Genomic DNA, 260367 nt, shown 5'->3' on the forward strand with positions numbered 1-260367 from the left:
TTTTAATCAAAACACGCCATTCAGCAACATTCCATCCTTAGCTTATCTTCCCCCTTAAAGTTACCAAGTTTTTTTTATCGAGTTTTAAAAATTATACAAGTGCTGCTTCATTGATTAATTGCACGTTAACTTGAATTCAAATCATCTCTTTGGCCTGGCAATTTGCACGCTAAGGTTAGGTTATGACACTAATTATCAATGCGCGGGCCTCACAATTACCATTGTTCAACATCATGTGGGATACATGAACTTGTTAACGTCAAAGACCCCATTGCTTCTGTTTAGTTTATGGCTTCAGGGAACCGTAACTCACAGCAGGGCACCCTCCTACAGCTTGTCCCATCTATGCTTGACTGTTCTCACTGTGCAGTTTCCTTGATGAGATGACAACTAATTCATCCATTACAACAATTAAACACATTCCAGGACTTACGCTTTGCCAGCAGCATGGCAGCAACACGCTAAGGAATGTAAGGAAAAGATACAAAAGGAGGCCCTTGGTCGTAAACTAAGATAAAACATGTCACTTCTCCAAAATAATGTTAGTCAAGAAATTGCCCATATACCCAGAAACATGCACACATGAAGCAAAATGCTGTGCCTTATCATTGGATTTCATTGAAACTAGATGGAAAGTGGCTAAATTCATGGGTGACTGATATGCAGTGTGCATACTAAGCCAGATTTGACCAGAAACACCCACATTTTAGGGTTGGTCCACCCAGAGAGTGCACATATAAATAGTAAATTCAGCCTAAACTGTTCCTGGGTGGTCTGTGCTTACTTTGAATGAACTGTGCTCGCAGTACTTTTCCCCCCCTCACCCGATAGTCACTTTACTTAACCTTTATGGTATATTCTCATCAGCAGCATTCCAACTTTATGGCTTACTGAACGTCAAATCAATAGTTTGAGTCTTAAAGGATTTCCATGTCATGTCTTATTCATGAGGAACATAGCTAGAATAATATAGTGCAGTGTCGAGTTGTGATCGGAGCAGTGTATCGTAGCGAATAATTTGACATGACCAAATCCTCTGTGTATTTTTCTAGTGTGGCCTAAAAATCCATTATGATCATCATAAAGCTTCCAGGCAACCCACTACCTCAGCTGCAAGATAGGCTATACACAATGGTGCTCAAAAGCAATATCAACACATACACACTCAATTGAGGTAATTCCACCTTTATTAGTCTCACGTTCACACTTTTTACAACCTGGTGCAAAGATTTGATCATATCACTCCTAATGGTCTCTAAAAGCATCAGCCTGTAATAAACAAGCCCCTTTAGTGTCATTACACAAAGTGGCTGCTGTTAGGGAGAGTTGGGGGTCGCATAAAGTTTCAGCCTCAGCACCATGATGTGAAAAGTGAATACATTCATTCATTTCTTCTCCGTAATGCTTACCCTCACAATGGCCGCAGGGGTGCTGGAGCTTACCCAGCCAACTACGGGTGGTAGGTGGTGGACACCCTGAATTGTTTGCCACCCAGTTGAAACTGTACATTTAGACATATATGTAATTAGAGTATTTATATATGTTCATGATAATTCTTAATCCTGGAGAAAACACTGTACATACACCCAGTTTCACTCTAAAGAAATTTTACTTTAGCTCTAAAATTACACAGCACACTCTATTGGATAGAACAGGAATTGACCACACATCATCATGGCTTTATTACCCCCTTCCCTAAATTGAATTTAATTAAGTTTAATATTAACTCCTAATATGAAATTATAGCTATCACTGTAATTAATTTAATCATGTCCCTTTGTATTCTTACATTCACACTTTATATCCCCTTAAAATAGTTTTATGTGCTTACAATCATTGGTACATTTTAGTTTTTCATAGAAAAAGATGCTCAGTGGAAGCCCAAATTAAAAACTAATTAATGGCAGATCTATAGGGGATATTGAAAGGAAGGGTTAGCAATATTAAGTGGTTTTGACTTATAATTAACTTAACTGTCACTTTACCACACCAAACAATCCATCTATATATAATCAATTGTAATTCTAAGGCTGAAATTAGACAAAGTAAGGTTAAATCTGTGTCATGGGGCTTTTCAATGTAGTCCTAACTCTATTGGTAAAAAGTACATGTTCTAAGAGTACCTTGTAGTATTTTTTTTTTTGGCACGAGTGAACAAAGAAAATACTTCAGCAATGAACACACATACACCTCATACAAACATTAACATTTATTGCTGATTCTGAATACCCATTTGAAAGCAAATGCATTCAGAGTATACACAGAAATTGTACAATTATATATGGTTTCACAAAGGCAGTGAACACATACTGTATTACAATCTACAAAAATCTACTTTACAGAATTCAAAATCCTAAATATCAAAAAGTATAGTTGCAGACATTGGAGACCCGCAACCAGAGACTGTTCTGAAATCAGTCGGTGAAACAACATGGCATCACGATACAAAGAAAGCAGACGTCATCTTTGTACTTGCAGCTGGTTTGAAAAACGACAACCTGCAGACAAAAACAAAAACTCCAAACATAACTGAACGGAAACTATCAACTGCACTGTAACAATCGTATGATTGTATAGTCTCGTGGGATTGGTAGTGTATCGAACAAAAATATGAGGCTTCTCTCATAGGACACACTGTGAAGGTATACAAAGATGACAAAGTAAATAACAAAGAAAAAAATGTTCCCTGCAAGAATGGTGGTCAAACAGGTTAGTTTGGGGGAGGTGGGAGAGGGCTCTGGTCCATGCTCATCTCCAGCACCTTTAATATGTGCTTCAGAGAGAAAAACAGATGCTAATTGTGGAATTCTGTAGCCAGGTGCTTGTACCTGGAAGGAGAACAGCATACCACCAATCCTTTCTAAAAAATGGAGTAGGTGGCATTTAAAAAAAAAAATGGAACATGACCATCACAGCCCACCAAAAACATGTTTTCTTGTGACTCCAAATGAGAGGGAAGGCCACATAACCCAACTCCTTCACAGAAAATAAGATCAATAACATATTCCAGTTTTTTTTGTTTTGTTTTGTTTTAAAGAAAGATTCCATGTGTGCACACACCGACGCAAAGTAGCCATTTTGGAGGAGAGTCCGACATCGAACGAGGTGTTTTTGTATGAGGTGAAGGAATCCTCACTCCCAGTGATAATCAAGCTGGATTCAAGGACAAGCTGGTTTGTGGTGTCACATGACTGCAGGCCAGGGGGCTTTCAGTCTAGTCCTGCTCCAAAGGCTTGTCAGCTGTTCCAATATCTGCACTGGCATTTTCCATCCCACCGTCCGAAGATGGCTCATTCGTACTACTGGACGGTGTGGGTGAGTCTTCTTCCGGGGCCACTTCGACACCCTCGTCTATGCTACAACTGCTACTATTGCTACTACTGCTGCTGCTGCTGCTACTACTACTAACTGGATCACTGGGAAACTCTTCACTTTCTGCATTGGTCTCTGGGCTTCTAGCGACACCAGCAGGTGGCACCTGCTTGGCCTGATCCACATCGCTGGTGTCATTCTCCGATCTGCACATCCCGTCCCGTTCGGTCAGCTCTTCGTCCGAACGTGTTTCTGCCTGAGTGCTGCTTGTTGGTTCTGTAATACAGAATGGCACAATGGACATTTGAATCAACAGTGGGGAACTAAAAGTGGGGAACTAAACCAGAATTTGTTTTTGATCTGCTTGAGAATTGAACCCTTTGAGTGACAGTGATCACAACAGTGGACCAGTATTCAAAAATGAATAGCCATTTTATACTTTAATATCAGTGACCCCTCCAAGATGAAACAACCACTGCTCATATTCAAGAGTTTGGGGATATTTTACTGTCAACATCAGTATCAATAAGGAACATATGAAAATTAATATAACACCAACCTTGGTCCTTGGCACTGCAAGAGGCATCTTCCTTTGAATGAACTTTTTCTTCTTCTTGGACCATGGCTTCTGCTTCTTTTGAGAGGCAAGTGCCATATACAGGCTGTTGCATCTCCCCTTCTGGCTCTTCTTCTTCTTCCTCATCTTCCTCTTCCTCCTCCTCATCCTCCTCTTCATCTTCTTCCTCACCAAATTTAAGTCTTTTCACTTCCCGCTCAGATTCCACGTCCTCCTCTGTGTCTGAGTGTTTGTTTTTGACTGAGCTCCCCAAGCTCTCTCCAGAGGCTGAAACCTCACTGGAAAAAAAAAAGCCCAAAACAAATGAACTAGTATTTAGATTTTTTCCCCCTATTTCTCACTAGTAACAAGACTTTTTCCCCACACTTTCCGACATACCTTCCTGATACATCTTTAACACTTTCTTGGTCTGTTTTGAGGTCTTTGTTTTCTGTGCTGTCAGGCAGGCCATTGGCCGCAAGGGAGTTTGCGAGAGATAACTTTGGTCGGTTGAGTGGCCGTGGAGTTCCTGGACCGTTCACTTTTCTTAAAAAAAAAGAAAAGAAAAATACAATGTTAATGAATGAGTAATTACATCAGCATGTCAAAAGTCCCGTGAGTACTATAATGCCCTTAAGAACAACCTCTCTGTGAATGAAGATGTGTTTCCAGTAAGCATTACTCCATTCATTCTGTTGACAGCGCTGCATCCATTTTTCCTGTGGGCAAAAGCAAAATGCTAAATTCAGTAGTTCAAGCAATAGACACAAAATATGAGATGTTTTGATAACTTACTCTGATGTTGGATGAACACAACTTACCACCATTACATTCTGTATGGATATAAATGCAATTATCGATCCAGCATACACATACGTAAAAAAAATATTGACAAACTGATCACAGACCTTCTCCACACCTCGCAGGAATTTATCTGTTCCTGTGTAATTCCTTTTAGGTTCTGTGAGTAATTCACAAAGGCGTTGTATAGTGAAAGGAATTCTGAAATAGGGAAAAGAGCAGTTAATACCAGCTGTACAATTGAGGGCAAAAGTGTCTTGTCATTTTCCATTTCCTCCTCCCTTTGTGAAAATATTTAGTACAATATGAGGACTGATACCAAATATGACCGCTAAAATCAAACAGACCCGTCGTCAGACCTTTTAAATTGTCTAACATGTCATTAAATTTGAACTTGCAACCACATGTGGCGCAACGGGTCATGCATTTGTAATGAGAAAAGAACAATGTACGTTTTTATCGTAGAAGATTTGCTGTTGACCCTGCCCTATTGGATTTAACATCAAATCATTGATAAAAAGGCTACCTACCCATTGTATCCGTCAACAATCTTCAAGATTCTCTCTTTCATATCTTCAAATGGAACTGACTCCACATTGGGATTGGCAGGGCCTCTTTGCTCAGGAGCTGAGGCTCTGAAATCATCCATAACCTTCTCCAACTTAAAAAGAAAGTAGTCCTTAAACTGAGACCATTGGACCCTATGGAAAATATGCGGATCGTTAACAAACTGGTAACAACGTATTATGAACATTGTAGCATTGTGAAGAGGATTTACATGGTTTCTCCAGTCTTGGCAACATGACACAAAAACTGCTCCAATATAGGACATGGCTCCCTTTTTGGTTTCTTCTCAAAGTCTGGAGGAAATAGTGACAATTGAGTAATTTAGGATACAGTATATATACTTAACAGATGAGCCTATGGGAAATGCTTTCCATTAGCCGAGTGAACTCATTACAAAACATCCATACATTATGCGTATAGTACGATCAGGTTTTGACAATGTACCAATAAATGACTCTATAACCGAATGATATTGCTTCCCTAAACGGTGGTTGTGTTCTGAAGATATTAGATGGACGATTGATATCAGTCAAGCTAGTTTTACTTTCAGTCTTAATAGCCACAAACGGCATAGCCGGCAAAACGCTAATCTTACAGTGGATACTGTTGAATACATTAATGTTGGCTTTTTCCCCCTCTGGCGAAGAAATTTGGACCAAGTGGAAGATAAACACTTCAGGTAACTGATAAACTAAAAGACGATTTTATGGTATGTTTCTCTGATCTCGTCGCTAGAAGAGCAAACCATTTTCGAGGAGCAGCTTTTAGTGTTAGCTAGTGACGAGCTAGCCAACGACATTAGCGCTTCGATCACTTTGGCACTCAACCATATGGAAATCGCGCAAACATATAGATACATATATCAGCTAATGATCACTAAAATATACTAAATAAACGGGGCAAACCTCTGAGTGCCTCTTGAAGTGACTCAATTTCCATCACGCCGTTGCCCTCTGTCAGCCCAGGGGATGTGAAAAGCGGACTACAGGCTAGCTGCTAATGCTAAGCTAATATCTAACACCCGAAGTAGGAGGGAGCATATTAATATGGCGCCGTGAGGTCACAGTCTGGAAACCATTCAGTGGAAGGCAACGAGGGAAAAATGGCACGTACACAAGATAATGAACAACGCATTAATTATACATTTTGAATTCTCGGAATCTTCACCCATTTTCATGGTGTCATTTTACATTTCAAAATATCCACAAAACATTAAAAAAAAATCCACATTCTGAATTAAACTGAATGCCTTTATTGTCATTATACAAGTATAATTAGGTTTTAAGTTTCACCATTACGTGCATAAATAAATAATCAATAAATAAGTACTAAGTAGTAAACAGAATTTCAAAATCTCATCTCATATTCTGAACCACTTTACCCTCATTAAGGTCACAGGGGGTGCTGGAGCCTATCCCAGCTGACACCAGGCCAGAGGCAGGGGACACCCTGAATCAGTGGTCAGACAACCATGCACACACTCATAGTTTAGAGTGTTCAATCAGCCTAGCATGCATGTTTTGGGAATGTGGTAGGTACCTGGAGGAAACCCACATAGGTGTGGGGAGAACATGCAAACTCCACACAGGTGGATGTGACCTGGATTTGAACCCAGGACCTCACAGCTGTGAGGCCGATGTGCTAACCACTCGCACCACCTAGCTGCCCAGAACTCAGAATATGTACTGCAAATCAATAATGCTATACTTGAGTATATAATCAAAAAAATGATCTGTTTTACGAAGTCTCACCTCTTTCCGTAACATTATTCTTTCAATTGCATTGCAATACGTAAATCACATCAGTGAAGTTCATTTCATTGCATTGTTTTATTCAAAAACACATTTTGACTGTCCAATGATGAACAATTATTAAATATATACATTACAGGCCATCGTCACACCAAAATAAAATAAAAAACTACAAAGTTACATTCCAAAATATAAAACAACAATACAAAGAACAAAGACAAACATCTGAATAATTCATTTTTGTTGACAGTAAACATGGAAGACAATATTCATATGGCACATCATCTCTTCCCAGCTTTTTTTGACCACTTGCACTTTTGGTTTTGATCAATGTGGACTGAAACATCTGTTCATCCATCAATTTCTGTACCGCTCAAAATGTACAGGTTTGCAGGGGACATGAAGCCTAATCCATCTGACTTCACTTTAATTCAAATATACCGGTGAAAGTATACACTTCAACTTAGACATGTAACAAAGTACACAACACTTCCATCTATTCTGTATTTATTGCTCAAATCAGAGCAGAGTCATCAAAAATCAGGGCACAGCCCATTCCAAGCATCCAATAAATTGAAATCAGAAAGAATGAATGAAAGCATACTATATATTTTTAAAAAGTGCAGTTGTACTCATATTTATTAATTTCTGTACGATACACAGAATAATGACTTCTTTTATCCTTGTTATTTTTTTGTGTGCTCTCATGTAGTTATTTCATAAGAGCGACAACTATCTGCAACTCAACAGATGAAGTATCCACAAGCTAAAAGCATATGATCAGAGATTTCAAGCACTAAACTGACTTTAAGTAGTACTTTTGCAATGTTAGGAGCCAAAAGATTTAGAAAAATAAAAGCGTTAAATCAGCATTAGGAAAAATGTGTTGGTGTGACTTTTCCAATTAGTGCCACATTGCAGAGGGTTGCAGATGGAAAAATAAATTACAAAACAAATTGTGCATAGTACCCATTTTCTACTGAACCTCCATCTCATAAACATTGTTGTTTTTCTTCAGATATTTTGAAAAGTGATGTGCATCAAGAATTGGGGACCACTGATGTTGTGAAGAAGTAACGAAGTAAGTACCCCGTGGGATATGTTTTGTTTTCAAGTAATTTGTTTTACTGTCACATTCACATTAAAGTCTAGGATTCACTGCATAAAAGAAAAACCCTCCAATTATAAAACTTGACTTCATTTAGACTAGAGTATTGCTCTCTTCATGCAAATGAATATGTTGATCACATTTGAGGAAAAAAAAATACTACGTACCCCAAATCACTTGCAATTACTGAGATGAATTATTAATATAGTTTGTAACAAGTAATTGGCTGTGCATAAATTGTCAAAAGCTCTTGGACCATATCACTGGAACAATGCAAGTATTGAGCATGAAAACATTACTGCTGACTTAAACAGTTTAGCAAATACCAGTCCTTTCATGTGTGCCAAAAATGTAATTGAAAGGAGGTTGGCATGACAAACATTCAGTTACAAAGTGGTCTTTGGTCCTTTCGTCACATTAATAGGAAGTCTATTGCACCGACAGTCAATTGATATGTCGGATTACATTTTCCTCAAACACCTTTCTCATGGTCTTTTCTATCTGCTTGAGGAAGACTTGAGGGATCCGCCCACACAAGGTGTTTACTGTGTCCAAGAATTTGGCCTGGATGGGATAGAATAGTGACTGGAACATGTTGTCCTCAAAAGGAAACTGCAAAAACATTGCACAGTGTTACTTTTAATTGGCAAGGTCCCTTCCTTCCATTAATATTGCAACCACACAAAGCTAAAATATACTTACCTCGCGTATTCCATCATAAACTACTTTGAAGGCTGGTTGCTTCTCATCGTGATACACTCCACGGTTTCCATGGAGGATGGACACACCTTCCTCTTCAGCTCCTTTGCAGTTACTCCCATACATACAATGATCAGGCCTGTAGTTCCACTGGCATGGAAAGATGAAAAGACACTCTGGGGAAAAAACAAAAAAATATGAGTTTCATGGAACAAGTAACAAATAATTTTCCAATATTATGTTTGTCACCATACCTGGGTTGTAGTGGAAGATAATGTTGAGGAGGTCCTGATCTCCCCATGTGATGTGATTCTTGTACTTCTGATAAAGTGGGTGCAAAAGGTCCTCCCAGGACAGGCCACTAGCAATCATGCTGTTCTGAAATATCAACATCAGTCAGTGACTCACAACTAGAGAGCTTCTTTTTTACCACAAAGCAAACCATCAAAGAGCACATTTGCATTCCAGCTTCCGGTTGCAAATTGAAAAGCTGCTAAATTGAGTTCCGAGGGAACACATTTGTTATGCTTGCATGGTAATCACAAAGCTTCAATCACACCCACTCGCACAGCGCTAAGCCTAGCACTTGAGCTCAAGAAAATGACATTAAAAATGCAAAAGTAAAACCGCAGCCTATTTAAAATGTTATAATAAAAGGCAAACGAAGGACAATCATTTGGGCTGACCTTGAATAGAGTGCTGCGGATCCTTGTAAGATTCATCAGCATGACACCAGAGTTGACCCCTGAGATACCGTAAAAGGGATGTCGTGCAAAGCGGCTGTACCAGCCTATCTTGGGGACCTCGTGTTCAGGAGCCATTGCTGCCAGCTGGGTACTGTTGAAGGACTTCAAGATTTTCCAAATATCATCCATGGGTCGAAGAAACAGCACATCAGTGTCCACGTACAGCAAGGAGTCTATGTCCTTGAGGATGACCTGCAGCATAATTAGACATCATGAAAATTCATGCTCACAAACCACCAAAAGTTATTAACATGCAGCCTGGAATTAGCCAAAAATAATAACAAAAAGCAAAAACAAAAACATATCTACATATAGGATGGTTGCATTGTAATCGGATTAAGAATGTTATATTTTCCTGACTAATTAAGTGGATAATGGGCATAAAGTATATTGATTTATTTCTAGTATAAGAAAAACAGCTCTGGAGTTGTCTGTCCTACAATATGCAATATGGAATTGTGTTATTTCAATGAACACCAGCTGAGAGGGAAAATCAATACACAGCAGTTTTCCTTCTGATGAAATGATTGAATATTTGCCATTTAAAAAACACACCTTAACCTGTAAACAAGTAACCAACTCATCAATAAGCACACACAACACTTTGGGAAAAGGACATTTAGTTGTTATGATGAATCAAATCATGCACAAAGCATAAATGCCTTACAGGAAGAAAGAGTCTCTGAGCAGCACAGGGCTTGAAGAGCTTCTTCCATTCCTCCGCGTTTCCAACTGAGAAGGTGATTCGGTATAGGGTGTACTGGAACTTGGCTGTGACAAATCGTGGCCACTGGCTAAGCTGGAAGACATTATTAAATTAATGTATGCACTACTTTTCTCTGGTGATATGTAGTGTCATATTCCTTCCTATAAGTAATTACCAATTCAACAGTAGTTCTAAAAAAGCTAGATATACAGTACAGTAAGAATTCATAGATAAATAATGCATAAGTAATTGGTTTAGAAATGTTACTGATGCTAAAAAATCTATTGTTTTAATGCTTACTCCAATTGAATAAGTCTAACAAATTGAAAATCATTAAATGATACTAGAAAAACTGGGTCGGACCAGCCAGTGATTAAATGAATAGTATGTATGTTCCAGAACCTTTTTTTTTAAATGTATTCTACACACAAAATACTCTCCGGCTACTCTTTAAAGGTGACTTTGAAGCGATGCACTGCGTTGGAGCACAATAGGGTGTCTTGGTGATAGATTGCACCATAGGCCAGGGACAAAAGGTTGTGTCATTATTAGAGGCTCAGGAAGCATAGCTTAAAATGTCCTAATCATGATGTCACCTAGAGTGGCATTGAACGTTAGTTCTCTTCAAAGTTTGTAGGCCCCTCCAAAAAAATTACCTTCTAGTATACTTATATATAAGTTTCCTACCTTTTCTTTAAACTGTGGGATCAAGATGTCTTCAGCGAAAATGTGAAACTTGATCTTTTTCAGGCTGAACAGAACAGCTGATTTGACAAGTGTTAGGGTTTCCTCCAGACGATGTCCACATGCCACCATTGCCAAGTGCATGACTTCCTCTACACGGGTGCGCCTGACCACAGTCCGCCCTCCTTTACTAAAAATACACAAATTAATAAGAAAGATGTCACATGGGCGTGGGCCTTTTATCCTTTCAACCCAATTCTCCCCCAACCGTTAGGCTTCTCTATTGCTAGGTTTAAACCCAAAACAGTTCTTATTTTGATAACTTTGCGCCAGGTCCTCTCATTCTTGCTCAGCCTTGAAGGGTAAATGTTTTTCCAAGAGAAGAGATCAGATTATTTACCTCAAAAGAGTCTAAAATGAAATATGAGAATACGTTTTCAGGGTAGTCTCCAAGCATGACCCTTCTGTGAGCCCGAGGGGTAAAAATGAACGTCAGGCTAGGATTAATATGAAGTTGGGAAATCTATCTTCTACACTTTAAAGACTGATGCCTTGTCAAGGTTGAAGGAAACACATTTCTATTCTCTACCAAGAAGATTAAAATTTCATCTTCTGAACAATCAGAAAAAGATGTCGCATGTGACATTCATTTGGCTTTGAGTCAAGCTATGCAGTCTCAATTGACTATCAGTGGGTTTGAGTGTTCGCAACAAGTTATTCGTCTTTGTAAGTGTTTTGAGACTAATTGGCAAACAGGTCAGGGTGTTGTACACCTTTTTTTACATAAGTAATGTTGAGACTAGATGGACCATTGAATTTCTTTTCTTGCCTTAAGATTTTCATTTTTGCAACACATGATAACGGTTTGTTTCATGGCATACTTCCCAACATCTGGAAACTCTCAGAAAGTTAGCAAAAGAACAAAAGGAATGAATTCAATGCCTGCTGCAGAGCAAGCACAAAAGTTGGGTCCACCACAAAACGGCATAACCAAATTTTTTATAAAGCTATGGGCTGAGAACACGTTAGTGTAATTCAGTAAACCGAGTAAAGCCAGACCATGATTATTTCAACTTTAAACACACATTATTAAAGTGTGTTTCTAATCTAGCACACCAGTCATTCTTTGCACATTGCGATTGAAAACACAGGGTAGCGTTTGTTTTGGCAAAATGAAGCAGACGGGAAAATATATATAGATTTTTTTGTGACAGTTTGTGGGTGATTGATGATTAGAGATGGGTTATATATTTTCCTGGCTGGACAACAGGAGCTTCATTCTGTAATTTTAGCAGGAGGAAGTAGAGTGATGGGTCAAGAGGAAATGATAGGAACAGGAATGTTTGTCGATTTAGCATATTGCCAGGAAACAGGCCCACTCACATTAAAAGATGAAACGTAAATCAGAGAGAGAGACGCACAGCTTGAAAATAGAACAGCCAATACCTAATGTATACATCAAAGTTGACCTAGATATTTCCACTTAAACATGTTGGTGCTTATTCTAAGAAGAAAAAAACATTTCCAAGTATAAGGCTTATTATTTAAAGGACCATACTTTGAGTAAATGCTTTGAGTCAGTCCTCAGCATGAGTCCTTCAACCATTATAGACCATGTGTGTTTTGAAAATCCACTATCCCCCCCAGCACTAAAATGACACCTCCTCCACCCAATTTTCCTTATCAGTGGTGAGCACACGTGGAGTGTGGCTTCTGGGCGGACACAAAGGTCCTTTCTCAGTGAAATGCCTTGATGGCTTTTATCTCACCAGCCGAGTCGCTAACCTGCAGTCTGGCTTTAGAGGAGAATACATATTGCCTGCTGGCAATTCTCCAAGCTTTTAAATACCCATGTTTATACAGTAACATGTTCGGGATGGTGAGCAATGGCTGCACAATTCACAACTACTCCAATAGGATGAAGTGCAGTTCCCCCCTGCAGACTGCTACTACAATGATAAACATATTCATCTATTCCCCGTATTCCTTACACACACCTGGGTCACGCTGAATTCATTGTCACATAATTACGTTTCACATGGCCTTTAGATGGTCTTTACCCATTGCATATTTACATTCACGCCTATAGACAATTTAGAATCTCACTGCCCAGGGAATCTAATATGCATGTTTTTTAATCATACATGAAACCCCATAGCAAAAGGGGAACATATAGACTTTACACAAGAAGCCCAGATTTGAACGCACCAGCTCTGAACTGTGAAGGAAATGTGCCAACCTGTCGACCATGCCAACACAACAGGAGTCTTGTTATTGTTTATGTATTGACTACTACGACTGTAGTAGGCAGTCATGGTAGTACTGCTGCAATCAGCACATACCTTTGAGACAGACAAACACTTTATTCATATACGTACAAGGGAAGTTCACAGTTCCTGTAGTCTCCACAATGAAAACAATGGCAGAAAAAAATAAGGCAATGCTGGTCTCCCAATTTGCTAATAATATTAAAGATGTGGAAAATGGGGTTGGCTCGGTGGATGAGTGGTTAGTGTGGCAGCCTCACAGGTGGGGGTCGTGGGTTCAAATCCAGGTTGGTCCATTAGTGTGGATTTTGCATGTTCTTCATGGGCCTGCGTGGGTTTTCTCCAGGTACTCTGGTTACTCCCACATTCCAAAGACATGCATGGTAGGTTGAGTGGACACTCTAAATTGCCCTTAAGTATGAGTGTGATCGTGGATGGCTTTCTCCTTGGGTGTCACCCGCCTCATACCCATAGACAGCTGGGATAGGCTCCAGCACCCCTTTCCCCCGACCGTAGTATGGTAAATGGTATCTCTCTCAAACATATGCAGAATATCAATCATCCATGCAAGTATCTTCTGTTTCTTCTCTTCAAAATACAGAAATAAGTCATATCCCATCTTCCAAATTGACAGACTTAGCATTTCATTCCCAGGATGGATTAAAACGTATTCTTGTGTCAAGAGTTTAGACTTTAAATAACATTCCAAGGGTGAATTGGGCAAGGTTTAGAGGTCAGCTCATACATCATCGTGTCCCCTAGAAAGGCAACAGCCCCTCCGCATAATAATCGAGTATTGTACTACCTTCAAGTTGGATATTTAGTAGTTGCAATTTCGTTCTCAGATACTATGAAGCGAGCATAAGATGGTGCCTGTGAACATTGTGGATAACTACGTGTTAATAACCCTAACCAATGAATTTGAAACTGATCGATATGTTCTGTAGCGCTTGCATGAATGCAAACGTGGAAGGAAGAACCGCGGAGAGATACCAAATCTGATCTCACCTCTTTGCATTGGTGTTCCCCCTTGGCTTATTCACTTTCCAGTTTTTTCGCCCTTTGGGGACATCTTTCACCTGCGTGGCTGATTTTCGGGCCAACTTTAAAGCAACATCGCGATCGATCGTGCGGGACGACGGAGAAAAAAGTCTGTTCTCCTCCACCGAAACTTCTTTAAGCAACGGAGCGTCTGCGACATTGCCTCCCCAAAAGTAGAAAAGTAGGAAAAGTCCCAAACACACGGCGATCACAACTACTTTGCAGTGGATCCGCATGGCGAGAGCGACTTGTGATGAGGAGAAGCCGCACACGGGATTCGGCTCATGTTGTCTGCGGTTCAGGGCGAGCGGACAGAGGAGGCATTTTGTTGCGTATGCCCGCTTGAAAAGTTGCTGCTGCTCATGATGATGATGGAGAGTGGAGACTGCTTTTTCCACAGCGCATTAAGGGTTACACGGAGGGGGCGTGGTTTCTCAAGCATTACCGTAAATAAGAAAGCAATGTGTGGAGGCAAATTTGCTAGAATTTATGTTATTAAAAATACTTATTTCAGATAGTGTATGCGTTCCAATGGTCTTATAAGTGATCACTATAAAATGCATTCAATTAATTGAAGATTTGCACTTCAATGAAGGTTTATTTGCCCATTCAGTAAAGTGGATCTCAAAAAAGAGAAATAATCTGAGATTGAAATTATGGCGAGGAAAAATCCATTATATTTAAAGAGGTGTAAAATACTCTTTTGCTTTTTTCTGCCTAATAATTGATCAAATATGCATTGCTTTCATCATTTTTAACCCAAAATGAGATGAATAGTAATACAGTTTTGCAGCTATGGTTAAAAAAAACACAAAATAAGAAGTTGGAAAGGAAAAGCAGTTTAATACAATTATTTCATTTTTTAACCGATTTATAATCACCTGTCAACCTCGTGCAGATGATGACAATAACATTTCAAATCAACTTGAATACGATTTCTCACTGAATGTTTACACTGTCCATTACGGTAAAACATGGCCGCTTCATCAGGGCTGTCTGCATGAGGTTTGTTTCTCGTGAGTTTTCAATATTTAACCTGATTTCATCTTAATTTCAGCTCACTAACGAGTTAGAATTGTTTGCCACTACTATATGATATGAAACGAGAACATTGTTACTGTTTGATGGTAAAGCTAGTTTGATCTACTGGTCATCGCACTTGCGTCAACGTGGTCTGGGTAAACAAACTCCTCGAATAACTATTTGACAAGCAAATAGGTAGTAAAATATTTGAATTAATGGAAAATAGGATACATGTTATAAATACTCTGGTCATTTAATTGAATCCGATCGCCTCCCGCAATGTCCTTGTTATAATGTAGTATGGCAAAATTATTTTGACGTAATAAATACATATAAAACAATAATAACCCTGTAATAAATATAATACATTGGGTCATTCAACCGTTAAAAGACAGCCGTAAATGAACATGTTGGCGACACTTTGGAAGACATGTGACACACCAAAATATTTAATCAAGTCAACCACACGGGGGCGCACTTTCAGCAGGTCTCAAGCCGGTTTTGAAGCATCCTTTTCTGTCCCTTTTCTGCAGGACCGTATCACAAAATTAATCACAATGATCACCCCTGCCTTTGACTTGAATCAGAGTCCCGAATACCTGATCCTCTCAGCCCGTGTTCCTTACACGAGAACATCAGAATTTGATCTCTTCATTGATGGAACAGATGTCAAATTCTATGCAAAACCATACTTTCTTCGGTGAGTTTATCGGATGGTTGCACGTTTCCTTAAAGTTGGTTTGGATCACAGAGCTGTAATTTAATCTTGATGTTATTTTAATGTCATTACTATAATTGCATATGTTCTGTATAGGAGAAAAAATGTAAAATAACCATCAGTGGCATTTTAATTCTAGGTTAACGCTTCCGGGAAGGGTAGTGGAAGATGGGAGAGAAAAGGCAACATTTGACATTGAAAAGGGTATGTTATAATGCACTGGTTGAAATCCTCCTGTTTTAGTGAGTCATGATAACTGTTTTTAACTGGAGAATTAATATAACCAATGTTTTGTGAACAGTTTTTTACCCCTTGCAATATGCAATCTTTCAAAGTCTATTCTGACCAAAATTGTATCTTTTAGTTTTCTAACTCAAACTATTTTTAGTTTTGTCAATTTGATGACAACCATGCATGTGCAAGCATTTAACCATCAACCTCAGAGTTGTTATATTCTAGAAGAAAAAGACAGACTTTTTACAAAGGTCTCAAAACCAAACAAGGCATGTGTTTAGGTTTGAAGTCATGACATATCAAAAAAAATGTAAGCATGTTACAAACAATATTGTGACAAAAATGTCTGTCTGGGCAAATTGATTTCAATGCTTGAGGGAAATCTCAGTCTTTACCGTTCATGTTTATTTGACGTGTTTTTGACATTATAAGAAATAAGAGTGACAGTTAAATGCATTTGCTGAAGGGTTTGTACCGATTCATCTCTTTTTTTCCATCTCTCGTAATGTGGTACCTTTTGGCAAAGGGTAGCTTGAACATGCAATGCATGCTATAAGACACTTGAGTCATGTTTCTGGTCACAGTCAGTAACTGTTCCCCCAGGTCTCTTTATTGTGCAATTCAGTCAATCAAACTAGCCAAATTAATAAGGTGATCATGCTTTTTCATCCCATTAAAAAGGCCACTGAAATCATTTGTAGTTGACCTTTATGAATTGCAGACTGTTAGCTTTAGTATTTTATCACAGTGACAGGTGATCTTGTGTATATTTAATAGGGTAACTTGCAAATTAAGCATGTTAATCATTGTTCACTCTTGATTTCCATTCCCATAAAATGTTGTGTGGAAATTTGATCTGCCTTTAACTTTTTACAATTAGTTGTAATGGAGTTAACTAAATGTGGACAGCCAGGTCATTGTCGCCCACACCACATTGAGCTTCTAGCAGCATAGCCCGAATTGACATGCTGAATCTTAATAATCCTGTGACATCTGCTATTAAATCAGCTATATATAACCACTGTCCATCTGCAGATTTACAATTAGTTTAAGTCCGTACAATTCTGAAAAAACTCTATCTAGCCGTCCCGATAGATTTTGTACTGTTGAGCTGATGAAATGATAAAGCACTGATAAATAAATACACATTCTGTGTAACCCACAGGTCTCTTCACTGTCCATATCCCCAAAGAAGTAGCTGGAGAACACTTTGAAGGGCTCCAGTTGCTGACAAACCTCCTCGCTCCCAGAGGATCCCGCTCGGCAAAGCCTCTGTTAGAGGACATTACCCCAGGTAAGTCAGAGCAATTCATCAATGGTCGCCGACACTCATTTACGCACAGTGATGACTAAAACTACATAGCCATGACCTATCAATCAATGTTTTAAAGATTGCAGTGAAAGTGCAGGCAATGATGAAGAAGAAGAGGATTTTAACTGGGAGGTTGAGCAGGAAGTCTACATTGAGAGGTCTGAAGAGGAGCTAAGTGGCCTGCAAAAATACGGCTTTGGCAATAAGAGGTCTGGAGTTTTTGTCAGATTACAGGTAAAACTGACTGAATAACAGCCATTGCTCAAATATTTTAGAGCTATCTGATTCTGTATTTTCTTTATGACAGGAAGAACTCAGTGATGTGATAGATGTCAAAAACCCAGATAATACAACAATAGCTGAGAGGAGACAAGCGCGGATGGATGTAGAGGCGTTGGCCTTCTCCCCTGATCATTACTTGTGAGTTTAACTGATGCCAAATTCCACACTTGTCCGTTGTAGAGAAAGTCTCGTCTTTTTGCTAAGTATTTGGTGTTCCATACAGAGCTGATTTGTTTGAAGACGATGAGATAAGGAGACTATTGAAATTCAGATCGTGGTGGACAAAACTTTTTCCTTCACCTGCAAATGAAGAAGAGCCTGGTATGTTTTACCTCAAATATTTTCTATACATTTTATCCAAATGATATTGCAACTACAGTGTTCATTGATTTTTTTTTTTACAGTTGATAACCCTAAAAATAGCCTGATTTATTTTGGCCTAATGTGTTTTTTTGTCATAAGCTTTCATGATAGAAATGTTTTAAGTTTTATTATTTGACTAATGTTTTTTGGGGTGGTGGGGTTGCCTGAAGTAATCAAGAAACGGTTTAATTCGAGCCCTGCTCTGACATTTAGCTTTTTATTGTTGGTACAACACTCAAATGAATATCACTGGTGGGGGTTGCCTTCAACAGAGTGCTAACATTGTTCTCAGACAATATGTCAATACCCAAAGGATAAATCAGTCTACTTGCAGTCCCCCTCCAGAGGAGGGTCAAAGCTCAGTCTTGTCGGCTATAAAGCTACACGGTCTAAAATGCCCCAGGGCACTTCAGTATCAACAACACTTGCCTTTTATGAGAGATTGAATTTGGACCTTACTCTATCATTGGTGCACTGTAATGCTTTCTGGCATAGTTAAAGAAATGCTTTTCTGACATTTGGATGTGACAAGTCCAAAAGGGATTATGGTTTTTCAGTATTCTGCTTCCTTCCAAGTAATTTTTTTTATAATCACTTCCCATCCATCTCACAATCAGTGACTCATTACGATATGAACTCTTGGATAGCTCTAGACTTCATATCTTTTCTCATCTTTTTTTTACACAGACATGATCATTTGGTAATACTTTTGCAAGAACCTTTTTAATCTTGCCATCCAGATTGTGATAATTCCTGAATGGTTTTAAAAGGCGCCACTGCATGCTTGAGAGAGGATTTAGATTAAGCAGATACATTTATCACAGGAGGCAACTCTTTTTGAACTGTGTCCAAAGGACCTTCTTCACTAGAACAAACACCGGTTGGCAGCAAAACAAAAAAATTATGAAGTTAACCTACCTGTCAGGCAAACCTTGCTTTGTTTATTTGGCTAGATTGAATGTTTCAACAGCAACACTCAAGAAGAACATCAGTCAATGATATTCACAATTTGAAAGCCTAACCTCATGATATTCTAGTGTTATTCATATGTTTTACAACAACACTGGCACATTTGTAGTTATTTTTAGAAACCTATCAGCCCTCTTTCAGTGATGCTATGACTGATAGATATGTCACTTGACAGATGGATGCGGACACGAGTGCTAATGAAGTAGAAAGTAGGTCCTTTGTGTGCTCCAGTGTCAGGGCCATCACACTGACAGACCCCAGCTGTCAGCTGGAGGAGGCCCATATTCATACATCGCTGCAAGTTAAAAGGGCCTGACAGTTTGGCCTGTTCCTCCTACTGAAGCTTGTTATGACTAGACATAGATGCTACTTTTAAGTCGTGACTTTTTAATCAAATTTATTGTGACCAATGTACAGTCTAATTTTAAAAGTCAAAAGTACATAGTTTTAGACTCGGCTTGATCACAATGTTCACATTTACATTAGCTGTATTAGACCTCCCAAGGTCATATTTTGACTCTTATTTATTAAATCAGAGCAATGTTTAAGAACTCTCAGCAGTACATTTGACAAAGCATATTTACTAGATGCTGTTAGCCCATCTGGACCTGTGGTGAGCATGGAAGAGACAGACTGCCTCTCCAACTGGAGGAATTAGTTGGAAATTAATTTCCAATCAGTTGAAGGCCTTGTGCGGTATGAGTCATTTGTCATTGAAATTCATGCGTTCTATATCGCAAAAAATAACCATGCAGGAAGGATTTTTAGACCGTATAGCTATCCACAATGCTGCTCTTCCTCAAATTTTCGCTTTAGAAATTACCCGGAAATTATATTATGCTATTACCTTATATTGTGGGAGCAAAGCTCATTTGAGTCATCTAAATAATTATTACCAGCTCTCTTATATATCATGCAGTGATATTGTTTGACGATGAGGAGAAAGAACAGCTGAGAAAATTCAACAACCAATCATATCTGCTCAACAAGACTTCACGTTACCAAGTGTGTCTCAGCCTGGTGGACATTTTACTGGCTTACTGCTATGAAGTGCGCTCTACAGAAGGAGAGCACAATGTAAGTGACTTTTAGTGTGAAGAAGCAACTCTTTTCTGAAAAGCACTTAGGCTGTTTTTTTCCTCTCAATCCATAAAGCTGCTTTTTCGTTTCATGTTCTTTAGAGCGCATATGATTATTCATTTAAGCTCTGTTTTTTTCGCTCTCTTAAGGTGACATACATTTAAAAAAATATATAATACATATAATGCAAATTCTGTCACAATTAATTAAGTCTAATGCGGTGGTCTTTGTCGATTCTTTGTGAATTCATTCACACTCCAAATACGTGTTGTATTTTGTATAATGTAACATGTCAATATATGGTAATTGAATAGATTATGCATATTTTTTAGGGTTTTGTGTGTGTGTTTTTTGTTAATTACCTTTGGTTTCTTTCATTCACACAGGTGGAATCACCGTGGACAATCCGGAAACTGAGTGGAACATTGTGTTGGCTGGAGGTGCGTTTTATTTTGAAATAATAATAAATCCAGTTGCAATAACATTTGTATGATTGCCTAGAAAGGTCAAAATATTATTTATACAAAATCTCAACTTATTCTCCTTAAACAGTTTGATTATCAATTCTTTCATGAAGGCAGATAGGCTTTTTTTCCATTCACTGACCCCTGTGGAGGTTAGTTTCCCCTTTGTAGTGACACCAGAGAAAACAGCCCTCAACTGGCACCTCATCAGTCACCAAATTTTTGAGTGCCAAGCTCCACTTCCTCACTCTATTCTCTTCCTGAGCTTGTGTTGTTTCCTCACCAACACCAGACCATGTTCTTCCCATTCTTCTCAATTTAGTCTTTTTTTCATTCCTTTCTTCCTCTGGGAGTTATTAAAGGATTATCTTATCTTTACACTTATCTCCACGCACACTGCCAAACCCCCATTTGCTCCATTTGTCCTCAGTAGACTCCTAGTGTAACTGAGTTCCATGCCTGGAGCAGCAGACTTTATTTACACTCCTGCTAAACAAGCCAGACGGAGAGAATGATCCCTGATGACACTCAAGTCCAAGCTCACAGTGCCCCCTTATTAGGCCTCGATGAAGGAGAATAATACAAGAGATAAACTCTCCAGGCGTTGCTACGATTACTAGAGGAATCTGAATGTGGATGCAATGTTTAAAGACAGGCAGCAATTAAGAGGCCAGTGTGGAAGTAGTGGGAGTATTTTGGCAGCTTAATAAATGGGCGAGGATTGTTAAAAGTAATTAGTACGCCACTGACTGTGATGAACACCAGTGGGGTAGTGTTAAGAGTAAGAAAAGCCCTGCAGCCAAAGTGTCTGGCGCAACCAGCGTTTACTTGCCATTTGCATCTTGATGTGATTTAGTGCTGGATGTTTTGTGAGTGTCTTGTCCTCTGTTCCCCAGACATACAGCTCTTTGCAGGAGGTCCTGGTGTCGTTTGGAAGAAGGGTTCTCTGCTATCCACTTTACCGACACTTTGACATGGTGTCTGCTGCTGTTTCTGATACAGTTGCAGTCTTACAGGCAGGTGAGTCCTTCAGATAAACACTGCATCTAGACTTGTGAATCCATTTTATGTTGTTGTGAAATTTGGTTACATTTTAATTGGTATGGATTGATTTACATATTTGTTGGTCGAATGGCAATATAGTTAAGGCTTAATTGTTGTAATCTGTAGGTCAATTAAGACAGCAAAGTATTCGAAACGTTTTAGTTATTCTGGTTTAATTGGACATAGTCCATTTTGTCTCTATGGAGAGAAGAGTTGAACAATTGTGTTAGTCAATAATGTCAAGTTGATTTTAATATCTACAGCCCACATGATCAAATGAAACATTACCATAGTAACTAGATATATGGGTTCTATGATGATTTAAATGTTGTAAATTACATCAAATTAATGTCGTTTTTACGCCTCAGATGAGCATTATTATGCTTCATTAGGTGGTAATGAAAGTTGATCAATAGAGCAAGCAAAGCAGCTGCTTTTCCCCTCACCTTGCTCTAATGCCCCCTACTGTATGGTATGAGTACCACATTTTTAAAAAAAAATCCAGAATTGCAGCATCTTTTGAACGGAAAAGGTTGTCGTGTGAATGATTCCCTGTAATGGGCCTTTTCTTGTTGTTTGGGTTTGTGTATCACCGTGTAAATTAACCATTGGTTTAATGGAACATTTGCAAAATGTAATACAAGGGCTATGTCTTTTTCCTTACTTCATTTTCTCTAACACACACACACACACACACACCTTAAAGAGAATCAAATCTTTGACCAAAAACCTTGTCAAGCAGTATGGATTAAATTACTCCCATGTCTTCATGGGATTTCACGCTGATGTTTTATTCTTGTCTTTGATGTATACAACACAGGCTACAGAGCCTGTAGTTGTGACTGGTTTCTGTCAGCAGCTAGTGCGTTGTAAAGAATAAGAATGTTTTCATTTGCATGCTGTCTAGGGAGAGCCTGCGTCCTCAAATGCCTGCTTGATATTCACAAAGTTTTCAGACTGAACGATCCAGCCTACATACTCAATGATCTTTACATTACGGATTACTGTATCTGGATTCAAAAGATCAAGTAAGTTTGGACACGCCATCAAAACATAAATATGCATAGAGAAATAATTTGCTGAATGTCTATGCCCTGAGATAATGTTTGGGGGTAGGGGGTAAAACTAACTACTACATACACTTGAACCAGGATAACCTCCCATTCTATCCTATATTTGAAATTTGGAAAATGATTTTCATACCTCTTAATAATTCTTGGTTGTTTTGTGTTGAAAGTACCACGTGAATTTTTCCCAAGCAAGAGAGCCAAGAGCAGATTAAATAGGCAATTTAGGAGAAAATAGAAAAATGCTTAATCTTCTGAAATTATATGGATGTATACCTGTCTCTATCACCTGCATATATCATATTGGTATATCATATAGGTCATATTGGTATACACATTTATTTTGCAAAACCTTTAGTATTTTAGTACTACATAATAAGTTCTGTTTTACTGTTGGCCCAGGGTTACTAACGTGGTGTTCTTCCCTGGAAAAAGACCAGTTGAAAAATGTGTTTCTGATGTTGTAGGCTTAGTGCCCAAACACCTCCCTCCCATTCCTTACATTTTCATTTCAGAGTATTCTTAGAAAAACTTTAAATTCTATTATCTAATGTTGGAGGATGTGTTGACGCCTTAGTTTATCAGTGGTGGCATATCATCCTTTGCAAGATGGAAGAGCAAAGAAAAAGCACCAGCCAAACTCATTTTTCTCTGGCTGCCCACTGGAAAAAAGTGATCTGTCTCTTCGCTCTTTGGGCACCAAGGAAACATTTCACTTTCCTGCTTGTCATCACTGTCCTCTGCTTTGCCTGATTATAAAAAAAATGCACTTTTTGCCTATTTAACCACATGCTAAATTTTAATACAAACCTCACGGATCATCAAATAGTTAAATGCACTGTATAAGCATCAGTTTAGTCAGTGCATTTTGGGAGGGTGACCCTACATCTCAGTGCTGTGAAGCGTGTTGGCGATTGACCTCTTAGCAATACGCCGCACGTCCGTTTGATCTAATCACTACCAATTTATTCCAAGTTCAAAATAATCGTAGAAAAAAAACAGGCAACAGAGGAGACTGACCTCCAGGTCAATTCCTAACATCATGCTCTAAGCATCCAAGTAGTGACAACAAAGAAGTGGTTCGTTCAGTCCTTTAAAGGGGGGTGAAAGGCGCTCTGATTGGCTGCTGGGGCCACGTCCTTGGTTACCATCAGTTTTGGATTGGGCAAAAGAGTTTATGCGTCAGCGCAATGGTTATTATCTTTTGTCACTGTAGGGCGGAAGTGGGCACGGCGTTAAAGTTATCAGGTATCTGGTGTCCGCAGTGACCAGGCGAGGACGAAAGTTGTTGTCCCTCATTTATCTGGTGTCCGCGTCAATCTGGCAAGGGCGGGACTTTGCTGTTCCTCAGTGCGGTCACTGTCAGTATACTGGTTGGTGGGCGCCGTAGTCGCCTTATCTTAGGGAACCACAGAATATTTTATGTTGTAGTAGCCTTACCATCAGCATACTAATCAAGGGTTTCTCATCCTCTAAACTGATTCACATACACTGCTCTTTTTGTCTGCCGCATACACACTCGTATCTCATGTCTGAATGTTTTTTATAGCAATCTACAAGTTTGCCTTTTTAGTTTTCACCTTCAGTAACTGCAACAAACACATATTTTTTTACTTAAGCCCCGTGCCATCACGATTTCTCTTTTCTACGCTTGGCAAAATTCAAAGCATCAAATTTAAGCATGGCATTTACAAGATGGGAAGTTTGTAACAGTTGTAGGCACTTAAGCCCACTCGTCACTATCATATGCGGTTTGTCACCGCAGGCTTTTTGTGTAACTTGATCAATTTGATGACATATCACTTGAGCATTGTTTTCTTCTCCGTGTGATATTCCCTTATGCAGCATTTGTCAGGTCTGCGCTAAGTAAGTCATCTTTTGGAGAGATGCGGAAAGATGTAATCTTATACTCCAGGTGCCATTCTTGTATCTTCTCAAACCTCACAGATGAGTCAAGACATGATCACTCTCAAATGATGAGACACGACGATAAATGGTTGTTTGTAGGCCGAGGGGGCTTGATTTATTTAATCTCCTTTTCGTCCCACGTGCATTTCTTCTCATAAAGTCCTGTGACTGCAAAGACATCAGTCTCAGATTTACAACCTCGTAAAGACTTCACTATGATTTAAGCCAAAGGGCAGGCACTCCCTTTTACTCTCACTCACTCACGCTTGCACAGTCAAAACAAAGCCTCAACCCTGTGCATTCATTCAAGAGTCCTCCCTTAAACAAATTACTGTTCATATCTAAATCTTGTCAAAAATCATGTTTCTTAATGTTAAAGAAATCGTTCAACAAAGCTAGGAATGCAGGAGGCTTCACTTTTTATTTAATGCATATATATTTGCTCACTGTATTTTTTGCCTTCCCTCTAATAATATTGGAATCATTCCGAGACAAAAAAAGGCAGAACGCAATTTGAATATGTTTTATGACTGACTGAGTTTAAATGAATGCTTCGTAATTCCTATTAGAAATGCTGAAATGTGTCCTATTTTTCTTTTTTTTTGCTGCGATGTAACATGTGTAAACATAAGAATTATGGTTTTTCACCTCTTAATTCTCTGGGCAATAGATAAAAGGTGTCATGCAGAATTTCCCACAAGTGGGGGGTTCTGTGAAGTCAAGCATAGAATTTATTGTTTGCCAAACACTGGTTAAGTACCAGGCAGACAGTGTACAGTTTTTGTTTTGTTTTTCTGTTTATCATGATTGAGCCACAGGGAAGGAGATGAGTTTTAGGAGTGACCAGAGGGTCTTTTGTCAGCGTTATGAATGAATAACTCAGCTTCTTTATCTCGTGTTTGCCTCAGCGCTGGAGGAGATCCAAAAAGCCCAGCGGGTTAAAACAAAGACATGAAATCTCTCAGCGAATAACGACAAGTTCCACAGATTTATGCCCTCCATGGTGCCACTTCAGCATCTTGTTTTGAGCAGTACATCTTTAGAAAGAGCTACACAGTTGACACTATTATCCGCTCCAATCCATGTTCTGACAGTGTTTGGATGATGATAGTTACAAGAATATCTTTCAGATTAACTTCCAAGTTTGATAAGAGTAAAATCACATTAACCCTTCTAAATCACAAGAACGCGTGTTCTTGGCTGTTAATGTTAATAATATTGATAATCTTTTAAAATGATTGGAATACTAAAGTACGCATCTAGTTTTCATTTCTCCTCAGAAAAAAAACAGGTGTACCGTAATCATCTCAATCCGTGAAAGAGCAAACGAATCAGATAATTTAAACCATATTCCTTAGGATAATAGCCGCAATTACCAATACATATTAACAGGTGACTCTAGCCGGCAGTCAATTATTGGCAGAGTTTTAAATTGCTCTGTATGTATGCATTTACCCCATTACAGTGCGCAAAAAGAAATTAATGTGAAAGTTTTTCCTTTTTCTGCTCAAATGTAAAATTTTAAACTCTGATATGGGATGACATCTGTACTATAAATGTTTATTATCCATAGTCTTATAAGCTGTAAAGCAGGTTTTAGAGCTCATGTTCATCGTGTCTTGGGCTTTAGTAGAGTAGCGATGGCTCATGTTTCTCAACGGTTCCTTTATTTCCCAGGAATTAAAATATATATTTAAATCTCCTCCTGTGAAATAGATTAAAAAACACGTAGGCAGACTTTATCTGATAGTTTTTGAAGAGCAGCGGCAGACATGCGGAATACAGTACCTACTCTTTCAATTGACACACAGACGATGAAAGCAACGTGAGAATGTATTTGAACTCCAATACACACACACTGAACTAACTTTCTCTCCCACCCCTTCTTTTCTCATTCAAACACTTTGGCAGATGGAGGGGTCTTTGTCTTAGCAATAGCTTTCCAACCTAGAAAAAGCCAGCCTTTATCAGTTTAATGAAGACTAACCACAACAGCAGTGTAGTAATGACTGGTTTGTGTATAACGCTATCCCTCCCCCTCCTGGTCAGAGCCTTTGTATTCAGCACAGGCCAATCTTCTCCCACCACAGAGCAAGAGAGGGGAGGGAAAACAAGCTTGCCTCTCCAATGCTAACTCAATAATGACTTCCCACGGGGGAAGAGAATACAAGGCAGTCTTTGAAGTGGCGGATCTGCAGGAGCCTCTAGTCACATTGTTGAATATGCCAAACAATCCCCATTCAGACTTTATACGCAAATATCAGTGAAGTCTACCACCATCAAGCGTGCCTATTCTTCAGACTTTTGTCCTTTAGTAAAAAGTTATGTTAGAGTTAGAACTCAGCTTGTCAAGTCTTTATAATGTAGTTATGTTCTAACCTAAGAGGATCATATTTCCTTTTTTTTCCCATGCAAAGTGACTTAAGTTATGGTCATGTTTATCGGCTTAACTATTAAGCTCACTTACTGCCCGCCGCGGTTCAACCAATATAGGTTGACATCTCCACATTGTCTTTGCATTGTTGCCTCTGAGAGATGTAAATGAATGCAAAGCCTAAGTTCCCAAAGCACTTTACACGTCAGAGGCAAAAAAGACCTATTGAGACTGTGCATTGAAGAGGAACAGTTGTAGGGCAGAGCAGTTGGTCAATTAGACAAGAGTGGGCAGCAAGAGCTGAGTGTGAAAATGTGAATGATAGTTGAAGAGTTACTCCAAACACACCAGCACAAACACAGCAGCTGAACTCAAATCAGTTTCTTTATTTTGAGTGGACACAGTCTGAATGAATCTTAGTGACCTGGTGAGGTCAGCTCCTAATCACTGTGGCAAAGGGAGCAAGCAGCACACATAGCCTAAGTGTTGTGTTGAGCTTTGTTTTGTGGCACTGAACCAGCATGCCAGGCATTCCCCACATGAATGGAGGACCAGCAATAGCATCATTATGCACAATAGGAGCTTGCTCGGGCATAGACAAGCGTCTCAGCAAATGAGCACCCTGAATTGAGTAATGAGCTATCTCTATCTAATTTCATAGGTCCAAGAAGTTGTCCGCGTTGTCCGCTGCACTACAAAATGTTTCCATTCAGAAAAAAGATTTGGATTTGGAGCTTGAGGAGCTAGAAAAGGCAGCCATGTTGGTTGCCGAGGAGGAAAGCAGAGCTTCCGAGAGTGCTTCGGAGAGCAGCGATCTTTCCAGTGACGGCAGCACTTCGGAAGATGATGATGATGATGAGGAAGAGGAGGAAGGGGAGGAGGAGAAGGACTGTGAAGCCGGAGAGCAAGCTCGCGTTGAATCCGGTAGAAGAGGTGGAGAGGAGACATTTGAGGACAGCCCTCCCAAGCCTCAACACACCTCCGCCGTCTATGCTCCCGTCCCACAGGAGCCAGCAGTCACGCTGCTGTCAGCAGAGAGCAACGTCGACACTCTCCCCCGAGCTGAAGAAGGCGCCAGACTACTCATCCAGGACCTTGGGGAGCTAAATATCTCAAAAGAATTGCCCGGGAGTTCTGATCCAGAAGAAACGCTTTCAGAGGAGAACACTACACGATCAGGAGGAAGCAGCAATACGACTTTATTAGAGTTGAGCCCTTGTAGACACCCTCTGCTCATCATTCAAAAACAGGACTTGAACTCATGATGTGCTAATTGAAGACTCATTTTAAATATATCTTCCATGTAAGTATCCTTATTAAATAGGAATGATTTCCATTTCTATTTATTACTCTACTGATTCAAAATTACCACCTCTTAATTAGCTAGAACTTGCTTTTGTGTTTACATTAAATTGCATGCTTTTTTTTACATCACCATTTGAAACAATGCTTTTTTTTATATCAGCATTTGAAACAATGCTTTTCCTCACATGTATTATGTTGCTACTGCTGTTTGTTCTTTTCTACATGCATGATTTTTAATAAAAGGTTCATTCAATTAATGGTTTTGTCTCAGAAATCTTTTGAACATTTTGATATTACAATGTGATGAAAATAAATTATCCACTTAAAAAAGGTAGTCCAGGAGAGAAATTTCAAGAAAAAAATGTACATACTCCACAGAGACATCAATAGAACACAGTAATCAAGTTTGGTTTAAGAAACATCAATCTCAATTCACTGTTTATGTGAAATAATGAATAACCTGGTAAGTTTAAAGGTCATTTTGATTTGTTGAGTGATTATATTTCTAAATTTAAAAATTGCATGAAAATCAAACGCAGAATTAGTGTATAATTCTACTGTAAGAAAAGCTGTTTCCACTTACAAAAGATTGACCGGAGCGGAGAAGTGTGTCGGCACTCAGCTTGCACGAGTGATTGATTCATCCGGCATGAATGGAGGAGCTCTGTCGACACAGCTCAATATCGTCGCCCTCGTACCAGCGAGAGAAAACAAACATGGAAGCACATGTCAGCTAGATAGATGGGGGCTGCTGAATGGGAGCTGTTTGCCTGAGAGATAAGAGCACCCCAGGGCCTGAGGTAGCTGTAAGATAGAGCTGCGTAGACGTACGGAAACTGGTCGTGATACAGCACCCACGGACATGTTACATTCATTTGTGCATTGCATTGCTGCCTAAAGATACAAGAAATAATTAAAAGCTCTGATTTTAATCTAAATAGGAGCTGTTTTGAGGCGTCTTTTCCTTCAGGGCTTCCTGAGCTGTTACGTCCCCAGGCAACTCGTCCCTCAGGACCAGGTGTTATTGAGTTATGCAGTGAAAATCAGCCCATTCTAAGATCCTTCATTCTGGGGGAATCGGTTGGGGAGAAGCTCTCTGTAGACAATAGTTCCTTCTCCCTGAGAGTGGTTCAAATTGATTAAATGACACTGGGCAGCGTTGCCATTTTTTTATCCTTCAAGCACCATCTTCAGAAGCCTAGGAACACAATCTGCAATCAGGTGACCCATTTTGTGAGTTTGTATTTAAGTTTATCCATTACTGTTGGATATTTATCTCAGCAGATTTTACAAAAAAATATACCTAAGTATCATACAAGAGGCTTATTTTATGGTCCTACATTTATTTATGTATATATACATATAAATATATATATAATATAGATATATGTATGTGTATATGGATATGTATATGGATATATATATATATATATATATATATATATATATATATATATATATATATATATATATATATATATATATATATATATATATATATATATATATATATATATATATATATATATATATATATATATATATATATATGAATATGCTTGTCTCTGTGTGTTTTCTTGAAATATATATATATATATATATATATATATATATATATATATATATATATATATATATATATATATATATATATATATATATATATATATATATATATATATATATATATATATATATATATATATATATATATATATATATATATATATATATATATATATATATATATATATATATATATATATATATATATATATATATATATATATATATATATATATATATATATATATATATATATATATATATATATATATATGAATATGCTTGTCTCTGTGTGTTTTCTTGAAAACATGGAATAAGCGTCACTGACCTCAGCTTTGTAAGAGTGAGTGTTAGTATTTAAGTCATTGTTTGCAGTTGACAACAATAGACCTTCAGTTCTGGGAGGACTGACTGTGAAGGCACATCTTTCAATGGCATTGACCTCTTGCTTGACCTCTAATCCATTCTGACAGTCAAAGCGAGTTGGACAATGAACGCCGTCCAGGGTAGCCAATAAGGTAACGGAAGGAGTACCAATTGTCATTTTGTATTAACATGGGTTGTCTTGTCTTTAAATAGGCAAAACCCCAAAAGCTGTTTGCACAAGTATGACGTCACACTTGGCAATTCGAAAACACACACACGAAGACGAATGAAAAACCCAACTGTGACGTCACTTTTACAGTAGCATCTTCTCTGTTTTTTTTTGTTTTGTTTTTTTAATCCACCTTAAATATTTCTCTTTTCAGCATGGTCACAACCCCTTCTCGCCTCAAGTTGATTGTAATAGAAACCTCAATCTCTTCTCTGCCTCTTAAGAGCCAAAGTCACTCCGGTGCTTCAAAAGATTAATAGCTCTCAAGAAGAAATGAATCTTGTGCTCTTCAGGGCCTGACTCCTTTTGTGTCCTTTGCGCTTTTGTGCATGCTTTTTCTCTCTCTCCGACAGCTACGTCGCCCGGTGCTGCTTGGGGCTCTCTTTTGTGACAGCGGGACTGTGTCACGTCGCTCTAGGCTTGGCCAGTCAAGGGGAGAGAGAGTGAAAGCGGAGTTTTTTTTTCCTTTCTCTGGCATTAAAGTCCATCCTCAGGGGCTGATGTATAGGACACGCATTAGGTGGCGTGACTGTCTCATACTCAGAGTGCAGACAAACTTGAATTCAGCACTCTATTTTCAAAAAAACGTTACTACCAAAGCAAGAGTCAAAGAAATCTTATCATGACTACGTGGGAACATGACTGGGCGGCTGCCTGTTGACACTTCAGTCACTCTGCCTCATTCACGCACTCTAATTGGTGTGAACAATATCTCTTTAATCACTGTGTAACTCGGTGGACAGAAACGTGTTATCAGATAGGTTGATGCTACAAATTGCCTCTGCCCTGCTTGTGTGTATGGTTGATTCACCTTGTTAAGTGTTGAGCTTGGAGGGATACTGTTAAATCGGAGGGGAGTTGGAAAACCTTGACTTGCTGTTGTATTGCAATTAAAATTCTATTAGCAGAATGGAATTAGGTGCTTGAGGATATTATGTTGCGAACATTTTGTAATGGTAAATGGGTGAGTTTGGAATGAGGCTGACTCCAAGATTATGCTTATAGTGCTGTGAGAAAGAATTGGATCTCTTTATTTCTTTTAACAGGCTCCCTAATGTAGTCTCATCAAACAAATCAGATAAAGATAAGTGAGCACAAAATGCAGTTTTTAAATTGTGATATTATTAATTGAATAAAAGTTATTGCAAGCTACGACTTTACGTGAAATTGTACTACACCTAATCACTAAAGCCACAACCTGAGAGAAAAGGTTTCTGCCTAAGCAGCCAAATTCAAAGCATTTCCGGATCACTGACCTCTTTGACACTTTCTTTGATCATTGTATCAATTAATGCTGCAAATCTGTTTAAAATAGGCTAAAGCGTTAGTTAACCAGTTAAGTGAAAATACCTCATCTAACATCTGACCTTTGAAATCATTAACTAAAATTTAAATACCCTCCTCCATTTCATTTGACAAAAATCCTACAGTCTTTCATTTTTCTGTTGCAATATTTTATTCTACACTTGGAAAATAGTTTTAACAGTCATCATATCATCATTAATGATATAAACATATGTAGATAGATAGTATGCTATTTCTCATAAGCATATATTTCGCTATTTCTCATAAGCATATATTTCACTATTTCTCATAAGCATATATTTCGCTATTTCTCATAAGCATATATTTCAGATGTTTATGCTCAGTCAGTGCACAAGAGGCTTTTTTATGAGTTGGGAAAAAGCAATCCTGCAAATGCCATCGTAGAAATAAGGGTGCATCCTGTTCACCAAACGTCTGAGTCAATGGCTGTGTTTGCTCAGGTCTACTGCACGGTGCTTTTTTAGCCTGTGTGTGTTTGCCTTAGTGTCTCAGTGCAGGTTCATCCTCCAACTAATGATGCCTTACGAATGTCGTTGTGTGTTGCTATCAGACATGGAACAAAGGTTTCTAGATCTTTTACTCCCTCAGCTCTCACTCGGCGAGCTCCCATGGCACTTTCAACACCAGAGCCTGACACAGATAAAAGCCTCAACATTCCAGTAAACACAGAAACTCACCACACTGTCAGTCCCAATGCATCTGTGGACATATTATAAGCCAACAAATGGATTTTCCACTCTTGTAGCCGCTTGTGCATCAATTCACACCTTCATCCTCCCATGTTTATCCCATGTGTCTGTCACTGTTGATCCACAAACTTGGATAAACGTAAGAATTGCATAGCCAAATCTAGTATTAAAATGTCCAGTGAAAATTCATGCCATGTTATAATGGACAACCATTCAAAATCACATTTATAATTTCAATGAGTATCAACTGCCTCACATGTTGCCTGCCTGTGTGAAGTCATTAGTGTCAACACCAAAAATGACCCAAGATGACATCATTAATTATGTCTAAGCGTAGAAGAAAAAAAGTGATGCCCATACTCCTCATTATCTAGCTACAGTATACTTTCATTTGATAAATTTTGGCTCTTAAAAAATGTTTTTGTTTTAAGTATAATTTTTATTGTATCTTTTTGTCCAGTCTCCCTTACAAGAAATAATAAGATAAAACCAACAGTTCACATAGCCTAATAGACATGTTTCCTTTATCATAATACTAGTTTTCATTAAGACAGAATCACTAATGCTCTATTTATCTTACAAATATGAACCTTTTTCCATTTTTTAGAGGCCCCCGACAATAGTGGCGTATTAGATGAAAGACCAGTCCGCACTATACTATGATGTTCTGACCTGAGCATTCCTTATTTCATGATCTATCCCTCTTAATCCTTTGCAGATCTCCCAGTTGGGCACATTTCCTTTTTCACCCCCCTTCTCACATGACCAGAAATGATCCCCTTAACTTTACTCCCCACCTCCTTGCTAGATGTGTTACATGAAAGCAGATATACATACACATGCCTTGCTTTTGCCAGTCGTGTCAGCAGGTCTCCAGCTGGCTTCCTGCTGAGATTCAATCGCTGTTCGACAGATTGAGAGGTGTAGATTACATCTGCGTGTTGCAGCATCGTGCCTCCCAGTAGACATGCGGCACCAGCGCACATGATAACGGAGGAGGGGGTGGGCATGTCGGGGGGCTAATGCGAGTAAAGTACCATAGAAAGAGGAGTAGAGATCATCTTTTCAACACTTCAACATAAAGAGATCTGGGTATCTAAAGATTAAGCTCCCACTGTGTCACTGCAGACACTTGTGTGGTTCATCTGCTAAATGCTTAGACATAAAGCCAATAAAACTTATATTCACACTGACTTAGTGGAAAACAAGGCTGGAAACATAGCCTGCAGCGGCATGAACTAACTGTAAGATTGGCCAATAGAATGTTGTTGACATGTGGCTCAATGTGAGTGGCAGCTCAGTGAGTTTTCTTGACATCGTCGTGATGGAATATGCCACGCGGGAATGTTGTTAGTTGGTGCTGCGTGTGGTCTATTATGTCAAGCTGTGTGAACAGCGGCAGGTCCTATATAAAGGTTATGTGTAATAAAATTATCTCCAATCTGGCTGGGGGACACATGACTTTGTGATCTACTACAAGATCGGAAGGAATTTGATGATAAATTGTATATAATTTGAACATAGAGAGTCTGAGTTTTAAAGCTTGCCTATTTTAACATTACTTTTGGTTTGTGTTTTTGTAGTCTTCAATAAATCGGAAATTTCTGTCACCAGCACACATCTGGTTGCCAGAAACGTCCAATCTGAGCAGTCCACCGTAGTCACATAAACTAAAAGTAGGAAGGACAAATGGAGACATCAAACAGGTACATATTTGAGTTCTGTTTATTGTTTGTAGTACCCAAATAGCTGTCTCGATAAAGAGCCTGCCCAATCATGTAGGGAAATTTACCAAGTTCTGATATTCTCCTATCTATTCCTTATTTCTAAATATGTTTCTCTGATCAAGCTTTTATGCACGTTCACTGTTATGTAAGATACCAGAGTGGATAATTTACAATGTTTATTGATTTTAATCTGATTTGAGATCATTCTAAGACTATTTCAATAAAGAGATTCATCTGTTTAACCATAACAGGGGAGTCTCAAATAGGCAACTTTGAATAAAGGATTCTTTTAATCAAGCAATGAGCGTGTCGGAAAAAAAACAAGCACACACAGAATTTCTCAGAGCCTTTGGGTAATATCAGGACGCTGCATGTTTTATCGTCATGAGACGCCAGGGATTTGAGAAAGTAGAACTATAAGACACTTAAGGTTCTTTTCTTTGATTAGAAGATATATTTCACAGAAATGGACTCTATCTCGTAACACTATATGACAAAATCAATGATTCAAGGAGCTGGCATAATGAGTACAGCTGATGATGATTCAACATTTATCATCATGAGTGCAATTTAATGGTACTCTCCAATAGTGTAGAATACAGCTGCTGTTTTTATTATATCTATGAAGAGAATCATACATTAATTTCTTCACCTCCTGAAAAAACAACAAAGAAACCTTTCAGTTCGTCTTTACCGCAAAAGAACAATTTTTAAAATCTTAACATAACCTGAGCGTTTTCAGAATACTGGAGTACCCAAGTGAATTTTTCCTCATCAGCAAATCTGGCATGTTGTTAATGTCAATTTCAATTTATCATCTAAAACTTCCTAGATATCATTTTTACACAACAAACCTGCTGCTAGAGAGAGAGAGAAATTACCCTAAAATGATCCCTTACGCATTTAAGCAGCCTGTACCAGAGTTTACTATATCGCCAAGCAGTTGTGCTGAACCACTATGACATAACAACCACATGAGCCACCCCTCACAATTGTCACTCAGAAATGGTGAGACACTACGTAGCTTTTGATTATGTTACAGTTTCATGGATGAATGCAGCACACATAACTTGCCCTGGGCCCTGTTTCCACTGTGCAAGTACTCGCTTCAGTGCACAAGGACAAGCTGCAACCTTCGCTGACATGACGAAGCAGCAGTCTGTGTAAAAGTCTGATCAGACACAGCTGTGTAGCTCTTAATGGTGTGTGTCTCCTCATATGACAACCCCCTCTTACAATATAATGACCATACATTAGGGAGATGCATATATATGATTTACTGGCTTTGACCTCAGTGGCAACAATTGTATATTCTAATACCATCTGTTATAGTATATGGGCAAATGTGTAAATGACATATTACTTCATCTTGAGTAATTGCTAAGTCATGTGATGCTGAATTGATTTTTTTTTTTAGCTAGATTGTATTGGTTATGAACTGTTACTAATTACTGTTTATTTGGTTTTATTGCTCGACGGACTGTTTAAATTTAAAAAGAAGAGCATTTACAGAGAGGTTATGGGGACTGAAAGAGTTAATTAACATTGAGGTTGCCACCCAGTGGTATTTTTAAATATGCTTAGTGAAGTGGGAGGAACCAAAGGGATCAAAAGCAACTTAAAACGAAACTAGAATTTACAGTTCTTGCAAAGGCCGATTGGAATTTTGCAGTGGAAAAAAAACGTCTTGAGTTTGAGTGGCAGGTACTGACATGGAATTCAGGAGAGCTGAGCCAGGTTGATTGACAACTGAAGTAAAATGGTTTAAGACAAAGCTGTGATGTGACTGGAAACAGGAGTGCCAGCTCAAGCGGGTTCTCAGTATGCCCCAGATTTGTTTTGGTCTCCACACCCTGAGGGGCATTTCAAACGTGTCACTTATTTTCCTGATATCCAGTGATACAACTGCACCCCACCATGATGAATACTTGGATTAGTATGCATTTCTATTCGAGACAAATGCAAACTATTGTTCAAATAAATTCTTCAATGAATGTGCCAATCAAAAAGCAGTACTTCGAACTTTGTAAAGAAATTTTATTCACACACTTCATTGATTCTCATTGTGCAAGTGAGTCAGAAATGTCGTAGTCAGTAAGTATTTGTGTTAATGTAGTATTGTGGTCTGAATGCCATGACTTCTGTGCAACAGTTGTTTCCATAAAGCATTTTAAAAGCTCTGTCAGCCAAGGATTAAAGCATTCCAATCAGCCACTATATTGATTTGCTCCACTGTTTAAATTTGTTGTTTTTATTTCCATTCATATTGCACTCTAAGGTATCCGCAGCATATTCATTGAGTCTTGCTCACGTAGTAAAATTTATCTCAACACCACTTCACTCACCTTGGTCATTTTGACCAGAAACAAATAAAGATATTTCATAACTCAACATCACTGTTAGCTTTTAATTTCAATGAATTTGTTTTTATTTGCTTTTTTTTTTGCTGTAAATCTATCTTTGGCTATGCAAACGTTTCCATTTGTGAGCTCATCTGTGCTTGAGGATGTTGGCGAGCAATGCCTTCTTATAAAGCTAGCTTTCTTCTCTCCAACAAGTCAGAGAGCTTCAGCCTTTCATATTCAGCGATGCTTAAACTCACTGATCCGCTGCCGCTATGATGGATGTCTCCTTTTTCTCTCTGGAAATTACCCTATATTGTCTCCGCCATCACAGGTGCAATGTTGGTTTTTGTGCTAGAGCTTTCTTACTGAGGTGTTAGAGAGTCCTTGAAAAGCAATTTGTCTGCTTCTACCCTATTCCTCACCCTCTATGCTCACTCTTCCAGCTATTTTCGACCTTCTTCCATTTTCCTCTCACACTAACTTTGTACTCTATCTTAATTTTCTACTAGGCTTTCATCACCTGCCAACTGACCCTTTCCATCTCAGCACATTTCCCAGCATTCCAGCAACACCCACTTTCTCCACTGTTCACAAAGCATTGAATAAACAAAAAAAATCTAACCCGCGGATGCATCCTTGCTACCTAAATCCCCTTATAATCGAACCCAAGAATGCCCAAAACTGAAGTAGGGGACTGTATGAAGGTCATTTACACAACCCTACAATATGAAGATGTATGTCTTGTCTAGGGAAGCCTCTTAGTGCTGAATCCCACTTGACTGTCTGGAAATTGAGAAATTGTTACCTTTGACCAGTGGATACGATATGGAAGCGTATCAGACTTTTTTTCCTCCTTAAAACTCATCTGATAGAATCAGCCTGAATATTAATTCAGGGGGTCCTCGGGTTACAAAGTCCTAGACCTGGTACATTTTGCTGCCCCCCTTGCTAAGTGCACTGGGAAAAAGCCTTTACAGACGAATGCACTCTTAACTGTGTCTTAACCTGACTCATAGAATCCTTCAATCAAAACCAGGTTCAGAAAAAGCGCTGAAAAGTTCACGCATATGTTAGGGAATGCAGAAAACAAACACCAAATGTCAGACATTATATTTCTTTGTGGCATCATTCATTACTCTGGCGATTTTTTAGTACATACGCACACAAGTAATGGAAACAAGGTTGTCAAAATTGGAAGCTCTTCAAGCTGCATTGAGTAAATGAGAGTGGCTGGTTTAAAGGCAGATGAACTAGGCCAATGTTCATGCTTTATTTTTACTAGCCCATTTTTGTAGAGTCTTTTGATTCTTCTGGAGTTTTTTTATTTTTTTTTTATTGGTGAGTAGATTACCCACCACTTGCCTATCCACGACTATGTTCAAGTGACTTGGTTTCTATCCAACAGCTGGATTCAGTCATAGAAAACCATAAACACCAGGCTTAGTCAGTTGAAATCTTTCCCAAGTGCCAATGATTTATTGTGTGGGTGTGTGTATGTACGCACATGCACTTGTGGAAATGCTGAAGGCATTAAAGCTGTTATTGACTGCAAAGTCAAAAAGGCTCACACTAAGAAAATGGAGATCAAAATAAAGAGTTTTAAGAGACTTCAAAGTAGTTTGCCATTTCAAGATGAGTGAGTCAATAAGACCCAATTTACTTTCTTTATGCATGATTAATGTCTTCAAGTTTAAACTGTGTGTTAGCTCCTAATGAAGACCAAAATAAAACCCAGTGGTATTTTATCTTTAGGGAACGCGGAATTGTGTCGATTCATCAAAACAATAATCAACAGGCAAGTAATTGACATTACAGGTTTGCCCTAGTCTTTATTCAGCTTGCTGTGTCAGAGTTAAAATATGAGATTGGTGCCTCGGCTCAGCTCAGCTCGCAGGCCTTTTGTTCCATAGCCTTTTGTGGAGACTCATTGAAACTCTCCACTGCTGAAGGAGCTGCTTTTTGTCACACATCCCCAGAACATGCGCTCACAAATGCATACAGACACACCAGCAACGTGCACAAAGGCTGAAGCTCTGCCAGCATTTCGTGGGATAATCTACCTTCCTGAAGGTTCGCTACTGCACCCTCCCTTTTTCCCGCTTTCCCACTGCAGCGCAGCTTCTTCTTTCTCTCGCCTCCTTCTTATCAGCCACTGTATAAGCAGGATGGTATTCCCTGCCAAAATTTTGGAAGTAGCGAGCAGTGTTTCCAAACAAGAACATGCATGAAGACGTTCTGCTTCCGAAGGGAAAAACGTCCTCAAATGCCCCCCCCCCATGTTTTCTGATTTTCCGACGCACGTGCACATGTAAACATGCGCAAAAAAAGACTACAGCATTTCTGCACATGGAATTGAAGACAGCTGTGTGAGGAAGAAAGATATGCAGTGTGCATGACTACAGATGAGAGAAGGGTAGATTATCTGTGTGTGAAAATGTACAAGCATGAGAGGGTGTTTAAGTAAATCCCTCTAAAAGGATTTAAAAGATTAAATCTTATCCCTTCAGCATATATGATCATAAATTATCCCATTGAATTTGTTTGATTTTGTCGCGGGAATCCTGTCAGTAAATAAATGTCTTTTATTAGAAACAACACACTTTTTCCACACAATGAAAAGTTTCTGAAAGATTGAATGAAGCAAAGGAATGATAACGACTATCTCATTCCAATTGTGTACTGTATGGCATATGTGGATCAATTCAAAATTATATGATAAAACAAATATTTAGAGGGATTATCTTAAGTGATTGCTTGAGTATGCATTAAATAATTTAGACTGTTATTTCGAATCTGAGCAATTTCTCCACTCCAGTGAGTGCTCCATCAATAGAGAAATGTTTTGAGGAATGTCCGCGTGAGATAATTAATCACATTCTTTCTGTGTATAGATTAGTGCCAAATATGGAAGATGTTTTTCTTTCCTACTGCCTTCTACGAAGCTTAATTTCACACCCCTTATTAGTGATGTTGTTTTTCAAGAGAAAACATCATACCTATCTTCACATTTAGAAGGTACCTTCTATGCAGATTATCGACCATATACCAATATCTCATCTCCCTCAACTCATTTTCTGAACCGCTTTATCCTCATTAGGGTCGCGGGAGGTGCTGGAGGCTATCCCAGCTGACTTATCACAGATAAGATTCTACTTAAGTCTAAAGCTGAAATTAGGCATTGAGTTCACTGCATCATACTTGAATGACCTTCAACTGTAATTACTAGATGTGTTTACAAGTATATGCTGTTTGAAGAAATAATGTGACAACAGTTTAGTTTTCCAAAGAAAAAATACCTCTTCTCCTTAATTGATGGATTTAAATTTGAATTTTTTTTAAACATTTAAATAAATTGTATGCTGAATGAGAATTGCAAACAAACTGAGATGTCACAAGCCATGACAAAAGACTAACCCATTATATTTCATTCTCAGGCTCTTATATATTTCCATCCTTTAACATAATATGAAACGAGACTTCTGATGAACTCAAAGTCAGCTCTAAAATGTCATGACTTCTTTAAAAGGTAATGAATAACGCTCTGTTTTAATCACATAATTCACACTGCATTAACATTTGGCACTGACTGAATATGAAATATTAAATGTATGACTTTGCTGGACCTGGGTGGCAATTGTAAAATTAAAAGGTGCTCTTTTATTGAGAAAAAAAAGGACAGTAATAATTTCAGAATTACAGATATCAAATCGTGTAAGCATACACACAAGTCAAAAACATCTTAACTGTCAAGAAAAGAATTATGATAGCGCTGGCACAGAGAATGCTCTAATAAATATTGTCACATAGGTTTTTTCAGTGCAGAACAACAAAGCCGATCAGGGTTTACGACAACTTTCACAAAGGCTTTGGAAGTAAATAAATCATTGCTAGTTTGCTTCCTTCATTTTGTGTATTATTTGAGCTCTAAAATGTTATCCAAATTGAGGAAAAACTTGGTTTAACTGTTAAGTTAACTAGGGATGCTCAGCCTTGACTATTCTCTCTATTTTTAAATGTCTGCATTATTGCCCTGTTATGCCAAATAATGAATCAGCAGAATAAAATATTTGTAAATATTGTTTTTAAAAAGCCTTTTGCACGTTGTAATTACACAAAAATAGCAAGACAGGCTTTTACTGAATTGTATTTGTCATTTGGCCATCATGATGATGCCCAATTAGCACATCGTGCAACGAGATAAGCAGTGGTAATCACTGGGTGGAGAGAAGGCTTATGTTGAGGCAGATATATTCACTTGAAACAGAATAGGGGACGCACAATGGGACCAGGAGTCGTGGAGAGCAGCTAATGAGCATACACGATTCATGCAAGTTGTCCCCCGCTGAGAGCCGTCACTTGGGCAGAGTGAAGGCTCACAAGAGGAGCAACGACACATTCCATGACGCCGTCTGACAGCCGTGAGCGCAAAAGACTGATTAAAAATGTCTCTTTTTGCAGAGGATGGATGGAAAAAAAAGTCTGAAAAGTCTAACAGCGATTTTGAACCACTCAAGAGTCAAGTGTAAACATTCCACAGTATAAACACAGATGTATACTACGTATGTCATATTTAGTGCAACATAGACAGACACATCCTGAAGAAAAACTGATGCTCTTAGAAAGTCTGGAGAGGTGGTAAACCTTGTCTAATTTTGTTTTCTTTATCTAGCTCACAAATCTCGGAATCATTTTACACGCTGATGAGAAAAGGTAATATTCAATTCAATAAAAGAAACAATTTTTTTGCAGTGCTTTTGTCCACTGTGGAAATTATCAAAACAGGTATTGTTTGGAAATCAGTAATCTTTTCTTACAATATTATTTCAACCAATAATGCAACCCAGTTTGCTTTTAATAACAGAAGAAAATGTATGGTTCATTGTATATGTAATGTAAAAATATACACACCTTGATTTTCCAACAACCTGTAGCTATGCATTCATTGTTTATTAGGCTGATGCTCTTTGGGGAATCAGGTGTGCTGTAAACTATCCCAGTGGATAGAATAAGAATAATGGAAATTATCTCAGAAACCTTTCTACTGGAGTGTGAAACATAATTAAAGTTTTGGGTTAAAACAGCAGCTTCTTGGTAACAAAGTGTTTTTTTAAGTGTGTTTGTTTGTGTTTTTTTTTAACTTGACACTGGAACATAAGAATTTATGAATCACAGCCAGCCCTTCCAGTTTAAGAAAATTCAATATCTGGCAGACAAATGAGTTCAATCCTCTGGAGGAAAAAAAGAACAACTTCAGTGTGTGTTAAAGGGCTGTTTTGATTTTATTATTTAGCTTTTATTAACATTTCATTAAATTACAAATGCATTTAGCAGTTAGAAATAACACAAATGATTTACTGCAGTACTTTTCTTTTCTAATAACCACGCTCAACCATACTCTCAACCTATATCTTTCATTTTTTTCATATACTTTGTGGAAACCCATCACTAATTTCATCCTATTCTAATTTCTGCACGCTCTATTCCGCATCCTTTTAATTCCCTTTGCAATGCAATCTCCCGAAACGCAACTTGGACTTTCTTGAAGGAGAAAAAAAATGCTTCAGCATTTGCATTCTTCAGCATTGCAATTCCATTCGTCCTTGCCTCATTATGACCTGAAACCAAAGACTAACTCTGACGTCCATCCCTACCACGGGGTGAATTGAGGTGAAGACAAGTCAAATAGTGCCAGTAGTAGTTATGGGACGAGCTCAGAAATCTCCATCCAGACTTTTAAAGCTCCTCGCACTGTGATTGGACGGAAGCAATCACATGACGCCGTGCAGTCAGTCTCTGTGCCGTGCCTGGAGCCAGCGCTGAGTGGAGCCTGTCTGCCAGCAGCCTCAGCAGCGGCTCGATCTGGATCCTAGCACGCTCACTGACAATTCAAGGAGGCCCCTTTTTCTTCTTATTTCCCGCGGAATATTGTTCACAATGGGCGACAAAAAGAGCCCTAGCAGGTAAAGCCACCGCCCGTTGACCCATTTACACGTGTTCTAAGCTCCACGGGCTCGATATTTGGATGCGTTGCCTTCACTCGGGATCGTTTCTCCCTTTTTCACTCGGCTAGCTAGAATAGTGCAGTCACTATGGCGGCTTCGAGCGCACTACAACCCCGGCCACTTAACAAAGGGATTTTTTCACAGGAGACGCCTGGCATTCTCCGAAAGGTTCTTCCGTCTAGAGGCCATGTACTGGGCGGCCCGATGTCGAATTCGACACGGTTTAGTAATGCGCGACATATTAAGCTTCGATGCTGGGAAATAATGAGCGCTGCCAGCTATGCTAGCTGCCTGCTGGGGGAAATACAACGGACAGGCGTCCGTAGTCGTCCGTCCGTCTGTCTGTCCGATCGGGAGTAATTCGAAGATTAATCGACGAGGTACACTTGACGGGACAAACCTGCGCTGCGCTGTGCATTTGAACGAGCCCAGATCGGGTCCCCCCTTCTTCCAACCGAGCCACCCTTTCGTGTTCGTTTAGGAAATGTGTCAATAACGGACTCTCCTCATCGGAACTCATCCTAAACATGTGTTTTGTTTGTCAGGCCAAAAAGACAAGCAAAACAAGCTGACGACGGATATTGGGACTGTAGCGTCTGCACCTTTAGGAACACAGCTGAAGCTTTTAAATGCAGCATCTGCGATGTGAGGAAGGGCACATCAACAAGGTACCGTAAGCTCCCTCTCTCACGTACACACTCACGTGCACACATGCACGCACGCATTCACACACAAAATCACTCTCGCTCACTTTCTCTCTTCTGTTCCCCTCACTCTCCCCCATTTCGTCCGTGATCACTTTCCTCTTGGAAGCTCCACTGTTGCATGCATTTTTTTTAGGTCTGTCAACTTAAGTCATCAGTGGGAATTTTGATGCTCACTTAAGTTATTGTATGCCGTTGACCACAGTCAATGTCCAATTGATTTAAAGAGGGAGAACTGGAGTTGATTGCTCATCTTTCAAGGGCTTTGAAGGCATTGCAGTGATTTTTCAGACGCTTTCAGTCGGGATGGCCTGGACGCCCAATGCCGTCAGTGACAGTTAATGAGTTGAGCAAATCTCATCCGTTTGAGATTTGCATATCTTTTAAGGCAAGGTAAAGCTTGCCACTGCAGAAGCTTTATGAAGGTGTGCAGAAGCGGCAAGAGTGGATAAAAAGGTGAAGTCATTCCGTAATTGTTTCTATTTTTTAATTACTGTGATGTCAATAGAATTTGTCTTAATTTCTGCCGGCAAGCGTTTCTTGGAAAATAAGTATACGAATAAACTCTTTTAAATGACTCATATGCATGTTTGTTCCTGTCTTCAGCGTCGAAAAAAATGTTGAGGTGACATTTCTTATAAGAAATGGAGATGAAATCACCAAATTACTTAACATGATGGGATTCCCTTAAAGGTTCTTCTTAATAGCAGCACCCCCCTCTTTCCTGGCAAAGAACATTTTTTTATGACAAATAAGTGTGTAACAACTTTGTTTATGTATGTCACTAGTTGTGTCATGAGCCTGGAAACACAGATGAATCATCTGTGGTTTGATGTTGACTACATCAGATTCTAACCTTTACAGCTTGGGTTTTACTATGAGTATTTGGTAACCACCCATCAGGATAAGGCGGGCATACCTCAGTTGATATGAATCTGAAAGGTAGATACGTAGATGTCTGTCTTAATTGTCTGCCTCCCCTCCCCCATGTCCTTTTCCTTCAGCAGCGTGCGTCTCAAGACCACAGCTGATGATGCATGCTGAGCATGAGCTGCGAAAGCAGGAAACAGATAAGCGTGTCAGTGGCATCCCTGTCATATTTCCTCGGTAAAAACCGAGTTGTTTCTGTTAGGCCAGTGACATCAGCACATTGCTTGTCTTCTACAGTATGTGTGTAATCTGAAAACAGAATCTTTTGATTCATGCAGTTGTTAGGTTGCCTTTCATTTTAATGAGTACCAGTGCTTCCCACTGAATGGGAATCTAGTGGATTGTTGAAGGCTGTGATCTTGCTGTAGTTGCATATTGACCGTCTGATGTTACTGCTATAAACAGTGACACTTTTTCTTCTCTGTGAACTTGCTTGTGCGGGTGGGGAAACCTGTTTAAAAAATCTTATAATAGACTCATGTCAGCTGTTCTTTGCACAACCATGTCAGGCAAATTCATTCCACACCCCATTTTTCTTCATCGCAATTAAAGCCAACAAAATTCATTGTATGAACATATGCAAAGCAATGCTGATATTCCTGGTAAATGTCTCTTGCTCATTTGTATTTGATTCCATTTGAGTATAACAGGATCTTGTTTATTACACCTTAATTTCTGCACAGCCACCTACAACTCTCATCAGGAACATATGGGAACAGCACAGGATGTAATTTATCGGTCATTGTGAAAGGCATTCTGTGCATGGCAGACATCAGGCCACTCAAACAGAATTAACTGCCAAATATATTAACATAAGATTTCATTACTGCGCTTTTTTAATTGCACTTCGATTGGCTTTTGACTTGGTAGTTCATTCTGCTGGTGCTGTCAAAATAGTTTCATTTCTTTCCACTTAAGTCTGCTCATTAATGAACAGGAAATTTCAGTGAAGCTGTTAAAACCAACTTTCTTAATGTCATTCATTGATGTTTTCAACCTTTCTATTGATGTGTGAATGCTTTACAATGTTTTTTATTTGTGTTTTAACCTGTTGTCTTTGCATGGCTTCCCTCGGAAGCAAGTCTCAATTAAATAATCACTTAAGTAAAAAAAGGGGCTAATACTGAAGCAAAGCGGGGTTCAACATCAATACAGAATCTTTTTTTATTGCGTAAATGGGAACCACTGAACATGATTGATAATAACGGCAGGTAGAAGCTCACGCTGCTGCAAAATTTGAATGCCTCTTATAAACTAGCCATGAACAGGTAATTGTAGGTCACCATTTTAATTTGTGTTTATCAAGGCAAGAATGTGTGTTAACAAGGGCAAACACTGGCTGTGACATTAGCATCTGGGGACAGTCCCTCCTCTCCATTAAAGAGCAGCCTCACGAACCTGTTGACCCAGTCCTGTTCGGTGATGTAACTTGATACTCATGTAGGCTAAATCCAGGCGCTACCTCTATGACTCTCAACCAAGAAAGCGACTGGCGTTTGCACCTGACCCCAATGCTCATCTTCAAGCTCATTCAGTGCTAGAGTCTTAGAATCCCTGATGTTGGCAATCATTAAGACATTTCTGCCATCGGAACCCCAATCCTGCTGTGTTCTGTAGTTTTATGTCAGTTTGCTTTGTGGGGATGTTTGGTATGCTCTTCTGGCAGCCCTGGGGCCCAGGGGGAAAAACATTAAGAGCCCTCTAAAGTTGATAAATGGTCGACATCACAGGAACTCTTAAGGCACCTCATTCCCTGACTGCTGCAGTGTTGTGATATCTCTCTTTCCACCATTTTAAATTGATTCTATTTAAATACAATAAAAGTCCGAGGTCTTCTTTTTGTGTCATCTAAAAAAATAGCTCTATTGAAATGCTTAAAATCAGCAAAGACATTAATTGGTTCTTCTAATCAATCAAATCCATTTAAATTAATTTCCCTACCATTACATTGTGGAATGGGATTTTGTCATGATTCAGAAGCTGTTACTTCAAACATGAATCATAGATTGCATTCATGACAATAGGTGTATTCATTGAGAAATGGCATTGATAAATAAAAATGACTCAACACAAAACCCTAAAGTTTGCTCTTGTGTGTCTATGCGATTGTGCAATTATTGGGAAGTGAGGGTTGTTTGACTACCTGTTTGTCATGTACAATAATGGAGCCAGTATAATCTGCAGATTCCACCACTGTCATATTAAGACAAATGGAAAATGCCATTACATAAGACGGGAATGCTGGATTTCAATTTCTATCCTTGGTTCCTAGCCCTCAGTCCCTTTCCCTACTTATCCCAGCCATGCCCTGCTCATAGAAAAAACTTATTTTGCTTATCCAGCATTATAAGTATCTGCAGTGAATGTTGTGTTGGGTGAGAAAGAACATAATCTTAACATGTTAATTAGCAGATTTAAAAGTTCGTAATTACTTCATAGCATTTGGCAGAGTGCAAGAGATTAAATACAATAGCCAATTTGGCAGTCTTACAATAGAAGACAAATGTTGAGTACCGGATTGTGGAACGTACGTACCATTCAGGGAAAAATGATAATGCAAGCAACTGGGTGCAACAGCGAGAGAGTGTGGCGTTTCCAAAGAATTCATAAAAAGTCTTATGAGGGCAAGGACGAGAGGGGAAAAGGGCTGTTTGTTTATGCTGAATTGCTGCTACTTGGAACATATGGACGCCTACAGATAGAGATGAGATTATCAGAAAGCTAAAGATTTGTCTCAATGTGGCATCCCTCTCTGTCCAAGTATGTGCACGAGTGTTGCAAAAAAAAGGAGAGGATATATAGGTGGCTTTTAAAGGGGGTGTGCTCATTCAGCCAAGAGTCTCAAGGGGCTTGAAAGCAGCATGAAGCACATCATTATCCATTGAGAAAGAGCCAGTGTGGACAGTCCTTTCTCTTCATACCACCACCATCGAGCTTGGCAGAGAAATCAGGTCTGAGTACAATAAAGAGCCACCATGCTTGCAATGTGAAGCCATTCTAACTATGAGAATAAAATGCAATATTCTGCCATTGACTGCAAATGAGATAACCCAGAGCACTGTTGTATAGGGTTGTATGTCATGATAACTCTTGTTACCGGTCAAGGTGTAATTCATTTAAAAATACAACAACAAAAAAACATTGACTCATGTTATGAACCATATCATTCTATTGATCATTAAAAACTGACTATATTCAGTGTTGACTGCAAATAATAAATCTAATCCGTCAGTTTATCTCAAAGATGCTAGTTGCTTAATTGAAACTTGTCAAAGCTGATGTGACAGTCTGGCCTGTACTAGACAGAAAGCCTTACAAGAGGTTAGACATATACCTACTTAAAGGTATAATTATTCAGAAAAGGTTACCTTTGGGGTGACTATTGAGCGAGAAAGATAGGGCAGTGTCAGGAAGAAGACAAGAGAGGATGATGGAGCGGTTAGTAAATGATTGATCTGAGCAATGTGATACCTTGATATTGCTAGAATCCACTCATACTTTTGCCTTGGCAATGGCATGCTGTCTGTGCCTGAAACTTCCAGGCAGTTTACAACATGAAAGGTCAATCATAGAGAGAAAAAGACCCTTCAGTGGTGAGTCATGAAGCCTTTTTCTGCCTTTTACAGAGTGTGTTGAAAATCTGCAGCCATTATTACACATCAAGTTGCTCAGGGAACAAAAAAAAGACTGACACTAAAGCAGAGATGGCCAAAACGTAATTGACTGGTAGGTTTTAAAGATAGTCAGACATGTGCATCCTAGCTCCAAAACGGAGAAAAAATGCCCCTATTCCTTCAATCCTTTTATTATATTTGATTGACAGTGCATGACAGCAGATTGCTTTTGCAAGATTCTCAGCACAAGCATAACAGCCAACCGTATCTCCAGTTTAGCAGAATATTGTTTTCCCTGTACAATTTAATGTTGGAACATTTTCAAACTTTTCACAAGACCATGCAACGAACTACTAAAGCCGCTCTTAGGCATAATATACCACTACTGGGTGATGTGACCTGTACTGTACCGTTACTGGCTGAAGCTGCATTCAGACTAGAAAGAAATGTAGCGGTAATTTTCACATTCAGCGTGTGACTCGGGCAATAGGTCATTCCTGACTTGCCTGTTATCTATAAAAATCCCTACATTGTGAGCTCTAAAGTTCATTGCATTGCAAGAAAACTCCTACATGCTGAATTTCCATAAAATAACTGGTATTACAAATTGTATTGAAATGATTGCCAGTCGCTCTGTTGGAGAAACCATGTGATATTTGTAGAATATACCAGCATATCCAATGTCTGGTTAACACATTTGAAAAAAACCACAATTCTACTACAAGGCTTTGCTCCATTACCCTCCACCCTGGTGGGGGATGGGATAGCCTCCCGTGCATCAACATAATCCTCAAAGTGTAATACAAGTGTCGACACAGATGAATGCATGATGATCATTTGTTGGTTCATGGTTGTCAGCACATGATAGGGATCTTTTGTAGTTAAACAGAACCCCCGCAGCCTCCTCATATGCAGGATGTAAGTGATGTGCTGCAGGATCAGACTGCGCTGTGCGTAATTTCTTACATACTGGTGATGTGGCCACCAGCTATGAAGCTCAGTCACCACATTGGCGTGTACGTGCACTCAAAAGACGTCTAGCCTCATCGATGTAATTTTAATTTGCTGATTGCATTGTTCTGAAAGCCACTTTACTTTTATTGAGTACAGTGTGGGTATTGACTGCTTTTGAATCAGTCCCTGCGTATTAGTCTGATCTCTTCACTGGCCATGGTCGAAGAACCCCCCACTCAATGTCGCTTTTGCCTTGTGTTTTTAGCCATTGCATTCATTCATTTTGGTAGGAAATAATTGCTTGTCCTCCTCAACACTTGAAACAAAGAGCTGCGTTAACTAGAGCTTTGATGTTCCCCTCTACCTCAATCACCACCACTTGCTCGTTCCACTAATTGCTCTTTCTCAATTCGCATACTTAGTCTTACACATGTAGGAGGACTGGCAAGTGTCTTTCATACTGTACATTTAATATACAGTATGCAGATATTGCTCTTTTCATGATAAATCTTTTTTTTTTTTTTTAAATCCAACTACCTGTACTCTGCAGTTCACAAGTACAATTTTACTGAGATTTTAAATCAAACAGGTTTTTCTTTTTAAAAAGAAAAAAAATCGTTAAATAAAAAAAGGTGGGTCATCTCCTTGCAGGAAAAGCCAAAAGTCAGTCATTCAGTTACTTCTTCTTTAATCAAAGCAGCATATCCAAATTCCCCACTAACATGCACTGTTTATACTGATCTCATGGCACCATACAGAGAAAATTATTTTCAAAAGCAGCACACGTTTGGCAGTGATTTTAAACTGGTTCACATTTGAAAAGTCTTGAGTCAATGAGCAAAGTGATTTTTTAGGATGTTGCGACGAAAGGGAATAGCAGGATCAAATAATTTCAGCATTTCAAACGCAGCATACATACATACATACCCTAAACATCAAGAGTGGCTCTCAACAGTTGATTGCAGTGCAAAGGAGAGGTGATATACTGTCCAGGATTTCCCACTGTGAGGGTTTGCACTCATTCTCTGTAATTTTGCCCAGAAGGTATTGGCAGCAGCATGATGCGGGAGCAATTTCAACAGTTGGTCTCTTGAGTTCATTCCCAGTTCTGCTCTTGGTTATTGCACTTTGTTTTGGTTATGGTTAGTTGGTTGTTGCATTGACAACCGCATGAAGCCAAGTTTTTTTAGAGTAATATCTACTATTCTGGGGGAAATTTTAAAAGTTAAAATTTAAATGTATACCCTGCACTGGTTGCCGATCAACCTAAGGTCTGAACATAATTAAATAAATGTTTTGAATGAAGTGAACTGGACTGATTTCGGATTAATTTTCAGAGCTGAACATAATTAAATAAATGCTTTGAATGAAGTGAACTGGACTGATTTCGGATTAATTTAAGGGCTGAACATAATTAAATAAATGGTTTGAATGAAGTGAACTGAACTGGACTGATTTCAGATTAACTTAAGGACATGAGTAGTAGTTTACAAATGTCTATGTAAATGACCTGTGTTGGCAATGGACGTGTGAACAGTAAGTAAATATTTAAGCATGCCGTGGTGCCTGCTGCAACCCAATGCCTCTTGGTCCAAAACTCAACCACAAGCCAGTTTCTGCACGAGCACTCAAGCATTTCATTTGTTGGACTTAATATTTTGCACACTTCCTTAATACTTGTATTTAGATTCGTTTTGTATTGGCTTTATTCGTTCACAAAGGAGAAGTAAGAACTATTTTAGTAGTAATGTTTCTTTAGACTTATTTGGTATTTGGTGACCTTATTTTCCCCAATTATAAAAGATAATCCTTTATTAGTTTCAAGTTTTATTGTGAAAACACTAAGTGTACTTAATTTTCTACTCGGGCTGCCTCAACACAGCGTTCCTCAGTTTAAAACAGAGGATTTCCTGGAATTTTAGGTTGTCTTTATACATCCAAAAACATGGCAGTTTTTCACTATGGAATCCCTGTGTGCTGTTGGCCTTACGTCAGCTGTTTTGTACATGTTCAATAAATCAGAGCTTTCCAAACATGAGCGAAGCTGAGCTGAACTGGACTAAACCATTTGGGAATACCTGAGGGGATAAGACGAAAGTCCACAATTATATTTATGAATGCAACGTCTTTTATTATATAAAGTATGCACAAAATTCTATTTAGAATTCAAATGTTTTTGCTTCTTTGCTGGGTCACATTGCATGGATGGCATGCAGTCAAAACAAGCAGCTGACAGTTTATCTTTTAGAGGAGACCTTTTTGTGCTGTTAACAAAAAGAAATGTTCAAGGCTGAAAACAATGCTGTGTACTCTGCTACGACTGTCGATTTCATTAACTGCATACAACATATAAGAGGAGAAATGGAGAAAAAAAACATTGCTTGTCTGTGACCTTTCATGACCTCAGATAGTTTGAGGTCATCTGTCATCCAGATGGAAGCATGCTTTCTACACAACTCTTAAAAACAAGACTCAGGGCTATCATTTACATTCATTTATGTGAATTTTAAGCAGCAAATTTCTGTTAATTGCTTTATACATATTTATATGACGGCTGAATTAAATAATAGAGGTCAGAATGCAGTACTTTTACTCATGGATCCAATTATTTTACACATTGGAAAATAACGCAACAAATTATATTTTTAAAAATGAGCCCTTCCGGTTACTTCTTAAGAAATGTTCTGTTTGCAATTACTACACAACGCTCTTTAACTTGCTTTGGTTTCTAAAGAGAAGTAGTCCCCAACAGCTGACATGTTTGCCCAGAGGTTTGATTTACAGCAGCTGTAAAGTGCGACAGCACGCAGGCTTGGTTTGTGGAAAAAAATTGCTTAAAACCAAACTAAAATGCTTCACAACTGGACCAACTCAACATGCAAAACCGAAATAGGTCATTACATTCCATGTCAAGTGTTACACCCCTAATCTATTTATATGTATATAGATTTCTTATTTTGCATAGTGAAAAATGTATATATTGCATTAACTGTATCATATTTTTCATATTTTTCTGATATCATTTAACTTCACCCCAGACTTTTAATATGCAAGAAGAGGTAAAAAAAAAAACTTTTTTCTGTTGGTACCAGATGGCATAAGGGCTGGCCCAGTCTGCGTTCTGGTATTTAAGGACCCTTGGGATAGACGCTATACTTTTCAAATGAAAAGCCAAGCTGAGAGGCACATTTTGTCCATATTAGCATCAATTTTGAACCCATTAAAGGTCCCCCATGGGCACTTAACACAAGTGCTGCGGGCTCCTTCTAACTATGCAAGGTAATGCATACTGGAGCAGCCCATGCTTAATCATCATTCACAACAGCCGGTGTATTGATTGGCGTGAGCATCTTGACGTGATGCTCTATTATTGCTCGATTGACTTGTGGTCAACTTCTCAAGCGCATGGACAGTCTGAAATAGCGGCAGCAAGAGATTAGGTGCATTTGTTGCTGGTCATTGAGAGATAAATGGGATAATCTGACTGCCTAATGTTTGAAAGTGTAGAGCTAGTAGACTAAAAAGAGAGTTAATACCTGATGCTTAACCCTTGTGCACACGTAGCTTTCAAGTAATGCCGGATTGATTAGGATTCAAAAGTTTTTGAATGTTGCACTGTGTGCTTTAATGGTATGAAATTAGAATGTATGCATTTTAATTGGAGGTTTTGATTCATGTGTTCTTCTGGACTTCCAGGTTCTGTCATTTATGCTATTGCAAAATGTCAACAATAAGACATCGTGTGTCCTATAGATAAAGTACAGTGGAAACTTGCACGACTTCAAATGTGTGTTATGTTGGTCGGCATCTATATTGCATGTCATTTTGGGCTTCCAATGGGAGACTATTGGTCCAACTACATTTTTGTTTAAATATGATGGAATCATTTCATTTGAGTTTGGAAATTCTCTGAATTCTTCTTGCTTATTTGCTGATTTTGAAATGATAGAGCATCGACTTTGTGGCACACGCTGCTTTTGCTGTGTGCCAAATGTACCAGGAGTGTGGTAGCTCCATCACACCCTCTTGAGTGTCAGTCTGTGACAAATGGGACTCTGCCTGCTCTAATCAGATTAGAAGACCTACGTGATGTGTTGCAAATGTCCCACCTTATGATCCCGAGCATTCACTTTATGACAGCCCCAGTCTAATGAGATTAGGTGTCGAACACCGCGACTCCAAGGCAGCCTAAGAGCTACCTCTGGCGTACATCACTTGCGCTTGAGCACCGACTGCCTTTGGTAAGCTAATCCATATTTGTGTCTTGACTCTTCTCCACAGGAAACCCAGGATCAACTCCCAGCTAGTGGCCCAGCAGGTGGCCCAACAATACCCGATGCCGCCCCCTGCCAAAAAAGAGCGACGGGAGCGAAGTGAGCGCATAGACAGGGAGCGGCCAGACGGTGAAGGTGACACCGCCATTGTGGAACCTCGCCATGAAGGTGACCGTCCAGAGATTGTGAGGCCCAGCATAGAGGTGCCACTTCCTGACAAGGACAAGAGCGACACGGAGCATCCGAACCCAGACAAAGCCGACAGAGAGAAAGACATCGTCCCGGCCGTTGTAAAGAAACCAATCATTAAAAGGAGGTGAGTCCACATAGGCGGACAGAGACATTTTGCTGAGAATGTCATTGACTCGCTGTCCTCTTTTAGACCCAAATCAGAAAACCACCAGAGTCCACCCAGTGACAAACAGAGTATACAGTCTGGCAAATCAGCAACTAAGACCAACAAGAACAATCACATTTCCAGGTATGTACTCCACAATTAAAAACAATAGGTTTTGGGACTTGTGATTTTTTTTCACCATTTGTTTTTAACCAAAACAAATATATATTTTGTTCAAAATACAAGGAAAACTGAATCAATGAACTCCAAAGTCGCGTACTGATGTACGCTAGCATAGAAGCATGTGGGAAATCACTGCCGTTGCACTCTGACTTGACTGTTTAGCTGACACTGTTGACGCTTTCTCCTTAATTCTATCCCTCAGGCCGAAGCTGAAGAACATCGACCGTAGCACGGCACAGCAGCTGGCTATCACCGTGGGCAACGTTACGGTGATTATCACAGACTTTAAGGAGAAGAGCCGTTCTTCTTCCACGTCCTCATCCACAATTACGTCGAGCGCGGGCTCCGAACAGCAGCACCAGAGCTCTGGCTCCGAGAGTATGGACAAAGGCTCGTCGCGCGCCTCCACGCCCAAAGGGGATCTATCCGCGGGGCATGACGAGTCCTTCTAAGGGGCCCCCTTTCTTTTGGGGCCCCACCCACTCGACCGTCTTTTCACCCCATGTTAATGGATGCTATGGATCCCTAAGGGGGAGAGACTTCACCTTCCCCAAGGCCATGACCAACCTGGATGTGGTAAGGTGCTGGCATGGAGCAAGTTAGCGCGTTGCGCCTAACGGAGAGGTAAGGCGCCGCGGACTATAAAGAGGAAAACCCCCATGCTAGCCTCAAGACACTTGTATGTATTGTTTTATATTTGAACGTGGATGTGAGGCCAACTCGTTCTTTTGTTTTTTGTTGAGAACATTTCTTTGCCGGGCACAATAACCACCCTCGTTTTTGTTATTATTGTACCGTTATTTATTACCCGTCGCACCTGTATACTTTGATATTTTCCTTGTCGTGTTGAAGCTTGGCTGCATAGCTCTGACGACTGATCGTACCCTCAGTGTTTTCATTGCAGTTTGAAATTTTGCCAGACCACACACATACACACACACGAAGGTGCTAGATACACTGTGAAAAGTTTTGCAGATCTCCCAAACACTCTATAATAACAAATCAGATTGTCACTCCCTTTTGAGCAACAATACTGTCTACACTCGGAACACTGTCGGGACCATTCTCAGAAGTCCAAGTAATCATTTTTCAAAATGAGAATCTTTATACAGTATTGTGTGTCCTTAACTGTAAAGTGAAGGCTGTTGTGTAAAACAGTAAAAGCTGTTGCTATTTGGTCCATTACCTGGAGATAATGTTAAGGTTTCTGACTCCAATTGAAGTGATGTTGCTCTTATGTTGGCATTAAGACTGAAGGATGTTGCACACAGTATGGTTTGGTTCAACCTTAAGGAATTGTTAAACACACCTAAACGTATATCTTTTTATTCTAACACCTAAAAAAAACCTGATAGAAATTAGTGCAAATAAATTTTGTTATTGACCATTTCATAAAAGTTTTTTTTTTTTTGCTGAATAGCAATTTAAATTTTGTGTCATTGGAGGTAAAAGTTAAAATCACAATGGCTCTTTCATATTCTAGAACAGCAAGACATGGGTTCAAATGGTTCTAATTCACTTCCACTAATAGCTGATATGAGAACAAACAAATTTCCTTTAAATGTATGAAAATGTATAAAGAATAAATGTGTATATGATATCTTAGTTTTATTTATTGAAGGACCAAAGGAATTTCATATCAACAAGATACATAGATGAATAACAATTTGAAATGCGGTTATTGCAATTATCTAATGTTTGAGATGAATAACATTTTAAATAAATAAAGACTAATATAATCCATGTCAATGGTGTTCTTATTGTTCACTTGTGCTGTGCCCAGCACGCCACACTGGACACATACCGATGTTAAGAGGCGGGCTGAGTGAACCCACCTCACCTTAGATGTAGCCCCCCCGCCACATCCGAGCCATTGCCCGCACACCAGCCCACTATAGTTGTGACTGAGGTCCATCCATCCCAGCAGGGCATGATTTTATGTGTGCTTTCTCACGGGGATAATCATTTTTGTAACTTGTATACTTTTTTTTCCTTTTGCTCTTAAGAAATTGTTCAAATGTAATCATGTATTTTATTGTGTACAAATATGCCAACAGTGTTCAAGGTGGGGATAGGCCAAGAGAATTTAGCAGGCTGAAAATGTTAGATTTTTACACACACACATACACTCACACACAGTCAAAACTGTTTTCTAATGCAATCTTTTCGAAATGGGCCAAAAAAGCCATCGTCTCACTTGCCTTATCTACAACCATGTAGTACTGCAAGTGAAAAGATATGTGTTAAATTATTGACAAGTGGCAAGTTGAGTATATATATGACATTGCTTGTAAATAGAATTTTAAAATCTGCAAACACTACGAAATGGCATTGAAGCTGACGTCTTTTGTTCTACTGTTCCTTTCCGCGCAAGCAGTTCTGTTCTTGTGTGCGACCAGTAACCTTAATTTACTGTGTAAAGATGGTTACATTTTTTTAGGTTTCTTTGTCAGAGATCCAAATATAGAATGCTTGTTTACTGACTGTATATCATAAACGTGAATTCCCACCTCAGTGTATTATTATACAAGCTCATTTCCTCCTATGAAGATGTCTGTTGTACAATGCTTTTAAAACTTATTGTTCTGTTGAAAAAGAAATGTGGAAACATTTGTAGAACAGTACAATAATCCATTATTTGTTTAATCGTTTAAGTTGAACTTCTTTTGGGGTTTGTTTAACTTCCAGCTGATGTGTCATTGTTTCTTTCCCCTTGTGAAATGGTCACATTCTGTTTCTGGTGTGAAAATGTATGTAGCATTTTCAGCAATTCATAGCTTCTTGTCCAGCTTCTAATGTTGAAACACAACATGTTCCTGGCATGTGCACGACTTTGCGCTTATAGGCTAATCTGTTCAGTTCCCTTCTTGCTTCAAATAGAAATGTCTATTTATGAATTTTGCTTGTAGTTTTTCACAAATAAAATTGTTGAAGTTACTTTCTTTTCTCACAGCTCTTCTTTTCACACCCAAACGCAACTTGCAACTATCTTCACCCTGTGTACATTGTATAGCATTATTATGGTTAAAACAGCAGCAGTTCCAATGACCTTTGTGGTTTCTTAGTAGAGTCTATAGTTATTGTCCAAGCTGGAAACCCACTTAAGTGTAACATGAGTAAGGTTTCGCTCCATGACTGAATCCTTCATCCTACTGTTTGACTTACGACTCTTTCCGCCACTATGACGAGGAAGCACGGAATCTCTCCCTTGAGGAATGTATTGAACATATCATAAAAAAAGAGCATTGCTTTCAGGTCACGACCCAAGCGGTTGGACGTTCAATATAAGCTCATATGGATGTGAATGGGTCGAAAATCACAACTGGTTTGATTTTTGCTATGTAATTTACTCAATTAAATCCCTCACCTGAACTCCACAAGCTGCAGCCGAAATGGCCAATCATGTGTGTAAGATTTCCCCTATAATAAATTAAGACTTAATTGTACAGCATATACAATCATTTCGAAGCTTTCACTAATGTATTTAACAACACATCTTAAAACAGGCATTTAATCAAATATCAGACAATTCACCCATGGTCTAGAGTCGAGACAGAACAAGACTTTTAGTCATTATCTTTATTGGCCTCCTGGCACTGATCTGACAGTTGTTAAGGCTGAAGTGCTGACACTAATCCTTGTAAAATGGCAACTTAATTAATGCATTTGTTAAGGACCGGAAAAAATATATCAGGAACTATTTGGACATGCAAGATATGTCAAAAATGGCCTCTTTTAGAAGTAACAAAACACACTTATGTTATGTAGACATTTTACTACTAAAGTGTAGAAATATTTGTTATTTACCTTGTCAAATTACATTGATTTACAGCATTCATTAATTCTTCTTCCATTGCAGGGGTTGCTGGAGCCCATCCCATCCAACTTTGGGCGAAAAAACGCACACCACATCCGAGACTGGTCGACAGTGAGCCACAGGGGACAGACAACCTTTCGCACTCACAATCATATCACCACCAGTTGGAATCCAACCCATGCCGGCCTGCATCGAAGTCAGGCAAGTGACCCTTCTACAGCATTGACTAAAAGTTCTTGAGCACAGTCATTCCTGATAGAAACCCACACATTATGATAGCACTCAGACCACCATCAAATCTACCCATATAATTACAACAGTTAAAGAAGTGTGGAAACTGTTATATTCACCCTGTCTGGCACGAGGTTGTGCATAACTTGATGAGTAATATCAAAAGGGGGCCTTCCCACTGTGTATCACTCACTAGCTTGTGATTGCAGTGCCGATTTTGGAAGCGGCATCTTTACACTCTAGACTCGCTTCACAGAGCATGTAGATTTTCCAAATATATTGCATGGTTGTCGTTAAATGAAGAAGTCAGTGAGATATCAGGTTGGCCAAACAATACAAAGCAACCCAGTGGTGTCCAACAGAAATCTGAACATGCCACTTTCCACCCTCGGAGATCAAATCCCCAAATAAAAGCACAATGATGAAGGATTTATCAGGTTGCAGCCTCAGTGCTCATAAAGTGGATCAGTAAATCTCAGTGGAAGTGTTTGTCTGTCACTGGGAGGACAGACTATAGTATTAAGAATCTTTGAGTGCGGGACTGAGCCAGAACATTTTCATTTTAATGTAAACAATATTTCAAAAAAAAAAAAACAGAAGTGAAGAGAATAGGAAATTCCTGATATTCTGTTTTTACTTGAGCAGTTGACGTTAATTCCACTTAATTTATTCGTATCTTGTTTTGTTTATTCACTGAACAAAATGATGCGCTTCAAGGAGGCTGCCGCCTCTAAATCCTGCTCCGCCTGTTTGTGTGAACACTTTCCAAAGGGTAATGACTTGTGCATGCAAGCGTAGTGTGCGCTTTATTGGTACATAATAGCTATACATAAGTGTAGTGTTAACATGAGATGATGTGCAGTAAATCATTGATGAACCTTGGACCTTGAGAGGCTTATAAAGCAGCTTTACCTGCAGGTCATACACTGATACTGTGCTTCTTGACACCTATTAATACATTAAACACTCCAGGTTTTATTTGATTTAACTTGGCCCTTTAACTGGGATGCTAATTTTATTAAAATCATAAAAGTACAGACTTATGTCTTACTGCCAAAGCTTATGCTCTCCCAGAGTGTTCTGGTCTAATGGGGGCGCATTGTCTTATCATTTGAGCTAATTACTACTCAACAGCCTTTTTCTTGTTGTCTGTCAAACTGAAAGTGTGTAATCAGTCTTGACCTGAATGCTGACTACAAAGTATGCAAAGTGTATAATATTCACCCAGTTTAATTATTAACAAGATTAAACCGTCAGGGATTTGAATATCCAATCTATAATAGGAGTTCATGATAACTCTGCTTTCACGGATTACTGACAGAATTTAAAACATGGTCTTTTGTGTTGTACATCCAAAAAAACTGTAAAACCAATATCCTATAGAACCACCCCCGAAATGAAGAAGAAAACCCACTACAATAATTCCAGAGGGCAACTAGTAATTGGAGTTTCTGTGTCTTGCTCAAGGGCACCATGTTCATTTGTGGGAACTTGAAAACCACACTGTGGCAGGTAGTATTCTTATGGTGTAGACAGCTGTTTTTACTAAATCCTCGCAGTAGTTGTCAGTATTTGCTATACGCGTATATGATATAGTTGCCTCTAAATCTGAGAGCTATTAATCTTACAATTGTGATTTTTTTTTTGTCAAACATGGAAACAATTAGCTAACTCTCATATAGACAAATGGGGGAGTGTTTTATGAAGAAAACATGTTGTAAAGGAACGTATATGCTTTGTTCTGATAAGTGTCCCCTGATGATGCCTCTGTTCAAGTTGGCTGCAGCTATCAGTCACTTACAAAGCCGTGTGTAAGGCTGACAATTTGGCCTCCCTCCAAATACGGCTTTCCATTTGGGAGCACTCCAAACAAAATGGTGAGTGCTCGGCCAAGCGTTGAGGAAGGCTAAACATGAACTCATTCATTTGGCTGACCCTGGACTGTCAATTGTTGCTTCTGGCAGGTAAAATGGAATCCATTCCGAGGTCAAAGTGTTCTCCTAAAAGCACCGTGACGCATCAACTGAGATGACTCCAGTTTAAGGACACAGTAAGTGTGAATCAGATGTGCAGATTATATAATAGCAATAACGTATTGATGGCAAGACTTGGATAAAAACACTTAAATGGGTGCTACTGTTATTTGTTTTCTTAGGTCAATAACAATTGTATTGTTTCCCCTCTCAGTTAAGGTTTCAATAACGGTGTGAAATGTCCACTGACTATAATAAACACATGTGACAATTGCAGAGGTGAGCTGTATACATTGATTTAGCTGGATTAATGATGATTAAATATGTAAAGATTTTTTCTACATCCGCTGATGGTGTCGTGGTTCATTTCCCACTGAAATGGTTTAATTTTGTGTTTTATTTAAGGTTCGTTGACTCTAAAAAGTCTGTCAAGGGGTTCATATTGAAAGAAAACTACTCAATTCCCCAAAATGTTGTTCAATGAAGATGAAGTGGTTCAGAAAATGTGATGATATGAGATTAGCTAATGCAAAGAGCAGCGTAGTGCAGAGATTTTTTTAACATTTCTCTTGTCTGTGATTTTATTTATTTATTTTTGCAACACCCCACTGTTTATCTCTTTGCCTCTGATTGTGTGATCTTCACAGACGAAGAGCACAGCAGTGAAGCATATTCTACAGCTGTTACATCTCTACAGTGTTCCTTCCTTACACTGCCACTGATCATGAAGATAACAAAGGAGAAGATCGAGGTGATTGGAAACCTGAAAAGACGTGAGAGGTGGGATAAAGGTACTTGTGCTGTGATATTAAATCCACAAGTGTTGGGTTACCGTGTGGTGGTGTGATTGTGTCTTAGCGGCTGCTGCCTGATTATTTTGTGAACCTTATGAGTTGCAGTGAAAAGCCTTCCTCTGCAGCAGGGAGCATAATGAGATGGGGGAGAGGAGATGGAGTGTAGCGTCTTGCTTCAGACTTTTGGGTGACTTGATTCCTAAGTGGGGATGGGAGAACACGGGTGCTTGGGATGTTCTATTCCAAAGACATCAGTATATTACAAGGCACGCATGGCGTGCTGCTGCCAACTGGCACTCCTGGTGTTGCATATTGAGTCTCTCCTGCAGAGCACCACGGGCTCCTTGGTGTCAGCCAGCTAGTGAATCATTTATGTTCTTGCTGTCGTTCTTGCCAATGTGTGTGCATGGCATCGTTTTTTGTTGTTGTTGTTGTTGTTGTAGCACTGCGAGATTTTGGGATGAGACGGATACTGTATAGTATCCGCTGAATGGAATGATGGCGGAAAGCTTTGTTTGTCTTAGATACGGGTCTCAAGCAAACAAATGCTCTATTTCGTCAAGGCCTGATTAGAATGGAGGAAGGCACAAGCTGAGCCCACTAACATCACCTTGCCATATCTTTTCACTGTAGCCCACAAGCAAAGTGATGCGGGTGTCTGCTGGCTAAAAGATAGTATCAGTATGTGTGTGCCTCGCTCCAATATTTCATTTGCGGTGGAACTCATGTCCATTCTTGGGAATTGATGGATAGAATTTCTATGAATGTGAAAACAGACTATGCTTCTCTCATACTGCTGCTGCCGTGGAAACAGGCAGGTGGCCAACATATAAACCATTAAACTCTTTGACGCACTAGCCAAATTCAATTGAACTAGTGACTGTGTTAAAAATTAGTTTTTTTTACATGAGTTATTGAGATTAATATTTTTACCCGGCAATCTATTTTTCATCTAAAGGCTTTGTAGTTGATTGACCCCACAGTAAAATGTGGAATATTGCAATAATATCACAATTTTGCTCTACTCTGAACATTCTAATATTTTTTTCTCTCCCTATCTGTGTATTTTATATATTTTTTATACTTGATTTTTACCATTCATTCGATTTAAACTGCATACCCCCGAGTTTCAGCAAAAAAACTTGTGTCTGGAATGTATTTTAATTTCCCGGAATGAAAGAGTATTCATTTTTGGAGTCATTGTCCAGTGATTGCATTTTGTGACTCTTTGTCCACATTTCTAGTCTCCAATGTAACTTTGGTGGAAGCATAAGATTTCATTTTTTGTCCAATTGCCCCATCTTGTGGATTAACGTCCGTTTTAAGATGAAATCGAATCCTTGAAACTGCTCTTTAAGGGGTCACTTGGTCTGTTTCTGTATCAATAGCTGCAGTAAAAAAAAAAACAGAGTGATGGCAGTTTATACTCATCTATAACTAAAGTAGAAATACACTAATTAAGAAAAGGGGACACATTTCACTTTTGAAAAGAAATTCAATTAACATAGATGATGTAATAATCGGGTCATAACATAATGATGAAATGCCAGTGTGAAGGAAAATATGATGCAACCATGTGGTAAAATCATGTTCAATGTTGAAATTTAGGACATAAAATCAAAATGAATTGTGTTTATTTAAAAAAAAGTTTGGATCATTACTAGTTTACCAACAATAAGTCCATTTGCAATTGACAAAATAACAATTAAGTTTTATTAAATGCTTTGAGGCAAACTGCCTATGTGAGTACTACATAGAATTTTCCTATGGCATTTGTCGCTTATGTATGTTGTATCCATGCAGACAAACAACATGCGCACATGTTTCCTTTTACCTGTTGATCAGACAAATGTGTATTCCGAAGGGTAAATAATTAATCTGGAGATTTAAGTATAGAACTGCCAAGTGTGTGTAGTTTTGGAGCTGACAGCTATTTTTGGGAATGCAATTATTCGCTTACTAGTTAGTCATCGCATCTTGCAATTGTGTGTGATAAATAAAGATGGTGGTGGTCCATCCTCTGGAAATGAAACATAATCCATGTCTTTCATGCTGATCATTCTGCACATGTGCAATTATGACAATGATCTAGCTGTAGAAAAGTGACAAGCACTTGATTAAGAACAATTAAAAGAGAAAGGATAGAGAAGGTTCAAAAATAAGAACTTCAGTACAGACTTTCAAAAGATTTTCAATGAATTGGAATAATAATAATAATAATAATAATAATAATAATAATAATAATATTAATAATAATAATAATAATAATAATAATAATAATAATAATAATAATAATAATAATAATAATAATAATAATAATAATAATAATAATAATAATAATAATAATAATAATAATAATAATAATGATGATGATGATGATGATGATGATGATGATGATGATGATGATGATGATGATGATGATGATGATGATGATGATGATGATGATGATGATGATGATGATGATGATGATGATGATGATGATGATGATGATGATGATGATGATGATGATGATAATAATAATGATGATAATAATAATGATGATAATAATAATGATAATAATAATAATAATAATAATAATAATAATAATAATAATAATAATAATAATAATAATAATAATAATAATAATAATAATAATAATAATAATAATAATAATAATAATAATAATAATAATAATAATAATAATAATAATAATAATAATAATAATAATAATAATAATAATAATAATAATAATAATAATAATAATAATAATAATAATAATAATAATAATAATAATAATAATAATTGGAAAGTTAATTTTCTAAGTAGCCCTTTATTCTAAAGCCACCATTGCCCTCGTTAACACGCTATTAAAACGTCACATCAATATGCAGGGGGAATTCAAACTGTCTGAGGTGAGCAAGCACAGCTGGGGTTATACATTTTCATCCTTGCGCCTCATTATAATTATAGAGATTATGGTAATTGGGCATCTGTTGCCTGGAGTTAAAACTATCCAAGTTGCTCGCTCTTCCAAACAAGCCTATGCATATTATTGACTGACTGGGCTGTGATTGAGTCTGCCGAAGCTTTAGACCACCGGCATGTACGGTGTAAGCAACAACTCCTGCTCAGCATCCTTTTTAAACAAGAATGGACAAGCATAACAATCATGTCAAGAGAGAGTCAACGTCAATAAACAATTCGACATGCCAATTTGTTGGGTTTTTAAGCTGTAAGTCTTTCCACGGATTGTTTGAGTTTGATTTATTTAATAAGGTACAGCATAAATTATTGAAGATATTTTTATCCATGTTAATGAACATATATAGTATGTAAATATGGAAGACTGTAGCCCAGGGCTAATTTCCATTTCTAGTCCCTTGTGTAGGTTGAAGATAAACAATGACACATACTAGACACACACAAACACACACACGTAGCATAGTTTTAGACAGGGTTGTGATCGCAATTTTGTTCGTCTAGCAGCCAGGCTTTAAGATGATTGGCGAAGAGGTTCAGAGACGGGACTTCACGTATGTTAATTAGTATTGAGTTCCAGGTATGTGAGGCACGGATAGAGAAGGCGCTTTGGCTGAATGCACTCTTTTTGAAGGGAACTACACAGTCACATCTAGAGCCAGCCATTGTCGATGTGTTGAATTTTTGTGTACAAAATCTTACAATGGAGGAGCAGTTTTGTGTTGGAAGATTTTGTAAACAAAACTCCTCAAACTGCCCCTCAATTAAAGCACTTGTAACAATATGGGAAGAAGAAGAACGATCTTGTCTAGCTTTGTTTTCTATTACCCACACAAATTATTTTTCATCTCAATGAGGCTTTTCGGCACCCCCTCGCTCACACTTTTGTGCAAGTGTGTGCACGGGAAGAGGCATTTCCTCATAGATACTGAAACTGCTTGCTAACTTGAATAAAAGTATCTTGCTTTGAGTTAGACCTTGAAGAGTGAGTCGAATTCATTTATGTCTCTTCCATGGAGGTTGGCTCTCTCTTGATGCATCCTCACACACAACGCCTCTAGGAGACAGACAAGAGAAAGTAGCAAAGGATTCTGGGAAGCCAGAGGACTGCTTTGAAGGACTTACAGAATTGGATTATTGTCCATAGAAAGGCCTACGTACTGTATGAGGCTACTTTTGTTTTTCAAGGCCAGGTTGGAAGGATAAGATATAATCATATTCGATTGAATGTCACATTCATCGTCATCATAGCATGAGTTCAGAGAAGTTGCTAAATATTTTTTTCCCTTTTTTTGTATACAAAGCCTAAAAACAATTTACTTTATGATCAAGACTATCAGGAAATTCTAACCATCTTAAATTATAAATATGGTTGTAGGAACAAAGACTGTCAAAAATTGCTATAGAAAAAACCGATTGACTGAAAAACTAAATAAAAATGTTGCATTTATTTCAATCAAGAGAATGAAAAATGCCAATGGCAACAGAATCATTGAGTAATTAGAATCAGGCTAGGGCATATCATTAGTGTATTTGCTTAATTTTGCTATGGAAATTGGCCAGATACTTTTTTGGCAATATTTACGTTAGTTAATTCCATGTTTGGAAGGCAATATTTGTTGGGAGTCCCTATATTCATTGTATCCAGTAAATACATTCATATTGCTTTGGCTTCTACATTTGGAAACTGCACGATTAAAGTACTATTAAGTGAAATAATATCTGAATTCTTTTTACCTTGGGAACTGTCAATAAACCATTTTAAGATTTCACATTGAAGAACTGCAGGGATATCAACAACAACTCTGATATTTACTCAAAGCCCTGACCTTTCCTTTTTTTTGTTGTTGTTGGACTTTGTTGTGTTTTCTCACTGGGATAAGCTCCAAATCACCCATGACCCCAAACATCAAAAATGTAGGAAAATTGAGAGATGGATTTAGCACCACAAGTTGTCAGTATTGCCTGAGAGCATTTTGTTGGAGCAGTTTGTCACAACCCCAATCTTAGAGCCTCAAAAGCTCGAACCATTTTTTTCTACCTTTTGAAAGGGGATAGGACTGACTTTTTTTTCTTCCAGTTTGGCGGAATGAAAGATTTGACCTGTCCTTGAGTCATGTTGGGATTTCAGTGAATAAGAAAATAAAATGTACAAATAGCAAGAAATAGATAGACAGAAGCTGGATAGAGAAGGGATTTACATTATGACTAGTGATTTCATAAGTGCATATTAATTTGCATTTTCAAATGATATTGTATATTGCAAGTCTGTTTCATTTTTGTTACAATTGAAAATTTTAATTTCTGCTAAACTAAATTGTGACCAACATGGAAAATTAGTTCCAAACCTTAGTGAGTCCAAATAGCAAAGCACCCTTTTTGATATAATTGCTTAGCAATCAGTCTACCATTGTTCAGTATTGGTGGAAATAGAAAAGGAGCGCAAAGAATAAAGAATGCATTAGCTGCGACCTTGTACTGTATTCATATAAGCATTATGACCTGTTTGGATTTCAGGATGATGCAAGCCAGACATGTATATGTTGTTCATGTTGCAATGAAATCCACACTATAATTTAAACTGGTATTAATTAGATCTAGAAAACATTCTAAACATGTTTTGCTGGACCATTTACTACACTTTTCACTTAACTAATACAGTATATACAGTATATTCATATATATAATTGTATATTGTTTATACAAGAGATAGAGTGTACATTTTAATAGGACCACAACTTTTTTCACTTAGCCTTTAACTTTTAACAGTTTTCCAGAGTGGTCTACAGCTGCTTTCATGACCTTCATCTTTTTCTATACCCAATGCTATTTTGTTAGTTTTTCAGGGCTAAAAGCTGACATTAAGAGGTGGGCAGCTGAAATACATAAAAGCTTCCAACTTTTTACTGAAAAAAAAAACAACAACAAATGAACAAACTTCAAAATAAAAAAATATAAATATGATATATACATAGTATAATACTACGCAGGAAAACAAACTGTATATCCAACCTGATACTTCAGTGTTGAAGCTACTACTACTTCTATAGTTTGTTCAGTTACATTATATTCTTAATTTCAGATGAACTGTACAGTATTTATGAAAAGAAGCTGACCTTTAATCATTATATTTGTTCATTCTCATTGGTCAAACCCAAATACTTTTTAAAGAAGTTACTTTTAGAACAAAATATTACTGCTGTGAACCACCAGCATAAGAGCAACCGTACAATATGTATACAGAAATGGCTCCATGTGTTCATTTTCATAACTGAAAATGTAGTTACTCTTAGTAGGAATGTCGATGAAGTGGTTGCCAGTCGGTGGAATGAAAGCTTTGGCCTTGAAATGTGAAAAGGTAACAATGAGGGGGGGAAAAAAGGGAATAAATAGTGTACGGATGCTCTTCTCAGTATTAAAGGAAGCGTTAGGAGCGAAAAACATTAATATTGAAATTGGTGTTAGTAGCTTTTGAAAAGCGATGCTGATGTGAATGAGTCACATTGATTCTGAATGGCAGGCTGGCTTTATAAACCCACTTCACATTTCTCTTTAGTCAGTCTCGTATGCACATGTGGCAAAGTCTTGTCAGCTTTAGTTGTTTCTTTGAAGGACACAGCAGCACTCGGACCCCTCTTCATCATGAAGCCCCTTTTTCTGCTGCTCTTTCTACTGATGTGGGTGTCCCATGGATCTTCAGCCGTCATCACGGGGGTAAGTCAAAACAAACATGTACATTTAGCTTCAAAGTTAAACAGTAAAATACTTATATTGCTTGATGGGATAATCGTGCATATCTATGACAAATATTTTATCTATTAGAAGACAAGAAGAGAGGGAATCTGGAAGAGATTTAAAGTATTTTAAATGTATCTGCTATATTATCTTTAGAATACATTTTGTGAATTATTAGAGTCGATACATAAATATTTTTGTAAAATTAGTAATACTCAATATAAACGGCTTATTCTTAATTTTTTTTAGAAGACTTTGATCAAGTATACAACTTTTTATTGCAAATATTTTTAATCAATACTGATGATTTTATGCCAGTATTTTAAACAGAACATTATAGTTTGATAGCAAACCTGTCTGGGTCATAAGTCAAGTGAATTCTTTCACCGATTGTCATTTCTCACCATTAAATCTATTATTATTTTTTTTTTTACATCTGACACCTCATAAAAACTCAGAATCAGTGCTAGGTATTATTATTTTACAAACAAAAATCGACTAATGTGAGCGAAAAACATCTATATTTGTTACTAAAGCTAGTATGATTCACCTAAAACCCTAATACGTAACCGAATGATAGTTATATTCAACATGTAAATGATAGCAAGAGTTACCACAATGTTACCATATGGAAATCTAACATTGTTGCATGCAAATTTGTGCGTGTTTTTGTCAAGGCATGCGAGAAGGACTTCCAGTGTGGAGGCGGAATGTGCTGTGCAGTGAGTTTGTGGATTCGGAGCCTACGAATGTGTACGCCAATGGGAGCGGAAGGAGACGAATGTCATCCCATGAGCCAAAATGTGAGATCATCTTAGGAAAATGTAAATGTGGAATCATCTCAGGAGAATGTAAATGTGAGATCAACTCAGGAGAAAGCCTTATATCAGGCATTCAATACCTTTAAACTGATATTAATGCCGTCTCATGAATCTCATGTTTGTGATCACACATTAATAAGGCAGTGATCATTTTGGGTTTAGAAAGCACTACCGGAGCTCCTTTTAAATATTGACCTTGCTTTTCCATTCATTCCATGTGGTAAATAGGGCTAATTGAATATCCTTTGTCCACAGGTTCCTTTCATTGGGAAAAGACTCCATCATACATGCCCCTGTCTACCCAATCTTTCATGCATCACCATTGAGGAGGGACGCTCAAAATGTCTTTCACCATATAAAAGAGATAAAGACTACATCTGATGTGCTGTTTGTTGGTACCAATGTAAATATTATAATTGCCACTGTTACCGTATTAACAAACATAGACCTAAGAGCAGTATTGTGAGAAATACCTGAGAAGAATTCTTGTGTAAAATGCACAGCAACCTTAAAGAAAATAACCTTGGTGGGAAGTAGTTTGAAAAAAAATCGCATTTTAGGAAATTGCTAGAGGAAGGATTCTAAGTAAAAGTCTCCAAGAATCTGACATTTTTACTATGTTGGCTGTTTGATCTTTGAATAGTACCTCAACTATATTGCATTTCCATACAACTCGTATAAAGATGGTGTGAACGTGGGTTACTCTGACCTTTAAATATGCACTCAAAGGTTATAATGTTTTCTTTGAGGGGTATTTTTTCAAAGTTTTCTCCCAACACTCCAACATCACGTCTCACGACAGGATTAAGCCACATTATTTCTACAATAAATAAATCATTTTTAATGTAATCAAATGAAAATATTCAATTTGCCACAACACAACTGATGAGTTCTCAGTTCACTGGCTGGAAGTCACATTAATCAGTAATTCAAACTGTGCTTGTTGTTTCTTTGTAGGTATTATTTAATCTCCCATTTATGGTCGATGTCAAGTGTTACCAGCGAGAAACAATAAAACCAACATCAAAACCCATCACCATAAATAGATTCTAATCTTCAGTCATCTAAATAATTCCTTCTTTCTGCAGAGACAATACGACGTGCCAAAAATACCTGACCTGTTTTTTGCAATGCACAAAATCATGGTGATGAGGTTTTACAACTGAGGTGCCATGTATTTGATCATGATGCCAGAACACAAGTAAGAGAGTGTAATCCACACGAAGGTCATAATACACATGCATCTATTTTGCTCTGCTCTGAGCTCCAATGACAAATCAACAAGCCAAGGCACAGACCCTACAGATTATAATAATAATAATAATAATAATAATAATGACTTAAATCCTAAATATTTACATTATTTATGAAAATGAACAAAGTAAAATACTTTAAATTAATTAATTCATTACAAAGTATTAAAAAAGTGGACTTTGGAAAACTAGTGCCTGATATAAAACATTAACATCAATGTATTAAGATGCCACACCATGAACATACTATAACTAAAGAGCTTGACACTAATAAATTGCACACATTTAACGAGTCAAATTCTATTGACAAACATTCAGATTTACAATTGTTCCTGAATGCATTGTGCTACTTGATTGAAATTCTTTAAAAGGAGTCAAAGACCAAATGACTTTTGACAAATGTCTCATTTATTTGTATTACCATACAGACAGTTTAGCCATTCTTGTCTGAAATAGCACCAGGTTTGGAAAAGTCCCCCGTGTCTCTGTAATCTTCAAAATAAAAAGATATGACAATATCTCTAACCTCCATTACCTTTCATCCAGGATTTTCATACATACGTTTGGAAAATGTATTTGAAGTGAATAACATCAGGAGGAAAAAATCAGCAACTAAAACAATTGAGCAGAAAATTTACACTGATATTGCATCAAAGCCAGCGTCGTATTTTAAATATCCAAATGTTTATTACTTACACAGGAATAGGGACTCAATTTTGATCCCAAAATAAGTTTTGTGTTGGTTAGCTTCAATTTCCAACAGAGTTTTTACAATTTTGTCCAAGTCTGAATACTTAAACAGACACATTTTCAGTGTGGCTGACTTAAATTACAGTCAGTAAATGACAATAGGGTACTTAAACTATTAACCAAATTATCAAATTGCACTATATTAGCATTAAAACATATTACCATCCAATCTGTAGCTAATTCAGTAAAGTCCTCATGCCAATGGGAAATAATGCCATTGTGTGAGTTTGTTTGCTTCCATTTCAATTGACAGCCACTTTCAAATCTATTAACTAATATGATTTTTTATCAACAAAACTTCAATACAGGAACCATTACACGCAGTTACAGCTGTTTTTTGTTTAAAATTATTAATGGAAAAAAAGCAAGCAAGAATTGACGGTGACAACATGTTTGACTAATTCAAATCAGCTATTAATCCTTCATAGAGTTCCCTCAGTGGCGACCATTGACGATGCTATACAACCCTAGGAGCGATTATCCACTGCCAGCCTCTCCCAGTCAATAAAATATAAGCTTTAAGAAGCAGTCCTCTCAGGTTCAAAGAATTGGACGTCTATTGTTGTCAGTCGCAGGCAATGAGTTAAATACAATGAAAATATTGATGTACTTAAAAGGTATTACTAGGGGCCATGTAATTTTTGTTTTCATTCATATAAAAAAATACATTAAGAGGCATATAGGTCACACTTATATACAACCAGGTATTAATATTGTGGCCTACATGACCCCTAATATATGTGGAGACCAGGTGTTTATGAGGTTATTGTCTTTCTCAATGACCAAAAATGGTCATTTGCCGTAAAAAAGGCTTTAAACGGAATGACTGATTTTTGTATTGGATGGCAATTCAGGCTATGATTTTTTTGGGGGGGTGGGAGTTGTCTTCTGGTGGGTGTGGTCAGATAGTTCAGATGACACATAGTGACTCCATTTGGGTTTGTGTGCCCAGGCAACATGGCAAAGAACCTCTGAAACGCATCCGGAGGTCCTTATTGAACAGAAAGCTGATGATGGGGTTTACCGCCGCTTGAAGAAAAGTCATCCAAACTGCTGCAGACAGGTAAAACTGAGGAATGGAGATCCCCCTTGTGAATATCCTCATGTAGCAGGTGCAAAGGTAAGGCGCCCAAAGGACTGAAAAAGCCAATGTGATCATGTAGTACATCTTCCCGATCCTTTTCTCCGTCTTAAACTCATCCAGGACCAACAGTCGCCTGTGGCCAGCGTGGGCCGCCTGCCTGACGCCCACGAGCGTGGGTGGGGTGGGGCCTCTACCGAATCCGGCCATCCAGTTGGCAGCAGCCTGGCCTGTGGCTCCGGGGCCATGGAAGGTCCAGTTCTGACTGATGGCTGGGACCAGTTGAGTGGGTTTCATTTTCCGATGGCCATAAACGAAGCACAGCATCTTCACGTAAACGGCGTGGGTCGCTCCCACGATGACAGCCAGCATCAACACAAAGCCTAGCGTGTCGTTCGCCTTCAGGTAGCGATGCTCGAAGATGCACTGGTTCTCCTGACGGATGTAGCGATACGTCCCCACGCCGAAAACTGGGGGGAACGCCATGGCCGCGGAGAGAGTCCACAGCATGCAAATGACAGCCCCACACGTACATGCATTCATCCGCTTGGAGTAGAACCTGTGGTGGGCGATGGCCATGTAGCGACTGACGCTGACGCAGAAGAGCGAGAATGCGGCGTGGAAGCAGAAGAGCACCGAGGCGAAGGCGACGAGTCTGCAGCCGAGTGGGCTGGACGGCCATGCCGAGGCTCCGCCGATGGAGACCATGACGAAGGGGAAACATACGGCGGATCGAAGCAAGTCGGCGAGGCACAAATCCAGGAGGAAATAGTAGGGCGCTTTGTGCAGCGAGCTGTCTTTTAATAGCAGTGTGCACAGCGAGCCGTTGCCCAACAGGCTGGCTCCCGTGATGAGAGCCAGCGAGGTGAGCTTGACGGCGGATGCCGTGGTGGATGATGCGTAGTTCTGGAAGGACGGAGCGCTCTCCCCGAACTCGCTGCTGCTGTTCGCCATCTGCGCAGCCAGCCCGGGTGGAGGTGCGTATATCCCCGCATCCACGCTTCAGCGAACGTGGGGCCTACTGTGCCCAAAAGCAAAGTGAAATTTCAGAAGAAGAAAAAACTTTTAGGGCGTTAAAAATCAAAAATGGGCTAAACATAGCCCTCCATCGTCCATTGTAGAATGAGGAGAAAAGACACAATGCCATGTTTTTTTTCTCCTCCATCCGCAGGTGGAATGGCGACCGCCTGCTGTATGCTATCCATCTCGAGCCGTTGTTTGAGCAGATAGGAAAGTGATACAGCGCAAACTCGGCACAATTACGCATCCCATTCGTTGCTCAAATGAGGAAATGGTTGATGTCAGGATCACTGGGGCGCAGTGGTGTTACGTCTATCTGTAGGCGGATCTCGCAGCTGCTGCTTGTCGTTACATAGCACATCCATCTTTGTATGCAGCGAGAGTGACCCGCAAAACAGAAATTACAACACCGTTCGAGATCGGCAAGATCCAGGCGTACAGGTTTGGATTAAAAAAAAATACGGCTTCTTATCTTGGGTAACATCAACGAGCTTCCCCTGTCCGTAATTGGTGCAATAATTGGTCGGTAAATACTGCACTAACTTGATTTTAACCATTTGGGGAATGCATGTTGGTTTGTTTACTTGGTTAATATGACCGCATTTAACTCTTGTTGCGAAAATGGGATGTCCATTAACGTAGAAGCCAGGTCTATTGTTATATCAACGTAATAAAACATTGTTTGAATTATAATAAATAAACACTGAGATATAAATTGTACTTATGAACTTAGAAAATGAAGCTGTATTGGTTAAATTCATGTCAAGCCAAGAAACACTAAACATTATGATAAAATACCACAGAGAGCCATAAAACGTACTTTTCTTGTTTTGTGAATTAATAATGCAAATGATGTCCAACTGTTCTAACAGTTATACAATTTTATTCAGCTGTTATTTGCCATGACGGGGCACTTTGGAAGCTTATAAATAGATGCGCTCCAAAGTGTCTACCAAAAGGTAGCTAATTTTATGAAATAAGATGATGCCAAACTCGGGACCATTAACGTTGAAGTCGAAACACAGTGTTTGAGCAGACGAATCTTTTATCAGAGTGGGACATCTTCACTTTTGTGCTCTTTGTATCTTTGCAATGCCCCCACAGAAACGGGCTGGCCAGTGACGTGCGCGCCGTTACGTCATCGTCGGTGTGCGGAAAGAGCGTTTCTGTAGCTGGCGAGAAAATAAAACCGGGTGTTTTTATTCAGACGATCCATCCAGATTCCACCCAGAGCTTCGCTCACATTGACCTGCACAAATGGCCGTTTCTGCGGATAAAGCGGACGTCCAAATGGACAGAGGAGCCATGAGCGGTCAGAGCGTTTCGTCTGAAAAGAGCATCGATATCGACGAGAAAGAGTTGGATAATATCACAAAGAAACACCGAAGTGATGACCATTCAAACCTGCCGTTACATTCACCATGGACATTTTGGTTGGACAGGTATTTGATTTAACGCATCTGCATTGACACCAAGTTTACTTTGCAGGAAGTGTAAAGCTTATCTGTGGAGATATTATTGTTTTTAGGCTACAAGCTATCAAGCAGGCCTCGGGGGTCAAATGTTGCCCGATTTTATTCGGGTTTTCCCTTTTCCTATATTTTCTCTGAAACTGTAGACAAGTAGACGCCAGGTCGCCCCAGGCAATGCAACCTAGCTATTTTCTTTGGTATACAAAAAAAAGAAAAAAGTACTACTTCAGAGTATATATGTGTATTTTAATCTTGTAGTTTTGCAACTTTTCTTCTTAAATAAGTCCTAATCAGTTGGGATGATATCAAATTCATCATTTGGACTTGTATTTTGCGTTGGAATCCTTTCACTTATTCCTTATTAATACTGTGACTGGACTCGATCATTTGCTGTCAGCCCCTCCTTGTTTGAAAATGTTGGACGTCCATCCCCGTCAATGGCAGCCATGTCTACTTTAAGGACATCTGTATTTCACCAATTTTATAGCAGCATCAAAATCCACTTTCCAGGCATTTGTGGTTATTTTATCAGCTGTCACATTGGAAAATATACTTTGACACTAAAATTCAAAGATATTGTATACTTAACACTGATTGTATTTCTTATCTGTGGAACTTTAAGTGTGCCTGGCATGATGACAAAATCCCATGATACCCAATAAAACTGCGGTTTTGGTAATTACTCTGCTCTGATGATGACTCAGCCAGATATCTGAGTTATTGTTATGACAGCAGCTGATTGTAGCGAAACTAAGACAGACAATATTGTGTTAAAAGGCTGAATTCCACAAATAAGTCAAAATAATGCAGTCACATACAAACGCCTGCACATATCCTCATACTGGTGCACTCTTTGTAAATTCAATACTAACTGTCCAAGGGCCAATACTAAGCTTGACTGCAATGTTGTTTTCAGCATATGCATTCAACATATCAGCCTCCATAGCACGTGAGGTCATGTGAAAGAAATGGTGTTAGTATATTTCTTTTCTTCCGAGTAGAACATAACATCAGGCAAAAATAGGTGTGACGTGAATGTAGCATACTGTATTTTTCCACTTTTCTTGAACATTGAGAAAAACAAAGGTTGAATTGGAGGCAAACATATTTGAAATATGATGGCATTTCAAAAGGAAACAATTGCCCTCTATAATACAATAACTTGAAAAAAAGTCATCTTTACTGCTGTGATGGTTAAATTTGGATTACTAATTTCTTGGTCCAGGTCGTTACCAGGCACAACGGCTGCAGAATGCGAATCCAATCTGAAGAAGATCTACACAGTGGAAAGTGTTCAGGTAAGTGTTAGTGTCAGATAACAGTTTCAACATGATAGGAAGAATAGTTTGCTACTTTGTTTAGTAAACTTTGTTTGGTTGTTTGCAGCTTTTCTGGAGTGTGTACAATAACATCCCAGCCGTCACAGCACTTCCTTTGAGGTGTAGCTATCACCTAATGCGTGGAGAACGGAGGCCACTATGGTATGTCCAGGGTTAGGGGTTATAAGTAGCATCTTGTCATGTTGAAAGCACTATAGTCTGAAACTATGCTTAACGTCGCAAAACGAAGGGAATAGCTTTGAAAATGGTTTGAGCCTTTGTTCCATGTGGCACACTATATATTCCTCTTCAAATTTAGTAGATGCTTCATGAGATACACTTGGACAAGATCCATAAAGATTGAAAAAAAATGTTGACAGTTATGCAAGGTTATTGTAGTTTTATTAATGGACTATACTGCATATTCAACATGATTTTTCCATGCCAATAACCAATTTTGTATTTATTTTTCTCTTTTACCTCCAATAGGGAAGAGGAGAGCAATGCAAAAGGGGGTGTATGGAAGATGAAAGTACCAAAAGAGAACACTGTAAGTGAAATAAATACATTTGCATTGACTTTTGATTGTGTTGTGACTGTTAGTACACAATGAAAATTCAAATGGCATGAACAGATATCAATACAAATTCTGATATTCTCTAAATATTCTCATGATAATTATGTTACAGGCTGCAGTGTGGAAAGAATTGTTACTTGCTACGATCGGGGAGCAGTTTGCAGATTACTGTGCCACAGGTACACATCATCAGTTAGAATCATAGTATTAATTCCAGTCAACTCATTGGAATTGTTCTGTCTTTTTTACACTTTAGATGATGAGGTTGTTGGGGTCAGTGTCAGTGTAAGAGAGCGTGAAGATGTTGTACAAGTTTGGAATAAAAATGCTTCTCTTGCTAATGAAGCAAGTATCCTGGGAAAAATCAACGAACTTCTTCCGTCCATATCTTTTAAAGCTGTATTTTACAAATGTAAGTATGCTATTGAATTTAATATATACATCTTTTGTTAATCACCTTGCATATTTTTTGTTATCACAGCTCACATGGAACATCATGCCTTTGAAGGAGGACGTTCAAGACATTAGATGGTGCCCTTATATATATTTTTTAAAAACGTTTTGTTTATCTGAACTGTACCTGCCTTGACTAAATGACACTGTCCACAAAAGAATCAATGGTATTATCTATATATTTTTATAACTATTGAATGACTGAGGAGGCCTTGTTTGATTTTTTTTTGACAATTCAAAGAATGCACATTTAAACATTCAGCATTTTTGATTCATAATGGTTTTGTCATTTCACTGTCCCTGATAAACCTCAACTCACACAAGCTGCTTTAATTATATTTTTAGGTGTTTAGAAAGTCAGTGTCATAAATAATAAAAATGTCTTTCAAATTTTAAAGACATGGGATGAATGTCCAAATAAGTGCCCTACATCATCTGTTTATGTGAAATGTAAAATCAACACTGTCGTAATTGTTTCAATGATAATCCATAAAAAGCCATACATAGCAGCATAAATCAACAGTGAAATATGTCAGTTTGAATATTTTCAAACACTGCATGTACAGTGTTACCTCTCCTTAAAAAAATATTTGTTCAAGATGTGGTTTTGTAGTTTTTTTCATAAGTCGAGATGCTAAATCATTTTAATGTCCTCAATACGAGTCGATTTTGTATGAAATGTGTGAAACAAAAAAAAGAGAAAAAAGATGAAATGGTTTAAGTCATTAAAATGAATCAGACATGCAAAGACATTTTTAATGGGTGGAATTGTTATTGCGTAAATGAGGAAGAAGGAGGTAAATCTTCGTCGGCTGAATGCCCCCTCTAACCAATGGGAGGCCAGCAGATTGTTGGGAGATAGCCAATCGGAGAGGAACTCCATTACGACAATAACCAAATTATATATTGGATGCTACAGAAAGTTGTTTGAATTTTTTAGATTTTGCATTTTGTAACTTGAAATTTCTTTTGTATCTAGAGACAAAATTTTTCTATTCATAATCATAACCTGAATATTTTTTTCCATGTAGACACGCTTGTAGGTAGAGGTAACACTGTATATCTTTTAACACCAAGCAGTAAAGTAGAATTCCATGATCCAAATTTAGTCACAGATCTTTTAATGGATTGAAGTAAATGGTAATGGCACATTTTTGGCATTGATTTGTGCTTGTCTGTACTAGTTTGTAGCACCAATAAATCCTCGATTTACTTTGTGGCCTGAATATCCTTGATCATTAAATGAAGATTTGATATACATACTATATACAGCTCTGAGTATCAAGAAGTCCAATTGCATTTCTGTCAATCAGAATTCACCAAGAAAAAAAAAAAACGATCGACATTATGTCATCTCAAAACCCTGTTTGTTCAAGATCAAAGGTCATTGCTAGTTTGCACCCTTGCTGTACATGCTGAACATACCATTACATTTCGGTGCAAAGTTTCTGCTCTTTGTTGTTAATTTTTTACTTGCCTCTTCACAAAATTTTAGAGTAAACTCAGTATATTTATAGAGGTTTTCTAGAATAGTAGTGATTTGAATTTTGATATTACAACTAAAATTATGCCATCGCATTTTAAACCTGTACCAAATTTGAATCCATCAGAGGACAACATAATTCCTCTTGGCCTACATTTGAATGTAAATGTAAGTCATTCAAGGCTTTCAGAAGTCAAAGGAGCTTCTATTCATTAGCTTAATTGCCTAATTAACAAAATGCTAATCACTTGTTGGCCATGTACTTGATAGTGAGGTTATCACCTAACTGATTGTGATCCTCAATTAGTTTACTACTGCACCCAATGAAGTCGTGCCCTCAATCTGCAGAACATGGTTACTACATAGTGTCACTCAGGAACATTCTAATAAATTGACACCGGTGCCTGCTTGTTAGGCTTCACTGAGCTGAAAAATCCCATATTGACATGCAGCTCAGGCCATGTAAATAATGTAAATATATTAGAGAAGCAAAATATGCAATATCTATGCTGTATATCATGGAAACACATCTAAATTATTGTGGGTAAACCAACCAATCAGGTTGATCATAAGATTCTATTATGGACAAGTACAACCAATCACTACTATAGGGTTTACCCTCATTAATTTGGATTTTTTTCTCCTTTTTTAAGTAAGTTTGTACATTCCTGCCTACTGCCCATATGAGCTGAAATGGGGTACAGCATCCGTGACCCCACGTGATCAGAAGCAGCTTGGGATGGTAAGTAAATGAATGTTCTGTACATGTAATTTTAGACATTAACATTGTCTTCATTAGGACATTCACTCTAATTGGCATTGAGTAATGTAATGTAATACCCATCATCAATTGATTGGCATCTCCAGGCAACTTTGACTGGTCTGTCTAAAAAAATAGTTCTTTTACACTTAGGAATTTGAAAGTTATCTGAAAACCCAGCTAATGCTTAAAAGTTTCTGACTATTGAATTTTAGTTATTTCATTATTAGTAATCGAACGTCATATTCATGTTATCAAATTTCTGCTTTAACAGCTTTTGAACACAGAGTGGCGCTGTCTACTAAGGAAAACACTGCCGAGGTCCTGCAGGGGCAGTTGACTAAATTGTAGCCATGCAGGAAAAAGAGGTACGGCAATGTCTTTAATAATGGAATGGGCTGTGCTTCTTAGACCTTGATGAAGGACAAAAAGCGGCTTAAAGTGATTTCTCGTGAAATCATATCAGTGTTGCTTTACAATTAGTGTTAACTGAACTGTTAAAGTCACCACTATTGCCTTTTCCTTCTGAGGCAAGCAAAAATACATTTTCATCTCTGCAATAATAATATCAGTCACGCTCAGAGCAAGTCATGGTTAGAAGAAAAGCCTTTCTATCCAAACATTAGAAAAAACAATCCTTTCTTAATCATTTAAAACTGAGAAAATACGGAAAATACAATAATGCAAAAAATGTGGTTCATCTTCAAAAAATCATTTACGACTTATACTCTTCCTTTCCAGACAGAAGTATATCATAACATTCATAGAAATAACGTACTTAGTTCCCCTTTGACCTGTTTTTTCGACTTAATAGTACTTTTAATTTTGACAGCTCAATGCATTGACCCTTGCTTACACAGCAGGTGGATATGACGTCACAGACCTGGAAGATCCAAACAACAACAGTAAAATAAGCGATTATTTCCCTTTTTTCCTCCTCTTTTCTTGTCTCCTATTTATGTACCTTTTACCCACACCCAGAAGGAGCACGCACATGCACGATTTTCAACGAGATCGACCGGTAGGGCAAACTATTCGCTCCCCACCCCCCTGCACACGTGCGAAGTTCGGCGTCAAGTTAGTTAGTGCGTCCGTCACCGTTACAACAAGGCTGGCGGAGTAATCTTGTTGGTGCTTACGACGTGATTTGTATCACACGCGGTCATCGCACACGAGCTCGCGTACACCCCTAGCAAATTGTGTTCTTCCGCGTGCGCCTGTTAGCTCCTCTTTAGCGACACGCATCGTGGTAAGTTTCTGTTATTGTACACATTATCGTCTTGTATCAATGTGTCCTTGGCAAATTAAATCCACGCAGCAAAGCAATTCGTTTTGATGTCGCTTAGAAGTTGGCGAAACGGGCAAATAACGCGCACACAGGCACACGCACACACCTGTAGGCTCACATTAAACCCTAAACTTGCTGGATTTAATGCTGCTGTGATGTAAAGTACTACTAAGTCAGGCTGACTTTATAACTTTACAAATCGCGTGTTCCTGCTGTGTTGCGAAAGTTATGGAAAACTTCTCAAAGAGACAGAAATGCACTTGGACTGTCTGATTTTGCACTACCAAACATTTTGCGTTATATTTCCCATTGAAAGCACAAGCGCCCTTTTGGCATTAGTTGACATTTGAGCGTCTTTTTTTGCCTCCTGACAACCTTTTGTTGTTTTGTGCTTTGAGATCAAATGAATCGTTTCATTGAAGTCATTTGTTTAAATAAACAGCAGAAGAAACAGTCTCAGTTGTTTACTTGTTTTCTCCAAAGTTAAACATATTACAAAATAGGCAAACATTTGGACTTCAGAAGTATTTCCTGAGTCCTACAAAGTAAGTACGAGTTTTGTTTTACTATTTTAAAATGTATTGCTTTTTAAAAATGTCAACCTAATTAATTTTACGTGGGCTTTCTAGTTGTGTTGGCTGATTTTTTAAAAATGACTAATGGTCTGTATGTTTTGATGTAAACCACATTCAACCCTGTACCAGTTTTATTATTTTATTTGAAAATGCAGAAGTTGAGGGTCACTTCATGAAATTCACTTGTGATTTCAACCCACTTCTTGGTTAATATTCAATTGTCTGTTGTTTAGTGGCGTTTTGTTGGGTTTTTGTTTCACTTCCTGAATGCAACTGTAAATATTAGTTTCAACCCAATGTTTACAAAATATGTTCTTTTGCAAGCGTGTCACAAACTCACAACAAACATTTGCTTTTCTATGCTCAGTCAAGTCAATATTTTTCATGAAATATCAGTTCCACAATTTTGAACTTGCACAAGCATTTGAAATATCATAACTGCATTATTTGTTCCTTTTTTGTATGAGGCCTCATGAAAATGGAAAGTGTGCTAAAGAGAAACTTGATGCCTTAAAGTGGAATTGCTTGCAGTTTTCTTGCCTTTTTCTTTGGATAAGTCATTGTCTTCAGAGGGTAAAAACACTTTTTGGGTAAAAGAAAGGAAAGTAAACAGACTCCATCCAACAAGGGAACCTTGACAACCCAGATTAAGGAAAACACCAGAGATCAAATAGTGCTGCTGCTGGGCTGTTGTCATGAGCTGTCTGTGGTAGGCAGAGTGGGAGGAGTTGTACACTATTTGAACTGCCACTGGGGTCAGTGTGCTTGCTCATTTTGTAAAAATGGACCTACACAGATTCAGGCCCACATTTTCAAATACAGTAACTTTATTTTGGCCTTGGTGTTGTACTATCATAGCAGACATTTACTAGCTTTCAGATTTGTTTGATGGAATCAAACTTGTTGTGATTTCTGCACTACAGAATATACCTGCCTAACTGCACTGTCCAAATTTCATTTTTTTTCATTGATTTTTTGAGCTGCTTTATCCTCAGAGGGGTCGTGTGAGGGCCTAGGGGCAATTTAGAGTGTCCAATCAGCCTACCATGCATGTATTTGGAATGTGGGAGGAAACCAGAGTACCCAGAGAAAACCCACGCAGGCCCAGGTAAATATGCAAACTCCAAACAGGTGGACCGACCTGGATTTGACCCCATGTCACCCACTGTAAGGGTGAGGCGCTAACCACAGAGCCACCAGAGCAGCCAGTCTAGACCTGGTTTATGAAAAGTGAAACATATCAAATTGAACTTATTTAGTAATTAGCTTAAAGGATGATTAACTTCAGGAAATCAGTGAGTCACAAAGTAAGAACCACGTCTCTGTTACGTCGGTTGGCAGTTCCAGGCTTATGAGAATAATAACATGGCAAGGCCATTCCATACTTTTAAAAGTATAACAGCTATTCGTTCTGTCTAGTTTTGTTGTTACTGCCCTTATCAGTATATAAAACATTGATGTGAACCCCCATTATCAAAGGGACCTCCTAATTGACTAGTGGTTGATGCTTATTTATTTGATATATATTTACAAGCTGGACAGTAATTACCCAAGATGCAATGCTGTGCAGCGCTGAGGTAACGTGCTGATGAGATAAAAGTTTGCAGGCTCTTATTATAATCTAGCATGCTGCTTGATAGCAGAAGGGGAGATTGCTAATTGGCCCATTGTCGCTGATACAATGTCAGTGTTTACTATTATTCTGTGGAATATGAGGATCAAACACAGGCTACTTTCATTGTGCCAGAAAATCGAGATGAATCATTTAATGAAAATTAAACAAAATGTAAGTGGATGTTACTTTTTTTCACCGAGAATTGCCTAAACTAGACTTTGCCATCCCATGATGCAGGAGTGCTTGGACAATGGCAAATTCTTGGGTTTGCCCTGCTGTGTTTACTGCAGTAAAGTCCTATTGTGATTCTGTGAGCTATTAATGGGAGATGACGGTATCTTCTTTTGCCCTTAATGATTCACTTGACCTGAGACTGGGAAGGTAGGAGTGCCTTTGGATTTATTTTGTCTCTCAGTTTCATATTGAAAAAAACACTGTTCCATAGATACACTACCTGCTTTTCCAATTCCCTTGCTCCAAAAGAGGTGCATCCGTGTTTATTGTCAGGCTGTTGTTATTTGGTAGCTCACTTTCCCAGTAGAGTTTCAGAAGTGGTTTGCCTCGAATGCCCGAGGTCCTTAGAGGGAGTTTGTTTTTTGCTCTTAGTGTTGTCGATTGGATAGGGTATTGTATCTGGGTGTATACATTACAGGAATATATTGAGGCAAATCAAGGTTAAATTGCAATGGCAAAATGCATGTGCCCATTCTGGTATTTAATGGTTGCTTGTGGTATTTAATAGCTTTCGCCTTGACATTTTCCAACTTGTAAATTATAAATAGGGTTGGAAATACTGTTAAAGATGTAAGTTGAGTAGCTCCTAACATTGTTTGGCTTTTTCACTGTCACCTTTGTTTCTGTGTCATAAGAAGCTATGACTATTACTGCAAAATGGAAATGCTTTGAGTCATCTCTTTTGGAGAATGGCTCTCTATCACGCTCTCACATTCTTTTAAAAGGGAAAAGGAAGATGAATTTTGGCCATAAAGGCTGTATCACAAGGGCTTTTTATCCTAAATGGCTTGGGGAATTGTTATCTGTGGGAAGTGTGTCCTGCCTCTATCGTGTTCAATCAAGTGTCCACTTAGCTGTGACTAGGAGTAATTGTTCCCAAGTGGGCCACACACTGACCTGTTAATGTCTGCTATGACCCGCTAACCTTGTCAGCACGTCTTGGGGAGGAGTTTAAATCACGAGGATTTCTGTCGTCTCTTTACCCCATTGGGTCAAGTGGACATCGGCCCAGAAAGACTACTCTCTTGTAATTGTTCCCAGCACCATGGGTCAGCTCAGGGTGTTCCCAAAGATCAACACTTATGAGATGTGGTTCTGAGAGTGGTGTTACTGAACTGGCCAGGCCATTGATCTGTCCTTCATTGCAATCGCTGTAATGAATGTTTTTTTGATGATAATTTTCTTGTTCTCACAAGCCAGAGTGAGATGTTCTGCCATGCTTTGAATATCAAGTGAACTCCAATTACTGTAGTATTTGTGTAGGTGCATCCTTTAAGTTTTTGCAATGGAAATTGCAACTTAATGTATAATATAATATGACTGTGGGCTTAATACATATATTACACGTACATTATGTTTAAGGACTTCAAAATTAAGCGTAAAATAACTTCATTTTTTTTTTAAACTTTCTTTCCACCCTTAAGCTTTCACTTTTTTGGCAGGTAAACTGACTGTCAGTGTTAAATGACAGATATTACAGGGAGTAGACTTTAGTATTGATCCAAGGTAACGGGACCTCAATAAGAACATGCTCTTTAGATGGACATCTAGATACAGATATGTGGCTTTAAAGCCATGTGGCTTGTAGGGATAAACATATTTTTGGAAGTAATGACAAGCATCCAGTTGACAAATGATAAGGCTCTTATCTTGGGCCCAAAGCAAGCCCAAGAATATTGACAGGTTGTGGAAACATGGCTACATGTCGATATGGGTGAATTCCTCTCTGGTAAATTATGAATGAAAATAGACTTTACTTTGTTGTCTGTCTGATTGACTTCCTTACAATTAAAACCAATGTATTTTTGGCCTTGAACATGTCTTGTGATCTCAAATTGCATAATTTGGACACTTAAGGCATTACTATATATAATGTGAAGTAGATTTTCAAACTAGTCATTTTCTTATCCTGTTTAGCCTATTGAATAAAACATGCCTATTAATCAAAGCCATGTAATGTTATACACTAGTATGTCAATATGGTAAAGTATATAAATATATTCATAGGCTTAGTAAAGTGTTTTGAGGGTTCCCCCCACCTTTTATTTTACTTCCTGTTTCTAATTGTTATATAATTTGACCCCACTCTCTCTCTTCTGTCCTTTTAGAAGTTCCAATGCTCCTACACAAAGAAAACAAACTCAATTCTGATTGGAGGAATGGAATGCCTGGAAATTCACCACAAGTGATCTGGGTATGTAACAACAAGTCCACTCTTCTTTATAAAATGAACGTGTATACTTGTCTTATGTTTGATTACTCATGTTTTGTCAACCAGGTGTCACTTGGCTCAAATTTTTATTTATATTGTAAATGTTTGGGCATAGTGGCAGGGTTCTCGAGTGCGTTCACCTCACAATTCTGAGATTAAAGGTTCAATCCCAGGCTTTGGTTTTCGTTTCTGGAGTTGTATATCCTGGTAATTAGCTGGCAACAAATTTAGGGTCCACCCCATCTACTGCTACAGCTCCCCACTTGCCCATCTCCCCAATAGCTTGGGTGCATGTTGCTTCAGTGATGAATCTAGGCCAGCAAGACTTACACTGTGGCTGCTCTCCCAATATCAATGTCAGTTTGTTTTAGTCTCCCCTGACTCGGATATGGCTTTTTACAGATTTTTTTTGTTCCACATTTCTACATAAAATGATTTTTTTTCTGAATCATTATTGAATAAGAAGCTCAAATTTTGCTGCTGGTTAAATTTTAAGGCTTTTGACATTCTAATGTTTAGACAGTATATAAATCCAAAAGCAACAATAGGCAGATCCGTGCACCGATTAGAGGAGGGTCATATCTTTCTGTGACTTTTGCAGGTTGCACCGCATGGCACTTGACTCCTCTTTGTGGGTGCTGTGGTCAGTGGCTTGGGTCTGTGATCTATTACCATAAAACACAGCATTTTGCTCGTTGCTGATGGGGCACTTACTCGTGGGTACTATCACTCCTCTTTTATGGACTATCTACAATGTATAGGAGGACTTGTAGCTAATGGATAGTTATGTATATCCCATCAGAATAGAGCAGGAACACCAAAAGCTCTTCTGCCATTTCATTTGGTAGATCCAGTTGAATAGGACAGCTCCTTTTGAAAGCATTTCCCTTGAACTTGCGTGGGAGTGTTTCTTGTCAGCATTGGGTGGACAGAGATGCAGGATATCCAGGTCAAAGTTTGGACATATCGCATTTCTACCCATTCTCTTCACACCTAGTGTATGTCTGTAGCCCAGTTTTTGTCCTTGGCAGTCAAGCCAATGTTGACCTGGCACCGTGTGCGTTGGTTTCCAGGCACTATTTTATCAAAATATCCAGTACTGCTTTTGATTTTTTTGTCAGGCACTACCAGCTATTACTTAAAACTGCTAGAAAAGCATTGCTAAAATAAATCTTAATTTGCTCTTTGGCATGATCAAATTTTAATATTAAATGATTTGTTGTTCTTGCTTTCTTTTAAACAAGCAACCAGATGACATCCTTGGTCAATAAAGAAAAGTGCAAAGTCTCAAATATGCTTACAGACATCCTGCTAAATGAATGTACTGTAATTCTATTCCTCTTGGCTCTCTTTGTTTTCCACTGATGCATTTGGTTTGCCTTCATTTTGTTGAATAGAGGAAAATACTTTGCTTGGGGAAGAATAGAGAAGGGTGCTTAGTCCATTAGTGTCATTTCAGTGGCTTATTAGATCAGTCTGACTGATAGATTCAGAAAATTGTTTTAATTGTATAATTTCTGGGGTTGACCACTTGTGCGTGATAAAGCTGTGATGTGTGTAAAGACAAGGGACGAGTTGTGTTTGGTCTATATGTTGTTATATTGCTTTGCATTGGAAAATGACAACAATTGGGGGGTCTTGGATCAAACGCCAACACACCCAGAGGTACAGAGACTCACACCCTCTCACCGGTTCAGACGAGCTCTGTGAGCTGCTGCCCTTTAAGTAATTTGTCTGACTAGTGGGTTTCCTCAGGCAAAGAATAGCCCTGTTAACTGTCTGATCAAGATGGCACAACTTCACACATATTTAACAGCCTTGGAGACTATGTCTCACTACATGCTAAATATTCCACACATAGACAAACACAGTATAGTCCAATATTGTATAAACTACAATAGAATAAACTGATTGTAGCATCTGTAGACTAAAATGTCATTGGAACGTTTTAATAACAATAGAAAGTTCTACGAAAGAACACATTTGTATCATTTCAGAGGCGTGCATGGATGAAAAAAAATTATTTGTTTGATATGAAACCTGGAAATTAGATCAATATAGCTCTCTTTTTATATATGTAGATGACATTGCTCAGCGTGCAAGATGTCAATATTTTTAGTGGCAATTTGTTGCAATATCCTCTTTACTTAAAACACAAACTAAACCTCGCTCTGCCACCTTTTGCCTCGCTGCATTTTCCTGTTTAGACTTAAAGGTGATTTGGAGCCATCGTGGTGACAGTTAGCGGAAGCTACGCACAAGAGAGAATATTTATTTACAGTGAGGCGTAGTGATCTTGTTCAGGATGCGGTTTTAAGCAGGATGCACCCACCCCTCCCAAAAAACAAAACAAAACAAAAAACAAAACAAACATTCAAGCCCAAACCTCCTCTAATCTTTCTGATCTCCACCCTTAAACTACAATCCCCAAATTTGATTATGAATGGGAACTGTGTAGGTGGGGGCTAGAGGAGGGGATTGCCCTTTGTATTGTTTAACTGTCAAGGTCTGGGCCTGGCCAGGAGAAAGCTCCTCCAATTGCCTTCCTGCTTTGCCCAGCAGGTGTACCAATGCCACCATAGGTCAGAAGTGAAAAATAAAGTGAGGGTCAGCAAAAATATATAAATATTTGGGTCACTAAATGAGTCTGAGAAACTGATGTTTTGTGCATGTTTGAAAGAAAATATTTACCTAAATTGGCATAAGAATTCCTTAAGCACTCATGAAATATGTTAAAGATTTTCTAACAACAAGGGCAAGTCAATTTGTCAATCATTGAACTAATGGAATAGATGTTATGCCCTCATGAACAATAGCAAGCTTTCTATCCTGTTTTTAACGTCTACCTTTTTGTCCAAGTTTCAACGGCAGGTTTTACGATCTGCCTTATGGCCTCCTATATATGGACATAGCCATTTAAACTTGAGAGAAAATGCCACATAAAAGCACATCTGTTAAAGCCCAAATTATAAAACAGCCCCATGTGTTGGGGTATCATTGAGCTATTAATGAACATAGCACCACCGAAATGATAGTACATATCATTACTATCAGTTTGAGGTTTAGTAAAAACATTCCAGTGAAATTCCACCACCAATGTGAGTGTGATAAAGTGCTTCGCGCATTGGGAAATGTGTAAATAAGAGTCTCTATTTACATATAAAGAATTAATTTCTGAAATGCAAGAACATTCCTACTGCATATTTTGTGCTGGAGGAATTTTAAGGCTGTTTTTTATTCCACTGTTGTCTTGTCATCTGTTCTTTGTTGTCAAATTCCGGGAGCTGCATTATGTTGTGGTCCAAGCTCATCTCTGTTTGAGGTCTCTACTTTAATGCGCTTTATTGATCCAAACAACATTCAGGGTTTGCGGTCATGTTTTTTTTTTCAGGCTGAGATAACTTCTGTGCAATTCCACTTCAACAATGTATTAGCCTTTTATCGGTCTAAATAATGTTGTCTTTTAGACTGTAATGCGCTGGTAAGTCTCAGCCGCTCTGCATGTCTTCAGGCTCTTAATAAAGTACATCTCTCTGCAGAGGGAGTTAAATGTGGTTGGGTATTATATCACTATGAATGTGTTGTTGTTTTTTTCCCCAAATAACCCGAGACACATTACTGGTGATATGTATACATATATATATATTTATATATTTTTTACAATTTCAAGGACAAATGGTGTTAGAGAAAGGCAGATCTAGTATGGAATCCCTGAGCTCTGGTCGAGCAGGAGATCCCTTTTCAGTGCCAGCTGTTCTCTTAGATACACCAGACTGTGCTGAAATTCTCTTAATATAATTCGGCAGGCTCTGGAGAATAGGCCCAAACAAGCGTGCCAGTGTGGAGAACGTTGAATTTTTTATCAGTGGACCTCAACTTGCTGAGCTCGTGGGCACTGCTCTCATTCATGAGCAGATGTTCAGTGCAGTTACACTCTGCAGCTAATGTGAACATACTGGCCTCTCTGCCATTGGCTGCAAGGACGTTGGCAGTGACCTGGCATCTGAGAATTGTTCCCAGTAAAAGGTGCATGTTTGAAATCAAAGCCCCCACCATTTTTTAGCTACATCTTAGCCCAGGAGCGGTGTCCTGGACAGCCTATCTATCTTGCGTTTGACAGCGATTAAACATTGGCTTCTATTTGCTATGATATAGAAGCAATTTCCGCAGGCTTTTTGGTCATTTCTAATTGAAAGTAGGAACATTCAAAACATTGTCTACCCGCTTTTCTTGAATCTAAATTATACTGTGTTAACATTTATAGTGTTATAACTCTCAGGACCAATACACATCGCCTGACCTGTCTCCCAAGACCACATTTTGAAGGGTTTGGTTCCATCTCAGTTCTGACTGGACAGGTGGAATTTCAGTTAAGATGGGCCACGCTGATGTTATTTCTTTTAATATAATAAGGAAAAGATTTTGGTATATTAGCAAATAAATTGAATTCTTGTTAATAGTATTCCACCACTGCTGAAAAACATAGTGTATATAGTTTTCAAATTTTAATATTGATTTATATATTCTTGAACTTGTCCTGCCTTCATGTTCCTGAGCATTGGTGTTAGGAGAGCGCAACATTAAGTTTGCCAACCATGTACATATAAACACAGAATCTACTATATTGCCAAGAGAGAACAGTTTACTATTTAATTAAAGCTGGGGTGTGTAGCTTCTATTCGTATGACAGTCCTCACAGAAGTATATTAGCTTTTTTCTTAAAAAAAAAAAAAGATAAGGGGCTGCGATCTAGCAATAAAACATATCATTTCCAGTCTATTATTTCCGCCAAGTCATTTTTGGTTCAGCTGTGCGAGAATGTCACTGATTCACAATAACATAAATACTAAAAAAAAAAACAACTGAAATCTATTGAACTGAAAGGTTAAATCAGAACTGTGTCATCTCTTATAGTGGTGAAAAATATTTTTTATGAATATTATTTTTAACAAAAAGATTAGTTTTGTTGTATATTGGTGTAAATACAAGTGCAATTATTGGCTATAGTTGCTGAATTAATTTTCTTTACATTTTACAAGTGTTCATAATGTTTTGTTTTGGTGGAGTTGACGTCTTATCACTTTATTTTAATCAATTTCCAGATTATATAACCAAACAGCTGTAAGTGGATAAACAATATCATCCCAGATAGTAGTTTCCGAGCCTTAGTTCTGTTCTAAAGTCAACAGTTTATAGTATAGTTCTTGTTGTTTTGAGGCGCTTGGCTGATTGTTAATTTTCTCTGCTTGTTTACTGAATTTGGCATCTTAAAATATTGGCACAGGAGTCGCCTCTGTTAGTGGTTGGCAGTTTTCACTTTAACTTGTCTAGGCAATTGTAAATTGCAATCGGGAGTAGTGAAATTTACTCTGTGCATATCTTCCATTGTTGTTTATGTAACTTTGCAAGGCATGCAGTTGAATTACTGCCGAGCTGTGGAAAGAAGACATGGTATAAATAAAGCACCTGTGAAAGTCAAGCAGCTTGGCTCTGGTTGGTCTTTAGCAGAAACCAGCTGGTGCTGTGGTCAGCCTGGTGGACGGTTTCCTCTCTTAAGGCCGGTGATTGTGAGATCTGTATGGACAAGCTGCTCAGCCTGGCTTTGATGTGGCAGTATAGATCTATAACGGTTTTCCTTTTAACCAAGCACCAGGCTATTTGATGCATAGTGCCATTAACAAATTGGTCGGTATGTGACATTGAATAAAGCAGGCACTCTGCCAGTCATTTTCTGTGTGTGAGTGTATGAGCGAAAGTCATCTCACAGTAAAGTTGTACATAAGGGACTTGAAGATTGGAAATGACAAGCTCTTGTTTCATCTGCATGTCTCATTTTCACTTTCTAATTGGTCGTTTTTCAGGTTGGCTTTATGAGAGCAAAACTAATTAGTGTTACTAAATCCAGCAGAAAAAAAAAATAGCACTCTGCTTGATTGTTCTGGTTTCCTCTGCTGTGTCAGGCACTCAACAATAAATTGTGACTGTAATAGTTTTCCAATTGCTCGTACTTAGACATCCCAAAGCTGCATGGAACTTCTGGTCTCTTGACATTTGGTTTGGCGAGATCAGGGAACAGTGGTTGCCCTCTTGCCTGTGTCTTTCTGACTCATAGGAAGGTTAATTTTTTTTGCTAGTGGGACAAAAACAATGTGCTATGTTTTAGAGGATGCATTCTCTGCTTTGATTAGCCATGTCCTGCTGACAAGAGCAGCCAAGCAAGTTTACAGTAGCTGTGACATTACTGTTACCTTTATTCAAAGTGCTACAGCTGCAGCGAGCCCTCAGGAAGCACATCATAGGCCCACATGGGCGGCTGGCGGCCACAAAGAGAAATACAAGCCATGTTTGACTTGGCAGGCCCTCGTCTTTTAGGGAAGTTTTGCTGCCTGTGCAGAAAGTCCAGCGGTGGCGGCTCTTGTGGGGTGGCGCTTATTCTAGAGGCAGGATGGGTCTCTTGCCCCCACTTTCAGGAAACACATCTTGCTGTTTTTCCTACCATGGATAAAAATGAAGCAAGGCAAGGGGGCACGAGTCACTTGTACTGGCTTCCTGTTAATTGATGCATCTCAGGCGTAACATCGGAGCAGTTCGTTTTTTTATTCTTTATAGCGAACTCACCTAGACGTTATTGAGTTTAATTCACTCTGTCAATTTGACTTCAATGTGGTGTCAGCGCCAGAATGAAATAGAATGAGACAAACACTGGCTAAAAGTTCTCAAATGTAACTCATTTAGAAATTGAGAGGTATATTACACTATTGTTGTTCAATTTCTGTCATGCTTTTTGATTCGACAAAATGGCCCTGATATGACCTAGCTTTGGGGTGGAAGGTTCACAACTAATTTGCAGTTTGTACAACAGCCCAATAGCCTGGACAACCTACTTCCTATGGTCTTTCCATGGGGGCTATTGAACAAGATGATTTAAAGTACTTTATATTCATTTCCCAAAGCTTCTTCCACTCAACAACACAACAACACTGTTGGGAACTTGTCCTCAGAAACCCATAATTAAGAAGTGCTTGATCCAAGGTTAGGGAGAAGCTGTGTTTAAATGCAATTAGAGCAAAGCGCAAATTAATTTGGACACGTTTACAGTTTTTGTAATGTGTCATTATTTATTTCCTCAAGGGAGTTCAAGTTGCTGTGTGTGTATGAACATACTAGACTGGGAGTTGGGTTGTGTAGGTGGTAATAGGGAAATCTATTTATTAACTCTGCTTAATGAATTGTAATTTGAAAGTGACCTGTTTTTCTAACCCTCCTCTATTCCTGTCACATTTTACTCTAATGCGCACAGTCAATGGATACCCACGTGGATACAAATCTATTTATGTCTGCTCCATGTGTGCAGAGATGATGCTCTTGTATTGGTACCTAGCATTGATCACGCAAATACAGAGATTGTCTATAAATTACCCAAATGGAACATGATATTGTAGAATATTTTTATTTGTTTGTGTCTGCCAATTTGTGAGACAAAATACAAAATTTCCTTTCCTTATATACAGTGCGACATGAAGTTGTTCTGAAATGTTTTAACACACTGATGGATCCTCTTGTATAAAAATACTCCTACGCAAAATAATGAATATTCCTTCAATGTAATACTCGTGAGCTCAGAGCCAAAGGGACTTGAGGGCGATGCAAAGCCATACTTTTACTAAAGCCCAGCTGCCGTATGATCAAATAGTGTCCCTAATTAAGGCCTAAGTTTACAACCAAGTAACATTCTCTCTGGAATGCTAACAACCTGTGATATTTCCAGAGGAATTGGATATGCATGTCTCCAAAAGAAGGGGAGGGAATTCAGCGCTTCGATTCTGGAGGGGGGTTGACGGGCCAGGTTCATGTTGCAAGATAACATGTTGTTCATATCCATGTCAGATTGAGGCTAATGAAGGCTAGAATGATCCTTGGATGCAAGGCTTAAGCAAATGATCCCTATTTTGAATATATTAGAGACATAACATCAATGCGCCTTCCTGCCACGTTGCTGCTGCTACATGTTGACTTGTGGTCTGACGAGGCCGGTTAAAATGGCAGTCATGGTGTTCACTCATGTTTTAAACCACCCTATCATACCTTTTCCACTCATTTATCTACAAATACTCCATTACATGTAATTGCTGACACTGATCCATCAAAGGTCACTTGGATTTGTCAAAAAACTGTTTGCAGCAATTGGATAATATGAGCTTTGCATTATTTGGTTCTCTAAAATGTGGGTATTTTATTCATTTAAATAGTTTGTGAATATTTTCCTCAAGTACCATGATGACTAATGAAAGTAAAATTACTAGCACATGCATTTGTTTTTTTCATTTAAAAGCTGTTAGTGATTTGTAATTTCATAATAAACTACATTTTTCTTTTTACACAAGCCCGTTTACAGCATTACACCAGTTGACCACAAATGTACTCCCATTGACATAAAGCAATGACAACTGCTTGTTTTAAAACACAAATAGGATAATGTGCTATGTACAACATTGCCAGGGTTACACTTGACCAAAGTACACATAAAAGCAACAAAATATGACGAGTAACAGATGTGTCACACAGGGTGAAATCCAAACAGTGAGGAGTTGTGCACACTATCAAACGTGGTTGCTAGGATGAGTGAAAGTGCTGCCTGCAGATGAGACAAGGCAGCCCTTCCACTGCTTCAAACTTCCTGTCTGGAAGAGGACAAACCTGTTTTTTTATGTTGCTTTGACACTTCAAGTCACTTTTTTAAAGTTCTGATTGCATGGGCAAACACTTTTTTTCAAAGAGCACCACATCAACCATGTGACAGCTAGGCTTCCAGTGAGACAAGGCCAAAAGCAAAGTCCTTTTTAGTCCAATATGAGAGTAAATGCACTTTGTATTTTTATTCACAAACCTCATTAGACTGTTTTAGTTGTTCTATTGTAGAAATGAATTTTGGTCCTTAGTCCTTTATGAGGGCAGTACTGTCTCATGCCAATCCTGAACCTGAAAAATTGTGTTCAATAATTTGTCATGTCAGCTACAATAGTAAAATTTGAATAATACACAATAAACACTTTGTGTTCAGTGTATTTTACACCTTCAAATCTGTAATTGTCCCATGACTAATTGTAATAAACAGCACATTATAATATATAACAGCACATTATAAAATATACTACAAAGGTTTGAAAGTCATCAGATAAGATACTTGTGCTCTAATTGATAATTATTGACGTCATTTTCATCTTCACTTTACATTCATTTCTGTTTGAGTCCCTTTCATTGCATTATTAATTTAGACGCTAAATTATTTAAAGAGGATAATTTTTCTACAGATTAATATTAAATCCCTGTGAAATATTGATGATTAATTTTTCAAACTAAGACTTTTCACAACTAATAATATAGACATAAAGACACATTTATTTGGAATGCTATACTTTTAATGTTGCGTGGGCAAATGCATTCACATTTCTTTCTTTATTATGTCCGATCCTCAAGTGATGAATGACAATAATAAAAGCATGGAAAACTTCCAGTTAAGAATCTGGTAGTCTGGGAGAGGCACATAATTTAAAGAATTTGATATTAAATCATTTCAATCAGATGAACAGAGTCACATGAGTACAAGGGAGGCGAGTAGTTCCCCTTCATCATCCTCCAGGCTCCTTTGTTTCCTTGGTCCCTCTCCATCTCATTAACGTTCTAAGCAAGGGAGAAAACCAGACTATATACAACATAACCCATAGAGTGGTGACATCTTCGACCTAATGCTCAGTTGCACGTACTGTACATTCACACACATACGTACATAACAATCCCTCAGCCGTTTTAAATCCTTTGGCTCTTTTAGGAAGTGATGGCCACTGAGCTGCCCTGATTAAAATGACAATAGTCTAATTAACTCGACCTCGGTGTCAGTGTACTAAAATGGCTGATGGCCTGTCAGTTCCTGTTTGAAAACCTTTTGTCTCTTCATTGTCCAAAAATAAGGTTTTTCTCCCCTAGAAAAATGCCTCAATCTTACTTGATGGGATTTGCTAATGGCAATTATTTCTCAAAAACCAATTAAATCTTGACATTTGTTTAAAAAAATCCCTTTAGTCTTTTGTGGTATCCTTTCATGGGCTACGGTAAGAGTAAAAATACTGTGATAAAAAAAGGTTTTAATTTCCTAATTTATTTATTCACATCAATTTTTAAAGTAGTAATTATCTTATTATCAGAACTAACATGTAACACAGTTGTGCTTCATTTAGAGCTTCTAGCTTCCACAAAAAATAATATATCAAATCCGATAAGCATCCAATGATAACATAGACGCAGCTCTGTCTGTACATAACCTTTTACTCTTTGCCTCTGGAATTGACTGCTTGCAACCCCATGAATTCTAATATTATTTGATGAACTCGTCTCAAAGGCAGAAAAAAAAGAACAAAAAATGGCTTTCATGACTGAAGTAGAAACTATTTTCCCCTGCTCTATACTACGATTGATGATTAAAGCCTATAGGGAGATAATTACTCTGCTTTAGACTCAAGTAAATGAAATGAAAACCTTCCTTTTCTTTTACTGCGCGCATTTTAGCCTAATATCTCCAGACAACCCCCAGACTTAACAAGACATGAATAATCCGTTTTGTTTTTGCTTGCAATCAATCGCTCAGCTTTCTTTCAATCTCTGCCTCGTATGGGGAATGTATAAACGGAGTCAGAACCATAGCCTTTGCCTCCTTTGTACGGTGGCGGGTTGGGTACTCTCGCATTTCATCTGTTCACCAGTGCAAGTTGGCTGATCTGGATCCATCTGTTGTTATTATTTTCCATTGATAATTGGCTTCAACAATGGTATGCATGTTTCCCCCGTTGTCTTTGAAACCAAATACTCTGTTTGCTTTCCAGAGGTCTCACTTGTGCTCTCTCTTGGCTCGTACTCCCTCTGAACCCAAAATCTGTCCTTCACTGACCACATTTGTTTTCATGGCAGTCAGTAACCCTTTCATAGAAACAGTATTGGCAGTAATTTTGTTTTTATTTGAGTATGTGAACTTGTTTCTCTATTACATATGATGAAATGCCACGCAAAAACCTTTTGGATGGAGACTTGAATGTTATGGGCTCTGTTTATGTATGCCATCTAAATCTAACCCAGCATGAGTGGGGCGTACGGGGGGGCATTTTAGACCTGGTTTTGGAAATATTTTGGACAGGCTGGTGCTTTGGAAAGAGGGCCAGATGAATTGGATAATGTATTGACAAGTGCTGAGTCCTTTTAAATGAATAAGTAAGGTTCCTCATGTGTCCTCTGAGGACTGACATAACATAAGTATGAATGTCTGCGCTGCTCATTCTCTGCCTACTGGCTGGATAAACGATAACAACACAGTCGAAACAGTTGCTATCAAAGTGACTTTGCAACTAGTAACGGGTGTCTGTGTAAATATCTGAGCGTGTAAAATAGATATGTGCATTTATTTATTCATCTTCTGTGCTGCACATCCTGACAAGGGCTATACAAGGGTGCTGGAGCCTCTCCCAGGTAACTATGGGCCATAGGCACGGTACATCCTGAATTGATTGCCAACCAATCGCAGGACAAAGGGAGTTACTTAAATTATGTCAGTGGATACCTGAAGATTGTATTTGTTCATAGAAATTTACACCTACACTAAAACAATTTACGCAAAGCTTTCTTTGCAGTTATTTATATTCAGATGGCTTCTCTACTATTTGCTCATACAGAATGGTGAGGTGTAACATGGGCCGCCTACTCCTGGATCGAAATGGCCGTAAAAGGGGCTATTGATTTTAGCATGAATTAATATGATGGTGATGTGTGAAGTTCATTAACGAGCCACCACAGACAGTATCAAGAGGGCTCAGAGAAATTAATGGAATATCTTGCTTAATGTAAATATTCATGAGCTCTCATCTTTTTATCTGCACAGTGCAAAACGTGATGAGAGCCTTTCCATTAGAGGACCTTGAGCCCATTGTTGGGATAGGGTACATTTCTATGGAGGGATACCAATACATATGAGCACATAATCATACAGTAAAGCAGTTCCCATTGATTACAAATCTAGGACTAGATAGCATATTGTGAAGCTGTTGCCCACTCCTAGAAAGGTAAGTTCTCCTCAGGGGGTGTGGGCTTAATCAGTCTGTGTGCACTTAATGTTGTCCATTACCCTTGGTAATCTGTCTTTGTACTGTTTCTATTAAAAAATATATTTGAAATGTATTTGTTTAACATGTAAATATATAAAATAATTGACCAAGTACAGTGGTACCTCGACATACTTATTTTTGAGTGTCTGCATCGTAATCCAAGTTCAATTTTAGTACTATTAAACACAATTTAGAAATATTAAATCACTAGTTGGCGAATTAGAACAAATAAAACAGAGTGGTCCATACGTTAAGACAACACTGTATTCAGATAATCCTTTTTAAATCCAGGCTAGTGGGGTTTATTTGTGAATGATGAAGAGAAGATTTTTATATATAAACGAAATCTTCAAGGCATTTATGAAGCAAAACCAAAGCCTCCATCCCCCCCAAAATTTGAAAAAACATGTCACTTTGATGGCCATGTTCAAATGATTTATTGTGCTGGCCTATAGTTTACCTTTTATGCCTATTGTAATCCCTTCCAGCTTTCTTTATGTATGACAAAACAAAGGTGGTTTGTGAGTGGAGTAGGATAGGTTATTTTTTTCTTTTTCTTTTTTACCCTACACATTTGGATACGCTTAAATGCATTTATTCAAATGCACCCAATATTTTAACACATGGTGACTTAAACTCTCCATAAAAATAAGGTTATTTCTTTCTTTTGTTTTTTTCCCCTTCATGGGTTGAGTGGTCTCTTGTGAAAGTCTAGGACAAAGCCTCAGAACTCTCAAATCTGTGCAATGCACATCTGTGCAATGCATTAACTAAAAGAGGCTTTGTTATTTATAACAGTAATATCATTTCGTTTCAAATTACTCACTGAATATTTAATTTGTAGTAGTTTGGTCGTAGTTTGTCTATTTTTAACTGCCAGTGTTGCTTTTATAACATAGTCAAATTTTATGCATTGTAAATAATATTCAAAGAAGATTAAAATATATACATTGCTTTGGATAGAGAGAATAAAAGTTCATATTAACCCCCATGTATTTAATAAAAAACATGAGTTAACCTATTCAAAGCTTATGGGCACATTTAGGACCTCCGTTAGATTTACTTTGGTGCCTTCACCACTTGCTTGGAAATGTAATTTCTTTATATCAGCATCAAACTGAAATTGCTATGTATTGGTCTTTGGCTTGGTAAGCTTCTAATTCAATGGCATTTACAGCCGTCTGTTTTTCAATGCATTCATAACACTTTGATTCAACAGAGCTCTTTAATCGTTTATGCCTAGGTTGGAACATAATAAACAACTGTAGCAAAAGTGCCTCGTGGGGGTGATTCTGGCAAGAAAGTGAAACGCTTCTGTCACTTGCAGTGTTGTTGCTCCACTTTAAGTACCTTAATCTATTCTCTCAGCATGGCTGCCATTGTGTAAAACCCTGACAGGCATAGCAAATGCATGCCACTTTGGAATGTGGAATGATCGTCTTACAAAAATTTTAGGTAGTGAGGTCTAATGTGAAAATGCGAGCATCACCTTGTCTTGGAACTTAAGGTCCTTTGATGACCAGCTCTGAACGTCTTCTTTCAAAATATGGCTAGAAATGTAACCTTATTTCTCATATTGGTGTGCAGTGTTGCCTACTGGTGTATAAGTTTAAATGATTGACTGAGTGTCTGAAAAATGCTTTGATTATCGTAATAGTGACAATGAAGTGCTCTTTACGGCCACTCCATTTTAAATTATTTTCTGGAAAAACACACTTGCACGTCAACCTGCGGCAATATCCCAATAAAAGTGACGTGGGTTCAGTGATATTGCTCCCAACTTATCGGAGTTAGACTAAGTCAGAAAACCAATAGGGAGAAGGAATACTTTGCAATTATTTTTACGAATGAAATTGAATTATAAAATTGGCATTGGGTCAATGCAATTTCCTGTTTTCTGGTTCTCTCTCTACCTTGTCTATAAGCCAACATAGGTACGTCACACGACGTTTTACTGTGTATAAGTCGACAAGTGTAATAATCAATCTGTGCACACATTTGCTTCTAGTAACTCTTCACCCACAACTCCCTTGTTGAAAATTGGTCACAGTTAAAATCCTGAAAAGAGCATCATTGCCATGACTTGCATTTGGCCAAAGATTAAGATGTGTTAGATTTATACAAGCAATTCACCAGTTTGTTCAGTCTACATGAACATTTCTTAAAGAAATGATGGCCATCTTTCAGTAAATACATTTCTGGCCAACAAGAAATGTTGCCTAATAAAAATAAAAAAACAATCACTTAAAAAAAAATAATAATAAAAACTATTTTCACTTGAACATAGTGTTTGCCACGACATTTTTTTCTCATTTCCTGCCACATCACTCGGTGCTCTAAGAATGAATTGAATTTTTGTTGTATATAGATGGTCATCTTGGAGAAAACTTATTTTTGAGTGTGAAAATGCATTTGGTGAGGATCAATCTATTTTTCTATCAGTATCAAAAACACCATTTATACTTTAGGTCTTGCACCTTCTGTATTGACTAGGACATAGATAATATCAAACGGCTACCAGCAGCTGAACATATTTGTGTGGGATACAGTCAATCATAAATATATTTGTCTTTCCTGCAAAAATAATTCAACTCTTTAAACTAATTATAGATGAAGGTAAACAATAGCAAAACTCATACATAAAGCATAATGTAAATTTAACATTTCCATTAGACAAAAGCTATGTATTCATTTGTTTTAATCGAAGGATTAAGCACGATTGTTTTAATCATATATGTCATTAATGACCCAAAAATGTTGTAATCCTTTTACCTTCAACTTTCATAATTGCAACCAGATTGTAGTTTGTGTTTTGTGGGATCATATACTATATATTCAATGAATTGTTTTACAAAGATATTTATACATATTTTTCTTTAAAAAAAGTCTCCTTCGGTCTAGAGAAACCCAGGCAGTTTGGTGTAATGATAACCTGTAATAAAAAGACCATTAGGTGAAACATTTTCATCCCATAGCAACACTGTTATTGTTTATTTGACCATCCACATCTTAACAGGGTTTGTTGCTGGTGTACAGCAAAGCGGAGAGGCCTCGTAGGGAGACGCATCCAGCTGTCACTTAGACAATAAGAAACAAATGTCACAGCCTGGCAAAGTAGCTAGATTTTCATAGTCTTATACTGTGTGACCTTCTTTTATGTTTGGCTCTGCCTCCCCTGTGTAACCTCTCTTTTTTGTGAGGTGTCCACTTCTGTGTTTCTTCTTGTCTTTCCTGCCTTTTCCTCTGTCATTATTTGTCTCTATCACTCTATTGATCTCTGTCAGTGAACTGGTGTTAGCAATGTGTAAATTGGCTGATGGGTCTCTGTTTGCCGTGTTATTTAGTCGAAGTGGGTGCTGTGCTGTTGAAGCGACTGTGTCTCTCTCGCTAAAAAGGCACTGCACACCTCTAATTCGTGTCGTATCTCAGCCTTAAACATGTTGCTGTTCATCGTGGTCATGCTCCAAGTATTATAATTAAACAAAAAAAATTAAGTCTTGTATAAAAAGAATGGTGCCTGCTTTCTTGTTGTAGGTTAGAGCCTGATTAAACAGAGCATTGTTGGATTTGTATTACATTTGTTATCTCATCTCAACACATCTAATTTTCCGAACCGTTTTATCCTCACTAGAGTCATTTGGGGTGCTGGAGCCTATCCCAGCTGACTTCAAACCACTCAGTCGCTGGGCCGCCCGCGTTTATTATCATACTTCAACAATTGTAAGTATAAGTAAACCTTCATAACATAGGACCAATTAGGTCTGATTGTTGCCTGTCTTTACCAACGCAATCCATTGAGAATACTATTACTGGAATTTTGGGGAAGAAGTCTGCTGCTTTTATCTGCCAAAAGAAATCAGGTCTTATCAGATGCATAGCCTTTCTTTTCCCCAGCTGGTAGAGGTAGATGGCAACCTCACTTAAATCCTAAAATCCTCACGTTTATGATATTTGCCCAGCATTATCTGTGCCTGTGGATAAATGGGAGTGCAGAACATGTGGAATGTAGAAGGTCATACAGCATGATTTACACATTGCAGAGCCAGAGAATTCCTGGGAAAATACTAGGGTCTGGGATCAAACGTACACCACGCAAGAACACTGACCTTTAGATTCACGAGTATTGCTTCTCCCCATCAAGATACTGCACTATATGTCTAATGTCAACTCTCTTAATAATTATGAGCAATGTCATTTAATATTTTGTTGCTTATAAGTTGTGTAGTAAATTTCTATGCTGTTGAAACAAAGTTTATGCAGGCTAAGTCTTGTGAAAAAAACTAGATTATGTTTTGGTCATCTATTATTAATTATGCATATGCATTACAGAATTTCTATAGTAGTTCAGTGAGTGAGAAAATAATTCACTGGAAATTATATACCAAGAAGGCAGGCTTGTAGTTGTTTGGATACATTATTGTTGTCTTGTTCATTTGAAGAACATTTTGTGCCTTCGTGGATGCATGAATAATTATGGTTGTTTTGTTGTGTACTCCTGGAAAAGACACACTATGTCATGCCTAGATATTGTGCGATGGATTGACTTGAGCAGCAACAGAAACCACCCTGCTGAGATTTAGAAAGTTAAGAGCAAATGATAATAATTACTATTTATAGCTCTGATATTACTTGGTGGTCTTGCAAATATTTGCTTACAGACAGAAAATATATTTCGTATGGTGGTCAGGTCTGTTTTTAATATTTGTTTAGTTTGTGCATTTGTAACCATTCATTTCCACATAGAATTATTTATGTGTAAAACAAGTTTCTCTTCGCTGGTTGTGGCCATTATTCAAGTCTCTGCTTTAAAACAAAAAGTACTATTAATTGAGACTCTCGGTCCGTTTTGTATTTATTCTTTTAAACAAAATTGGTGGTTAGTAGATGTACGTCTATTTATCTGCTTGTTTGCTTTAAATGAAACTTCTAAAATACAAAAAGCAAAGTCCATTCTATTGTTGTGATGCACTTTCAGGGCCTATGTGATAAGTGGATGAAGTTTACCTTGATTTGATGGTAATGAATTCTGTGAAAGGCCGCAAGGTTGCTTTCTGAGAAAGAGAGCTAACTCGTGTATACATACATATTTACCGCCAAAGACATGTAAACGCTGTAAGGGCATACAGAAAAGATTCAAACAATACTATCAATTCACCTTCCTGGGTTTCTTAGCTATGGGTTTTTGTGTTGCATTTTCCTTTGTAAAGTCACTTCATGTGCACCTTATAAAAAAAAAAAAAGTTAAAGACTGCTTGGTAGGCCACTCATGATACACAAATAAAAGAGTATGAATGGTGAAAGTAAATGCAGCTGAACGCATATCTCTTGGTGATTTTTATTTTAAGTTTGATGTATATATGTATAAAGTGTCCTCTATTAGTTGACGAGGTCCATTTGGACTTCTTTCATTTGGACCTTTTAATTAGAAGTGAAATATTAGCTTTTCATTGGGCTTTATGTGGGGTGAGGGGATCGAGCAGCGACCGTGCCTTCATTAGCCACTTTCTGTGTGTAATGAGTGCCGTCATTAGATGATGGAAGAGATTTGCTGTAGCTTTACCATGAAAGGGACATCCTTTACATACTTGCAAAGAAAGGTATTTTAATGGCTTTTATAATGAATACAATAAGATACAGCATTTAGCGCATTCAAGTACATTTCAGATACTATGTATCAGCTGCTATGTTTTTCTTTTAGTATTTTTGTGGTGGGGCAATTCATCGTAACATTGTAGATAATATTTAAAATGCGAGTTTCTTTTTTTGGTACCATTTTGGTGAGATTTGCAAGGAAGGGGTTGGCATATAAGCTTTAGTACTTCAATTCAAACACTCCACATTTATCAAAGAACACTCGGAGGATAAACCTGACTGCAAAAATGTCTACTCTGAAGCGCATGTGGACTTTCAGTAGTTATGACAGTCAAAGCTGTGGTGTGTTTTAACGATATGAAAGTCACTCTAAGCCTTGACGTTGAATCCATTCTCAAAAGCATACATGAAGTGATTTGTATTTTATTGATGACTTTTTCAAGTGGCAAGTGTGGGAAATTGGATCTTTGATCTCCTAGAGTTTGGGAAATATATTCTGAGGGTTTGGAGCTCTTCAGGTAAAATACCTCCATCCCGCCGTACTCTCTCACATGCACATAAACTGGGACGAACCTATCATTTAGTCATAGTATTTGTTTTTGATCTATTTACCGTGACTGTACGTGTTGATTACTGATGTTCATTAACCAAACTAGATATTTGTTTTCAACTTGGACCAATTACTTTGATATGCTAATTACAATGTAATTTAATTTGAGCCCTGTAATGATGATGCTGTTATTATGGGCATAAATGATGCAGTTAAACTGGGAGTAATCTCATTTGCATATGGTACATGCCAGTAAATTAAGCTCTTTCCTGTGTTGCTTCATCTTTAATTTTCCACTCCTTTTCACACAGTATCCCTCAGCACTACACGTAATAGCAGGCTAGCTTGTTTGATGTTGACAGATGCCTCCTGCAGTAAATCTAGTCACAATATGTAGTACATAAAGCTCTTAAGTGGTCTTTTAGCTAGTTCATTTTAATACGATTGAATTCTAAAAAAATAAAAATCATGCACTAGTTCTTATTTTGTCCAATAGTGAACTGACTGTTTTTTTTTCTTTTTTTTTTACATGAATTATTTCATCCTTGCAATTTGAATTAAGTAGGCCTACATGAACTAAACATTTGAAATCAGGAAAAGCTTCTACTTTTACACAGTATTGTACTTCCTGATGCAGTAAGATACAGTATAGCCTTGAGAAGGGAGGATGGTTTATGGACTTTTACATTAGTATCACAATTGCCCTTCACTGAGAATCCTCCGGCATTTTTATATCATAATGAATATTATTTTTCTGCTGGACAATTTTCTTTTGGTCTCTAATTGGCCACATAAATCTCGTCAGTTGAGGGTGAGAAATGTTTCGGTGTCACACAGTGTAATCTTCACCCTTATTTACCAATTCATTAAGATTCATTGATGCGGGCTCGGTGAGAGGAAATGACAACATAAATCAGGCCTCCAACATAATGACCCTAATCAGTTGGGAATTGCAGAAAATGTCATGATGAACTATGTCCTTGTTTTAGTGCCACTGTATATTGTCTTTATGAGTTGGACACATCCTTTTGACAAGGGCTGCATTAAAAAAAAAAATTAAAAAAGAGACAAAAAGTTGTCGGAAACAAAACAAAAAAAAAATGCATCAGGTGTACTTCAATTTTAATTTTAGCCCAGATATGCCCTGATTTTCTTCCATTTACCCGCTGCCTATCTCGCCAAAAGTTTGAGTCATTAATAATGACACACGTCAGAAACTTCAATGAGCCTGGTGTGTTGTTAAAAATGATTTGTGATTTCTGAAGCCAAAGGAGGTATCAGAGGGTACTAGCTGTCCTTATACCAATGAAGTGACATTTATGCCTAATAGAAAGTTAATGTGTTAGAGATGTTTTACTTCCTTGTCAGTCATGACTGTAATAAGCTCCTGCACCTCCACAACCCTTGTGAGTATAAGCAGAAAGGAAAATGAGTGAAAAAATGAATTTATAGTTAATGTGTAATGGTACACCAAAGTTTACCTTATGATTCTTATTATCACGCATTTTAAAATCACTTTGTGCACTTTGAGCAAAAAATAAAATAAAATATCATTACAATTGATTTTGGGAAAGTACAACCATCAATATTTTGCCCTTAGTGGTTCTGAAGAATAATATTTTTTATGTTGCTTATGTCATTTATTTTCCCACTTGCTGTTAAGAGGGGAAAGATTATAATCATTTAGCCAGAATATTACTCCACTATTATTAAGAACAGATTTTCTGTTGATTCAAAACTTGTCAGTCATGTTTGCTTTAGTGTTTAGAAAGGCTTTCTGGTCCTCCTCCACTGTCCTTTGCTTTTTATTTGTTTTATGCCTTGTATACTTGCAGAGTGATTGTAATGAATCTAAATACAAAAAAATCACTGATAATTTCATTTGTGCTGTGCAACTGTAACGAAACTGTGGAGCCTTGGGTTGGGGGAAGAGTAGGTTGCTCATTGCCAGCTCTCACAGAGGACACATATCCCAAAAGACAAGCAGTTCTAATAATATTGTCCTTTCTTTACACAGGGACACAATATTAATTAGACAAGTTCGTTAAAGCTAACCTTGGTTGTCCCAAGAAAACGTATCTGACATATTTCATCTCTTCAAGTTTGCATTTCCACACTCTTGGGATGACTCCTTACTTGACTTCATGTAAAAATGATTAGAACTATGAGACAGTTTGAGTAATATTAAAACAATAAGTAGCTTTGAAGATCCCAAAGGATAGTTAAGGTAGGTATGTTTTTTTTTTTTAATGGTTAACGGTGCTTTCAAGGTCTAATTGGTTAATTTAGCTTGAGGGTTGAGGTCTGAGTTTTCCTGCATTTTGGCCTTATGGATCAGAAAGCAGATCAGCCTATCTCATGATGTCTATTCTCCTGTTGCAATTTTAATCGGCATGAGCACATGCAATCAGGATTCCAAAAGTCAAATGAAGGAGATTTACTGAGAAAATGTGTGGGGAACAACTCCTAAAAAATACTGTCAAATCCCCAAATCACTATTCCATTCATGTAGCTACAACCAGATATCAACTCATTAGACTTTTCTATTTACTTACTCCCCGTCCGCCCTAGTTGTACTAAAAATACCATGGCCTGCCTTACTTTGCTATATTCTGTCATCATCTGGACGCACTGGGCCTTTATGCTAAATTGTTTTCTACACAGAGACAAAGTGGTTATGTCATTTATTACTTTTTTCTTTGCATGTGCATTATGATAAGATTCAAATCCATATTGTGATGTATGGAATATCTTGGTGTTGTCACTTTTTTGAGCCTACTGTAGTTACCGAATAATTCATCCGAGTAAATGGTTAACATGTTATTGCAACGTTTCACTCCTTTTGTCGCCATCGAGACTGGTTGTGGGATAAACATTGTTATTTGTTTTTATGATGGTAAGTTTCCGTAAGAGACCACCTTATTGACAGCACGTCACACCATTACTTAGGTTATTCTCTACTAAAGCCTTGCTAACCAGCTGCAATCAGTATATTGAGTCTCCAAACGTGTGAAGAATCACCTTTTGTTTATCTTGACTGTTGCCTAGCTTTTTATTCTAGTCAAAGCTGCATCTGCATCAACACTGATTCCCTAAAGATACACCCCCACATATCTGGACTTGTTTACACTCTGCTTGCCCGTAAAGTCACCGAGGATATCAGCTGATCATTCCACCTGGTTAATATTAAATGGTGCTTGCAAGGAGAGATGTTTGTTCATAAACACAAGACCCGCTCCTCTTGTTTACTGTAGCTACGACAACGATCACTTATTAAACACCCTGCTGCTTTGCGAGTGTGAGTGGTATCCTCATAGCCACTTTCCTTTATAATTCATATGGTGAATAGTAATGAGTGTGTGTGTCTGTATATGTATGTATATATATATATATATATATATATATATATATATATATATATATATATATATATATATATATATATATATATATATATATATATATATATATATATATATATATATATATATATATATATATATATATATATATATATATATACATATTATTTTTTTGACACTAGTTGATTTTTTTGTTTGTTTTTCTTTTGATGAAAAGACTTGCAGGTGCAATCGTGTTATTGGAGAAGTTAGGTTATCATTAAACGATTGTAATCTTTGTCATAGTTGAGAACATTCAAGGAATGTGGCAGTATTTTTGCAACGCAACATGCATGTTTAACTCCTAAAAAATGAATAAATGTGAGCACAATGTTTGCCAGTGATTATCCATAATTTGTGTAGAACCTTGTCAATTCATCCGAGAAACAGACGCCACAATACAGCAACACGTGAACCTTTTCTAAAGCCTTGAGTGTCTCTTTTCCAACTTTTTTTTTTTTACAGATTGTTGTGTTGTCTAGACTAGCAACCAAGCTGAAACCTAATGTTGAATGACTCCTATTTGTCCCCTCTTTGTGTGTCCTTATCTCACTCAAGAATTGTGCTCTTGTTGTGTACTTGTGTAAACAGGGACTGTGTGAGAACTCGCTGAATTGTAGCAGATGGCTGCTGAAGCTTGACTGTCTTGAGCATTAAGGAAAAACACAACATGGAGAAGGGTCAAAGCACAGCTGTGCAAGCCAACCAAACCTACCTTGGGTAGATTGTGGACCTGTTTAAACCATAGAAATCTGTGCAACCATGACCAAGATTAGATTACGAGAAAGGTTGTGTGAAAGAGTGGAAGAAACATTACCTAGGTGGATGAGTTCTCTATATTTATCATAAAAATCTAAAAGAAGGTGTTTGGCATGACTGAATGTGTAGAACAGAAAAGTAAACCAGAACGTAGTATAGTGGATACATGGTATATTAAAAAAAGGATCCAAAGTTAACTCTGTAAACAGTGACACCCATAATTTCAAGTCTGTTTTTATGACTGTTCGTCTTTGTCCCGGATACATACAGTATGGTATATTTGTTTTTGGAGTAGGACCTGGTATATTCTGTACCTCAATAACAGTGCTGTATACGGACCCCTGACCTGTAATTTACAGTTGCACACCCATTGAATGGAAACATCTGAAAAAGGTACAAAATCCCATGGACCATGGGTGACTTGATATAATAAAAATAAACATACATTATAAAGAAACATGCAGGCCAAACTATGGCATAAGTACTGAGCTTCCAGAGATAATATCCTTTAGGTTTAAATGTGTAATTTCGATTTCGGTTTTGATTATTCCATAATACATTATTGGGGATTATATTGGTTTGTCAATCATCATATGATTGGCAGTCCACACGTCGTATATCCTAGAATGATATATATATTTTCTTTTAGATGACTGACCCTTCTATGCGGTGTCTCAGGAGAAGAAATGTGCATTGGCCTGTAGATGGAGTTGTTAGTCGATGTCTCCTATCCCACGCTGTTCCTTTTACTCAGTTTAAAAAAATCCCATTATAGAGGGAGTAAATGCCAGACTGGAGGGGTTAGCTAGGTCAACATCTGTCTAGAGAGGGAGCAATGTGGGGATGGGGTGAGGGGGGAAATATCCATCCCAGAGAACACCACCGTAGGCCTGGCTTGATCTCTTCAGAAAGGCTCCTTAGTGTGGGGGGTGGTGTGACACACCACTGAACCAGCACAGGCCACTGTGTCAGATGTCTCTCTTGGCTAGGTGGTCTTTGTAGTAGATGGAGTCGTACTGTACTAAATGTATGTCTGCATGTTCATTGTGGCTCACAAAGACCACATAAGACACTTCACGACCCCAAAAGAAAAATTGTGTTTATTATCATTATTTTTTAAATAATACTGTGATGAGATCATTATCTCACCTATCCTTCTCACATATTCTCTATGACAAGTTGTCAACCTCAATTTCCTGTCTGTCAGCCAGAGTGTGCGCCCCAATGGTGTCGAGGTATGTCTGCATCTTGTTTAGATCTGCGTCACTAGAGATGCTCTGTCAAAGCGAGTATGTATTAATATACCTTGGCTGTCCTATTACATATTTTAAATGCTACCCCATAACTCTGTGTTTAGGTCCATTTTTTTCCTGACTTTTATAATCAGGCCCCATCTTTTAAAGGCAATTATTCAGTTTCAAATAAATTATTAATCAGGCAAGTACATTTGCTTCTTCCTGACTTGGTCAGCTTCATTAACCTGGAATTTTTTGGCTTGGTGAGTTTTACCATTGAGGCTTGTAACCAGTGCATACTTGTTGTAAAACCATTTTACCGATGAAATGAAACCAAGGTGCTAATAACAAAAAGTGTTACAATTACATAATGCATCCCTATATATATGTGAGTACGACATGTGTATGTGGCTTTTACCATCTACATTCAGACAGTAATACACCTCATTGTCTGCAAAAAATTGTATACTGTTCGTTGTTTGTTCTAAATGATCGTTCTTTCGGTAATATGCATTTCAAATTCAAAAAACCACATTCTTCCCTCACATCCCATTGGTATTACTGGTATTTATAATCAAAAGGGCATTTTGGTGTTAATTGAACAGCCCTGGAGAATTACACTGTTTTCACTCAACCTTGCAATCGTTGTTTCTCGTAGCGCTCTTTTGGCACACCTCACAAAGTCGCCCTGGTTCCCATTAAAAGGCCATTGAGAGCGGTGGTTCTTCTGGGAGCCATGCAAGTAAATATATCCATTTCCACAGAAACTATTTTGTTTTGGAGGACCAGTGTTTTCTTGGGCTCCTCTGCATTAACTCAACTCAGGTTGGGTTCCTCTCTGATATGTCCTGCACCCCAGCCCCCCTTCGACCTCCCTTATTTATACTTCATGACGGAGAACACAAACAAACCCGAATTGGACTCCATATTTTCCATACTAGTGCAAAGAAGAACAAACAAGATACAGGCAAGCTAAGACCAACAAGGATATGTGCAATAAAGTCAAATTGTAAAGGAAGGATATGACAGATGTTTATATTTTGTCCTGGAGTTGTAACACAACCTGATTGGCGTGTTTTAACAGCTGTTTGACCTTGTCTCTCCTTCTCTCTCCCCCCCTGTCCCTGTTTTCTCTCTCTAAGTTTTTAAGTCATGATGCAAGAATCTGGGACAGAGACAACAAGTAATGGACCGTTGAATGAAAATGGAGGCGCAAGCATGCAGAACGATCCCAAGGAAGGACAACACAAGAGTGCCACACCATCAGATGATGTGACTGCAGCTGATGTTGTGCATCTCCAACAGCACCAGGTAAAGCAGTCCCCCTTTTACACCTGTCTTCACTTCATTAAGACATGTCATCAGCAGGCCCACACCACCTCTTTAAGTGCCAATTAATATTTCATTCACCTTCAAAGTACATCTAGTACATAAACACATTACTGTTATTATTTATGTATATTGAGGCACTTTTTGAATATTTAAATGAGGGGAAGTGCTCTCTCTGTGTGATTGTGTTTGGTCGCAAATGTGTTTACCGTAGCATGCGGCGTCTGAATTTCTTAAATATTTATAGTGATGTTCGGACATATTTTAAGTGTGTAGGTGCAAGAAGATTCTGTTGACAGATGGGAAAAAAGATTACATTCAATGAAATGACAGTATTTTCCTTGGCTCATTGTAAACAAACCTTACACTCAAGGGAAATGCCAAACGTTGACGTGTTAACCAATGAGCTGTGGAGTGGCGCATCACAGTGCATGTCACCAAAGCCCAAAACATTTTCTCCCTTTTCAAGTCAGAGGAAAAAAGACAGCCTCTTTCTGTTGGTGTCAGTGTTATGTGTGGCATACGACAGTGTGTTTAAGGAAACAACATTGAAAAGATCAGTGTGTCGTCTGCTATCTTAGTCTCGCCGACAGGGCAACCGGGGCTGTTGTCAGGAGCTGTTTGGTGATGATGCACAGGCCCCGTGCAGCTGACTGTTGTCACAGCATATCCGTCAATGTTTGCTCTCCAGAGCGCAATAATTCTTTAGGTGAATAACCGAGCAATGGTTCAGCATCGCATAATAATAATTCACCACGACCTGCAGGCAAACTGATGGCACTCATTGGTGAAACTCATCAGTTAACAGCAATTAGGATGATACCAAATTGATAACATAGCTCAAAGGTGATAATGAATGATGCATGGTAAATTTAGAAAAACAATTTCACAATTGTTTCAGCATAAATAGGATTGTATTGCGAGAAAAATGTTGGCCATTTTGTCTCAAACCACCTTGTCTAAATGTGTTAAGCCTTTAGGCCACTTGAGAACTGCTCTGTCTCCTCATTCTGTCAACTTTACATCTTGGCTCTTTTTTTTTTTCCATAGCAATGGGAGCATGCCGCCAGTGCCAAATTCATAGCCATACTGAATTCATTACTGCGCTAGTAATAGAAAACCATGGATAAAATTTCAATAACTGTAGGCCACAGTTGTGTAAACAGTTGCACTGAAACATAATTCTTGTTGACTTTTTTCTTCATGCTTTACCAAAGGCATTTACTATGCTTCAGTGTTTCAAGACAACAGGGTTGCAAGTAACATCATTATATATAATGTGTCAAAGCAATAATCGTCAAATTATACAACAAAGTCAATACATTGTTCGTATCTTTATTAGGTATAATTGCAGAAAGATTGGTTTTGAGGTGCGATTTTTCTTTATTTATTTAGTTTTAATTTTTAAATGATTCATGACTCTGAAGAGGAGGGGGAGCTCTCCAAGGTTGTTCCTGTTTACCAGGAAAATGTTTAGAAAACATGCCCACACCCCCACACATATATGTTCTCTAGTGTTTTTAATTCTGCGAATATTATACCACTTGATAAAATAGTGTCTTACATTTATGTTACCCCTTTATTGTCTCACTACTTCCTTCCATTTTTTAATCCATAATTTATAATATTAGACAGATTCTTTTTCCCTTCACATCCTTCAACTTGCTTAGTAAAAGCAGCTTTATTTAAAAAAAGGAGGAAAAAAAATCAGTCTGAAGTCTTTTCAATTTCAAACACAATCTCAGTCTTAACTGGGTAGGCACAACAAACCTGACAGTGACATATCATTTATTCTTATTAGGAAATATAACAATGAAAGACAGTCCTCATTAATAAAGACGGGGGGTGAAATAATTGTAATCTGTTTGATCATCTTGATTTTGACAGGGGAATTCATCTTGTCGACTAGTCAAATCTGGGGGAAGTGGACCATAAGCTTAACTCAAGCATATCTATTAACATTATTATATTCAAATACAGCTTGATAAGAATGAAAGACGGGAGAAGAAAATCACATAGATTTCTTTCAGTGAAGTAGTGAAACATCAGACCTGGTACACACTGTGTTTTTTTCCCCACGTACACAAATTGACAATGCCATTTCCTCAACCCACTGTCTGAAATGGAAAATATGCATTATTTTTGTAGCACGATTGGTAGATAAGTTGTCCAGTGATCAAAGGGTGAGAGGTTAGAATCCTGTTTGCCCAAATTCACTGTTTGTACAACATGACCCTAAAAACACTGAAAATTATGCTTTATACAGAGAACTGTTAGTAGTTTCTTAACTCTTGGAATACACTGAAATTAAAGGGATACTCATCTACCTGCAATGTGTCATATTCACATTCAAATTAGGCGCCTTTGCTGTAGTTTTTAATTGAATTGCTGCAGTCTTCACTTTTGACTAAATCGTAGACATACGTTGAGTGATTATCCATCTGAGTTTTGAATGCCTATTATTATTATCTGTAAATCATCCCTCTGAAATCATTAGTCCTCAGTCTTTCAATGAATCCTTTGGGATTTTCAGTTTTTTCCCCCTGTTTTGTTCATATTTTCACAATATCACAATATCACATGAAACCCAGCACAGCTTTGGATCCCTCTTATTGGAAAATCAGTGAAACAGGATAACATCAGTGTTATGACACTGCATATTGCCTTAAATTACTTTATTGGTAAAATGATAGTGCTCGTCCAATTTGAATAATTTCATGGAATCCCTCACAGAACAGATTAATTATGTTATCACACAACTGGCAACATCTGTCTTTATACCACAGCACATGACAGTTTTATTACAGGCTAAATTTCTATGCTGGTTCTGGCAATTTATGTGTGATCTGATTATTAATCACAGATGCATAGCTATGGTGAAAAAGATACCGTAATTATTTTAAAAACAAGGATATTATTTCAGTCAGACTTTCAAATTGTAACACCCTGAGGGGTATAGAAATTTGAAAACCATCCAAGATTTTAGGAAAAGTTGCACAGAAACTTTAAGATGATTTGTGACAGATGTCATCTTAAATGATCCCACTAAGTTTCTCTTTGTTTAGTCATGGAACCACAGAAAGGTACCAGTGATTTTATAAATCACAAAAAAAACATAGAACTTCAAGTATACTACACAAGCCTTTTAGCTTGGCCGTTCTAAATTGCGACAGCGCGATTGCTACAAAACCCTATTTTATCTAGTTAAGCCACTTGGTCAGCAGGTTTACATGTAGTTGAACAACAATGCCATTTTTAGAGAGGTCATTCTTTTTTGCACTGCCACTTGAAAGACTTAAGAAAGCCCAGTTGCTCCTGAGAAAACAGAGGCGCAGGACCTATTCATTTTTAATGAGCACACTGCTTTGAAAACTTCCTAGAATTAATATGTATCAGTGAAGTCTTTCCTATGCATAAAACTTCAGGGTAATTAATATTCATAGGCTGTGCTTGTTAACACCCCAATGCCAGTGCAATGTAGATCCAATTAACATAGAATGGACCCAAAGGAATTGCCTAGATACTGTAAACCATTGAAATTGATAGCAGGGCTGTCTTCTTTTAAAACAGTTATTTGTTTCATTAGCCTCTAATCCGTGTCCGATTAAGGCACTGTTTAGTGCTTTGCAAAGAGTCTAAAGTTTTGTGTGAGAATGTGTGCTCAAGATCTGGTTTTGGAGGAGGAAAGGTGTTGTATTGATGGATGTAAAGTGGGTGTCATCTCCAATGCCAGACTAATTCTTGTCTTGTATTTGGTTTTTCCTACAGTAACTTATTCATAATTTGTTGACACAGTGGGCGTTTTTATTTTGGCTTTTTTGTATCATACTTCAAGTGTAATTTTTTAAACTGTTTGCATACAGCTTGCAGGATTTTCGCCTCTATTTAGGGCCCTACTTTCTTGCTGCATCACGATTCAGGGTGATTACAATCAAAGCTAATGGATTCAGTTAGCAGTTATTTATCCAATACTACTACAATTCTTTTTAGAATGGGTTTCTATTTGAGAGGTCTTTTCTGCCTAAAATGTTGTATTACTTTTAATGAGTGATGAAACATGGATTGTAACGTCTGCAGAACAACTGTATGACAACAACAATATAATTTTGATGGGTGGGAATTTAAAGTCAGTCTGAAAAACACTGTGGAAATGATACTTTTCTAGTAAGTATTCATCAAAAAAATGTGATTTAATGATGAATGTAGCAGATGATGATTGTCAAAAAAGCCGTTAGTGAAGTAGATTGGCATGTGCACTTAAGTAGTGTAAGTCTTTACCAAAGGTGATAGTTTGACATTCAACTGTCATAGTTGGCGAAGTGAAGAATAGAATCTTCCCTAGAAGTCTAAAAGTGATATGCTCCTTGTTGGAGTTGAACGATGGTGAAGGCTGGCGTTCACTGGTGAATAGTTGCCTTCCAAGGAAAATGATACGCCATGATGAAATGGCTCGTTGTAAATAATAGTGATGTTAGCACTGCATCATGTGAATGACAGGTGCCATAAATACTTACTTTGCCTGACTAGAGACATTGCTTCTCCTAAATCCTACTGTAATGTATTTTTTTTTTTGCACAAAAAACATGAATGTTTTCATGAGACAAGAGGATCATCATTTTTTTGGCCTAATTTGGCAGCAGAAAAATGAACAATGAGCTCCAAGTCTTTATAGTGATGTCTGTTATTTACTTGTTTATGACTTTCGACACGATGTAATGGGAATGGCTAGGTGACAATACTACTAGCTGCTAAATGACACAGAAAATTAGACCTTTATGTCTTTCCTTGTCCCTCCCGTCCCTTTCCTTTCCCCTGGAAGGAGCAGAGCATGGTCTGCATTTAACTGAAGAAACATGAGCTTTGAACACAAGTAACTGTTTTTTACATTAGGTACTCCCTGGAGGTTTGAAGAAAATATCAAGGCACTGTGTGAAATGTGAATGTGAAATCTTGCAGAAAGAAATATTTATGACCATTTTCTGCTTGATTAGAGTGGGTGACAGGCTTTGGAATCTGTTGAATGGACAGTTGTTCGGTTTCTGATCTAGTATTAAAGGACCAATACCAGATGTTAAAATTTAATTTATTGATTGAGCCAACATTTGCTTGTGGATATATTAAATATTGACTAAATTGTTGGTGGGAATGGTGAATTATTTCCGGACAAATTGCCAAATAACACTTGTCCAAACTTGACTTTGATGCTGTGATCTTTTGATAGTATCCTCACTTCAAAATAAAACGGGCACAGAGGACTGATTGAATTAGTGATTTGTGGCAAATTTATCTCAATCCACGAGTAATTTGGTGCTCACTGTCTGAGCACTCATGCTCGATGAAAACAATAAATGGTGTCCTTATCCTGAGAGGAATCAAGATAGGAGCGCCAGGCTGTGGATTAAATGGGATTGATTTGGTGAGGAAGTTGACACAGGAAATTGATGCCCACCTCACAATGCATCTGGATAGAAAGAGAAAATGTTTTCTTTTCTTTTTAATCAGCACAAAGTGTTCGCTCAAAAGTGTCACAGACGTGTCTTCGCCTGGCAATGAGCGAGACCTGGTCATGTCAGTGTTAAATTGAAAAAGTGGCTGTTGGGATTTGGAGGTCATGAGACATGAGACTAGTGGTTTTAGAAACCTGATCAATTATCAGCTTCATGAGCTCTTGAGGCCTCTTTCCAATCTATCCCACTACACAATAAGAAAACCACAAGGAAACCCAGAGGCACTATCAAGAATGGATTTAGTAGGTTTGGAAATTGTTGCGGTGTTAAGATTTGCCATTGCCTTTGTAACCAAAGGATAGCTCAATTTACCAGTTCCTTGAACATTTGACAGAGGCAGCTGCTGGTCTTTCCTTCTATTTGTATCTCCTGATACCTTGTCTGAACACCAGATTTAAATCTTACACTGAAGCCAAATGTCCTGGCATTTACATGGAACATATTCCGCTTAGAAAGAAAAGTTCATACGGGCATGTGCACCCTTTTTGCTGACTTCCGACCAATCCATTCTATTTGTGTGTGCTCGGGCACAGATTATTTTAAACATGACCCCAAAATAATCGCAAAGTCCAGTTTGATTATTCCCTGTTAAAAAAATATACACTTAAGGCATTAATACATTTTTGCTCAGGATCAATTATAGTTAGTGATGATTTCCTCTGCATATTTGGGGGCATATATGTATAAAAAGCAGCTATATAATGGACAGAAGTGAATCTGGCCTTTATGTCTGTAGGCATTCTTTAGTCATACTTTATTTGAATCTGCATTTTGTATTCGTTTATTAATTGATTGAGTAACTAATGCTGGAATTGAAAGTATGTAGACTGAGTTCTAATAGAATCCCTCATTTACCTTCAGGGGAGTTTGTTTTTGGAGCACATTAGCTTTGCTGCGTCGTGGTCTGTCAGACATTTTCTCAAAGGAATTCTTGTTTAATTTGAATAATTACATAAAACGTGCTCTTTTGGTTTGCAGACATTAGAGCCCCCTGATGAATAAAGAAGTAAATTAGTACATGAAAAAAAACAGGTAATTATTCTGAAATGTAAATGAATGACCCACTGATGCCCCGTTTTAATTGATTTTGTTGAGGAAAATCATCATATTGTCTCTTCTGTTGGATGGATTTTTTTCCCTTTTTTTAATGGAACAGACTTGCCTCTAACAGGAGTCATTTTTATGGAATTCTACTAAACTTGAAGAAGCAGGGGACTAATAAAAAGATTTAATTTTTTTTAGTACACCACAGATCAATTCTTTATTTGGATCATGTTCAAAAGTTTTGCCTTGACAGCAACACTGAAATCTAATGATGGCCTTCAACTTGTGCCCTGCGATTAGTTAACGACAAGTTCAGGATTTACCTCGTCTCCTGTTAATTGTAAACTGGGGTAGGCTCCAGCACCCCTACATAAATGAATTGAAAACACTAGCATTAATTCAATGTATGCTTAGGTTTGTCATGTAGTTTTAGTCTACTAACAACTAGTCATACTCACATGCTGGTATAGGGATGGATACGAAATATAACAGAGCTCATTTTACACCACCAAATTCATGCAATATATAGAGTTTTTAAAAAAAAAATAAATATGCATTGCAAATTAGAAGTAAGAGCACACTATCCGTTTCTAAAATGAGGGCACATGCACTAGCGTTGGTCAGAGAATGTATTTGTGAAGTTACAGAACAGCCTGCTTCAAGTGCATTTTCCCCATGATGCCATGTGCCTCTTAGCATGTAAATTCTTTAGTGATTCACCTCAAAGTGAACCCACTGAGAGTGATTCTGGTACCTGCTTAAAAACAGAGGTGTGTTTTTTATGACCAGGTGAGGCATGTCCTATGCAAGGCCCTCGAGCACCATATCCCACTGCCCTCCCCTTTAATCACTGTATCAACTCCTCTCGTAAACTCCATGAGCTGTGTATTTTTGAAGGTGTGTGTGTGTGTGTACACATGCATTTGTGTGGCTCTGCTATAATGTGCCCCTCCTTGGTTCACAATTTTTAAACATAATCAGCAAAAATAAAGCAGTTGTAAGCTACTTCATCTTAAATAGGAGATTATTGGTAATAAATACTTCTTTTTATACATACTTATTACAGGGGCAGTTTTCTTCTTAGGCTTAATGAGAGTAATTTGACGTGCTTGAGAGATTATAGTCCTAGAATTAATGCAGCAATCCCCATTCCAAGATAGAGCGGGATCTAAGATTCTTCACAGGTCGTGTGCTGCTAGATGCGCCCCTCTCGCACAGCAGCTAATGGAGTTGAACAGCAGTGTAAAATCCAACCTCCTACCAGCCAAGCATCTCTATAGCCCACATGCCCTTGGTTACTGCAGTGTTTTTCTTTTCTTTTTTCTTTTTCCCCCCTTTTTTTTTAAATCAGGAAAACTCCTGCCCATCTGCACTCTACTTTAGGCTTTGTCTTTATCATTTCTGCTAAGGACATACAGTAAATACCTTGAGGTACTCTGAAGTACTATGTTTGCTCCAAATGACACAAAGCACCTAAAAGTCAACCAGTGCAGCTTAGTACACCGTGATTACTGCTAAAATGTGTCATATTATTTTCTGCAAAATAAATACATAAATAAACAGTTGTTATGATCTTGCTTTGGGATTTTAAGTACTGTCAAAGTACTTAAACTTTAAATTAGAAAATGTTAAAAATGTAAGCTGGGATAGCTAGATTAAAATATCTTCAATATTTATAGATTGCAAATTTCTGCTTGGAAAAATGTCTAAACTGCGACTAAAAATGAGTTCGAAACAATAAGTTTGGATGACCACCATAAGTTTTATTGACTGATTGTGACATTACACTTGCATGGCGATTGACATGTCTAGACTCCGTAGGAGATTGCTTCTCTGTGTCTGAAGCAATCCGATTTCCCTCCTCCTTTTCGCTTTTATTCGTTTCGGTAAAGGATCACATTTCCCATCTTGGAATGGGTTCAACAGAGACACTGCTATTCCCAGGGAGATGTCTCTGACGGCTGCAACTCAATCCATAGCCAATTGGATGTGGCTTTGATTCATTCAGTTCTCTTCGTCTGCCCAAAACACTCAGTGAGAATTCCTTCTGCCATCTTATAATATGTCGGGACTCACATACGGAGAATGCAAATGGTTCTTTGTAATGCCTGTTTCCTAAAATGTTGTTTATCATCTTTTAAGTGGAGGGCACATGCGTTACCAGTGGTCGCCTAAAGCTGTTGGAGGAAAAAAATACTTCTAAAATGTTACGATTCAGTTATTTTTCTTAAGGTTTTTGCCACTATATTGTTGATCCAGAAGTCATAATAGACAATGAATTGAATAATTCCTTATGTGATGTTTAGGATCATGCTTGTCATTTTTTGTTGTGGCTTTGTGGTCAAAAGTTAGTCATGTCCAAATTTGATTGATGCCTTTACTCTTGATATACACTGTCTTTTAGACTGCCCTTTCTGATCCGATACATTTTTCTCTAGCTTCACATTGACTACATTCATTTCTATTCACTCCCAGTAATTTGGGGGATCTCTGGATTTTACCTGTCATATCCCAGATGTTTCAAATGTATTATAAAGTTGAGTCTCTTACAGACCAAGCAACGTTAGTATCCCATTTTAAACAATACCATTCATGTCATGCATGATAAAAATCCACTCACAGTACTCAGGGTCTCACGCTGGGTTTTTGGAAGTGCCCATTTTCCCAAGCACAACACTCCCATCTATGAAGTGATGCAAGACTTCTAACAAAAATGCAATCCTAAGGAGTGCATGTTTTCTGTCAATCCTGCACAGTTGGCATCTATTCACTTTCTCTCACACTTAAACTTCTTCATTGGTATTATTACAAGAGTCTGATTGTACAGATCTGCTGTGCGTAGTATATCCTTTGGCATCATTGGCTTGGAACAAAAGATGGAGTAAAATTGCACCTGAGCTCTGCCCTCTTAATTTTTTCCAAATATCTTTTTTCTACCGGTGCAAATTTTTATCCGTCTTAATATGTGCTTTTTGACTGAGTGCTTACCAGTTCCCAGTGTGTCTGCATTTCCCCCGGGGCCAACTAGCATAGGCACCAGCACCCATGTGACCATGGTGAGGATAAGCAATACAAAAACATGAATTTTAGCAGTTTGAAACATTAAAAACTTGAAAAATAGTGCATTGATGTGCTACTTTTACTTTGGACTCATTTCAAGGCAGTGTATGATGCTCTTTTACAAGTGCATTGGCGCATAACACAGGATATAAAAAAGGCTTTTTTTATTTTCAGGGCATCTGCCTCCTGTCACTATGCACCAAAACTGTACATCTGTCTGATTTGTCTATGTGACCTCCCTCGTTTACGATAGAGTCATTCACAGCAAAACCTGAAGCTAAAATTTGAATACAGTACTTGGCTCAAGGTGGATAGACATAAGAGACACGCGACCGAGCACTGATAGACTTTCCAGTGGAGTGGATTAAATCAGCATCAAGAGCCTATAAGCTCTACTGGAGCTGATGACGCCAATAAGAAAATGCGGTATCTTAATGGTACATATTTTCATGAGGCAGCCCAGTTGCCTAATATGTCTATTCTTATGAGTCATTTACTTCTTTAATTACCTTTAGCAGCAGATGCACAATGGTGTATTAATGTGAATGATTTTTACTGCCACTTTATCATACTGAGCCTCTGAAGTTGAGAGGCGTAATTGAGGCGGAAGAGCGACTCATGAGAGAAACAATATACTTGATAGTTGCTCATGTACTCTGGGGCTGTGTTTATGGGTTTACGCCACACTGACGCTGTAATAAACACTGTACCTATTTAATAACGGCATGCAAAGGAAGAAAATGCCTTTAGTGAGATCTGCTCAGTGATCGAATCATCTATGTTGGGCATAATCAGAACATCATCCATGTGTTCACTTCCATGTGTCTCTTCAAGTGGCTCGTCACATTTTAGCGCGCTTCTTTTAATTGGCAACAAAAAGTTCTTGATGAAGCATGGAAAGGCTTATTTACTGTTCTCGTATTTGCTGCCTGTTCAACTTCAACAATCCATGTCGTTTGCATACGCTGCCTTTTTGGTGCATCTGTGTGTTTTGTCTGCATTATGTGTTCTTTCTTGGTGTGATTTTCACATGCAGACTACTCTGAATAGAGGCCTTCTTTAGCCATCTGTTGTTAAGCTGCTGGCTAAGCAAGGCTAGGGAATCCAAACAAATGCAAAATACACAGCAAACGGAAGCTGTCAGGCCCGCATAACTGTGCTGACCTCAGTGGGTAAGCGAGGGGTGCAAGGGCAAGGGTGACCTCGCAAGTACCAAGCTCCACCCGGTTGAATTGCCTGTTTACCCCCTTCACTTCTCCAATTTACCTCCATGCCCCTTACATACTCCAACAGTTCTGCTTCAAAGTCCCTCAAAATCTTTCCCAACCAAACCTTTCTTTTCTTACCTGTTTTTTATGAGATGAAAAGGAACATTTCATGATAATATTGAGTTAAAAATCATATGAATTTAAATTCTATGATTTAAATGTTCCTGAATTTGACTATTAGGAATATACTAGAAAATTTAATATAGGGTGGACCTCTTGACTTTAAGTGTCACTGAGGAGCATTGATTCTTGTCTTTGAAAGGAAATAACAGAAGTGAGCAATGTCAGGTGAGTGCAGAATCATGATCAGCTGGAAAGTCAAACGCATAACCTTGACATTTAGGCCCGTGCTGCCGAAACCCCACAGAGGCCACAGACGGAAACCAGAGGGCCTGCTATCTTGTAAGACGGACTACATTAAGGCTAACCTATTACTCGTGTTGTTGCTGGCTGTCTCTGAGCTGCCATCCCTTGCCTAATAATGTCTTGTGATACGTGTCTGTTAAGTAAATATACTGAAAGCGCACACAGCGCCACCCATTCCCGCACAACTATGAAAACATGTGCACCTCTTATTCCATCTCATTTCTCTGTGGCCATAGGGATCTAGTTACACCTGCTTGCACATCGTCTAGCAATTAGGAGCAATCTGTTTCAAATCATTTTACGTTCAAGGTCTCCACCACCTGTAGCGACAGCAGACAGACAGTTGTAGAACTCAAGAAATCTCTTCAATACAAAAGGTAATACTCTATTAGACACATTTGAGGTGACCTCGTGCATCCATCATCATTATTATTATTATTATTATTGCATCATCATTTATGATGTCTTTTGATCCAATTTGCAAGAAAATTTGTGTTGCAAATGCCTGGAATGTCATTTTTGTTGGCTTCTGCAAATACTCATTACATTTACGTGATTAATATATAAATGTGCATGCTTCACTTTAATTGACCATTGGTGAGATTTCAGTGAGAAAAAATCACTGCCAGCCCACTTTGTTCAAAAACATTGGACATCTGTTGCCATCAGTGGCAACCAATGACTACAAATACCTCGACAAATACGTTTCTTTCTACTTGTATTCATCTGTACTCTAGCTTCTTTCATCGTTGTCCGGCTTTGCATTAAGCAAATTTGATGTTCAGCATACCACAGTTAAAGTAAATACAATAATTCCCATGAAATACAAGCCCAATGGCTGTTGGTAGATTGTTTGATTGTTGTTGTTTGTGCACAGAGAAGCTGGTGCGCTTTTTGTTGTTTTGGGGGTTTGAGGGAGGGGCTTATGTGATGAATCCATCTGAGAAACAACATGACTATGTGGCAATGCTCTGAGCTGGGATTTGTAAGACACCCAGAGCTGGCTTTAGCAGCAGGAAACTCCAAAGCCTGTAAATAATCCACATGTGCAGACAGCACATAAAGACATCCAGTACTTAGCAGTTCTCTTATCACAGTTTGATGGCCTCGGGGACAAAAGAGATGCTCTTCCCTTTATTCACTAACATGCCATAAAAATGGATGCGGATTATATATCAGTATATTTTCTATAAAATTGATCAAATAAAAGATGACTCCATACAACAAATGCTAAATCTGTGTGGGTGATAAAGCTTTTCATTTGCTACAGGTTATTTTCTAATCAAAAGCCCTAAAGGATTCACACTGTTTTTTCCCCTAATATATAAATATATATGTTTGTTTTACAGCCATTTTATGTTACATATTAACATTTTAACCTCTTAAACAATAGCCATTCATACAATAGGACAATAGTTCCAGTGTTTGTGTCAGTCAATATTTGCATTTTCTGATGTGTAGTTGTCAGAAGACATGTTTAACACGCTTGCATGGTCAACTGCCTTAACCGTTTACTGTAATTGCCAAGAATGTTGCTTAAATCATCCCATTAGAATGTCCAGGCAAGAAAAACTGCCCTAATTTGTCGCTGTGACAGATATCCTAAGGCTGTCAGCAGTTCACTTTATCACAAATGGCCATAGCAGTTATCAGAATGGAGTTGTATCTCAAGTGACCAGTATCTCTGAATGGAAGATCAAAAGAAGATAGATACCAGAGCCAAAGGAGGGGGAAAGGCTGGAATAGTCAACGAGGTACTACATGAACATGTATAGACAAATCATTCATTTTCATCTTCTGTACTGCTAATTGTCAGGAGAGTCACGGGGATGGCTGAGCCTATCTCAGCTCATTTAAAGCAGGACCCTGTACTGTTTGCCTGTCAGTCATAGGGCCCACATAAACAATCTTTCCCACTTACAATCACTCCTATAGAAAATTTAGAGCCCTTATTTTGCCCATCATGCAGGTTTTTGCCACTGGACCAACGTGCAAACTGCACAGAGGACGGGGGGACCCCAGGATTTAACCCTTGATCTCAGAGCTGTTAGGCCGATGTGACAACCACTCGTCCATCACATTCAGTTATTTCTTTTCGACCTAAGGCCGTTTTTTTAGCGTACAAGCTTGGCAGCAACATTCCTCAAGGTGGAAGCACAGGTCCCTGTAAAGAAGTAACCATTCTTTCTTGTATTGCCTTTTTTAAAAAGTCACATTATGTTGTAACCTAGAAGAATTAGTCTTGTGCCATCAGGCAGTAATTTGATTTTAATTTGCAGAAGTTAAAATGGTCATGACTTTTTTTCTTTTCCTCAATTGTGGGATCACATAATTATTGTCCTTGCTATAATTAGAGAAATGATTTCATATAATGTTGACATGAATAGAATGAGGCTAATAGTCTTCCTAATTCCCTGCAAAATTACATTACTAAATTGACATGTTCCTGAGGCTGGCTGAGGGATTACCTTTTTTTTCTTTCTATCTATACTCAGAGATCATGTTATATAGCAGTCTAACACTCTAGATGTAGCCATCAGTTGAATGATTTAAATTTGGAGCAATGGGTAAACTGTTCTTATTTAATATTCCTGAAGATTACTGTGTAAAGCAAGGCTTCCCAGAAATGTATTTCTTTATCCGTTACTGTCTGAACTTTCCGTCATATCCTGTTGACTCAACTCTTTGTTCCAACACCCTTGGTTGTAAACCCACACATACTCTCCAACACACACACACACACACACACACACACACACACACACACACACACACACACACACACACACACACACACACACACACACACACACACACACATCGAACTGCATTTGTCATCACATACAGTGGAAAAGAAAACATGTTGACATCCTTGAAAGAAGGAACATATTTGTTGTTGGAACAATTTTTGGCATGTTCTATTTTATGAAGTATATTACAGTATGTTTTTCAGTAATAAAAATCTACCAAAGCAGCTCTTTTCCGATCATTGACAAGTCATGCTTTGTGCACTTTCTGTTTTTGTTTTAAAATACAAAATAGTTTTTTCAGACATCACCAAGTTATCGTCACTTCTTGCTCTCTAGCAGAACAGTTTTTGCAGAGTGTGCAGCCTTCAGATATGGTACACATGGTACTGTCTTTTGACACGTTACATTCTGGATCGCCATATTTATCCCAATGTTGCTCCAGTAATTGAAGGGGCGACTGATAGATTTTCCATCTACGAGATGAGCGATGTGCCCCCGACTGTTTGTTTCATTGTGGGAGCAATCATCTGAGAATCGCGGAAAGAATGAAGCTGGTTATTTACCCAGATGGTTTACTGGTGGAGGTGTGAGACTGGCCAGCTCGCTGTGGGAACACAACGCTTGCTTTTCTTGGTATCGCTGACCGTTTTCAAGACCACAGTCTTTTTCCCCCCCAGCACTCCTCAGTTTTGTTTGCTCTGGATGGCATGTTTGATTATTTATCGTAAGGGAAAAGGGAGTAGCTGGAGCAATAAACATGTGACTTCACTATATTTTGTTTTCCACTGAGAAGGCTGTGTCCTTTAACAGATATTTGAAGCAGTCATAAAGCTGTTTATTTGCTTTCTTGATTGGAGTTTGGCAGAGCTATAGTAGAGCCAAATACACTGATAAGTATCGTACAATATAAATGCAGTAAATGGAACCCGTCTATCCCTCTATTTGTGTTTTGTCATTTTATCACTATTTACGCAAACTTTACCCCTTTAAGTTATATTACGAGAGAGGATAAAGCAATTCTGTGTGGTTTTTATTTGTTCATCAGAAGAGAATAGATTTTTTTGTTTGTTTTTGTGCATATGCTATGGTCGTGGGCATCGTTGTGTTCTCTAGGGACTTATTACGATTTGACTGTTTTTTTTCTTCTGGGATTCATAAAAAAATCATTTAACCTATTTTCTCTTTCAGACTCGTCAGTTACTTCTACAACAGAAATTTCAACAAGACATTGGCCGGATATCTCCCAAAGGAAAGGAAAAGGATCAAAACCTGCAGGTATTGTGAAATATTTTGTTTTTGCAATCAGCTTTCTTGGCATTTGAAGGTCCATAAGTTTATTGTGTGTTTGTTTTCAATTCCAACCTGCATGTCAACAACTTGCTTCCATATGTCTTAACGTGTGTCCTGGTATGAAGATTTTTTTTTTTTAATTATGCACATTAATTGAAAACTGTATCCCCCATAGGTGAGTATAGAATGGTACACAGAATAGAAATTAAAACTATCCAATGAAGTCAATTTTACTAAACATTAGCTCATATTATAGTACACTTCATCTGGGGTAAGAGTACTGCTACTATACTCAGGTACTAAGACCACATGAATAAATTGAGATTAATTGTGTATTCTGCTTTTCTGGCATATCCTCACTTGCACAAGGGAATCAGTTGTTTGTATTATTTTGGTGAAATTGCTAACAACTTCAGGGCATATTTGATGATTAATAGGGAGGCCCAGTTCTTTGTGAGCAAGTATATCTAATATTTAATACCTTGACTGTCCCATTGGGGGCCCTTTTTAATGAGCCATTGTAGCAGCTAGGTCTAATGTCAGGTTGTGGAAATGCTTTTTTGTTGTGCAGATGTCTTTAGAGTTGCTCCAGAGGATGAAATATGTCTGCAATGACCTTTCCGTTGTGTGCATATTTGTCAGGATTCAAATACGTTAAAGGGTTCAAACCCAATAGTTTCCCCAGCCTGGCAGGGAATTATGCTTCAGAGGTCAACATAGAGAAGCACAGTCACAGAATAGTACATAGTAGATAGTAAGGTACTCGGCCATCTTTCCACAGACAAAGACAAAATTTGAATTCTAATTTATTAATGTATACAGAGAGTGTGGCCAAGCTGTCATTCAGCTTTTGAAAAGAGAGATGCCCGCCACCCCTACCCCACACAGGCCCACTTTGTGTGAATACAACACAGACTTGCTGTAATATCTTTACTAACACCACAAATTGCCTGTTGTCTATTGTTAGGTTTTGCTTGGTTAAATTTGCAGGAATGCAAATGCCAGATGTCCAGAGGGTGTTTATCGCTGAATTGCATGTTCTGTTAATTAAACAAATCTCAGTCCCAAACAATTTTTGTCTCGCATTCATACACTGAGTGTGAAAATGAGTTTTGAGTACTTGTCTTTTTTTTCTGTTTTATGGCGAGCTTCTCAGATTGCAGTCTGGCTCAGTGACTCATCTACAGTCCTCTTTTAAAAATAAGCCACTGCTGCATTTACTATTCTCCATTATACACCCAGGATAATGATTCGCTGTTGGACCACACTAGTTAATAAAAGGCATGATCCGGCAGTTATTAGGCTGTGTAGTAAACCTCATAAAAGCACCTGATCTATGGGAAAGGCTATGTTCATCTCAGTGCTCTTCCCATTAGCACAAGGAGGTGTGCATAGAGACCTTTAACCTGTTTGGAGATAGAGATTTAGACATTTATTCTACAATTCTCTCTTATCCAGTAAAGAATAATGAACCTCAGTAAGCTCACAACATCTGAAACACAATGACTTCATAGTAGTAGTAGTAGTAGTCAAAAAAGAGACAAGGGTTCTTGATTTCCATTAAATAGCTCTTTTCATAGCTCCAAGCAAGGTGCCTTCACACAAAGATCTGTCAACCTTTTTCTGCCACTGGATAAAAGATGCTTCTGCTTTATACTCTCTCGCTTTGAGGCACTTTAATCATCCTTGATATACAAACAGCGTCATTGCATATTGAAGTGCAGCGGAACATACTTGACTGGTCGAAAAGTCATTCAATTACATTGACAGGATGGCATGTGTAATTAAAAGAACCTGTGTCACTTTTACCTTTAACACTTCACACCAACAGTGGCACAACGATGAGAGCCAACAACTCCCACCACGCTAATTACCATTATCAGTGAAATGGTAGGGTTTGACTCATTAGTTCCATGTGCATTTAATTAGAAGCAGGCTGAAATTGGATTTAACTTATTACTTTTTCATGGATCACTTTCTTGTCATCACTTCAAATTGGATTGCAGCCCCAGGTAACTAATTATGCCCGCCGTAGGATCAGGAATGGAGAAATAGGTAATTAGGAACAACACTGTCGGACCCTTGCTGATAGTCCACCGGCATCACAGAAAAGGGGGGTGAAGCTAGTTTTTGTCATCGCTCACCATCCAAGCCAACTACATTTCATTGCAAGAGATCCTAGGGAAAAAATCAACCTCCTGTAGGGGGATTAAGCAGTATTCAGCTGGGCTTGAAGATCTTATGTCTACATGATGTCTTTGCTAACGATTTGATGCCCAGATTACATTTCTTTGTGAGCCACGACTGGCCAACATTGGCAGCATTATTTGTGTTATTGGCTCAGTGACTGATTGGTCAGTAGACAACTCTTGTTTTCTGTGCCAATTTTACTTCACGGAGGATACTTTTGGTACGTATCAAAAAAAAAAGGAGCATAAGGCAGTTTTGAGTTGCATCATAGCAGAAGTTGTTTATTTCCGTGAGAAAAGGGAACTTAACATATTTCTGTGGACCCTCAATACAGTGTTCTTGATCTCGCTCACTCTAGCTCCCTTAGTCTTTGAACACCATTGTTGTGCTGGCTCACAGAGGGTATCTCCGGGTCAAAAGATAATGTCTTTTCAGTATATTGGATGAAAGCCCTTTAAGTTGTTGTGTGGCCCTTGAACACACCCCCCCCCCTTTCCACTGCATTCGCTTTATGCATCCTTCATTTGTGGTCTCTTAGGGGTGCGCGTGATGTGACACAATCCAGGGGCCAGTCCTCTTGCTGACAGGATGAGGAGGAGCTGTGGGCTTTCTTTCTTTTAGTCTCCTACTGTTTTTGCAATAGGCCTATGGCATTGTCTTGACACATGGATACTACTGCGCACCAATCTGTAAGTCATTAGAGCAGTAGGCCAAGGCTGTCAGCCGCAGCCCTGCCAGTGCTGCAGGGTGATCTGAGACAGCATTATGAGGTGTTTCGGTAACTAAGTCAGCCAGTAGCTCAGACTGTCAAAATATTTGTTGCCCGTTTGCAAAGTGGTGGTAAGCAAGAGAAAATATGGCCAGTTATTATTATATTCACATGACACTGAGTTCAGACAACAGATACTGAAACTTTTCCCCTCATTTTCCCCTCCGTAAATATAGTAATTTCAAGAAATGCAGAAACATTGCAATGCTAGTACCAGGCCTCAAGTGCCAGTGTAACTTTGCCAAAGAAAGTCAATGAAAAGAGAAGCCTCTGCAAACAAAATAGGGATTAAAGTAAAGCAAGCACAAAAGGAAACATTTGCATGCCCTGACAAGGATTTCTAGATGCGTGCTTCGTGTGGATGAAATGTCAAGATGATAACAGAGCTCCAAATTTGACAAATTTTAAAACACAATCTTGGAGCGGCACGGTTGTAGAGTGGTTAGTATGTTTGCCTCACAGTTCTGACATTGAAGCTTAAATCCCCGTTGGAATCTGATCTTCCTGTGAAGAGTTGGCATTTTCTGTATGTGCCTGTGTAGGTTTTCTCTGGATGCTCCGGTTTCCTCCCCCATTCTAAAAACATGCATGGCCAGTTGAGCGCTCCAAGTTGTCCCAAGGCGTGAGGGTAAATGGTTGTTTGGTGGTTTGTTTGATTGCATGCAAACCAATTCAGGGTGTCCCCTACCTATTGTATTTCTTTAGTATTAATTGATATCAATTCATTAAAATAACCACTCCAGAAGAGTGAATATCAGTGTGTTCCTCTGGATTTTGTCAAATGTAAAATTACTTTGAAAACAGTTTTTTTCTTCTCCTAAATCTTCACTCAAATGGATAATTCTCAAAAAGACACCACATTTTATATTTCTCTTTCACTTATGGTAAGTCTTGGGGTGATTCTCTAATGAAATCATGTGTATCGCTTTGAGGTGAGACGCTCTGTCCTTCATGATCAGCACGAAACCAAGACATATGCTTGCACGAAACCCCAGGATCAAGCTGTCTTCTTTGCTGTCTTTCGTCATTGTCATGTTGTAAAAATGTATTATGTGCACTGTATAGATTAAATCTAGGTTTGGGGTAATTCTGTCACAATGAAGTCATCTGTCGTAATTCCACATAGCAAACAAGCACTTGGGGGCTTGCTGTGTTTCAGGGTCTCTCTTAGCCAAGTTGATGAATGTCGAATCAACTCCAGTCACAGCGCTGGAAGGCATTTTATCATTCCAGGCCTTCATTTGTCCTTTCTCCTCCAAACTAACTTATTTTCAACCTACTCACTCACTCTCTCACTCACCAACTTGCCTGCTTCACTTCCTGAGTCCATTAAAGGTGGTTTCACCAAAAGAACTATGATGGGCACGCACTATGATATAAACTATGATGCGTGGCGAGCAGGTTGGACAATCCCAGATACTCAGTTTTTACTGGCCAAAATAGTCCCGCCATTTAAGCATGTCCAACATCCCTTTTGGTTACTCCTAAAAAATATTATCTATCTTTTTTTAAATTTAATTTTTCTCCTCTGCCTTTGTCATTTTACTTCATTTAAGAAGATTCTTTCCGTTGGGATGGACATTGTCACGGTGTTGTCTATCCTTCAAGCAATTGGAATCTTATGTCGCTGATACTTCACCATGCACCGCTTGACAATGCAGTGAAGATACTGCATCAGTTCCGCTTAATTGCCAAGACTTACCTGGCATGTGATGATAGTGTGATATTACTTCCAATTGTCCTATTAAGCCTTCTTCTTCTCCCACCCTAAAACATTTTATTTACTTGTTTGATCTATTAACACCATGATATGCTCTCAAAGGCCTTTGTTCACATACCTGTATAGGCAACAGTGGAGTTGGTATACAAAATATTTTTGGGGTTATTTACACCAAAAACATGCGGCTCATTAGCCTGTAAAAAAATCCATAAATTGCCTTCAGGGTTCAAAACGGGGGGCGGGAGTAGCAGCTTATAGTAAGAAAATGACACTACTAATGTACTATGTGAAAACAGCCCCCACCTGGTTCCAACACCTCTGTTATACAAAGTGGGTGACAAAGATACATTTATGTTATATGCGTTTGCAGCAACTCACATACTTGCATTTCAGAGGTGTATCGGGGCATTGCCTGGGCCCATCACTGTAATTCATTTTTTTCCGCTTTGTTGGACCACCAAGCTTGAAGTTCAGGCAATCTAGAGGTTAACCAAACAACTTTGAGTCCCCATGCATCAGACACCTGATAATACTGGCAATGAACAATAGAAGCTCTTAAAAAGAGAGACAGAGGAGCGTGAACTTTTTTTTTGTTGGTCCCAGCCCCTTTCCGCTCCCGCTCTGCCTCAAAATAAAATATTATTACTCTCCATGCTGACGGAATTTGGCATGAAATTGTATAGAGCCACTCTTCGTCACGGTACGTTGGCACGAATATTTCTCTCTAACTATCTAGATGAGTAAATATTTGTTTATTTTACTTCCCCATTTTATTCAGTGTTCAGTATTGTGTTCCTAATCCCCCCTGCCTATGTACTACCCCTAACAGAATGACACTGGCAGGCATACCGGTGCATCCTATGTCCTGGCTATGTTTTGAGAAGACTTTGTAATCGGAGCTGTATCATTTTCTGTAGCCAGAGCAGCACGAGGCTGAGCCTAACCAGACCTAACAGTACTTTCACTTTAAGTCAAGCAGGAAATGGGAGTGTTTTATAATGTAATTCACTCTGTCATGGGCACAAACACTTACTACTCCCTGAAAACTATCACCAGGGATGCAGTCCAAGGCTCAAGGTTACTGATGTTTCTCTGTGCACAGGGAAATAAAATCTATATACTGTGTATCGCATCGACACAAAAGTGTAATTATTTTTACACGGTGCGGGCACAGAGGCAATGGATTAGAAAGACTGTGTGTGAGTAGAGATGCTTGAACTGTGTGTCTGCTAAATTTATCACAAGGCCGTTGGGAGTGTTGAAATGAGAACAGTGGCCTATTACTGCTAAGAAGGTGTTTTATTGAGAATACGTCGACATGCCACCCAAGGGAGAATGCTGAGGAAAAAAAAAGAGTATGGCTCTGGCTTCAACCACCCTGTGTGAGTGTGTTTGTGTGCTTTAAGAGCATGAATGCGGCCGTGAGCAGGTTTGTCGGTTTTGAGTGTGTGTTTGTGTGTGTGTGTGTGTGTGTGTGTGTGTGTGTGTGTGTGTGTGTGTGTGTGTGTGCGTGTGTGAGAGAGAGAGAGGGAGAAAGCTGTCTAGGGTGTTTCAGATACAAAATAAAAGCACCTTTTCCTCCGTTTAATTATTCAGTATGACATATATTGGGATTGTCACTTTTAACACTTGAGGTGTCCCAGTCAATAATTTATACAGTCCAGGCTAGCTCAGCTGAGTTCATTGTTAGTTATTAGCTGATGAGAGCAGTGGCTTGTCATGCTGATGCTGTGTTTAGCTCTGTTTATTTTACCAATGTGTTTGCGGACTGGAATGCGTCCCATGAACATTCTTTAATCCTTGGCCAAGGGTTTATAGGTTGTTGATATGTGATGCGTTCAAAGTACTCACAGTTGCTGCATGCTGTTTATTGTCACAGTAATTAACAAAGTGAGGTGTTAATCTTTCCTCCTATTCTTTGTTGACTGGATTTATTTGTATTACTCCCAAACTCGCTTTTAACGATGACTTTCGTCCTTTTATATGTAGTCTTTCAGAAAGAGTAATAACATTTAGTCAGTCAGTGTTTCAAGTCAAATTGCTCTGTAAAAACTAAAGTCAGACCACATAAGGCATGCCTCCCCCCCTACTTGCTCACCTCTTGGGCAGTTAAGGCTAATTTCCAGTAGGTGGCAGAGTGCTATTTTCTTCTCTTGTCTTGGCTCCTTTGAGAGCTCATGGGTGTTTTTAAGTGTGTGACGTTATCACGACAATAATTGCTCTCATTGGGATGTCATTGAATAGATTGCCTGGTAGCAGCTCCCTCTTTATTTCATTTTTTTTCCAGGGACACAAAGTACTATATGCGGGCGATGTTTGATAGTTCCTCGGTTAAAAAAAATACAACGTTAATAGTATCGCAATAGATGAATATTTATTTTATTTTAGAGCCAAAGAAACTCAGACACGTGCCTTAATTTTCTAATATAATATTCATGAGCTTGAAATGTGGAATGCTGAACAAATAATGTCATTAAAAGAACTTTGATGTTTGTAAAAAAAAAAAAAAAAGCCTGCATGGGAAACTGGGTAAAAGTGTAAACAACAGTGTCAGAGTTGTTTATTCATTTGTTGTTGAGTTGTGTCTTTTGTTCTGCCACTATAAATATTTCCATTTAGCAGAACAATAAAGGGCTGATAGCTTGGCCAGTTTTCTTTCTTTCCGCTGGATAGCCGTGTTTACTTATCTGTTGTTTAATTAAAGGGCCTCTTGTCTTTGGGCTTCCATTGTTTAAATAGCATGGCCATAGTCCCAGCAGAGGTCAAAGGGTCAACTGTTTCCTTTTTTTTTTAAAGCATCCCCCTACCACCACACACACACACAAACACACACACACACACAAAGCCACGGTTCACCTGCAGCTCAGCCTGCAGTTCCCCATTGTGTGGCCCCATTTGAATTGATTATGTTTAGAGGGTTCCTTGTGATTGGTGGAGAAGGGTGTGGTTGATTGGATAGTTTTGTATCTTGTCAGCCAGGGAGTAACCTTGCGTGTGCAATCTGTCTGTAGTATTCCGAAGAAGGTTGGAGACGCTACAGCACAACAGAGCTTGTTCTCATCCTGCCTGCATTGCCACTGCCTCTCCCTTCCAACCTACCTAACTCTCTCCCTCTCTCTCTCATTCTCCCCCCTCCCTGTGTCTCTCTCTCTTTCTCTCTCTCTTTCCGTGGCTGCTGTGTTCTCCGCTCTGCTTCACTCCACACCGCGTGGCCCGGCTTTCTGTTTACCCTGCCAGCTAAATGGAGTTTGTCAGGTTTGTCAATATGATTGAGTTCTTTGATATAGCTAGTGTTCTTGCTTAGAAACTTGACAATTTTATTTACTGGGGAAAATACAAAGAGGGATCGTATTGTCCAGTGATTGTTGTTATTCTGTCATTCTAATGGGTTAAATGTGTCATGAAGATTTGCATCAAAGTTTCTCTGATACAGAAGTGACTACTTTGCTGTTAAGACACTCTGCACAGGCTCATTTGTTTGTAAAATACTGCTTAATGTATTTTTTATACTAACTTTTACCAGTTTTTTTTTCATAGGGGTGTTTGAGGTAGTTTTACTTGGACGTAAAGTGTGCTTGCTTGTTTGAGCTGTGCTTTTTTGTGGTTTTTATATAGGAAACAGTTCTGAGTAATGGGTTGCATTCAATTTTTGCGTATTTTTTCCTCTTCTCGTTTTCCTTGTTTACTTTTCTGATAGCCAGCAAACCAGTTCAGCGAGATTTGGAGCTGTCCCGTTTGATGTTTTAATTATAAACAGTTCTCAGAATTTGTTGTTTAAAACTAAAATAATAATAATTAACATTTTTCTTAACTATTTTTTTTAATAAGAGCTGCCGTGTTTTTTTGTTTTGTTGCTCTTAGGAACCTGGATATTTCAAATTTGTCAAACTAATTCATTTTGCTAATTATCTATCACATAACTTAATGAATTGCTCATTTTAACATAAATTAAATGGAAGCACTTTATTAAGCGCTGTCACTACAGAACATATTTGAGAAAATCTTTCACTTGTAACTTGCTGAAAAAAAGAGTGAAAGTTGTACTTAACCCGTGTAATCATTTTGATAATTGCACTGTGATTGATTTTGATCCCTTTTTTTAAAGTCTTTTTTCCCTTAGATGAGAAATTTTTATTCCAATAATTTTAAGAATTTCATTAACATTTTTAAAATAACTACTTATTTTAACTAACTTTAAGCACCCTTGTCGAGCTTTTACATCAGAAATGGGGAGATGAATAAGGGTAAGTGAAGAAACAGTAGAGCAGATTGTCACCTGGTTGAGCAGAAGAGAACACCAACAGGGCAACGTGCACTGTAATGCCGTGCAGCTGTGCCGAGACTCACAGTTTAGGAGAGCTGGAGTGCGAGCTGATTGGGATGACAGTTTGTAATCAAAGCTGATTTATTGTTCATTAGTTGTGCATTAGCCCTTTCAGGCAGGGGCGTTATTTGTGCAGTGGCCTGTCAAAAAGAGGGGCTGCCAGCACCTGTCATTTCTTGACTACAACATCGGCAAATAGATTCTCCGTTTCTGCCACGATTGGGGCACTTACGGGGCGGTTGCCAGAGTCCCCCTTAGTTTGCTGGGATATCCTTTACAAGGATGGCTTTTTACTTTGTAGCAGAGCAAGCAGATTGAAGGGAAGAGTAGAGACAGGGGAATACTTGGCAAGAAGTGTAACACCACCACCTGATCTTTCTTTTTCTGCCCTTCGTTCACTCACAAATTTGTGGAATTTCTTGAAGAAAAGCTTTCATTTGGTGTTGTAGTGTCACGACTTTTTAGATGGAGTGATTTACTGCTTCCTGATGTAAATGGTAGACAGGCGTTGAACACTTTAAGGTAGAAGCGTGAACTTTTTCACCACATAGCTTCGATAATTTAAGAATGAGTCCCACGGCGACACATTGCACCTCCCAGGGTGAAGTTTTTTTTTTTGGGGGGTCATTTTCATTTTAGTTCATTCCAGAAACATATTAACGAATACAAATCTTAAATGATCCGTAGTTGAGAAGCGACACAATTTGTGTTGTCTGCCGTCATAGAAACAAGGATTAGGTGTTCTTTGCTAGATAATATAAACAATCTGCATGATGCTGTCAGCCATTGTCTTTTCGACTACAGTTTCATTTGAAAGGGATTTATAGGTTCTGATCTTAATTAAATCTCAACTGACTCAAATAATGTATCTTTACGACACGTCGTTGCATAACCGTGTAGAGGCGGGTGCGGTTCACACTGAAAATTTATAATACACAATAGTTGGGAAAAGATAAATTAAGTAATGACTGATTCATTAGACAATTATAATATACTCCCTGATTTTTTTTAGTTAGGAAATGTGGTGGAGGTGCCGCAAAGGCTTTTATCAAGTGACTTGACATTTACACTTAAAAAGGGGAAACTGAAGAAAGTCCAGTATTTGCATTTTGCCCCATTGTATTTGTATGGCTTGATATTTAATTCAATAATAAGCCAGTCCATTATAGATTGTGTGTGCAGAATGTTATTTTCCATCACTGGAGTGTTATTTATTTTAAAAATAAATTGTAAATTAATATTGTTATAGTCTGTGTGTACACATGAGGAGGTGCAGGGTGCCCTGTGTGCACCGGCAGTGGAGAGAATCAGGGTGAGGCACGCTACTCAGCTGTTGTTGGGATGAGCTCACCCGCTTTGCCGGGCAGTTTGTTTGTTTAAGTCTAACGGTGGAACTGGCTTTAAAAAAAAAAAAAAAAACGACTGTCAATTTTTTTTTTTTAAACGGAGGAGAAAATCCACAATAAAATGAAATGAGTCAAAATCCTGTTATATGAAGCTTCTGCAAAGCTCCAAATCATTCCCCTTAGCTGTCCATTTTATAGTAGACAAAATGTGTATTTGATCCCATTTTCCTGCACCGTGACCATTCTGTACAAATTTTGGGCTAGACTAAATCTATATACTATTATCCATTCTAATTACAGGTATTTTCTTATATTTGCATGTGCGTTTTGGGAAGTGCAAATGAAAACAATGGTAATTTAGATTAAAATCTAACTTGTTACGTGGTCTAAATAACCATATTTTTTTGTGTAATGTGAGAAAAAAGTTGTTTGCACGTTGAAATATTGACATGTTTATACCCATTTAATTTAATGGCAACACTTAACAAAATAACCGCCTGAATCAGAAATTTAAAATTTGCAAAGTGCCCTCTTCTCTTCCTCCATCATCGTCATTTTGAGTTAAACTGCACGCTCTTGGCAAGTGAAATCTCTGAGCTGGTCTCACTGGCGTACTGTGCCATGTCTCTCTCTCTTTCTTTTTAAAAATACATTCTTTTATTATCCTCTGCGTTGGAAAAAAAAATCTCTTCATCCACTACCAGTAGTTGACCTACCACAGCTGATTGAGGAATCCATCACAGAAACAAATTCAATAATTTGGAATCAATGGCACATGTCAATGTTACTCCTAAGCTTTTTTTTTTCTCCACATATCACAATTGTTACTATTATTTTTTCGTACATTGCGGTAAGGTCTTTGAAAACACAGGTGCATGTAATTTGGTGTTAGAAAAAGCCAACATTTTGACAACAGATGTCGGTCTTCCGTTCCTCAATAATTTTCAGATTTTCTCTGTGTGGCGTACAGTATTTTTGGAAGTTGAACATAATCTCCCAAAGTAATGTGTATGTATATAAGTTTGTGTATTTGTCCTGCAGGCCTGGAGTATTACACTAGTATATTACATCTGTCAGTCTGCAGCTGTGCAGGAATGTTTAAGGTTTTAATGTTTATGTATGTGAGGCACCTAGAGTGCGCCACCTTCATGAAATTCATAAACGTCAGCTATTTCTGGCATCTTCAGTATGTCCTCTTTTTTTTCCTTCCTTTTTCTTTTCTCTTTTTTTTTTCTCTCAACACACTTGTATTGTTGAGTTGATTAGAGCTGGGCTCATTGGATCCCTTTTGCTATTAGCCCAGTACCAAAGTCTCTTATAGACTATCTTTAGATGGTAATACATTTTTGGTAAATCATCTGGATTAATCCCAGAGATAACAGAGAGTATAATATGTGAGTACACTAAATGGCGACTGGTGTCTTGTGTTTCCGTTAAATGGGAATGATACAGAGGCCAGGGCAATATTTTCTCGTTAAAGTGCTCCCTTCTGTCCTCTGTCTCAATAGCACCACGTTTTAGGCAGATTTTTGCTCCTTCAGCACAGGATTAAATGGTAGTAGTTACATTGATCAATAGGTTAAGAAGTGTACAATTCCTCTTCCTACTAATGATGTCACTCGTTATAGGTAATAAAATGGAAGTGGGCTTCTTAGGTGGGATTTTGCTCTGAGTAAGATATCAAATGTGTACGGCTGGTGTCTGTAAATCAGATTAAGGAACTCAAAAAAAATTGTTGAAAAAAGATGTCAAGCATGACAACATTTAAAAAAAATTAAATATGTATTTTTTAAAAATTTGCATTTACCACTTAAGATGTGCGTCTAAATATAATTTGATGTATGTGCCTATTTTAGTCATTAATAATGGCATTTTGATGAATAACATAAAACTAAAATAAATGATTTGAGCATTTTAACATGAAGATATGTTCAGGAAATTATAAAATGTCCTCATATGTAGCCGGAAAAGATGAATATCAATTAAATTCAAATGACATGTTTAACGTTTGCATGTTAGAAAAATTGGCCCGCCTACTTGACCTTCAGAATAGTTCGTAAAAATTAGTGATGCCAAGAGAAAAAAGACCTTGTAAGAAAATGACTGTGAAATTAGGGAATTAGAAGGGGGGTGTGTATGCAGATGACAGGAGAAGTCATGTGCAAAACTCAAGATGAACTGCATATTAAGATACAATAGGGACGGGGGGGATTAATATTGCATGTTCCCCCCTCGACCCCCTTGTATGACCGCTGAAAATAAGAAAAGGGAAAGGGTGAATCCTGCATTAAGTTCACATCGCATTCATTGCCTCGAGGTTGAACAAGTGCAACAGATTACTTGTGGTTAGGGTAAATTAATAAATACAAATAAATAAATAAAAAATAAAAAACTATCACATTTTTGTTTGTCAATACTGTACTCCTTTTTACATTTTTTAACAGTATAATAGTTCATTTTTATTGTTGCCGTGTTTTACAATGGATAAAACCCCCAAAAGGTTATTTGTGTGTCAAAAAAAATGTTATAATTCAAATTACAATAATAAATGTATTTAGAAAAATAGTGTTGAGCAGATTGCTTTCAATTCTGTTACAATTTGGGTAATCTTGACGGTCGAACGTTATGCTTTTGTCTGGTTCAAGCACAGGAATGCAAAAAAATGATAATAAGTTCATTAAAAAACATTTTCAAGCACACTTCTCTTCTTCAATTGTCAAGAATAGGCACCTTTTAATAGTTTTGGAAATCGCATATTTAAACGACAGCACCCAAATAGATGTTGAATTTCTCGTGACAAAGGAGCAATTAAGGCCCTCTGACAACTAAGGGGCCATTTTAGTGTCGCAACAAATCGCTTATTTTGAAGAACCACACTGTTACACCTTTCAAGAGTTTGTTAGCGGCCTGCATGGCTCCTCACCCTGGCTCCTCCTCCTCCAGGCACTGTATATTGTCACAATAATAGATCAATGTTGACAGCAATTCTAATGAAATGCTCTCACATGACATGTCCTGCGTGTGCAACGACTTTACGTCTTAAGGTATGGCATATTTGCCATATTTTATAAATGGCAAACAGGGAGAAGCATCACTGGAGATGTGCATCATGTTCAATGGCATCAGGGTGTATACGTATATTAAAAGGGATGTTGCTGAAAGGAGGAGGACAGATTTTGGGGGGGGGGGGACTTTGGCGAGCAATATACTCTTCAGGCGTGAACTGTCATCTTCTTTAGTCCATTTAGTTGTATCTTTAGTTTGAAGGGCAAAAATCTGCATGCATTCTTGTCAGGTAGTGTTTCCTTGACACCTATTTAAAAGAGGCATGTTCAACGAAAAGGTTTTTGAGTGTCTCACTGAAGCTAACTAAATATATGAAGCAGTCTCCATTTTTGTGAATAACCCAATGCCTTTTTCTTGACAGGTTCCGGTGTCAGTGGCTATGATGACACCTCAAGTGATAACTCCTCAGCAGATGCAGCAGATCCTTCAACAGCAAGTCCTGAGCCCTCAGCAGCTCCAGGTTCTTCTACAGCAGCAGCAGGCCCTCATGTTACAACAGGTATGGCACTGACACTTCATTTCAAATAGACTCAATTTCACACAAAAAAAAGTACATTTTTCCCAAATTGTCTGAATCCTAAGAATGAATGACAGACTGTATGTTAAATCTCCCTATCTTTTCCTATAGCAGCAACTCCAAGATTTCTACAAGAAGCAGCAAGAACAGCTCCACCTCCAGCTCCTTCAACAGCATGGAGGCAGCAAGCAGACTAAAGAGGTAGATAGACTGACATCATTTCAACTGGCTGCCACTTTAAAAACCAATGACTAGACATAGAGATGGAAGACATATGCGCTTCCTCCCTCCAATCCATCTGCCTTCAAACTGTGGTTAAATCATGGAAAGGGAGGAGGAGTCAAGTGCATCCATGCTTCTGATTGTTATGTCAGACGTTTTGGTTAAATGGCAAAGACTGAATATGTGCAGTCATTTTAAAAGTTTGGATTTCCCTCAGTGGCGGTTTCAAACTTTGTATCCATAATAAACAAGTGCACTGGGCAACAAAGACATGAGCGCTCCTAAGAGTCGTGTGTAGGACATAATGAAAGGAGAGGAGGGGGGGGGTCGGGGTTATAGAACACGGCGCATATAAATCTGAGAGGCTTTTCTCGGTAATTAACATGGAAATGGCAGCGGCTGAGAAGGCATGTAATTGTGAGATATCAACGCACAGAGCGCTCCCAGCTTTGTTGTCTGCGTTGAGGTTTTTATTTCTTCTCCCATCTTTTCTCGTTTGCACTCTTTTGCTCCCCCAGTACGGCGGGGCACGCTCGTAGGCTGCGGCTTAATGCGTGCTAATGATTGGCGGATACGTGCATGGCTACGGACAAAGCAAATTATTGTGCGGTCAGAAGAAGTTCAAAGACAATCAGGGAATTTTCACGCGTCCCCATTGACTTGAGTGTTAGGAGAGTAGAGGAAGAAGCTTAGAAAAACGGAGCCCGTGTTAAAAGCGGGCACATCCACGCATGTTCGTGCTCACGTGCCTCCGTGCTGTCAAAGCTCCCAGCTTCAAAGTCGAAGCTCCCTAATTAATGAACTGCGGGCTTCAGTTTGGACAAGTCGTGGCGTGATGCTCCCATAAATCAACATGACAGCACAGCTCCTCGGCCTCAGATAGGCCCTGTCACTAAGTCGCAACTGATGTAAACACAAGAGGAGCAAGTGAGACAAAAGGAAAGGGGTGGAGGAGGCAAGGAGGGGCAATTGATCAGTTGAATAGAGCATGAGAATAGGAGAAAAAAATAACTTTTGAAGTATATTATGTATGATCACAGGAAATAGATGCAGCCCCGCGAGGCTTTCCTTCTCTGCTGTCTCTTTCTCTCTCTCTCTCTCTCTCTACTCTTTTTTTTCTGTGGCATTTCTAGAAGCCATCAAAAGAGAGAATAAGAATTATGCTGTGACTCCCTAGTGGCTGCCAGACAATAACCCCCTGTTGTTGCTTTGTGCCCCTTTTTATTTTAAAGACATCAAAATTTCATTTTTCAAAGATCTTTAACTTTATATTTGAAGCTCTACAATAAAGGCCTGCCACTGCCACTCTTTATCATTTGTCAGGGACTATATTTTTCTCTCCCTTGTGCCACTTCTTGTTAACCTCTTATTTGGTCTGTTGGCTCTGCTGTTTTTTTATGTGTCTCCATGCTGGGACTGCACAGGAGCCCCCCCCCCCCCCCCCCCCCCCCCCGTGTCATTTGACGGGTCCGGATGATAAAACATGCAAGGGGGAGAGAGTTAAATTAATTTGCAATACTCAGTGTTTCATTCTTTTTCTTTTTTTTACTCCGGGAAAAGCCAACTTCTATTTATTAAGAGTTTTGATGAAAGGCGTTGTTCCCTGTGAACTACCACCCCCGAGTTGCGATTCTTTGTCTCAGATTGTCAGTGAGGAACTAGCTGAGGGCAAACCACTAAAGAAACAAGAAACTTCTCTCACACTAATGAAAATAAGAAGCCAACCACCTTTCAATTAATCAGGCACATCATAGAAAATCACAGTCCGTCGGCATCCCAGAATCCTCTCTGGAATCCTTGTCATGTTTCTTCCTTCTCATCTTTCGGATTAAATCACACATTTCATCTTTAGCTACTGTTCTTCACTTATGAGTTCTCCCTTCTTTCTTTGAAGCACCTTTATAACAACTCAACTAGTGAGACGACACTTCAGTTTAATTAGGCCTTATTACATCCAAATAAATGCAAAATTCCAGATGTTACTGGGCTTGCGTGACTCGATGCCCTTTAGCAAAGATTTTTATCAGGTTTTTTTAATTTATTTTTTATTTCTGACCTGCCTACAAGTGACCTGGCAACCGCCTGCCACCGAGACATTTTTTGTATGCACTCAGTTGTGACAAGTAAACAAAGCTTGATGTATCCTGTGTTAGCTAACTGGGTGCGGTACACGGCTTGGCACCGTTTTTTAGTGCCCCCGTCTCTCCTCCCACTTGCTCTATTACTGTTTTTTTTTTACACTCATCTGTTTGTTTTATCGATTACGAAATAAACCGTTGTCTTACACATGCTGTTGTCTGTGTACGACTCCTAAGAGATGAGGCAACAAACACAAGTGAGTTTAGTCACTCAAAAATCTGGTAAATGTAGATGTCAATCTGCAAATATAATTTTGTTCATTATTTTGTATAATTTGGAAAAAAACTTAATTTAAATGATTCAATATCAATGGTTTATTGGAGGCTACCCAGACATGACTGTGGTACTTTTTCAACCCAGAAAAGAGGAACCGTCATATCACCAAATGATGGTCTATCATGGCATTGTTTGCAATGATCCATTTTTGTATAGTAAAATTGAAAATGGCTTTAAATACTAACTATGGGTATTAGGCTTCAAAGATTGCTTTTGTTTCTACTAAATTTGTGAATGTCTTTCTTCAGCACCAGATGTCAGCACAGCAGTTGGCCTTCCAGCAGCAGCTCCTTCAGGTCCAGCAGGTCCAGCAGCAACATCTGCTCAATCTTCAGAGGCAAGGGTTGCTCTCTATCCAGCCTGGACAAACGGGCCTGCCGCTGCAGTCACTCGCACATGGTCAGTAGAGTATATCACTATAGCCTATTGAATAAGTACGTCACTGTATTCAGCCATCTCTTGGTTATCAATAGAAAGAGTGATATAAAAGCTATATCAATTCCTTTGAGTTTACGGTTGAAGTTTTAGTAATCGGCAGTTAGTCATGTCTCTATCCTCTTCATAACTCTGGAAAAGCAGAGATTTAAGGGCATGTTAAAAACTTTCGATCCGAGGTATGTGCTGCAAATATTTTGCTACGGTCACCTTGCCTCACTTGCATGGCTCTGAGTAAAGACCATGAGTAAACTGAGCGTTGTAGTTTAGCATATTTCGATAGATACTGTGAACTGAATGACTCTGAAAATATGCGAGGTGGAATCCTTGTGAAATTGTGTTGCCATCTTTGTAATCATGACTAAAACATTGATAATCAAAAAAGCTATTTTAGTAAACATGCACTACTGTTGAAGCACACTCAATTATTAATCAGCAAAACAGAACATAAAACTATTAGATAGGAAATAAGAAATAACAGTAATAATACACCTGGCAGTAATAATACACTAGCATCAATGCAAAAACTTTGGCAAAGTTTGATATTTAATTCCTAAAGTGTCATTGAGCTCGTTTGTTCAGCAGCCAGTACATGTTTGTGTCTTTATTTATTCTTTTATTATTTGTTAAGGAATAGTTCCCCTTATGACAAAAGACACTGTTGTACGGGTTTCAGAACATGACATTCACTATTCATTCCTAGCTAAGACAAACAGTTTTGAAATAACAAGATAAGGGTGATTAAAAACAGGAGGGTTCAGAGGTGCTTAGGTAATAGGCACACACAAACACGTTTGTACAGTGGTGTTATTGTTTGGCCTGGGTATGGAATCATTCATCCGCTTGCAGGCAATTGCCGTGGGCACAGGCGTGGAGCGCCGCTGTGTTGAGTGTGCTTTGTAGAATTGCTTTGTGTCACATGTCTAGCAAACAAACACACCCTTTGAGTAAAGCATTATACGGGCGATATGAACAGATACTGTACTTTTAGTAGTTTTAGTCCCAGTACATCCTGTTTATTCTGTGTCATCATCTCGTAAGTGAATGCCATGCAGCATCACCAAGCGTTTGTGTGTGAGCGGGTGTGTGTGTGTACGTGTACTTCATTTGTATTCTTTTACTTTCTATTAATATTTAGTTTTATAGTATTATCTAAACTTGCACCAAAAATGATTACTGAGCTGATTTTCATTTTAAGTGCAAACAAATCCACAAATATTATAAAATTGTTGGTGACAATTATTATAGGATTTTTACGCAGTGACTGAAATAAAAGCTGTTTCTATTTTTAGATTAAAAAACAATATTCCACTGCAACTGATCCTAAATCAATCCTATTATAACCGATGTTATTAGTAGCTAATGGGAGCCTTTCTTTAAGGTGACATCCTCATTATTTTTTTGTCTGGCTCAAGCAACAAAACTCCGGTTTAGTTTATCCTCACAATCCATTGATGTTTTACTTGGTTTCTCGGACAGCTGTTACATTGCTTAAGCTACAGTTTCAGTCCCCCCGTTTGTCTTCCTATTCAATGCATTTTATGCTTGACTGTTTGAAGTTATTGATGACCTTTCTGTTTTCCACATCACTTAACTCTTTCATGCAACAGTGCATTTGGCCTATGGTGCTGTGATCTAATCTACAATATTCGCCTTGCATTTAGCAGTGGGTTGCAAGTCATGACTTTATCTGCTCTATCTGGGCTCCAGTGATCATTGATTTAAACTCAGGCGTAATAAATGGGCATCTTACTCTGCTTTCCCTCATTATAACGTGTTGCTATTTTGTGACACTGCTGCTAGTGTTGTTGTTTTTTCTCAAGTAAAAAAAAAAAAGTTAATTCCTCTAAATTGTTTTAACCCTGGTTAAATTATGTGGCAAATGCCTCAGAGCTTTTATTTCTAAAAGTTGAGCAGATGTTCCACATGGTTTGTTCACTAGGTAAAAATAGTTTAGGATTTTCATTGCTGGGATATCCAGTAATTCATTTATTTTGTTTTATTCTATGTAATTCCTCTTGTAGATTTAACTTTTGTTAATTTGCCAGTATGTGTAAATAATGTGTGGTAACTCCACAACCAGAAAATAGTGAAAACATCTCTTAAAGTTTAACTTAATGTGTTTTTGTGTCATATTTTCTTAAAATGACATTCTCCTAAAATGATTTTAAATAATGCTTTCCAGCTCTCTTGAAATTTAGTGGAAACCTTTCGATAACAAATTTGAGTAAAACACAATTCCCATTTGCATGCTCCGTATAATCTTTTTCTATAGTCGTCAATTATTTTGACATTAATGTTCAAAGTCTTTGAAGCAGTTCGACGATATCTATTATAAATTATAACAATTTGCCTGAAAGGATAAAACCCACCCCCAAGCTCTCATCACCACAACAGGCGCAAATATTACCTGATAAGAGTTACCAGTGTTTCCATGCTCTCATTGTTGAATTCGTGTTTCCATTTCAATACTAAACACAGTACACCATATGCACACGGGGGGCAAAAAATGGCATCTTGGCGCTCTGAGGTTGAACTGCAAGAGGGCAGTTGCGGAAAAACATCATTTAAGTTGTCTCTGAGAGGCCAGTGGGATGGTGACAAGATAAATTTGCCGGTAATATGAAAGCAAAGAATGTGACCAGCCATGAAGTGCCCACAGAACAGCGGCACATCAGGGACAGTGGCGACTAATGCGGCCGACCTGTCATTGATTGATACATCCAGCCGTAGGTTACGGGTAATAGTTCCTGCAGCAAAAAAAATGCAGGACATATTTCAGGCCTAGGGGTGCATATCAGCAGGCCAGTGATTACTGCAACATAAACAGGGGTGCAGTAAGGTCCCAGCCTGACAGAACAATAAACTAATAGCAATGTCACTGTCCCCCCATGACACTGGCACCGTGTGCGAGGAGTAACAGCCTGGTTTAAAGAGCCAGGAGCACTGGGGGCCATTTTTTATATCTAGGATGATGGCCTGCAACTGATGTCATTATGAACCTTAAATCAACTTTCTGCTTGCTTGAACATGGTCACCTGGGTACAGGGGGACAAGGACGGGAAGAGGTCGAAGTGCCCGGCCCGTCTCAGTGCCAGAGCTACCTGCCGAGTAAAATTGAGTTGGGAGACCGGTGATCAATCAAGTGTCCCAACAACATACATTTTTTACATGCTTGTCTGTATTTTTCTGTCGTAATGAGTGGATTACCTGTGTTGAAAAATGAAAAGAGGAAAGATAAACCAATCCAGCATTTTAAAAGGCGGAAAAAACGCCTGACCTGGAATGAGGATTTTACAAATTTTATTTGGTTCCACTTTAATCAAATGGAGAAATCTGCAAAAGTAACTCAATTGCTGAAATGTAAAGGAATTTTGTGCAATTACATTTTATCGTCATTTGTATTTTTTTTTTTTTTGAGTTTGGTGCGATCAAAGGGGTGCCTGGTACGAGCGAGAAGCAAAGCCGAATAGATCCAGAAGGGGACATATTCGCTCATCAGCCTACTCTATCCAATGTGGTTTCATCCGAGTAAACAGCCGTGTCGAGGTCACCAGGACTGCTCGGTAATTGAGCCAGTGTGGGCCGCCCTGTCAAGCACATCGGCTAAAAATACATTGCCCACTGTCACCGGGTACCAAGTGGGGGGGAAAATGATTGTTCCTGCTGTCTAAGTGCAGGACACAAGCGTCAACAATGACCTTCTTTTTCTTCTCAAAAAGAATATCAAGAAATAACTTTTTTTCCCTCCAAGTCTCCTTTGGAACATAAAAAGCTCAATGGGCATCGCATTTGTAAGTCAGCAAGCAAGGGGGATTTGCATGCTAAAACACTAGCAGCGTTATTAGGCATGTTTTGCCTGTCATGGGCGTGCACTTCGATTAGAACTCACCAAGGCGTTGAAAGGAATAAGGGAAAACACACGCAAGCCGAATAAGGGAGAGCGTGTCGAAATATTTGAATGAGGAAAGACACTCCTTGGAACGTGGAAAGGTTATTGATATGTCCTGCAATAATTTCCTGCTCTTTGATATGCAAACGATCTCGTATGAATTTAGAGCAATCCTATCAGACTCATTTCACACTTCTTAGCCCTTGCGTCTCTCTGGAGTCCTCTGCCTCATTAGGCCAATGTTCTCCATTACCAGCATAATTAAAATCTTTAGTAGCTTATCAAATTAGAAATATTTTTTTGCTGATCGGACCGAGATCTTCACCTCACATTTATTTTCCACAACAGGAATAAATTAAGACTAAGCATTTAGCATACAATGTATTACAATTTGGTGCTTGAAAGGAGCACTTCTGATATCTATAGAGCTGCTGATGAGAAACGGGGAGGGGGGATTTGGAGACTATAAACTCAAGTAGATAAGCATGTGCAAATCATCTTTCATTTAACACTGCTCATTTTGAGAATGGCTTTAATTAATTGTAATGTTGAGTGAGTGGATTTTTTTCTGCACACCACATACTGTATGCAGGGACTTCATTCAGTATGTGGTTTACTTTAGTACCTCACCAATATAAATTGCCATATTTTTACATCGTTTTTCAGATTGTTCCCTTATTATTTAAATACCCAGAAAAATCCAAGTGTCTTTCTTTTTTTTTGTCAAAAACGGTTTTATTCCTCTTAATCCAAACTCCTGACCCCCTGGTTTCCAGGTTTGCTGTCAATTCTATGCAGAAATACACCACCACACACACACACAGTGTAGATTTGTTGCCATCACAGTGGCTGTCTTCGAGGGATTTATTTTTTTCAAAGAGCGATGCTAGCTGCAGTATGCTTGACTTGTTAAATGAGGTTTAAGTCTTCTGTGTCAATTGGAGGCGGTGCAGAGCTTTAAGTATTTTGCACATTAATGCGCTTTTGAGAATATTACCCCAGGGTCCTGTTTCTCAAAGAGGCACGGTGGATGTTTTCTACTGTCGCTCTTGTAAACTTATTGTTGTGTGCGCACTACACAACATGATGGCCATTATTCAGATTTCATGCCTTGTCTGAATGCTAATTATTTTACTCTGGGCATGAAATTTGCGTGAGTACAAGGGATTTGTGTACACAAACATTATCCAGATGACAGGAGAATTGGAGAGGGGGGTAGAAGTACTTGCTTGAGCTTCTAATTAATACACGGTTTTGTTTACAGACAAATGATTTAATTAAATGGCGAGAAGAGCATTGGATTAGCTGCTAATTGACTTTATTATCCAATTTGTTTGTTTCAGGCATGATTCCTGCAGAGCTGCAACAGCTATGGAAGGAGGTAACAAATGCTCATGTAAAGGAGGAGCATAACAGCAGCAACAATGGCCACAGGGGCCTTGATCTGTCCTCCCCGGCACTGCCAAAAAATCCCCACCACAACCAGCATACCCCCACCAATGGGCACTACATGAGTCATAAGAGAGAAGTGTAAGTGCCTTCCTTTTTTTGTCTTCCTCTTTGGAAATCCTTTTCTGTAAATGCAGCCATCAATGCTGTTTTAAGTTTGCAAAGCTATTTCGCATTGACACAATCATAAATATCCTACTCAATCAATGAATTTAATGTTTGTTATGCCCTTAGTGTATTTTTTTTTGGGCCAAGATTTCACAGTGAGATTGTAGGAGATCTTGTGTAATGTACTTTCAACAAATTCTGATGTCCTCATGGGCTTTGCAGTGTTTATAATTGATTTATATTGCATTTAATATTGCAATAGTGTTAATGAGGAGGTCAAGCCCGCTGTGCTGTCATTCATAGAGTCTAGTATTGCTTTTTTTGTATTTTAGATTTGTACAATAAGCTGCAAAACACACAATCCGGGTGACCAAATTGTGCAGGTGCAGGAGGAAAAAAAAGCTGCTGATTATTTACACATTTGCAGAATCAACATTGATCACCAGTGAATATGATATGCTTTGAAAATTTGTTTCGGTCACAGGGATGGAATTAATTTGGCATCTTACACATTTGCTTGTTTTCGTGCACCAACTTCTTATCTTTGAACTGTTCGTGAAAAGCCTCCAGGCACAATGATCTCACTGCATAACATCTGACTGACTGATCAAAACCCATGTGTCATTAAGAAAGAGATGTTGAAAAAACAACATATGACACTTTGAACCAGTCAACCTTTGGAGGTTAAAAATGTTTCTAGTGGGGGCCTTGTAGCATGTGATGCAAGAGTATGATTCATCAGTGATGTATGTATATAAGGGGCTATGTCTTTTCAAATTTGTCTTTCCATTTAGATAGATGCATACTATTTGAACAGACGTAAAATGGTTATCGTCTTTTAAAATTGAGACAAAAGAGAATAATCCTATTTGCAGTGTTTTATTATTGAGTGTTAGGCTTCGGATGGGTGTGTAGATATTTAATCACTCCATCACAAATGGTCACAAGCGAGCAAACAAGGTGAGCATCAGTGGCAGGAAAAACAACAGGCCCCCCGGCACAATGAAGAAGACGTAGCGTAGCGTTCGAGTTGGCAAGCGCAGACTGTCAGAGATTAAAGAAGATGTCAGCAGCAGTTTAGCACGAAAGCTTAGGTGAAGACAGCATTCTCAGGTGCAATATTTTCATGGGAGTATTGTTGTTATAGTAGCTTAGATCTGTTAAAGAAACCAAGCAGGTGACAGAAATCTGTCATGAATAATAAATACAAAGTAGGGTAAATCTTTGCATCAACAAAAAAAAATAACATAATTAAAAATTATTTCAACAGATAGTCATGACTTTGTTTATGAGGTTATCAAGGGGCCTTTGCTTTGCATTAATTCTCAATGCGAAAAAGAAACTGTAACAAACACAGTAAAAGTTCATAGTTTTAGAAAATATAGGAGACCTTTCTTAACCTTCTTATTCCTTACCCACATGATGTATTGTTGGTTAGAGTACATTTAAGGATACCAATGCTACTTACATTAAGTAGCATGTATATTTAATCATGTTTTTCTTATCATTATCCCTTCTGGTTTTTTTTCTCGCTCTCTACAAAACCCATTTGTATGGATCTGCAAATTGCATGAGTAAAAAGCACAATCTTAGCAACCATAAATTCACCAAGATCTGATATGGCAGAATAAAACTGATAAAAATAAAATATTAAGATAAAATAAATTATAGAAGTGGTCTGTACATGCCAAATCAAGAATACTTGCAGTATTTTATTTTGACAATATAAACACAACACAATCTTTTGGCATAATTCTCAGTAAATCTTTGAGAACACAACTGCTTGATAATCTAAAGTAATCTGAAGAAAATGGTCTAGCTGTAAACCGAGAGCATCTTCTCACCTTGCCGGCCGGCACTGAACTTAATGAACTTTTAATTGATGAGGTTTAGCAAATCCTTTTGTCAGGCAACAGAAACACGCCTCTCCTGTGATGGACCTGTTTTCCCGACTGGCTTCAGATTGGTTTACAGTAGGCCCTAAGTACCATGTAGTTAGTTTCATGTGTCATATAAAATCTGGCCAGGCACAACGACGCCTGCAACTAAAACCTTAAGTGCATCCTCAGGAATCACTCATCGGATTTGCACTTCCGTCTTAAGGAAGGAGGAGAAATTCAATCACTGCTGTCTTGACACGCCGAAGCTGCAGCACGTGCTGCTGCTTTGAATTGTCTTGAAGTACACTTGGCAAACAGGCTATGATCAGAGTTCTGTCTCTGAATAGCCTCGTTCATAATATGGCAGAGCTTGTTCAACCCAGCGCGTTAGTCTATGCGATGTACTGAGTGAAATACCCTTGAGTCTGCTCGCTTTTTATTTACCAATTTGTTCATTTAAAATGTAATTTGTCTCATCTATGAAAAGACCATTTTCAATTAAAAAACAAACTAAAAATGACTTGGTTAGGGCAAAAATTCATGTCACCACATTGATGAATATCTATGACTAACAATACAATAACTGACAGCTATAAAATGTGCCAATGGTAATATAAAAGAAGATATATGTACAATCAAACTTTAGCAATGTAGAGTACAAGATTAAATTTCAGGAAAAGGTAGACCCCGAGAGGAATACTTACACGTTTATTTGCTCAAGATACCCATATCTCATCGTGGTTTTAAGACACTTCAAATAGTAAATTGTGTCGAGTGTTGCAGCATAATTAGAGTAGGGCCTCTTGTCGTAGAAACCGTCAACCTAGGTGAGAAGCAGTAGCGCGATGCACTGGTGGGCAAAAAGGAGCACAGGTGGTAGCGATGTAGGCCAGTCCCCCAGGCTGTTGTAGCTGAGAGTTCTGTGTCTTGTATAGTGCTTGTTTCCATATGGCTAACTGTCTTGCTCTCATGGTAGCCTCCCCACTGGACCATTTTCTCAAGCACCAATTGGGTTATCATTCGTTTTACACATCTCGCCAGATGGAAGGTGTTGTAAAGTATACATATATTATTTTGGAATAAATGGTCATCCTAACCGTTTGATTCTAGTTATTTGCATCAATTAGGAAAGTTTTAGAGAAAAAGAAATACTTAAAATCTGTACACATCTGCACATGATTATTTTCTATTGGAATGCATTAAAAGTAATCTAAATTTTTCATTTGTGATATTTTATTTACAAAAAAAGTTACTATGGATTTTTTCTTGATGGATCGAAACGGTGCATTGTTAAACCTCACAATAGTGAGTTATTCTTACACCACATAGTTTTGTACCAAAAAATGGTTCTAAATTGTCATGTGTTTCTCCCTTAGATCCACAATAGAAGACTGCCACCCCCACAGTCATCCTCTTTATGGTCACGGTGTTTGCAAGTGGCCTGGATGTGAGGCAGTGTTCGATGATTTCCCGTCATTCTTGAAGTAAGTAAAAAAGCATACTTCTCTCCAGTTGGAAGTATATGTCTTTTAGCTCGTTGACACTTTTTGCAACACCTTCAACAAAAACGTGTGGTAACGAAAGCTGGTTGTTATTCCTGAGTGGGTGCCTGGGACAGTCCTCTCTTGACAAGGGTACACAGCCCAAGTCTCCCTTCGAGGATGCCATGGGCCTCTAATTCCTGTGATAAGTGCAGTTCCCATGGTGATGGGGACCATTTTTCCCAAACAAACAACCGTAGGATGTTTATCCGTAGCAGGCCACACTTTGGGTGCACGGCATGTTTGCCCTTGTCATCGGGCTACGGGGATTTACTGTTTGTCTTTGACTGCTTTCCTTGACTTCTGGTCTATTTCTGTTTCTCTTACCCTTTATATACTTTACATTTCTTTTTTTATGTTCCCCACACTTTTTCCAGCATGTATTTAAAGGACATTCCACCGCCAATGTCTGTCCATTTATGAAGTTGTAGCATTTTATCTTTGACAAAAACACCTGCTTTTAAATTACTGCTCAGGAACAGATTAAACTCTGTTCAGTCAGGCGCAGACTGCTGTTGTTTTACGTCATGATTTTCTGCCTGAGACCTCACGTTTGCTTATCAACCCAGTGTGCGGTGCGCTCTTGTTAATCCAGCACATAACAGCACCATGGTTACGGAGAGGATGAAAACATCTGCCTTGTGGCAGCAGATCAATGGCTCACTGTCACCCAGGATTAGTCTTACTTTAAACAAGATATGACACAATTCCATTATCCAAAAACAAGAATGTTCACAGTTTTAGATTCAGGCACAAAGGTGTCATGCAGAGCTTGCCTCTGAGACGATTCAAAGTTTGATGCCCGATCAATATTTTTAACCCACATTTGCATGAATCCACGCATTTTTTCGGATGGCCTTCAAAGTGTCTGACACAAGATTGTTAGTAAGTAATGATCATGCATAGCCACTTTCCAACAGGATTTATATTTTCATCTAAATTTGATTAACATATATTATATTACAATTGGCATTATACCCAAATATCCTCACACAGCATTTACAGTTTTTTGTTTGTTTTCTTTGCCTTTTAAATCATCCACTCTTTATTGTTTTCTGACTTTAACCTCACCCTTTGTTTATCAAAGCGAAGGGAATTAGATTCAGGGCACACAGTAGAACTGAACTCTCCCTAACAATGTCTGTAAGTGCACTCTGCTTTGTTTTTACAAGTGTTTTTATCATGGCAACATCTTGTTTACTTTAGTAGACTGCTCAAACTGCTTGGAACATGTTAAGAAAACATTTGGGGAGAGTCTCCACAAAGCTGCCTTTGTCTAACAGCAGGCCAGTGTGCGAGCAGCGCACTGAGGTGTTAACTCCCAAACCCTTAAGCACTTCCACATGAAGCCGAGCAACTGATACTCCAGGCTTCAAAAAAAAAGAGTATAAAAAACAATATATATATATTTAGTGCACTTACTCCAGTCTACCAAAGATGGAAGAATTGTTATAACTTTAATAGCTATCAGTCTAAATGGAGAGTCAGCAGAACTCACACTGTGTAGCAGACAGAAATAAAGGTGTGGAGGTCTCTAATGTCAACCACATTTCAGCTCTACATGCCAACAGAAACAACTATCACAGGTCTGAAATGTTGTTTCAAACTGTGTGTATTTATTCTCTTTGAAAGAAAATATGGCAATCTTGATCAACACAACACACCAAATCCCTGTTCCTGTTTTTTAGCTCAAAACACAGAGCTTGGTGTCTTTTTTTTCCGTTTGATTTTTTTTTTTTTTTGCTGGGTCAACATTGAAGTCTGCATTGTCCAGGGGTCAAAGCCAGTGTAACACTGCAGTGCCCTCTAGTGCTGTATTGTCTGCAAACCAAAACAACAGAATCCCAATTGAGATACAATTTGTCAAGGACAACACATTAAATTATATGCATTAGATTGGGTGAAACATTACAATTCCCTAACATGTTGCTTCATTTTTAATGGTTACATCAATAGCAGTGATACATCCTGCATATATCCGTTCTAATTCAACGATAAAAGCATTTATAATTAAGATTGAAAAAGAAAATGTTGGCCGAAAAATCATTTACTTAGTTTCTGTTGTTCAATGATGACAAAGGAGATAAATATCCTGCAAACTAGCTGACATACAAATTATTGTGTTGCCGGAATGTCTTGCGTTGACGTGTTTTATTGTGCCATTTACATTAAACATTGTCAGTCGGCGACATGCCTTTTAAAAGTGGCTCCATTTGAAGTGGAAAAAGTGACACATGCCAACATTCATAGTCTATCTCGTTGTCAATTCCCCGTACCCGACTCTCTCGTGTCCAGACAGTTCTCTCAAGGCCGCATTAGGGCCATTTGAATATTTCATTTCCTATTAATTATGCACTGTGACTCTCCATGTCATTAGAAGAAATAAAGTGGAATGTAACAAAGGATGAAAAGAAGCGGGGCATATGTCGCCTATGAACAGGGAAATTTCAAAGCAGCTCACGTAGGCTTCCCTTCATTGAAAATTCAGTCTGTTCAAGTTAATGTGAAGTTGAACCGTCTTTACCTGTTATTTTCTTCTTTGAAAATTTGGAACTTACAGAAATATTTACCCCTTTCATTTACCAGCCCACTTAAACTCAAATATTTGGATTCAAACTAAAGGCAGCTTAGAAAAATACTATGTATATTTAAAAATAAATGGATTTTATAATATTTTATCTTAATTCTTTTTGTCAACATAGCAATTTATTTTAATCGCCTTGTATTTGTCAATTTTTCACAGTATAACCTTCCATTTTTGTGTGTGTATTAGTCGCATATAATGTAATGCATAAAGTCCAAATGTCATACATTAAATCCAAATGACATAAACAAGCACACACACACACACACACACACATACTATGTCGTCACTGACTAGTTTTGATTTGCTTTGGAAATGACAGTAAAAAGTGCATTTATAATGCCGGGGTGCTTTCCACACCTTGCTCCTGTCTCCTGGCGCCAATGTGTGCGCTTCCGAGACAAGCCTGGTGACAGTGACCTACATGGTCACTGAAGATGTGATATAATTTATGATATATATAATATATTGGATCCATTAGTGAGCATAATGAAGTAGTGAAATGAAAGGGTATTTGTGAAATCAGTTCAAACATCCTGCTCGGATTATGATTAAATGATTAATGAAATGCCCCTGCATAAGCATTTTCAAACAGTAATTCATGCACTGGCTGATAAAATTCCTCCAATCATATTTCCTTCACTCGTGAACCTTATCTGCACCATTTTATATGAATCATAGAAAAAAAAACCCTGTCTAGCGTCTGCCGAGCTACTTATTTAGATTAGTTATAAAAGTAGAGGAAAAGAGAATATATTTTCCTGTATAAAATGATCACGTATAATTATATCCATAACTCAAGTTCGTGACAGATCCCATTTGCTTCTTATGTTAGCCTGGATGTTATTTAAAATTATTTAGATATATTTTAATTATATATATGATGGAGAACATGGCGGACGAGGAGTTAGCATGTCAGCCTCACAGTTCTGGGGTTGAGGGTTTAATCCCAAGGGGAGTCCTTGTGTGGGTTTTTCCTGGGAGAAGGATATGGATGAATGAATGACTGAATGAATGAACAGGTAACACAGATCATTATGAGTATATGCAAATGGAAATCTACCTACAGTACACCCATTGGTTATTTCAGTCTTTACACAGTTTTTTTAAAAATAAAGATATTGACTATCATCCATTTAGGTGTTTGTTCCAAGTGCTGGATGTTAGAACAGTACATTGTATACTCTTTCCAACTATTTCCGGTGCTTTTGGTAGTTTGCCTTGTTAGATAGGATCATTAAAAGTGACTGCACAGGACTATTTTCTAACATCAAACAATTCAAATGCGGCAGTAAGTGAAACTGACACATTAACTTTTTGTGTTCTGTGCTTTTTGTTTTTCAGGCATCTTAACAATGAGCATGCTTTAGATGACAGAAGCACCGCCCAGTGTCGGGTCCAAATGCAGGTCGTACAACAGCTGGAACTGCAGGTATTGTCTTAGCTTTTTGTATCGGAACAAATATTTATGTCTTGTTCCCCTGACAACGCCTTTTGAGTCTAATGTCTGCAACCCCCATTCGCCACAGGCTGAACCATAGAGGCCCAATGACATAAATCTGTACATCTGCAAGTAACCGGTCATTAAAAATGTGTTATGAATGCATGACAGCTAGAAAAAGATATATGAAGTGCCCGGAGCTAAGTGGAGAAGATAATTACGTTTTGTACATTACTGGGTTTAAAGGTTATTTATGACTAACTTTTTTTTCTGCAAACAATAAAGTAAAAGAAAAATCTTATGTAAAGTGATTAAAAAAATGAGATTTGAATGTTTAATGTCTGAAAAATATATATGATAATATTGCCTTATAAAAGATAGATCTGCTGCATTTTTTACATGAGTTTTATCTATAGTCTCTAGTAATGTTGTGTATTCTTTTGTTATTGACAATCTGTAATTGAAGCACATAGATTGAAAAAAGTATTATTTATTAACAGGTTCACAAATTTCATTTCCAATCATATTTTTTGGGGCCTCAGTGAAATAAATCAATGATGATCTGTGAGTGATAATTGAATTGAAAGCTTTTATTATCATTATATGTACTGTTTATACTGATTAAAAGACAAAAAAAATTATATTCTCTTGCTCTCTTCTTTTCCAGCTATCAAAAGACAAAGAGCGTCTGCAAGCAATGATGACACACCTTCATGTTAAATCTACAGAGCCCAAAGCCACCCCGCAACCGGTGAGTGAGCCCATCGTACATTTCTCATCCCTCCCCCATTCCTTTGTTTGTCTTAATTGGCACACATGTATCCATTAATCTGGTCTCTGTCTTCCTATTTTATCTACTAAATAAAAACAGCTGTTGTCTCAAGAGAGGTAGTATATATTGTTGGGACCACATCTGCTGACATCCAAGATTCAATTTAGTGACAGAGATAAAGTGCATACGAACAGCTTCGTCTCAGGAGCTGAATTGAAGCGCTCTTTTTTTTGCCAGTGAGATTATTGTTGTCTTTGTTATTATTCAAGTCAAATAATAGACATTTGTATCACAGGGAAATATTCTTAAAAGACACGTATACTGTTTATATATTAAACCCATTAACACCAACACATAACAAAATTATCAAATAATATTATGTTTCATGTAAATAGAAAGTAAAAATGTGTAGACCTAATCTAATGAAATAAAATAAATAGGCAAAATGAAAATATATATTACTATTTACTCTTTGGTAGGATATAGGTTAATTTCTAATGTCTTTTTCAAAATATGTGAAAGACATGTTTTGAGGACAAGACTTTTGCAATAACCTGTTAAATTATAACTAACTACATTTATATTATGCCATCAAATGTAGTCCTGAATAGACAAGCGCTTAAAGTGTGTCATTTTTAGGGGGTGGTCTATTCTGTCATGTCATTTTGAAGGGACCATGTATGAGTCTGAATGACATTTCTTTTATTGCACCACCATTGAGCCAAAGATCATTGTACTGCTGTGCCTGAATTCCAAACCACACATGCACAGACATACAGTAAATCACAATACACAAGCAAGAAGTGCTGTCTTTCATCGCGCTGTGCAGCTTGGATCATTTATTTGCGCTCCCCTATTGATGTGCACAAGCTACATGCGCACTTGTCTCTGCAGTAACAGTCAACATAGCGTGCCTGGAGACATCAAAAGACAACAACAAAAGACCGTCTGTTAAAGCTGTCCCTGTGTCACACACTGATTGTAGAGATTAGAGCGTAAAAAGTAGACTCTGACACATGGACATTTGTATATGAAAAGTAGTTGAGGCGGTAGATAGCATCTTGGCTTGCTTTGTCCCTGCGGCCTATGAGAACCACTATGTCAGAGATCAACAAGAACGCACTGAAAGGGGAGTTGGGATTTTTACATAAATGAATGGAATCCTTTTGAACGAAACTTGTTCCATTACCCATCGTAATCTACTGTCAAATTGTTAAAATGTGACACATACCTGTGCGTCTTACTCGACTGTCGGATTTACACAAGTTTAAAATATGTTCACCCCCAGAACACCTTATGAGCAGACGTAGAATGAATGCAAACATATCTTCTAGTAATTGCCTGTTACACACTTCTCTATATGTCGCATATACAAATAGCACGTTAAAGTATCCAGGGACCATCGTCAAGCAAAAATGTGAAAGTTTGCATTTAGTCATGATCGATGCTGACTGATAGAGTGCCTAAGAAATTAAATAAACACAATTACAATTATTCTCATAAGATGGATGAGATAGAGGCTTTAAAAACAAATGTGTCGCATTACCAATGCGTGAGTGTGTGTTCGGGCTCGGTGTCACCAAGCATTCTTGTCAGAAATCTGACCTTTTACGCCATACATAATTGAGGAGGGACTTTTTGTTTATTTTCTTTAGCAGCTTGCCGAGTCAAAGCCAGTATAATTAGATCACCAATTACCATTTAATTAATTTCTGTCTGAAGTCTCATTTTGTCTGTACGCTGGAGTGAGTCCAAATGGTGAGGCAAACAAAGGCCAGGCTATTACCAGCCTGTCTGGCCTATTGTTGCAACATCTCTGTGTTTATGGCCAGGGAATATGGATAAAACCAGAAACAAAGCCGGCTAATCCACGACAGAAGAAGTCAACATACTATTGATAGCATTGTGCAAGTGTGATTTATTTTGTTGGTCATTCTCAGTAGCACTTCCTTTACCGCCATTGGAAAGCTCAGATAAATTGTTAATCTTTTCTACATCCTTGTGTATGTTTAATCTACAAATAGGTATCTTTTTGCAAATTAATTTCGAGGGGTAATGGATGTGTGTCATAGCTTCTCCTACCAATTAATAGCTAGAGTAAGGGTCAGACTCAAATTTTCCACTTCACTGATGCTGTCGTCAGGGACGCCTGCCTGGCACATGGCTCTGAGCTGCCTCAAGCCGTAATATACCTTTTGAGCACTTCCCATAATTAGTTTACCTTGTAGCCATTATTACTTAACCCCACCATGGACAGAGGCCTCAGACTGCTACTCACTGGTATTACCGGACCGTCGTCCATAGGTCAAATCTTAGTGGTCAGTCTGAAGCAGGAGTCGTTAATCAACCGATCATCCCCATGAGCATCTTTTAGATCGTCAACTGAGATTACAACTAACCACGTTGGAATCTTCTTCTGTCAATTGGGAATTACAAGTCTGCATTTAGAGATGCTCATCCTTGTCAATTCGGTGAGAATTCCAGTGTACTCTCAGTGAATGGATGAGATAGGCTTGTTTTCAAAAGAGACAAAAGATTAAACAAAACAGCCAAAACCAGAATAAGGTGGAGTTAAGTGCTAAGTACTGAGAAGAAGGACGTACTGTAGTGATGTTGTGGTCGTTTTTTTCTCCTTTTCTTTGAGGGGAAGAATGGGAGGTGTTGTGCAAAGGACAAATTGAGCTCATCATATCTGTTTTGTTTCTTGTTTCCGGTAGCTCAACTTGGTTTCCAACATTACGCTGTCCAAGTCCACCCATCCTGAAGCCTCTCCTCCACTGAGCTTGCCTCAGACCCCCACCACGCCCACGGCACCGCTCACACCTCTATCCCAGACACACTCTGTCATCACAGCCAACAATCTCCACAGCATGGGCCCAATGCGACGGCGTTACTCTGAAAAGTACAATATGCCCATCTCTCCAGGTACTTAGACATGGTGTTTGGTCTTGCTTCAAGGTTGTCATTAGCAACAGTATAATCAAGATGATCATCTATGTTACAATAACATTTTTTTTGTCATTGCAGATCTCAGTCAGAACAAAGAATTTTACATGAATGCTGATGTTAGACCACCATTTACGTACGCCTCATTAATAAGACAGGTAATGTCCTACTTTTTCCAGAGTGAGACTCTATAGGGACCCTAATTCAGTTAGTGGTTTATATGTGAGAATACACACTGTGCTTAACAAGGATAGGGAAGCAAAGGCAAAATTAGTTGTAACTGAAGAATGGTTCATTACCAGTAAAAATGTTTATGCCAGAAACAAATATTTGTGCTATTTGGCAAAAAAAAAAAACTTTTCAGCTCAAAATTTCAACTGCATTTAAAATATAACACATATTTATCCTTTCAGCATGCACATAATCTGTTTTCATGAAAATGGCGTTTTATGCTTACTATTTGGAGTTTTCTTTCTTCTTAAATTTGATTGAATTTAGACAGAAACTGATTACACTCAAATGATTGGATGCATATGAGAGTTAAAAAAATAAGTGGATGAAAATTTCATTTGATTCACAATTCAGTGATTTTAAGCAAATTCATTTCACAGCACAGTAGAGATGAACCTGTTTTAAGAATGCTACTCAATTATTGCTTGGTCCCAGTAATCTGGGATCTCAGGAATTAATCTGAACTGGACATAATTGCTGTTCTGTAATCTGCCTAAGAAATGTTTTTGCCTACCCTTCATGTACTCTCACAAAAGTAAATGTATTCAAATCTGCTGTGTGTGAATGAAAAGTGCAGCAGGCTGACTTAAATGAAAAGTACACTTTGTGCAGTCTGTTCTGTTGTCTGTTTTTCTTCTGAGAACGGACACACACAAAAAAAAAGCTGGCTGCTTCACGTAATTTATTTATCACTTTCCAAAGAAACAACATTTGAAATATTTGTTTCTGTCACTGTTCTTCATCCAGGCGATCCTGGAATCTCCAGAAAAGCAGCTAACACTAAACGAAATCTACAACTGGTTCACACGAATGTTTGCATATTTTAGACGCAACGCAGCAACGTGGAAGGTAATTTGTCGTTCATCAGTTTGCTTATTCAACCTGCACTTGATACAGTTCAACAATTAAATAATGTAATGTTCTTTTCCAAATCATTATTTGTTTTCCAATTGCATGGTAATAACCTTCTTATGCTGTTGGAACGAACCATAAGCAATTTCAAAGTAATTTGTCAGGATGTTCTGTTGGTGGGTGGCTTCAATCCACTTTCCACTAGACAGAAAATGAGCTCACAAATGCACAATCCAAAACAAAACAACTTAAAAACGATGACAGATAGAGCAAAATATGAGTGGAAAGGGCAAATTAAGAACTGAGAGCCTCTTCTAAGATTCTAAGAACACCCTCTCTCTCTCTCTCTCTCTCTCTCTCTCTCTCTCTCTCTCTCTCTCTCTCTCTCTCTCTTCCTCTCTGTCTCTCTTTTGCTCTCTCTCTTGCTCTTTCTCTGAGTCCATTTTTTTTTATTGCATTTACTTGTTGCAATATCTCCAACAGCAGGACTTAATTATTTGTCATGCTTAATATTTCCAACCATTTTTCTGGATTTCTGTATTACTTTTTTAATTCTGAACATTCCCACAGATTTTAGGGTTTAACAATTGTAAAAAAGTCTGCTGTAGATCCAAACATCACCTCTTTTTTTAATACTAAAGGATTGTTTACCATTAAGACAGCCGTTGACATTGATTGTCATGGATCACAAACATATATATTCCCTATTCTTCATATTGTAGTTTAATTCTTCCTCCATTACTTTGATGCCTAGTTTCATTGAAAATATACTAACTGTATATACAGTATAATTTTTTTCTATTGAAATGTTTACTGATAGATTTTTTTTCTCTTTGTTTTTACATCAACTGCAGAATGCAGTCCGGCATAATCTTAGTCTACACAAGTGTTTTGTGCGAGTAGAAAACGTAAAAGGGGCTGTCTGGACAGTGGACGAAATAGAGTTCCAAAAGAGACGGCCTCAAAAGATCAGTGGGTAGGTTTGTTCGTTTGAGTTGACTTGATGGGAAGAGGCTGCTGCTGCTGCTCCATCTCATTGTCTGTGTGCCATATCGTCCAAAGTCCCTGCTTGCTTTGGCGTTGCCCCTTTACATGCACTCAAAAATCTTTTGGTGATGCCCATAACTCACAAAGGCTTTGGCTTATTTTCATTGTGATCCTCACCCTCTCCCCTCCTCCCTGTCTCTGTGTATATGTCTGTCCATGGTCTGTCTCGTCACACACTGCATCTGGCTGTCCCCCGCTGGTTCGCTTTCCCAGGGTGCCATTCGCACCAACCTTTCCCTGCATAAGTGCTTTGCGAGAGTAGAGGATGAGTTTGGGTCCTATTGGACCGTTGATGATGAGGAGTTTAAACGCGGCCGACACATACAACGTGGCCGCCCTCGGAAACACGCCGTTGACGAGAACTTTGACGAGCTGCTTGTACAGTAAGCAATTTCGCCTGTCTGTCTGCAAACACCAAAGCCAAAGCCCTGTACACCCGCCACCTTCATCCATGCATGCTCCTTCATCAGTGTTGCTATGATGCATTTAATCTTTAGCCTTTTGTCTTCAGCTTATTGTCACTTCCCGAGCACTTGAGTGTGTTGAAAGATACTTTGTCCTACTGTAAAGCTTTAATATTGTTATTAGTAAAGTGCTAAATGTCTTTTGCCCCAATGCCAAGTGGATTGATTTTTTTTTATTAGTAAATGTGATACTGCATCTCAGAAATGCATGCAAGGTGAGAAGAAGAAGAACCCAGTGTCTATAATTACATTTTATTGTTTGTAGGAGTCCTGCATTGGTGAAGAATATTCAAACAAGCTTGGGATATGGACCGACACTCTCTGCTGCATTCCAGGTAAAAATTGTAAAATGCCTATGGGAAGTAATGTAAATTAAAAGGATAATAATAATCATCCTTCTTTACATATTGTTGTCAGTCACCAAAAGTCATGGGTGTATTTATATAAAAAGAGTCACTGTGTATTTGTTGACAACTTTCTTCCAGTCCACATTTAAAGCTCCCAGTCTGCCTGTATTTTAGGCTTCAATGGCAGAGAACAACATACCTCTATACACGACTGCTTCCATTGGAAGTCCCACCCTCAATTCCTTGGCAAACGCCATCCGTGAAGAGATGAATGGAGCATTGGACCACGGAAACAGCAACGGCAGTGACAGCAGCCCAGGACGCTCGCCACTGTCAGCTATGTGAGTGGCATACATGCACATATACTATCTCTTCAGAAAATTTTCTTGCAAATATAAAAATGGATTACCTATTCCCTTCCATGCCTTTTTTATGAAGTTTGATTAAAAACACTAGTGTGTCAGCTGCTAAAAAAATAATGCATTTCTAGGAGAACAAGAAATGGAGGAATGGTATTGACGTGGGTGGAGCTAAAGTTTATTTTGTGGCAGGCCTACCAATAGAAAGGGAAATGTTGCAGCACCTTTGACAAGTTTCTGTCTGTAGATCGGCAAAGGCTGCTGTTATTTTAACAAAGAGTTTATAAACTATTGTTTTGGCATCTTTAGGAAAAATCTGAATTGTATAAACCCTTCCCAAATTACACAGCCCAAAGTGGGTTGACTGTTGGCTCAGACATGAAGTGAAACATGAGCTCGAACACATTAAACGGTGCGGAGGAGCTCCCCTAAAGAAAAACAGCACGAAAGCAAAATTAGTCTGGAGGACATCATTCAAAGTTCTTGTGTTGGAAAGTTGTGGTTGGCATTCAAACCGCAGTTCCCTATTCACTTGTTGAGTAGGAGTGTCTGCAAAGTTGTTTGAAGCTTAAAATAATACCGTGCAATGCATGCTTTCCAGATGTGAGGGCAAACTGCTCGTGTGCTCGGCGGGGAGACTCGAGGATGGCCCCCCCAAAATTGTGCCTGCAAAAAAAGGGGAAAAAAAGGAAAAAAACGTGTAGCAACAAAGCTCAGGGCCAGCCAGAGGAAAATGCCATCTCTTATCACTGAGAACATACTGTAGCTGTGAGCATGGCTGCGGAACAGGAAAGGCAGAGACAGGATGGGTGTGCTGGCCTAAAGGCAGCCTGCTTCTCCATTCTGCTCCTCTGCGTCTAGCTCTAGGCTCATCTCTGTCTTTTTTTCCATAATTAAGTGTATATGCTTTGAGCCAGGACAAAACTAGTTTAATGGTTTCTTGTTTTTACGTTATTTGGAAGATTTTTTTGTTGGCTCTACTTGGTTTGGCATCATCTTAAGTGCTTTTTTAAGAAGTTCTTTTTTGAACAAACATGTGGGAATCATTTTTCAGACAATTATAATATCCCTACATTTTGAAAGCCTAGACCCCTTGTAACTGCCCTTTTTTTCCCCTCAATGTATTTTGCGCAGTATACGTCACTTATGATTGATAATTTTGAACACATACACATAGGGTCAATATACTTTAACTGGATGTGTTTTTGTATTTAATGTATTAATAAGAATATTGATGGTAAAAATGGAAAGAAGTAAAATATAAATTCCTTGGCAGAGGCCATAAATGTTCATTTTTATGGCTTTGTTCTTTATTTTGCTTAATATGTCGAAAAATCAAACTATGAAATATAACCAAAGCATGTTTCTTAACTTGCCAAATGAGCATCAGGTATCCAGAGAAGGCTAATTATAAGCAAAGTGTTGAATCAGCATGCTGTTCAATAGCCTAGTAATAACAATTTCATGTCTGCCTCGCAGCCATAGACTCGGGCCCAAGGCAAAAGCACTTGTGGGGTTACTTTGATGTGTAAATGATAGAAAAGCTGACTTTACTTTTTACGCATTTTTTTCTTCATCTCTTATAACAAACTATGCCACCTCCTTAGCATGCAGTATGATTGTTTAAGTGCGACTGGATCAAATGTAGGCTTTGTTAATGAAGCATGTGCCAGTGAGTCCCCTGTCAGTGTGGTTAAATGAGCCCGATGTTGGTCGGTGACGCCGCCATGCCTCCATAGGCGCAGCCTGGCACCACAGGTTAGCAGGCGCGGCGAGTTCCCTGCAGCTGCCGCTAATGTTTTTTTTCTGCTTTCTGCCACAGCCCACCGTCTCCCCTTGTGCTTTCTTCCTGCTCTGTTTGTGTAATGAGAAATTTGGCACATTTCATCTCCTTAGTGGCTCTTTTGCCCAGACTGTGAGCTGGAGGGGGGCGGGGGGTGCTCTTGTTGTTACCTTGTTTACAAGTGACAGCGTTATTATTCTCATAAGGGCTGTGCTTCTTATCACAGAGTTATAGCGGGCACGCTGCTGCTTTTTCATTTTTTATTTATTTTTTGCACGGCTTCCCTGCCAGCACTTTTCTTCCTTTATTGACACTTGCTTGAAAATGTGCATTAATTGTGGAGTTTAAAGCATGCGCTGTGGTGTCTGAAAGCTGTGTTTGCTTGAAGTTGATTAATGATAGAAGCCAGCTCGAGGTCATCCTCTGGAGACCCGTCTCGCAGGTTGTGCATGTTAACGAGCAGGAAGGAGGAACACACAGCGTACCGCTGATGCGCCGCCACCGGAAGGCTGACAACAGTAGCCCACTCACTTCACAGAGTCCATTCTCTCCCCTTTCCCCGTCTCGTGTGGTTAATCTTCCTCATTTATCAATTCTAAGTGAATACATTTTTCCGGACTCCTTTGCGTGGAGCAGTGCCCACTTTGGAGTAGCTCAAAAGAAAGCTGGAATTATCATGGGTTCTAGTGCGGTCCCCAATGACGATGCCAGACATTTGTTTTTGTTCCCTTCTTTCGAGTCACTGGGAAAGGTTATGTTGAAAAGCATATTTACATTTCCCAACCTCTGCTGTTCCAGGCATCACATCAGCGTCAAAGAAGAACCACTGGACCCTGAGGACCACGACGGACCTCTCTCCCTAGTTACGAATGTCAATCACAGTCCCGATTTTGACCATCACGGAGATTACGATGATGACCAAGTCCACGACGACATGCTGTGAAGGCAGCGTCATCTGGAAAACACACTTTGAACAGTGTCAGACGCTGATGGCCAATGTTGCCAAGTATCTTTTTAGTGCCATAACAACACATTGCAACACACAAAACATCCCACCAGTGGGTTTTTATTCCTCCCCCGATCACTTTTGAGTGAAGTCAAAACTACTTTTGATTTTTACTTTGTGGCGAAGGGATTCGATTGGTACGTTGCGGCAAAACCGCCTCACTGAAGATAGACCAGAAGAGGGAAAGAGACCCTTGCTTATTGCAGCCAGGATGGCGAACTATGATAGGGTTCCATCTGCACCCCTGAACACCCCCCACCCATGCTGTATGCCCTCTCCCCACACTTTGCCCTTCTGAGGACACAAATATTGACAGAGACCAAGTGACTGACATGTCATTTAAAGGGATGTGCTTTCACTGCCTTCAACACTTTGCATCACAATGATTCCATTGACTGTGAGAGGGCCGTTTTTTGTTGCTTTTTTTTCAGTTGGGGGACTGTTATAGAGTATCAAGACAATGTCTTTCCATCAGTCAGTTTCGTTACTGCTGTTGTCTTTTTTTTGTTTTAGTTTTTGTTTTCTCTAAACTCATCAGACCTCATGTCCGTGCTGTGGAGATTGTGTATGTTCTGCACTTGATAATGAATGTTTATGGTTTCTTCTAATATTGTCTTTTAAAAAACACACACACACAAACATAAGGCAGAATGTCTGACATAGTGTATCATTTTTTTATCATTTATTCTGCAAGAGAAAAAAAATACATGCAGCCAGACTATTCACCACCTCACCCCCCCTTACTTACCCCCAACATGAAATCAACCGGCAATGCAGGAATCCTGTGATGAAGTCTCTCTCCACGCATCAATGAAGTTTAATTTAAGACGAGAATGAATGACAGAGAAATTATACAGGTTATGATTTACCCCTGTGACATTACACTTTAAAGCAGCCTCTCACGGCCCAGCATGTTGAGCTGCACGCAACACAATTTCTGATCGCTTATGAGCACGCAGCAAGAAGTTCGTTCAGGAAAAAAGAAAATGTCAGGTGTGCGCCAGTAAGATAATAATTTAGACACATTCCTGAACATGGCTGCCATTGTTGATCAAATGTGTGAATTTCTCCACTCTGTAATTTGAGATAGTCCAATTTAAAGATTAACTGGCATTGTCTGGATTTTGTTGTGCATCATGCACATGAGCTCTCATATTACAGCACCTGAAATTCTCCGTTTTCTTTCTTGAGACAAAATAGTTCAAGACTTTGCAATATGCATTCCATTTTCCAGGATGGGTCTACAAACGTAAAACAGCAGTTTCAGACAATAGTCTTATCTACATGGTGACATAACTAATACAATTCACTAGATAGAGCATAAATACCAACTACTTTCAGCTTTTTTCTTATTTATTATTGGTGTAATTTTGAACTGTTTCAGATTTTTTCAACTTTTTGATTTTCTAAAAATTGCCACTACCAAAGACATACAGATACTACAAAATCTAAAAGCCTGCCACAAGCAAATATATTTCTTCTTCCAGTTTTCTCTCCCATTGATCTGTGAGATGCAATCAAACTGGGAGATGGAATAGAGGGAACAGTTTCCTCAATCAGACCAAAGGAGGTAACACAAAAAGGGCAACTGCAGTGACCAAAAAGTGAACAGGAGGCTATAACCAACCATTCTGACCAAATTAAGAAAATGTTTTGTCTTTGGCAGTAAGCAGAAAGGGGGCTCAGTCTATTCATGGCAAAAAAATATTAGGAATGGAAAGAAAATAAACAAAACTATGACAATACCAATCTGAAATGGGTTCTTTCATTCAATTGGACCATACAATGATGCTTTTGTTCATGTATCCATGTCTATCATTTTGAATGATTGTATGCCTGTTCATAGATGTCATTTATGTCTTGACTGGGTTCCCCTGTACCCTAACATTGACAAGACTATGATTGTTTTAAATTTCTTTGACTTTTTATATTAAAAACAGCACTCCTGTCAACAAATAAGCTGGGTACAAGGTACTACTTTGTTGGAGTTACTGTTATTGATGACTAAATTTAATGCACATAACCCAAACAAAGCAAAATGCCAATTTGGAAGTTGCAAACAAGTGTCTGTGAGAGAGTTAGTAACAGTCTGGACAGGATCGTGAGACAGGGTCAGACTTGCCATCCGACCTCCAGTCTATGCTTAGTTTGCTTGTTATTGAAAAGGGGACTGACAGCACTGGACAGCGAGCATGCGTATTTTGACATTTCTAAAGATGGCAGCATGAGAAAACTGTACATCAAATCAACAAGCAAAGAAGACAAAAATTCCATTCCGTTGTTCCTCTTGTCCTTCAGTCATTGTCATCATGTGGAAACAAAATGGCAAAGGTTTTTCGAAAAAAAATCTTTGTTGTCAGTATTCCATCTTTTAACTCCTCTAGCTGTGCCCATACTCATATTTGTGTATAAAGCAGATTTTAAGGGTCGAAAATGAAGGTTTTCTTTTGTTTTGATACAGTACAGAATTCACCATTTATCTCACTTTTACGCAAAAGATTTTTTTTCTATTGTATAAACCTTGGGAAAATCTGCTTTATGTTGGGATTTCAAACTGTGCTGCACATGTGTTTAACCTAGTATAAAAAAAATACAATTTAAAAACTATCCAGGCCGATGTGGATTACAGGTAGTTGGCAGTGAGGGAAATATCCCCCCCAACCCACCCCCCCCCCCATTTTGCATTTTCAACTGTAACATAGGAACAGACTTTTCTCTGCTATCATTGATTTAAGATTTTTGTACAGCCATTTTCCCTTTTTTCGTGTTTTTGATACTTCATTGAAATAGTTCTACCACTGCCTTCTGTGGCCATGTGAAACTTTACTGCTCAAGAAAAGGCCACACGGATGTACTTCCTCTTTAAGATAGAGATTTGTTGCATGTCAAAGTTCCGGCTCACAGAGAAGGGCCTAATGTTTGGAGTGGTCCGTAATAATATAAGGGTGTATCAAACTAATGATATTTTATATATGGAGTTAATAAGAAAAAGACAAATATGCAGTGCCAAGATGTAAAGACTATTGTTAAATACTGTCTCCTTTGTTTCTGTTTTATTTTTCAACAAAAATGATCAGTCATGCATCAAAGTTGCGCCCCTCCTCAACCTCTTTTTGCTCAATTTAGGTATCATTGTAATTGGACAAGGGTATAAGTTTAGAGACTGCTTCTTTTGTCGTGTCACACTGAGCTAAGAAACCATTCTCCCACCGTCAACCATTCAACTCATTTTAATTGCCTTGGATTTTGACCTCTCTTACCATGTGCTTTTATGCAGATGTTGGGTTGGGGGAGCGCCAACCCGACAGCCCAGAGAGAACGATTCCTCGTTTCTTTTATTTATTAGAGGATAAACTCGTTTCTTTGACTTTTTTCTTTGAGTAATTTTTTTGCTCCTCTCTTCCATGAGTCATTTCACCCCATCATTCCTTGTCTTAACTGATGCAGACCACTCTGTTGTAGTCAGTGCCAACTACTGACATGAGCATTTTAAACATGCAATAAATTGCTGGTTGTTAAATTTGTTTCTTTTTTTGCTGTATCTTTTCTTCATCAACTTTCCAGCTTATAAGCCCAATTAGAATTTGTTCATCCCAGGAGCACTGTCCACTACTATGAGAGAATGCCAGGACTTAACATTAAAAAAAACCTTGAGTGGTCTTTTTAACTACTATTCATAAAAATATTTAATACTTTTTGTATTTTAGATTATCTGGGGGACTCAAATTAACTGCTTTTATCATCAAATGCAGTCTACAAAGCCCTTGTCTACAGTATTTCTTTGAAACTAGCAATGATGTCAGTCTTTATTTAAAGATATGTACCATTAGATCATAAGGATGAATTTCAGTGGCTGGTCTAAATCAGTTGAGTCAAAGGTTTTGAGATATATTCTCTGCCACTGAAAGACCAAATGTCTCAAACCTTTTGATTGTGGTTGTAAACAACGAACATTAGTTTACCGAAAAAATAAGCCAAAATGAATAATGTCAAAAAGCACTTCGGTAATATCTTGTAAGTCTGATATCGAATAAAATTGGCTTAAATGTGTCACATTTTGGGCCCCAACCATCAGGAACTGATCTGCAGAAACATGCAACCCCATTATGTCATGCTATTGAAAATAGGACTAAAGGTTGGATTTAATTTTAGGGGTTTAAAGCCACCAATGCGCTTCTGGTTCCAGGAGGACTAGAAATATAACTGTGGTGCCACAAGGGTTTAAGTTTGCCATTATTTTTTTTGTCTTAGAACAATTTAATACCGACTTGTGTTTGTCATAACGACTCACAATCTCAGCTTCAACATTAAATTATATCATCATTAAAAACAGACAGTTAAACTGTCTTTTCCCAATAGCAATTTAGGTAACTGCATTTGATAAGTTGTAAATTGTCTCTGCATAAAACGTGTAGGAATAATAGCAAGTGCTTTTTGGTGAGAGCTATTGCTGATGACCAAGACTTGTGTTTTTATGACCAAGGCACAGGTCACGCTAGCTGCTAAACAGGAGGCAAAGATCAAGTATAAGCACTTTTAATCTTGTGAAACAAGCAATTACAAATACTTGCATTGATTTGTTAAAAAGCTTTAGCTGACATAAATTGTTTCTTGCTTAGCTTCCAGCTGAAACACATAAATGTCAAAGGATTATTAATTAAGGCTTTTGAGCAAGAAGATTTAATGGAAAAAATATAAAATCCCAAGTAACCTTGCCGTAGGCACTATGTCACAGTGCATGCAGCACTATTGTATATCCATCTTGTTACCATGACAATGACCAATAATCACCTCCTAAAACTTGAAACCAGCAAAAAATTCTAACATTCATTTAAAGATGTAATTATGAAAAATGCCTATTCATTTTTAACACTGATAATCCTTTGCAGTCATGTTGCAGGGTGCTGGAGCCTATCCCAGCTGAGCTTGGCCAGGGATGGTCAACTATTCCACAAAGGGCCATAGTGGATGCAGGATTTTGTTCCATCCCATAAAAAAAATGCCCTTTTTTAACCAATCAGGAGTCCTCCAAGTGCAATCAGTGGATTGCAGTCAGGTGCTTCTTGTTTTCTGCAGAAGTCTCACATTGGTATGTTTTAAAGAAGCTATCTAACAGAGTCAGCTCCTAAAGGGATTATACATGACTTTTAGGGTTGTTGTTTTTTTAATTTCTTTGTTTTTTTAGGTTGCTGGTTGACAGCTGTATAAACTGTCTCCAGTTCAAATATGGTAGCAGTCACCAATTCAAAGATCAGTAATGGGAGAGATAAAATAATCCAGTTGAAGATAAACAATCAAAAAGATTTCATCATAAATTGTGTCATGGTGAGTACACTTAACCATTTTAATGTTCTTTTCTTTGCTGTTTAAATGTCAGTCAAATATCTTAAAACAAGTGTGTCACACAAATATATAGGGGAGAGGTGATCTCAAACTTTTGATAGAAAGGCAATCGTGGACTCAATTTTCTCCACATTTTAATTAAAGTATCTTAAAAGTGTCAAATCTAAAGCTGTCACCCTTGTGTGCAAAATGGCCAACAAAACCTGACCCACTACAATTTGTCTTTGAAACACATGTAGTGTGCTGTGGTTTTCACGTGGTTCAGGAATTCTATATTCCTAAAATCATTCACAGCCATTGCCTGCAGAAGATTCATTTTAATTGGTAGGGTTGCCTGCTAGGTAATATCAGCTTTACAGGACTCTATCCATTTCACCATAAAAGGTACACATCTGTCCATTTATATACGCAACATAAAAGTCAAGCAATTAACCATTATGTTTTCAGTGTCTGAATTTCCTCCATGCCTATTTTGACTCCTCTTAGCTGTAGAAATGTAAATTACTGCTGGCATTCAGTTTCCCCACGGAAGCCGTTTACCTCCCCCAATATTCTTCTTTTTCACTGACTATGGTGGAAGAGAAGAAAGATGCAAAATTTAAGCAGTTTTCTTAATCACGGTGACTTTTATGACATAGAAGGCTTTGTTGATCAGTTCATTAGGTCAATCAGAGCTTTTGCCACCAAGCAGAACGTGGTATTGTGGCTGAGCAAATAAAAAGTACATTTTCTAGCTATTAACACAATTTTAATAGAAACACAGTCTCCTAACCTTCACTCCAGCTGTGAATGCTGGCCAGGCCCCAACATTGTAGTGTGGCAATTAGCAGTCCTGCAGTGTTTGCTTTTTGTGGTTTGATGTAAAAATGTGTTTATTAAGATGGGCTGCGGGCACTGCTGTGCAATAGACCTGCATGTAATTAGATTCCAATTATTTGTCTGTCTCAGATATTGTAAACTGGTACTTAGCACATCAGTTAAATTGACACAGTGCACGGCTTGGTTTACTCTGTAATTAAAATGTGTTCTGTTAATTAGATGATGACCACTTTATTCCAGGGCTCTTGTGTTTGGGCTCCTCTGTGGCTCGCTGTTTGGATCATGAGTTGCCAGACGCTTCCCTAATCAGCCCTTGTTTTCTTTCAATTACCACCTGCTGTTCAAAAGGCATGCTTCGCTACCCCCGCCCATACACACACATGCAGACACGCCTAAACACACACGTACACATACATAGGAATACAACGTAGCCGACACAACGTTCAGTAATTCACAGCCAGCCAAATCTTTGTATTATTAGAAGGCACAGACAGGTCTGAAAGCAGGTTCAGGCAATTAAAAAAGGAACAAAAAGAAGATGAAAGTATAAAGGTGCTTATCACATCAGTTAGTAGAGATGGTGTGTGTAAGCAGGGATAATTACCCTCATTGGGTAAATAAGCTTCACACTCATACTTCTCATAAACAGTTGGCAGCAGTTGTTTCAAGGGATGACACCGCAGCATCAAGATGACAGGCAAAGCGATTACTGTTAACCCACGCATCTTAAACACAATTCATTCCAGAGGGCTGTCTGGCTAGTTTGTTGTTATTTTAAATAAATGTAAGAGTGTTTGAAATAGCTGTTACTGGGCTGGATGCCCTGAAGGTTCAAAAGGGCTGGGAAATTCCAATGAATGCATGCGAAATGTTTGGGTGGAGAATTTGAAGGTCCTATTAGATGAATCTAAATATTTGTTTGCTATGAACAGAAAAGAATAGAAAAAATACAGTTAAAAAAAACGTTTAACTGACTTTGTTAATATATGTATTTGAGTAAAACGCATACTTTTACGTCAGATTTGACTAATTTCTTTACACAGCCTATTAAAATTGTCTCTTTTTGGAAGGCCACTTACTAGAATTGAAGATTCCAAAATGTATTTCTGAATTCAACTTTAGGATCGGTACTAGCATTACAGGATTGAAGAATAATCTTGTTTGCTCTTTTTATTGGTGTGTCTATTATATTGGGTTCTATTGAACAATTTAAATGGGGTTGCTGTGACCAATAGTTGCTTAGTGTTTGAGTGAATTTCATTTGTTTGGGGTTATTTATTTATTTATTCTTTTTTTGTTTTGCCGATATTCAGATTGCTCCCCTGTGTGACTCGTCTACACAAGTAGTGCCCTGTCAACCCTCCACTCATGTACCAGAAGCCAGCATTAGTGTAAAATATGTTTGGCTTGAATATTTGATAAGATGCAAAACAACATGAATAATAACATCTCCATCCCACACTTTATGTCATAGTGAATTAACATAGAGTAAACCTAACAGTTGATGTCATTGGCGATCCGAACCTCCAAGGTAATGTGTCTTAAGTGAGTAAAGGAGGGCATATTAAAAAAGAAAACTGCTAATAGTATGTTTGTTTTTGTTGCTACAGAGCTCTTTTGAAGCAACAAAGGGAATCTTAAAATTGTCTTCTTTACTGGTTGGTCTACCGGGGTTTTTCTTGACATTCTCACGGATGATAGACTCGGAGATGCTAATATACTCAGAGAGTGAGGTGCATTCAAAAATGCAATATGAGCCCATACTGTTTCACTTGGGGACACATAGCCTTTTTGGAATATGGTATAACACTCTCAAAGAAATTAGGGAGTCAGTGTTGGGGTTCTAAATGGACCCAAAGCAAAATAAAAGGAGTAACTGAGACTTATCTTCCCCCTAAAATGATTATGGTTGCATTGTACGAAACAGTGATGATGTGAGGATGAAAAGGATGAATGAAACGTTGCAACATCAGCCAATCTTATTCTTTGCTCTTTATTTTTTATATCTTATAATTCTACTGTTATAGTTTATGAATTGGGTTCCATTTTATTGGCACCATTGAATTGTCATCCCATGAAAATCCATAAACTATCCAGATACATTGGTGTAAGCTGCAGGGTTTAAAAAAATTTGGTATTAGTTTGGAAATTAATGTGTTGTATAGAAAAGCAAAGAAGTTTAGCTTTAATTGGCGACATTTTCTTCTCTAAACCATAAATTATTATTTTTAGGCCTCTGTATTGAATGATTTTTCTTTAAAAGAGGTGAAAAGCTGTCTGTTCTGAGCAGTGTTTACCTGCAGTGAAGCTTGATTAAGGAAGCTTATGCTTTTACACTGATGCCCCCTTAATCTATATGATTGGCATGCTAATTTTTCTGACGCTGCCATTCAAAACACAAACATGAAATGTTGGTTTTAGTACTGGGAGACCTGGAAGAGTGAATTTCAAGAGCTTATTCAAATATTTCATTAAAATGTAAATTTTCTACAAGGCCGTACATCTTGCTGTGCACAAGGCATGACTTGCCAAGTTATGAACTTATAACAGCATTTCTCTCTGATGTCAATTAACTGGTTGGCCAGGGGAATTGTAGAAAGTGCTTACCTTGTTTTATCGTCAAAAAACAACAAATGAAATACATATACAGCAGAAACTTCAGGTATCTTAAAGTCTGGTGACAAATGCTGTTGACGATGGAGGTTAGAAGTAACCAGCTGTTAATTGTAAAAGGCAGAAGAAGGGCAACTAGTGTTTTAGTAGGTAAAAGTAGTTTATAGGTGTAGGTTTTCTCATCTGATTTTTGCTAACCTCTCATCCACCAGGTTGCCAGGCTATAGGTTTTATCTAAAAAAAAAATGAAAAAGTACTTAAGGTTCCAGGAAAAAAATCATAAAAGGACACTTTTCCAGGCAATTACCAGCCAGACAAAAAATACAGAATAGTAAACAAAAAAAGCAAGCAAAGTTAGACCTAATTTTTGGCCCTAAAAACATTGTTCTCAGAGAGAAGCGGTAATTTATCCATCACAATTTCACAGAGAAATTTCATCAATTAATTACTTGTGCAAAATGGAAATGTCAATAATAAATATAGATATATTTTTTAACTATTTTATAAATTTCCCCAAAGCGTTTTTATTTCAGATTTAGATTTGGATTTAGATTTGAGTCAGTACATGAAAGGTTTTTGATCAGTGGTGTGTAAACTTTTCATATCTATTCTCCCTTCCTCACCTTAGTAAATATATTATGGTATTGTTCGGACTATAAGGCGTAATGGATTACAACACAAAACCACTTAATCACTTTTAAACAAGCACGTAATGTGAAGGCATCAATGAACTTGCACTAAAACATGTTTTTGAACTGTGCAAAGACAAATATTCGTGCAAGCTTGAAGATTCAAATACTTCTATTTACTTTAGGGTGATGTTCTTGACAACATGCCCGTACACACAACAACCCCTCAAGGCTTTGTCAGCATGTCTGTCACCTATTTTTCATCTCGATGTTTGTGCTTGCCGACAGATAAATCAACGAATAAACACTTGTGTGTTGACTTTTTGGGTGTCTGTCTGGTGTATGTTTGCACTTTCTTTGCTGTGATCAGCCATTGCGAGTTGAGCGAGAAGAACCTGCAGTTATCTCATCACTCAAGGTTTTTTCGCGCCATCATGTTATTTCTATAATTATCTTCGTCTTTTTAACATGAAGGAAAGAAGACAAAATGGTTGCAGGTGGTGACGAAAATAAGTGTCATCCATCATTATTTATTAGGCATGAATAAGATACGCAAAAATGCAATTTAATCGCCCAGCAGACAATTATTCCCACATATTGATAAGATAATGCAGAAAGTGCCATGAATCCTAATATGATGTTTGCTTTTATTGGTGTAGGATACAACCTGAACAAATAATGTAATTGTATCAGGGAGGGAAATATGATTTGCTCATGCTAACATTATAATACCAATCTGCTGTAGACATTGGTATCATATTATTTAACTAGTTGCAATTTGCATTAACTGATTCCATGTGGATTGCAATAAAGGATCATGGTTCTGTTCAGCTTTTCATAATAGCTTAGTGAGATTCAAAAAATACTACTACTACTTTTGAGTCAAAGAAGGAAACTTTCACACTGAGTTTTGCCAGGAATTTAATGCAATATCCTATCCTCGCAGACTTTTTTTGCCATGTTAAGGACAGAAGCTTTTGTGAAGATTGTTAGAAACAAAGTAGCCTTTTATTAAAGGATAAACTGGTTCAATGATTTGCATGTAGGTGTGTGTGGTGATGTAGCTTTTAAACTTACTTGATGATTAACATTAATGAAGAGGTGGCTTGATGCAGCCACTGTCAGAACCACATCAGGCTACTTCAATAACCTCCTATGTGTTTGTGTGGGGGGGTGAGAGACGAATGACTGGGTCTGCCTGTGTACAATTAAAGCACATAATTCTATGTGTGTCTTTGTGACATTATGAGAATGTTTTATTGATGTCTAATTATTTGTAGTCCAGCAGTGGGGTAAGTGTGATCCACTCAGAAGATGCAAAGTTTAATATTATTAAAACCTATTTCATTATTTATACCGCAAACCTAATCCATTTCGGCAGAGAATATGCACATATTTTAGTGTCTCATTTGAATTTTTGCAACAAACACACACCTAGAAACCATTAGAAGGGCTCAGTAATGACAATTTTAAATGGGCTGTTTTTTTTCCTTTTTTTTTTTTTAAAGGACGAATGTCTTGCTGCCAGTACAAAAGAAAGAATCGGAGGAAGAAAAGAGGAGAAGAAAAGACTTGCTGTTTATTCTGTTTGATTGTGAAGCACAGAGCATCCCACAGCTTGTCCCCGTCGAGAGGTGAGCAGAAAACACACTGTGAGAAGGCGTCATTTTTATACCAGCGGCTAGAGGACTGTTTGCAAGTCATTACCGGTTTGTAAATGATATTTGTACCCATGTGACAGCTCCTTTGAAATGTGTTTCCAAATAATGACACAAAATGAAACAAGAGGGCCCTCATGTTGTCATTATGCGTCATAAAGTATCTCAGATTGGTTCTAAAAAGAAAAGGCAGGAACTCGATATTAATTTGGCAGAAATGATAAACATTTCATGATTCATCTGCTCTCGTCTCAGTCAGATCCGTGACAATGATGACACATGCTGTGATGCCGGAATTCTTGGTATACAGTAATATTTTGTTTTCATCATGTGCAGAATAAAGAAAATATCTTGGCCCAAACCTGTGTAGAACCAATACCAGTACTCACATTCCAAGGTAAGCGTTCTTTCTACCAGTTTTGGACAAACATTATAGAAAATCTCTTGCTTTTATTTGCCTTTTTGGCCAAAGATATAGACATTCCTGTGAGTAATCTCTAAAAAGTGATTTGTAAATTACCTTAACCTGAACCAGGACAAAAAAAAAAAACATCCTGAACATATCATTACCTAATGTAATTGCAATTTTACACAATGAGCTTGATGGGGTTAAAGCATAGAGCATTTTTTGTTTTGTTTCGGAACTGCCGAGAAACCCACCGTCCCTCAGCTTTCCCGTTTTGGCACAGGACACGGTGCATCTGCAGCCTCGACGTTGTTCTTATTGTGTTTGATGAAATGAACAAGCAGCTCAGAGCTCAATTGGCCCGCTCGGTGAATGCAAACAGCGCTCGTGGGTGCTTATCAGTGGACTACTGCCAATCTGTGCCAAGCGAAGCTTGCACCTTCCCTGGATACACCACTGGTCTTTGAAATTAAAGTTGACGCCTGTAATCCAGGCAAATGGTCCCTCTCTTCTCGCTTAGCAGCGGTTTAGTTTCACTCCAGCTGATGATAAAGCCTGACAGAAATACGGAACACTATCTTCCTGCAGGGTTTGATAGGCTGTGCCAGTTTATCATGAAACAGCCCGCTAACCTTCTTGTGTGGCACAAACAGGAGCGTTCCCGTACAAAAGACGCCACGCCGTATGCCTCCTGAATAATACCTTTCTTACCCCCCCCCCACCCCCCCCCACCATGGAAGGAATAAAATAAAATACAAAGTCATTTCATAAGCCTCCTAAAAGTGAGTCGATGTATAATACAGGAGGTTAAGCGCTAGTGATAGAGTGTATTCATGTAAATCCATCCGAGCACAACTGCAGGAAATTGACAGAGATCTACTGGGGCGCTTTGCCTGTAAAGGGTGGGATTTACATGCCTAACGAGGGCTTAAGCGCCCTCCCCCGAGTTTACCTGTTACTCTTTGGCCTCGCAGCACACGTCGGTATGGGCCAAGGCTGCACCGCTTATTCTTAATGCCTTTCATTGCCCCCTTCATATCTGTCACTCTTCGAAATGAACTCATAAACTCCACCGAGGCTATTCAGTATCGCTAAATCGGTTTGGCTTGACGGCCCGTAAGGAGTTTTGTTTGTTGCCAGCTGTGAAGCTTTCAAAAGTGACTTAAGATCATTTCGTGTTTGGCAGTGTTCGACCGAGTGAGAGTAGACAGCGGTGCTTTATGGGTAATTAATATTAGATTTAATGCATTTGTTTCTCCTAAAGTAAAAAGTGCAGATCTTTTCCTTTTGAACAGGATGTGGCTTTGGGCAACTGTGGATAGTGGGCGAGGCTGGCGGCTAAACGCAGTCAATGGCTACCCCTCAAGGCGTATTTTGTAGACTCCTTATGGCAATTTAGAGTTGGCAAAAAATCGTTTTATTTCCCTTTTAATGTGAAATAGTTAGTTGTGAACGTGCACCAGAAAGGAGCTATAAAAGCAGCCCCAACAACAAAAATACGTCATCCTGCCAGTAATTAAAAAAGACAAATAACAGGTTCTGGTGCCACTTCTTTTAACGCCAATGCCCTATCGCGCAGGAACTGAGCGCGGATGCAAATTGTCCCTTTTCGCTTGGTGTGTTTTGTATTTTTTCCCCTTCTAAACAATGATTTTTCAAAACCGGAGCTGTCGCCAATAAAATTAATGGGAGTCTTGCTGAGTGCATACAGGAAGTGGCCTTTTTAAATAAACACATTGTTTCCAAACTAATCCACACCCCTATTGTTTACAGATGGAGACCTGGGTTGGGTACACATTGGTCTAGTCCAGACCGATTAGCCCCTTCATAACCCCCCTCTCCCTACCTCACTTCTTTTGTCAAGGCCACTGCCTTACTAAACAGAGGAGGAAAAAGTACCGATAAAAGTGTCAACTAGGGAGTCTACTTTGAAGTTATTTCAGGTCGGTATTAGAATCTTTCCAATAATTTCTCTGAAAAAGCATGTTCATTTCAAAGTACAAATCTTGTTGGAAGACACCATAGTTTCAAGTACATATTTGATGATGTCATTGGAAATATTCTTTAAGACAGAGCATGTGCCAAACCAGGCTATTTCAACAGGATTGGCAAAGTGAACATACCACCCCTTTGGGAAAATTTCACTCGGATTTGACCATTTCATTCTGATTGAGAGGTTTATTCATCACATTTTCATGTGGTTTTGGCATTGGGTCGAATTTCAATCAGAGAACAAGACTCTGTGTAAATCTGGTTGGAGAAAACAATAAAAGAAAGCCTTTTGTGTTTATTGGCTAGCTTTTCATTTAACATAAGCACTTTTCCCACTGACATTTTTTTCTTTATAACTACATAAATCATTGAGATTAATTATTGCATCGGTATCAACCCCATAGGGCATAAAAACCCTTTTTTGTTGTTTTTACCAATCCGAGGGCAGAAATCTATGTATAACATGAACTACTGAATTCCATCTTTATTTCAGTTCTTTGTCTTTGAATCATGAAAAAAACATCCCACAATGCCAAAACCAACTAAACTATGGTAAATATTAACTCCCTCTATTAGCATGCAGAGACCTTTTTGTAATGAATATACTTTCCATGATCAAATTATCATCCCTGAATTTAAAATATCTACCACCACCACCACCACTCTGTCAGGCACTCTCACTTATCACCTCCTGCATTGATTTTTGTTTCAAATACAACCGGTGACTTATACTTCCATTTACATAATGGCAGATGAGAAAAATTTGCGGGTTGGATTGTAATTCATAGCTCAGCTCTAAGTACTCGCCACCACTAATACTTCAGCTAGCTTCCTCACATTTACATTTCAATCAGTGATTATAGCCTCTTCTCCTCTTATCCGGGCTCAAAGTAAACACAGGACTCAACTATGTAGGACTAAAATGCATTTACTGGAATCTAGAGAGATCTGCATAAATATTGCCTGGAACATATTTGTTGCAGGTGTATCCTCTAATAGTTGGATGCTTTTTTATGTGCTAGCTATTGTAATTTTGCCGTGGGCCTCCCGTGTCCTGTTCCAGGTGATCGTTTACTTTTAATGGTATATGGCATGTTAACAACATCCGCCCTCTATTTGAAAACCTGTTGATAATGTGGTGCATTGACAAACAGTTGTTTTAACCAACTGCTTCTGCAACTGGCTTGCTGTAAGATTTGTGAGTGGAAAATAAAACCGCATGATGCAGTCCACTTTGTGGAAGCTTTTTTTTTTTTTTTTTACAATCCAGCTGCAGTGATTAAGTATATTGCGCAAAAAAGTCAAAATGTGGAAAATGTCTGTCCTGTTTATTGCAGCAGTGAGACTTTTCATATGTTGTTAATGTACTCATCAATCAATAATAATAATAAAAAAAACATGTAGCACCCAAAATATACAAATTATTGGGACAAATGGCTAAACCAACTGCATGTTAAAAAAACATCTTCAATTTATATCCCTGAGGTTTGCAGTATTTTAGAAATGAACATAATAATAATTGCCTTTAATATCTCCAAGAATAGCTAAATACTAACATAAAACACCGCAAATAATCATAATTATGAAAAAAACAAGTCTTTGCTGTTAGTAAATAGAATGCATTGTTTTATTTTTTTTAAAAATTTAACTTGGCATTAGACTTGCATGATGAAACAAGCAGCAAAAGATTATTGGCAAATTTGTTTGGTTTGGAAGTACACGTTAGACCTCTCGATCATGCAGAAGGGGAAAGGGGGGGGGGGTGCCTTTTGCCACAAATTGCTCTCCCTGGCCTGGTGTGTTGCCTACGTTTTACACACACTAGCCACAGCCGAACGTTAATTATGCATTTAGAGGAAATAAATTAGGATATGAATGCAAACCATATGGCATTCAGAGGGTTCATTTGTAAAGCCCCGGCATCAAAGCTTTTTTTCCACCTCACACCATATTAACAATGTTTTTCCAGTCCAGAAAAAAAATCAGGATGGTAACCACAGACTTGCCTGATAGGAAACATGAGTGCGGTCCATGGGGATGAAGTATGATCAGGGAGCATCTTGAAAACAACTATTCTCTGCCTGTCTGCATGTTAGACGTCACCCTGTCTCGACTTGAAACTGTTTGATCGATCACTGGATGGGCAAAATGAAATAGAGACCGGCAACTTGCCACACGACCAATCCTCCAACCAAACTTTCCCACTAATTTTATGCAATTAACAGTGAAATGCATTTGATTTTTAAGGCAATAGCCTTGGTGCAAGGGATGGGCTTAACAGCACAGGACATATCAACACTCTGGGTGGTTTCTCCTTCAATGTTGATCTTGGGCTTGTCCTGCATCCAACAAAGTTCTTTGCCAATGTTGCGCCTGCTGTGCCATACCACTGAGTGCCCAGAAAAGGTATTATTCTACCACTAGACACACTTTTGTTTGCCTTTTCATAACCTTAAAGTCAATGATCCAGCATGAAGTCAGACACTCTCCTGTTTCTTTGCCTATAAACACACCGATAACGGCAATAGGAACACCAGTGTGATGTGATCATGCTGTTTGCCATTAGGCAGTTTACCCCAGGACAGACAGAGAAGCACTTCCAGGAAAGGAAAAAGCTGGGGATTCCTGTCAGGGTGTAATGCATCAAAGAGCTGGACTTGAGGCTATAATTAGCTGCTGTTGTGTGTTCAAATGTAAAGGCTTAGAGGTGGTTATTTATTTACATTTGTGATTTTAATTGTTTTCTTGGATTGGAGGCATTTTCACAAGTAGTGATTAATTGATATGCTGTCATTAGTGAGGTGATGAGATAATGCAACTGGTGACTTCTAACTGGCAACGGGACAAGGGGCCTCCAAAGCAGAGGAGCGTGAAGCAGAGTCTGTGTAGCGAGTCCAATCACTAATGATGTTTGAAATCCTAAACTAATACAAATGTACTACTTGCCCTCCCCATGTCCCCCGTCTGTGATTGCAGCCAAACCGGTGCCCCAGCTGGAGTGCAGCTGAAGCAGCCAAGGCCTTTAAAAAGAAGTTTACTAATGTCTTCCCTGGGCGGTTTTTCCTGCCAACAACACCAGTGGCTTATTGCCCTGACAGTTTTTCATCGCTGAAACATTTTATAGATATTTAAAAAGGTCCTCATATTTTTTGCGTAAGCTCAAAGAAAGTCTAGGCTTTTCTTTGCCATACATGTTCTCATAGAGAAAACATGAAAAACAACAGGAACTTTTCAATGTCTGAATGATGCTGACAAGCCAAAATATTTAACCGCTTTTGGTTTAATGTCAGAATGTCAAAATAGAGATCAGCTCAGCTGTCCAATACGTAGGAGGCTCTGTCAAGCTTGTCTGCTCAAAATACTGTTCCTTAAAGCTTCTCTGCACATAACAGTTCAGCTTTTTTAACTCGATCCATACATACTGTGTGTAATGTATATGACAGCAGACCTTGGGGTATATTTAAGAATTTAAATATGGTCCAAACATCATAAAATAATCTTGGGAAGTTGCTGGATGGATCAAATGCTATTTGTTGTATGTTTGGTCAGTGTGAACTTGGAAGAAAAAAAAGAGTTCAAATGTGACAGGCACATTTGAAGAAGATAATGATTAATCTTGCAGCGCTAATGTGAAACAGGTATGAGGCAGGTCTCACTCAATAATGCTAAGAGACAGGTTTCGTTAAGGTTGGACAAGTGTCTCATCTGCAAAGAAAAATGAGCATCTTGTTGTCTAACAAGGCTTGCCAAGCCAAATGTTTTGGAATGAGATCAACTTGACAATTGACAAATGCATATGAATATAAACTTGTCTACTTAAAAGTGGGGAGATTGTGGTTCAGAGGTTAACTCACCTGTCTCCCATGTGGGCAGCCTGGGTTTGAATCCCAGTTGGGAAACTTTTTCCCTTACTTGTTTCTATGTATTTGGAGTCAAAACTTTCAAATGATGACAAAGGAAAGTGTAGACAATTGGTGGCATAGTGGTTAACTCACCGAACTCCCGTGTGGGAGACCTGAGTTCGATTCCCGGTCGTGACATTTTTTCACTTAGTTGTTTCTGTGGACTTCTTCTCAAGACACTCAAATGATTACAAAGAAAAGTGTAGTCACTTGGTTGGCGCAGAGGTCTGTTCACTGGACTCCCGATTGGGAGACCTGGGTTCGATTCCCGGTCGCGACACTTTTTCACTTAGTTGTTTTTGTGTACTTCTTCTCAAGACACTCAAATGATTACAAAGAAAGGTGTAATCACCTGGGTTGGCGCAGAGGTTAGATCACTCGACTCCCGTCTGGGAGACCTGGGTTCGATTCCTGGTTGTGACACTTTTTCACTTAGTTGTTTCTGTGGACTTCTCAAGACGCTCAAATGATGACAAAGAAAAGTGTAGTCACTTGGTTGGCGCAGAGGTCTGTTCACTGGACTCCCGTCTGGGAGACCTGGGTTCGATTCTCGCTGTCGCCATTTGGCTGATCACTACACCATGTAGGTCAGTAAATGGAATATGAAGAAAAAAAAAGAAAAATCTTTTTAATTTAAATGAAACACTTAGTCATACTTTTCAGTAAAAGGTTATATTCCGAACTGCCTTCGGCAGTTCGGAAGAATGTTGGAGGGACCTGTCTGTGCACAAGGCGTTCTCGGGTCGGCCTTAGGCCGACCCTCGACCGCTTGCTTGGTCAGTGAACCGCCGACACCGGGAAGCGAACTCACGTTCTCTCCGTGCAAAGGCGAGTGTGCAACCCACTACACCAACTCGTGCCCCACTTATACATGGGTGTTGAAACGTTTTATCCAAGGAAATGGGGTGAAACACTTAGTCATTTTTTGGACAAAATGCTTCAACCACCACTGAATACTTATTCAGTTAAACACTTAGGCATTAGAACTTATTATTTTAACTGAATAATATTGGGAAAATCTTTGCAGGTATTGGGATTTGAACCCAGGACCCCAGCAGTGGTAGACTGATGACTTAGCCACTGGGCCACCACCCTGTGAGAGAAAGTAGTAGTACTTGTACTTTTATCTCATTCATTTACCTGAATAATATTTGGAAAATCTTTGCATGCACTGGGATTTGAACCCAGGACCACAGCAGTGGTAGACTGATGACTTAGCCACTGGGCCACCACCATGTGAGAGAAAATAGTAGTACTTGTACTTTTATTTCATTCATTTACCTGAATAATATTTGGAAAATCTTTGCATGCACTGGGATTTGAACTCAGGACCATAGAAGTGGTAAACTGACGACTTATCCACTAGGCCACCACCTTGTAAGAGAAAGTAGTAATACTTATACTTTTATCTTATTCATTTACCTGAATAATATTCAGAAAATCTTTGCAGGTTCTTGGATTGGAACCGAGGACCACAGAGGTGGGAGACTGATGACTAAGCCACTGGGCCACCACCCAGTAAACAAAGTTCGTAATTTTTATACTTTTATCTGATTCATTTACCTGAATAATATTTGGAAAATCATTGCACACACCGGGATTTGAACCCAGGACCACATAGGTGGGAGAATGATGACTTATCGACTTGGCCACCACTTTCTAACAATACTTTGTAGCATTTGTAATTTTATCTCTTTCATTTACCTGAATAATAGTGGGGAAAATCTTTGCAAGCACCCGGATTCCACTTATACATGGTCATTTGGTGCTTTTATTTAAAGACTGAATGACTTAGTCTTTTTTAATGGCAGAATAATTCATCATGCACCGACATTCAAACCATGCCTGTTACTTTTATTCATCCTTTCCATTAAGATTTGTTTAGAATCTAAATAAGTTTGTCCACTTGATTATGTTTAGGATGAGGAGCATTTCCACAACAAGAATACAAACTTCTGCCCTTATGACCTTCTGGGACTTGAATTTGGCTTACTTTGTTGAGTTTAATATGCACTAAATTTTGTGTGATATGAAAACTATTTACTTAACAAAATGGCAGAAGTAATGATGGGTGTCTGTGGTCTACTCATTCATTCATGCATTCATCTTCCATACCTCCCTTGCTCGACAGGGTTTCCCAGCTTTCTTTGGACAAAAGACTGAGGCTGAATACACCCTCGACTGGTCGCTAGTCAGTCGTAGGGCACACAGAGGGACAAATGACCTTATACACTTACAATCACACCAGCGGGTATTTGAGCCCACACCTGCCCGCATTGAAATTAGGGGAGTCTACACCACGAGGCGGATATATGGTCCACTTATGTACTTTTACCACTTTTCTTCCAAACTCTCTTACTGACATCGTAGGCTTACAAACCCAACATGGCACTAATCTTGTTTCTTTAGCATTTGCAAAGCACACATTTGCTCATCATTTATTAAACAACTGTGGCCAAGTGAATGCTTAAATCTATATTCTTGTTATTGTCTTTGTCCTGAACAATGTGACGCTTGATTAGGCCTCACATCATTGCTGTCCTTCATCACTAGCCTACTTTCTGCTTTTGCAATATTGATAAGTAGCAATTCCACCAAGCGAGCAGGACAGACTAAAAGCTCCCTCCTGGACTCACACTTGCGCTAGTGTTCGCAATTGGCCCCGGTGGGCTCGACTTGTTTCTCAATGCACTCGGTAAAGCCATTTTAGAAAAGGGCCCTTAAAACAGGAAAAACAAAGTAACAACAGACGGCTCACAGTCAGATTGTTTTAAATACATCAAGAGTAATGGCCTCGTAAATTAAGTACAATGTTTGTACTAATATTTTTTTCACATCCTCATTCACTGAAAGAGATTGACGTCTTGTTAACCGTCGACAATTTCTTTTGAAAGTTTGATGAAAAAAAAAAACAACCTGTAAATCTGGCACCTACTTCAAACAGATGATTAAGTTGCATTAAGTGCGTGAGAAAGGAGAGTACACTTGCGACACGGCCCCAAACAATGTATTACGAAATACATCTAAAGATGTACAGTATGTACAATATGTAAAAGTGAATAAGGAATGAACAGGTGTGTGTACTCACCGCATCAACACCACTATGACAGTTATTGGTATGTTTTTGATTCTCAGACAGTTACTTGCAGCAGTTAAAACATGTAAATACAAGTTTACTCATTGTCAAGTGGGACTGATTGAATTTAGGCTTAAAGTCATTGCCTTGAAGTTTTCGTCATTATTTAATACAGGAAACAGTGTTATATCCCCTTTGTCATTTTTTGAAGAAATGTTTTCTTTGTTCAATGTAAAAAAGGTGCAAAGTATTATTAAATACATCTAAAATAAGAAAAGATGTCAGATGGAATGAATCAAAAGACATATCTGATATCTGAAAATAATGAGTTCATTTGTGAGCCAGCTCTTTAATTTCTCCACAGGAGCCCAAAAATATACAATTAAAGTCTAATTCAGCGTACGGGTGTTTCTGTCACGTTTACGCCACAGCGGAAAGCACCGCAGGCTTTAGTGTTGACTCCAACTGCACACCTATTCCCAAGATGCCCTCCACGTGTACATTTGCTCCCACTCGTGCCATGTTAACAGAAAAAACTCATTTGCCATGTATTGTTAAAAGTTTTATTAATAGCAATTTCTGTCACTCACACAGGCGAAGGAAAACAGTTGGCTCTTGTACAAATCTATCACTCAACTTGTCAAAAAAATTTGTTCTCATTCAATATAAATAGGCCGCCAGTCTGTGGATAGAGGGGATGTGATCTGTTTCTATGACGGGCGACGTACTGGCTGCTCAGAGACTGCGAGTAAAACAGGTCATGCTGTTCACATCGTGGAGCTTCAATCACAAACAAATGTTTTATTTAAAGAGCTAAAGTGTTGTTTACCCCTGTCTGCTTTTCCCCCCCTTCCCTCCGTTCCTCTGCCGCCTGGCTGCGCGCTGTGTTCAGCACATTTGAATGCTGCGAGCGTACAAAGAGGAAACCCAAAGACTCCTGACAGGAAGCTCTACCCTGTCATGTAAAGGAACAAATAGGCAGGCGTAGAGCAAAGTGTACAAATTGCGCCAACACTGTTTTAATAAATGAAGCATTCAGGGAGTACAAATGTGTTAACTGTGGCAGAACCAGCAACAGCTGTAAATAAGCTGTACAGCTCTTCTTTGCTGAGTGGACGGCTTGAAAATGCAAGGAATTGACTTGCAGTGTATTTCATGGCAATTATGGGATGTTTGACGCGCTGACAGTCAGAATTAAATTATACTGTATTGAATGCCTTCCAATTCACAGGCTGATTATTACCCCATTGAGCATATGGGACTGAATGACAACAACAACAAAATACAGGTTTTTGCTGTCAATATCTCATCTCATTCTGAACCACTTTATCGTCAGTAGGTTAGCAGGGGGTGCTGGAGTCTATCCCAGCTGACACCAGGCCAAAGGCAAGGGACACCCTGAATCGGTGGCCAGCCAATCGCATGTCCAATAAGCCTACTATGGATATTTTTGGAATGTGAGAGGAAACCCATGTAGGCTCAAAAATTCTCCATTCACCAAAACACTAACACTCTGATACTATTTAAAATTGAAAAAAAAAATACTGTTGACAGTTGAAAAAATTGAAATTGCTTCAAAGTACCATAAACAGCCCCAAGAGTTCAACAAGTTGAGCCCAGGAAACCTTTATGGCAAAGAATTGTTTCTCAATAGCCCACACGCAAAAGGAAAATGATGGTTTACTTTTCCTTCAGTGACTAAGGTGCTGACACACACACCCGGTAAATACGGGGTAGAAATACATAAGTAATCCAGTCAGTTTGAAAGCTTATATGCTTTTACAGTGTACAAATGAAGATGCATGGCATTTTGGTAAGAAAACGGTCTATAAATAAAACTAGTTAGTGTAGCAAGAAATGACAATTTACTTTTGTATTTGTGTATGCTGTTTTAAAAAAAAATGGAGGCTGTTGCTTGGCAGATGACGACATAATTGTGTGTGTGTGAGTGGGATGGATGGAGTGGTACTTAATGTGCTGGGAACTGATCGTTGCTACCCCCTACTCCCCGTCTGTGGACCGAGGCCATCCCATTTGTGCTCATTCACATCTGCCGTCATTTTGGGCATAACCACAGTAGGTTCTCTGCGTTCTGCTTGACTCAAACAGCTGATGTTTGAGTGTGTCTGGTGCTGCCAATTCAGCAAAGATGAAATGTACCTAGGTTAAGGCCTTTGAGTGAAACCATGATTATACTCATGACTAATGCATTACATGCTGAATTATGCTAGGAAAACAAGGCACTTAAATATGGAATTTGAGATGCCTTTCATTATGGATCATTGGAGAAATACAATTTCAATGATAATATTTACATTGGTACGTGTAGCTGTCCATTGATTTGAATAAACAATACATTAATGTTTATCCATTGGAATTCTTTCTCTGAAAACTAAATGAATCAATAATAATGATCAGAGCAAAATTCTATATAGCTGAACCATTGTTCACAGATATCACCGAAGAAAATTATCAAAGGAGATTCAAGATTCATAGATAGTTTTTTCATTCAAAAGAATATGTAAACCCTTTCATATCCATCTCTATCACATCTCGTTTCACCCGCCAAAGGGCCAACCTGCATTCATTTGAACACCACTTGCCTTCTATCTCACCTTAAACATCAACAAAAATAATGTGAAGCGATAGCATTCTCCCAAACACTTCAAAAGATGTCAGCATGCATGAATATCTACGTCTGTTTTGATCCCAAAGATAGGTGACGTGAAGGAAAATAGCACTTCAAATGATGCAACAAGACAGTGGCGACAATTGATGGTGAGTTCCTGCAAAACTGTGATCACACGCGTGAAAGAAGACCCTCTTGACATTTCAAATATATGAAATGGGCAGTTTCTTCCCACTCAGATCAATGCTGCTGGCAAGGGGGAAAAAAGCCAAAAGGACGACAAAAGGAAACAACACGGTCAAAGAGTTCTATTTTCCCAATTCATGATATTCACCTGCTGTGTAAACATGTCATAAACTAAACTCTCCTATCACACGTCTCAGCCATTGCTCAGAATTCTGGGTAGAAAGCTTCCCTGGGGAGCCGAAACATCATTAACATTATTGTTTGACTTTCTCCTCTGCTCCTTCTTTCCTTCAAAGGAGATGTATTTACATGATGGATCCAAACTATTGACTGAATAATTTCTATAGAGCAACGAATATGCAAATGTCTGTTCAAACGTTCGAAAATGCATGCCCCACGTGCAATTATGTAAATTGTCTTGGTTATTCCTTCAGCTACGCACTCTTGCATTCGTTCATGCATTCATTTGCCATATTAGGGGACGCTGGCAATGCCCCGAAAGCAGGCAGGCGCTCTCCGCGGGCTCTGCGAACACACAATGGGCAGCCAGACAATCCTCCTCTTCAGAGTTTGGCTTGCAAGTTGACCCCCCTCACAGCTCAGCTACAGCATATGGAAAGGGCTTTCTTTGAAGAGGCACCTACACACTATTGGTGGGCACACATGTTCAGGAAAACGCATACACATTTGACCTTGTGCACATGCGTAATGTACGTGAGCGTTTCCTTCTTTAAATCACACATGCTGAGCTGCTGCCACATGTACATTGATTTTTCCTAAATTTATAAAAATGTGATCAAATCCTGCTTTTCATATAAAACATTCATATTTTTCTCACCGGCATATGATGTGTGAATATTACACAAAACTTTTTCTAAGTAGATTAGAAGCACTTTAATATGTGCAACCCAAAGCAGGTGTTATTTTCTTAAATACTTTAGCATTAGGCTTTGTGAACAATATTTTCCATGTAGGAAGAAATGTTTCTGCTTTAAGTTATACCAGTGCACAGTGAGCTCATAAATCTGTTCTCTGTTTTTAGTACTTGGGTGGGACAGTACAAATAGATTTCTACAAGGACTGACGTGAAAAAGCCACACTTTGTGTATACAACACATGGTTCTAATCAGACGTGTAACCTCTGTGTAACCTGCAATCACTAACTTGGAGTTTACTTCCATATGGAGTGGGAGTGCTGCATTAAAAGGTGATATATCCGGTTGAGTTCTAATCCTGAACAGTTTGATGTACAGTAATAGACAGGCATTGCGTAAAAGAGTTTTAAAGTGTTTTGTCTGTTGTTGGCCATTCGCCAAATCCGTTTAAGCTCTATACTTTGCAATTGATGCGTCAAAACTATCATACAAATTGCAGGTGGAGCCTGTACAGAATGAGGGTATTAAAACACATCACACATTGATATAATTATGAAGCTTTCCACATCACATGCTGTGTCTGGTGTAAAAAAAAGTATTGCTTTAGGGGTGAAAGTCTATCCAGTTGCAACACCTAGTTTGACTTAAAGACAGGAAAAACGCTCAGGAAGGAAATGCAGAAAACACACAGCAGAGAAAAACAAAAGGGAAAAAATATACTTTCCAAATCTTTACTTTTAACGGAGCCAATTAGTGAGTTTACAGTTCAACGGACTTCATTATTGTTGGAAAATGGGTTATCTGCTGTGAGGTCATTCGTCAAACAACCACTATTTACATGAAGGAATTACTTTTATCCATTCATTGGTGTATGCATTTATTTCAGATATGCTTCTTATTTTTTTGTTTCAATTATGTCCTACATTTGCTTTTATGTCAGCTTTTTTGCTTTGCATGTGAATGACTATATACATTTTTGCAAAAAAATATAATAAAGCCTCAACTGTCATTGCATTCTAGTGTTTTGATATGCAAAATGATACATACTCTCAAGAAATACTGTAGATCAGTAATTTAACCTCAATTGTTTTGCTATTTGGTATACTTAGAAAAATATGACAGTTCAGGCACTAAACATTACAAATATAAATAAAATTACAAAAGGCATGCATCGTAATGCAACGTAATGCCCGTATGTATATCAATTAACTTTTGTTACTTTTATAGTAGCGTATTTGTCTAAATAACCAACATTTACAGTTATATCCATGAACTATACAAGATTAATAAATTCAGCATCTTTTTACACTTCTTCCACCCCATTAGGGAGTACATTTTACTCTCTCAATAAGTGCATGTCATCCCTCTGTGGCAATGCCGCCAACATGTGAAGCCTTGATATGCTCCGCGCGCCATGTTTGGGTAAACTGCGGAACAAATTGGAAAGAACGAAAACAGAAGCCAAAAACACAATGAAAACTCCCTCCTGAACAATTCCATCCTGTATTATTAATACAGCCAGCATAGCCCAGGTCTCGATGTTGTAACCTGCTAAGATGGGGAACATGCTCATGGATGATATCAAGGTGACTGAACACACACAGAGCAGCGGGCCAGATGCTACTCAGGCGGCATGGAACGACTCACGCTGTGGACGAGGTGCCTGCTGCATAATTGGGAATTATTAAACACGGCTCTAGAAGCGGGCTGATCATGAAATTGTGTTTGCAGTCTTGAGGGATGAACGTTAGAATTAAAATGTTACCATTTGTTAGGAAGCATTGAAAAAAATGCCTTCTCGGGAGCCTCCCTTGATTCAATTTCTTTTAAGAAACAAAGAAAATGCATTTAGACAAGTGTACATGGATGGGCCACAAGGTAGTTTTAAATTGTGGATTGTTGTAAATTGCAATGTGAATAAATATTTCAGTAGGAACGGAAGCAACATGATGCAATGCTGCTTGAAATGACGCCCATATATCTGCAAGCTGTTTAATACTTGAAAGGGTGACTCAACTTTTGCTGTATTAAAAGTCCTTCAACTCAAATTCTGCATAGCTTTTAGCCACTAATCATTAACAATTACAATTATTTCTAACTTTTTGTTTTCAACATGTTATGCCATTTGGCCAATTCTATTCATCAACATCCAATTTCACTTCATTTATCTGAAAACATATGAGCATTCACCCCATACATAATATTGGCCATATATCAATGTCAGTGATATATATATAGGAAGATGCATCAATTAAATGTCTTTCTATTAAATGCTAAAGGATAAAATAAACTGGTATAATCATCTATTTTTTGGTAGTATGCTCTGGTTAAGGTTAGAACATTCTTGTTATTGTAATAATGCCTATTTCCTTTTTGGTTTGTCAGTTGGTTTTCTTTGAGAAATACTAAATTAATAAGATATGTAATTATTACTACTCGAGCACTGGTATTGTATTGCATAGTAAAGATTCATGGTCATTATGGTCTCAATTAAAGGTACGTATACAAGTATGAGGCCTTAATTGTTTTAACAACTGTCAAGTCCATTATAATATTAAAAAAAAACAGGTATGACTTAAGTCTATCAGGACATACCTGCTTTCTTTTACTCCTTTAAAGTCACTTTCATATAAAGGGCATATTGCCACCACCCCGCCTTTAATGGCAATAAACACACAGAATGATCATGTGTGCGTGCCATTGGACATTTATCACTGTCAGTGGCAGCCATTAAGTTAATAAGTCAACTTTACAAATACCACAAATACCATAAATAATAAATTCAATTAAAAAAAAACATGACCAGTACTGACAAGTGACAAGCATTTTTAAAACAAATTCATCTTGTCACCTATATGAAGCAAAAAGCAGAACATTTCCCTATAACAGCTCCTTAAAAATCACTATGGAATAATATTTTCCAACATAATCGAAAATAATGTTGGAGGGAGAACACCTGCAAGTGGCTTGATGGAGCAAAGCAGTAGAGGGTGTTAGTGATTGTCCTATATTGCACATGCTCTCATGGATTACTTAATTATCAGACAGTGCCTACGTTCTGCTCTGTTAATGGTAGGCAATATGGCCTTTGCCTCACTTAAGGAATAAATTGTATTGCTCCATCTCTTTCCATCTTGCAGTGAACACCCCCTCAAACACACGAATAAACACACTTTGCTGCTCATAAACATCATTTAGACTTGAACGGACAGACCAGTCATTATATGTAGAATTCCAATGAGACCCAATGCTCAATTTAATTAATTAGACGTCTCAATTTCCTCACTACCTGTTTGTACAAATAAAAGAAAAGATCCTCATTGACACATGCTGAGTTTATGATTTTGTATCAGGAGGAATACATTTTCTTTTTTTAAATTTGCACTTGTCACAGTGGGAGGCAATATTGTTGCGCAGGATCTTAGCAGACAAGAAAATACAATCATGAAATCATCTAGTATTGCGAAAAGAAAAAGAACATTTATTTTTTTTCAACCTCCATGCAAAAGTCAATATTTAAATAGTTTAGTTGAACCGCTTTTGACAAACTGCCATATGGATCATCAAGCTATCTTATGAATGATCAGAAGAATGTGCTATTATAAATTGCATTGCTTTTCACCATGTATTTTAAACTAAAACAGTTACTATTTGAAACAAAGAGCATTAGGGGAAAAAGATCCAGAATTTTGCCTCCTTATCGAACATCTCCACATGGAGACTGAGAACTATTGATCTGGCCCATGTTGTCATTCACATGATAATTAGGAGCAGGTGAGAGGCCATCCTCCACTCCACATCAACATCTGGATGAGGACCTCAAGGACAACGGGGACCACAGAATGCCCCTATTCTGGTGAGCCCCAAAAGTCTTTATGTGCCACTCAATTACACATATTGTCTAATTAATTCTGACATTCCAGCAGAGGCACTCAACAATCAATGAAGCCAAAAACCCATGCAAGAGAACCCAAATGATGATTTTTGTTGTACTTTTTTTTTTTTTTTTTAGAAGAGTTCTGTCAAGAATAATACATGAAATACTACTGTAACAATACGTTAAAGTGTAAGACATCTGCAGTAACTGTAAAGGAGTCCTTTATCTCAGTTGAGGCTTATCTATAATTAAAACTGTATTTTAAGGGCATGCAAATGGAAGCTTTAGCAGACCTAACATACTGTATAATTTCTTTCCAATGTGCTGAGAACATGGATCTTTCACCCTTCTTCATAAAGAGTAGCTATATTTTGTTTCCACAGGTAAATAAAGTGATCTATCTATACATTGAATTTTGTCATCACTGCATTTATTTGTGATAATGTGACAAATTATTATTTTAAAACACTGCAAAATTGTTTACAGTAAAAATTTAATGATCAAGTGACATATTGGAGAAAGAGTTTAAAAGAAAAGTTTTTCATTTGTCGCTTCTGTGTGAGTGAAAACAAAATACATTGGTTGAAATGCAACTATGAGAAATGTAATTCCAGTCTGTTAAATATTTGGCTGGGGTGGTCCATCTTCTCAAAGTTTGTTTCATGTAAATGATCATTTATAAGGAATTTGATTCAATCCAAAACATGCAAATGAGCTCAACATGCCAGCAGAATACACACAAACAATGCGAATATTGCCCCCTTGTGGTTCTAAGTGCACTCATGAGTGGTGAAGGAATCTATCAGGCCTGTTGACTGTAAAATGTTATTTCAGAGAGGGATTGTTTTCAAATGGAAACAACATAGCCATAAAAACTGACGTTCGACACCGATTGGTTTTATGGACTCATCCTTTGGCAAACAAAAAAATGTGGATAAAGTAACCAAACATTGGAGCGAACATCTGTCCCATGTGACTCTATCAAGCTTTCCCTCTTTGTCTCATTAGATTCGAGTAAATTTCAATGTCACTTAAAGTCATGCATGTAATTTATTGTCTCCTTAATACTAACGGACAAAGGTCGTGAGCGGTGCTGTGAGGCATTCTATCGGGTTTATCTGTACGGGTCATTAACCTTGACCTGGTGCAAAAGCACTTGAGTGGAGGAAGCTAGGCGTCCCGTCTACGCACGTTCCAGTGCCCCCAAGAAGTTCCTCTGTGTGATGGCCGCTCACTCCACTGCCCTGCTGGCTCAAGTGCTTTACGTGCACCTTAATTGTCATATGGCATCCAGCGCCACTTTCTTAATTGATCTGACCTTTCACAGCACTTTTTCTCATTTCCAACCCACTTTCATTGTTCCATCTGGCACTTTTAAAATGACATCTGGTTGACTGTACTATACCCGCTGATCTCTGTACAGTTATTTTTAATCTTAATTTATGCTCCAACAGATGCTGGTTTTAATAGGTGAGGGGCCAAACTCAAGTCCCAACAACAGCCCGTGTCCATAACACTTGCTTTAACAATTTAAATATTGACACGAGCCAGGTTGCCAGACGAATCTGTGGCCAAGATGTCCTTCTTTTGGTGTTCTGTCTCAGAGAAACATCCAATTTGACATTTTATTTTAATTATTTTATAGAAATAGCAATTTCAACTGTGGTTTTCTTCTTTTCCACACAAAAAGGTTTTAAAAAATAATTTTCTTTAGTTGTAATTTTTGCAAAGTAATAATTCTCCCTGGTTTTCCTCTTCATTTGATAAAACATATTTGTACTTTGTCGTTTAGAGCACATCATCTCTTTAATTTTGATTATGCAGCAATCTTCCCCACTCATAATGTTGTAATCTCTTCTTTTTAGCCTGTTCCCCAATCTGAAGCTCCCCTGCTATCTCCCAACATGAACCGCATGCTGCGGACTTTCTCATCCCTTCATTGAATACCTCATTTCCCTCTGTGACATTTTCCAAAAGATAAATTTCCTATGGCTTGCATTTTCATGGGGAACTGCTCAGAGATGGCTCTACCTGCAGGCTGTTAAATTAGCGCCATATAATTGACTGATTAAACGCGTATTGATTGCAGCGGTCTGGATGGGCAGAGGATATGAAAAGCTTGCATTTACACAGTTCCCCACTTCATGATTTAACGTATTGTACAGACATGTTAAGAAAATCTTTACCCAAAGTTTTAACATTTTTGCTTTATCAAAAAAACCTAATTTTAACTGCAACCAAGACCATTTTGTAGAGTAAAATGGTCTGATATAGATGGGCACTTTGGTTTGAGCACAAAAATAATAGAAAATTATTTTTATTGAATTTAATGAATCTTGCAAATTGTAGTACAATAGGTAATCGAAAGTTTAGTCAGTAGCCACTAATAGGAGTCTTAAATTGTTATGTATATTACAGTCTTTACTGTATACAAGAAGTTGGATGTCTACTATGCTTTCATTTGACACATTTATCAGCTCATGTCTCAATAACATTTACTTTTAGCATCCAAAGCCTGTAGTAAAACTATGACAGATGTTACAGTCCATTGAAATGAGCCAGATGTACCAAAATGCTCAGTTCAAAGATTCCTTCCTACTGAATTATCTTGAGTTTAGATCATTCAGAAGCTCCAAAATGACATTGCTGAATGGACAATATGCATTTGATTATGTTATCACAAGGGAAGTTCTTCCCAATGCCATTTTACTAGCACCTGCCTTTAAGCTACTTTATCTCTCCATCTATCCCTGTTCAGCGCCTTACACATCACTATTATCTACTATTTAAAGATACCAAATGCATTCTCAATAGACCACTTGTCCCATAGATCGTGGTGATTGTGGTAAATCTAAACAACCATATGCACAATGTGCAAGATAAACGGTGTTGCAATTTATCGTGTTTGTTTGGCGCCATCCCTTTTTACGTCCAGTTAGTAGAGCAACTCCTACATCTGTTTAAAATTGCATTGGCAGTTGACTCTATGTAAAATATTGCATGTAGGAAAACCAAGAATGATTGTTAAAGATTGACTAGTTTGTCTGACATTTAGAAGATGAAATGCTTGACAGATAAAATGACTAAGTATGACTATCTTTTACTGAGATTATTGTCAATTGCTCTAAATTGACAACAATTACCGGTACTTTCCACTAGGATTTGGCTGTACCGCATCAAAAGCCTATCGTTCTCATTGTCAAGGACGCAGTGTTGAATTGTGCCAACACAGTAGAAAATGAAGAGACCAAAAATGATAAGCATATTTCATCAGATGAAATTACTCTGTATTAAATGCACAATACTTAAAAAGAATAAAAATCAGAAATGAAGTGAGTGCTGGATGTGCCTCTCTGGTGCCGTGTTGCAGTTGGTATAATTGCCTATATCGTGTTTTCACAGTGTGATTCAAGCCTTTTGATAACCCATTAGGGACATTTTTGGAAGTCTCCAAAGGCTTTAACAGGCAGGGAATGACATGTGGCCTCAAGGTCAGAATGGGCTTCCCCCTTGAAATCCTTTCGACGACTGATAGACACGTCTTCTCTCCCGAGCCACGTAGAGCGAACACACCACAGAACATCTGTTCGCAAACTGCCCTGATGGAGTTGACACAATGCGCACACACGCCATCCACGCCTAACAAACCCAATTCCCTGGCCGGGGCCAGATGGTGGCCCGCACTGCTGCTCCCTTCTCTCCTCATCCAGGACAAATCATGAGGAAGAAGTTTCTGCAGGTACCGCCCCAGGCACACCTGTGCCACTCACCACTGACCACCCTCTGGTGGCTTCCAATGTTCCCTCCTGTCAAAAGACAAATTGGCTAACAGACTGCTCTTTTATGAATTCACCCCACAGTCCATTTTTTAAAAAGGGGTTAAGGAAAATCCTTGGCCTGAGCGGCTCAACATTGAGACACCTCTATTTCTTTGAAAAGTTAAGAGGCACTGAAACTGATTTAGCTCAATATCCTGCTCATAGTCCACCATAATTCTCAAATTCATAATTCTTCTTATTCCCAGGCGCTACATATATTGAAGCTATACCTTCGTAATTCTGTAGAAATGTAGTTTTCTCATTGTTAGTTCTCTATTTTAACTGGCATCTGTAGGTCATTCAAAAAGATGGGAATCAAGCATGTCAAAAATGGGGAATATAATGTTTTTGTAACGAATGAAACATTGCATTTCCGTCAACAGAGTCACACTACAGCATATGATGTGATCCTTGGAAATGAAATGAGATCTGCACTTAATTGCGTGGTTAAAATCCATTGAGATGGTATGCATTAAAGCAGTACTTTTCCTTACAAATTGAGGAGGTTGTATATTTTTCCAAGCACTCCAAAACTTAATGGTGATGGGGGCATTCCAACCAGAGGTGGTGAGCTAGCTGCCTGCTTATCATCAATTTATCTTTCACATACAAGTGTTTACAAATAATTTATAGTACATTGAGTTACTGTATTAATTAGCCCTCCATTTTAAAGACCGATTAGGAGTTATTTCTACTCTACCATGAAAAAAACTATAAAAGTAATTGTGCCAAAATAAACCAAAATAAACAATTATAATAAGATTTGATCGGACAGATCTTTCTTTACAACATAATTTTTTTGTTTCAATGGCATATTACTTGATATAACAATGCCTTAATTTTCATATGCCTATCACTTGCCTTGAAGGCCGCCAATTACAAACTATGAATGGTCAATTTAATGAAGAACACCTTTGACATTTGTTTTATCAGACGAGCAACAGAGCAATACCAATTGTAGACCCCCTAGGTTCTTAACAAGGGACACTTAGTAGCAAAGTGAACAATTTTTCAATGATTTAAGACAGGCATAAACCCCACAATCCAACACCCACTCCCTAGAACTGGACTAATACTCAATTGAAAAAGCCAGTCTCTGGATAAAGAACTTCTGCAATTTGAGTGAATTCCATACCTGACGGCAAAATGTAACAAACTGCAGTGAAAACCCCAGCGACTTGGGAGAATTCCCCTACCGATCATCCAATTTGGCTGATAACAGTGTGTGAAGGGGGGGGGAAAAGGATGCAGGCAGGAGGGGCAAAAAAAAAACCTCTATAGAATCTTCCATCACCCTTCCTGTTCTTTTTTCCTCACAGCATCCCACTCTGATACAGCACATTAATCATAAGCAGACAAACAGCGTGTTGTGTCTGTTGGTAATTGTCACTCTCATCCATACTTAGCCTATAGCTATTCGCAACATGAACTGATAAAGCGGTCCATTACTGCAATACAATGTAGGACACATTCCATCAATGGCAGCTTGAGAGCAAAGACTCCTGCAGCAATATCACACACACACACACACACACACACAAAATGCAGTTTATCTGTGTGGAGTAATAGAATAACACACTTCTACTGAGATGGGTGTTTTTTATTATTATTTTTTTGTATCATTACTCAATTAGAAAGAACAATGTTTTTACACACCGGGATGGCACTCATGTTATTAGCCGTACCCATCCCAAGTTCTTTCATTTGTGAAATTCACACCTCCAGCTAGAGCCATTATCAATATCATTATAATTATCATAAGACTTACCAAATAGTGTCACTCCCAACTTTTAATTGCCCCGCCATTTATTTGAGCAATTCCCTTGAACAGACGATTTAATTTCCAAATTAACAGCCCAACTGGGATTATTTCTTCTAAACACAAGAGCAAAAATCAAGTGCTAAATAAAGTCAAATTAAGAAGGCTGGCTTATTACAGTTTGAAGGAGAAGTAAGGAAATTGTATCAAGATGAAGTGAGAGTCATTCTGAGGCTTTAAAAAAACAAATACGCCCTTCGACTGACACATTATTATCGTGCAAGAACTCCAAATAAACTATGGCTTGCCTCATTGCTTCTCAATATGAAAGACCAGTCATTTGCGCATAATGGTCATGGAGGGCCAACAAAATGAAATAATAAAGCGTTCATTAAATCAAGTGCACCAGTGCTAACTTTGCTAATAAAAGATCCTAGAAGTTGAATTAATGGCGGTCATTAGCGCTCGCTTAAAACTTATCGATTTAAACATAACAATATGTTAAAATAATGTTTCCTGCAACAGTCATTTTCCTCCCGAGACGGTGCCTCTGCCTCCGCAGTCCGCATCGCAATCAACAGATTGTTAGACAAGCATTTTCTCGGTCACTGACAAAGGCTGACGTACGAGGTCACGGGGAGTATTCGTAATCCATCCATTGCCACAATTTATGATCTTATTTTAATTGTATACACAAACATTGAGGTGATTTAGGTGACACGGTGGAAAGATGAAATCCGTTTATATTAAAAGGGTTGCTCACCCCTGGAGCCTACAGTCAGAAACACCTTTCAGTGGCTGCTTTTAACAACATGGTTATTGTTTTATTGATCAGGATTTTATTACGGATCTGACACTCATGTTATGAGTTAATCGAACCACATAATTTTTGACATATTTTACAGGACTGCAATTAATTTAATAACTATTATGTTTTTTTCTGCAATTTCAGTGTTAACGAGCGGTGTAGGAGAGTGCTCCATTTATCTTAGCCGTGTTGTCACTCATGCACCAAAGACCATCGCCTGACCCTAATGGAAAGCACGCAAATGGTCACTCGAGGAAGCATCTGTGCTCCCATCTCACTACAGAAGCACCATCTTTTGTTCTGGGAAGTGATATCACTATTGAGAAAGCCATTCATACCCATAATAATTCCTCCTTTCTACACTTAGATCCATGAAGCTTATGGGAAAATTATACATCTGAGCTTTTGGCTCAACAGTCCTTTGACAATGTGTAATATTTCCACCAGTGTATATTTAACCTGGATAACCATTTTTGTCCATAGGACAAAATAATTAATATCTTTTGACCAAACACAAATTATGCAACATTGGATTGGCACATAGTAAATCAGGACAACATGGACGTTTGCTTATGGTATGTGAGCAGTTAGAGAGGGGTAGTGGGGGCCATGGACCATAAAGTATCAGTACTTATATACAGTAAATGTAAGGCCTCAACAGTCAATAGCCTCAATTGGTGTCACCTCTCAACTGTAAGAGGTGCACATCTGCTGAACGCTGCACTATTTATCCATCAGAAGAATTATTAATTAATCGTTCAGCCCATCCTGTATAATTGAGGACAGATCTGGAATGCCATTATCTGTGATAATAAAGAGAGCACTACCTCCCGCCCACCTGGGCACATGGGGAAAACCTACTCTTAACTGGCTCTTTGTGGCTTTGTCAGCAAATGTATTCTTTTGCACTGAGCAGTAGTTAACAACCTATACGTTTGTCTAACCAATTTCATTCTCTTTAAATCTTCATAGCAATTATCTTTTTGCATAATCTGTTTCAAGACCTTGCGGGGGTCCACAGGGTCTAGTGACATCTTTAAAATAATTGTTCGTAATAATAATTTGAAGTTTGAAGGAAACTGCTTAATAATCAGATATCAAAGTCAATATTTGGTAAAGGAACCAAATCTGTCAATGGAAAAGACTTCATGAGGTTCTGAGAAGAAAAGACTTTCTAAAAAAAAAAAGAACTACGTTGACTACATAAAAGCACCTGTGCGTGCTGACGGGTAATTTAAATGTGGTTGAGCGAGAGAATTGATACAAATGTACGACACGGGTTTCACTGGTTGTGATGTGAAACATGAAGATAAATTCATCTGCAAATTACATTCATTTTCCAAATCACGACTCCATCAAAAGGAAGCAAAAAGACAAAGATAACCACTCTGAATAAAGCAATGTGATCCTCAAGTGCTAACATCTGCTATAGACCTTACAGGGTCGGTTATTGACTTTGAGCTTTTGAAAGATATCCAACTTAAAAAGGGGACTGCGTGGATTTTATGTTTGTCCCAATTACCCTTGTAATGAGATGTATCTGAAGCCCGTAGTAATGACAGTAATGAGGAAGATAAAAAGACAATGTGGAAAAAAAACAGAGCAAGCATATCAATGACTCGCTGCTGTTCTTTTCCAAGCGTCACTTTCAGTCTGATGAATGCAGCGGCCAAAGAAGTGGAAACAAGATCCATGATAGCCAATAGCAAGGACAAAAAAAATTAAAAAAAAATACCGGTCAAACTGACTTGGCTGCTAAAGTATATATGAATCACCACCATTATTATCACTTTTTATCACTCTGACACAGCAAGGAGTGTTGCTTTATGAATGCTACTTAGGGAACATTTTGTAATGCACCAAGTAAACCCAATCATCATCTGTCTCAGCCAATAACAACAAGACAATGCTTTACAGAATATGCCTTGGTGTCATATCATCGTTACACTAATAGCAAAAGCCCAGGCAAGTCCTTACCTCATCTAATTAGTCATCTTTAAAATGCTTAATGGTGAGTGAGGGCCAATGATCAATTCAAGCGTTTAGCCTTTGGAGCATGGCTTCAGTTAGCAACATTGATTATGTGAATGTGCGAAATGGTGTCCCATAATAGAGATTTCACATAAATGCAAAAAGGCTTCTACGATAAATGTTTCAACCACTGGGACCTAAGTGTTTCCAACCCCCCCCACCCCCCCCACCCCACCAGTCTTTGTACAACTACGAAAAGTAAAGGTGATATTGTTGTATTTTTTTTTCCACGTACAGATTCTTTAATCCTGCAACCCGATTAAGAACCTCAGACAAATAGTATTAATATTATATGAATAGAAGAAAATAATACGTGCTCAGAAAATCAGAGCAATGTAGTCAGAATGCTAATAGAAAAAAATCTATTTAGTCTTTTAGTGAGTTGAATAATCTCAAGGCTTTCAAGAATTCTCAATGGATCTTTGGAGGTCCCAAGTTGGACTGTTGCCTCAGGAAACGCAGTTCCCTCACTGTGGGGAAAAGTCCCAGTTGATTTAAGTCATATATTGTAAAATGGCAAAGAATCCAATTTAATCCATCCCCATACTTCTTTAATTCTGTTTTCCATTTGGTGAGTTATATGCTCTTAATTTGGAAACAGCTTTTTCTCTCTAGTTTAGCTATAAAAATAGTAATCAGGTTCACTTACAAGCCGCCTAGTAGTGTAGTATTGGTTCACTCACCTGATTTTGGTCCAAGCTGGCACGAGGGGCCGATTCCCTCCGATGGTGGTATGATTGAGATTGAGAATCGTCATCTGCCTCTCTTTCCAGCTGACTGGTGACCAGTCTGGGGTGTAGTCTGCCCTAATCAGCCCTAAAACAAAAACGAAAAATTAATCAAATCTGGATTGCACTCATCGCTTTAGTATACTAACTGAATTTGATCCCGATGCTTACACAAAGAGGGGGAGCAATAAGAGACCATTATCAGCCAAACCATTTACCTTTTCTGGTTGATGTTTTAGAATGAATACAAAGACACAAGTTCAGTCAGGATATTTAATTCTTAGGAACCCAATTACACTAACCCGCCCTTGCTGATGAAATATTGATTGGACTGTTTGTTAAACTTATACTAGTAGAGTATGACTTGAGATGATATTCAATGGTCCTTATCTCAAAGCAATTTTACACTTCACTTTCTGTGATTTTGCCACTTTTTTCATTAAGATATTCATACACAATCCTCATTTGTTTGGTCAGGGAATAATAAATCAATAAATCTGACCAATGGACAAGAAACTAGCTGTAACAGTGAATACCGAGTTCCTATATCATGCAAATTTTGACAGTTTTGTAATTATTAAAAAATGATTGTAAGAAAAAGAAAACTAGTGCATTTTTGACTCACTTGCACATCCAATATTTTTGTAACTAACATTTCACATTAGTCACATGAATCCATATGAGGGATTGGCCTCTGCTTATCTAAGAATTAAATATTTGAAAAAGTAGAGGCGCAGTGTGACATCAAGTGTCATCCTTGCCTTTGTCTTGGGCAGACTCAAGGTGACATGAGTGTGTGCTCATTACTGCAGCTAACGATGACACGTATTCTCTGTGGAGCTAATTAAAGGGCAGAAGAGGTCCCTGCACCAGCAGCATGATCAGCAAACTAACATTTAACTAAGGAAAGGGGATACATTATTATTTGAGATATTTTTCAAACACCTGTTTGCAGTTGCTTTGTTTAAGTCAAGGTGAGATGGGTTTACTTGAAATGTTTGGGAACAAAAAAACTGACTAACTGGCAACCAATTGAGGGTGTAGTCCCCCTTTCGTAACTTTTACTGGATGCTGAAAGTGAATGAATTAATAGTATGTTTAAAAGTATATATGTTTATGTTACAGTACTGGAAAACACTTCAGGACAAAGACTAAAGAGACGTGTGTGTGCGTGTCTTTGACAGTACTAATAATTCTATTATATTGCTACAATGTTGGGATAGTTCGGTTCAAATTGGGAAAAAAAATACATTTAGATGTTTCCCCTACCCACATTTCCAAGGTATTAATTAATATCAGCAGATCTTCAAAACCAGGTGACTTGTACTCATAAAAAAATATAAAATGATCAACTGAACTTCTATGTCGATTAATATAAAATGACTGACTAATGAACGAAAACATGCACCGGTCAAAAGCTGTAGAATATTGTTCAAAAAACAACTGTGAATTCAGATTCAACATAAAAACTGTGATGAAAGATAAAACACAATATTAAACTTTTGACAGTTCTCAGCAAAGTGTTACACTAAAAGCAACATAGTGGGAACCCAGTAGACAAGTACTCATGTCTTAATTTTTCAATTAGCATGGCTCTTATTCTCTAAACATATGCACACTCAGCAGGACATCTATTAAAATGCAACTCTAGTGTTGAGCCTAATTAGAGTAAGTTGGTTGGCATGTATATGCAGAAAAAGGAATGCCCAGGTTTCACCACTTGTTTCACCTCGCAATAAACAAACTGCCACTTGCTGCCGAACACATGTTCAACAGCCTCAAAGTGTGTGTAAAATGTGTGAGTACACATGCATGCTTCTATATATTTTACATCTATTCCTTACAGGCATGTGTTGAATATTTTGTCATTATATTGGACCAAAAAGCCAAGTAAAGTGTCATAGCTACATAATGAACCTATGTACAGCTTGCGTCCTGACCATGGTGGACTTTATGGCCATTCAACACGTGATGCTCAGCATTTGGCCTTTTGGCTTCATCATCACTTCATGAAGGAAACTACTCAAGGTAATAAAATGTTGCTGACTTTGTCTCTGTAATGTTTTGATAGCAGAGGATATTTTGCCAACGTCATTGGAACGTTGAAGAAGCTAATAGCAGGCAGTGGGCCAAATGGACCCTGTGCTGTTTGAAGGATAGTTTGTCCTGAATGTTCTTTGCTTGGGTGAGCTTGAGAGGGCAATTATACTAAAGCTTCATATTTGTGGTTCGGACATTTTAATTGCGATTTCAAGTCAGGTTTTTGTTGTTGTTGTTGTTGATGGTTTAACAGAATAGAGGTAGACGAAATAAATCAAGATTCTGTAAACGTTAAAAGATAAACCCTGCTGAGATGATGACAAAAGAAGTACTGTTTGAATATACCTATATATGCCTTAGTTAAGGTTGCTGTATGTGATGTCAAGTCACTGTGATTTAAATCCAGATATTATGTATATTGTGCATATTTGTGATTGTTTCCAATCTAAAAGTTAATATATAATGCGTAATATTTATAAGTCGAATATGCCTCTCCACATGGTCAGTTTCATTTGATGATCTCATACTTCATAGGACCCGTGGGAACACTGGTAGGCAAGGAATACTGCGAAGAGTCATTACACACCACTGCCTTACTACAAAAACATCACATGAAATTACTTTTTGTAGAGGAAGAAATATATTCCTTTCTTAAATTAGTTTTTAAATGTCCTGCTGGCTTGGCTAACATATAGAGGCAATACATAGCTTATCCTACATTTTTCCATAGGCGGGAGGGAAATCAATTTTAATGTCCATCAATCCATTATATACACATGTATTCATTCATTTGTTCGTTTTGCGAAACCCTTTCCCTCACAAAGTTTACAGGGGTGTTGGGGCCTACCTAAAAACTGTAGTACACCCTGAATCCGGCCAAACAGGCCACAATGAGTCAAACAACCAATCGCATTCACACTTATACCAAAGGACAATATAGTGTTTAACCATCCTGTGGTGTGGGTAGGAAACCCACACAGTCATGAGGGGAACATACAAACTCCAAATGATTAAACACTCAATCTCAGAACTGAAAGACAGATGTACAAAACGACTCATTGGATGTGCCACTTGATATATTCGCTTAATATTCACTTTCAAACACATCTAAATAGCAGTTTTTTCCCCGTGAATGGGTGTTTTAAAAGGTAGTCACCTCAATCCTTTTTTCCACCATTTGTATGATGTTGGTTATTCTTTGAAATAATTTTTCACTTTTTACACTAAACTGGTCTTCACAAATGTACTTGAGCTGTGAATGCTTGTCTGCGTGAAGTGAACTTGAATCGTCTAGCTCCGAATCAGCGTGAATAATGGCAGCAGTGTCATCACCAAACAAGCAGCCCTTGATGTCTGTGAATTCCATCGCTGCACTAACAAGTAACATACCAACAAGCACTCAGGCTTTGAGGTGATCGTCTTTTTGAAGTATGAGGAAAAAAATCCTGAAGCCTTTCCGCTGATGAGCGCCTATTTGAGCTGAAGTACCCTTGGAAACATAGGAGCCGCTGGATATGTCATTTGTAGGACCCTCGTCCTTGTCGCTCACCTCAACCTCTCTTCTCAAAGACAGTTCTCTCAAGTGGTAGATTTCTGTTTGGATCACTTGAGTCTGAAATATGTCCCCACCACATAATGGGAAATGAACACTGAAGCGTGGCAGCCATGTCAGTGTGTGACTGTACACAAGACAACATTGTTTCCCAAAGGGGTCACTGTGAATATGATAACAAACAACACAGATTTACTGAATTATACTCCATTACCAAACATTTGTCTTCTGATATTATATATTGAGATCAAGAGTGAGCTCACTCTCATAACAATTGGTTATCGAGTTGTCAGAAGCACCACCATCTCCATATTGGCTGTAATGTTTCGCATTAAATTTGTATTACTTAAACTGAAAATGCAATTTAGACAGGATGAGACATCCCACTGAGGGCTTCAGCTTGGTGTGGAAACATTATTCTGACGTGTTTTTAAAATTTCTAACCCTAATATTCTGCAATCCTGTTAGACAGTGTGACCACAACTTATCGATTTCCTTTATGCATTCTCTAAGGCTCTTGTGCAATGTATTAAGGCCATAATAAGAAGGCCAGCAGGAAAATACAGGTCACTTGTGTCATTTCAACTACAGTACATACAAACTACATAGTGTGATTAATATTATAGTGAATAGTTAAGTATGTTTCCATTAGGCATATCCCTATGACTAGTCTCTAGTTAAACACAGGGTACATACTCCACTCCACATTCATTTTCACTCTATGGCTGAGTGGTAACTCAGCCCACTCTGGCAGTCATGTAAGTGGACCTCAATAGCGTTTACTCAATGAAATATGTATAAAAAGATCAAATAAAAACACAACAGCAGCCTAATACTAGCTATTCTAAATGCCAGTGAATCTTTTGGGAGTATTTATTCTACTTTATTGTAGTTTGAAATAACATGCAAGTGGTTCTTAGGTAGGTTTGCATGTTTCCTAAGGGTAATTAGCATCCAAATGAGTCTTTATGGACCTTTCAACAAGCTAAAACTATATTTATTTGGGCATTGCATGGAGTGTAGGGTGAATTATTTTCTCACTAATGTTATATTTTGAGGGAATAACTCCTCTGATATGAACTGAGTGCAAAAGCGTGACCATGATTGACCCCCTGAAAGTTGAAATATAGATAAAGCACATGCTGTTCAAATTGTGTGTTGTGGGTTACATCTACAGGGAGTACTGCTTGTGCCCAATTTTCTCATTACCCGGTGCGGCACAATTACAAAGCTGAGTGCTCTAACTGGTACTGCTCCATAAAACCTATGGGAGGTCCTTTGTGGTTTTATGAACATAAAGTGTGTCTGCATAAACAGATGCCAGTTTTAAAGCAAAAACATCTGCACATCTTAAATTCACAGAGTCTCTTTCAAATTACCTGATGGCTTTTGGGACTAACATGGGCTGTAGAATGCAAATGTTATCTAATAACATCCAAATGTTCTGTCCTTTTCTTTACTGGCTAGGTTCAAACACAGTTCCCCATCCCAGCCACACGGATATGGACAAGGTCAGTTGGTTGTCACCGCTTTACAGCACATGGATGTTCATTAAAGCTCAACGTTAGCACGATTGAAAACACTTGTCCACAGGGTCAAGAGGAAACCAACTGTAAAAAGATGAAATGTGAAATATTACAGAAGGCTGCGTACATTCTTGTGTTGTCTTTAGCCAAGTGATTTTCTGCCATGTTTCTATGCGTCAAAGACCACTAATCGGGTGTGAGGTTTTCTCAAAGTTCAGGTCCCGATCGCTTCATTAGTGCAAGGCAGCTCTTCCTCCAGAGCAAACAGTACTAATACAGCCTCTCTTTAGACACAGTGCTCCAACCTAGAGTGGTCTCCCGAGGAAGCAGGCCTATTAAATATTAATGCCATGTGTTTAGACTTTTTTTCTCCTCCATCTGCTTCCTATGTAGCCTTCCTTACGATTAAAACCATGTGAAAATATGCTATTGCAAAGCTTTGCATTGAAACCTAATTTCTGTATCCAAAGACCCGTTTTAAGGTATGATTACCAACGGAAACAATACTTTGTGGCTTGAATATGACGCAGGCCACAAGGTAAAACAGATGTTCTGTCTACATTCAAATTTATAGAAAAATGTCCGATTCTTTTCTTTTATCCTGTTTTAAGAAATAGATCATTTCTAATGTCCTATTTATGTTCACCTTTTATGTTTAACTGTTCAAAAGAACCTGACCTCACTCATTTTGGGCTGTATTTTCTCCGCAATTAGGTCAGGGGGCTTGGTAAGACATTGAAGGAAGAGTTACTCCCTCCAGGAATTGTATCTGACAACTGACTCTCCCAGATTTAGATTTGGGCCAAATGGGTGGATGTATGTCACCCAAGACTACCTACCACCCACTTAACATCTCCCTCTGAGTGCCCATTGGCAGAGATAGTCAAAGAACAAAGAGAACTCCCAACAGGCAGTACAAAACCAGGCCTTGGGCAAGTTTATATGATACCTTTCAATCACTGCTGATTCCCTACTGAAATGACAGGTGATTTGACTCAGCCTACATATGACCTAATTTTAACAATTAAGTGCAGTGAAAGTATGGAAAGCAGCCCAATCAAAGGCACATGCACAACGCCTGGAGGAGTGGGAGGGTATGAATAAAGGCAGTGACGGGGTTAAAGTTTTAATGATTTTCCAAGCTGAGACTTTGTTACTGTACTGTAATATGTCATCTCAAGAGCAGCCCACCCATAATCTTTAATTCTTTGTATACGATTCCTTCTTTGTGGGAACAGTTTGAGAGGGTGCTTCATCTATACGACTGTTCCTCAATGAACCAAAGCTAAATTATTTTCCTGCTTGACCTTTACGAATGGCAAAGTTTCCTTGAAGTCTTTAAAACATGGCAGTGACAAATACATCTATATGGAAGAAAAATCATTGTTTGCGTTGTCTGTTTTATTGAGGAGCTGGCATAAGAACAAGAGGAAGGAAGGGGAAGGGAGTGGCTCAAAAAGGGCGAGGGAGTGACAAGAGGGTGGCAAAGGGATGATGGAGTGCACCAAGCTGTGACCCCCCCATTGCTCATTTACCCTCACCCCCCACTGCATAGAGGAAATTAAAGAGCTGCGTACAGGAGGAGAAGAAAGGAGGAGGATGGTGATTTAGAGTGTTGCGCTGGGGGGATGGGGACCCGGAACATTGGAGTTAATTACTGAATAATGAGGAACAATTTATTGTGTTCTAGTTAGAGACATCTAAATGTTGCTGGCTACTGCCTATAGCGTAGAATGTAACTCTGGTTGCTCACTTGACTTTACTCATTTTCAATATAAATGCCTGGATTTATATTAGCAAAGGTGTTTTGGATGTAGACAATTTACCTTGAGGTTAAACATATCTGGGCATTTCCTTTTACGAAGAAATAATGAGTAAAGAATAAAATATTGCAACAATGCATCTCTGTAAAGGATTAAAGCGATTCCTATGTCATTTGTGTGGCTCCCAGTTGATGCAACATTCATATTTTAATGTTTTTATACCAGGAAATAGTAGTTTTAACTTTTCGTTTGTCAACAAATAGACAAAACACTTGGCTGCATTTACCTTTTGGCAGTAAGAAATTGTTGGTTATATAGACAAGCCACTTGGGTTGAGAATATTTTTTTTCAAGGAACCGTGACATGGTAGAACTGGACTGCCCTCTATGAATACTAAATCATTTTCATGCAAAACTGAGATGTCATTCCAAAGGAGTAGGTTCGCGTGTACAAGCCTATAAAGGATTGTTTTCTATGCTGTAGTCTCACTGTTTAAACAGGCTCTATGCCTGAACATGCTTAGTGTATATGACAGGAAATCAAAGTAAAATTATACTTTTTTTTTCCCTCACTGGCGTCAGACTTGCTATATAGTCCAACGTCAAGAGTGACGTTTTTTGATGTGTTGAATGTGAAACCTGACGAGAATAAAGAACCTGTCAACAAGCACTCAAAAATCAACCACACCAAGTATTATTGAGTTTCTGTCATGCATGAATCTATTGTGCAGAGACTGAGGTGTCGAATGTTATCACTACCATACGAAAGACAAGAGTCTTCAGGAATAAGCACTCCATGCTCCAGTTATTCTTTAAAAAAAAAAAAGGCTGACTGCAGATACAGCATTTTTGTTGTACATCTGACAAAGGGTCAATGATTTGTCACAATAGAGCCAGTCATGCTACCATCACTGCTCTGTGACCTCCAGAATATGACTTTAACTTTGTCAGAGGATCTTCACATTAACAGCAACACAATCACTGGATCGCAAATCACGCACATGCAATAAAAGAGTTAGGGTAACAAGGGGCATTAGGCTCCAAGGGGCATTAATCCCCAACTTCTGATGAACTATAATAAAATGCTCTATATCTTTATTGCTGAGTGTTGCTACATTAAAGCACAAAATCTCTGACCAATCAGAGATTAGATAGAATCTGACCTGCTCAGTAATCCAGTAGTAATTGTTCATCATAATTGATTAAAAGTAATGTTTTCGTTATGAGAATCACTGTTTTAACATAAGATCTCTGACAGAAAAATGATTGAACTGCAACATTTATGAAATCTATTTCTGCAAAGTAAACTATATAAATATCTATATATATATTTATTTAAATTAAAATCTGTGTCTTATTGCTTCTTGTTACTCTACAAGCTGTGCTTGTCATGACATTGAGAGAGAAAAGCGCAAAATTCTCCCTTGTTGTGTCACCATGCTGTCTTTCCAAATAGATGCAGTAAATTCCCCTTTTCAAGCTGTGCAGCCTTCAGAATGTTCCTGCTCGACGGAAGAGTGCTACTTGAAATGTTATTGAGGGCTCCTTTGGACACGCATAAATTAAATGATTAGATGTCTACAATCAAGCAAGGTTCTTAGGTGTCTCCTAAATATGGTAACTTAAATCTGGCTGCTTTTATTCAGGTGTCTTCCAAGCCGGCTTTATCACCTGACCAAATCCAAAGGTTTCTTCCCCCATTCTTGTTGCATCAACAGCTATTTTCATCTTCATGATTGCCTTAATTATAGCATAATACTTGTCTTTTCCTTATATACCGAGGGAACTATACATATTCAAACTTACTCTCAGCAATTCATTAATCAAAATGTATAATCAGCATGGCTTTGGTTGTCACTTGCCCAGCGACAGTATAACTAAATTTAATTTAAATCTTTGATATATCCAAGTCCTTCAGTCGGTAGTTAACACTTTGTATGAGATGGGCAGCGAATGATTCTTTTGACTCAATCAAGCGCATTTAAGGCTCCCCAGACCCTCCAAAAGACCCTCGGGTGCCATAACAATGAGCCATCTCCAAAGTCACAGCGGCCTTTTTGTGATTTTTTTTTTTTTTAAACAGGGGGCACTACTCTTAAAAATTGTACTTTTTTTTCCATGCTGCTATTTATTAAGATAATGAATTTTGGCTACAGCACCAGTTCCACTGAACCTGCTTGGCAGCATAATTCTCTATAACATTTGCTCATTACCGCTGGGGAACATTATATGAAGGCAGGGCTTACAATATCATCAATATGCCCGAGATGACAATCGGACATCTCATAGATATTAATGGAAGGGCAAATTAAATCAAAGTTAGATTGCAGCATTCAGGGCTATGATCAATGCCTTTTGCACAAGCAGATTTAATATGGGATCTGTAATTTGAGTATCCAAACAAAATGTGCATCTTAATGGGAATGATGAAAGTAATCCCTTATGCAGTGAAAAATGATACATTAGCTGCATTGAAATTTGAGAACTCAGAGTGCAATGTTTCACTTGCTTGCTATTAATGTTGAATTAAAGCCTGACTGATGCAGGATGTGAATATCTGAATAGTTTGACACCTCCTGAGATGTCACTCGAGGCCTCTTCAGAAGCCAAAATTAATTTTCAAAAATCCTCATGTTTACTAGTAAATATATTAGTTTATAACCTGAAAACAACCTAGAGGGGATAAACACCACAACTAAATTATTCCCTCCTAGCAGCAAGGACAAGTCTGTTATTGTTTTTGTAACAAATAATCATGAAAAGAATACCGCATCCAGCAAGTTTTAGATTAGTTATAAAATACTGCTCATTCATTCGAATCACTCGTATCTCAACTTTTTGGCAATCCATCCAAGTGCACATTAACAACAGTTACAACCTCAAGTAAAGTATTATAAAGCACCAACAGTTTTTTTTTTTAACTTAACTCAATTCTATGACCACTATTGCAACCCAAACGACTCACATTAAAACTCACCAGTCCCCTTTGAAATGATTTAATGATTTGAAAATAGCATTTATTTTAATGATATTGTCTTCACCTATTCTCACCTTCATTAAGAGCCTAAAAGTGACCCGTTGTGCCGTACTGCAACATACATCAAAGAATAAAATCTGATATGAGGAGGCATACGTGAATGTATTCATGTATAATTCCTTGCATCATATTCCTAAACCTAAAGCCCCAGTACCATCATACTACCCTAAAACTGTTATTATTGTCTTCTTTTTGTCATTATCATCCTGAAAATATATGCACCAGAGTGAAGGCATAGCACCTAATGGTTTTAGATTTAAAATAAAATACATAAAGTAATATATTGTTTTCATTGGGCCTGCAGTATCTCTCTCCCCTTATACATAGTGCCCCTCAGTGGCAAAATAGTGACATAACCAGCAAAAGCCGTGCTGCCCTTACTAAACAGTGTCCACCAAACGGTGGGGTTAGAAATTGAAGAAAATTTGATATTTCATCATAAAATACATGTGATGATAAGAATCACAATCATTTTCTGTTATGTCAATGCACATAGAGATAAATAGCAGAAAAGCAGTGGAGATGATCAGATGTCACTCCATATCTTAATGGGATCCTCTCACACGCCATTCCCATTAATGGCCAATCCCTCAATTATGTAAATCAGAGAACGGTCACTACCAGAGAGAAGTTGAAGTTGCTCACATAAACAGAAACAGTGTCACATTGCACAGAGTGCTAATTGGTCACTACTTTTCATATAATTGCAGTAGATGAGGTCACGTCATCGTCTCACCTCTCTTAACTATTGTTTTTCAGCACACAAACAGTTAATGGAGCAGTTAAGATGGGAGTCATAAGCACCACTTGTGGAGGCCATTTGGAATAGGCACGGATTGAGAGAGGACGAAAGAGGAATGGTAGACATGGTTCTCTTCCGTTTTGTTCAAGAGATGCAACTGGCATCTGGTTTGTGGGAGACACAGATTTCACTGGCCCAGTTCTCCTGAAGAGGCCAATGGAAATTTACACTTTGCAATTTGGCCAGTAAATATGTAAGGCATCATTGTAACGTGTTTACTTGCTAGAAAAACATTTTATTAACATTTATTGTTAAGGGAATGTACAGGAAAGTGGAACAGAGATGCAGTAATGAGCCTGGCAAGAAGAAGATGGGGGATTTTTTCTACTCTACCAGAGAAATTTCCCACACTTGGTGGCTAAATTGTGCTCTGCTGTGAAGTCAAAGCCATCATATGTCAAGTAGACCATAGCAGCTTGCAGATCTGTCACTTGAGCTAGTCTTGGGAATAGCTGACAGACAACACTGCATCAGTGGACTAAGACTTTTCGAGTGCATGAGAGAGCTGTCAATAATTCCACTAAAAAGAAAAGAGCAAGAAAGACGAGAGCGGCGGGGGGAATGGTTAAAGAAGATGGCATCTTCCAGTTTAGGCAGACAATGACATGAATGTTTCAGAGCCACCAGTTTGAACAAACTATTTTGATGCCAAAATATGCAGTGAAGTCCAAGTTTTAGGAGCCATTTTGAAGACTGAACATTCTTGAATCTATATTGTCACTGTCAATGTCACAAGCGTCAAAGAATAACTGCCCAATCCCTTATTCTTTTGTTTGTTCCATTTAATATATAGATTCACAAGTTGAAATTAATATTGCTTAATTGTAACAACAATAATAATAATAATAGCAATTCTATAATAAACATGATAACAACACTTACTAAAGTAATTAACACTCCTGAATTTGCTGTAATCACAGCAATTGTGATGGTGATTAATGCCTGCAAGGCCTAAATACTGTTCAATGTAATGCCAACATTGGCTAAATGGCTTCCAACGTGCCCATGACACCTTGGTTAACATATTCCACCTCAATTATATTTCTCTTCAGCTGTGCTCTTATCTGGAACCTTTCCTGGCAATCAGAGGTAGTGTTTTCCCTCAGCCAATTTTCTAGATAATGCAGCTTATCTCACAGTGCGACCAAAGTTGCCAATGAAATGAGGCTCCAGTCAACCTCATCAGCACTAATTGTGTCCCCGTTAATGCATATTTACAGAATGTCACTTCAAAGAAATCAGCTGTCCATTGAGGCACGCAGTTTGAGCAGGATCTGACAATTGCTTCTCTGCAAATCGAAATTAGCAAACAGGCTGAAGCTAAACAAAGGTGAGTGGCAGAGGGGGTTGGGTTTTGTTTCTGGTATGTGCCCAGCTTGGCCCCAACATTTGGAAGGATTTGACTCAGATTGTTGATAGCCGAGGCCAAGAAATACAAAAACTAACCATGCACACAAACATACACACACACCCAAAGTGCTATCATTGCACTGACACTCGCAAGGTTCCAAATTGCACCCTCTAATTGAATAGAACAATTAGAGCAAATGTTTGGCTGATTCATCCCTCAAGATGTCATCCAATTAAGCACGCTTACATTACTTGAGACTTGAAATGTCTCGCTCAAATGAGCTGCCACAACCCCACTCATTTTCCACCTTATTTTTGGAATATCATCTCATTATTTTTGGCACAAATGTATACAATTGGAATTTAGGATATACTTACTCCAAGTATGGCAGTGTGGTAATCCATGAGGCAATGAATCCCCTATAAAAACACTGTTTTCATCTACAATAGCTGCTTTTATCATAATATCTTGGCACCATGATATCAGTTGCTTTATCTGTAGCTCATAGTACTGATTCACATGTCCCTAGCAAGTATGTCCAAACAATTTTCCAGAGGGCTGCTGCTGCCCTGCTGCTGCTGTGGTGCAGGTTTTGGCTCAAACTGATTTGGCCAATGAGGTTTCTTCTTTCTGAACAAGCAGCACCTGACTGCAATCAACAGAGTATACTCTTCTGAGATTGCATATTGGTGAAGATGTATCCTCCCATTGGTGAAGATGTATCTTCCCATTGGTTGGAATGAAAAGGTGCACCCAGTGGGTGGCCCTCCACAACAAGTTTGGACACCCATGCACTACAGCAAGGGTTTCCTCCCACATTCCAAAGACGTGCATGCATGGTAGGCTGATTGGACACTCTAAATTGCCCCTAGGTATGAATTTGAGAATGAATGGTTGTTTGTCTCCTTGTGCCATCCGATTGACTAGCCACCAATTCAGGCTGTGTCCCGCCTCTGGCCCAAAGTCAGCTGGAACAGGCAACAGCACCCCAAGTGACCCTGGTGAGGATAAAGCGGGTCAGAAAATGAAATGAGAGATGAGGGGTGAAACTCTTAATTTGAATGAATAGATAGATTGAACGAATTGAATGAGTAAATTGGATGTTCCCCATGTGAAATTTGGAATGTATACTAGTTTTTTTTATTTTTTGGATAATCCAACTTAAAAATACAACCTTTTTTGGTCTTTTACTTTGATATTGCTCCTTATAGTTGGACTTGGAGAGCCATATCTTTGTTTGAGAAGTTAAAGACTCACTAGTTTATAGAAAAATAACAATTTAATCAAAAAGCATGTATAAATATCTCAAACATAAGATACCAGTTTCTTATTATCTTTCGACCCTCTACTTACGGAATCATTGATGAGATATTGTAATACGAATTACATTTAGAATCCAAATACAGTCCAGCTCAGCTATAAAATTCAGGTAGTCATTTGTTTGCTTTCACCATCACAGATGCTGCACACTGCATGAGATGCCTGGACAGGGGCTCATTTTCTGCCAGTTTATTAATCATCACACAGAAACCTCCAAGTTACATACAACTTTAGCAGTTAACCCCGTCACCCACCGATGTGACTGCCAAGTGACTTTGGTGTGAGACTGTGATGATAAATACCAGCCAGGTGCAGAGAGGCCTGAGGACGTATCTTACACTTGCATCGGATAGTATCAGAGGAGAAAATTCACGGGAAAAGCACTTGTATCTAAGCGTAAAGGGAGGGTAAATCAGCAAGATAGCTGAGGTAGGCCCGGTCAGGCTGCGCTGGATAAAAGATGGACCTCAGAGGACCAGGCAAGGAGGAGCAGAGCCCAGGGCTTACACGCAGATTGAAGGTGAAATCCGACTTATCAGGACAGGAAACGCAGCTCAAAAGGCCTAACAGAGCTAATCCTCACTCAAGACCTGATGATACAACCTCAAAATACCATTGAGAAACTGCCTTCATCCTTTAAATAAACCTGCATTGATGTTTTTGCTGCTTTAAAGAGCAGTAATCCTCAGAGAAGGCAGAAAGGGAGCATTCTCTAAAGCTCTCCTTAACATTCAGCGTGCTACTTATTGCTCTTTTCAAATAGGAGAAAATACACGCTAAAGGTGGGCCATTTACCTTGGAAATACTTTGGAGTAGATAAGGACTTTAAATGATGTATACTTTTTTTTCTTCCTCCAAATGCTTCTTCTGTTGAAACCTTTGATCTGTAGATGTGTCTCTATGTGATAGTGCCAATAATAACCATTAAAGTTCATCTGTAGTCATGTTATCCCGGATCGTTCTTACCTGGGTGTGTAGTTAAATGGCTGGCTTTCATTTAAGAAAAAAAATCTGCCCTGATGGCATGGAATGTGGGTGTGTCTGGAGGACACCCGCTGACACACGTACGTAGTCTTTAGCAGATGGACGAAAAGCTGTCATTGTGCATTTTAATTGGGCATTTATGGCTGTTTTTTTGGACTTCCGCTTGGCTGGAACAGTCCCCATCTGATTATACATTATGACAATATTAAAACAGATGTCCAGACCAATAAAGTAAATTCCTGAAGGACTGTGCGTAATGTGAGTAATTGATCATTTTTTTCCCTCTGCGCTGGCCTCTATTTACCAGCATGCTCCTGTTAAACAGATTGCCCCTGCAGTCAGGAGTGGGGCCCATATGGCATAGCATTTTACTGGCAATTTGACTAAACTGCTGATGAAGTGTTGCTGTTCCTCTGGAGAAAACCTGTTGGAGGAGGTTGATTTTTGTACTGAGCTAGCTTTTAAGAGCTCCCACCCCCCCAAAGTCCAAAAATGTCTTCCGTTGTTCAAACAAGGCCGCTGGCACAGGTTGGGCTTTTACCACAGCACAGGAAGCTTCACTTCCCAAGTTGGACCTCAGGTTGGCTTCCACATCCTCAAGACAGCTCAGCAAAGACGGGATGTTTATCATGATGCAAACCTGCTTCGGCAAGATGCAATCACAACACTTGTGTTTCCTGCTTTACTGTAAGCAGACTAGGATGTGTCTCTATAGAGCGTAGTGAGTTTAAATGAGATACATTTGCAATGAAGAAAAGCTGGCTAATCCCTTTTAATATTTTGTAATCAAAAGCAATACTACAGGGCGCATTAAGTTATTATCCCCATCCCCGTTAACCAGGCAATGGTAGTCATCTAAACCGATGCTAAAAATATACTCGACAAATAGCTTGCGCAATAACAATGTATTTAACTTTGTCCTCCTTCTGTTCCTCCTCTCTCGTTCCATCCCGACACTTCATGCCAAATCGAGGGATTAAAGGGAGACGTGGCCATGCTCCAGAGAGATGCTGGGGGAATAGAATCATCACTCACCTATTAGACCGGCCAGGGAGGCAGGCTTGATAATCTTTCTGTATCCTTGGTAAAACATCACTCTGCCTGATGCCTAAGGCAGGGAGGGATTCAAAGGGGGGGAAAGGACATTAAACACATTATTGCAGAGACAAATTTGACAGAATACTAACAATATTTGGAAAAACTTAGCAAGGAAAGTAGGGAGACCAATTTATTCTGAGACAAAAAAAAACCAAATGGTTTTAGTTTTTTAAATGAATAAAAGTAATATTGTTATCATTAATACTATTATTATTAATCAATTGCTATGCACAACTGAACCTGGATTTGAACCCAGGACCTCAGAGCTGTGAAGCCAACACCCTAACCACTCACGACACTGAGCCAACCAAATATTTTCAATTAAGCCAAAATAATAAAATTTATACATTTGGCTAAGAAGAAATACTTATTTCAGTGCAGAATGTCCCTACATACACCAAACTGTTTTTATGGTTCTCTATTCTTTCACAAAATTGTGCATACGTTAATGTCAGCATCACTTTACCGTTGCAGAATGTATCCTTTAATTGGCTGCCATCTGCTGGCTTTCCACACTATTTACACCAAGCCAACATGTTTCTTGCTTTGCTATGTTCCAAAAGGTTTGTTCTTTTTCCACAAAATTTAAATTGAATTGAAACCCAAACACCCCATTAAGTGAGTCCTCCTTATTTTATGTAAAATTTTATGTATTATAATATAATATGATACGATATATTATAAAATAGTATATAATATGATATAACTTTCGCTGTTTTACGTCCATTTTTATTAATTTCTATTTAATGGCTCTGATGTCTTTTGTTTGGGATTAAATCACACAGGGAGAGGAAAAAAGAGGTGTTTTCATTCATATGAATTCTTCAGATTTCCACTGTATTTTTGTAAACAATGTCCAAGGCCCTGCTACTCAACTTCCACGATACAAAAGTTTGCAAAAATTCTAAAACTACTAAAGTACATTGAAATAACAAATTTTACTTTATTTCACTTACTGGTCACTAAAATTTAATCACTAAAACACACACACACACACACACACACACACATAAAACAACTGATGATTGTTGATAACATTGATTGTTGTAACATACCTGCATATAGAAGATGCACTTTTAAAAAATGGTTGTATTATAAGACAAGATAAGACAATTTGAATCTAATTGCTGTTTTAGCATGCACTGTCATGTACCAAGTGTATACCCTCAAAAAATAGAGAGAGGGTTAAGCAGTGATTTAAACGCAAATGGCACATCAATATCAGTTTGTGTCTAAACGCATTGTTAAACCAGTGTGCCATTGTATGACTCTCAATAAAACAACACAGGAATACAATTAAATACTTAAGAAAATGTGTCTCGTTATTGTTTTGCTACAAATTTTGCTTGCTGGTGGTCTTCAAACTAAACTAACAGGGACACTCGTTGTCCTCCAATCTAGAACTAGCATTGTGATGGATTTTAACCGAGTCATCTGGAGACATTGATGATAGTAATGAGTCGCTTGGGGAAATTGGTGACACTGTATTGTCCCTTACTAGTTCTTTCATTTTACAGGTCCTGGAGTTTCCATATGGACCAGGATCTCCAGTATCAGTGGGAATCGGATCAAAGGAAATGGTGCCGTTGTTGAGGTCCAAAGTGGTTGGTGGGGACATGTCAGGGCCTGAGGTGTGATGATAGAGCTCTGAATGGCAGTCATCAATAACGGGTTCTTGTTTAATCACCCGGCCCATCATTTCTGATGTGCAGACTGTTGGGGATGAAACTATTGTGAGGCCGTGTGCACGTGCTTGAATCTCCAACTCCTAAGTCAAAGTCAAAATAGGACTCATTCAGAACTCAACAAAACTCTAACAACAACAACAAAAAATAATAATTTTACATTTTGATAAGATCTTTAAAGATGAAAATCCAGGTCAGTGGTTGAAGTGTGGTTAACTATCAATTGGTTAGTCTGAAAGTGGAACTGCACCTGAATTCGAAGCATAAGGTGACGATTTGTGTGTTCCAGTTTCCGTTGTCTGCACTCGAGCTCTTTAGTCCGCTGTTGTTCCCGCTGTAGTTTCCTTATATAGTCCACTGAAGCTTTTAGAATGGTGCCCTTATTCCAGCGCATATCTCTAGGGTAGACAGAAGACAAAAGGTCTAAAGTCAGAGTCAGCTGATCAGCTGACCGGAACAACAAAGAATTTTCATGGCCATATAGAAGAAATAAATCATTAAAATGATCTATGTGATGAAGTCAATGATTAAAATTGTGTTGATAACAACTGAAACTTAATAGATGTAGAGATAAAAAATGATATGAGGTCATTTTGAGGATTTTCTTTTAAACACATGGCATCTGTTTGAAATGAAGTGCTGAAAACATGGACGCAAGCTGACAACAACTCATCAATTTTATTATTTTAAAGTAACTTTGAAAGAATGTGTATTTATTTGAGATTTTTCAATGAATTCCAAAACATACTTACGGGTCATTTGACTTGGGTATTAAGGTCCCAAGTTCTTTTATCCGATCATTGATATTAAATCTTCGTCTTCGTTCAACTACAAGTTGGGTATAAATAAACTTTGTCAGTAAACACGACTCTTGGCGCTCACACAAAATAATAAAAGAAAATTGTTTTTCTTTCAAGTAGTACATATTGCATTTGAAATAACTGAATATTTTCGGTATCTAAATTGGCACTTAGGTCCATTTTACTGGTCAAAAGACCAAATTGAAACATAATAATGAATAATAAAAGAATATGCCATACAACAACAAAAAAATGACTCACTTAAGTTATGATTGTCCTTTTTCTGTCTTTCTTTTGCCAGAGCACGCACCTCAGCCTCTTTGAGGAGAAAAAGAAACATGAAATGAATGAAAAAAAAGGATGTACTCATTGAATAGTTAAGACAAAGCAGGCTATTGTACATATTTCTAGTAGTTGACTTTCAGATTGAATACTTGGTAATATTCCAATGTCATGCGTCTAATGCTATCACTGATAAGCCTCTGAGATTTAATAAAAGCTAAATTTGCAAACACAATTCTGATATAGCATACAATTAAACCATATTGTGCGAAATTTTGACATAACCTAAATACTATATACAGATATTCTAAAATCTGAATTCACAATACATTTTTGAAATTCTGTTTATGTTGCTTACCTACTGGAAAGCCATCTGATCTCTGATAGTTTTCATAAGGGCCACATTGTCCAGGTTTGCTCAGTACTTGCTTCATGCCAGGAGCTAGAGTAATTATTTGGCAAATCATTGAAATAATATACTTTATAGTTGCATACAATACCAACACTCTACTATTTTCATCACATAATTTAAAAAAAATTGGGGGAAAATCACCACAAAACTTTTTTTCAGGCTTAACCAAAAGATAAGATATTTAATGAAAAAAAAAACATTTTGTAATGAGCATACTTGTCACAGTAGTGCATTCTAAATTGTAATCCCAGGGATTTTAATTGCTTGGACAGGGCCTTAATGCTGTAAAAATGTACTAACAGTGGAAAAACTTTTACCTGAGTATTCCCTTTTAATGTTTGGTGGGCATGAGTTGCTAATGGCCAGGCCTGGGAGTGGAAGTCCTTGGTTGCCATATACTTCGAGAAGGTTACCGGACACTGGTAGCTTGAAAAAAATAAATAAATGAATAAATAAGAGGGGGAGAGAGAGGGAAATCTTAAGCATAATTTTTATGTTGAAAGTAATTAAGATGGCAATTGAAATAAGTCAATGAGAATAAAATTACAGTGGGGTTCATTTGGAGTCCTTGATCCATAAGTCCAAGAACATCTTCATTGTAACTTGACTCCATGCTAATAATATCATCGATAACATCATCCATCTGTAAGGATATAGAACACAAAAACAATTCAACAATTCTTTACATGAAAAAACAATACACAATGAAAAAACTATTATCAGTTCATTCACATGGAATGAAATCATGATCTAAAATACACATACCTCTTTCTCACAGTTAGAGGTGAGGGTGAGATGAGCCATGGGACTGTTGGGGGCACTGCTTGCAGGCCCTGGTGGCAAGCCGTGTTCCGGAGGCTGGCTGGGGCATTGACTGCCAGATTTGCCTCCCAAGGTGTTGGATAGATACTGTCTCACCTGCTGCCTTTGGTTCTGCTGGATGTGGTATTTGTTGGGATTTTCAAGATGGGACTGCACCTACAATTTAACATTAACACTATAGCATCAAAACTATCAACAGTTGCAATATACCAAACAAGTAGATCAACAACAAGCTTTTAAATCTTTATCTTAACATTAAATGAATATCAATCATATTTTATACTTTTAATATAAAGTTGTATACCCAAGTAGGTCATGTACTAGATGGGCAATTAGCAATTGCAGGGCACATGTAGACAAACAACATATAGGCATTAATGCCTTCCGACCATTAGAGAGTAATCCTTGCCTCTTGCCGAAGAACCATGTCATACAGTTAATAGTAGACATTTTATAATTGATGTTGGAAAAAGTGCAGTAAAACAGATGGCGGTGTTATATAAATTTATTTACCATTCATTTACCACCTCCATTGGTAATATTGCTTTTGTTTTACAATATATCCCTGTACATTTGTTATTTAAGGAAGACACAAGTAAAAGATTAGTGAAAAAATAAATCTCATTTCCTTTTTCTAAACCGCTTCATCCTCACTAGGGTCGCGGGGGATACTGGGGCCTATCCCTCCTGACTTCGGGCCAGAAGCCACCCTGAATCGGTGGCCAGCCGATCGCAGGGCAAAAGGAGACGGACAACCATGCACACTTACACCCATACCTAGGGGCAATTTAGAGTGTCCAATCAGCCTATCATGCATGTTTTTGGAATGTGGGAGCAAACCGGAGTACCCGGAGGAAACCCACGCAGGCCCGGGCAGACCATGCAAACTCCACACAGGTGGAAGTGACCTGGATTTGAACCCAGGACCCCAAAGCTGTGAGGCCGACGCGCTAACCACTCGCCCCATCGGGCCGCCCGTAAAAATAAATAAATCATTAAAAAAAAAGCTTATTGAGTAGTCATCGAATATAGCTGTAATGTTGCATTAGTGCTTGCAGTGAAGCCAATCGACAATTAATGCAGGAACGCTATTAAACTACCACAAGTTGACGTTATCATTATGAGAATAGAAATCCAGCCGACGTACCTGATAGTGACTGTATTCAAGCATCTCCAACATGTCATACAACAGTGATATTAGTTTGGATATATACTAAATCAGAGTACGTCTATATAGCGCACAAAGTAGCTATATTGACTATGTAATCCGGGTGAAATATTGGTCTAACTTGTCAGTGTGGGAGCAGTCAGCCTTTCTGGTCAAGTTATCAAGGATTTAAGGCTCATTAGTTATGCAAGTTAAGAAATAGAGGAGGACACAGAAAACTCATCCTCCCACTTTTGTGTTGTTCCTGCAAAACTCTGAATTTATGTCTTTATTGAGCCTGTTTGACGTCACAACTTTCAACTCACAAAGAAGTCTTTTTACTATTTGGCCAGTAGTTTGCGAACCAAAGCTAGCTTAAGGCCAACTAACATTTATTCTTTAGTTCTGCTCATCAAGTATACTAGAACATTGTTTGTTCTGATCATCATGAGTACAACTGAGTACCACTGTTCTCGTACAAATACGACATGCGGAAACTAATGTATGGCGGCTTTTAAAAGGCATACACTTTTGGAAGCATGCTTAACTTAAAGGGGTGTTTTAGATCCATGAAAACACTGCAATTGTAATCTTTTTTTATGTTTTGTTTTTTTCCAGTTTTTTGAAAGGGTAATTTGAGACTTGTCTTGCCACGGGCATAATTCCTTCCAAGAGTCAGTCATTGACATCATCTGTCATTTATAGAGCAATAGGGGTTTTATATTATCTCTGAGCCAAAGAATTGTGTTGACTTATTTTGGGGGAAACAATTAACCACGCTGTCAAACACAACTTATGGTCCATTACCAAGCCCCAAAAGGCAGATGGACACTGGTGCTAGTGAAAAATAAGAATTAAAAAAAAAGTAGGAGGAGGTTCACTTAAAAACAGATTGGTCATTTAAAAACATGGAATTAAACTATAGATCAATGGGGAGATCAATCTGAATATTACTTTTTCATGAATGTGATAAACAATGTGTGAAATTAGGCAATTGTTTCAAAGAGTTTTATACAATATGCGATGGAAAACCAAGCACTGTGGTGAGTTTTATTGGGAATTCGTTGTACAGCATAATATTTTACTTCGGAGCTCCGACTTGATGGACCAAAACAACAAAAATTATCCACTTAATAATGTGCAACACTTAAAACATATAGACAGTATTGTACATAACATTAGTCAAAATAGAACCAAATATTACTGTCTATTGGTTATGCTTCCTTTAAAATTAGAGAGCTAAATACTTTTTGCATGCCATTTGTGAGGAGCCATTTAAGGAAGGGGTGTATAGTATACTTTATATACTGTATGTATATATACTGTACTATATATATATATATATATATATATATATATATATATATATATATATATATATATATATATATATATATATATATATATATATATATATATATATATATATATATATATATATATATATATATATATAAATTCTTCCATAATTGTGACATAGGGTGACAAAAAAACAAGTCCATATAACCAAGGGTGATGGAAGAGAAATATTTAGGTTTAGTTGAAGCCTTAAAACATCACATTTAAGAAATAATTATGGATTTTTTTCCTTTTTCAATTACATCATATAAATAGTTTATCCTGTATGGATTCATTCTTGCAATTTACTGTAGAGATCCCTCATTGACTGCTGTGCGTCTAAGCTGGGATACTGAAAATTTCATCATCAATTCACCATGCTTCCTAAAATAGAGACATGCCCAAAGTGCTCCAACTTGCTCATGTCTGCCAATACGCATGCCCATTTTTTTTTGCCAAGACTTGATAAGGGCCCGCGAGGACCAGAGTCGGTGACCCCTGATTTAGAGAGTTCATTCATTCATCTTCCATACCGCCCATCCTCAAAAGGGTTGCTGGAGCCTAACCCAGCTGCCATTGGGCAAAAGGCAGACCACACCCTAGACTGATCACCATTCAGTTGTAGGGCACACGGAAAGACAGTCAACCATCCATATTCACCACCACCAGCGGGAATTGAGCCCGCGGCTGCCCGTACTATAGTCAGGCGAGTGACCGTCTACACCATGAGGCGGGTGATTTACAGAGTTGATTTAAAAGAAAAAGAGTGAGCGAGAGAGAGAAAAAAGGTGCGTCACCCATATACTCATGCTAGAAATCGCACACAACAAGTATTTGTCTGAATAATTGGAAACTTTTAGATCAGAACAAGAAAATACAAACTTGGTGGATGTACCCAGTGGCACAACAGTCACTGAGAAAACAAAGGATGCTTTCATTAAGAAGTCAAAACCATGGATTCCTTTAAGCTTCCTCTACAGTTTGGCCTTTCCCTAAGCTCAACCTTTGGGTACTGAGGGAAGTATTAACAAAGGATGTTTCTTTTTGCATGTACAAGATCTCATTTTATTGATAAACTCTTTGTGAGATAGAAGTTTATTACCTTGTCAAAGAGAGCACATGGGTCTACGTTTAAAACGGTGCCTTGAGGACTTATAACATTTCAAGCGATGAGCGTCATTCATCCAGCCCTGAAAGAAAAATAGATCTATTCTTATCCCTGCAGCAACTCTACTTCTTTTTGTGTCGACAAGCCTCACTTGGGGGCATTTTGTCTTTGGAAGATGATAAATATTTACTTAGTTCACTGTGTTAAGATGGTCAATTTTAAATTTCCAGTGATACCGTGTAAGATACATGTGATTAGGATCAATACGGAGATTAAAAAGTAGCACTTTAACTAGTTTAACATGAAGACTATTAGCCTTTCCCCTTAGTGTCTAGTTCATCATATTTGTAAACATCTACAGATTAATTAACTGCATTAATTTTGGTGGAAGTTCCCTATTTTGGACACCTGTAGCTTGCAGGACATTGTGTCTTATGGAAGTTTCATGTAAAATGTACTGGGTGCAATTTAGGTAAGGTAAACTTAATTTTGATCTGGAGGTTGAACAGATTGATTTAATTCTAATTTATTTCAATACAAAGCACTTTAGAACATTAACAAGGCTTGGAATAATGAAGATATTTGTATGTACTTTTCCGAAAGCTTCATTTTTTTCCAGAATTAACATACTATTGCTGTAATAAACACTTTGAGCAATTTAAAAATCAATAACTAATGTTTTATTTTGGAAAAGCTATTGTTTTTCTCTATTTGAGAATATGTTAGACAGTGTGTTGGATTGGCCTCGTTCAACTTAAGATGCGTCATCCTAAAGTAAAACTTAAAAATGCTTTTTTGCCTGCGATATTCTGGAAAGCGGTTTTATCAGATATTATCGGGACAAACCGCTTCATTGAGAAGGGAGCACTGTACAAAGAGATGTCTTTGATTCTTTGCCTATGGCTAATTGTTGACATTAGCAAGAATTAAATATCCTATTCCAAGAACAAAACACATCCCATTTGTCCAAAGTCTGTGTGAACTTGCACTTGCACTGACTAATAAATGTATTAACACTCTTGGTACTTTCCTGACATCTCTTGTAAGAAGGCAAACATTGATGATATTCAACAGTAGAAACTCTATAAAAACAATTCTGAATACAAACTTTTATTAAAATGAACATTGAAAAGAATGGTAACTTTTTTTTCTATAAAAGCAGTATAAACATAACTCAATATCTAAAATAAAGTACACATATTCCTATTATTTTGCTTGTTTGTTCTCACAATTTTTCTAGGTTGTATAATTTGTTGTAGAATTGAGGCCGCAGTAGAAGAATTGTTTTGAGCTCAATTAAATCTAAAGAGTAATACAATTGGTACAGATATCTTCATTAGTGTGTAAATTCAAATGTTGCTTTTACCCACTAGACATACAAACACTACCATTAGAAAAGCTAGTAAATGAAAAGGGATAGATAGGTATCATTTATTAAAGCTAACAAACAAAAAACAACGTACAAATGAAAGGCTCTTTTCATTCAGTTTTAAACATCTACCAAAATCAAAAACTCAATTAAACAAACGTATCATTCTTCTATTCTCCAGAAAAGGTCAGTATTTAACCGCAAATGTCTGCACGTGGCACTAAATGATGATCTTGACAAGCTTTTCTTGGCTCTCAAGATGAGCATCAGAAAAATGTTTAGGAAAACATTGACCAACTAATAACAGGTATACAGACAGTTTACAGATTTTAGAATTTGCAATGTGATTAAAATTTGGAATGCAGGAAATCCCAAAAGGAAGAAAAGAGTTTTGTTTGGAGAAATCATTTAAATGTTGGGTGGCTGGCAGTAGAAATATGTCCAGAGGCGAATTTGGGTTTGATCTTTTTATCAGCAATCACAAGCATGTGTAGAAGGTCAAAGTATAACATTAACTTTACCAAAGGTAGAAAAGCCATCATCTCAATTGTTGCTGTGGCTAAATATTGAGTGGTAAAAACAGGAAAACACCAAAAAGTAAGACATTTCAATTGTTTTGGCCACCACCCTGTAATTGGAGGGATAACAAGATGGCACATAACGACAACCAACTAATAAAACGCATATGGAGAGTATAGAGATTTTAGTATTTGGAATGTGATTCAAATTTGGAATCCAAAAATTTTAAAAGGAAGGCAGGCCTGGTAAGCTTGTTGCCTGGTGCTAAACATCAGATTTCTTAACGCGCACTTATCGATATTTTTGGAGGAATGTTAATTTCAAAACCAAAACCAACTATCATCACTCTCATAGCAATCAAGGACATTAGACTCAATATATTACGAGAATGCTGAGTGCTTAATTAATGGCCAACGGAAGTTTTTGATGATGCAGTGATGTGCTCCAACTTAAGCTCTTGCTGATTTAAACCCAAACTGCTTCTTGGTAAGCACGTGTTTCAAACGGCACTAGCACTGAATGGACACCTTTGTTTTTTTTTTTTGGGTCAAAAGAGGGCAACTGAGGTAGTAGTGCTCAATGACTTTTTGGGAGCAAAAATAGGAATGGCAACTAAGCACACCATTCACCTTCAAAAGCTCAAGTACAAAGCTTTTACTTGTTCTACTTGAAAGAACATTATGTCTAGATGATAAACCACGTCTGTGGTGTAGCTAGAACAATCAGACTTTATAGCCAAAATAGCACAAACTCTACCCAAAAGCTTAGTCACATATCCGCCTAGAAGGAAATCTCAAAAAGTCATTTCGTTTGTTCTTGTTTTTTTTATTTCAAATGTAAAGGCCCTAACTTCCAAAAATCACCCAAAATATTAGCATAATTATTGATTGCTGTTCATTTGTACAGTTATTAATGATGAACAATTTTGGTTTGAAAATGAGCACAAATTTGATGCCACAATTAAAACAACATTTCAAGTTTCATTCACTTTGGTCTATTATTATTTCATTATAATTTAGACGCAACAAAAAAAATACCATAGCAAATAACTATGCATTAGGTTGTGCAAACTTCCAGCTGCACCAGACAGTTTGTTATAATTAGTAATTGTCTTCATAATTTAAGATTGAAAAAAGCTGAGGTTTTAGAATGATAGAGCTGCTGTGTGTCTTTTTCCAAGACAGCAGTGTCCTTTCTGGATCGATTTTTTACAGTGGGTGTTGATAGACAAGAGCCCCTTTGTTAACCATTTTAATATCTCAATTTTGCCGGTGTGTATTCTCATTCAATATCCAATTTTTACTCGACATGCATGAAGTTGAAAATAATTTCAAAGCCATTGAGATGAAAGTGGTACTATTGCTAGACGTCCATTCATGGTGTTGTTGTTTTACAACATGGGTTAAAAATGGTACTGTGGAAACCTTCTTTATTTTACACTAATAAAGAATTCCTGAATAGTCACTTTTTCAGTACTTTAGCTTTTTTTATTTTGCTGTGGAAACACAAGTCTAAATAATTATTGTGAAAAGCACAATGTGAAGAAGAAGAAGGAGAAGAAGAAGAAGAAAAAAGAAACGTTACGCATTTAAAATGTCTAAGGGGAGACACTTTAATTGACGATGAACAGAGAGTGTTGTATTCTTGTGCACAACAGCATAAAGGCGCAATTTCAAATGCATTGGCTTGCATGTACCACATCATCAAATTGCACGCTGATTTAGACAGCCTCCTTCACCCGACTATTAGCCATCATGGTTTTCTGTACATTTTCTTTCCCAAAACATCTCAATCAAATATAGAACGATGGCATACTTTCTGATCCTGCTAGAATAAACGTGTTTTAAGGTAGACCTGCACAGTAAGCTCCAACATAAGATCAAACCCTCGACCACAGAACTGTGAGGCCGGTGCACTAACCACCATTTTTGAAAGGTCAGGCGGAATATACAAACAGTGGCTTATTAATTTTTAAAATGTCTTAATAAGTATCTTATCTGCAATTGATGCAGATAAACACCTTGACCAATGAAGCTATTTGAGCACTTGGGTTTCTTTTATTTCATTTTAACGTTTCATAAAAATGTAAAATGTTCATGCATCACTTTCCTCTAAAAGCTATGTTGAATCTATTTGTTTCAGTTGTTTAATGCTTTGGAACACAAGCATTTTCACTTGAAAGATTGGCAAGAGGAGATTAGGTAATTTATCTCATAAATGATTTTTTACGAGCCAGCCGCCTTACTGGTTTGCTGTTCTTGTCCTCAGAAAAACCTACATTTATTTTAATCTTTATCCTTTCCTATTGCTAAGCTTCCACAACACTGCAGTAAATATCAAAGTGCTGGATAAGAGGACATCACAGTAAGGGGAAGTTTAATCGCCAAAACATTTGAATAGAATCTGAATTTACAGTCAAAATTTCAACTTTATTTTTGTCTTTAAAGATACTTGACAGTGACTTTACAACTGCAGGGTTAATGCAGAAGAACGTTAACCATTCCAATCAAAGCATTCAGTAGAGAGTGTGTGTTGTAAAAAGATGAGCCATGTCAAATGTGTTTTGCCCGAAGCGGGACAGCCGCCCCCAAACCCTGCCTTGTGTTCCTCCCCTCCATAACAGGAAGCATGAAAATGCATTTTACTGATTGATAAGCACGGATTACAAGGTTTCTTGTTTATGCACAGAGGGACATTTAAATTCCTCATGTTGTGCTTCCTTTCCAGGATCTTCACATATTTAAAGGATTCAATTTTTGGATAGGGCGGCCTGGCGGATGAGTGGTTAGCACTTAGGCCTCACGGCTCTGAGGCCTGGGTTTAAAATCCAGGCCGGTCCACTTTTGTGGAGTTTGCATGTTCTCCCCGGGCCTGTGTGGGTTTCCTATGGGTACTGCAGTGGGGAATCTAAAGGAATTGGATTGCAGCATTACATTAGGATGAGTATGCAGTTACATTATTTACAGTTTATTCATGTTTATAATTTATGTTGTTAAAAGGGATGTTTAAGATTACTCAATGAGTATATGTATACAGTTCTAGATATGGTTAAATTAACAACTCAGTTCGTAATGCGACTTTTTTTTTAAGTCTAAAGAGCGCAACTGATCATATTTAGAACAAGGAGAACTTTTGAGTTTTTTTATTTATTTGGTTGTGATGTGCCTGGCTAAGAGGCCAGTACCGCCTTTTTACGCCTCTCCTCCTCCTCCACTTCCTCCTCTTCCTCCTCCTCCTCCTCCTCTCAAGTCACAAGACTAACCTTGAATCACTAGTACTCATAACGGCTTTTCTGCCGCTAGGTGAAATAAAATAAAATGAATAAAAAGGGGTTTCATTGGGACCGATTTAGATCAGCCAAGTACGTACCCAAGCAAGTACTGTGTCGTATTTGAATTAATGAACGTTGTGCACATCACAACTATTGCACCCTAAAATGGAATGCATAGTCATAAAATACAAAAGAGAAGGGAAATACATGTTTATTGTCCATTCTGCTATCTGATTAAAGATCATTTTATTGTTTTGCCTGTCCTTATACAACAAAGGAAAACACTAGTCATTTCCAACATCCAACATCTAGGAAATAAAACACTATTAGAAATACATAGGTCTTAATAAGCGCCTTTGTTTTACAAAATATACAGTATCTGTTGAAAATGGGATTCTGCCCCACCCCCAAAATGGAAGAAGCGTGGCTAGTTTATGGTCAGTTTACAGTGTGGCTAGAATTAAAGTGTGTTATGTTGATTACGTGGCCTTCTGTACTCTTTGTTGTTTGATGCTTTGTTCTACCCCCCCCCCTCCCTCCGTTTTTTACTACCATGAAATTGTAAAATATTTGTGAAGTGGGCCGCTGTTACGGTAAGTTTATGAGTCTCATGTGTTGTAGGTTCTGCCACGTGCGTATGTAAGACAATTGCCTTATTCTAATTGGAGTGACGTTACTGTTGAGACGATAAGATTATGAACATAACTTAAAAGATAGCAGCATCCATGTAAATGAGTACTTTTCTGAATCTTTGGACTGTTTAATTGAACCCAAAATCTTAGAACCTGTAAACTAAATCAGACACAAGTATTTGAGTGACTAAATTGGTAGGTTAACTAACAGCTGACCTGCTTAAAGCTTTTGTTGAAACATGCAATGGAGATAAAAGATGACGTCCACTTATATTTAGTACTTCGCCTTGCTATCTCTACTAGTACATGATATACGCTTATGAAAGGACAACACTTGGTGTAGTGTGAATGGATTTTTCCTAAACTCAGAGCCAGTCAATACACAAAGGAAAATCACATTAGTCCATCAAGGTCAAGTCTGAAGTTATGGGGACATAGTTAATCTGCCCTCAAGGGTTGTGGGGTATTATGCAGCTAAAGACCAAAGGACAACATGCACACTAACAATGGGCCAATAAGTCTGGGATAGTGTGTCAATCAGGGGGCCCCCAGGAGGATTGACCTAACTGTGTTAGCATCTGTCACGTGAACACAGTATAATCCTTTTAAAATTCTCCAAATCACCATTTACATTTTTAAATCTATTGCATTGATCTATATTGGTAACATTTGTTAAAATTGCATGCTTTGTTTTACTTTCCCCTGAATATTTTCTTTAAATAATTTCCCTAAGAGACCCTCTTGATGTGATGTTCTGTATAACAAGACAATATTTTCTATAAAGTGTTATGAAAAACAGATACAGGCTAATCTCAGTGGGATTAAGGCGTAAAAAGATTTTAAAGTAAACATGGTACTGGACTCATGCAGGTTGATCATCACTGTTTACTGAAACCGTCATAAATGGGGGAGGGGAAGACAGTCACTGGGGTGACTCATGATGCTTTGTAAATGCTTTTTGCACCACAAACTAATGACCCCTCACCCTATACCCACACACCCCTTCAAAGAGCTGTCCTTTGTAGTATTTTATTCTGTTTACGTTGCAGTGATTTTTTTTGGTATTCCTTTAACTCATCGACTGCCATTTACCGGTGCTAGATATCCAATCCTTTTGAACGTTCATTCATTTATTCACCCTTTCAAGTCAAGTCAATGGCACTGCCAGATGAGCATTTATAGTCATTTCTACCACTTCTAATGTAGAATGATAAAGAGTTACTCGTATACTTTCATTATTTAGCTTTTATTAGGTTAGATTTATTTATAATTATGATACAAAACATTACAAACAAATGATATGATTCTATATATTCATGAATCAATGGCACATACAATTTTATCACAGAGAAACACAGTTTATGAATAAGTGTCCACTGTCATGATCGCAGTTCCTGAAAGGGTTAATATAGCCAAGGGATATCTTTTTACTTTAGGTGTCTGCGTCTCAGTCCATGAGGTTCAGAATCTAAATGGACCGTTTTATCCTTTCCATTTCCTTGCTCCTGCAGTTTCAGTGGATTAGCCATCTTTCCCATTGTTCTGACAACATTGAAACCTCAACAGAGTGTGGCACTCCTTTCCTTCCCTTTCCTTTCTGGTCTAGTCGCCAACTCAGCAAAATGCTCCACAATTTTAAATAGTCAGAGAAATTTGCGCTTGTCTTATTGAAATGACATCAAAAGTTAAAATGAAAACAATTATATTAAGACTGGGGCCGCCCTGTGGGTGAGTAGCTAGCGCATCGGCCTCACAATATGGGTCCTGGGTTCAAATCCAGGTCGGTCCACCTATGTGGAATTTGCATTTTCTCTGCGGGCCTATGTGGGTTTTCTCCGGGTACTCCGGATTCCTCCCACATACCAGAGACATGCATGGCTCTAAATTTCCCCTGGGTATGAGTGTGAGCATGAATAGTTGTTTGTCTCCTTGTACCCTGTGATTGGCTGCCCACCAATCCCCCCGCCTCGTGCCCAAAGGCAACTGGGATAAGCTCCAGCACCCCCCACGACGAAAGTGAGGATAAAGCGGTTAGAAAATGAAAAATCTATATATTTGAAAAAACACACACAATAACATGACAGTTATTGTTTTATCAAGTTATTGTACACAGATAGTGTGTCAGAGAGACCATAAACGTTTGATTAATCATGAATGGATATTGTCAAAATGGTCATTTTGTACTAAATCGTGGTTATTTACAAGGAGCACGGTAGAAAGCGCTCGCGCTCTGCTATTGGCCAGCAAGGTTGAGGAGGAAGAGGAGGAGGCGGACACTGCCGGGCAGTGCGAGTGAATTGATGCTGGGACCGGCCGGCTGTCGGTCGGGAGTGAACCGACATTGTTATCAAAAATCGGCGGTGTCTTTTCACGGCTTTAATGATCGGATCTGTGCTGAACTTCTCTCATTTGTTTCTTCTAACAAGATCGAATGCGTTGAGTTTTGTTTGACGGCTGGCTGACACCTCGCATGCAAACAATAACAAGTGGAAGCGATTCGAGCACAACAAAAGACATAAGGTGAGAAACCTTTGTTCTTCCTCAATATTATGAAGTTCCTTGTCTTTTAGCTTTGCTTTTAATTGCAATCAAACAATATGCAATGTATGTTTGTTGACTTTGGTCGCCTCCGTTTTTTTTTTTAATGGATGTCTACATCAGGTGCCAAGTTTAAACGCACATTGTTCTTTTTTTGGGTGTAATTGTTTATGGGTTGTTCTGATGTTATATCTGCTATGTGCTGGGGATTGTTGACATGTCAACATAAATGCTTTACACACTGACAGACAGTAGCTTGATGACTCAGGTGATAAAGGTGTGAAGCAGCATCATCAGCAAGAAAGGGGGAAAGTCATCAGCGAGAAAGGGGGGAAAGTCACAGTGTGAGTTTGTTTTTCTTTTTAACCCACATCTAGACTTTTCTGACTCCTCATGTCAGCTGGTTTGCGCGGTGAGAATATCCTGTTTCCCTGGACAAAACAAACAATGGGCAGGCAGGAACGCGATATCCTGTAGTGCGGTGCAAAGGTGCTCCCAAAGTTGAGTGACGACATCTAAACTCAAAAGTTAACATGGTGTCTCGCTACCTACATTTGTTGTGTGAATCAGGCTTATCACGAGGACATGGTGTGAAGACAAAATTGTGAGAAACAAAGATTCAGCCTGGTTTGTTTTTGGTTTATTCAGTTTGTTTCTCGTGAGAGCAACATGTGCTTTTCTCTTTGATACACACACACACTGCCAGTGCAGCACAGCTTTGTGTCAACATTAGGCTGGGATATTCAGTTGATTTTAATTCGGTCAGCGCTTCCAATTCAATAAAGCTATTAACCCCTGGAATATTCCTGTACTGCTATGAGGCTGTGCACAGTTATAATATTTACCAATCAGGGCCCATTAGCAACCTAATCCATCCTGTGCACTTGTGCAACCGATGTTAGGCAAACTGCCTGGAAAAAGGGAGTGAGCCTAGCTGCAACTATTTCTACATTAAATAAATCCTAACTACACGGATTTCACACATCAGTCCTTTATAGTTGTTAGGTTTGGATTGGTCTTGTCATTTCACCTTTTCCACCATGTGTGTTTATGTTGGTTTCCGACCCTTGCCCCCTGCACCCCTTCTAACATACGGAAGAGAAGGTGCAATGACAAGATCAACCAAAACCTAACAATAGTTCAGCTACAACTAAATGGCAATAGTGGCAAAACTACATCAGAACTATTTGAATTAACTTGCAACTTTAGAATGGTTTTCAAAAATCATAGTACTGTTAAAGTATATATGACTCTTTTGGGCCTTTAGGACTCCAGAAGTAGCTCTCGGGTATTAGGAGGCCAAGGAAAATTCTACTTTAGTGGTAGCTGCGGACAAAAACTTTCAGAAGTTGCTTGACACCATGGAGAATGATAAATTACTTCAGGTGAGCTTTGCGAAAATGTTTGTCCACTATCCCGCTCCTCTGGAGCAGCAAGCAGTGCATTATCAACATGGTGGGGAGACTATCTCTAGGGTTCGGACAATATGAGGGACTAAGATCTCCTCTCTTGAGGAGCTAGGTGAGATATCCTAAAGCATTGGTGACACGCCTCTCCACTAAATGTTGTAGCATCATCAAGAACACGGAATCCAAGTTCAGTTGAAATTAAGGAGGACCATTATATTCCAGTGCATGCATTTTTCAATCGAGACATAATTCATGCAATGAGAATGTCTTTGATGGCTTGCCCATGATGCGATCACAAAGGTTCACTGCAAAAGTGTGTTAACTGGCATCAGTTCCTCATTTCTGTAAATCGAGCAGTAGATACAGACATAGGTATTCCTTGTTTCATGTCTGTTTTGTTGTTTCAGACAGGATATCCTGAGTTAAACAAAGAGTCAAAATAACACGTGCATGAAAACTGAAATTCAACTGCTGTAGTTACTAGTTAAATTTATTGTGATTGTTGAAAAAAAATCGATAGATGTGTAAATCCGTGAAGTGAATCCACAATAGCTGTTTAAGTTCAGAGTTTGAAGCATACATCAATATTCTTTGTGTTCCTGACTGTGGGCACACTGGAGACACATTTTCCAATTTGGGATATTCCTAATTGCAATGAGGCCAAGGAACTGAGAATCTAAAATAGTATTTGCCTAGGAGGTTTTGAATAACAAAAGAGGTGTGCTACTCGGTTATCATGTTTCTCTTCATGCACCCGTCCCCTCATGTAAGTGTCTACCAATTCCATAATCTACATACTGTATTTGTCTGTCCATCCAAGCCTCAATTATAATCAGTTGCCATCCCACCTATATGGTTGCAGTAGTTGATAACTTGAATGAAAGCCCTAGACCCAACCCACATGTCGAGAATTGAACAAGATGAGCTTCTATTATTTACCTTCTTCTTAAGAATGAAAAAAAACATCCCCACTGCCAACACATTTCACTGCCTGGAGTCTAATACTGATCAATACAACTCAAAGCTAAAAGCATCTTGTGAGTGTTTCTCACATTATATGCCAGAAGAGACGGAGGCATGGTAGGCCCAAGGGACCTGCAGGATGCTCTCAGTCTGCATCCCCTCCAGTCTGTTAAGTCCATAGTTCTTTCCTGCCTGTTGCTTCCTCCCCAATGTTCACCTGAATGTATTTATTTGCCTGGGTCATGTAGTATTTTGTGTGTGTGGGTGTCTTTTAGTTGCTACTGTATTTGATTGGACCTTCTTTGTCTTTTCCGGCTAAAGATTCATCATTAACGGAGTGTCATGTGAGCTTCTCCCTTTAAACGTTAATGCTGAAAACCAACACCTATGAAAGCATAGACGAACACCCACGCATTTTATACTGTAGCGGAGATCACGGACATGGTGCCTTTGGGTTATAGGTAACCTCTAAGAACCCTAACCATATGAGTTATTTTGTACAAATAGTATATACCACTCATGGGACTGAAATATTTCCTGGAAATGTTGTGAAATCCTATAATAATGTAAACACAGACAACTCTATTAAGATGAGTGTTGCATATGGCTAGATATTGAATGATTTTGTTCCTTTGCTCAAAAGCCTTCTTTATAATCATGAGAAATCATGTTTGTTCACCCCCAAGGGTATGCTTTAGAAAAGACACGCATAAAAAAATACACACATGCAATAATTAACATTATATATCTACCCATAACGTGCGGTGTTAGGGATATGTAACAGTGTAACAATCTGTGGCTTTATTATTGTTTCTTATTTTGTGGTTTTGTTGCATTGTGGTTAAGGGTTGAGCATATGCTACAGTAATAATCACTGTGTAATTAGTTTAACTCTCAGGATGACTGATGTTTCGTGTGGCTAAAATGAAATTAGTGGGACCCCTCTGATAATACTAACACTACACTGCTTCCATGTTCACATGGGGAAGATTAATCTGATTGGACCATCATCCACAATTACTGCACCGGAGTAACAGCAGCAACAACAACAAAAAAACACATAAACAGATGATTACACTGAACTAAACATTTTTCTTTCGTAATTTAAAACAGTTTTGTCACATTTCAAACTTCTTTTATTTTCTTAATGTTACACCGCTTTAAATGGAAAACAAAACCATCTTAGTCAAAATGTTTGCCAAAGTGACAGGTGTGCAATTAATAGCATGCTTTCCCATTACAAACAAAAATATATTTAAATTGACTTTTAATATTATTTAATAAAAACATAGGAACACAAACATTCACATTCACAACCACACCTTCATAATTATAATAGTAATAAATATAGTAATATTAAATGTTAATCACTTTTAAACATTAAGTCAGGAGTAGAGTGGGTCAACAAGTGGGCTAATCTTTTATTTATTGCTTCTAGGGCTGAGTGTAACAGTTTTTGTGTTTGCATAACTGATTAGTATAATCTTTCAAACAAACCCCACATCAATTTTAGTTAAAGACAATTGAGCATCTCACCACATATTTTTCCTAAGGCCATCCAACTTGAAACGGTTTCCAGTTGTGTAGTTCCAGCAATATGACAGTTTTCCATAGTCCACTTGTCTGGAGCTTGATTATTCACTCCTAATAAGCCAGGACAGCTGTTTGATTTAAAATCACAAGTTAGTTAAACAGAATTAAGGCATTTTGAATTATGATTATGTTTTGATTTTCCTGTTGCTTGTGTGCTTATTTGGTATCTGTGTAATTGCCAGATTTGTTTCTGTAATTGTTAGCTTAACCTCTAACCACAAATTATTTACATTTTTCATCCTAAAATTCCAATTGAGAGTTACTATTACCCTGCTTTACTAAAGACTAGCCGAGTTTAATTAAGCTGTCAACATTACTGAAGAAATTTCAATATTAGCAATTCATTGTTCATCTTCATCTATCCCTTCTCATTTTTTTCTAAAATGCTGAAATACTGGGAATTCACCAAAAAAATAAATGAGTCTGCATTAAATAACTTGAGGCTGGGGGCTATCTGAGACAATTAGCAAGCTAGTATAATGAATTTGTTACGCAGTTTATCTGCCAGGAGACCGAGTAGATAGATCTGCATCACAACTTTATTTACTTGTATTGTCTTTTAAACATCATTGTTGAGAGGCTTAAAAGAAATAAAATTCCAGACTACCCACACACACACACACACCATTGTTGGGCTTTATTTACACTTATGGAAAAAAACAAACCAGATAATGTTCTTGATTCATTTATATTACCATGAAAATGATGTATTGTAATTTTTAATGGATTACAGGGGTAAAGACAGCCAAAGGCAGAATGTCTGAATCAAAACAGCTTGATCATGTTTTTAGTTGGATGTGTTTATGGTTGGTAAAAGAATGGTAAAAGTAATAAATAAAATCACGTGAACTGATTTCTACTTATTTCTTTTGGACTGAAGGTGGAGCCAAATGCATTTCTTATTTATTTAGGTTACGCTAAAGTATATGGCTTGAGTGATAACACAGGGACTTATTGTTTGTCTTCCTCTCAAAAATGCAAAATCACGATCTCGCTTAAGGGGAAACATGTGTGCTATTTGCTGCCATGCATTGACCTTAAAGCATTGGTTCTGTTGTGGTCTCTGCACCATTGTGTGGTCTGAGTTGGTCCAATTTTTCAGAAGGCACTGGTCCCAAAACTGCAGGATCCGCTGACAAACTAAAAAACTTAAGAGCAGAACGTTCTGCATCTCATTAATTCTTGACACTTTGTACCAAGAGCATCTTAGCTTTATTGCCTCAACACATTCTAATTACTATATTTAAACTACAGCAGATGATAACTGCTCTGATGTTTTGTTAATATGTTAACATGTAATCATAATAAACACATCTGTGATCCATCATTATTACATTTTCCCTGGCGGAATATAGTTCATTGTATTTAGGTTTTGACTTGAACAAGACACTTGGGGTAACAGCAGATTGTTTGCATGGCAAGGGATGTCCCATTTACATATTTTATAAACTGTTTATTTATGTATGATTGCAAATTGACCATCTATCTATACAAGATCCTGATTTTTGGCAGCTGGATCCTGCTGCCTAGTTTTTGGTGAAAGGTTCCAAACAATATCCTTTGAGGCGCGTTAACACTCCTGCACGTGCACGTTTGCGTGTGTGTCTCAGGCACACTGCACATGTCTTGTATTCAGCCTGTCAGCTGTAGCCTCAGTATGCGGTATGGGTCGTCAGCTGCGGGCTGTGTCGATGACAGCTGTTTCATTGCTCCGGTCACGCTCTTGACTTATTCACTCGGAGGCTTTCCCTCTTTTAAAATAATTAATATTCCACTTACTCTACATCCTAATTGGCATTATCATCCTATGTCAGTCTTGTATTTTGGGACTTGGAAGTGTGATGATCTTGTATTTACATCCCCATTTCATGACCAACCTTGTATTCTCAACAGATCAAGGCCTATTCATGAGGTAGAGAGAATATGGTTGGTTAAATTTAGTGGGCCATGCAAATACTTTTCATGTCCAGGTTTTAAAAGAGAAATAAATATGCATATATTAACTAACACTGAACACTCTGCTACAAAATATACATAGAAAACACGTTATTGCATTATTTTTCAGCATTTTACAGCTTATTTCTCTTTATTAAAAAAAACTGTAATGGAGAAGCTACATTCCTCCATCTTGTGTTCCTAATTGAGCATTGCAGCATTGACCTAGTCCAACCACAACTCCTCCCTAATGGTTTATAGTGGTGCATAATAGTGGTGCAAGCACCAGCTTGAAAACAATGGACCTTTTAATTGTCTCTGAATGCTTCACATGTGCTGAATAGAGAATGGCTCCTACAAGTGACCGAATAGTATTAGGTCATCACAATTGTTGTTTGAATGCCGTGATAGAACTTTGATTTTTTTCAATAGTTGTTAAGACTGGGCTCTGATGTGCAACACATTAATTTTGTACTGTAATTCGAACATGTGTTAAAGAAACAAAACTAATTTCTGGTGAGATGTAGCCTTTATTAGTCGACTTTGGCCAGGGGGATTGTTATACATCATTAACTGGTGCCATTAAATATAGAGAGCTGAAATGTATTAGTTTATCTTGCCTGTCATTCTGCAAGTCTCGTGCATCACTTTTGATATTTCCCTATATGCCTAAGAAGTGTTTTCTTGACCCACGTGACACTGTTGTATGCGATCAACTTTATGGTTGTCACACCAGGCAGCTATGGGTTTTCACGCCTGTCAGTTCATATCATGGTAAGCTAGTTCCAGTGGCCCTTTGACGTCATAATGCCCCCCTGATACCTTTAATCGCATTGAAACATGAAATTACATATAATTCCATGTCATTGTGACTCTAAATGTCATTGTAAAATTACTACAATTTCATATAATACTTTACGGCTACCCACACAGTGTAAGAATCTCTGGTTCCGGAAACATTTTCAAAAGCACGCACACAAAATATTATTTCTATTGTTTCAATATATCTTGTTGCTCGCAGATGTTGTATCAATTTATTTTTTATTTCTTCAGCATTGTTGTCTTTGCTTTTCCTGCATTTTTAATGTTTTATTTGAGGGACAAGTGCAGTGTGTGCACAACATGTGCTTATTAATCACAGCTGTAGACAGACTAAAACATCTGGCAATGACTTATGAGAACTTTCCCAACCCATAGTTTAAGATCAAAGGCTTAGAAATGTTTAGCACCACCATTCCACTTTCTAATGTGCCATGTCAGTACTACTTTACCACCCTTGCATATCCAAACTGAGGCAATTCATTTTAAAGCCCCACCTGAATGTAATGGGTGGGGATGTCTGGACTCCTCAGGAAATTACTCCCAACTTCCAACACAAACCTGACCCTTAGCCACTTTTGTAACACTAAAATGTTCCACTGAAATTTCAATATTTTTTACAGGAGTCAGGGGGTCATTCGTTGAATATGATTTACAATATACTGAGGAAAAAGTATGAGTTATTGCTTTGTAGAAATGTTTTATGCTTCTCTTTTTTTTGTTCTTGCATACTATGATTGTTTTTCCATATTGTATTGGAGAACTTTGCTGATAAAATGAAAATATAACATGTTTCAACAGTGTAGACTGTGAGTGGTGAGATTTGTAGTTTTCAAATTAGTTTGGAAAATAGGAAGAAACTGAGAGTGACCTTTGACTCAATAACTGGTGAGTGTAGCAGCCATAGATGAAGTCAGAAAATGTATAATATTGTCTAACTACTTGTGACCCTCACTGTTTATATGAGCTTCTGCTGGAATGGTTCTTCGGACCATCACTAGTATTTGGATCATGATTATGCCTGATACGGACTGCTCTAAGGCGATGACTCGCACCGACATGACGTCAGCTGGGCTGGCATGTCACAATGTCTGTTTGTCCTCCTTAGCAGTAGCCTTCTATCATAATAAAGCTCTTTGGGTGGCGCTAACTCGAGTGATCTGCAGGCTTCTACTGGTTTTGAGAGGTGTTGTCATCTGTAGAAGAAATTGGCCCAGAGACACAAGTTGATGGCTGTGCGCATGGTTCGAGGAATGGATGACATGGTGGCATCTAGCAGTCAGTTCATTTGGAGTATGGGACATGGGATCTTAAGGAGATGGTACAGTCGAACAATGTTGCCATGCCAACAATTTCTTGCAGCGTGCTTTAGGATTGGACATGGTTACCAGGTATGGCAACTGCTTGTTGCCTATTTACATCACTGTTTTTATAACTTTAGGTGCCATTTTAAAAGGTTTGTGCAACAATTTGTGTTGAAAGTGCCCATATGCAATTTTTCAAGCTACTTTAGTAGTTGGTGGTTTTGGGCTCTTATGCAGTACCTTATAGGAGTGCACATATGTTGCATTGTAGATCAGTTCTGCTGACTGCATCACATTTCAACTCCAAACAACTCACCTGGAACAAGACAGAGGAATCTAAAACTTGAGGCACAAAATTACACTTTGTTTCTTCAGAAGAAAGTAAAACGTATTCGAAAGCCACTATACTGTGGAACTCAAAACATTTTGGTTAATAGTGCATTGTATCTTATTTGCTGGAATAAGTTTAAACAGGTGGAAATGTATCCAGTGGCTCAATTTTCCTTATACATTCACAAAAACAAAAAAAAATACAAACACCACACAAAAATGAATCACTGTTTATACTATCAAAAGTCAAACAGCTATTTTACTTTGAGCAATAGTGGCTGCAAGATGTTTTGACAAGGTTAACAGGGGAATGTGGAATCTTGCTGTGCAATGAAGGCTTCATGTTGCAAAAACTATCTTGTGTTTTTGTCTTCTTTCAGATGACTGAGGGACGCCAGTGCCAGGTACACCTACTCGATGAACGGAGGTTGGAGCTGCTGGTTCAGGTAGAGAAAAGTCTGTCTCTAATTTAGATATACTGCATTCCTGTGTTGATAAGTAAGTGGGTTGTAGAGATGAAGGCGGGGGGTGATGATAGACATAGAACCTTGAATGTAGTAGTACTTTCAAAGTGATTAAAAAGATCCCTGATATGTTCTGATGTTGAAATTTCTTGGCTTACAAATCTTGAGAGACAACTATAATATAGAAAGTAAAAATATTTGCCCTTTTTATATTTCTATAAGCCGCGGCTTCTCTCGCGAGACCTGTTGGATTTGGTGGCATCCCATTTTAACCTGAAGGAGAAAGAGTACTTTGGACTTTCCTTTATAGATGATACGTAAGTGTATTGTTCAATATAATGCATGTTATGTTGTTTACATGTCATTTAATTTTTTGCCTGATGCAATATTTATTCTCTATAGTGGTCAGAATAACTGGCTTCAGCTAGATCGAAAAGTTCTTGACCATGACTTTTCTAAGTCTTCGGATACACTGGAACTCAAATTCTTTGTGAGGTGAGCAGGCCTGTGTCGAAGGATAATTTTATATTTTATATCTGTATAATATGCTGAGTGTTGACTAACTAGTATGGAAATTTGGCCCTGAATTTATAACCAATGTAGACCAGTAGGTGGCAGTCATGTTAACTGTATCAACATCTCGAGACTCAAACGTGTGAAATTGATATGATACTGAATATAACCCAAATACTATTTTTTTTTTTACAGATTTTACATTGAGAGGGTCACATTCTTAAAAGACAACACCACTGTGGAGCTGTTCTTCATGAATGCAAAATCGTTGGTGTTTAATGTAAGTGTTAGGAGTTGTACATACACACGTGGTACAAGTTTCACTCAAAATGTTCGTTGTACAAATTCAAGAGAGTGTAAAGGGGTACCTTAAAATGTCTGAATAGTTTTGTGTGTTTTAGCACAAGATGTAAGTATTGCTACCTAGGGGAGGGACAGTCTAGGAAAATACGAGGAGAACATGAATGCAACAAACGGTCAAACTTGGCGATCATGTTTGTTCCGTGGGTAGAGCATACTGGTCGCCATGGGAGACGGAGACTGTTGAACCTGCTCGGACTGTACCACTTTTCCGATTGGGGGGGTTGTATTCGTTTTTTTTTTTTCATTCCGTGGAATTCATTACAGATCATAATGTGTTAACTGTCAGTACTTATCACGATTTAAAGTTTAGGTGAATAAGTAGTTTCATCACTTACCCCTTCAGCAATTGTAATACAACGTTTAATCTGTGTTCTAAGTGGTTCAGTCGGTAGCGAGAGGACAGTGGTACCGTTTAGTTTGCCTGAACTCCACTCTGTAGTCTCGCTGAAAAACTATTTTGTTTTACAATAACTATTCTTTCTTCAACAACTACAAAAAAATCAACAACAACAAAACAGGAGATTATCGACGTGGAGAGCGATCACGTTTTCAAATTGGCTGCATTCGCATTACAGGTAAGGAAGAAGCATGTTTTGTTTGAGAGGGTTTTTGGCGCAAGCATTTTGTTGAACTAGTTTGCAGGGCGATGACCTACTTTTAAATTGTGTTTATTTTGTGATCAACCTAGTGTAACAAATCCAAAACTGTTGTTTTTATTTAGTTGAAAATGACTTTAATTGGAAGGACAAAAGCTTTGATTTTTTTTTAGGAAATTGCATGAAACAGTGGCCATGACATGTGCTGTGTGAATAAGCATAGAATTTTTTTGTTATGTTACTGACATCTTCATTCATTTTTTTAGGAGTTCAACGGCGATTTCACATGGTAAGACAATGTTATACCTTTTAATAAATGTTCTTTCATCGAAATTTCTTTTAGAAAAATTACATCAGCCCTGCAAAATGCAGCATTTTGTATAATCTATTACTGTGCTTAGTTTCAAATAAATGAGTTTTTTTACAAGATCATTGAAATTTCAAATATAACAATGCAGTTATAGATTTGGCAAAATATATACGTACAATCTGAACCACCGTTACATCACAACCAGCTGGGACCAAATCATTAAATCAATATATTGTGACATTTTCATGGAAATAATGAGTTTCATTTCATTGCAAATTGTGGGTCGTGTATTAGAATGGTGCATTTGAACCGTTAGAGCCAAAGGTTATTTTTCCATGCATTTTTATTTATGTCTCTTTGATCATACATAGCTTACCATTTGGTTATTCAAGTGTCAGGGTAAGTGAGTGACAGTACTGTATGTCAACAAAGGGAGAAAAATGACTTCTTTACAGTCGATAATGTTCAACCAGCTTGGATCTTTTACTTGCTACTGCCCTCCATAAATGATTACCCTGATTACCCTAAAACGTGTATTGTCGAAAATACAAAATTGCATGTATTACCATTGCTTAATATTTTAAATTTTGCTTTGCTCTAATGTGAATTTGAATAGCGATGAGAGAGACAGACTGACACAGAGCAAGAGAAAGCGAGAGAGAGAGAAAGAGTGAGAGAGGGGGGTATAGAGCGAGAGAGACTGTTTGGAGATTGCCTCCATAATCTGTCCACCATTAGAGATAAATTTAGGGTGCCTCAGAGGTTGACCTGTCGATAAGGTAGACCTATGTTATTTTCCATAGGAATAAAGGGTTTTCAATGGCTTTGAGCAATAAACTCTGATCAATCACTGTCTCTGCTCTGGAGAACAAGTGTATTGTCCTAATGATTTGACTCTAAAATGACCTCTGTTGTTGCCAATAACACAAATACTGTAGTTGTGTGGTTAAATTGCACAGTGGAATAAGGAGTCCTGTAAACATAAGTTGCCCCGTAGTCCAGCCCATGTTCTGTTACGTCATCCCTTTACAATATTTTGTTTATGCACTATAACTGCTACTTTTTGCCAAGGGAAGGAATAATCTGGCACTTCAACTGTTACTTGTCAGAGTTTAACTTTGGATAGGAGTACTTGATTAAAACTCTACAAAAATGATCTTTAAACTATTATTATTAATAGCATTTGAATACTTATTAATATTCCACTCACAGCTCTTTTAAAACCTTGTATTTATTTCTATATTTGTGTGATTTAACTAAGTTTAACAGAACACTAAGTATATTCATCAAAATTATAGAATTTACTGTGTCATTGGGGAAATAAAATTTGACAATTGTTTCAAAAACTTATAAACCACAAACTTTTCTCAGTAGAGCATAGATTTAGAATTCAATTATAGTATTGGTGCATCCCGCATTGTCACGTGGCAGTATTTCTCATTCCTGTCAATGTCTCCTTTGTTTCTACTTCTTTTCATGAAGAGGCTCAGTAAATCCCTGCATAAACCCTTAAGTATAAATGGGCCTCCCCCACACTGTATCAGCAAAGGGCCCTGTAGCGGTGAGATTAGCTGGAGACGTCCTCCTCCAGCAGTTAGCTGCTTTAAGAGGGATGAGCCAGGTCCACTGTCCAATAGTAGACAACTTGAGTCAAGTTGTGACTGAGTAGGCCAACCTTCTGCAGGGAGTTGACTTAGTGAACCATAAGGCCTAGTATTAAATTTATTGTTTGTAGTACTTGGGTGAAAACATTCAACACTACTTGGCCAAATATTTGGTTTAGAAAAGGTTTAACCGCCTCGCATTTTGGAGATCGAGAGTTCAATCCCTGGTGGCTTCCAGTCGTCTTGTGTGGAGATTGTGTAGGTTTTCTCCGGGTATTCCGGTTTCCTCCCGCATTCAAAAACATATATGGTAGGCAAGTAGATCAGTCTATTTTTTTCTTAGATTCGAATGTAAGAGTGAATGATCATTGTCCACTGGAATTGGCTGGGAACCATTTCAGGGTGTTGTCCACTTATTGTCCACAGCTGGCTAGGATAGTCTCCAGCACCCCTTGCAGCACTTGTGGGGATAAGCAAAGCGGAAAAAGGATAAATTGCATTTTTGCCACGACGTTTCATCTGTGTCGAATAGCTGAAACGTATTATGACCACTACGCTGAGGAAAATGTTCTGGGCTGGGCTGTAGGAATTGGCCCCACACTGCAGGCGCTGGGGAGATAACAGGCATAGTAATGAATTCCAGATTGCTGACAGGGCACTGTGGCTGTGGAGTAGATCACTCCGACAACAGCAGGCACCAGCTCCTCATAAATGTATGCCATCAAACACAGTGAAGTGCAGTGGCAGCAAAACCAAGTAAACCTGGGAGAAGTAGTCGCAGGGAGAAGTGTACGCTTTTGATTCGTACGATAGTTCAATTTTTTAGATTATTATAGATTGATTCTACCCTGTTAAGTGGCTGTTACGTTTAATTATTGTTTGGGGGTGGGAAAGTCCAATTTTATATTATCAAGGTCAATTTAAAGCCAAAAGGTAATTCGGTTATACCTTGATCCTTTTACATTTGAATTGAGTTTCATGTTATAGGATTAGCTTCATTATTAAGTACTGTACTGTGTTGAGTGATATGACACTTAACCTTTAAACCTATCCAATATAGATTGCCAATTCTGTCGATTTTTGTTTAGGTATGGGGAACTGGAATGCCGAGCCAGCTTTCTATTTGTTCAGTCCAGCAGCGTTTTTTTTTTTTTTTTTGGCCTGCAATATATGACATATTGTAGCAACATTGACAGTGACAGTCACACATTAGTATTCGTCTGAACAGATAACATTGTAACCCTGTTACAAGGGCGTATCTCTTTGATGTCTTTGGCAGGGCAAAGTTTAATATTTCATTTTTGACATAATACTTTGGGAAGGTGCAGTAAATCACTACTGTAGTTGACCAACAATATTTTGAAACAGCTCCCCCTTTTTGTAATGCAATTGGATGTAATTTAAATTATTTATATGACTTAAAGGCCCACTTTGTTCCATGCACATCTTAAGTTTGGCAACAGATCAGTTCAGTCTAGGTTTATTTTTCTAACACGCAAAGCTTCATAAGACTTTTTTTTATTGGAGATAAAAGAGATGAAAAGACTTCTCTGACACGGCATAGGTTTATCACCTTAATTATTGTCAATTCCTAAACATGAACTTGAATTGACCTAGAAACAGAAATATGACTATTGTGCTTCAAGTCACCTCCATAACCTCTATAAGCCCTAGTAATTGCTCATTGTTTAGATGTGTAAAACGTATGATTGTCCTCGCTAGAAATGGTTGATGAGAAACCTAAATTCATACTTCAGAACAGTTTGAAAAAAAATGTCCTGTTTTTCTGTCTACACAGTACTGAAACAGCTAAAACAAACCTAAAGAATCTCCCAGTTCTACCCACTCAAGTTCTCAGGAAGCACCCATCTCTCAGTTATTGGTAAGTTATCTCAGTTCCACCAAGGAGTAAGAGACAGCACATGAAATTTCATTGCACGTTTTATGTAACCAAATAACTTTCTGCAAGAGAGGCTACATTTGTTTTCCAAAACTGTTCATTAATCTGATTTTTTTTTCTCATCTGTCTACAGTGAGGACAAAGTGATTGAACATTACAAGAAATTGAAGGGGGTGACAAGAGGACAGGCCATTGTTAAGTAAGTTGTCAATGATTTTGAATTCGCTGGTATTAACATTGTTTGGGAATTCTCTGTTATACACAAGTGGTGGCTGGCCTAGATTAATTATAGGAGGTTCTCAGTACACAGCAAGCCTGTCTGAGCAAGTTTTATTACTGTTGTATTTCACTGGTTTGGTGCTCAATACAGCCCTGAACCACTTAACATTGTGACGTTTTGTGACCTTGACTTATCAATGGAGTCTCTCCCTTCTGTCAGCGCTTGAAAACAGATCAATTTGCTTCCCACTCTACTCTTGTCAGCTGTACAATGGTCACAGTTCAGCAGTGATCAACTGTAAGTGATTGTTTCCCTTTTAACCTGTCTTTTTCTTTTCTGAAGGTATCTAACCTTGCTGGAGTCTTTGCCAACGTATGGGGTCCATTATTACCCTGTAAAGGTAATATAAGTCACTTGAGTAAACATAATTTTGTCACGTGAAAATTTCAAACTCTCATAAGAAACAGTGATTTTTTGACTCATGATATGTTGAAATTTGAAACCAAATGTGATGTATTAAATCCCTACATAGTGTTTTAAGGTGCCTTAAACGCTGCCACAATCCAGAAAAAAGCTTATTAATGATAATGATATGCATCACAATGTTATACAAAGCTGAGTTGGCATCCATGTTAAACAACCTGCAAAGTAACAGTCTGACTACTTTGCACTACAGAGGTCATCATGTGTCTCATGTTCAAACTCGTGTCAACAATGCACCTTTGGACATTATCCCCTATTTTTCCGTTGCAGTGAGCCGACCCGAGCCCACAGTTTATTTATTTATATATTTGTTTTAATCTTCCACTTTCACTAATAGGAAAACAGATTATTTGACTGGCATGTGGTTGTGCTTTTCTACAGGACAAGCAGGGAATACCCTGGTGGTTAGGTGTCAGCTACAAAGGTGTTGGCCAGTATGACTTACAAGACAAGCTGAAACCTAGAAAGGTACCAGATGTTTTTTTTAATGTATTTTATAGATTTAACCATTCGAAAATGTTCACTAAATCAGCAATTCTTACATTGTACTATTGTATATTATACTGTACATTACCTATTTAGTTTAACTCTACAGTAATCCCTCAAATATCGCGGTTAATGTAAACCAGAAATCATAATTAAAAAATCGCGAAGTAGGGTCACCCCTATTATAACTACCTTGTTTCCCCTTCAGTCCTTTCAGTGTGGATTTTCACTTTTTAAGAAATAATTAAAAAATAATAATAATAATAATTAATAGCAGGAAAAAAATTGCAGAAGAGTGAATTTGCGTTAAATGAATGCATGACAATCGGAGAAAGACTGTATACTTTCTTCTCCTTGGTTTATTATAAAAGATGCAACATGGTTAATAATCCATCCACTGTGTAAACAAGCAGCATTAAGATATCTATTCCCATGCCAGTCAAAAGAAAGCAGAGTAGGTGGGAAAAACCTTATCAGGTTTGGTGCTGAAGAGTCAAGGCCAAGGTAAATAAGGAAAAAGTAAAATAAAAAATAATACTAAACAATGTTTAAATGGCTTACAGTTACAGTTGATCAAATGGGTATTCTGTCCAAATTCTTTCACAAGGTCACTTTGCAAAGTGTGTCAATACAATGTTTTCCCTTTAGCTGAACTTTTTTAATGTCTTAAAAGTTTTTTTTACTGAAACTGAAAAAATGATTCTTAATTACATAAATTTGAAAGGCAAAATGAAGTTTTTTTTTATTTTTTTTCACTCTGAAATGTATTCAGTGAATTTAACCTCATGTGCTGGCCTTTTAGCGCTATTATGAAGTTGGGACTTGTTGATGCTGCAGTTTCTTTGTCACATTGGTTTCCAAAACATGAGTGAGCTTTTATTTGTGTGTGGTAGTTGTGTTCTATAGGAAGCAACATGTCTGTAGGGCTTGCATTGGCATTCAGCCAACTCTGGTAGTGGGTGTTAAGAGTTTCAGAGCAACATGGACTCACAGTAGTTTCATGTGGTTCGGAGAATGCATTCTGTTATACAGCTACATTACAATCTTTGTTGATATTTCGCTGGACTTTAACATTATAGGATTATACTGAATTTTAAATTAAGTCATCAAGTGTACAAGGCAAATGTATAGTCACTGGAAAACCAGTCAAAATGTGTAAAGCAGTTAATTCGAGGAGGCCCAGACTAAGCTTTTCAGGCGGAGGGATTTGAGGGTGGGGCTTGTTTTGGGTTACACTTAGTTCCAGGTGCTTACACAGAGAGTGTCACTCAATGTGAACACACTGATCGAGACTGAAACCAAAGGCATGATCTGAATAGACTTATCTAAAACCACAGGATTCTCTTTCTATAAGGTGAGATAAGGCAAAAAAAGGTGGTGGTAAAGCTAAGTAACTCATTTTTCAGTCAACTTCGAAGAGAAACTGATAGTATTACTATTAAATAAGTGAGTCATTTTTTAAATTCTACTCGCTGTCGCTGTGTAACACTCACTACACACTATAACAGCTAAAGAGCTTCCAGGAGACAAAGTGTACTCTTGTGCTAGCCTTTTGCAAAGTTTGAGGTGTGTCACATCCCAAACATATTTTGGAAGTGTCCTCAGACGTAGTCATTGCAGTGTCTTATATGTAGTTCTATGTGCTTGCACAAGCATGTGAAATCTCACGCTAAAGTTTTAAACGTTGTGATCTTCACATTGAATTTGTTATTGCCTATTTGTGTCCGTAATCAATGTTCTGAATACTTCCCATGTTCCATATATAAAAAGTCTACCCATAAGCAGTTTTACTGGATGTGCGACATTATTTCTGTTATTAGTACAAGTATGGGAGTGAGTCCTTCAGTACATTGCGATGATGTCAGGCTCCGATTGACAGGGTTAATTATGTTTACAATGTTGTTCATATTGTAAATGTCTTTATTGCATTGGTGACTGTTATCTGTTGTCACGGTGAAAATAATGCATGGGGGGCTACCAACTTTTAATTAGGCACCATGTCTGGTTTCCATGATTTTTTTTATTGATTTTTTTAACACACTACTCTTTATTGACAAGTCTGTTATGCACAAGGACTTTCAGTATTGGGTTTGGATAGGAAAGATCAATCATCTATTTGAGGATATTCCGGTTCATTATTTTGCCTGGGAAAGGAACTGACATGGAACAATAGCCCCCACCTCCCAACTTCCATCAAAAAATGGGAGAAACATGACTGTTGACTTTTTCTGCCGAATCTATCTTTTCATTGAAGGTTCTGGTGAATGGGTGTACTATGAGTCATAAAAAAGTGATTATTGCAAGTTTATTCATAGTTCTTTGCCTAATGATCATCCTGAGTCATAAAGTCATGGAAAAAAATATTAGACCACCTTTGTTTTTTCAGTCCCTTGTTCGTTTCAAATGCCTGTTTGGCCAACACCAGGAGACTATCGTTGTTTGACCATTAGAGCCGATTTCAGGATTACAACTTGTAATATGTATCTGTCTGTCTCTGTCGATATCTGTTTCTCTGTACCTGTGAGTAATAAGACTTGGATATTTTAAATGGCTTTTCCAAATAAGCTCTGATGACATGTATATAACTTGTTCATCTGGTCTGACTAAAATGGAAGAGCTATGTGTAGGAGGGAGAGCAAGAGAGCAGCTCAGTGTGGCGCAAAACTGAGGATGAGGTGTCTGTGATGTCAGGACGAAGGGGTGGTACAAGGGGTGTGGCTCAGTTGAAACTCTTGCAACACCTATCTGGTTGTCTCAGTTCAGACAAGAAAGAGCATTGTTCAAGGAAGCTCAAGCCCTGTGGGAAATTTTAAGTCAATAGGATTCAATATACAGGAATTCCACAAGGATTAGTACCTTTTTTTACTTTTTAAGGTAAGCCTTTATCACATCCCCCTATTAATTTGTTCACTTGTGTACTCAGTTTGCATTCAGTTATTTTTAATATGTGGGAAATTTGCCAGGTAATATGGCAAAGGAGGTTGTGCGTGTTTTTTTTTTTCCTGGTCTAAACATACTTTCTACCACTGACTCAAAATACGTCATGAAGAATGACGGTAATTCACATTGGTTTGCTGTGTGGAATGTTAGAAAATATAAAGCAGAGTGATACTTGAATTTCCTGTAAGAAATTGTAATAACTAAGTGACATTGGAAACATTTTTTTTTAAATCACATTGCTTAAGCCATGAGAGAGTACATAATATAATTGCCACATCTGAATGCAACCCGGTGCTTTCCCCCAAAGACTCTAACCCATCCTATTTTAATGTATTATTACTTATAGAGCTAGAACTAAAATTGAGCCTCATATCTGTATTTTTCCTGTGTATATTTGCTTCTCCGATGCAAAGTCTTGCTTTTAAGAACAACCAGTTTTTCTATGTCCTTTCAGTCCCCACCCAGTACAGAACTTTAAAAAATACATTTAAAAAAAAAGTTTCAAGAATAGAATAAAGAAAGCTTGTGGAATTTGATGATGGCATTAGAAAACTTTTTTTGTTTCACTACAGTTGCAGCCCATAATCCAAAACTAGATTTACAGGTTAAAGGAAGACTTTAAATTGTTTGCAGTTAACTAGTGACCTGTCCAAGTCATCCAAAGTCTGTTAGGAAGCAAACTATTTCCCTCATTAGGTTAAGCAAATAGTTCATAAAAAGACTTTTGTAGACTTCCATTATTGATTTTGTCATGAAAAACTGCCAAATCTCAATGCAAGCAATGTTTCTTTCTACAGTTGTTTCTGTGGAAGCAGTTGGAGAACTTGTATTTCCGAGAGAAGAAATTTGCTGTTGAAGTAAACGACCCCCAAAGGTTTGTTTATCTATCCCAACAGATCCTTGATATTGTAACTCTATTGGGAAGGCTCTAATAGCTGCAGGTCTATAAAAAGGAAATTTATCTTTAGTGGAAATGTTTTTTAGAAACATACTAGGAATTCATTGCTCAGTTTCACTTTTAGAGAGTTTCAATTGCCATTAATGTCCTTATCTCACACCTTGAACACCGTGAAAGGCATCTGCCAACAGTAGACAGTTTAGGGCACCATGTTATTGGTTAAAGATTGCCTCTTTAACAAGTGCTTTCCTGCTCTTAGTGGGGCACTTCACACTATCTTAGATGTGCTTCTTCCGGACATTTGTAAATGTCAATGTTTTTTAATAACTACAGACAAAAAAAGTCTTAAATCTCTGTTTTATTCCATCATAATTCATAATCATTTGTTTTCTTTCCTCACCTTTTTAAAATGTTGGTTGACTCATTGTGTTACACCCTGGCATTGGGAATTGCAAGGGTCTGTTCTGTTGTAATTATTTTTTAGAAAACAATTCAAAAATAATTATTTCTCAAATTGCAATTTAATGTTTGGCATTAAAAAGATGATTTTCTTTTTCTTCAACAGTCAAACAGTGAACAAGCGGCCGTTTGGACAAACTGGCCTTGTCATTCACTCCTGGTATGCTAGCCATTCTTTAATTAAAACTATATGGGTGATGGCCATCAGTCAGCACCAGTTCTACCTGGACAGAAAGCAAAGTAGAGTGAGTATTTCCCTCTCTCTGCTCCAGTATAATTTCAAAATCTGCTTAATCTGTCTTAATTTATATAAATAATCAACGTCTCTATTTTTTTTAATCTTGTATTACATTTTCTCTATATCTCTCAAGTGTATAGCCCCCATGTTGAAGATTATTGGCTAATAGGATAAAAGGAGGTTCTGGTAGTTAAAACTGATGGTGCGCAAAAGCTGTTTACTGTGCTGAGCCAACATTTTGTACCTCAGCGTATTGGATTGGCTGAGTAATGAATCAGTAGAATTGTCTTTTTTATCGTTATGAGACTCGGAAGGAAGAACATAACCTATCTAAAATGTGCTGTGATAGGCTTCGAATTGACAAAAGTGCTTTGAAATCATCACCAAGGCAAAATGAAATAATGAAAACATGGCAAAGGGTTCTCTTCTCATTTTTTAAATGCAAAACACGTCCTGTTTTATGTGCCTGTGCTTCATAGAACACATTTGCTGCACTAAAACACTATTGAACAAATGGAGGTTTTATGTGCCTCTTGCAGTGGAGATTCATCAGAGTGCGGCTACAGTCAAATGAGATTTTATAGCTATTGTTTCTCAAAGGCAGATGGCGCATGCGTCCATCCAAGAATAGATAGCCCTAACCTGATTGATGAGGGAGAAATGGATTTTCCCTGCCTGCAAATAGGACACTCCCATCTCAGTACATTATTAAAATGAAATACCCACAATCCCTCTTCAATTTCCTTTTCCTCCTCCATTTTCCCCCCGGCGTCCTATTTAAATATACCTATCTCCCCAGTCCAATATGGCCACAACAAGAAGTTCCGGAGATATTGCCATGGACCTTACAGAGATCAGTGCACAGCGGATCAGCAAACTTTCCGCGCTGGAAGGCAAAGATCAGCTTATTATGGCAAGCAGTGGAAGCCTCATCTCAGCCGGTACATTGCGGATTCATCTATAGTATTTTCATTTGCTCATCCACTTTAATCGTAAGTAACTATATTACATGTCCGGACAGGCTCTGCTGACTCTGATTTTGCTGAGGAGCAAAAGAAACACAAGATATCTGAGCTAAAAACAAAAGAGAAGAAACTTCAAGATGCACTCATGCAGAAAACGGAGGAACTGAAGAAGATCTGCATGCGAGAAGCGGTCAGTCTGTGTCAATATTTTTTTCCTAATCCCTATAAAACCGTAAGAACTAACACAGAGAGCAACAAAGACCACATAACAAGCATGTTGAAGTGTTGTATATTTATGTTTCCAAGTTGTTAAATCATCGTACTTAAAACATGTTATTATTTTAGAATTGAGTATATAATGGATACTCCTTTGTATAAAGTTGTACCAATTTCAAATAGGTTAGTGATCTCTCCTGTAAAACATCTTAATTGTAAGATATTTGGTGACTCTTCCCATTTACAGGAAATTACAGGCAGTCTACCGCAAGAATATCCCTTGATTACTGGTGAAAAGACCCCACACGTTCGAAGACGCGTTGGAACTGAATTCAAGCTTGATGGCCTTCTGTCCCCCAATGAGGTTGGAGAATTTTTTTTTTGTAATTTGAAATTGATGTTATGTTGGCATTGATGCAGCAGTTTGCATTAGAGTGAGTCAAATGACACTGTGATCATTACCACTTTAACACCTGCACTGTCAGTACTTTGCATCCTGGTGCTAAAACATGAATAGTACAGTCATGTATTCCCGACTCGATGGCTCCTCTCATGTAGTTGTCAAAGCAATTCATGCCCAGGAATTCTCTACTAAAAACAGGAAAAGAATGCACCATCTTACCTGTGTTGGAACTGGAAGAAACAAAGAAATACTTTATTTTAAAGCTTTACCAATGTATTCATTTACTGTGAAATTCCCCCAAAAAACATTGAACTGTTGCAGAAATCAATATAACTTACAATTTTTAAGGTTACTCATAAATTGTTATTTAAATGTTATTATGCAATGTTGATTTCTAATTGGCTTTGTTATACCTTTTCCTTTAGGATCCTTATTTATGGGACCTAGAAAGCAAATTTGCCTTGCAGCAGAAGATTGTGGAAGCAGCCATCAAGTTAACTAACGAATTGGACCTGAAGAAGACATTGAGAAAAACGAGAAAAAACACCTATCTTTGTGAAATGAGGAAACTGGAGGCGATTGAGAAGGAGATCAATGACTATAGGAAAATAAAAGGAAAGAAACCCACCCAGAGAGCTTCACTGATTTTAGCAGGTAACATAAATAATCCACTTACTTGCAACAGGAATTCAAATAAGGATTCACTTTTTGAACACATTAAAACAGGGAACAGTTATCTTTTAATTCAAGATGCACTGAATATGTATAAAATTAATGTTCTTATTTCAATTCATAGATGATGTCAATCTGTTAGAACTCAGCTCTCTGTCTGACAGCTACACGCTGGATGAAGGTACGGCCTATTTCAAATCAATACATTCTCCTGGTAGTATTTCTTTACTGTATATCAGGTTCAAAGATACCTTCTTTTGCCTCACAGATGAGGATCTCAGCTCCCAAAGACAGCGGTCAAGTTCAATCCAGTACTCTCCAAAACCTCAGCATGCAGACACACTGAGCGTCCACTATAGCAGGGAGAGACGCTCTTCGGCTAATGACCAACACACAGACAGGAGGTATATAATTTCTCTGTCACCTCAGGTGAACATGATATTAATATTTGCACTTGGATTGTTTTTGTGTGTGAACTAGTTCAAACTTGTGAAGTCACTCCAGTTCTACATTCCTGCCAGTTAATTCTCCTCCCTGCTTCGAAAAAGTTTCTCCCTTATCAGCTCAAAGGCACCAGTTTTAAAAATAGAATGAAAAGAACATGTTGAAAACAACAAACCCCATATGGTAGCAGAGAGAAGGCAAACATTAAAGTGGCAATGCACCATAGTTCAAATAGCTCGCAGTGGCTCCCTTGCCTTCAAATGTTGAACTAATTTTAAGCATTCACAAGGCAAGCAGACCTAAATACTGTATTCAGGGCAATGCTGCAGTTATTACTTTGGTTTGCAGCTTGGAAAAGAGGGCGTGAATGTCAACTGTATGATGAAGAAAGATACTGAAGTATATTTTTTTTATCCTTTTGCCAGGTTAAATTACAGTCCAATCCAAGCGCCAGCACACCACAGTCACCATGATGCCTTAGGTCATAGCAGTCCACACAAGTCAGCTTGCAACAAGCCACGTGACGCCCGCAGTATGCCTCCCACTCCACTGCTACACCGTAATGCTTATAGCAGTACTCATCTAAAGTATGTCATTTGCTTAGTCAAAATTATAACTATGGAATTACTTTTGTTTTACTTTTTCACATTTGATTTGATTTGTTTTCTCTATTTCCCACTCCCAGATCGGAGGAGGCAACACCTCTTTTTCGTCACCGTAGCGGGAGTTTGGAGTCTCAGTCCCAGTTTCTACCGGAGACCGAACCCCCTGTGCCCACATTCAACTTTTCCTCAACCCGACGGAGCAACAGCACTGAGGTGCTCGATGACGGCTCCTCCTACACCAGCCAATCTAGTGTGGAGTATGCAGTTCCTGGTAACCACAACCAGCGGCGTCGAGTGCGTGGTCGCCACCGGAAGGATATTTATGCCAACACAGGCAGTATGCCCAATTTAGCCCAGCCAGAGACCCACTGTTACGCATACCAGCCCCGCAATCGGCCCACCACGACCGCCTACTACATCACGGGATATCCACGGCATACTGAGCCGGAGCCCTACTCCAACGGATCCTATATGTACGACAATGAGACGGGGGGACACTACAGCGTCAATACAGCATCCCATCCCACCCATGCGGTTTATCGTTCCCACGACAGTCGTTATGGCGGCGACGAGCTTGATGGAAAATCACAGAACTTGTACGCGACGCTTCGGCCTCCCAACTACCGCCCGGCTCCCCAGAGTGAAGAACAGATGTCAAGGAACTATCAGAAGGCCGTTGTGGCTGAGCACTTGAGAGGCTGGTACCATCGTAACACCGCTCACAAGCAGGCGCCCCACGACTATGAACGAGGCTCTCTACAAAGTCTGGGCTATCAAACATTGCCTACACCTTTCAATCAGAACAACAGAAGCCTCTCTTACTCAACAGGTTGGACAAGTCTTTTGGCCGGACACCTAGTAAATCCTATGTTGACATTCTGGAAGCGTCGTATTAACTAAATTCCAATTTTCCCAGGCTCCTCCATTGGAAACTGGCATGGCCATATGGTGGATTGTGACGTGCCTAAGCAGATGCCACAGACCTACGCCTACACTACTGCTCCCTTCATCCGCTCCACCCACAGTAGGTAAAGAAGCAAAACTTATCTCCTCATCCCCTAAAATACTCCCTAATCCTACTTTTAAATACTTGGAATCAGTTGTTTTGGCAAACACAACCTAAGGTTTGTCGCAGAAACTATGTAAGAGTGTACCATGTGTCCAAAGCATCCCATTCTTATTGCTCTATATAAAACCAAAAATGCTCTTGTTCATTGATCACGTTGTAGGATCTATGCCACAATTATGTTCCCTCAGAGGTGAAGAGCACTTCTCCTTTGCAAGACCAGTGGAATGGTTTTCTTGTAAATGTCGCCCTTCACAGCATTTTCCTACTTCTTGTCACATCCTCGATAGCCAAGGAGGAAGCATCTTTTCTCCCACAAGCTCCTCCTCTTCTGTTTTCCCCTCCTGCCCTCCTTCCTCTTTCTTCTCCCCTGGCTGGCAAGCTGGACTGGTGGTTCAGGCCATCTCAAGGCACAGGGCCAGTAAGGTGCTCCTTGCTAAAAAAGTAGTTCATAGTAAGTAAACAGCCATGGCCTAGTATGCTTTTGCTGGTTTCCACACCAGTGTCATGCACGATAAGGTGCAATAATTGCATGGCTTTGTCACACAACATGTCCTACTTCCTCCTGTAATTGATATATTGTCATCACGTGGTTACATTCCTTTTGGGTGAGCTTCTTTTTTTAAATGCTCATGCACTGCCATTAACTCCTTTTGCTGACATGTGCAGAGTTCACCTTGAGTTTCAGTGATGGAATTGTAAAAGGGGGCTTGGCCTTTCAAGAGGTGTCAGGATCCCATTTCCAATAATGAAAGTAACTAAATGAAAAAAAATTAGCAATAATTTTGTGGGCCCAGCTGGTGACCTGGCACCTTTGTGAAAGATGGCAGAACAATCATGTTCTCCTTGTTGATTTTTCATTTTGTCTTCAGATTGTGTTAAGTTTGAAAGAGCACCATAGTGACAGAGGGGATTGTTGGATTTCATTGCTCTACTTGTGTTTGTGTGTTCTGTTGTTTTGCTGCTTGAGAATGTTTGACCATTAGTTTAAAGTCATGTGAAGCGTACCATCCCTGCAACATTTTGAATTGCTGTAACCCAGTCCAGTCTCGACAATATTTGGAGTCAAAAGGGGATTGTATCTGTCTAGCTGTTTTACACATGTAGGACATCAACTTGAGCAACGTGTAGTGTTTGAACCCCATTTGAGAACAATTATGAGTTGGCAAGGGAAGCTCCAATGTCATGATTGTCTTTCTATTTCTTTCTTTCCAGATCATACATAGATGTCAACCAAATGGACATCAGCAATCAAACGCAAACAAGCATGGATCCACAAGACGCCATACACTGGCACGAAGACTCAAAACCAGGAACAATAGTTTAGCTCTTTGTACATTCAATGGATTTTAGCAGGACAAGCTGTCTTCTGTGCCTTAGACTGCACTTAACTGGTTTTCTGAGCAAGGAGAACCAAAGAATGAAGGAATTTACAGACAAATGCCAAACGAACCTGGATCGCAACAGACATTTTTTTGTCTGGATGGACAAAGTGTTTGTAGAGATGGCACTTGGGCACTGTAACTGTATTTGGACCTGCTATGGATTGCAGAGTTCAAGTAGTCAGTGTTCCTGTAATGAGATGAAAACTTTACAGAGGTCATACGGAGCCGCAATGAACGATTTCATGGCATCTTCTCCTGCCACTTTCCTACACGTGTGAACATAACCATGAAGGACCAGATGAGGATTAAAATTGAAGGAACTCATTTGGAGAGAAGCGGACAAAGTGAACTCATTCCTGGAACACTACACAGCAATTGTTTAAAAGATTAATTTACTTTTATTTCTGAATTCTTTCAACCACCACATGCTCATTTGTATTCATTCTGTGTGTCTGAGACATTATGGTAAATGGGCTTTTACTTGTATAGCACTTTTCTACCTTCAAGGTACTCAAAGCTCTTTAACCATGTCTCTTCATTGACCTACTGATGACGCAGTGTGAGGAGGAATTGGAGGTTCAGTATTGATAAGGAGCTCGGGATCAAAACCCAAACCTGAGCCATACTTTGTCCACTAATTGAACACCAGTATTACTCATAAGAATCTAACACAGATTACTGCCACTCTACTACTACTACTATAAAAAAATGGGCTTTGAAGAAAAGAAACTAACAAAAACATGGTTCTTTTACATCCATGCTGGAACTCATGGACTGGTGCTCGTGATTGTTTTTCTAAAAACAAAATGTATATGTTTTTATTGTTTATACACTGGTTGTTTGTAGACCATTTTATGTATTCGGAAAGCATGTAATATATAGCAAAAAAATGTGGTTAAGCTGGTTCTTAGGATTTTGTATAGTTTCACTTGTTTGAATAAATCAAAATAGATTTTGTTTGACATTTTGTTAACTTCTTAGCATACATAAACCCACACAAATCTAATCCAGTTCAATGGGGAAGGAATGCAAGATTAAATCTAAATCCATTAAATTAGCTAATTGAATGTCTGTTCATCCAGTTCAGTTAATTTAATGGGTTTGGAAACTACAATTCATTAGTGGTGTTTGTTTCTTTTTTCATTAACTGGGGAAGTGTCAAACAGCATTCTTTTACATTTTATTTTTAAGAAAAAAATATACCAATATTTAAAGAAATGCTAAACATTGAATACGTAATAACGCGAATGGTGGATTTACAGTATAACAATCATAACTAAAGAAAAACAAAAATGTTGGTCGTCTCTTTCTGCTGTAGTGCAAAAAAATGTGTGTCTTATGTTTTGACTGCTGTTATTTTCTGTTCACACTTGTGTTTTGCCAAGCCGGTTTCTTGTGTTCATCAGCACGAAACCCACCAAACCAGTCTACTGCTCACCACACCCACTTTGAGCAATAAGCACTTGTGTCTTCACACTGAATGTCAAGCTAGGGTTTATTGAACCAAACCCTCCCTTGAGGCAAAAATCTGCTAAACACGTGTAGATCCTCCCCCTTTCTCATTCTAACCTTTCACCTCATTTCACTCCTTAACAGACATGCATTTTCTTTCATGTCAAGTGTGAATTGGTTGAAGCCTTCAGTAGCTTGACTTGCCCATAGTGTCCTTACTTCTGTTAGTATGCCTCTTGATTGAACTTAAGGTTGAGATCTCGTGCGATTCGGCTCCCTGGCTTTACCCATAGGCGGTGACGGGGATAGTGTTTGGAATCCAGCTGTCCCTATCTCTGCACTTCTAATGATATCGACCAGCTGCAGAGAGACATTTGCAGGCTGTTTCAGCTGACACTCTGCTGAATAAACAAGGTCCTCTTATGCGCTTCCCCTCATATATTGCATTGCAAACAACATGCATCGGTAGCTACAATATGTCTGAGGTTTACCCCTCTGCAAACTTAAGTACAGTACTGTACATTGTCACATACCCACCCAAGTACTAAGTCATACTCCGATAAGCTATTGAGCCCGATTGGTTCGATTATCTCCACTGCAGGCCGTAAACAAGCAGTGTTGCTAAGGTGTATGATCTGTAAATTATTAAGCAAGTTTTCTGCTTGCGTGAGATGAAAGCATGCCAATGGTAATGTGTCATATTGCGCTTTGTCAAGTATAACTAAATTCATAAAAAT

The 260367-nt window shown here is 38.3% G+C and overlaps 10 protein-coding genes and 2 long non-coding RNA genes across 27 annotated transcripts; 7 read left to right on the top strand and 5 right to left on the bottom strand.

Moving 5' to 3' along the window:
- Window positions 1-2194: 2194 nt before the first annotated feature.
- On the bottom strand, window positions 2195-6301 carry ppp4r2b (protein phosphatase 4, regulatory subunit 2b). Its single transcript, XM_077725902.1, has 9 exons — window positions 6142-6301; window positions 5448-5529; window positions 5200-5370; window positions 4777-4870; window positions 4664-4701; window positions 4513-4587; window positions 4268-4414; window positions 3872-4167; window positions 2195-3588 (listed from the first exon to the last, which is right to left on the bottom strand). Exons 1-9 carry the CDS (start codon window positions 6173-6175, stop codon window positions 3215-3217), a joined length of 1311 nt encoding a protein of 436 aa, XP_077582028.1. The 5' UTR covers window positions 6176-6301; the 3' UTR covers window positions 2195-3214.
- shq1 (SHQ1, H/ACA ribonucleoprotein assembly factor) lies at window positions 5777-28634 on the top strand. Of its 3 annotated transcripts, XM_077725900.1 has the most exons (13): window positions 5777-5915; window positions 8006-8068; window positions 15795-15961; window positions 16119-16183; window positions 17379-17507; window positions 17605-17759; window positions 17833-17945; window positions 18031-18128; window positions 20059-20216; window positions 20606-20659; window positions 21580-21703; window positions 22635-22755; window positions 27738-28634. In XM_077725900.1, exons 3-13 carry the CDS (start codon window positions 15819-15821, stop codon window positions 28339-28341), a joined length of 1764 nt encoding a protein of 587 aa, XP_077582026.1. In that variant the 5' UTR covers window positions 5777-5915; window positions 8006-8068; window positions 15795-15818; the 3' UTR covers window positions 28342-28634. The 3 variants fall into 3 exon arrangements, with proteins under 3 accessions (XP_077582026.1, XP_077582025.1, XP_077582027.1); XM_077725899.1 differs by lacking the exons at window positions 5777-5915; window positions 8006-8068 and adding an exon at window positions 15180-15243; XM_077725901.1 differs by lacking the exons at window positions 5777-5915; window positions 8006-8068 and adding an exon at window positions 15195-15254.
- gxylt2 (glucoside xylosyltransferase 2) lies at window positions 7063-14621 on the bottom strand. The gene is made up of 7 exons (XM_077725903.1): window positions 14206-14621; window positions 10934-11120; window positions 10208-10339; window positions 9481-9732; window positions 9049-9172; window positions 8798-8970; window positions 7063-8707 (listed from the first exon to the last, which is right to left on the bottom strand). Exons 1-7 carry the CDS (start codon window positions 14472-14474, stop codon window positions 8540-8542), a joined length of 1305 nt encoding a protein of 434 aa, XP_077582029.1. The 5' UTR covers window positions 14475-14621; the 3' UTR covers window positions 7063-8539.
- A 13755-nt stretch (window positions 28635-42389) lies between the features above and the next one.
- Window positions 42390-56564, top strand: rybpb (RING1 and YY1 binding protein b). Its single transcript, XM_077725622.1, has 5 exons — window positions 42390-42589; window positions 43177-43299; window positions 53115-53423; window positions 53490-53588; window positions 53830-56564. Exons 1-5 carry the CDS (start codon window positions 42564-42566, stop codon window positions 54077-54079), a joined length of 807 nt encoding a protein of 268 aa, XP_077581748.1. The 5' UTR covers window positions 42390-42563; the 3' UTR covers window positions 54080-56564.
- Window positions 56565-60294: 3730 nt separating this feature from the next.
- On the top strand, window positions 60295-68742 carry prok2 (prokineticin 2). Of its 2 annotated transcripts, XM_077726849.1 has the most exons (4): window positions 60295-60439; window positions 67013-67114; window positions 67813-67938; window positions 68212-68742. In XM_077726849.1, exons 2-4 carry the CDS (start codon window positions 67043-67045, stop codon window positions 68335-68337), a joined length of 324 nt encoding a protein of 107 aa, XP_077582975.1. In that variant the 5' UTR covers window positions 60295-60439; window positions 67013-67042; the 3' UTR covers window positions 68338-68742. The 2 variants fall into 2 exon arrangements, with proteins under 2 accessions (XP_077582975.1, XP_077582974.1); XM_077726848.1 differs by lacking the exon at window positions 60295-60439 and having other exon boundaries at window positions 66831-67114.
- A 1725-nt stretch (window positions 68743-70467) lies between these two features.
- On the bottom strand, window positions 70468-72485 carry gpr27 (G protein-coupled receptor 27). Its single transcript, XM_077726690.1, has one exon. The coding sequence runs from the start codon at window positions 71992-71994 to the stop codon at window positions 70870-70872; it is 1125 nt and encodes a 374-aa protein (XP_077582816.1). The 5' UTR covers window positions 71995-72485; the 3' UTR covers window positions 70468-70869.
- Window positions 72146-77107, top strand: eif4e3 (eukaryotic translation initiation factor 4E family member 3). Of its 2 annotated transcripts, XM_077726693.1 has the most exons (8): window positions 72146-72501; window positions 73268-73502; window positions 74758-74830; window positions 74919-75013; window positions 75341-75401; window positions 75541-75607; window positions 75685-75840; window positions 75910-77107. In XM_077726693.1, exons 2-8 carry the CDS (start codon window positions 73318-73320, stop codon window positions 75954-75956), a joined length of 684 nt encoding a protein of 227 aa, XP_077582819.1. In that variant the 5' UTR covers window positions 72146-72501; window positions 73268-73317; the 3' UTR covers window positions 75957-77107. The 2 variants fall into 2 exon arrangements, with proteins under 2 accessions (XP_077582819.1, XP_077582818.1); XM_077726692.1 differs by lacking the exon at window positions 72146-72501 and having other exon boundaries at window positions 73170-73502.
- A 1995-nt stretch (window positions 77108-79102) lies between these two features.
- LOC144202714 (forkhead box protein P1-B-like) lies at window positions 79103-164787 on the top strand. 8 transcript variants are annotated; one of them, XM_077725615.1, is made up of 19 exons: window positions 79105-79373; window positions 83945-84030; window positions 99826-99914; window positions 108874-109042; window positions 124244-124330; window positions 138122-138259; window positions 138389-138478; window positions 141163-141313; window positions 146585-146771; window positions 150055-150162; window positions 154148-154235; window positions 154912-154995; window positions 157734-157941; window positions 158044-158120; window positions 158941-159042; window positions 159900-160021; window positions 160822-160891; window positions 161078-161244; window positions 163844-164787. In XM_077725615.1, the coding sequence occupies exons 4-19, from the start codon at window positions 108884-108886 to the stop codon at window positions 163986-163988; spliced, it is 1983 nt and encodes a 660-aa protein (XP_077581741.1). In that variant the 5' UTR covers window positions 79105-79373; window positions 83945-84030; window positions 99826-99914; window positions 108874-108883; the 3' UTR covers window positions 163989-164787. The 8 variants fall into 8 exon arrangements, with proteins under 8 accessions (XP_077581744.1, XP_077581741.1, XP_077581739.1 ...); XM_077725618.1 differs by lacking the exon at window positions 99826-99914 and having other exon boundaries at window positions 79103-79373; window positions 138392-138478; XM_077725613.1 differs by lacking the exon at window positions 99826-99914.
- A 4357-nt stretch (window positions 164788-169144) lies between these two features.
- On the top strand, window positions 169145-177508 carry LOC144203307 (uncharacterized). Its single transcript, XR_013327655.1, has 4 exons — window positions 169145-169376; window positions 174964-175089; window positions 175450-175510; window positions 177293-177508. It is a non-coding gene; the product is annotated as an uncharacterized LOC144203307 (long non-coding RNA).
- A 14990-nt stretch (window positions 177509-192498) lies between these two features.
- On the bottom strand, window positions 192499-213906 carry LOC144203285 (uncharacterized). Its single transcript, XR_013327649.1, has 3 exons — window positions 213648-213906; window positions 201156-201288; window positions 192499-195862 (listed from the first exon to the last, which is right to left on the bottom strand). It is a non-coding gene; the product is annotated as an uncharacterized LOC144203285 (long non-coding RNA).
- Window positions 213907-217563: 3657 nt separating this feature from the next.
- Window positions 217564-221968, bottom strand: mitfa (melanocyte inducing transcription factor a). The gene is made up of 9 exons (XM_077725824.1): window positions 221821-221968; window positions 220617-220829; window positions 220399-220494; window positions 220169-220277; window positions 219798-219881; window positions 219419-219475; window positions 219110-219185; window positions 218608-218755; window positions 217564-218440 (listed from the first exon to the last, which is right to left on the bottom strand). Exons 1-9 carry the CDS (start codon window positions 221851-221853, stop codon window positions 218042-218044), a joined length of 1215 nt encoding a protein of 404 aa, XP_077581950.1. The 5' UTR covers window positions 221854-221968; the 3' UTR covers window positions 217564-218041.
- Window positions 221969-229994: 8026 nt separating this feature from the next.
- Window positions 229995-259140, top strand: frmd4ba (FERM domain containing 4Ba). Of its 5 annotated transcripts, XM_077726600.1 has the most exons (24): window positions 229995-230018; window positions 232484-232577; window positions 241329-241394; window positions 241635-241729; window positions 241815-241907; window positions 242121-242205; window positions 242807-242863; window positions 243151-243173; window positions 246597-246680; window positions 246832-246897; window positions 247261-247318; window positions 247783-247869; window positions 251625-251701; window positions 252291-252429; window positions 253222-253363; window positions 253444-253577; window positions 253851-253967; window positions 254432-254660; window positions 254803-254859; window positions 254947-255082; window positions 255548-255709; window positions 255808-256556; window positions 256644-256755; window positions 258009-259140. In XM_077726600.1, exons 3-24 carry the CDS (start codon window positions 241329-241331, stop codon window positions 258118-258120), a joined length of 2880 nt encoding a protein of 959 aa, XP_077582726.1. In that variant the 5' UTR covers window positions 229995-230018; window positions 232484-232577; the 3' UTR covers window positions 258121-259140. The 5 variants fall into 5 exon arrangements, with proteins under 5 accessions (XP_077582726.1, XP_077582727.1, XP_077582725.1 ...); XM_077726601.1 differs by lacking the exon at window positions 232484-232577 and having other exon boundaries at window positions 230001-230018; XM_077726599.1 differs by lacking the exon at window positions 229995-230018 and having other exon boundaries at window positions 232341-232577.
- The last annotated feature ends 1227 nt before the right edge of the window (window positions 259141-260367 follow it).

The sequence above is a fragment of the Stigmatopora nigra genome, chromosome 10 (assembly GCF_051989575.1).
Source record: "Stigmatopora nigra isolate UIUO_SnigA chromosome 10, RoL_Snig_1.1, whole genome shotgun sequence".
NCBI lineage: Eukaryota > Metazoa > Chordata > Actinopteri > Syngnathiformes > Syngnathidae > Stigmatopora > Stigmatopora nigra.

Coding starts and splice junctions, on each gene's coding strand:
- ppp4r2b (XM_077725902.1), bottom strand. CDS start 6,175: ATGGAAATTGAGTCACTTCAAGAGGCACTCAGAG. Junction 4,871..5,199: donor ATTGTTGACGGATACAATGG/GTAGGTAGCCTT, acceptor TCCCTATTTCAG/AATTCCTTTCACTATACAAC. Junction 4,702..4,776: donor TCCTGCGAGGTGTGGAGAAG/GTCTGTGATCAG, acceptor ATATCCATACAG/AATGTAATGGTGGTAAGTTG.
- gxylt2 (XM_077725903.1), bottom strand. CDS start 14,474: ATGCGGATCCACTGCAAAGTAGTTGTGATCGCCGTGTGTTTGGGACTT. Junction 9,733..10,207: donor CTCAGAGACTCTTTCTTCCT/GTAAGGCATTTA, acceptor ATTATGCTGCAG/GTCATCCTCAAGGACATAGA. Junction 9,173..9,480: donor TCCGCAGCACTCTATTCAAG/GTCAGCCCAAAT, acceptor TTGATATTTCAG/AACAGCATGATTGCTAGTGG.
- shq1 (XM_077725900.1), top strand. CDS start 15,819: ATGATCACCCCTGCCTTTGACTTGAATCAGAGTCCCGAATACCTGATC. Junction 17,508..17,604: donor GTTAGAGGACATTACCCCAG/GTAAGTCAGAGC, acceptor AATGTTTTAAAG/ATTGCAGTGAAAGTGCAGGC. Junction 17,760..17,832: donor GAGTTTTTGTCAGATTACAG/GTAAAACTGACT, acceptor TCTTTATGACAG/GAAGAACTCAGTGATGTGAT.
- rybpb (XM_077725622.1), top strand. CDS start 42,564: ATGGGCGACAAAAAGAGCCCTAGCAG. Junction 53,424..53,489: donor AAACCAATCATTAAAAGGAG/GTGAGTCCACAT, acceptor GTCCTCTTTTAG/ACCCAAATCAGAAAACCACC. Junction 53,589..53,829: donor AAGAACAATCACATTTCCAG/GTATGTACTCCA, acceptor TCTATCCCTCAG/GCCGAAGCTGAAGAACATCG.
- prok2 (XM_077726848.1), top strand. CDS start 66,914: ATGGCAGGCTGGCTTTATAAACCCACTTCACATTTCTCTTTAGTCAGT. Junction 67,115..67,812: donor CTTCAGCCGTCATCACGGGG/GTAAGTCAAAAC, acceptor GTTTTTGTCAAG/GCATGCGAGAAGGACTTCCA. Junction 67,939..68,211: donor GTCATCCCATGAGCCAAAAT/GTGAGATCATCT, acceptor CTTTGTCCACAG/GTTCCTTTCATTGGGAAAAG.
- gpr27 (XM_077726690.1), bottom strand. CDS start 71,994: ATGGCGAACAGCAGCAGCGAGTTCGGGGAGAGCGCTCCGTCCTTCCAG.
- eif4e3 (XM_077726693.1), top strand. CDS start 73,318: ATGGCCGTTTCTGCGGATAAAGCGGACGTCCAAATGGACAGAGGAGCC. Junction 74,831..74,918: donor ACACAGTGGAAAGTGTTCAG/GTAAGTGTTAGT, acceptor GGTTGTTTGCAG/CTTTTCTGGAGTGTGTACAA. Junction 75,841..75,909: donor TAAAGCTGTATTTTACAAAT/GTAAGTATGCTA, acceptor TTGTTATCACAG/CTCACATGGAACATCATGCC.
- LOC144202714 (XM_077725615.1), top strand. CDS start 108,884: ATGATGCAAGAATCTGGGACAGAGACAACAAGTAATGGACCGTTGAAT. Junction 150,163..154,147: donor GATTTCCCGTCATTCTTGAA/GTAAGTAAAAAA, acceptor TTTGTTTTTCAG/GCATCTTAACAATGAGCATG. Junction 158,121..158,940: donor ACGCCTCATTAATAAGACAG/GTAATGTCCTAC, acceptor TTCTTCATCCAG/GCGATCCTGGAATCTCCAGA.
- mitfa (XM_077725824.1), bottom strand. CDS start 221,853: ATGTTGGAGATGCTTGAATACAGTCACTATCAG. Junction 219,476..219,797: donor ATCAGATGGCTTTCCAGTAG/GTAAGCAACATA, acceptor TTCTCCTCAAAG/AGGCTGAGGTGCGTGCTCTG. Junction 219,186..219,418: donor AAAGGACAATCATAACTTAA/GTGAGTCATTTT, acceptor CCCAACTTGTAG/TTGAACGAAGACGAAGATTT.
- frmd4ba (XM_077726597.1), top strand. CDS start 240,544: ATGGCTGTGCGCATGGTTCGAGGAATGGATGACATGGTGGCATCTAGC. Junction 241,908..242,120: donor GAACTCAAATTCTTTGTGAG/GTGAGCAGGCCT, acceptor TTTTTTTTACAG/ATTTTACATTGAGAGGGTCA. Junction 247,319..247,782: donor TCCATTATTACCCTGTAAAG/GTAATATAAGTC, acceptor GCTTTTCTACAG/GACAAGCAGGGAATACCCTG.